A 260,000-nucleotide genomic window follows, 5' to 3' on the forward strand; every position below is an offset into this window, starting at 1 on the left:
AAATCACACAGGTGATCAAATACCACCAAAAGAAAGCTCTGTTTGTGGGGAAAAAAAGGACGTCAAATTCGTTTAGGTACAGCATCGCACGACCGCGCAATTGTCCGTTAAATTTACGCAGTAAAAAATCGCAAAAAAAACCCTGGTCAGGAAGGGGGTAAAATCTTCCGGGGCTTAAGTGGTTAATTTAAGTGTCTATAGCCAAAATCTTTTACTGAACCTGTGGTAAGCTTTATGTTGGTACATTGGTCTGACCTCTCACTCCTCAAAGACTGCAATGAAGGTCAAAAGCTGTAATGGACGGACTCACTGACGCATAGTAAGGTCCAGTTGGCAGGATTGGGAAGGAACAAGCCCAAAGTCAGGATCTGAAGTCTGAATCTGTACATTACAGTCCACGGGCTTTAAAGCTTGTTTTTGAAACTATTTTTATTGAGTTTTAAGTGCATAACAGGCAAATAAGTCAGCAACATTAGGTAAGTACAAAATACAAGCTTAATGAAGGATCTAACAAAGGACAACTAACCAGCAGTAGAAAAGCAATATACAGTATTGACCTAAGATATAGACGGGCATTAACTAGAAAACCTCAAACAGCCAAAAAACCTCGGAGCCTTAACCCCCTAGTGCGGGAAAAGGAGCCCGTAACAGAAGAACTTTAATATATCTGAAGGAGGGAGCGGTTTATCAGTAAAAAGGCTCTATGTAGGTCGGGAAAAGTGCAAACGGGGAGATTGAGGTCTAACAGAACAGGTCCTGAAGTGCTCCCATATCCCGAATGCGTGGAAACCAGGAAGGGAGTTGTCTGCACATTGGTGAACAAAGTTTGGGTATGAAGATTGGGCTCAGGGTGTGTGCCGTCCGGGCCATTAGGCACCTTGCATAAATGAGGGGAGGGGCAAGGAGGTACTGGGGGGAGGGGGAGTGAGAGGGAGGAGGAAAGGTAAAAAGGAGAGAAAAGAAAGAAAAGAAAAAGAAGAAGAGAAAAAAGAAAAGAAAAGGGGGGGGGGTTAGCCTGGCCAAAAGTGGAAGTGATCTCCCATGAGGGAGAGCCTGTCATGTAATTGAGACAGACTTCATCACGGGCTTTAAAGCTTGAAGCTGAGAGCATCATAAGCAGCTCTAGGTGTCTGCTCTTCAACCAGTTCTATTCTCATTGCCTCTGCAATCTGTATATTAACATTCCCCAGCATGATGCCTCCCCATACAGGAGATACATCACTAAACACCCTCCTCATAAAAGCCACCAGACAGCTCCATTCCCTAATGATGACTGGGAACCAATCAGAATGGTTTCTAGTAATGTGATCACTATCTCAGCTATGCCATAGTGATCACATGCAGGCTGGAGACATTATTGATGTAGCCTAGTCCGCATTTCTGGCCGAAAAAGAACTCTATGTCTATGCTGCAGAGGAGACTACAGGTGCAGCTCATGAAATTAAAATATTAATTTAATTTATTTCAGTAATTCAATTTAAAAAGGGATGCGTTACACACAGAGTGAGATATTTCAAGCATTTATTTCTTTTGATTTTGGCTTACAGCTAGTGAAAACCCAAAATTCAGTATCTCAGAAAATTTGAATATTACAGAAGAACAATAAAAAAAGCATTTTTATTACAGAAATGTTGGCTTACTGAAAAGTATGTTCATGTACAGTATGGTATGCACTCAATACTTGCTCGGGACTCCTTTTGCATGAATTACTGCATTGATGCGGTCTGGCATGGAGGCGAGCAGCCTGTGACACCGCTGAGGTGTTATGGAAGCCCAGGTTGCTTTGATAGCAGCCTTCAGCTTGTCTTCATTGTTGAGTCTGGTGTCTCTCATCTTCCTCTTGACAATACCCCACAGATTCTCTATGGGGTTTCGGTCAGGAGAGTTTGCTGGCCAATAAAGCACAGTGATACCATGATCATTAAACCAGTTATTGGTACTTTTGGCAGTGTGGGCAGGTGCCACGTTCTCCTGGAAAATGAAATCAGCATCTCCAAAAGGCTGGTCAGCAGAGGAAAGCATGAAGTTCTGGGCTGATGCCTCCCTTTTCTCCTGATCATCCTTACCTCAGGAGGCGAAATCTTGCATGGAGCTCCAGACCGAGGGCGAATTATGGTTATTTTGTATTTCTTCCATTTGCGAATATTCGCTCCAACAGTTGTCTCCTTCTCCCCAAGCTTCTTGCTGATGGTTTTGTAGCCCATTCCAGCCTTGTGCAGTTCTACAGTCTGGTCCCTGACGTCCTATGACAGCTCTTTGATCTTGACCATGATGGAGGTTTGAATAGAAAAAAGGGATTCTGTGGACAGGTGTCTTTTATACACATAACGAGTTGTCATTGTGAGCACTTTTTTAACAGGACTAATCTGTGTCTGTGGGAGCCAGGATTATTGTTGGTTGGTAGTGGATCCAATACTTATTTTACTCGATGAACTGCAACTCAATTTATAACATTTTATGGATTTTTGGTTGATATTATGTCTCTCTTAATTAAAATACACCTATAAGAAAAAATGTAGACCCATAAATTCTCTGTAATTGGGCAAATGTCCCTTTAAGCACTGATAATGACACTGACTCGGGTCCCTTTAAGCATGGTAATGTTCCTGACTATAATAAGCATTGATAATGATAATGGCTCTGTGATACCAGCAGGCAACACTGTCCCACTTTTGTCAATGTGTAATGTGGATTTGGATTCGGTCTTTCACCAACTTCTTGTGTTATCAGATGGTCTCCATCTGTATACTGGGTGAAACAACCAGTCTGCAGCAGGCTTCACCAACATCCATGGCTCTCTCCAATGTCCTCAGGTGTCTGACGCTGTGCCTCACTCCCCTTCAGGTATGGCAGTGAGTAGGCTGCCAGCAGCCAAATGTGTACACGGTCTTCTCAAGAACAGCCTCAACAATTCTTCAAAGCCTCAACAATTCTTCTCCTCAGCCTGGAAAAACAGCAGAGGACCACTTCTCCTTCTTGCCCCAGTGCCTTGTAGGATTTGCGGTCTCCTATTTCCAGCTCACCAAGCTAGTTCAGAACTTCACCTCCCACAATCTTTTCAGTCCAGTTCAGTTCAGTATCAGGTGTGCATCCTTATTCATTGGTAACACAATACATCTCCATGGACTGAAATCCTGCAGCGCTTGCAGGGCCCCCCTTCTGAAGAAGGCACATGTACAGGCCTGTCTGAAGTTTGCCAATAAACATCTAAATGATTCAGAGAAGTATTGGGAGAAAGTGCTGTGGTCAAATGAGACCAAAATTGAACTTTTCTTGCCATTAACTCAACTTGCTGTGTTTGGAGTAAGAAAAATGCTGACTATGACCCTAAGAACATCATTCTTACAGTCAAGCATGGAGGTGGAAACATGATGCTTTGGGGCTGTTTCTCTACTAAAGGTACAGGCCGACATTGCCGCATTGAGGGGGCCAATAGACGGGGCTATGTATTGTAAAATCTTGGATGAGAACCTTTTTACCTCAGCCAGAACACTGAAGATGGGTCATGGATGGGTCTTCCAACATGACAATGACCCAAAACATACCACCAAGGCCACAATGGAGTGGCTCAAGAAGAAGCACATTAAGGTCATGGAGTGGCCAGACCTTAATCCTATAGAAAATTTATGGAGGAAGCTGAAACTTCGAGTTGCCAAGTGTCAGCTAAGAAACCCTAAGGATTTAGAGAAGATCTGTAGAGAAAAGTGAACCAAAATCCCCCCTGAAATGTGTGCAAACCTAGTACCCAACTACAAGAAATGTCTTACCTCTGTGCTTGCCAACAAGTGTTTCTCCACCAAGTACTAAATCATGTTCTTCTTCGGGATCAAATACTTATTTTACTCACTGGACTGCAACTTCATTTATGAAATTTGTATCATGTGTTTTTTCGGGATTTTTGGTTGTTATTCTGTCTCTATCATTTAAAATACACCTATGATAAAAACTATAGACCCGCCATTTCTTCGTAAGCGGGCAAACTTTCAAAATCTGCAGGGGATCAAACAATTATTTTCCCCACTGTATATACAGTATACATAATCTGAATAATCTGCTAAATGATGTGTAATTTTTAGAGATGCACAAACAGATTTTTTTTTTCTCTTACTGCAGTTAAAGCAGTTTTCTGCTGTAGCTTCTGACTTTAAATATTAGGAAACTTACTTGTCCAGGGATCCTTGGCACCCCAGCCGATTTTCAGGTCGGCTCTCGGGTGCTGCCGCTGCCATTTATCGGTAGAATTCTGCTTAAAGCAGTGCAGCTTGGTCATCTACCTTCCTCCAACCTGTTACTTGACAATGAAGGCACAGCGGGAAGCTGAAAAAAGGTTATCCTCCTGTCAGCATGTTCCTTGTCAAGTTATGTGCATGAAGTTATGTGCCTTACTAGCTTATAGCTCTGCCACTCTGTCTCCCACTTTGAGTTCTCCTGTCTAGGGAACTGCAGGAAGTATATATCAAAACAGATTCAAGTACTTACGAATTATTATAACACTCAGTTTCATGTTCTTATAGATTTTTCCAGTTCATGGGACTACAATCTACTGTAGGTACCAGCAGACTGAGAGTGATCACCACTGGGGCCGATGTTCTGCCGAAAACTCCAACTTGTTGAAAGATGGCGTTACTTCCGGTGAGTGTACACCAGGAATAATTGGAGATTTCGACCACTTGGTGTTTTCACAGAACACCGTCAGCCTTTACACTCCGGTACACGCTATAATTAGTGGAGATTGTTAGTCCGCTCGCTAGTTGTCGCCGCCTTGGAGAAGGCCATGTTTTTGGTTACTAGCAGGCAGACTAACAAACTCCACTAATTATAGCTTGTACAGTGTTCTGTGAAAACACCAAGTGGTCGAACTCTCCAATTATTCCTGGTGTACACTCACCGGAAATAACGTCATTGGAGTTCTCGGCAAGTTGGAGTTTTTGGCAGAAGACTGGTTAACTGAACAACTTACCCTTTACACATACAGAAGCTAGCTGCCACCATGTCTTTTAATGGAGACATGCACCATTCACAGAATCTGCTGTAGCAATTTAAACCTTTAAGAAATGTAATGTAAGAGGGTTTTAAGGGAAAAAAAATCAACATTTATAGATTTAATGTGAAGAAAATAAAATTTTTACAGAAAGGATATTGCAAATTAGATAATAGGTAACTGGAAAATAAATGGGAATAAAAGTAAAAATATTACTTACCGAAGTTCATCTGGTCTTTGATTTCATGAAGCCTCCAATTTGCTTGCAGAGTGAGTCCAATCTGATATGTCACTTGCTCTCATAAACCACTCTTAGCAGTCCATCATACTTTCAGTGGAGGCCTAAGCTGCAAATGCAGGCATCGTTTGCAATGCTTAGAGAATTAACACAGTTCTGTAAGGGGTGTTGAGGTGTTTTATTATTCTCCAATTTGTTATTGCACAGAATGAAATTATGATTCATTAGAGGCCAAATATGATACAAATTGAATGGATAAATTCCATAACCTTCTTGCACCCTATAATACAGGCATTTTTGATGTCTCACTGTAATTATCTTATACATTGGTGTAACCACATTTTAGGAATGTAATTCCATCATAGCAGGAATTATGGGTTATGTATGCAGTTTGGCTCTGGTAGTTTAATCTCAGCTTAAAAAGAAGACTCACATATGTGTATTCTTGGGTTGTTCTGCAGACGGTTTATGGCCTGCTCATTTTAGGAAGTCACTGCCTTATTCAAGGTTTACGACAGACCTGCTTTGTTTCTAGCTTGGGGCTGTTTCCCGTTAATGCTTTGTACTTTAGGCTGGGTTCACACTTAGTGCAGACGCAGCTCACAGCAGGGGTACAATGCGTCCCTGTTCTCCATTTCAGGGATGAATCAGGCCCAAATGTTTGTTTGAATTCAGACCTGAAACAGAGCCAAAGACGTACGGAACCCCTGTGCAATCTGCTCCGCAGCCGACACGAAGATGTGTGGTCTGGCTCTATTGAGACTTGGGCACACTCTCCTGTCATGCGAATTGGATGCGGGTAAATCTTAGGCTGGGTTCACACTTTTACGATCACAGACATCGCATGTGATTCGCACTGCTTTGCTGTGCAGATCACATGCGATGTCTGTGCGATGCAAATTCAGGCATACAAACTGTACAGTGCAATAAAATTGTGCAGGACCCTTTTTTTAGTCCAAACTGGAATCGGATCGCATGGGTGTTCACTACTGTCCTGCACCATTTGACAGTTCACACTGCGATCTGTGAACCGATCTGGGGGTGTCATTAACTTTACATTGACACCCACAATGGATTGTAGATGTTAGTGTGAACCACTGGCGATTCAGGTGCAATTCGGGAACCCGCACAGGAATCGTACTGGTTTCCGCATCACACAAGTGTGAACCCAGCCTTTAACAGAATATTTTTGTACTTTAAGTGGGATATTTTTTGCTTTAAGATAACATTTTTTGGGGATTTATCACTCTAAATGACTGCTCATCACAGACATAAGATTTAAATCTAACTGTTTCTGTTACCGACGTGATATTTTCTGAGAAAAAAGGATGGCACCATGTACACTATGACTTCCCCCATTCTCTCCTCACAGTTTGGGGGAATCAGATCTCATTATCATTACAACAATAGTTGCATACAAAAGTAAACCTCATTTTATTGTGAATAATTGTTTTATCTGGTGTTGTAACGTCCCGGGATTAAGCTTTAACATTATACTTGTCATATGAAGACTGCAATTAACTCATCATATGAGGGGTGCTAGCAAGAACGACAGCTATTAAAACTAGCATATCAACAAGGAAATATAGGGATTAAACATTCCCCAGCACACTCTCCATCTAAGCAGCATAAAAAAAAAAAGTATGCTCCATAACTCAAAACTATCTGAACTTCCTATAAGACATATAGTATATAGCAACACATGAATTGAGAGCAGGCTTAATTGGAGGTAGTCTGTTCCTGTAGGCAACTGCTATCAATGATCTGCTGCGAAAATGCTAGTTGCCTGGCTGTCCTGCTTGCTTACTTAAAGTGGAACTTCACCTTAAGTTCTCCTCATCTGCCTCCTCCCCCCCCCCCCCCCTAAAACACTTTTGCCACTTTATTTATTTATTTATTTTTATGTTTTGGAACTACATTTCCCATGAAGCTCATGCACTCTCTGGAGGCATACACTGCTCACTGCCCAAGGGCCGATCCGATGCAGGAAAAATACACACAGTAATCATGAACACAAGCAAAGAAGTTGACAGTGCTATCTGGATAGATGTGGATGACCTTAAATCCGCAGAGTATATGAAATGCAAGCCTTTACTTCTGGCTTGTGTTCCATGTACTCTTAGGATTTAAAGCGGAGTTACACCCTAAAATTATACTTACCTCCATCTTCTTGCTCCGGGTCACCTGAAAAACAAATGGATAATCGGAATTTTTTTTTTTTTTACTTACTTTGTTTAGAAGATAATATACTTACCTTACTTCCCCTCCACTCTTCGGCCACGGCGATTCGTCACTTCCTGGCTTGCAATGATTCCTGGGAGCTGAACGTCATCGCTCCCAGGAATCAATGCGCCTGCACCGGCCCGACGTCAGTTCCGGTGCAGGGGCCATCATACCTTGCTAAACAGCTTCTGGGCATGCCCAGAAGCTGTGCAGGGATGATGCTGCGGCACCGGAAGTGACGGCGGGGCCGGTGCAGTGTATCGTGGGACTGAAGAAGACGGAGGAGGACACAGAAGAGGATCGCGCTGGCTTCAAGCTGCCCACACCTGAGATGGCAGCGCTGGACAATATATTTTCAAGGTAAGTATTTCTTCTAAAAGGTAAGTGCAACCCGGGACAGTTCAGAGGCTATCCATTGTGGAATGCACTAGCCCTGACTGTCCCGGGGGTATTTTTATTAAAAAAAACTTTCCCAGGGTGGAACTCCGCTTTAAGGTCATCCACATCTATTCAGATAGCTCTGTCAACTTCTTTGCCACCAGAAGTTCTCCTTACTCCCTGCCCGCAACCTCCTGGGACACTCCGCAGGTGCCAAGAGGCTGCGGGACCATTTAGAGAGCGCAGTGCAGCTCGCACAAGTCCAGTGGGGAGCCGGCTGTGAAGCTGCAGGGAGTCACAGCCGGCTTTCCACAGTCAACATGGCTGTGCCCGGGACCCAAGACCTGCAAAGAACTGCCTTTCGATCCCTGTACTGTACAGGAAAGTATTTCTTTATTTAAAGTCAGCAGCTACAATAATTGTAGCTGCTTACTTACTAAAAAAAAATAACAATAAAACAAAAAAACAACAACTGAAGAATCTCCTTAACTTTACTGTGACTTTCCTGATCTGCATGCTTGATTCAGGCCAGTGACTCAGGAAGCAGAGTAATAGCCAGGCAACTAGTACTTTCAGCAGGAGGCCATCAGAGGAATGCTCCATATTTCTCAGGAAAGGTTTACTTTAAATGCATCATTGCACCATTACAATTTGGATATAATTGGAAGTATATGTTAAAAAAATTGTTTATATTTATATATATATATATATATATATATATATATATATATATATATATATATATTAATACCGTCTTTCATTTTTACCTTCTTCTAAAATCATTGGTTGAAAATATGCAGCAAGTGAAGATATATATTTATATATATAATTATGTATTATATATATATATATATATAATTAAAAGTCTTTATTGATTTTATTATTTAAACTTTGTATTTCTTTCTTATTAAATGCAAGTTACCTGAATCTATAAATCAATAGCTGGTCAATCTGAGGCATAGCAGGGCTGGATGTCCAATCACAGCCTTGCCAGCAGCACAGTGCTCCAGACAGCGCAGCTCCAGTCCGCACATGCCAGTTAATCAGTAGACTCCAGCATGGACTGAGAGAGGAATTAAAAAGTGAGAAGTGCATAGCAAAGCAGCAGTCAGACTGTGCAGCTCTGTAGTCAGATGTGACACTCGCTGGATCTATGCTAGCATCCAAGTCCCCAGCACCGCTCTACACAGAGGACAGCCTGCTGCCAGTTACAAGCTTGGAGGTGTGCCTAGCCATTAGAGTGAGACTGGATGCAAGAGCTAAATCCTGTTCTTCTAATACTCTGCTATAACCCAGCTGCTTCTGTAGGTCTCATCCTGCTGAAATGAGCCCACCTTTTTGGAAACACCCTTAATAAGAGCATGAAAATAACCTGACAATGAATTTTTTTAGCTAGCAAAAACAGATAATAAAAAAAAAAAACCTTTAATTTATTGGGGAAAAGTTGGAAAGCTCACGCTGAATACCACGTTGGATGAATTTTATTCTTGCCATCAACAAAGGAATCTTTTACACCTTTCACTTTTGGATGGGAACTGGAAGCAGAAATGAATCATAATCCCAAGAACATGGTAATTACATTTTAGCGATTGTGCATGCTTTAGCGAGACCTCTGTATTTTGCACGCCAGAGGATCGCTTTCGTATATTAATACTTTCTAGTTACAGTGTTGCGTTTGTTTTTAGGTTGTCGTGATAAGTGTCTTATAACGAGTCCCATTAAACGTGATTATGGTAAAGAATGAAGATTAAAGAATTTATCTAGGAGACTCCTGACTGCAAAAATGGAGCTACATCTATTTTCTCTTCTGCTGGTCAAGTGTCTTCTTCATTTGGTAAGTTTTATTATTCTTTGTTTTAAAAAAATGAAACTTGTTCAAATGACACTTTTTAAAAAAAATTGCAAATTCTTACTTGACTTTAAACAAATTAAATGAAGAATAATGCAGCTCCTAATGTAAAGGGGAAATAATTCCAACAGACCAATATATTAAATAATTGAGATTAAATATAAGGCTTTCATTTTGTAAAAATAATTCTATATATTCCAATATTTATTACGTAATTCATTTTGTATCAAATATATTTATCAAAAATGTTTTTTTTACCACTTGCATGGATTTGAGATGCATGAATGTCATTTAAGTGATGGATAGTACTGAATCTGAACTCGCTTCCTTCAGATTTAGGGGATTTTCTCATATATATTATATATATGTATATATATATATATATATATATATATATATATATATATATATATATAGTATATTTTTCCCCAAATTATTACAAGTCTTCTACTGCAGCATATAGGTTTGCTCTGTAAGTTTATAGATTCAGGTAATTTGCCAACCTGAGTAGGTGGCAAATTATCTGAATCTATGGTATGCTAGGTAGTGCACTGCACTTTGGTTTAGGCGTAATAAAGTTGTGCAAGTTTTGAATTTTTTAAATTGTGACATTTTTGTTTGACTACTGCTGACATGTACTTAGAAAGCTCTATGATTCATTTTATTAATGGGATTTCACTACAGCAGTTGGACATCATGTAGTATGTCCGGGAACATTTTGGAGAACCGTGGTTGGCATTTAATTATCTATCTGGTTTGAGGATAATTATAATAATATTAAAAACCAAACATCAAAATTGGTGAGCCCACTGTTATAAGAACATGAACAATTTATAAAAGGTTAATGGTTAGCTGATTATTTTATGCCGTAGTCGTGTACCTGGCCCTATATCTGGATGTGCCATAATATAACAAGAAAAGTTGGCAGCAGGTACAGAATTTGATATTTATCTATATTGGATTATAAAATAAAGGGATGTAAGATGCATATGTCATATTAGAATTATCAGGTGTATTTATGAAGACCGCACAAGCAACAATAGCTTCGTGCAATATTAAGTAACGCACAGCAACTAATCAGGTTTCACATAAATAAGGTCAGAGGAACAAAGGAATTTTGATTGGCTGCTGGGTATGCCCTTCTCTTTGATTTAATTAATAAGCCATTATAGAGTCTATATTTAAGAAAATGTTCTCAAACCTTTAATTAACAGAAAGCATTGTGTCTGTAGTTGCTATTTTGATTTGCAAAATAGTTGTCTGTTGGGTTTTTATGTCTACTGTTAGTTTGTTTCTGTAAGTACTAAATACTATGAATTACTAGTAATAATCCTAAAGTTCTAGTCCTTGGAGAGGTGGCCGCTTAGTGGGGAACTCTCTTGCTTTGTGGCACTGGGGTGCTTGGTTCAGATACCATCAGGGATGGTATTGATGATACTATCTTTGTGGTATCATCCACAATAATGGCGTCTAGATGACCCTACTATAGTGACCTAATGTGCTTGCATTAAGGATATTCATTCGAAGCATGATAGGGCAGTAGGCTGTCGGAATGGTCCTATGTGTTGCTGATATACATTAAACAAAAAAGCCATATGTATTAAAACTGGGGAAAAAAAGGTGGTATGCAAAAGAATTTGTTTATAAGGTCCAATCCCTTTCCTATTCTATATTTTACAGGCAATAAAAGATAAACCCTCATTGGTCACTATGATCATGTCCTCTACATTTGTTCCTTATATTTGCCCTAATGTCATTAGTTAATTATAATCAATTAATAATATGTTGCCACTCCCTAGTGGCCATTGGCAAATTAAGCAGATAAGGGCCATTGTGGCCTAGCATTTAAGGCAGTATTTACCATTTCGCCATGACTTCTATCCTTCCATACAGACTCCACCCATTTTATCAGCATTTAAAGTGCCATATCTAGGAAGATAAATGCAGACTGATGAGCTATTTGAGGCAGGTTTTATGTTCCTTTATATAAAGTGTTTCCATGGTCTACCACCAAAGATGGCTGTTGGTGGACATACGGAAAGTTTTGTAAAACCTCCAGGCAGTCTCTCAGGCTCTACTGATGGAAGCTCATACCGAATTAAACAATGAAAACAATGTAAAGAAAATTGCATTTATGTTGTATTTTGGTAATTCACCCTCCTATTGTTCAGCTGGAGAGCTTCAATCTGTTAAACGTTGCTGAGGCCTCAGATTTAGGATGCTTCAACCCCTAGAAAGTAGGCTCATGATGTTTCTCAAACAGCTCAAGAAGAACTGTAAAACTATGATGGACAGACAGATGAACAATGGATAAGCAGTTAGGGAATCTTCCTAGGTTCAATTGATGAACAGTTTCACCAATTGTGCTCAAAATTCAAAAAGTTTGCAAACTTTGCAGCTAACCTCATTGAAGTCTATGGGGTGGGGGCAATCTTGTTATTCAGCCCTGACTAATAAACAGTACAATAGGCATGGGAAGATGGGCACTGCCATGGGGGTCAAGTACCAATGCTAAAATTAAATAATTACTTGAAAAAAAAGTGTAAAAAAACAGTATCTCTCCCTAAACAGAGCCAGCTCTGCCTTACAGCAACAACACATTGACAATATGGTGGCTGTTATCCCATTATTTTACAAAAAGGAGGCAGGGTTATTTATTCCTTCAAAATATTGGCTTTTGTAACTCAGTTGATAAGGGGCAAAGGCTAAACACTGCATTATAGGTTGTTCCTTGTTTCTGGCCTGAAGCCTTTTGGTGAAAAGCTTGCATTTTGTGATTCCTGGAGATTTGAGTGAACTTTTGGTAGCAGCAAACCCAAACCCGATAGATAGATAGATAGATAGATAGATAGATAGATAGATAGATAGATAGATAGATAGATAGATAGATAGATAGATAGATAGATAGATAGATAGATAGATAGATAGATAGATAGATAGATAGATAGATAGATAGATAGATAGATAGATAGATAGATAGATAGATAGATAGATAGATAGATAGATAGATAGATAGATAGATAGATAGATAGATGGATAGATAGATAGGTCGCAGGCAACTACAACTGACTCTCTGAGGATGAGTTACTAAAGACAAATAACCTGTTGACTTTGCAAGAGAATTTTGTGTTTGCATGGGAATTTTCCCTTAGCTTAATGACTGTTGTAAAAAATTCAGTTTGCAATGAAGACCCAATAATGTGCAAGAAAATTGAAAAAAAAAAAAAGATTTTTACTTGCACATGATTGGATGATGGTAAGCCAGCAGAGATTTGTCTCATTTACTAAACTAAGAAAAAATTATTTTGTACAGTGGAAGTTCTCTTGCAAAGTAAACAGCCTATTTTCTATGAATAAATAAACCCCTCTGTCTACATACTGTAAAGTTTATCAATGTATATCAATACCATTTTTAGTGAATACTGTATATACGTGGTGTCATCTCTATTGGGCTTTTTCAGTAAGTGCAACCACCAATGACTATGTGAAGTGCAGTAGTTTGTAGCAACCAATCAGAATCTTTTAAAGGATCGGGATGTGATGCAGTAAAATCTGATTGGTTGCTATAAGTCACTGCCCTTTGCACATTACCATTGATTCTTGCACTGATAGCCCATCACACACATAGACATGCACCCACATATACACCCATACACACATTTCATCTACATTTATACATCCCATAAGTCAGATTATGAGTAGAGTCCAGCCGCAGAAATGCAATTAAATTGCCACATAAGGGATTTCATTTGCATGAGCTTTGCAAAAGTACCCAACGGACTATCTTAAAAACAGCACATTGTCAAAGTTTCGCCGGTCTCCCGCCGCTTCGTATCCTAATGTTGTAGTCACACTTACAGAGCCGGGCGCAGATATAAATAAATACAGGAATGAACTAAACCTTGAAGAGATTAAACAGCCTCTTTAAGAAGCGATTTCTCCTACGACTACACCAGTTGATTGATTAGTTTCTGAGAAAAGCGTGTGTCAAATATTAATCCTTCTCTGGATTGTGCTCGCTACGTAGCTCTGTCTTTTTTTTTTTATTATTATTTTTTTTTTTTTTTTCTTCTTTCCTCTCCGCCACTTTAGCAAAGCAATGAATTAGAGAGCTGCATGCCGGCGATAAGAGGCACAGTTCTTTCATACTGCCAGAATCCCAGACAATAGGGTCCTGTTTACCTTCTCTACGTATAACTGTTGGATATTCTCCCTGCTGCTGGATGAGCTGCACACGGAACACAAGAACATGCTCTTTGATTTAACAGGAACATTCAAAAAGTAGGATTTAGCGGTGTCAATTTCATATGATATGACTGGCTTGTATGGAGTATCATATTCTCACATGGCTAGCTATGATGCAGTATTCTATGTTTGACATTCATATTTATAGCGACATGGTACCAAATTATTATTATTATTATTATACAGGATTTATATAGCGCCAACAGTTTGCGCAGCGCTTTACAATATGCGGGAAGACAATACAGTTACAATACAATTCAATAAAGGAGGAATTAGAGGGCCCTACTCGTTAGAGCTTACAATCTAGAAGGGAATTACTACATAATAGTACAATCTTCCTGCATGATATCTATCTATCTATCTATCTATCTATCTATCTATCTATCTATCTATCTATCTATCTATCTATCTATCTATCTATCTATCTATCTATCTATCTATCTATCTATCTATCTATCTATCTATCATACCTCTCTATCTATCGATGCCTCTACTCTACTCTATCTATCTACTCTATAAATCTATCTATCGTATCTCTCTCTCTCTCTTCTTTTTTTTTGTGTTAAACCTGAGCCCTGTAATGATTTGCTGTAACGTTATATGTAGTCTTGGAGGCTGCTCACTAAACACAGTGGACCCTCCAAGGAGGTTAATAAATAAAATTGAAAAGATGTAGTTTGTACACTCTATAAAAGATTTTATTCTGCAACAAAAGCCAACGCGTTTTGGAGGCTCAACACACCCCCTTCTTCAGGGCTTGTAGAGCAAAAACCATAGGGTGAGGAATGCCTTCCTGGATGTAAGTTGGCATCTTGATCATCCCAGTACCTGCATGATCTGTACATGGCTACTGGGGTTAAATCCTACAATCTAGAATGGTATCCCTCAACCTATGGATATTGCTATAAAGCCCCGAGGAAGGGGGGAGTGTTGAGTCCCTGAAACGCATTGTTTTTTGTTGCAAAATAAAAAATGTTTCGGACTGTATGAACTAGTGGGGCACTCCCATGTTTTCACATTTTTTTTAGCTCTCTCTTAGCAAGCAAGACTATGGGGTGAATTTACTAAAACTGTATTGTGGAAAATCTGGTGCAGCTTTGCATAAAAACCAGGTTTTATTGTCAAGTTAGCCCAATTGTTTTGTATAATGTGAAAGATGATGTCACTCTGAGTAAATAGATACCTAACATGTCACGCTTCAAAATTGTGCACACTTGTGGAATGGAGCCAAACTTCGGTATTTAAAAATCTCCATAGGCAACGCTTTAAACATTTTTACAGGTTACCTGTATAGAGTTACAGAGGAGGTCTAGGGCTAGAATTTTTGCTCTTGCTCTAACGTTCACGGCAATACCTCACATGTGGGGATTGAACGCCGTTTACATATGTGGGCGCGACGTATGTTTGCGTTCATTTTACGCAAAAATATGAGCATTTTAATTTTTTTTTTGTTTATTTTATTTATTTATTTATTTTACACTTTCCCTTTAATTTATTTATTTTTTTAATCACTTTTATTATTTTTACAAGAAATGTAAACATCCTATGTAGTAGGAATAGTGCATGACAAGTCCTCTTTATGGAGAGCCTGAGATAAAAAAAAATAGAAATAAAACAATCTTGGCTATCCAGCTGAGATCACAGCAGTATTTACAACTGCCAGGCTGGGCGTGAGGTCATAACGTGGCGCCCGGGACTCCGAGAGTCATAGAGACTGCCGGGGACCATCTGGTTCTCGGTATTCTCTATACCGGCGGATTCCTTCTCTGGCTGGCCGATCGCACGTGTGAGCCGGTAGAAGCACCGGAGGGCGACTGGAGGAGGTTCCCTATTGGTAATGAGCAATTCAGGCAAAGTTCAGTTAGCAGGAGGTTCTACGAACCCAGTAAAAAGTCGGCTGAATCCAAACATAGCACCAAACCCCTGTGAAGTCCATGGGAGCTTAGTCTTGTGGTTTTTTTGTTTTTTTTCTGGCTTTTTAAGGCCAATTTGCAAGCTTTTGTTAGAAATGGGCACTGCTATGGGGGACATGTATGTTGTACTAATAAAAAAAAAAAAAAATGGCAATAATTTTGTTCAGTGATGAGATGGCCTTTAAATGTGGCTTAAAGGGCAACAATAAAAATACACAAATCCTTTAAATAATTAAATGCTTTGTGGGCAGCGTGACATTTTGGGGTTGATTTACTAAAGGCAAAAAGACTTTGCAAAGTACAGTTGCACTCTGCAAGCTTCCTCATACTTTTGCCACAAAGTTGGAAGCGTGCAATTGTCTAGTATGCTTTTGTATAAAATAATTTGTAGGAAAACCCACATAATTGTCCCTGTTGTAGATTTTACTGGACTTTTAATCCTTACTTAAAGTTTTAGTTGGATGTGTACTTTAATTGTATTCTTTATAGGGTGCCACCAGTCAGATTCTAAATGTAATTTTCCAGGGGAGGTCTGAATTTGATTGATTGCTGAGAGATACTATAGTCAGCACTTAAAGAAGAACTCCAGGTATGAATATTTTATTCATGGTTATATTGGACCACCTTGGACCAATGTACCTTTACATACAGTATGCCATACTTGGCCAATGGCCGTGAAAGCTGGAAATCACTGAACTAGACACACTGCTATTCCAATGATCTCCACATGCTTCCGGGTCTTGTGTCTACTTCAGTAATTTCCAGCTTCCAGGGGCATCAGCTTGGTATGGTATATGCACAGTTACATTGGTCCAAGTTGGTCCAATATTACTATGTATAAAATATTCACACCTGGAATTCATCTTTAAATCATATCTAAACCCAAAACAAAAATGTAATATATTGCAGATTACAAGTCCTTAGATGTAAAAAGAACATTTTCAAGGAAGTACAGATATACTTGTTGATCCTGCCAGAAATGCCGTGTCCTATAGGGATGTGCATGAAGGAAAAAATTGTTTAGTTTTGGATTCATTCATTAAGTAAATCTTTTTGTTTCCTCATATTCATTTTCTTGGAATGATTCGTTTTCGGAATTTGTTTCGTATATTCATTGTTCCGAATTGATTCGCATTTTTGGAAGCTATTTCGGCAGATTGGCTATATTCATTTTAACGTGCTAATTCGTTATTTCAGGAGATTTCTTATGCACTCTGAGTCATCCCTGCTAGTCCAGCCCACAAACAGAAATGGAATGAGGTGATTGGACCATAACAACTGCACCAGAAAGAACGAATGGAACAAAATTACTTTTGGATTCATTTATCATGTTATGATCCGGAGATTCTGATGGATCCAACTCCATCCAACCTCTATGGAACATGCAGATCAGTTTTGTGCACCAGTTCACAAAAAGGATATCAGGGAACTGGAGAAAGTGTAGAGAAGGGCAACCAAACTGATAAGAGGCATGGAGAAGCTCAGCTATGAGGAAAGATTAGAGGAACTGAATTTATTCTCTCTCGAGAAGAGGAGATTAAGAGGGGATATGATTATGTACAAATACATAAGTGGTCCACATAGTGAACTTGGTGTTGAGGTATTGATTTTAAGGTCACCATAGAGTACATTCTTTAAGTCTGGAAGAAATTCTATTTCATCTCCAAATACGTAAAGGTTTCTTCAAAGTAAGAGCTGTAAAAATGTGAAATAGACTCCCTCAAGAGCTGGTTCTGTCCAGCTCAGTAGATTGCTTAAATAAAAGGCCTGAATGCTTTCCTAAATATACATAATATAACTGGATACTAACATTTATAGGTAAAGTTGATCCAATTGCCTCTCAGGGGATCAGAAACACATTTTTTTCCCCTGCTGGAGCAAATTAAATCATGCTTTGTTGGAGTTTTTTGCTTTCCTCTGGATCAACTGTCGGTATAGGATTGTGTATATAGGATTGCATAATCTTTTTTTTTTTTTTTTTGTTTCCTTTGGTTAAACTAGATGGACTTTTTCAACCACACTAACTATGTATCTATGTAAACTATATGTAACAATAAGTAGGAATCATCTTTTTTCACTTTTATATCTTACTTACTTTACTGCAATGTGTTTCTATTTCATATGTGGTGCATCGTTTTATAATAATGTAAAATGTTATTACAAAAAGAAATGGCTGGTTATCTGAGGGTCAAAGACTACCAAACTGCTCTCATCCAAATAAAATGAAAGGATCCAAAACAATTCGGATAATTTGTTACATTTTTATGTTATTTGGGAAGCCCAAACTTAAACCTGAATGAAGCTGAATAAAACCCAATGAATACGAATGAATGTGTTGTATTTGTTATAATTTATTTCTGATTCATTGAAATTTGTTACTGTTGTGAGTTGGAGATTCGGATACCTCCGCATCTCTGAATAACACATTTTGATTCGTAACAAAATGGATTGCGTATGTTAGTTTCCTTGTTACTCCCTGTGACCCTAACAAAAAGAACAAAGAACCTGCAGAGGCTTAACTAGAACCTTCAAGGCCCCCGTGCAAGATCCTGGAGACCTTTACTTCCATCGTAGAGCCCTTCATTATGGTCCAGCAGTTGGACCCTTTCACATGTTCTGCAGCAGGCCCCCTTCCTGCTGCCTTGGGTAGGGTTGCCACCTTTTCTTCAAGCCAAACCTGAACACTTTAGCGGAGAGGGTCGGGAGGAGGAGGAGGAGTGTGTGAGGCGAGGCGTGTGTGCGCGGGGGGGGTGCTGTTATGGCGCTTTTCCACTGCATGGAAGCGAACGGTTCGGCTCGCTTTTGTGCTTTTCCACTGCTGGTAGCGCATGGTACGGTGTAGGAACGGTTCGGTACGGTACGGTACGGCCGCGCTTTTCCACTGCATGGAACCGAATGGTACGGCTCTCAAAAACAGTACCACCTCGATTGTGGTTCCAAGAGGTACCATACCCTGTACCATATCCCAAAATCCTTTGCATGCAGTCACTACTAGCCACTGATTGGTCAGAGAATCCCACCCACCCCGTTGTTATCCCACCCACTTAACGTTAGTACTACTTTAGTGGAGAAGCAAACCATACCGTACCGAACCGTTCCAGCACCGTACCATGCGGTACCAGCAGTGGAAAAGCAAACCGGGCCAAGCAGGGCCGAGTAGAGCCGAGCTGGTACTTGCAGTGGAAAAGTGCCATTAGTGTTGGACCTGGGCAGTGTAAGAGAGAGCATAACCAGGGCCAGCCTTACCATGGGTCCCACTGGGTCCATTGGACCCAGGCGGCACTTTAAGAAGGGCGGGAAATTGACACCCAGTATTTTTTTATAGCAGTTTTGTGTGTCAACAGTTTGCGGCGTGTTACGGGTGGCATTTTCACATCTCATACTGCCACCCGTAGTGCAAATTTATGAGCATGAGGAGGCGGAGCGTCTCTTCCATGGAATGTCCCTCACGTGAATGTGGTATGTGCAATGACGTCAGACATTCAGACAAACAAAATAATTCTGGAATGTGTGGTTTGAAATGCACCATAATGGTATGTCATATGATTTTGCATATAGGCAAGGAGCTATTGCATTGAAATATGACTTCCTGATGAATTTATTTTAGTTTTAATTATCATGCTACAAAATATTGGACGTGGGGGCCTTTTGGTGGGTGAGATTTTTTTTTTTTTTTAGGGAGGGGGGGCAGCATTTCATTCTTGGACAGCACAATGTCTTGGGCCATCCCTAAGCATAACAGACACTCTCCACTTAGAACTGCAGCCATGGAGCCACAGTATGGCCTCTTGGGACCCCCCCCCCCCCAGTGGGACCCCCCCCCCAGTGGTGAAATGAAAGAGCTTGGTCGCAAGAGCGACCTTTGCAACCCTGGTAGTTCCACCACTACTTTATTGTGTAAACTAGTAATCACATCATTCCAAAATGTTATGTGCAATATGTTTGAAATCCAGCCTATATGACAACCATGGCTTCCTCCATAGATACAATAGTGAAATGAGTGTAGACACAAAGGGACAGGGAATGTGTTATTTGCAGGATCACCAGTTGAAAATAAATAAATAAAAATAGCCCCAAAAAGAAACAAATTCAACCACTGAATCTAAGGAACTGGTAAACTGCAATAGATTACATTTTTGATTTTGAGTTTAGATACGCTTTAAGAGAAAGCTCACAGCCCTGTATTTTTTCTGTATCTCTTGTGTTTTCCCATACATTCTGAGCATTCAGTGCTCCTCTGCAAATGATCTCAGCCACCAGCTAGGAAAATAGATGCATTTCATGTATGCCTAATGTATGTACGCCTAATTTGTTCTATAGATTTACTTTGGCTTGCTTTACCTAAAAGATTTGACTGTTGTATTCACCTTTTGCTGTGCATTTTAATTAAATCTACAAACTGTGAAGCTTTAATTATTACAGCGAAAAGCAACAAATTGAACTGTGAAAAACTCAGGACTAATTGTATGTAAATTAGGGTTTTACAGAAGAAGACAATCAACAGTGTACCAACATAACGGCTGGATCACGTAGACTATATACGGTAAGCTCCCACGGGGAGCAGTGCCATACTAATCCTCTTGTATGGAATTGTTTTCTTACTGTGCTGTCTCCCTTTACTTTGTAAAGAGCTGTACATACTGTTGGCACTATAGTGGGCAACTACGTGGCAAATGAGGTTTAATGTGGAGAAATGTAAGGTATTGCACTTGCGGACTAAAAACACTAACGCAAAATACGCGTTGGGGGGGGGGGGAGCCTCTGGGGGAATCAAGAATGGAGAAAGATCTGGGAGTCTTAGTAGAAGATAGACTAAGCAATAGCATGCAATGTCAAGCTGCAGCTGCCAAAGCTGGCAGAATATTGGCATTCATAAGGAAGGGGATATATTCCAGAAATAAAACTATAATCCTACCACTTTTAAAACCCTGGTCCGGCCACATCTGGATTATTCTGCCAGTTCTGGTCGCAAATCCACAGAAAGGATGCGCTGGAACTGGAAAGAGTCCAAAGAAGGGCAACTAAGCTAATTAGGTGATTGGAGGACCTAAATTATGAGGAGCGTTTACAAGCGCTCAATTTATTCTCCCTAGAGAAGAGACGCCTGGGAGGGGACATGATAGCCATTTACAAATACCTCAATGGTGATCTCAGCATAGAAAAAAAACGATTCAGTCGCAAGGAGTGCAAGAGGACACGAGGCCATTCAATGCAATTAGAGGAGAAGTGAGTTAACCTCAGGCTACGCAAAGGGTTTTTTACAGTAAGGGCAATAAGATTGTGGAACTCGCTTCCATAAATGGTAGTAAGTGCGGGGAGTATGGCTACTTTTAAAAGACTCTTGGACATACATCTCCAAGATCAAAACATTCAGGGATATGGGAAATTAATACGTCCACACACACCTACACAGGTTGAACTGGATGGACTATTGTCTTTTTTTCAACCTCAACTACTATGTAACTATGTAACTATATACATTCTGTAATACTGTAAAAATAAAGAAAGACAGGGACTGCAAACAGGTTGCAGCCTAATTGTTAATGACACCCCAATCGAGGTAAGCATGAAATTATGGTGACACAACCGCGATGGTTCACAGCTATGTGTTTTTTATGGTGCTTTGTTGCAGAAACACACTACAGTTCATTTACCATGATTTCCTATGGGACACATTCACATTTATGCTTTTTTTTTTTTTTTTTTTTTTTTTGCTGCTGCATATTTGGAAAGGGTCAGGGTTTTTTTTTTAATGCAAGACTGGACTTTTTTTTATTTTTTGGTTCAATAGATTTCAATAGAGAAGCTGCAGAAAAGCATGTAGTGTGTTTTTGCAGCAATGTTACTGCAATTTTGCCATGATTTGCATTTTAAATCTGCCAAACAATAAATTGGGCAAAAAAAATAAAAACACAAAAAATAGAAAATGCAAATCGTGGCGAAATCACTTTTGCAAACATGCAAAACTCACAGCAAAAAGCACTACAGAAACGGATCAAAAGCAAACTGCATAGGTGTGAAATGAAGATTAGTCATGGCTATGCTACGACTAAGGCCTCATGGCCGAAACGTGTAAGCCTATTCATGTTGTATTTACCCTGTAACCAATAAATTCTTCCAATAAATTGGATGATACCGAGTTGCCAGCTGTTTATGTCTTTGAACTTGTATATTTAAATGTAGCACCCTCCTAGATAGGTGCTAGTTGGTATAAACTACTGTATAGTTTGCTCCATCTGCTTATCAGGGGAGCCGGATCAGTAGCTAGGCCTGTTGCATGTGTCCATGTGTGATTCATTTGGTCTGAGGGAGTGTCCCTACTGTATCCAATAGGGGAGCATGTTGGACAGTGGAGGGAACCCAGCCAGTAACACACAGACTTGTATGACTATCCCAGTGGGTTGGCACAACAGTGGTGCATCCTGGGATATGTTATAAAAGCCAGGGGCACATGGGAAAGGGTGTCTTTTGGCGGAAAGCCAGGTCCCAGGAGGAGGATGACGGCTGTCTCTCCTCCTGTCTGTATGGAAGGTGGTCTCGGGTGGTCGACCTAGTGAGCCAGAGGTGGGATGCTGAGCCAGGAGGTCCAGACAAGTGGAGCGTAAGGCAAATCAACCTTGGGAAAAACAGTGTCCGTGAGTATCGGTAAGCTTGCCAGGGGTCTGCCCAGGAAGGGGACCGCTCCAGCGGAGAGTCAGTGGACAGGGGCTAGCACGCACATCAAGTGAGAAAGGGGGTGCCATTTTAGGACCCTGAAGAGGAATCAATTCAGGATCATATTCATTATCTTCACTTTAGTGTCAAGTTGAGACAGCGGCCTTGCCGCACACGCTAGAGTCAGTTGTCCTCGAGATTTGTGCATAGTTCATAGTTGGAGTATCCCACTCATCCCTTCTCCCATCCCAATTCTAAAATAAAACACAAAAACCAAATCCCATGGACTGTTCATTGTCTGAGCCAAGTGTCTAAAGTGTTAAGTTCCTACAGACTGTTGCTACGGGTAACCCAGGGGAATCCAGAAAGTGCAATTCTCAGCAGCCCTCTAGGGGGCAGTGCTACTTAAATTACACCTTTACTAAAGGTTTATTGTTCTTTAATGGTAACAAAAAAACAACGATCCTGCAGCTGTATATCGGAGTATGTTAGTAAATTGTTCATGCAGACTTGTAAAGTATTTTTAAATGTGTTTCCACCTCCCTAATAGCATCCTTCTGCAGAATACACTTCTACTTTATGATCTCAGAGAATTGATAATTGTTCTCTAACATAAAAGAGTGGATTTGCTATTTATTTGTCATAGTTATCTATGTGGGGGTGTACATATGAAAACATTCGCGCCCCAAGATACTGTCGGTCATCAATATGGCATCCTGGTAAAGTGTTTTTATTTATATGGGAAGAATATCTTCATGGTGTCCAAGATATATACAGTAGTTTTTATCACGTCAAAAACATTTTCTGATATATAAAAAACTAATTTTTTTTATGGTATATTCATGTAAAAAAAAAAAAAAAAGAAAAACATTTTAAAATTAGCTGTGTCCTACTAAAGGCTCGTACACACCCTAAGAAAATTGGGCGAATGATTGTCTGATTCTTATCATGATTTCACAGCAAATTGAAACCTATGAACGAAAATCTGTGCGAATTCTCGTACGTCAAAGGCTTTTTTTTTTTTTGTCTATTGTTTCTGATCATGCGCAGTCTTCCTTTTCTGATTTTCCTTGTATGAAAATCATACGAAAACGGTACAAATAAATGAAAATCGTTCATTCTGTTTGTGTTCGAGGAAAATTTTAGGGTTTGTCGCTTCGGGAATTTTAGTAGGAAAAGTTGGAATCGGTTACCGAAAGTTATGTACACACTATACGAAAATTGTACAAAAATTCTTTGGATAAAAATTTTCGCCAAATTTTCTTATAGGCCCCTTTCACACAGGCGTTCCGTATATCACCCCATCCGTTTGCAGATGATATACGGACATAACGCATGTCAATGGGATTGCGGATGTCAGCGGGTGACCATCCGCTGACATCCGATTTGCGTCCTTTCAGTTCTGTTCCGTTTTTTGGAACGGAACAGAACCCTATTTTCTTTTTCGTTTAAAAAAACGGAAAGGACGCAAAATCGGATGTCAGCGGTGTCATCCGCTGACATCCGCAATCCCATAGACATGCATTATGCCCGTATATCATCCGCAAACAGATGGGATGATATGCGGACACACGGACTGGATGACACAAATGTCATCCGTGTCCGTGAAAAAAAAAAAGTGCCGGAGCGGATCGTAATACGGTCGGCTCCGTGTGAAAGGGGCCTTAGTGTGTATGAACCATAAAGGAATAAGGAGTATAGAGATTGGATGGAGAGAAAAACTCTGTCTATGAAATTCTGGCACCGTCCCCTCAAAATAAAGGAACTAAGTAAATATAGCAAGGTATGGTGGGAAAAATGAAAGGGAGCAGGGGAAGGAGAAAGGGGAAACCAACAACCAATCCTGGATATGGGGATTTGAATGTGCCCAAACATAAACCACAAATGGGTTAAAAAGAGTTATTCTATGTTTATTCACAATATAGAGTTATATTCAAAAAAGAACACAGTAACAAAGGTATAATAGTACATGTATATAATGCATCACATGACTGAAGGGGTGGACCATATGATCTGAGCTGTGGATCTACGCGTTTAGCTCACAACAGTTGAATAAGAAGATTATAGAACGTTTCATAGATCTGGATTGTTAAGAGTAAGACGTAGTTGTGCTTTAATGTACATACACATGATTATTGTCATCCAATAGTGTTCCAACTGTTCCAAACACGTCCCTTGGGTCAGTGTCCACTTCATCAGAGGGAATTACAAAGCTAAAGATCAGGAATCATCCTTTGTTCTGGTAGTAATGGCATCCCAGTCTTTGTCTGTAGGGTTCAATATTGAGTAGGCTCACCCTTTATATTTTATATTTTATTTATTATCTATAACAGCTTCAACATCACAATAAGCATATTTTGATTGGTTGGCACAAAAGTTATCATGTCTACAAACTAGGGGAAAGATTTACGTCCTAGGGCTACATCGGTTCGTGCAGGAGAGGCAGCCTGCCGCAGAAAATCTGCAGCGGGGGGGGGTCGGGGTCTTAATGTGGTTAAACTGTAATGTTTTAACTTTTGGAAATGCCAGTAAAAACTTGGGTATGCCAGTAAATTTTGGGTGTCATGTCAGTAAATTTCAATTTGGTAGGCTGGCAACACTGCTAATTTGTGAAGGATTTTAGTGAAATGGTCTTCTGGATTGATCGGGTTTTTGGTGACTTAGTAAATCCGCAGTAAATTCTTGAAGAATTTTCTAAAGTGGACATTGATATAATATACTCACACCTCGTTAATTCAAATCATTAATGCAGCGATGGTTTGTGAAGTGTCAAATTATGGCTTTGTAAGTCCAGTGCCTATTTTTTGAATATTTTTATAGTTACCTACATGAAGATATGTGTATGATGTGCGAGAAGTTGTATCAAGAGACCTGCGTTCAGCTTTCCTGTCAAAAGCTAAGCATATGTTTCATATAGCGTTCAGGCAAACTCCAGTATGTTATGCTGTGATTAATAATGTATTTTATTAATATTGCCATCCTGTGTTCAGAGATGGGTGAAAAATGCAAAATCAGCTCTGTCTGCGATACGGCAGAGTGGACCCCATTAGTCCTTCCACAGTTTCAACATTCTCCTCTTGAAGGAGTATAGAACTGGTAAAAAAACATTCCACCCAACAGTCTCTTATTTGGAGGAGCTGTCCCTCTATTCAGTGCTGTATTTTGGCCTAGGCCGACAAGGCCCAGGCCTAGGGCGGCACTTTGCAGGGGGGCAGCAAAAAAGGAGTCCCCCCTCCACCTGAGACTCCATTGGCCACTGGTTGCTAGAGCCACCTCTCTCACCCCTCTCTCTCTCTCTCTCTCTCAAAACACCCCCCCCCCACCCCTCTCGTGAGCTCTCAGGGGTCATGCTGGGACTTGACTTCAATTTTGGAGGGGGTCACATCCTTTAAGGAAGGAGTGGGGCAAATTTACTTTGGAGGGGGAGGGGGGCACCCAATTTTAATCCTGCCTAGGGCAGCACAAAACCAAAATACACCACTGCCTCTATTGGGACCAAGTCTCTACATCCTTCTCCTCCTTCGTTGTTCCTCTTTTTTTGGTCTGATGTATAGAACTCTGTTCAAAATGTATTATTTAAGTTTGAGTTTAATCTAACTAGTCTTAAAAATGCTCCCATCCCCCTTTCTAACACTTAAAAATGTCCCCTGCAAGGCAAGGGCATAATGTGCTAGTATGCATCACATACTAGCATATTTTGCAAATAAAAAACAATGGATTAGCCGGCGCTCTGGATGAATACAAGGTGGTCGGGATAATCAATATGTGATGGGCCATGCACTGTAAATCACAGTCACTAAAAATGACAGCAGTGCATCTAGGTGCTAGACATACTTGTATGAGTATAAAAGTCCATCAAGGATAAAACAGTCCATGACAAAGGGCTAGCTCCATAACACAGGGAAGGAAGTCAGGCTCTATGGAAAGGGTTAAAAGAAAGAGACTAACGGAGGGCCCCTAAGTGCAGTATGTTTAATCCAGGAGTGCACACAAAATGTAAAAACTCACATGGGATACATGGTGTAAGACTCAAAACTGGTGCCCAGAGAGGAAGTCCAAAGTCCAGTGTTCGGGAGCAGAAAGCAGATGGATGCTGATGGATGGAACGGGAGGACAAACAAAACCGGCCGCTGTCTTCCGGGATCCGCTTGCTTCCGCGTGTCAGACTGGAACGCAGCGTGTCGCCGCGTGACGTCACCACTATTGAAAAAAGAGCGCGCATGCCCGCTGAGAGCTTGGCACATGCTCTGAAATGCGCCGTGTTCCCCTTCTGGTCCTAGTGACGTCACACGGCGACACGCTGCGTTCCAGTCTGACACGCGGAAGCAAGCTGATCCCGGAAGACAGCGGCCGGTGTAACGTTAAAAAACCATACCCCGTGAAGAAACCATACCCTCGTCACTTCCCGGTCTGAAACAGCTGAGCAGCGCAGTAGTGCGCATGCTCAGAGCCCCGGATACGTGATTGAAGAAGAAAGAATTTGAGAAGTGCGCATGCTCGGTGGGCATGAAATTCTCACGGCACTGTCTCTAATGTTATACTTGCGGCGGGTACATTATAACACTTCGGGTGCAACATCAATCATGTCCTCTCCTATCGCTGTAACTTCCCTCATCTCCGGTAATAAATATAAAAGCGGTGGCGGGTGTATGAGATGTAAATGTGACGGCGATCGCGGCTCCGTGATCCGCTTTTATATTTATTACCGGAGATGAGGGAAGTTACAGCGATAGGAGAGGACATGATTTATGTTGCACCCGAAGTGTTTTAATGTACCCGCCGCAAGTTTATCTACCGTGAGAAATCCATACCCTCCGTAGCGGAACCGGAAGTGACGAGGGTATGGTTTTCTCACGGGTATGGTTTTTTCACGGAACACCGGCTTTGTTTGTCCTCCCGTTCCATCCATCAGCATCCATCTGCTTTCTGCTCCCGGACACTGGACTTTGGACTTCATCTCCCGGCACCAGTTTTGAGCCTTACACCATGTATCCCATGTGAGATTTTACATTTTGTGTGCACTCCTGGATTAAACACACTGCACTTTTTAGACGTTCCGTTTGTCTCTTTCTTTTAGCATATCTTGCAAGACTTACCTCACCACTGACAGGGCTTCCATCTTCACCCGGTCTTCATTCCGGGTTCGCAGCCTCCAGCTACATAAGAGACCAGGCGCCCTATGACATCACTCCCGCATCTGCACCGCCGTTTACAGCATGGGCTCTGAAGGTCCGGCATAGTATGCCAGAACTTCAGAGCGCATGTGCCAGTGACATCACTGGCTGCAAACAGTGAGAATATCTCCTAAACATTAAAATTTCCTAAAATTTAGGAAATAATCACAGTATATACAGGCCTTATTATAGGCTTACCTGTAGGTACAAGTGGTAAAACTGAGTTTATCAACACTTTAAAGTGGTTCTAAAGGCTGAAGTCTTTTTTACCTTCATGCTTTCAAAAACCTTCTGTGTGCAGCAACCCCCCCCCCCCCCCAATCCGTACCTGAGCTCCCTCTGATCCAGCAATGTTCACGATAGCCTCGGCTGTCCCAGGACTCTCCATCCTCACAGCCAGTGAGCCAATAAGGAGAGAGCGGGAGGATGAACCGCGGCTCTATGTGACTTCTGGAAGCATAGAGCATTGTTTGAGGAGGAGCCAGGAGCGCCGGTAGGGGACTCGAAAAGAAGAGGATTGGGACTGCTCTGTGCAAAACCACTGCACAGAACAGGTAAGTATAACATGTTATTAAAAAATGAAAAAACGAAAAAAACAAAGCTGTAGTATTTCTTTAACCACTTGCAGACCAGCCGCCGCAATTATATGACGGCAGGTACCCGCCAATCGCTGTACCTGTATGGCGGTTCGCGGTAGCAATCCTGTGGGCATGGGAGCGATCCTATGGACGTGTGAGTGGCGCCGGAGGCGTGTGCCCGCGACCACTCGCCAGCGGGGAGGCCAAGGCGTGGGACTTGGCAGCCACGATTCCTTCCGACACCCGCGATCGCTCTCCGTGAAGAGAGAACGGCGATCTTCTGGTGTAAACACAGCAGACCATTGTTCTCTCTGCTATCAACACAGAGCTCCTGTGTTCCTCCCATTTAGGAACACAGGTCTCTGTATTGATATTACAAGCCCCCCCCCCCCACCCCACAGTTAGAAAACAACCCCTAGGCTCACACTTAACTCTTTGATCGCCCCTGGGTTAACCCCTTCCCTGCCAGTATCATTATTACAGTAACATTTATAGTACTGATTACTGTAGTAATGTCCCTGGTCCCCCCCAATAGTGTCAAAAATGTCAGTTAGGGGTCCGATCTGTCCGCCGCAATGTCGCAGCCCCACTAAAAATTTCTGATCGCCGCCAATACTAGTAAAAAATAAATAAACAAATAAAAATTACATACCGTAAATCCTTCTCCCAGTTTGTAGACACGATAACTTTTGCGCAAACCAATCAAAATACCAAAAATGTGTAGCAGAATACAAATTGGCCTAAAATGATGAAAACATTTGATTGTATTTATTTATTTTTTGGGGGAATGTTATATAGCAGAAAGTAAAAAATATTGTTTTTTTTCAAAATTGTCGCTTTTTTGTTTATAGCGCGAAAAATAAAAATCACACAGGTGATAAAATACCACCAAAAGAAAGCTCTATGTGTGGGAAAAAAAGCACATCAATTTTATTTGGGTACAGCGTCGCACGACCGCGCAATTGTCCGTTATAGTAACACAGTGCCTAATCACAAAATAGGGCCTGGTCATTAAGGGGACAAATCCTTCCAGTCTTAAAGTGGTTAATACTGCTTATATACTTATAATATTTATATGCAATATTTCCTGTTTGATTGACTAAAAACTAAAAGAAAATAATTTACCAGTAAACATTTCCCCTTAAAAGTATGTAAGCATTAACTGTAAATTTAGACTCAAAATGCCTCTTTTTATGTGTAAAAGAAAATGATGTTTTCATGCTTAGCAGATGCCCCCAGCTTGGAAAATGTTGAGTGCGATACCATAATACAGAGGGCACAGGTCGCTGTTTATAACCCACTACAAGCGGTCCGAATGTACGATCTTCTACTGAATTACACTAATTGCAATTATATGGTGTCAGTCCCTGAGCGCTGCATTTAGCGGCTGCATTTGATGAAAAGGTATCTCTTACGCACTCGTTGTAAATTATTAGAAGATTATTAATGACAATGAATAATCTCCGTGGGCAGAATATCAATTGATTTTTGGTGTTTTTTTAACCTGCGCTTGCCTGATCGGTTCAGAGACATTTGCAGAGTCGGCCTCATCCGTCAGCTAATGGTTTCCATCCACCTGATGGCCCAGCGCGAAAGGTCAGCGATGTCAACGAGATGCGTGTTATATGCTGGACATTAGCGCGGTGGGGTGACACTGTGTCATGTCAGACTTGCTCTCATAAAGAGAAATGTTTCATTAAGGTAAAGTTGCCGATCTCGTCTTACATCATACATCTAATTTGCTGTGCTTAGGAAGATGTGAAATAATATGAGGCAAACCCCCTACTAGCCACGCGCTCCCTTTTTCTTCAGAATAGGTCATTAAAACAGCGAGTTATCACCTCGTGCTATGTACTCATGAGGCTGCGGGCATCTTTATTTCATCTCTTACCGAAGGCGCTTATTGCAAGTCTTGACCTGTGGAGTTTACTGTATACAGAAAAATGGCGTGATTTACTAAAGGAGTAGAAGGTTCACAAATGAACCTCTGTTTACTTCAAATATCCAGTCGTGTGCAGGGGAATAGAAAAAAGTCGGAATTTCCCTGAACACGATTGAAATAAAAGGTCAACGGGCTAAGTGATCGTTCTACTCCTTTAGTAAACAACCCTTAAAGGGTCGGTTCACCTTTACCAAAACTCTCACTGCCTGTGCAAGTAAGGGGTGCCTGTAAATAAAAACTGTGCAGATTTGACCAAAGTTGGATAATGTCCTTGTTACAGGTGAAGGCCATTTACGAGCATTCTAAAGTCAAGCTGAAAAACTCCCAGTTCGGATCACTGTTGTGTGTGCGCTTGCCCATAAGTGGTCTTCCCCATACCATCTGACCTTTTCCGCCTGGATTTTTGATCTTAATGGGTGTATTTCTTAACACATACTCTTTTTCTCAGGAACTTGTTAAAGAAGTTTGATGCAATTTGGTCACCTTGGTTAGAACAGCCTTTTTAAAGCAGGGTGCCTTCAGATATCCCAAAAACAGTATCTCTTCTGCGCTCAAGTGGTATGCGGGAAGGTAAATGTTCTAAATGGTCTTTGTAGCACAACAAAAGGGCTTTGTAGCACAAAAAAATGTGGTCTTGCTGCCCCCTCAGGACCAAGGGCATCCGAAAAAACACTGAAAGACAACAACACGAGAAGGGCGCACCGGCCCTGTGCATTACCACTAAAAAAGTTAATGAAAATCCAAATAGGTAGTATACATTATACTCACAAACATAAGATATATACACGCATGTAGGAATTGGGAACAGATCGCCTCCAGACAACTTCTATACTTCTGGATGGCGTGAAGGCATCCACAATGACCTTACGCGTTTCGGGGGAGAACCCTCTTCTTCAGAGCCAAAATTGTCACTAGAAGTTGTCTGGAGGCGATCTGTTCCCAATTTCTACATGCATGTATACATCTTATGTTTGTGAGTATGATGTATACTACCTATTTGGATTTTAATAAACATTTTTAGTGGTAATGCACAGGGTCGGTGTTGTTGTCTTTCAGTGCCTTCAGGTATCTTCAGGGGTTCCTTCAGGTTTCCTCAGGGCTTCCTTCTGGGTTTCTTCAGTGGTGCCTTTAGGTTTCTTCAGGGGTGCCTTAGCAAAATGCCTAAAAATAGCTTAAAATTTGTATCAAAACTAGCCGGTTGGATCAAGTCTGCTTTTTAGTTACTCTGTTACAACCTATCAGAAGCAACCAGTTATGTCATTGATTGATGATTGAAGAGGACGTCAGGTGCCTGCATAGCATCCTTGTTTGCCCTTCTACTTCCCCTCTCCATTAGTACTGGAATCACATTAGCTGAGTGAGGGTGGGAAACTGAGGTAGAAGAGAAACACTGGAATACTAGTCAGCACCAATGTGCAAAGGGGTATTTTCTTTGTAAAAAAAATCAAATCAAATGTTGTGTGTCCTACCGGTGTGGATGTTGCTGCATTATGTAAAACTATTAGTTTCGTTTTTACACTTTAGAATGGGGTGCCACAAGATTGTCTATAATTTTAAAGGGTGCCTTTTCGTAAGCTTTTATTATGCCACTTACTCTTTTTTTTTTATTGACTTGGCACTTGCTCTATGGGTGTGTAGCTTAGGTGTCTTTTTTTTTTTGTTGTTCTTTCTTTGGTTTTGTGGTTGTTTTTTGTGGTATATTGTATTTTGTCTATTTTGTGTATTTGTTTATGTTTCCTAAACCATTTCAAATAAATTAAAATTTGATAAAAAAAAAAAAAAGATGAACTCTCAGGGACAGTATCATCCTGTCCTGCCTTGTTGCTAGGACATTGCTAGGACACTCTCAGCTATCACTGCTCCTTCCACCATAACTGGAGTGAGCTGTCAAATTCCTGTACATGTGTGGTTCACTATCTCCTCTGTCACAGCTTTGCTGTGCTCCTAGAGATGGCATCTACCCATCCTGCCTTGCTACTAGGACATTGCTAAGACACTCCTGCCCATTACTGCTCCCTCCACCATCACTGGAGTGAGCTCTCAAACCCCCTCACATGTGTTGTTCACTATCTCCTCTGTCACAGCATTGCTGTGCTCCCAGAGATGGCATAATCCTGTCCTGTCTTGTTACTAGGACGTTGCTAAGACACTTCCACCCATTACTACTCTGTCCACCATTGCAGGAGTGAGGCCTCAAAACTTGGCACATGTGTGGTCCACTATCTCTTCTGTCGCTGCATTGCTGACATCAGAGCTAACTCTGACATGGGAGAGAGAGCATGTGCAAAGGGGTTTGAATTGCCTGGGAGTAGTGTCTTAGCAGGAAGAAATGATTCCATCTCTGTGAGTTTTCTCAGCCATGCTTTGGGGGTACTTAAAACGCCTGCACTTATAGCAAGGGCATTATTTAACTTTGGTCAAAGCTGCACAGTTTGCTTTTATCTACAAGCGCCCTTTACCTGCATAGGCAGTTTTTTGGTAAAGGTGAACTAACCCTTTAAGCTGGATATATACATAACAATGTTCATTCAATTTCAATCTCCGTCTTAAAGGAATCGCTCCTACAATAGCATCAGATAGCCAGAAACTAAGTAAGCTACCACCCACTAATTTATTCAACCACCAGCAATCAGACCGTTGTGAACTGGAAACTAGGCAACACATTGACATCTTCAGTACATAGGTTTGTATACTCCACAAAAAAACCAATCTATGAAAATACAGAAAACCAGGAACTAAATAGTGGAAAATTATGGCCGTTGCACCTTTAATTGAGTTTAAATAGAACACGACAACCTTTAATTTAATTATACCGGACCTTTAGCTCTAAAGACATTAAAACTTTAACCAAAGCACCTGCTCTGCTGTCTTTCAGGGCTCAAGCACCAAGTATCTGTACCAACTACCAGGTACCACCATAAACATTGTCCACCTACTAATGTGGGCAACATTACCCCCACCAGCCAGGTTTAGGATCTGGTACCATTGACTGCCACAACCAACTCAACCATGGGCAAATAAACACAATCCATGTAAAATAAACCAGGATTTAAACCCTCAAATATACAATGCAATGAAAATTTTATCAAAATTTGAAAAAAAGGAGTTTTGTCACAAGTGTCCTTAATTGGGGCATTTTTATCGTATGTCCTTGCTGCTAATCAAGATTGTGACATAAAATGAAATCGAAAGTTGATTTGCTCTAATTACCACGCAAATGGCTTTCAAGGGAAATCATAGTATATTGTTGGTGAATATAAATTTTGACCCATTTAAATTTTTTTTTTTTTTTTTTTGTATTTTTGTTTTTAAATTTCACATTAAGTCACCAATAAAAAGGCTAAACATTCCCTTTAAACATAATAAAAACTAAAAACAAGAAAATTTACAATATAATATCATAAACATTAAATAAGATATTTACAGTAAAATTTTCAAATTACAGTAAAATAATGCAATGCATTCAAATCTCACTGAAATATTCCAATGCAATTACACTATAATAATAAAATAATAAATAAAGAAAATAAAATAAATAAATAAATAACAAATCTGTTGGCTTTCTGGACTTTTTTTTAGGTATTGTACTTCCTTAAATTATTTAGTGTGATTTTAACAATATCTTGGTTAATGTTTATGTTTTATTTGATAATAATAGAGGAGATTTTGTTATAGCACTACAGTTTCACATTTTTTTTTATTTTTTATTTTTTTTTTTATTTTACACTGATCCATTGTAGAAGCTTATTTAGAATTATTTTGTTTAGGTAGGCAGCATAGAAACATATTTTATTCCCTGTAAATGTCTGAAAGCACAGTTGTTGGTAACACCAACATTTATAGAGATATAGAAGCACAGAAGAATGACAGCAGAAGAAGACCATGTAGTGGTCCATTGAGTCTGCTCCAAGTAGGATGATATTTTGGAGACACTCCCATCAAACTTATAATATTTCAGAGAGGCAAAAAAATCAGGACTTCATTTGATTTTCTTCTTTTTTTTTTAGCCCTCTTCCCTTATCAACCAAGTCCTAGCATGTTTGTGGACTATGAAGTCACTTATATGGCAAGGACTTCTATGAAGGCAATACTGTACTTCTGGACAGGGAATGGTAAAACTTAATCTTAATAAGATCCAGCTATTGAGACTTCCCACAAACTGTACAAGGTCTGTCTTATTTATTATAATATTATATATTTTAAATTTCCTGTACATAATTAAAGGTCAGATACTGCAACAAAACACTTTTTTGTAGTAAACTAGGGAAGGGTTCAGACCTTTCTTTGGGTATTATTTCTTTCGTATTTTTCTGTCCCAGTGACAACTGTTCCTCTCATTTCTTGTCCTGCAGTGACAGGGACTAGAATTTATGTGAAATCTCCCCAAGGAGGTCACATACAGAGATAAGAACTTAAAATAAATAATTACTTTTCCTAAGTCTATATATATATATATTTAATAAAAAAAAGTTTGGGCTGCATTTGGGCTTTAAAAACATACAAAGTTTGCTTAGAACCAGGCATATATAGGATACATTATTACAGTATTAAAATTATTACTACTATACAGGATTTATATAGCACCAACAGTTTGCGCAGTGCTTTCCAACGTGAGGGTAGACAGTTACCATACAGTTTAATACAGGGGGAATCAGAGGACCCTGCTTGTTAGAGCTTACAATCTAAAAGGGATACAGGAATGCAGCCCAGTATTCATTCATAAAACTATGTTTTTGAAATGCAACCAGTATAAGTACCTGAAATTGACTTGGCATTGGTTGCTTGCATAGCAGAGCTTAGAATAAGAGAGGGAGGAAACAGGGAGCCAAACTGGTGTGCAGCATGCAGAGTTCAGAGGAAGAAACCCGTGAGAGCCACAAGGAACCCAGTAGATCCTTGGTGTCCAAACTATGGCCTGAGGGCCGCATGACCTTTGGCATTTTTTGTGTGGACCGCAAAGCCCTGTAGATGCTCACCTTTGTTGCCCTATTGCCTTGTTTCCACGGTAAACTCTAGCAGTTTCACGTAATGTGTCATCAGTCTTTGTCTCCTGAAGCACATTCCTAGTATTGTACATCTCCTAAAGCATTTGTACAGTTTCTGACAAACTTGTATCATGCCCACAGTCTTTGACCATGTCCTGTTGTGTGTCTGCTGTCTCCGACGCTAAATATTATGTGTGGCCCTTGGGCGATGTCAGAGGTCACACTTCAGGCCCCCCTTAATAAGATCATCACTTTGTCAAGATCCGGGTCTGAACCTGCAACCTCTACTGTGTCTGTTTTTCCAAGCCACCTGGGATGCTGGATACTTAAACAATCTTGCACTGAACCTTGTTTCTCTTAAACCTTGAACCCTTTGCGCTTCCCATGAACTTCCTATTTTAGCCATGCCTTTGCACTTCCTGTTTGCCAGAATATTGTGCTCTCTACAGCCAATATCTCGCTCTTGTTACTCCTTCTGCTGTCCGTATCTTTGCTAACACTTGTTACTGACCTTTGGCTTGTTTCTTGACTATGATTCTGCTTGATCCCAACCTGCAACCTTTTGTTACAGTCCTTTGGCTTGTTACTGACTAGGCTTCTGCTTGATCCCTACCTGCTATACCTGCTGCTGGACCCCGGCTTGCTCACCTCCTGGTGGGGCAATCCCGAGGACTGTGACCTGGTACTAACACACAGCAAAACCCATCTCCACAATCAGGAGCTCTGGTGAATGCCAGTTAGTGCTTTGACTCTGCACCACGGGTAAGCATGTGTCATCCACCAGGGAGACCTACTTCTGTACTTATGAAGCTGGTCAGTGGTAGCCTCATTTCTACTATAGCTGCTTGTCTTCAAGCCTGACCTCTGATCAAGGTGCACTTACAGTAATGTATGTTTCTCTGCTGATTCCAGTTCAACTAATTGATGGGGTGTTCAGTAGCTCAGGCATCAGGCAAGGTGAGTAGTTAATAAAGTTAATCTCTAAGCAAAACCTTTTTTTTTAATTTTTTGATGGATTGAGAAAGGTTAGATGCTTGGTTTTATTGCTGTCTGTGTCCCCATTGGGGAGATTTACTCCTCTATATGTGCTGATGACCACTGCAATGAGAAAGAAAGTGAGAATAAATCCAACATTTTAGAGTTATTCCCAGGTCAAAAGGTAAGAGAAAATCTTCCCACGTGGATATCTGTTCCAGGTACAACTGTCTATCATTGGAATTCCTCTCCCTATAGAAGAGTTCCATTAACTTCCTGCTACATCCCTCGGACATGAAGTAAACATACATTTCCCCAATTGTACATAAACAGCAAATAAAGAACCTGGCAGGGTTTTAACCCATTCACTACTATTTACTCTACAGCTTGGGCCAATGTAACTATGCATATGCTATACCTGGGATATCCCCATGAAAGCTGGAAATCGCTGGATTAGGCACCGATACTGGAGTCAATGCTATTGGCTTTGAGAGCCCTTCAGAGAACCCTCTGCATTTTCTCAATGAATGCAAATTGTTCCCTGACTGTACCAGGTGGAGAGGTGGTGCGGTTACATCCCAATCTCCACCTCGTCCAATCAGAGCATGCTTTACGTTTATTGAAAAAATGCAAAGTGTTCTGTGAATGGCACCTGTGCCAAGCAAATCATCTTCTATGTTCAGTAAGCAGCAGAACAGGCATTCGGCACAGGAGACAGAAGCTAGAGGCTTTCACTGGAATTCAGCTTTAAGTCTACGAAACATGTTTACTATTGTCTTGGAATTCTCGGACATCTAATGCACCCAGCTTTGTGTGAAGCCCAAATAAGAAATAATGGCGAGCATCTGACCAGTTGTTAACAATAATATCCATCCATCTCTTTTATACTAGCTTTAAAAGTAGCCCAATTCTTGGAGAAATAAAAGCGACCACCTATGAAAATGCCAACTGCCTGGCTGTTATGTTGACTCCCTAATTTCAGTACTTTTGGAGTCACTGATCCATAGCAAACACACAGATCAGGAGAGTAAGGGTAAAATCTGTATTCCTTATATGCACTTGTTCTTGGTCAGTAACCTAAATTATCAAAGCAAGAAAATCAGCAAAGACGGCTTCTATTTTTTTGTTTTGGTTAGTTCCTTTTAAAATGGACCAATAGTGAAAACCTCACACTCTCTGCCCCCTTGAAGACATAGAATTTAGAACGAATTAATCCTACAAGCAGAGGCTAAGGGGTTCATTTACTAAAGACAAATAGATTGTGCTCTTCGCAAAGTGCAGTTACCCTCTGCAAAAGCAGTTGCTCCAGAGCTTAGTAAATGAGGCAAGGCTTCACTTTGCAAAGAGTACCCAATCACGTCCAAGGAAAATAAAAAAAAACAGCACTTTTGCTTGCACTTGATTGGATGATGGAAGTCAGCAGAGCTTCTGCTCATTTACTAAGCTCTGGCGAAACTGCACTTGCAGAGTGCAACTACACTTTGCAAAGTGCAAAGCCTGAATCTCAGGGTTGGTTCAGAAATTTGGGTCAAGTTGGGAGCTATATTGGAACTCTCATGTCAAAAATCCACATTCCAGATCCAGAACTCTTGCCCGCAAACTTTAATGTTAAACAATAAATATTAATTGCTGTTAGATGATCAATATAAAGTGTGAGTAGAGCCTATGCTTCTGATGACAAAGCGTGAACTACAGCTGGAGGATAGATGGAGTGATGTAAATTCTTTATCATATAGAAAACAATAAAGTGTTAATAAACAGCTTAAATTAAATGTGACTTGTCCAGGTCAGCAGTTCCCAGCATTTCATGTGTTAGTACACTAATTAGGTGCAATGTTTTCCATATTCTGTTGTCTGTTTTTCTGTGAAACCTTTGCTACAGAGTAAATGTATTATTATTCTACATACTATTGGATAGTCTGGTTTAGTTGTGAACTCACATGGTATAGGGGGCGTCAAATACGACCCCTGATAGCTCCAAGAGGGCCACATATAATAATTATTATGTATAATTCTCCAGAAGACGGGCATAGACTGAAGACTTTCTAGAGGAAATCAGTGGCGGCCGGCGGCAGAGGAGAAACACAAGGCAGCGGATTTACTTACCTGCTCCTGGCTGACTGACTGAAGACATCTCGCGACCGTCGACCACGCTCGACTGGGAAGGTGCGTGAGTCAGAGTGACTGACGCCCGTACCGCCCCCCACGACGACGTCAGAAGGGAGTCCTGAATGATTGGTCAAGGCTGGAGCCTGGACCAATCACAGGACTAGAAGTAAAGAAGTGGGAGTGTCGGGGCGCATTACTCTGTGCCCCGATGACACCCAGAAGGCCTCAAATCAGTGCCTCTACTCTAGCCACGTGGGATGCCAACCCCCCCCCCTATAGACTGCAATAGCTCCGGCGCCCCTAGTGAGCTTTAAAAGGTAATTTTTTTTACCTTGAAGATGCTGATTGGGGGGGGCGGCGCCCCTGCGCCCCCTATAGACTGGCCGCCACTGGAGGAAATAGTCAGAGACTGTTCTACAACTCATGCCGTAGGAGATAGACAGAGATTAGGAACATGCATAAATCCCAACTTTTGAACTTCAGAATGAGGGACACTTAAGGGAGGAAGTGACCTGATAGCTGCAATGGGAGAGAGAGCGCAGCTGTCAAATCCAACCTGTGATGTCGGCGATGAGTTTCAGGGGCTACGCCCCCTTTGTCAAAAAACTGTTTATAGGGAAACAGCTAGCATTTATACAGCGCCACCTGGGAAAAAGGTGGCAAGGGGCAGGACCAATTGTAACTACTGCACTTGCACCCTACAGCGCTATATAATTCAGGTTTATTATACACCATTGAAGAAATGCTGGCTGTTTGTCTATGCCCTAGTTGCTTGACAAAGGGACAGAGCCCCTGAAATACATATCGGCCCCACAAATCCTCAACATTACAGGTCGGATTTGACAGTTGCACCCGCCCTCATTTTGGGTGTACGTCCACCAGTTTGCCTTCCAATCCCTGGTTGTGCTGGATGTTCACGCTGCTGCAGGTCCTGCTCAGCTGTTATCTTATAATGGAGTAATGCAGGACAAAGCCCCTGTACACAGGGACCGCGGGACAGAGGTAAAAATCTGGGAAAAGTCCCACCCAATCTGAGACTTTTGGGAGGTATGAACATGTCACATGCCACTGTTAGAGATTACTGTTAATAAAGGCCAATTTTCAAAAACAATTCTCTCACTACTGACTGCAGGGCTGCACATCAAACATTAAAGGGCCATATCTGGCCCCTGGGCCAGAGGTTGGGCATAAAGGGTTTGCCTTATTAAATTAGGCATTATAATAAGCAAAAATTAAATGAAAAGAGCTTATAGTCACTCAAAGCAACCAGTTTCAATTTACTCTAGTCAAATAGATTAACCTCTTGGCTACGATATAACCTAGATATAGGGCGTCAAGGCGGCTCAACTGTGCCATATCACATACCTAGTTCATGATCTGACACTTCTGGGTAGGCGGCACGCGTGCTGCGGCAACCCAGTCGTGCTATGATTAAACACAGCAGATGTCGATCACCGGGTGCCAGCCAATGGATTACCGCTGGCACCCAGCGATCATCATGAATTTACACAGGACAGAGTCCTCCGTATGTAAACCAGGCAGATCTCTGTCCTGTCAGTGGGGAAGTAATAGAGTTTCTTTACTTGCAAAGCAGGGAACAAAACGGATTACTTTCCATAGTGAAAGCACCACACAGTACACATGAACACTGGCTAGGCACACATTTAACCCTTTGATTGCCATAGATGTTTAACCCCTTCCCTGCCAGTGTCATTATTACAGTGGCCGTGCATATTTTTAGCACTGATCATTGTATTAGTGCAACTGGTTTCCGAAAAGTGTCAGTTAGTGTCCAAATATCCGCTGCAATATCGCAGTCCTGATATAAGTCGCTGATCGTCCCCATTACTAGTAAAAAAATAAATAAAAAAAAATTCCAGTATATATGCCATAGTTTGTAGATGCTATAACTTTTGTGAAAAAAACAAATCAATACGGGCTTATTGGGATATTTGATTTTTTTAATTTTTTAGTAAGAAAAGTAGTAAAAAATATCGTTTTTTTTTTTTTTCAAAATTGTTGTCTTTTTTTTTGTTTATAGTGCAAAAACTAAAACATGCAGAGGTGATTAAATACCACCAAAAGAAAGCTCTATTTGTGGGGGAAAAAAAGGACATCAATTCTATTTGGGTACAGCGTCAGTGCAATTGTCAGTTAAAGTAACGCTGTGCTGTTTAGCAAAAAATGGCCTGGTCATTAAGGAGGGGGGGGGGTACATTTTTCATAGTTCAATGAGGTTAAACATGATTTCTTGCTGATAAGTACTACTGCACACACATTGGTGTTGTGAGCGGAGACAGCCAATCAGTGTCTTGCCTCACACAAAACCTGACACTCAATACAGACTAAGAACTAGTAAAGAAGCAGGGTGCTATTTGGACTTGGAGGTACATTGATCTAAATAGCCTTTAAAGTGGCCATAGGTTATATGGACCAGCTGATTCTGCTGGCTGGATTGGAGTTGGGGTTTCTGACACCAGCGCACCTTCCCATTCGCAGTGAATGAATCAAAACTCTATGTGGCTTCTACAGGCAGGGTCCATAAAACTGTTTAGTCACTCCCTAGGATGTTCTATAAAGCTTTGACATACCATTTTGAAACCACCTGCAGTTCGTAGCTCATACTATCAAAACAAAAAACTCTCAGCAACCCACTATCATTTTGGATCTTACAAAAAGTATTTGATCCCCTGATGATGTTGTACATTTGCCCACTGACAAAGAAAGGATCAGTCTATAATTTTAATTAGTTTAGCAGTAAGAGACAGAATAACAACAAATCCAGAAAACTAACTTAAAAAAAGTTATAAATTGATTTGCATTTCCCCTGTTAATCAGCAAGATTTGCTGGCTCCCAGATGTTAATGAGTTGAGATTAGGAGCACTCTCTTAAAGGGAGCGCTTCTAATCTAACCTCTATAAAGGACACCAGTCCACAGAAGCAATCAATCAGATTCCAATCTCTCCACCATGGCCAAGACCAAAGAGCTGTCCAAGGATATCAGGAACAAGATTGTAGACCTACACAAGGCTGGAATGGGCTACAAGACCATCACCAAGCAGCTTGGTGAGAGGGTTACAACAGTTGGTGTGATTATTCGCAAATAGAAGAAACACAAAATAACTGTCAATCTCCCTCGGTCTGGGGCTCCATGCAAGATCTCACCTCGTGGAGTTTCAATGATCATAGGAACAGGGAGAAATCAGCCCAGAACTACACGGGAGAATCTTGTCAATGATCTCAAGACAGCTGGGACCATAATCCCCAAGAAGACAATTGGTAACACACTACACCGTGAAGGACTGAAATCCTACAGCACCCGCAAGGTCATTCGGCTCAAGAAATCACCATCTCAATGATTCAGAGGAGAATTGGGTGAAAGTGTTGTGGTCAGATGAAGCCAAAATCAAGCTCTTTAGCATCAACTCAACTTGCCGTGTTTGGAGGAAGAGGAGGAATGCTGCCTATGACCCCAAGAACACCATCCCCACTGTCAAACAGGGAGGTGAAAACATTATGCTTTGCAGGTGACATGACAACTTCACTGCATCAAAGTGATGATGGACAGGGGCATGAACTGTCAAATCTTGGGTGAGAACCTCCTTCCCTCAGCCAGGGCATTGAAAATGGATCGTGGATGGGTATTCCAGCATGACAATGACACAAAACACACGGCCAAGGCAACAAGGGAGTGGCTCAGGAAGGAATACAGGGTCCTGCAGTGGCCTAGCCAGTCTCAATACCTTATTCCCATAGAAAATATGTGGAGGGAGCTGAAGGTTTGAGTTATCAAACTACAGCCTGCAAAGAGGAATGGGACAAAATCAATCCCTCCTGAGATGTGTGCAAATCTTGTGGCTAGCTACAAGAAACATCGGATCTCTGTGATTGCCAACAAGGAGTTTGCCACTAAGTACTAATGCCCCGTACACACGTGCAGATTATCTGAAGACTTTTGTCTTCAGATTTACCTTTTCTATGTAGTGCAAGGGCCTGCCAGATTGCATACAAATTGAAAGTGTTTAGGTTTGACCTCATATTATATGGTTTTGGTAAGTCTGCAGACAAAAGTCTTCAGATAATCTGCACGTGTGTACGGGGCATTAGTCATGTTTTGCGAAGGGGTCAAACACTTATTTCACTCATTAAAATGCAAATTAATGTAACTTTTTTGAAATGTGATTTTTCTGGATTTATTTGTTGTAATTCTGTCTCTCACTGTTAAAAAGAAAAAATATCATTATGTAGCAGGAGGGTGACGACTGTCTCTCCCCCTGTTGCTGAGGAAGGTGGTCACAGGCGGTCAGCCTTGTGGACCAGAAGTGTGGTGCTGAACCAGGAGGTCCGGTGGATGTTGACAAGGGAGTTGGAAGCAGAGACACCCAGGGAAAAACAGTGTCCATGAGTACCGAGAAGCTTGCCAGGGGTCTGCCCAGGAAGGGGACCGATCCGGGAGAGTGTCAGCGGACAGGGGGTCAGCACACACAGCAAGTGAGAAAGGGGGTGCCAAGTTAGACCCTGAAGAGTAAACTAAACAAGAGTTCATATTCTTATCTTCACTTCAGTGGCAAAGTGAAGCAGTGTGCTGCAGAGAGTTATCCTCAGGATTGTGAATAGTTCAAGTTGGAGTATCCCACTCATCCCTTCTCCCATCCAAGTTCTAAAATAAAATACAAAAAAAAAAACACATCCCCTGGACTGTTCATTGTCTGAGCCAAGAACCGTTAATGCTGTGTATCTGCTATCAGTTGCTAATGGTAACCCAGGGGAACCCAAGAAGTGTAATTCTCAGCAGCTCCCTAGGGGGCAGTGCTACAATTAAAATTATAATTAAAATGATAGACTTATCATTTCTTTGTCATAGGTCAAATGTACAAAATCAGCAGGGGAGAGATGAAAACATATTCCCTCTGATCCAAATGACAAACCATTGCAGACAGTTTTGAGTCTCAGTGTGTGAAAGCCTCTCCTTCCCCGCTAGGTTGTAGTCGCAAGGTCTGTAAGGATTCTTTGATAGTTTGGGAGGTAATAATTGATTAACCTTATCTTCAGACACAAGCCTACAAGGTTGCGTGGGATACTTGTAAACATTTGTCCACTTCAATGAATTAAGAACATATCTTGTAATATCATCTTTCTTTTATCTAATTTACAAAGCCTTTTAAAGAAGACCTGACCTCTGAAAGCTGTGGCCAAATAAGGCAAGCAGAGTACAAAGAAGTACTTTCCAGTATTACCTGTAGGCTTCCTGCTGCTGACGTTTTCCCCTTTACTGATTTACCATGGCTTCTTCTGAACTGTCTCTGTGTGCAACCAGAAAAGTGAAGGGAGCACAACTTCACAGAAAGGATGAAGCACAAGCTTTCAAATCTCCGTTTCTGCAGAAATTTAAAAGTGGAAAGGGGTTACTATTTAAAAGAATTAGAGTGCATGTACAGAAGAAAAAATCCATGACGACAACTCTTGGCTACTCAGCTGTTTAACATACTTTACTTAGCACTGGGTGATTCATTCTCCGCTATGGTTGGGGTCAGGGACATAGAATGCATTAAGATAAAAAACGTATGCCTTTACAACCACTTAAAGCTAGAGTGTTTCTAGTCCAAATTTAGCATTTTCAGCTAGTCTGTAACCAGTCTGTTTTTATTATATTCGGTAACAATATATCTCCTAGTGTGCAGCAACTGGCCAAAACAAATGTATTGAATCACAAGTAACACAATGTAACTTATGTACTAAACGGTGCTTTAAGGCCCCGTTCACATTACCGCGATCCGACTTGGGGGGGGGCGACCTCCGAGGTCACGGTGCGAGCAGCGCGCCGTGACCTCGTAGCGGCCGCTACGGGCTTCATAACATTGAAGTCTATGGCGGTCGCCTCCGGGTCGCCCCAAAGAAGCTCCGGACCCTTTTTCTAAGTCGGAGCGACTTGTGTCGCTCCTATTAGAACGGGTGCGCAGCTTCCCTATGGAAGGCGACCTACGGCGACCTGTGAGGCGACCAGGTCGCCTCACAGGTCGCCTTAGTGTGAACGGGACTCAAAATTACTACAATGATTGTAAGTGAAAACAAAAAATAATAATAACGTGATCAATCATACATATAGAGCATGGGTGTCCAACCTTTTGGCTTCTCTGGGCCACATTGAGTGAAGAGAAATTTTCTCGGGCCGCATATAAAATATATAATATAGTTAAAGTATATAAGTAATAAAACGCTGCGGCGCCCTTCCCGTGCTGCCGCAACCCCCCCCCCCCAGCACTAATTTTACCCAGCTAGTGGATGATCCCCTCCGAGGCTGCCTTTGTGGCTGTGCCCCCGACTCGACTTCCTTCCTCCCCAGCAAAAAAAATAAAAATTGTCAGGGGGCAGTGGGCCGCATTGCCTGCGGTTGCGGGCCGCATGCGGCCCCCGGGCCACAGGTTGGACATGCCTGATATAGAGTGTTCAATAAAGTATATACACTGCTCAAAAAAATTAAAGGAACACTTTTTGATCAGAGTATAGCATCAAGTCAATTAAACTCCTGGGATATTGATCTGGTCAGTTAAGTAGCAGAGGAGGTTGTTAATCAGTTTCAGCTGCTTTGGTGTTAATGAAATGAACCACAGGGGCACTAGATGGGCAACACTGAGACAACCTCCAAAACAGAATGGTTTTACAGGTGGAGGCCACTGAAATTTTTTTCCCTACTTATCTTTTCTGACTGTTTTTCACCAGTTGTGCATTTGGCTAGGGTCAGTGTCACTACTGGTAACATGAGGCAATACCTGGACCTAATATTATTATTATTATACAGGATTTATATAGCGCCAAGAGTTTAAGCAGCGCTTTACAATGTGAGGGAAGACAATTCAATACAGAAGGACTTAAAAGGCCCTGCTTGAGTCGTTAGAGCTAACAATCTAGAAATAGAGGTTGCACAGGCACTCCAACTCCTCCAGCATGGCACATCAATACCTGCTATTACCAGCAGGTTTGATGTGTCTCCCAGCACAGTCTCAAGAGTATGGAGGAGGTTCCAGGAGACAAGCAGTTACACTAGGAGAGCTGGACAGGGCCGTAGAAGATCCTTAACCCTATAGCAGGACCGGTATCTGCTCCTTTGTGCAAGGAGGAACAGGATGAGCACTGCCAGAGCAATACAAAAGGACCTCTAGCTGGCCACTGGTGTGAATGTCTCTGAGCAATCAGAAACAGACTATATGAGGATGGCCTGAGGGCCCGACGTCCTCTAGTGGGCCCTATGCTCACTGCCCAGCACCGTGGAGCTCGATTGGCATTTGCCATTGAACACCAATATTGGCAGATCTGCCAATGGCGCCCTGTGCTTTTCACAGATGAGAGCAGGTTCACCTGAGCCTGTGTGACAGATGTGAAAGGGTCTGGAGAAGCCGTAGAGAACGTTATGCTGCCTGTAACATGGTTCAGCATGACCGGTTGGGTGGTGGGTCAGTGATGTTCTGGGGAGGCATATCCATGGAGGGATGCACAGACCTCTACAGGTTAGACAATGGCACTCTGACTGCCATTCGGTATTGGGATGAAATCCTTGGACCCATTGCCAGACCCTACGCTGGTGCAATGGGTCCTGGATTCCTCCTGGTGCAAGACAATGCCCAGCCTCATGTGGTGAAAGTATGCAACCTTATCCTAGAGGATGAAGGGATTGATACCACTGAATGGCCCCCATGCTCGCCTGACCTAAATCTGATGAAACACCTCTGAGACATTATGTTTCGGTCCATCCAACGCCCCAAGGTTGCACCTCAGTCTGTTCAGGTGCTCAGCAATGCCCTGGTCCAGATCTGGGAGGAAATTCCCCAGGACACCATCCGTCGTCTTATTAGGAGCATGCCCCGATGTTGTCCGGCATGCATACAAGCATATACTAAATACTGAGTACCATTTTGAGTTGCTGTAATGAAATTTCAGCAAAATGGACTAGCCTGCTACATCATTTTTTCACTTTGATTTTTGGGGTGACTTTGAATTCAGCCCACTGTAGGTTGATCATTTTCATTTCCATCAAACAATGTGGCATCCTTTGGTTCCTAACATATTACCCAGTCCATATCAGTATAGATATCCAGCATGATATTTTTCCCCATTGAGATCTGATGTGCTTTAAAAGTGGTCCTTTAATTTTTTTGACCAGTGTATATAAAGTGCTCAGTCCCAGATGATATCAGTTATCAAATCCATAGTGAAGGTCCATCCTTATACAGTATAAAAAGTGCTTGTGCCTTAAAGTAAAACTATAGGAACATTTTTTTTTTTTTTTTCGTTTTGAATAAAGCAAGGGAGTGTAGTAACCCCCTGTCAAATATATTTTTGCCATCTGTGCCCCATTGCAGAGATTGCCCTTCACTTCCTGTCCCATAGTCAAACAGGAAGTTAAAGGAAATCCCTGCAAATTAGGGAATTCCTTGGGGATTCCCAGGTCACCAGAACTAGTGTACCCATTGGAACATTTCCCCTCTATTACTTTTCTGGGGACATCCCAAAATGTTGGGTTTTTCTTTTACGTTCACTTTCAATAATAATGGTAAATAAGACAAATAGAGAGGGTGAATCTCCTTAACGGGGGCAACAGACAACAATAAAAACTGAACAACAATAACCACATATGAGAGCTAAATGAGCCCAATAGGTAATGGGTGATGACGGCAACAGTTATCATAAATTATGCAACACCCTCTATGTAGATAAGGTATACAACTAAGATGACAAAATAAGATGGTGGCAAACCTTGTGCGAGGACCCAAAATCTGCGATATACACCAACCAAGGGTAAGGATAACTCACAGGATGGTTGCCAGCAAGCTCACTGGTGGAGACATGGGACCAGCCAAGACGGTTGTAGAGGTACAGGTGGCCGTGCTGTACTTCAGGCCGTGGAGATGGTGATGGAGGGGTGTCTCGTACTCAGGTCAGTGACTCAGAAAGTACTGAAGACACTGGATCAGCATGACAGCCAGGCACCTAGCATTTTTAGAAAGAGAGGTTTATAATGGCAAACTCCATATTCAGCCAGTAAAACCCCTACATCAGTGGTCCTCAACCCTGGTCCTCAGGGCCCACTAACAGGCCAGGTTTGTAAGATAACTGGAATAGATCCCAGGTGATATAATTTGCTGCTCAGTGATTGCAGTACTCTAGTCTGCATCTCCCCAAGGTAATACCTAAAATCTGGCCTGTTAGTGGGCCCTGAGGACCGGGGTTGAGGACCACTGCTCTACATTACGCCTGGCAACCTAATCATTCTGTAACTCTGAGTCATGGGGGAAGTTTGCACTTCCAGCAGTTGGAAGAGGGTTTGACCTAAAAGTGAAGACGTGTCATGACTCAAACTGATAGATTACAGGCAAAAGCGACATCATTTTACAAACGCTGTCCATAAGCTAACGGTTAAATTAAATTTAAATGACATATTAAATGAAATCCAAATTAATGTATTAGCAGATCTTTAATGGCCTGGAACGCAGCTAATCTGATAATATCTGTATAATGGGCCTTTTATCTCAACTTACCGTGATGTATTGTGTTTCCTTGATCAACTGTATCCAACTTTTAATTGGAGTTAATCGAGCTACAGTAATGTAACATTCTAAAGGATTTTTTTCCCTTGCAAAGTTGACAGAGTATTGAAAATGTACAAATGGAGGTCTGGGTAGGTTTGTTGTGTAAGGTAGAATTCGAAGTTACCCTTTTTTTCAAGGACATGGAATCATTTCTGTAAGGTTACAGTATATGTACGTATATGTACGTAATAGCACATAATGTGCGCTCCTTTCTTTCATGTTGCTTTTTTCTTTGGCCTTGTGGCCAAACATTTGGAGATGAGTTGCTAATCAAAGTTTTTCATAGCTCTTTACATTTTTACAGTTATTTTTTAAAAATAACTGAATTTTAAAGTTAAAGCAGAGTTCCAGCCATTTACTCACCTGTCCAACGGTCCAGCGATGCGGCCGCCGGAAGCCTCGATCCTCTCCCTCGGCGCCGGCATCACTGCTGTGGGCACCCGGCTGTTACAGTTTGCGGCTTCACAGCCGGGTACCCACTGCGCATGCGCGAGTCGCGCTGCGCGCCGTGATTGGCCGGCAATCTTCTGGGACCTCTGACGTGTCCCAGAAGATTGCAGGGAGGGAGGGGGAGAGGAGAACTTCCGCTCAGGGCGCCGCGGCGCTCCGAGCGGAAGTGGGAGCCGGTACCTGTCAAAACTAGGTACCCGCTCCCCCCCCCAAAAAATGACATGCCAAATGTGGCATGTCGGGGGGTCAGGACTCCCTAAAGCGGAAGTTCCACTTTTGGGTGGAACTCCGCTTTAAAGCTGAACTTAACCTGTCGATTTAATGGCTTCAATAAACAGTTACATTCCCAGCATGCCTGGAATGCTAACTGTCACATTTGTTTGTTTTCTTAACTAAACTGTCAGACCGTCAAATAGGAGTCATAAATGATCACATGTGCAGCACTTTGGCAGTTGCAGGTCAAACAGAGGTTGATTTACTTAAAGCGGAGTTCCACCCAAAAGTATAACTTCCGCTTTAAATAGTCCTAACCCCCTGACATGCCACATTTGGCATGTCATTTTTTTGGGGGGAGAGCGGGTACCTAGTTTTGACATGTACCCGCTCCCACTTCCGCTCGGAGCGCCGCGGCGCCCTGAGCGGAAGTTCTCCTCTCTCCCTCCCTCCCTGCAATCTTCTTGGACATGTCAGAAGCCCCAGAAGATTGCCGGCCAATCACGACGCATAGCGCAACTCGCGCATGCGCAGTGCGTACCCGGCTGTGAAGCCGCAAACTGTCACAGCCGGGTGCCCACATCAGTGATGCCGGCGCTGCGGAGCAGAGAGGGAGAAGACGGCGCATCGCTGGACCGTGGGACAGGTGAGTGGGCGGTTAGGCTGGAACTCCGCTTTAAGGCAGACTGTGCACTTTGCAAAATGCAGTTGCTCCAGAACTTAGTAAATGAAATTGAAAAAGCTAGATTGTGAAACGCGTCAGACCCGTCCCTATCCGGTTGTGACTACAACAGTTAAATGTATTGTGTATCATGTCAGATTTGGACTGGTTTCAGTCTAAAACTTTTTAATGGTTTTGGATATTTATTGATTATTATTTAAATGGATGCTATATTTAACTAAAATGTGTTGTTCAATTTGAACCCAGACTCACCCAATTAGTAACCCTCCTTACCATCCCATTCATTTTACGGGGACGGTTGGGGCCCTCCCACGGCTTGTGGTTTGGACCTCACCTCACCCATACTTCATTTATCAGTTATTCTAGGGATTGGAGGGTTGCTTAATGATGTGATTTATCCAACAATTACCTTCTTCATAACTCGTATAGCTTAGTAAATGAAGTAAAGCTTCAATTTGCAAAGAATACCCAATCACATGCAAGGAAAATAAAAAAAATAGCATTTTTGCCTGCACATGATTGGATGATGGAAGTCAGCAGAGGGTCTGCACATTTAACCACTTGTCGACCGCCTAACGTACATGTACTGCGGCAGGTCGGCTCTATTGCGCAAAATCACATACCTGTACCTCATTTTATGCAATAGCCACTAGGGGCTGAGTTCAGCCATATATACTTCAAGCCCTGTAAAAACATACAGATTGTTTCAGAAGACAACAAAATACAATTGTCTGTGCAGCGACACAGTTACCAAATCAACTTAATGGCGTGAAGTTTGCCAGTAGAATAGTGACTCGGAACAAGTGATCCCAACATGTTTCGAAATCTTATCATGATTTCTTCTTCAGGGAAAAAGGTAGCACACAATTGTCTGTTGTTAGTGGCAATGTTTTTTTTTTTTTTACACACATTGCCACCAGTAACAACACTTAGCTCTCATTCACACTGGACACGGCTTTGAAATTGTGCGACTTCATCTGAACTCGTACAATTTCAAAGCCGCATTTCAGTCTCACTTTGGGGGCGACTTGAAAGACATCGGTGCAGGTTCATGTACAGATGTCTATTGAAGTCACCCCTGAAGTCGCCAAAAGTAGTGCAGTAACTACTTTTGGAAATTGGTGCGGTGCCGCAAAGTTGGTGTTGCACCGATTGAGACGCTACAATTGCAGGCAAAAGGCTGCAATTTGACATGCAATTTGGCCTGTCAAATCGCATGTTAAATTGAGCAGATGTGAACGGGGGCTTAGTGTGTCAGGCTGGCAATGCTATGTTACTGCCTGGCAATTGGAAACAGTGTTGTCAGCCTGCTGTGTGAAGAAAGTGCTGTTACTGGCAGGATATCCAGGTATAAAACTTTGCAATGGATTCACAAAAAACAGTTAGCTTGAAAAAACAGTTTACATCGAGGTAAGATACCAAACATACTAAAAATAGATTAAAGATTTACTTAAATTTCAGTCTCCAGGCTGTTTTGCAGGTATAGCTATGTAAAACATTAAAAATTGGTGCCTATATTGTATAAAATCTAGTAATACACTGTCTTACCCTGCTCTGTCCATACTCTGTTGCTTCCTTTTTTTTGGCACTGTACCATAAATGTAGAGGCCACTCTGCTGACAGCCTAAAGATTTATAGCTGCCCAGGGGCTTTGGGCTTCAGCAAAATGGTAGCACCCAACAAGAAAATACAGGAGTAATGCTAGAGGCGATTTCCAGCACACACTAGATTTGGTAGCATAAATATTAATGTGGAATGTATGTTCCTTGTCAATATCCAAATGGTGTCCACAATCCCTGGGTACCTGTAGCCAGTAAATGTGAAGTCTTCTTTATAATGCTGGCCCAACCTTTTTGACCTTCTGAGATTTTCATTGACCTACCACTACAATAGGTAGTCTTAAGGGCCATACACACAATTGTCTTTAGATTTTTTCCTTTAGATTTTCCAAAACCATATAATATGAGGTCAAATCTAAACACTTTCAATTTGTATGCAATCAGGCAGGCCCTTGCACTACATAGTTGGAGGTAAATCTAAAAGAAATCTACCAACAAAAGTTGTATAGTGTGTATCCAGCTTTAGGCTGGCCATAGATGTGTAATTTTTTTTTTTTTTTTGATCAGTTAGTGGACTGATTGAAAAAAAATATGGATTCCCCCCATCTACACAAGCATGCTAGATGTAGCAATCCTCCGCACTTTGCTATTATATTCTGACAGTGGGGACTCCTCCACTGTCAGAATACTCTGATCAGCGCTGCAGTCGATTGGCTGCAGTCGCTGAGCAATTGAAACATTTCCGAAATTCCCGTTCGACAGAGGCCAGCTGTCAACTTCTGTCAAGCTAGAATGGCCATAGATGGATCCAAATTCAGCCAGTCTCAGCTAGACAGGCTGAATTTTGATCCATCTATGGTCAGCTTAAGTGGACTATGGGAACATGCATAGGCGTGCGCACAGGGTGTGCCAGGTGTGCCTGGGCACACCCTAATCACCCTGTGCTGCAAAGTTCTCCCCTGCTACTCAGCTGCAGAGAAAGAGACTGGGAAATCTCTGTCCTCAGTCCCTTTCTCTGTCCATAAAGTGAGACTTAAGGGGTCTATTTTACTAAAGCCTCCCCATGGTACTCCTACAAAATTGTAAATAAAAAATAATAATAAAAATAATTAAAAATGATTGTAAAAAAGTATTGTAAAAATTAAAATTGCAAAAAAGTAATAATAATAAAAAAATAATACAAATAAACTACTAACACCAACCTCTGCCCTACTCCTACACCTTCCATCGCTCTACTGACAACAACCTCTGCCCTACTGACATCGTCCACTGCTCTACTTAGACACTGTCCATTGCTCTACTGCTAGCTTTGGGATGCATACCCTAATGCACACACCTATGGGAACATGCAAAAAGGGGCGTGGCCAATACTCAACACTAACAGTGTTGAAACTCTCCAATTACCGCTGGATGACATTCAAGGCAGCTGGGTTGCTTAAGAAAGCATCTAAAAGCAGACTTTTGAACCTATACTGTAATGCAGGAGCCTGTCCATAATATATAATTGACTTGGCTTTGAAGCGCATACACTGAATGGATCTCCAGCCCCCAGGGACCCTCCAGAAGTCACACTGCCACAGATTTGCTTTTACAGAAAAGGTCCAGCACTGCCTAACCCCTCCACTACCAGCAATAAAACAGGGCATTCAGCTAGTGATGGGCGAATCTGCCTAGGTTTGATTTAACAAGGGTTGAGCGAATAGTGTACAAAGTTCTAAGTTTTTTGTTAAATTCTGGCTATTTTTTTTAGGGCTAAATGTCAAGCTACTATAAAAAAAAAAAAAAAAAAACATGGTAAACTTGACACTGCCATGTGGGACATGTACATACACAAAAAACATACATCGGGGAGAGGGTTTTTTAATGCAGTTTTGAAGGAAACAGCAATAGCATATAACTTGTCTCAGGTTCCCAATAAAAATTAGGAGAACTCAGATGATACAGCAGTGTAAATATGAGTAGCAGCAGCTACAGCAGCATATTTTTAATTTGGGTAATTGTCCAAAATATAGAGTTTTAGTACAAGAATTAAGAAACCACAGATGACACGGCAGTGTAAAATTCAGTAAAGCTAAGCTCAAATTCTAATAGAGACAAAGAGCACAAGCTGGGATTTTACTACAAGAATTAAGATACTGCGGATGAGACAGCAGTTCACAATTGGCCAATTGCAGGACAATTTTAATCAGGGATAATAGATCAAATGTGCTAGAGAAAAAGAGTACAGGTAGATGTTTTACTATAGGAATTAGGAGACTGCAGATAAAAGAGTAGTTTAAAATTGGACATTAGCAAGACAATTTTTTTAGCAAGGCTAGGCCCAAATTTACTAGAGAAAAGAGCCCCAGGCTGGGGTTTTGCTACAAGAATTAAGATACTGCAGAAGGTACAGCAGTTTAAAATTGACCAGCAGTAGGACAGTTTTACTCAGGGATAATAGGCCTAACGGTGTATGCCTAACCTTTAATTTAGCTATGGGGATAGGGGGTGAATGTGACTGATATAAATTGAGGTGGTTTACGTGCACACTGTTCTTGCGCTTTTTCTTAGCAGATGATGCAACAGTGTACCACAAACAGACATCTTAAAGAACAGATGTGTAGCAACAAATGAACGCCAAGCACTCCAAACATAAAAATAATGCCCTCTCAACAGAAAATAATAACTAAAAAGAAAAGAGATGGGAACGCCAAAGTAATAACCCCTGAAACTATTTTTCAAGAAAAGTAATAAACAATATAACCCCCCCCCCCCCCAAATAAATAAAAGAAAACAAAATACCATTAACTTAAAACAAAAGACCAAAGCAATAAAAAAATAAAAAAATGTGCTAAGGATGAGCCCTCAGTTAAAATAACCACTAACTTCGAACCACAAAATAATATGGAAGGCAAAAAAGCCCCCAATAATAAGAACAAAAAAAGCAACAAAGAGGTTGATTGCCCACAGAGCTAGCAACCAGAAAAATAAAGTTGATAGTATTTAGTGATGTGGCGCTTTGCTTCTTTAATGTGAAGTTTGGTCAAATAAAAGTAGAGGTCAAAATTAAAGTGAACCAGAAATAAGTGTCTAAATGATAAAGTAATGGGGTAATGGGTATATCTATGTCTATCGATACCCCAAAAGTATTTTCAACTCAATAAAAATATTTATACAAAATGGTCTCTGTGCTGGGTGGTAAATTCATAAATTTAAAGTATTTAAATAAAAATTTTAAGTACATAAATATACAACTCAATAGATGTAAATAATATATACAGTACTTCCAGGTACATAAAGCACTCTCCGGGCTACATATTAAATTTAAAAAAATAGCGTGCTCCTAAATTCATAAATATACATTCATATATATGTGATAAAGTGCATGTAATCATAGAAAATGTTACCAGTGTTAAAGTGCAAAAAACTGCTAACATTTTCTATGATTGGATGCACTTTATCAAATACAGTATATATTAATGTATATTTATGATTTTAGACGCACTCTATTTTTATGAATTTATTATGCAGAGAGCACTTTAAATAACTGGACGTATATATTATATACGTACCTATATTGAGTTGTATATTTATGAACTTAGAGGCACTTTACATTTATGAATTTACCACGCAGCACGCTGAGCACTTTGTATAAAAATGTATATTGAGTTGAATATATTTTTGGTGTTTCGATATACATACTATATATATACCCATTACCCCGCTATTTTATCATTTACACGCTCATTTCTGGTTCACTTTAATTTTGATCTCTACTTTGATTTTACCTAACTTCACATAATAAAAGAAAAGCATCACATCACTAAATACTATCAACCATTAATATACATGTAGGGACACATTGTGCCGATGCGGGCAGCTGGTGGGATCTAAAATCCTCCTTTCTGTTTTTCATAAGTGGTAGCGCATAGGAATTCCCCTATTTTTTGATCAGAAAAAAAAATACTGTTTCCTAAATGTCTCTAATTTCAAACTGTGCAGTTTTTTAGTGTTTCCTATCATTTCCCTACAGCAGTTTCCCATACACTGACACTATGGGTGCTTTGTGCCCCTCCTTTTATTGTGAGGAGACTGGCATATTAACCGCTTTACCCCCGCTCACTGTGCCTCTACTGCGGGACAGTGGCTCGTTCCCGTCCAGCGACGTAGTCCTACATCGCTGGACTCCTCCCCTTGTGGGCGGTGCGCGCACGCTGCCGGAAGGTTGGCTCCCGCTGTATTCAGTCACAGCGGGAGTCAGGCCAGGGTAGGAGTGGCGGCAATCGCCGCTGCTCTTCCCCGATCGTCAGGGAATCGAGTCTGGAGATCCGCTCGCTTGTGTAAACAAAGCGGGCGGATCTCCTAAGTGACAGACAGGGTCAGATTGCGGGGTTCAGCATAGCTGAACATGCGATCTGTCCCTGTGTCACTCAGTCACCCCCCCCCCCCACACACGTCAGTAAGCACCAGGCATACATTAACCCCTTCCCTGCCAGTGTCATTTTTACAGTAACAGTGCATATGTATAGCACTGATTACTGTAGTAATGTCACTGGTAACCCCAAAAGTGTCAAAAATTTCAGTCAATGTCGCAATCCCGCAAAAAAAAAAAATGGCAGATCGCCGCCATTACTGGTTAAAAAAAAAAAAAAAAATGACAAAAATCTTTCCCTTAGTTAGTAAACGTAATAACTTTTGCGAAAACCAATCAAAATACGCTTATTGTGATTTTATTTACCAAACATAGGTAGCAGAATACAAATTGGCCAAAAATTTTAAAAAATTTTGATTTTTACATTTTTTTGGGGGGGGAATTTCATATAAAAAAATTTGAAAAATATTGTTATTTTTTTCAAAATTTACGCTCTTTTTTTGTTTATAGCGCAAAAAGTAAAAAGTGCACAGGTGATCAAATACCACCAAAAGAAAGCTCTGTTTGTGGGAAAAAAAAGACATAAATTTTGTTTGGATACGGCGTCGCCCGAGCGCGCAATTCTCAGTTAAATTCGCACAGTGCCGAATCGCAAAAAGTGGCCTGGACGTAAGACAGCAAAATCCTCCGGTGGTAAAGTGGTTAAAAAGACCACTTATTGGCCCTTCTAACCCTGCTGTGTATGCAGGGCATCACAGTTAAAACAAACTATATTGGGTGAATCTTCACAAAAATTTGCCAAAACTGTTAATAATAACCATGCTCTATTATCTCGGAATCCATGGTAGCAGCAAACATCGCTAGTTCTAACCCCACCATGCTCTATCTAAAAATATTAGAATCTGTGCAAATTCTGCATGCAGAATCATAAAAGGAATTTAAATGGCTAATGGCAGTTTTTTTTTTTTTTTTCCCAACCATATAAAGCTAAAAAAAAAAAAAAAACTACACAGAATGGAAGTATTTTCTCAAGTCAAAAGGTACATTTTCACTTTAATCATTACCTTCTCCAGTGGTAACTGAGGGAGCAGAACGGTGGAGGCTTCTAATGTTTTCACCTTTCCAGAAGGGGTCTTCACAATTTAGAATATGGCCAGAACACTGGTCATTATCGACATTGTTTCAGCCAGGATGTGTTCACTAACTGTAAACACTGTTAATCACAGTCATTAGCGGACTCGAAGAGAGGCAGAGAGGACATTTCAGCATTAGAGAAGAAAATCAGATGTATTTATCAAATGAACTGGATGAAAATAAACAATTCATTGCGGTCTGCGACGTGTGGAGTCTCATGGGAAATATAGCATTAAAGGGTTTTCCAATTAAAAATGGAAAATTTAGGGTAAGTGTGCATTTAAAGCATTATTGCTTCTTTAATATAGCCAAGCAAAAAAAATAAAAAACCAGGATAGCAGGTAAAACCATTTCACTTTCCTCTCCTGTCTTCTGAGAGATTTCAGAAATGGCCCAAGCCACACAATCTTTGCTTACTTTCCTGCAAGGTTCATATGTTGCAGCACCCCTAAATAATAAAGCCTTAAGTGTAGTTCCGCCTCCCACTCCACCCCCTCCAAAAATGAAAAGTCAGCAGCTACACATACTGTACACATACTGTAGCTGCTGACTTTCAATATCAGGACATTTACCTGGAGTCCAGCGATGTCGGCACTGCAGCCGATATTTCCATCGGCTGTCGGGTGCTGCCGCCACCATTTCCGGTAAGAGAACCCGGCAGTGAAGCCTTGCGGCTTCACTGGCAGGTCCCTACTACGCATGAGCGAAGCACACTGCGCATTTGGATTGGCCCCGGTGGCGGGGGAAGGAGGAGGGGGCCAAATTTCCAAGGGACGGCATTGCGGCGCCGTCTCCTGGAAGTGGGGATGGGTGCCTGTCCAAAACAGGTACCCCTTTCCCCCTCCCCCCTGAAAGGTGCCAAATGTGGCACCGGAGGCGGGGAGGAAGCAAAAGAGCAGAAGTTCCACTTTCGGGTGGAACTCCGTTTTAAGTAAAATAAATAATTGGTTAAAACGAGCCGCGACTACAAGCACTAAATGACTACATGCACTAAATGTATTATCGTTGGAGAAGAGACGCTTGAGAGAGGACATGATAGAGATCTACAAATATCTCAATGTTGATCCCAGTGTAGGACAAAACAATTCAGTCTCAGGGAGTGTAAGAGGACACGGGACAACACAGTGAGATTGGAGGAGAAGGGATTTAACCTTAAGCTGCGTAGGGGGTTTTCACTGTCAGGGTGGTAAGAATGTGGAACTCTCTTCCACAGTTAGTGGTGTCAATTGGGAGTATTGATATTTTTAAAAGACTCTTGAACATGCATCTTAAAGAACACAACATACAGGGATATATGGGAAATAATAATACTGACAGGTACACCTACACAGGTTGAAATGGATGGATTATTTATTCAACTTTACCTACTATGTAACTATGTACAAATTCAGCCCCAATTCAAATTAGCCATGTACTACAAGCTGACAAACCAACTAAGATACAGCTGTGGACTGAGTATCCATCATGATGCTTGCAATGGCAGCCACTCCTTAATCAGCTCAAAAATGTCACTGAGTTAACCATTGAGAACCATTTCTTTCTTCTGGGAAGAAGACTCAGATGCACTTCCCATTGGTCATCATAATCACTCAATGACTAAGCTCCTAATGAAGCGAAATGCAAAAATGGAGCAGGTAGATTATCCCGGTACCGGATAACATCAGTAAACTTACTTTGGACTTTTGGAACGCTTCACTCTTGCTTTTAGTGCTTTATTTGTAGGCTGGTCACAAATCGGTTGGAGCCAGTGAAGCGGAGGTGGAAAGCAGAGTGGTTTGGATTGTGACCAATGAGGGCCTGCCATTGTGAGCCTTGTAATGGTGTAAGTGTACGATGCACAGACTGCTTCAATTGCAGCACAGGGCATCACAGTTACCGTGAGCAGCGGGATCCCGAGGGGTGGCCAGGATATTTGAACTTAGTTCATCTTTTCATTTTTTGTGAAAAGGTGAACTTACCCTTAAAGCGGGTCAAATGCTGGTCAAAAGGAAGACAACTGTAGGAAATATGCACCTATTAAGGACCTCAGGAGCATTTCAACCTGACGTTGAAAGCATGCTGTTTTCGCCATTGAAGCACATTGACGTAGGCCCTAATTCAGGTGCGCACAGTAGATATACATTGTGGCAAAATTGTGCATTGTAATGCACCACAACATACATTTACTGTGGCCCTCAGAAGAAAGGGCCAAACGCAGCACACTATAAATGCCAAGGTTACATTTATTGATGCAAATCAATGCACAGACAGGTCCACCAGGTGCAACCAACCATAACGCTTTTCACTCCTAACTGGAGCCTAATCAGAGAGCTTCAGCTAGAAGTGAAATGCATTCATTTAGTTGCACCTGGTGGACCTGTATGCTTATCCACTTCAATAAACTGAATCTAGGCTTTTATGGCGAGCTGCTTTTCCCCCTTTCTTCTGAGGACCAAGGTGTTGGATGTGGAGTGATTTGTGACTATGGGGAGCCTACTCCTGATACTGGGTGGCTGTATAGAGGACAGTAAAGCATATAGTGTTTTTTTTTACACATTTACAGTAAATATAACAATAATATAATGGTGTGAATGAGCCCTTATTTTCTCTTCGGTGAGATAATCTGAGTACATTTAACATTAGGGAGAACTGAGTGGACTGTCTAATGTTACCAGCCATACAATGTTTCCTGAAAATATTATCAGTCCACTGAATGAGAATTACTCATTTTCTGCTGCTCCTACTTGATTGTAAATGTTACCCACATAAAAGAATCAACCCTGCTGTGCCCTCTGCATAGACTTGTGTATTATTCTGAGAACACTTCAGTGTCATATTAATAGGTTTGACCAAGGCTGAATCTATTGGCATTCCTCATAAATTCAGCCCTGTTTCTCGATGGAACTGCAGTGTCATGGGCAGGAACACAAAGGTTGGGTCGGAACAGAACTGGTAACTAGCTTGTCCTCCAGATTCCACCTGCAGCTAAAAATATCGCCTTTGTATGAGATAATCCTTTAAACACTGTGTGAGGCTTTTACGGAAAACTGAAATAAATATATAGGCTGCCATTTCTAATCCCTATTTGAAAATGTTTCTTGTCTGGCTGTTATGCTAAACCCCTGGTGTTATTGCTTTAGAGACTCTTACCAGCAACAAGTAAGGATAAGGATAAGCAAGTCAAAGTTGTCATTTGAAGAGCAGTTGCAGATTTTTTTCCAAGAGAAATGGCATCCAACTACCTATAAGTCCAAGATGTTAAAGCTAAACTCCCGGGAACTGAAAACTAGCCTTGCAGTAGATCTCCCGCTCCAGGGCTTTATGACCATTTTTGCATAGGGTACCAGGAAAGAAGACTTTTATTTACCTTACACTTCACTTTCCCAGCAGTCGGTGATCACCTCTTCTCTCTGATGCTTCAGGCTGTGGGTGGGCACCTCAGCATCCTTACTTACAATGCATTACTATTTGTTCTGCTGCATTTATTGAACTCCTGCAATCTGGAAACATAGTTTCCAGATTATTAACAATAAAAAAATTCAGGTGGACTGGAATCCTACAGCAATGCCTGAATACAAACCTAAAGCCTGAACTGGTAGGCTTTGCTACCTTTTTAGAGGACTGTTTTCCTTTAACGATTATTCCTATTACGTATTACCTAATGTATCATGATGCAAACTCCCACCATTTGCTAGATGATATTCAGGATCATAAAGCTGCACACCCAGTTTTAGTCATTAGTGTTTTTTTTTTTTTTTATCAAGAACAATTTTATTGAGATGCCAACGACAATACATTTATAACAGGTGCATACATACCTAATGTTACAAAAATACTATTCATTATACAAAATTGCAAACATATAGCTCCTATCGCCTCTGCAGTTTCGCCCAAGTGACATTATAAATGCCATTGTTGGCGCAGCAATCTATCCAGTACCAAGTCCGCAGGGGCCAGACCCAAAGAAGAAAACCATCTACCCCCACACCTTCTCAAATTTGTAAGGGGAGCCCCTATGTTGATATATACGTTTTTCAATATGCAATGTCATGGGCGTCCGTAGGTAGGGGCAGGGGGGGGGGGCAAATGCCCCCCCCTTGGAATCTCAATTTCCCCTTTCAAGTGTTTGTTAAGCCACTTTATACCATCCTGTCTGGTTTGTTAAATAATCCTGTGTGTCTGTGAATATGTTTTTAAAAAAAATAAGCCGTTCTTTACCAGTTTTTAGAGGGCTGGGCGCCGATCACGTGACCCATCGGCTCTCTTCTCTCCCCATCTGACAGCTGCCTGCAGCGTGCGGGGCAGAGGATTCCTCACTGATGTCAGTCAGGAGGGGGAGAGGAGTTGAGAGGCAGCAGATCACGTGAGCAGCAAGTGGCGCTCTGAAAACTTGTAAAGAATGGCTTATTTTCATAAAACACATACACAGGGGCACACAGGATGACGGAGGCACGTACACTGACCACTGTGTCAGGGCTCAGCAGCCATGGTATACCGTGGTCAGTTTACAGATGGGAGGACATAGCCAGGCAGGATCAGCCAGGTATTTTAGGTGATAGAAGGGGCCAAATTACACAGCAAAGCACGGTGCTGTATACCATGCTTTAAGAGAACAGGATTCATTTTTTTTTTTTTGTTTTAGTTTAACAAATGCTTTAAAAATAAATGTTGCTTTTTGCTCTTTAAAAATAAATTCTCAAAATAAGTATAATGACATTGTTGAAAAGGGGAGGAGCATGGGTGACCTTAAAATGTTGCCCCCCCCCCTGAAAAAAGTTCTGCGGACGCCCATGTGTATTACCCAACTGTTCAAGCCACATCTCATGCGTGGGAGGTTCAGATGCAGTCCAATTTACTAACAAGAGTATACGTGCCTAAAACAGGGCTCTCACTGCCGCCTCCCCAAGACATCTGTCCTGGGTTACTGCATCAAGCATGCCCAACAAGCATTGTCTAGGATCCAAAAGGACCACTACACCTAAAGCAGTGTTTACTGTGGTCAGAACCTTGGACCAATAGCAGTGCAATTTGGGGCATCTCCACAACAAATGGATAAGGGTACCCGTCTCCCCCCTGCATTTACCACATAATGCATCTGGTCTCACTCCCATGAGATTTAATTTAAGCGGGGTATAGTGAACTCTGAGGAGGATATATCGTTGGGAGACTCTCTGAGAGGCATTCAATGAACAAGTCATGACAGCCTCCAATGCCCCCTCCCATTGTTCCCCTGATATTTCTCCCACATCTCTCGCCCATTTTTCACGGGCATTACTAGGAAATTTCTCTAAATACATCCCCAAAAGAAATGCATAGCAGCCCGAAATAAATCCCTTAGTTATAGCCGTGTGTTGCATAAGTCATTAGTGTTTAAATTGAGAACAGATCATGGAACAAGTGTTGGCTAACCTGCTGGGCTGCTTTTTATGTACTTGGATATCCTTGGTCCCATTACAACTGAGCTTGTTCTAACTGTCTGCTCTTAGCTCATCTCTGGATTCATGTTACTTCCATGTGCCTCCGGTTAGGCCTTGGACAAGTTTTGGTTTCAGCATCTCTTTTTCTGGATGATACATGTTCACTGCTTGGTCTGACTTTCAGCTTCTCTCTAGTCTATGTAGTCTTTATTCTCTTGTACACTATATTGCCAAAAGTATTGAGAGGCCTTCCTTTACACTCAAATTAACTTTAAAGGCACCCCAGTCTTAGTCCGTAGGGTTCAATATTGAGTTGGCCCACCCTTTGCAGCTATAACAACTTCAACTCTTCTAGGAAGGCTGTCCACAAGGTTTAGGAGTGTGTCTATGGGAATGTTTGACCATTCTTTCAGAAGCGCATTTGTGAGGTCAGGCACTGATGTTGGACAAGAAGACCTGGCTCGCAGTCTCCACTCTAATTCATCCCAAAGGTGTTCTATCGGGTTGAGGTCAGGACTCTGTGCAGGCCAGTCAAGTCCCTCCACCCCAAACTCACTCATCCATGTATTTATGGACCTTGCTTTGTACACTGGTGTGCAGCCAGGTTGGAAGAGGAAGTGGCCATCCCCAAACTGTTCCCACAAAGTTGGGAGCATGAAATTGTCCAAAATGTCTTGGTATGCTGACACCTTAAGAGTTCATTTTATTGAAACAAAGGGGCCAAGTCCAACCCCTGAAAAACATCCCCACACCATAACCCCCCCTCTGCCAAATGATTTGGACCAGTGCACAAACCAAGGTCCCTAAAGATATGGATGAGCGAGTTTGGGGTGGAGGAACTTGACTGGCCTGCCCAACCAAACCTCAACCCGATAGAACACCTTTGGGAAAAATTACTGCAGACACTGAGAGCCACACCTTTTTGTCCTTGGACAATGATCAAACATTCCCATAGACACACTCCTAAACCTTGTGCACAGCCTTCCCAGAAGAGTTGAAGTTGTTATAGCTGCAAAGGGTGGGCCAACTCAATATTGAACCCTAAGAGCTAAGACTGGGATGCCATTATGCCAATGTGCGTTGTAAAGGCAGGTGTCCCAATAATTTTGACAATATAATGTATATCTTGCTTCATTCTCATCTATGAGCTGCCACCTGACCTTATCTGTGATTTGGTAAGTGTTCTGGCTCTCTACCTAAAGTTTGGCTCTTGCTGTGTAGCCAAACCCGTGGATTGCTTTATTGCACTGACCACAGCTTAAAATACACAGTGTTGGTGGCTCTGGAGGAGACCAGGCATGCTAGATATTCATCTCACAGGGCAAACCGACTGTGCATTTTGCAAAGTGAAGTTGCTCCAGAGCTTAGTGAATAAGACCAAAATTCACTTTGCAAAGAATAGCCAATCACACGCAAGACAAAAAAAAAAACAGCATTTTTGCTTGTACATGAATTATACAAGTTAGTAGGTCAGAAGGTCCCTTGTTTCTTAAGCTCTGGAGCAACTGCACTTTTTCTAGTGCAATTGCACTTGCAAAGTGCACAGTCTGTTTGCCTTTAGTAAATCAACCCCAATTTTTTAAAAGGTACTTCCAGGAAATGTAGAATTGGAACTCCTTTGTGTAGGGACATTGAGTGTTTCCTACTATCAAATGTTCCTTGTAAATTACAGAAGGCCATTAATTTCACAAACCAATGTCTGACTACAAAAAAGGAATATTAGCTGCAGGTCATGCTGCAATACCAGATTTCTCCAGCAGCAGGCACTGCAATTGTAATTTTTCTCATAATTTCACTTGAAGGCAAACAAAATCCTAAAATGCTTCATTTTTATGCTTCAGCTTACAGTCAGTGTTCAACTTGCACTACAAATACAAGCTCATGTTTGCGTTTGCCGCATAAAACAGACAAGGGATTACAGATTTTTCTAAATTTATTTATTTCTTTTTTTTTAATCTACAGGGACAATAGTACAAACAGCTCCTAACAGAAAAAGTGATTACAACAAAAAAGTAAAATGTCCTTTTTTCATAAATCACCTGACCTCCAAATAGCTTGAGCGCAAAACTTTCTATATAAAACGCTACGGGGACCGTTATAAATGCCCATCTGTGTGCTTAAGCTACAATTTTCTGTTAATGCCTACACTAAAATCTCCAGAAGGTCATTCAATGTGACAGAGGAAACAGGTATTCATTTGTTTTCAATAAGCCGTGAATATATTTTCTGCTTTTGATCGTATAAATGATAGGCATAATTTAAACATAAGATATATGCTCTTTGTTTTGGGAACATTTCGTGATGGAATGAAGGCGTGCAGGCTGATATCTTGAGTGCTGTCAAAATGATGAACAAAGTGCCATAACGCAGTCTTTCGCGGCACGTAATGAATGCAAGTTGGTTTCGGTTCAGTTAGTTCAAGGTACAGCATGGCATAAAAATATATATTTTTTTTTTTTTTCCTAGATTTGGGACAAAAGCCACGGACAATGCGGTCAAATGTCAACGTATTTTTTTTAAAAAAAGTCTAGAAAAGTAATGCTTAACAAAAAGAAAACGAAAAAAAAAAAATTAAAAATTGTTTTTGCAAAAATAAACTTCACAATGTTACCAAATGACATTTTTTCTTTCTTGTGATGAATGTGTTTCTGTAAAGTGCTGAAACAAATCGCCTTTATTATGTACATAACCGCTCGAACAAAAAGGACAGTCTGCCATCGTACTCCTTTTCTTTCCGTAGGTGTGAAAACGCATTTGCAATGTTAAATAGGAGGTAAAAAAAAAAGAGGCATTTATTATGCTATAATCAGATGAAAATTTATGATCAGAGGGAGGAAAAAAAAAAAGCTATTTCACATAATTGACTTTCTTTTCAAAGACAATAAATTAAATTACTGTCCTGCTTAGCTACATCTGGCACCTTTCATTTTAGTGTACCTAGATATGATGTTTGTTAGGGAATATCAGGCTGTGTGTCATGAATTGTGTTGAATTATTAAGTGCTCAACCTAAAAAGTTTAATTTGCCGGGTGGCGGTTGTGATGGGGCGGGGCAATCAAATCAGATTTCTGTACAGTAGTTTACATATTAATGATTTCCGATAATTAACCACTTTCAGACTGGAGGATTTGGCTGCTTAATGACCAGGCCCTATTTTGCGATTCAGCACTGCGTGACTTTAACCTCCCTGGCGGTATGATTCTTTCGGATTTTAGGTGCTGAAAGCGGTACCATTATTTTGCATGTAATTCTTAAGAATGAGCAGCCCAAACTAACTATTTACATTTTTTTTTTTACAGTGCGTTCTTCTTTATAACATCTTAGGTATGATAAAGTTTGAAACACAAAATCATAAATTATAATATAATAAATAACTATAATAACTATATAACTATAAATAACTATATATATATATAATATATGTATACGTGTATATATATATATATATATATATATATATATATATATATATATATATACATACATACTTTAACTATGTATATATGTATATATATATATATATATATATATATATATATATATATATATACACGTATACATATTATATATATATATATATATATATATATATATATACATAAAAAGTACAGTAAAACTGCAGGAAAGGGCACTGGGGGGCAAACTAATGTGAATTTATTTTATTTTGCAATGTATCAGTGTGTTTGGTGTGTTTTACTTTTTGAATTTGACGCCGGTTCCACCCCCCCCTGCGAGCGTCACTTCGCAGGAGACGGAAGTCAGGGCACAGAGCATCGGGAGGAAGATCCGCCGCCGCACACCGCCGGGATACATCGCTGGATCCCGGGGACAAGGTAAGTACCCTCTCTTACAGGATCCAGCGATCTTCCTGGCGGTACCCCGAGTGTGGCTTGGGGTTACCGCTTTTGGCACTGAAATTTAACCCCGAGCCACACTCGGGAATACCGCTAGGAAGGTTAACGGACAATTGCTCGGTTGTGCGACACTATGCCCAAACTAAATTGACTTATCCTTTTTTTTCCCACAAATAGAGCTTTCTTTTGGTGGTATTTGATCACCTGTGCGATTTTTATTTTTTGCGCCATAAACAAAAAAAGAGCGACAATTTTGAAAAAAATAACAATATTTTTCACATTCTTTTGTATGAAATTCTCAAAAAAAATGTAAAAATCAAAATTTTTTAACATTTTAGGCCAATTTGTTTTCAGCTACATATTTTTAGTAAAAAAAAAAATCGCAATAAACTTATTTTGATTGGTTTGCTCAAAAGTTATTGTGTTTACTAACTACGGGAAAGATTTATTTTAATTTTTATTGTTTTTTTTTTTTTTTAGTAGTAATGCCGGCGATCTGCAATTTTTTGCGGGACTGCGACATTGTGGGGGACAGATCGGACCCCCAACTGACATTTTTGACACTTTTGGGGGTACCAGTGACATTACTACAGTAATCAGTGCTAAAAATATGCACTGTTACTGTAATAATGTCGTCTGATAAGTACCACTGAATGAAAGCTCTATTTATGTGAAAAAAATTAGAATAATTTAATTGGGGTACAATGTTGCATGACTGCGCAATTGACATTCTAAGTGTGACAATGCTGAAAGCTGAAAATTGGCCTGGGCAGGAAGGGGCAGAGGTGGGGGACTTGAGTCACATGACTTGACTTAAGTCAGACTTAAGTCACCAGTTTGAGGACTTGGGACTTGCTTGACTAAAATTAATAAAAGACTCGACTTGACTTTGACTTGGTATTCAGGACTTGAGACTTGACTTTGACTTGGTATTCAGGACTTGAGACTTGACTTTGACTTGGTATTCATGACTTGAGACTTGACTTTGACTTGAGACATATGACTCGAAATGACTTTACTTTTTTAAGTTATTAAATATTAGCATTTTCTCAAGATGTGTTAAAGCAAAATGAATGTGCCTGTTATGTTTCTGACACCACAGTCACTTAAAACACCTCAGTGTGTTCTGATTTTTAGGACACTGGCTGTTTAACAATGGAAATACTTCAAGCGGAGTTCCGGCCTTGGTCAATTTTAGCTAAAAATACCCCCGGGACAGTCAGGGCTAGCACATTCCATAATGGATAGCCTCTGAACTGTCCCGTGTCGCACTTACCTGTAAGAAGAAATATTTACCTTGAAAAGTTCTTCTCCAGCGCTGCCATCTCAGGTGTGGGCAGCTGAAGCCGCAGCGTCCCTCTTCGTATCCTCTTCCGTGACGTCGGAGTCTCACAATGCACTGCACCGGCCCCGTTCGTCACTTCCGGTGCAGGCGCGGCATCCCTACACAGCTTCTGGGCATGCCCAGAAGCTGTATAGCAGGGAATGATGCGCTTGCACTGGAAGTGACGAGCAGGGCCGGTGCAGGCGCATTGACTCCTGGGAGCGATGACGTTCAGCTCCCAGGAGTCATCGCAAACCAGAAGAGACGACGCGGGCCGCGGATGCAGAGGGAGGAAGTGGAAGGAAGGTGAGTATATTTTCTTCTATAATAAGGTAAGTGACCAAAAAAAAAAAAAATCAGCAGTATCCATTTCTTTTTCAGGTTGCACTCAGCAAGCGGATCGCCTAAAATCGATTTTTTAGATTTTGAGGCCGGAACTCCGCTTTAACATGTTTTTAGTGACTGTGGTGTTGAAACATGACCAGACAAAGGATTTTGAGCTGTTTGGGCATTTAAAGTGTTTCTTTAATATGCCAAGAAAAAATCACTAAGCTGTTTTGTTAATGTTGAAAATAAAATAAAACCTTCCCTGACCACTGACTTTTAACTGATTTAAAGGTGAAAATTGGGGTAGATCAGTATTTTGACTTGATTTGTGACTTGACCAAAATAAATGACTTGACTTGCTTGACTTCTAGCAGGGACTTGACTTGCTTGCTTTTAGCCACAGTAACTTGGCACTTGTTTGAGACTTGAAGGTTAAGACTTGAGACTTGCTTGTGACTTGCACATATGTGACTTACTCCCATGTCTGGGAAGGGGGTAAAAGTGCTTGGTATTGAATTGGTGAAATCTAGTGTAGCCGGGATGACACAATTCCTTGTTTTGTTCAGGAATTGACAATTGATTGATATAAGTGTGTGGAGTAATAGCAGAATATTGAACATTCAGCACCGATGGACCGCACAATGGTGCACATAGATGATCTGCCTGAACGCCATTAGACTGTCCCCACAGAGCGGAGACAAACACCCCCATGCTTCGCTTTGCAATTGAACGAGCATCAGCCTGGAGACAGGTGGCACATACATTCATTTGAATACCATAGCCTTAATCCCCGCTTTTACACCGTGTCTAACACTATCTCAAAATGAAACATCTGGAGCAAGCTGAGAATTCTCTGAGGCTTAGGGGGAAGAAAGACAGAGGGAGAGAGATGGAAACATATAGAGAGGAGGATTGGTGGAAGTGAGTGCGGGCAGGAGGGAGGTAAAGGGTAAATGAGAGCCAGGCAGAGAAAGATGGCATCAGAGGAATACAAACCTGAACAGAGAGAGTGTAACATGAAAAAAAAAAAACGAGACGGGAAGGGTAGGAATATATACAGCAGGCCTTGGCAACCTGCAGATCACCAGCTGCCAACACACTTCAAGTCCCAGCATATAATGGCAGTTAGGATATACATAAGTGGGGCTGTCTTCAATTTATTTATGCTATGTGAGCAGCTTTTTGAAAGGTTTAATGTATCTCTATATGGAAATTGTATCAATATACAGTACTTTATATTAGTTGTTCAATGGTGAGGCCTATTTAGGCGCCATTGTTTTTCCCTTTCATTCACAGCGGCAGTCAGGCTGGATCACATTGTGTTCTCGAACTTGGCACAGGAACCCCGTGGCTTACAAATATAGCAGAGGTTGTAGTGCATAAGTGATCTGGCACCCAGCCTAATCCTTTCTGGCCGCGCCAGACTGATGTACGGTAGTGGTAGTGCAGTGCTTTTTTTAACGTTCCGTAAAAAAAAAAAAAAAATGTTACCGCAGTCAGTGCTGTATCTTGGCCTAGGCCAACAAGGCCCAGGCCTAGGGCAGCACTTTGCAGAGGGGCAGCAAAAAAGCTGATGGGGCTGCACTGATATGCTGCCCTGATGGGCACTAATAGACTGCAATGATGGCCCCTAATAAGGCAGCACTGATGGGCACAGATATGATGCACTGATTGGCTGCACTAATGGGCACTGAGAGGCTGCACTGGTGGCCACTGATGAGGCTGCACTGATATGTTGCACTGATGAGGCTGCACTGATGGGCAGTAATGAGGCTGCACTGATGAGCACTGATAAGGCTGCACTGATGGGCAGCAATGAGGCTGCACTGATGAGCACTGATAAGGCTGCACTGATGGGCAGCAATGAGGCTGCACTGGTGAGCACTGATAAGGCTGCCCTGATGGGCAGGAATGAGGCTGCACTGATGAGCACTGATAAGGCTGCACTGATGGGCAGTAATGAGGCTGCACATATGAGCACTGATAAGGCTGCACTGATGGGCATTGATGAAGTTGAACTTTTGGGAACTGATGAGGCTTCACTGATGGGCACTGATAGACTGTGGTTGTGGTCTGTGGTTTACAAATGACAGGGTGGGTCATAAACATGAAGGGGTGTGGCCTTTACAGGAAGGGGTGGTTCATATTTAAATTAGGGGTGCCCAAGTTTAGTCAGGCCTAGGGCAGCACAAAACCTAAATACACCACCGACCGCAGTACAGGCCAAAAGGATTAGGAGAACCAACAGCTCCTACAGGAATTATTATAATGCTGCAGTGAAAGAGATCAATGAACAGTTCTGTTCTGTAAGTTATGAGGTGGGGCCTCCAGCAAATCCCACAGATTGGGTTGAGAAGATCTGTCCAATTTCGAGGCCAAGCCAACATATCAAACTTTTTGTTGTGTTCTCTAAACCATTCCTGAACCATTTATGCAGTGTGGCAGGGCACAATATCCTACTGAGAGAGGCCACTGTCATCAAAGAATACTGTTTTCATGAAGGGGTTTACTTGGTCAGGAACAATGTTTAGTTAGGTGGTACATGTCAAGTAACATCCATACAGGGCTGTCTTTATTATAGATTGGATACTGGGCAAACATTTTCTTGGGCCCTCCCAAATCCACTTATCAACTATTCTCAGGCAGTGCAGGCTCAAGGGGCAGCTGCTTTAGGCCCCACAGCAATGACTGGGCCCGGGGCAGCTGCCCCTTTTGCCCTGCCTTAAAGACGGCCCTGCATCCATATGAATGGATTCCGTAAAAAATGTTACCACAGTACAGGCCAAAAGGATTAATAGAACCACCAGCTCCAACAGGAATTATTGCAATGCTGCAATGAAAGAGATCAATGAACAGTTCTGTTCTGTAAGTTATGAGGTGGGGCCTTCAGCACATCCCACAGATTGGATTGAGAAGATCTGTCCAATTTCGAGGCCAAGCCAACATATCAAACTTTTTGTTGTGTTCTCTAAACCATTCCTGGTACTTGGTCAGGAATAATGTTTAGTTAGGTGCAGTGCCAGGACAAGGCCATCTAAAGGCCAGGGCGAACATGCCAAACTGCGCCCCCCTCCCCAAGATGTATGAGCATTATGTGTTAGCAAAAATCCAATCCAGCAAATATTCAATCCAAAACAAAAAATTAAGCACTAATATGCATTCTTACCCCCCAAAGCATTACCACTTTAACCACTTTATTACTGCACTACAGTGCAGCTCTGTTTTTCCAGGAGGGCAAACCATGCACGCCCCCCCCCCCCGTGCACCCCCTGGGATGCACATCTGATGTATCCTGTGATCACCATAAAGGGCCAATTACAGTGACTCTTTATTATTTTATCAGATATGATGTATCCAATAACAGCTGATCACAATGTAAACAGACTTGCCGGTTATCGCCAGTACTTTCCTTACATGCTTTGACACAGTGAGGAGAGCAGAGTCGGTACCCAGCAAGAGTGACAGGGAACATCTACACTGATGTTCAGTGCCCTGATTATCAGTTCAGCCCCATCATTGCCCATCAGTGCTGCCCATCAGTGCAGCCTATCAGTGCCCATCAGTGCCGCCTATCAGTGCCCATCAGTGTCACCTATCAGTGCCCATCAGTGTCGCCTATCAGTGCCCATCAGTGTCACCTATCAGTGCCCATTAGTGCCCCCTATTAGTGCTGCCTATCAGTGCCCACCTGTGCCACCTTATCAGTGCCCATCAGTTCAGCTTCATCACGACATATCAGAAAAGGAGAAAAATTACTTATTTGCAAAATGTTATAACAGAAGCAAAAAAAAGAAAGCTCTATTTGTGTAAATAAATAATTAAAATTTCATATGGGTATAGTGCTTCATGACCGCGCAATTGTCATTCAAAGTGTGACAGAACTAAAAGCTGAAAATTGGCCTGAGCAGAAAAGGGAGTGAAAGGGCCCAGTATTGAAGTAGTAAAAGACACAGGGATGTACGTGACATCCAGCAAGAGTGCAATGGCAGTGAAGACATCCAGTGCGTCCCTGCCCCCAATTCATCCAACTGTACAAAAATGTGGCACCCCCACAGGGCCGGTGCTTCCACTAGGCAAACTAGGCAGCCGCCTAGGGCGCATTGCCACCTAGGGACGCAGCCACGAGTCAGCACTCACGCTCCATCATGAATGATCCTTGTGAGCTGAGGAAAGGGGCGGCAGTGGGGGAGGAAGGAGGGACAGAGGAAGATGCCAGGTGTCAGGGGCAGTGGCAGAACTACCAGGCCCTGGCTTTCCACCATTGTTGGGGGAGCACCAAGGGGCAGGAAAGGAGCCCATCGGAGTGCTAGCTGCATAATGATCCTCTTCATCTGGAGCTGAGTGGCCTAATCCCTGGGCGGGAAGTGACTCTCTAATCTGAGCTGGTGGGCAGCCGTTAATTTCCCTGGGTCGGTATTAAGCAGGGAGTGGAGGAGAGCTGAACCTGAGCCGGAGCTCGGCACTGGAGGGCGGAACCTTTACTGGAGCAGAAGCGACGAGGCAACGGAATGGTCTGAGGATGTTGGTGATGAAGGATGTGCGGAGCTCTCTGACTGCTGCTTCTCCCTCCACCAGGAGCTGGTTGGAGCTGTGGTGAGCACTGTGGTCCAGGAGAGGAGCGTCCTGGGAGAAGGAATAAGCAGGATCATGGTGAAGGAGGGCAGAGTGCAGGCCACTCTCTTCATACTGCCCAGTAAGTGTCCCCAGAACAGGGGATCGGGGTCCCTGGGTGTGACATGGAGTATCCCTGGTGTGAAAAAGAATTGTGGTCACCAGGTGTGCCATGGGGAATCTGAGTCACCAGGTGTGACATGGGGGAGAGGGGTCACAAGTGTAACAGGGGTTTGGGGTCACCAGGTGTGCCATGAGGAAATGGAAACCCTGGGTGTGCCATGGGGGATTGAGGTCCCCAGGTGTGACATGGAGGAACATCAGGGTCCCCAGGTGTGACATGGAGGAACATCAGGGTCCCCAGGTGTGACATGGAGGAACATCTGGGTCCCCAGGTGTGACATGGAAAAACATCAGGGTCTCCGGGTATGACATGGAGGAACATCAGGGACTCCTGATGTGACATAGAGGAACATTGGGATCACTGGGTATGAGAGCATTACATGGAGGAACCATCAGATCAGGGTCACTGGATATGACATAGAGCAGTTTTTAACCCCTTCCCTTTTTATTTTTTATTTTTTGGGGGAGCGCAAGTTGCTGATCTTGCCTAGGGCATAAAATAGTCTAGCACCGGCCCTGCATCCCCCCCCCCCCCCAACCAAATTTGCCCTGTCCAACACTTTATCGTACAGTTGGATGAATTGGGTACAGGGACACCCTGGATGTCTTTGTTGCCATTGTGTTCTTGCTGGGAGACACGCGCTTAACGTAAACTGTTAGACTGGGCCAATTTGGTTGTTTTGCAGGCTGGCTGGTAAGTGTGCTGGGAAATCTTTTGCTTGTTTGTGATGTGCATTGCACTTCCATTTGCACCTTGCTGCAAAGGTCAGTTATAGGTTGGGGTGGTTGCCACTTTTTGTACAGCAGGAAGTGCCTGCGGTAGCACTGAAATGCAATGGAAGAAAATACTAACAAATATGCAAACAAAAGAAGAAAAGGCAAAAGCAAATATACTTTTAATGGTTTTATGTAATTAACACATTTAGAGGAAATTGAGTTTTTTATATCTGTTTGTTGTTTAGCTTTAGCAAGAACGTGCTGATGCATTATAAAAAGTTAATGGGTGGAAAAAGAGAAAATAACAGTGTAACACATAGAATCAGTACTGCAAAAAAGCACATAAAGTTTAATAACATAGAGCAAAAGTATAACGTGGCACCACAAGAAGGTGGCAATACACTGTCAAGGCACTGAGAGGCGTGAACAGAGAGAATGCAGCAGTCACATCCCTTTTTAGTAATGGTTTGTACATTGTAATAAGTGAATATAGACACAGGCAACCCACAGAATCTTTGAATTGGTTTAAAGCTAAACTCCAGGCAGATAAATGGCACTAAATAATGCAGCTCTGTATTCATGAATATAACATTTTTTCAAAGGCAAGCAGTAAAAATACCTGAATTAATTTTGGTAACAGTCCATTCCCATCTCAGTACAGCAGAGCTAAGACTGGGAGAGGGGGGGGGGGGCTGACCAACAAGCCAATCAGTTGTGCTGCAGTACAAGGAGCATGCTGTCAGGAGGAGAGAGCAGAGTGACAAGAAGGTGCGCTCATCAGTCTGCTGCATTTTATTTCACTGTGTAGTCACAGGCTAGGGGATGGACAAGACTTATACTATTACTGCTATTATTAGCTGCTGTCAATGTTTCATGTCAGTTTAAATAGTTTGTTTGGACCAAGCTGATTTAAACAAACTGCGTGCTTCACTAAGTGCTGCACTGGCTCTAAGCATGTAACCTCAGCTACATACAGTACACAGTGCTGGGTTCTCTGAGACAGAGACTTCCACCTCACACCTGGAACTAAACGGAGCCTGGCAGAGTGATGCTCAGACATTCATAGGCAGTTTTGTATTTTGTGAATGAATTCAAAGCTTCTTGTGATTGGCTGAATGGGAGGGGGCAGTGTCACGGTCTGGGGTCAGGGTCACAGTAGGGGGACTCCCACTGGTCACTAGGATTGGTATACAAGCAGATCACTCTGGAAAATAATGCAGGCTCATCTGTGATGCAGAGTCTAAGTACTAACCGGTGTTCACCAGAGCTCTTGAAGGTGGAGATAGGTTTAGCTGCATGTTAGTACCAGGTCGTGGTCCTCAGGATCACTCTACCAGGAGGTGAGCAAGCCAAGATCCAGTGGCAGATATAGCAGGTAAGGATCAAACAGAAGCATAGTCAGTAAACAAGCCAGAGGTCGGTAACAAGTAGTTGTAAGTTGGGATCAAGCTGAAGCATAGTCGAGGAACAAGCCAGGGGTCAGTAACGAGTGGTAGCAAAGTTATGGATAGCAGCAGGAAAGACAAAAGTGGGAGACTGGCTGGAGAGGGCACAATAATCTGGTAAACAGGAAGTACAGAGACATGGCTTAAATCAGGAAGTTCATGGAAGGGGCAAAGAGTTCAAGATTCAAGAAAAACAAGGTTCAAGACAGGATCATTCAAGCAATTGTACAATGAACTGTCCAGCATCTCAGGTAGTTCAGTGAGGAATGATAATGTCACGCTCTCAGACCGAGCCAATCAGAGAAAGCTTTGTATTCATTTACAGAATACAAAACTGCCTATGAATGGCTGAGAGACACTTTTGTTCCGGGTGTGAGACAGGAATTCTCTGTTTCACAGCCAGAATCCAGTACTGTGTACTGTATGTAGCTGAAGTCACATGCAGCACATACTGTAGCTGCTGACTTGTAATATTAGGACACTTACCTGTCCTGGAGTCCAGCAATGTCAGCCCTGCAGCCAATGTTTCAATTGGCTGTCAGGTGCTACCACCGCCATTGCCAGTCAGGGAACCTGGCAGTAAAGCCTTGCGGCTTCACGGACGGGTCCCTACTGCACATACGCGAAGAGCGCTGCGCAATCGGATTGGCTCGGCAGCGGGGGAAGGAGGAGGGGGCCAAACTTCAGATGGATGGCGCCGCAGCGCCATGTCCAGGAGGTGGGGAAGGGTCAAAAACAGGTACCCGTTCCCCCCTCCCCCCTTAAAGGTGCCAAATGTGGCACCAGAGGATGGAAGAAAGGAAATGAGCGGAAGTTCCACTTTTGGGTGGAACTCTGCTTTAAAGTTAAATGAAACATGAACATCAGCTTTAACTACAGCAGCGCTGTGTTATTCTCAGAGTCAGAAAGAAATACAAATCCTTTGGCAGGTAAAACAGCCCCTGTATATATATGTATCTTAGCTGTGTATTTAACCGTTTGACCGGAGCTCCACTTTAAAGAAATTTGCAAACCATTAACCTTTCAGAATCACCAAATCACTAGAGGCTTCATACTATATTCAAAGCTGTTTTTTTGTAGATTCCGACCTGGCCATTTCTGATAAGGCGTACTGGCTTGATTTATTGCTGAGCCGGTATACTCATATCTGACGAAACACAGAAAAAATTCTGAGCCGATATCAGAGAACATAATGAGGGACATTTATCAATGAGCTGTATTACAAAAGTGTCACTGTTGTTTCCAATAGGAGTGGGGTGAGCCAGTGTGATGTTAGTGTATGAAAAATAACATGCTTTGCTCTTAGTTTTATTGTCAAAAAGCTACATACCTTATTAAACTATAACACTGTAAAATAGAAATCCAAGCTCACATATGAGTTAAACCATCTGTAGTCCTCAGAGGACCATCTACTGCCACTAATAAAAGAGAAGATGACCTGTTACATCACCAGACTGAAGAACCTTTACCAAAAAGGTGTGTGTGTTTGTGTGTGTATAGGCCCTGTCACTGTGTAAATGGTTGGATATAGGGATCGCATGCTGAGTGCGGAACTCCAGAGTACTGATTACAATCGAAAAAAAATAGTTTTTACTGCTTTTCCAGATTGTGATATTACTGGATTGGGCTCTGGAGTTTGGAGATGTGTGATGGTATGGCTATTTTAGGGATTTTTATAGCATAAACATAAAAATAATGCATTTTAGTTGCATGTATTGTTTTTAGAAGCAAGGCTTTCCCTTTTCATGAACTAATGAACTTGTTGGACTGGTTCATGAGCTCAGGACAGAAAGTGATGCTACATGAAGTAGGGAGAATCTATGACACAGCCCTATGCTGAGGACACAAAGGAACTTGTAGTTCTAGAGGACTCTGAGAAGCAAGGAGCAGTCTGGAAGAAGACTCAATCTCCAGGCAAAAAAAACAAGGCAAGTAGCTGTTTAGTGTCAACGCATACATTGTCTATTCTCTTTTCCTAGGAAGGATAGATAGTTTGTCCATCTGGATATAGCACCCTACAAGGTAGGTGCTAGGCAAAGTATAGTGGGCCTTAGCTGCCTAACAGCAGGGCCATGATTTTCAGCTGGGCTGTCATGTCTCCCAGGTGTAGCTGTTGAGACTGGGGAGTCTCCTCACTGTGCTCCATGAGAGGGTTCTCATTGGGAAGTGGAGGAAACCCAGCCAATGGCACACTCAGGCCTGTATCTACCACAGAAAGGCAGATTCTGCCACACAGGATTCTGGGAGTGGGTATAAGTTTGAGGGGAGCACATGACGCTGCGTCTTTGGTGGGAAGCAGAGTTCCAGGAGGGAAAGTACGGCTGTCTCTCCTCCTGTCAGCAGGATCGGGTGTCCCGGGCGGCTTGCCTGAGGGGACGGAGTGAGCGGAGCTGAGCTGCAGAGAGGATCCGGTGTGCCGAGGACCAGGGAAGCAGAGGGGGTCCAGTTTCAGGAAAGCATTCCCAGTTCGTGAGTACTGTAAACTGCCCCTGGGGGACTGCCTAGCAGAGGGGACCACTCCGGTGAAGGTCCAAGGGATCCAGGAGCCAGCTAGCTGAAAAGGGGGTGCCTAGTGAGAGGACCCCGAAGTGTAGAGGGGGTGCCTAGTGAGAGGACCCTGAAGTGTAGAGGGGGTGCCTAGTGAGAGGACCCGAAGTGTAGAGGGGGTGCCTAGTGAGAGGACCCTGAAGTTCAGAGGGGGTGCCTAGTGAGAGGACAATGAAGTGTAAAGGGGGCGCCAGTGGTTGGGCCCTGAAGAGTTAAAGTGTACAGCATGCAGTGTGCAATGTACAGTGTTCAGAGTTGCAGCAAGCACAAGCAGTTACAAAGAGCTATCTCAGTCAGTGAAGGGCTGGGGGGAGCTGTTTACAGGACTTTTGAGCTAACCAGAGTGTCAAGAGTCAAGTCTCAGTACAGTCCAGGACTTTTTGAGCTAACCAGAGTGTCAAAAGTTCAAGCACAGTTCAGCAAGTTAGTATTTTTTTAAGCGCCAGCAAGTGTTGGTCGGCATCCAGCTGGCGTCAAGACAGCGCTAACAGGCATCTTTCTGCAAAGTGTCCCAGTTGTACCTAGTTGAGCCAGAGGAGTATTCCACTCATTCCCTTCTCCCATCCCCATTATCAAATAAAAAAAAACAAACCAAAGATGCCGTAATGGTCATTGTCTCCAATCTCTCACTTGGGTATTCAGCTTAAATGGGCTGAAGGTGTCACCGGTAACAATGGCAGACCCACATCAGGCCCAATGCCTAGAAAACCTGCTACATGTATATTGTATGTGTAGCACCCTCCTAGGTAGGTGCTAGGAAAAGTGTATGTGTGGCCCTGTCTGCTTATCAGGGGGACCTGATCAGTTAGTGAGACTGTCATGTGTTTCCAGGTGTAGTCTGTTGAGTCTGGGGAGTCTCCCCACTGCATCCAATGAGGCTTTGTTGGACAGTGTAGGAAACCTGGCCAATAGCGTACCAGGGTTTATAGCTGTCCCAGTGGGCGGAGTTCGCCGCAATGCACCCTGGGATTGGGTATAAACCTGGCGGGAGCATGTGACAGAGCGTCTTTGGCGAGAAGCAGAGTCCCAGGAGGAGGCTGACGGCTGTCTCCCCTCCTGTCAGAGTGAGTGAAGGTGTCCTGGGCAGTCTGCCTGAAGGACCGGAGGTTGAGCTGGGCTGCAGAAAGGGATCCAGAGTGTTGCTGACCGAGTGGAGCTGCTGGGCAGGAGTTTCCAGGAAAAACAGTGTTGTGAGTTCTCAAAATCTGCCCAGGGGTCTGCCTAAGAGAGGGGGCCACTCCAGAAGGTCAAAGGGATCCAGGAGCCAGCTAATCGGTAGTAGTGGCATTAAAAGGGGGTGCCAGTGTGGGCCCTGAAGCGTTCAGCAGTGCAGCAAAAGTGTGCAAGTAGCTACCTCAGGAAGGAGTACCTAAGGCAGCTAAGAGAGGATTTCTTTAATTGAAGCTCAGTTACAAGAATAGTTCAGCGTTAACCGCCATCCAGCCAGCGTTAACCAGCGTCAAGTCAGCGTTGACAGGCATTCAGCCAGCGTTAATCAGCGTCAAACAGTACTTCTTAAGTTTCTCTGCCCAATTGTGCATAGTTGAGTTAAAGGAGTATCCCACTCATGCCTTCTCCCATCCAAGTTCCTAAATAAATAAAAATAAACAAAGATACTGGACTGGTCATTGTCTCAGTACTCACATCACCTTATCAAACTACAACAAAATTGGGATGCAGCAGCTGCACATACACTGCCACTGCTCCCAATGCGACATCTGTGTGTGTGTGGGTATATGGCATCCAGGATGTGTGGTGCAATGTCCCCTTGAGAGGTACCTCAAAACTAAGTATTGGGCAAGGGTCTCTGTGCGACAACTGAAATTGGTAGTCTTTAGTCCTGAATCTTCAGATGGCTAATGTTGGGGCCCAATGGTACCATTGGCACACAAGAGGACAATGAATAGAGCTACCACATATAACTCAATTTATACAAAACCAAGCTCATAATATGCGTGCCTTTTCACCTGACTTCTCTGTCAAGATGAATAGTACTACTATCAGCTCATCCCCACATGCCAAGGTTCTAGGTCTAATCCTGTACTCTCGGCCCCACATCCAATCACTGTACAAATTTTGCCACCTCAACCTCTGAAACATCTCCAAAATACACCCCTTCCTAACCAATGACACCACAAAGCTCCTAGTTCACTCCCTGGTCATCTTGACCACCGCAACTCCCTCCTCACGGTATTACCTTTACATAGGCTATCTCCCTTCAGTCCATCAGGAATGCTTCTGCCAGGCTCATCTACCTTACCAACTGTTCAGTGTCTGCTACTCCTCTCTGTCAATTCCTCTACTGGTTTCCACTCAGTCAACTAATTAAGATGTCCGTTTATGAAACCGAGATGAGCAGCGTTCTTGATGATCGCAGCTCATCTCGGATCATTTTTGGTTTATGAAACAAAGATGGTGGGGAGAACATGTTCTCCACTGATTATCTCTACACCCAGAGAATCTGTCATTGACTGACAGTTTATGAAGCTGCAATCTCTGCACTTCACTGGCGATCTGTGCCAGAATTCACACTCCCAGATTCACCAGCCCAGAGGTGGAGAATCGGGGGAGAGAAGACAGAATCGAGGAGAATGGAGGGGGAAGAAGGAAGGGTATTGACTACCTTCTTCCTCGATCAGACACCCTAAGACAGTAAACATGTCCCCTTATATATACACACACATACACATACATATATACACTGCCTGCTCCTATTGGATAGTTACTACATGTGCCCAAAGAATGAGGTCAGCTGACTATCTGAATATACTGAATGACCAGGTTATTCCATCAATGGATTTTTCTTCCCTGATGGCACGGGCATATTCCAAGAAAGAGTGGTTCAGGGAGCGTGAGACATCATGGATTGGCCACCACAGAGCCCAGAACTTAACCCCATTGAGAATCTTTGGGATGTGCTGGAGAAGGCTTTGTGCAGTGGTCCGGCCCCTCCATCCTAGATTGTAAGCTTTTACGAGCAGGGCCCTCTGTTTCCTCCTGTATTGAAATGTATTGTAATTGTACTGTCTTCCCTCTTGGCGCTATATAAATTCTGTATAATAATAATAATAATAATAATAATAACAACCTGTGCATTCCCATGAGGGTAAACACAGTCCTCCACGGAGGTACAATTATGTCCACTCAGTGTGAATGAGGCCTTTCTCTGCTCTATCCAACCCCCTTGAGGTGTACATCAAGTTTACCAGAAGCCTCCAATGCCATTTAGAAAAAATGCTCCCTGTACAATTACTGTATTTTCCAGGACTGAAGTTGAAGCAATATTGTGTCTTTTAGACATTATGCAAACTTTGAACCTTTCATTTCGCAGTATATGTGCGGAAAATTTTATGACAAGCTAAAAAAGGTATAATTTCTCAAACTGTCAGATGCTTTAAAGTTAAATTATAGCACTAATACAACTTGTTTCAATAAAAGCACCAAACAAAATTACTTTTCAATCACGTATTCCTTGCGAATGCTAAAAGGTCAACTTGAACATTTTTATTTTAAAACTTAGAGGGGAACTAATAAAAAGAGGTATCTTCCTGCATGTAATTGCAGGCCCTCCGGTTTGCTCAGATTTCCTATGATGGCTTCAGTAGATTTTTTAGTTTAACCAGTGCTGGGACAAGGTCATCTGGCACCCAGGGCAAGGATGCCAAACTGTGCCCCCCTTCCCTTAAAATTAGGGTCAAGTTACCCCCATCCCTGCAATAGACCATTGCGCCCAGGGCACCCACCCCTTGTCCCGGCCCTGAGTTTAACTATAGGGATAACCATCTGAAAATTGTAAAAAAAAAGAGAAAGGGGGCTTTTCTTGTACCTTCCTGTTCTAGGATGACAACGCTGCTTTTCAATAGATACAGTGAAGTGACCGTTGTCACCCTAGAACAGTAAGTCTGTTATTGGGAGGATCGGCAGATGAAAATAATGGAAAAATAGTTTAGATTTAACCACTTTACCACTAGAGCATTTTGCTGTCTTACGTCTGGGCCACTTTTTGCAATTCGGCGCTGTGCGACTTTAACTGACAATTGCGCGGTCGTGCGACGCCATACCCAAGCGAAATTTACGACCTTTTTTTCCCACAAACAAAGATTTCTTTTGGTGGTATTTGATCACCTGTGCGATTTTTACTTTTTGCGCTATAAACAAAAAAAGAGCGTTTATTTTGAAAAAATAACAATATTTTTAACATTTTTTATATGAAATTCCCCCCAAAAAAGATGTAAAAACCAATTTTTTTTTAAATTTTTGGCCAATTTGTTTTCTGCTACCCATGTTTGGTAAAAAAAATCGCAATAAGCGTATTTTCATTGGTTTGCGCAAAAGTTATTGCGTTTACTAACTAAGGGAAAGATTTCTGTCATTTTTGGTGTTTCTTTTTAAACGAGTAATGGCGGCGATCTGCGATTTTTTTTGCGGGACTGCGACATTGCGGCGGACAGATCGGACCCTTCACTGACATTTTTGACACTTTTGGGGGTACCAGTGACATTACTGCAGTAATCAGTGCTATAAATATGCACTGTTACTGTAAAAATGACACTGGCAGGGAAGGGGTTAATTTTATTGGAGAGGGAGGGGTTAATGTATGCCTGGTGCTTACTAACGTGTGGGGAGGGGGAGGTGACTGTGAGCCAGGGACAGATCGGATGTTCAGCTATGCTGAACACTCCGATCTGTCACTCCCTGTCACTTAGGAGATCCGCCCGCTCTGTTTACACAGGCGGGGGGATCTCCAAACTGGATTCCCCGACGATCGGGGCAGAGCAGCGGCGATCGCCGCCGCTCCTCCCCTGGCCCAACTCCCGCTGTGAATGAAAACAGCGGGAGTGCGCCTCCGGCGGCGCACGAGCGCCGCCTACAGGGGGAGGAGTCCAGCGACGTAGGTCTACGTCGCTGGACGATAACGAGCCACTGTGCCGCAGTAGCAGCACAGTGGCTAGTGGTAAAGTGGTTAAAGTGTTACTTAACCCAGGAGCCTAAATTCACTATATCTAGTCTCCCACAGTACACAGAACATGGAAATGTGATTATTTTAGTAAATATAAACTGTTAAATTCCTTTTCTCATCAGCAGTATATATCAGTCTTGTGACTTCTGTCAGTGCCTGATTAAAGCTTGCAGGGGGAGTTTTCATTCTACTCTGATTTCTCTTTCTGGCACATCGCTCCATTGGAAATTCTGAAGAATCATTTGATATACTTCCCAAATTACACAAGCAATGTGCCAGAAAGAGACATCAGAATCGTCGCTGTCGTCACTTTCCGAACCTGATGACGAATCTTCCCAAAAATCGCTATCGATCAGTTCTTCAAGTAACTCAGTTTCTCTCTCGCTATTTTCCATTTTGTCTAAAAGGGCTTTTGCGCAAAAGGAACACTTTTTGGACCCCATGGTTGTTCTCTATTTTCCAAGCACAAAGCACTGGAAAAGCACAGGCAGGGCACTGGAAAAGTCACCAGGTGAAATCCTGTGGTGAAATGGCATGATACAATGTAATCCATTAGGATCACAGCTTTGTATCATCTCATTTGGTTTATTTACATATTTGAATTTGCCACCGGTTCCAACCCCCTGCGTCGCAACGCTCGCAGGGAAGGGAACCGGAAGGCAAGTGCTGGCAGGGGAGAGAGTGTGAGGATGGCGGGAAGGACAGCGGGGAGGACGTCGGGAGAGTGCAGGGAAGGTGAGTGTGGCTCGGGGTTACCGCTTTTGGTACTGAAAATTAACCCCGAGCCACACTCGGGAATACTGCTAAGGAGGGTAAAAATTGTCCCTGTATATAAGTAAAAAAAACTATACTTACTAGTCAATGTTGAACAGCATTGTCTTACTTGAAGGGAAAGATCTCCGTGCACTGCTTTTTTCCGGTGCCGCAATTTTTAAATTATTTCCAGTGCATGTGCAGACACCCCACAGAGATCTTTACCAGGCAGGGCCGGCGTTAGGGGGGGGGCAAACTGGGCAAATGCCCAGGGCCCCGAATGTCCAGGGGCCCCGTGTCACTGTCAGCCAGGGCCGGACCGGGCAGACCGGGCAGTGTCCCGGTGGGCCGCGGCGCTCAGAGTCATCAGATTCACTCACAGACACTAGAAGACATTCCCTCACTGCGGGCGGCCGACGGCCGGTGTACTTGCCAGCTACACCGGCTCTGCGGCCAATCAGCCTTCTGTTCAGGGGGGGTGTGGGTCACACCCCCCCCTGAGCAGAAGGCTGATTGGCCGCGGAGCCGGTCCGGAAGTCAAGTAGTCAGTGTGTGTCTGGTCTGTGTGTTCCTTCCCGCGCGGCCGCCGATAATCACTGAAGCTGCTGCAGATGGGAGCTCCTTCAGCCCGACTTCGGGCTGCTCGCGGGGGGCGGCTGCGGGGAGAGAAGGTAAGTGACTGCCACTGCAGCCTGTGCTGAATAGGAGGGGGGATGGGCGGCTCGGCTGCATATAGAGAGGATTTGATGTCTCCTTATGCCGCTGGATGGATGGATGGATTCTTCTCCTCCCTTCTGCAGGCATTCTGCGGCTGCAGGAGGGATATGGAAATATCAATTTCTCTATATGCAGCTGAGCTGTCCCATCCCCCTCCTATTCAACTTCTTTTACTGCCCCCCCCCCCAGTGATCTTAGCCCCCCTGTGATCTTAGCCCCCCCAGTGTTGTGTTCTTAGCCCCCCCCAGTGATCGTAGCCCTCCCCCAGTGATCGTAGCCCCCCTCCCCAGTGATCGTAGCCCCCCCCCCAGTGATCGTAGCCCCCCTCCCCAGTGATTGTAGCCCCCCTCCCCAGTGATCGTAGCCCCCCTCCCCAGTGATCGTAGCCCCCCTCCCCAGTGATCGTAGCCCCCCTCCCCCAGTGATCTTAGCCCCCCTCCCCCAGTGCTCTTAAACCCCCTCCCCCAGTGCTCTTAAACCCCCTGTACTCTTTAGCCCCCCCCCCGTGCTCTTCAAGTCCCCACAGTGCTTTTCATCTCCCCCTATGCTCTCTGGCTCCCCCAGTGCTCTCCACCCCCTGTGCTCCCTGGCTCCCCCCTAAGTGATTTCCAGCCCCCCCCCAGTGCTCTCCAGTCCTCCCCCCCCATGCTTTCCATCCCCCTGGTTTTCCCTGCCCACCACCCCCCCCCCAGTGCTATCCACACCCTGCGCCTTCCAACCCCCCTGCAATGCTTTCCAAACCCCCCCCTTAATTCTCTCCAGGTCCCCCCCCCCCCTTGCCCTTCAGCTCCTCCAGTGCTATCTGCTTTCCCTGTGCTCTCCAGCCCCCCTAGTGTTCTTCTATCTTCTATCATGTCTGCAGTCTCTGACCTTCTCTTGTATCACATCCGCAGTCTCTGGACCATCTCCTGTACTATGTCTGCAGTCTCTGACCATCGCTTGTATCACGTCTGCAGTCTCTGACCAGCTCTTGTATCACGTCTGCAGTCTCTGACCAGCTCTTGTATCACATCCGCAGTCTCTGGACCATCTCCTGTATCATGTCTGCAGTCTCTGACCATCTCTTGTATCATGTCTGCTGTCTCTGACCAGCTCTTGTATCACATCCGCAGTCTCTGGTAGGGATGATCGAACGGTTCGGGTCCACCATCGGTTCGGCCCGAACATTGGGTGTTCGAGGTTCGGCCGAATTTAGAACTTTTTGCCCAAAAAGTTTGGAATTCGGCAACCAGAACCGCCCAAAATGCAATGCTTCAGGAAATGGGCTTTAAAAGCCCGTGATTGGACCAGAACCATTAGCAAAAGCCAATTGAGGGGGCAGGAGAATGCTAGGAATGTGATTGGAGTGACTAGGGGGTCCCTAGACCAATCATTAGTGAATACGCCCCCCAGTATATAAGATCGCCCCCGCCATATTCCCAGCATTGTTATACTGGACATGGAAGAGAGTGGAAGCAGTTCTGTTAATTTTACTTTAAAAGTGTCATTTAGCTATTTTTAGTGTGAGGAAAGGGATATCTAGTGTAGTTAGAGTGCTCCTTTACACTTAAGTTAGCTTCAAAAATTTAGTTTCTGTAGGGAAAGTGTTAAGTGTCAGGGGACCGTAGTGTAGTGTAGGGTTAACTGACAGTGACTGCTATGGAAGGGTGACAAAACCCTTCCATCGCAGGGTGACCGCTATAGAGAAATGATCATTTCTCTGTGTTGCTTCGGCACAGGCATGTGGCTTCTCACCAGCAAGCATTTTTTAATGCTGCAGGGGCTGCCACTGCCAGTGCTTTTTTGAGGACATGTTTGATGTCAGACATGACATCTGAATATGTGTATAGGGGGTATATATAGACATATATGTCTGAATATATACCCCTAGACATATATAGGTGTGATAGTAGCAGAAATAAATGCTTGCGCTAATGAAATCATTTACAGTAATATATTTCTGCTACTATCACACCTATATATGTCTAGGGGTATATATTCAGACATATATGCCTATATATACCCCCTATACACAAGTTCAGATGTTTTGCCTGCCTCAAAAGAACCCCAAAAAATGCCAAAAAAACGCTAGCGTCAAAAAAAAAAGATGCCCAGGTGTGTTTTTGCTGGCATTTTTTGGGGGGTTTTGGAGGCAGGCAAAACATCAGAACTTGTGCACAGTACCACTATACACAAGTTCAGATGTTTTTCCTGACTGCAAAGAACCCAAAAAAATGCCTGCTATTAAACCGGCAAGGTGTTACAGCAGAGAAGCCATATTCCTGTGCTTAAAGTTTTCTAATACAAACGATCTTTTTTTTTATGGTTCTGGACATGCTACAGAGCTGAAACTTCACAGGTACACCTTTTAGACCCCCCAGACACAAAATCACACAAAAAAAGTTCTTAAAAATTGTCATTTTTGATAAAAAAGCCAATTATTGAAAAATTAAAAAAAAAAAAAAAAAAAAAAAAAGAGATTTTTTGATTTTTACTTTGGATTTAGTATCTGGGGGGTCTAAAAAGTGTACATGTGAAGTTTCAGCTCTGTAGCATGTCCAGAACCCCCCAAAAATTAGCATTTTCTTATAATTTTTATTAGAACAGGTATACTGCTTCTCTACGGCGCTTTTTCTTGCATTTATCGGGCATTTTTGGAGGCAGGCATGACTTTTTTTGGATTTAGTGTCTGGGGGGTCTAAAAAGTGTACCTGTGAAGTTTCAGCTCTGTAGCATGTCCAGAACCAGAAAAAAGATAATTTTTCAGTAGAGCAGGGATGGTGGGACCCCTCTTTTACACTTATATGAGGTTTTTTTGGGGTTATGGACATGCTACAGAGCTGAAACTTCACAGGTACACCTTTTAGACCTCCCAGACACAAAATCACACAAAAAAAGTTCTTAAAAATTGTCATTTTTGATAAAAAAGCCAATTATTGAAAAATTAAAAAAAAAAAAAAATAAAAAAATAAAAAGAGATTTTTTGATTTTTACTTTGGATTTAGTATCTGGGGGGTCTAAAAAGTGTACATGTGAAGTTTCAGCTCTGTAGCATGTCCAGAACCATAAAAAAAAAAGATTGTTTGTATTAGAAAACTTTAAGCACAGGAATATGGCTTCTCTGCTGTAACACCTTGCCGGTTTAATAGAAGGCATTTTTTTGGGTTCTTTGCAGTCAGGAAAAACATCTGAACTTGTGTATAGTAGTACTGTGCACAAGTTCTGATGTTTTGCCTGCCTCCAAAATTCCCCAAAAAATGCCAGCAAAAACACACCTGGGCATTTTTTTTTTTTGACGCTAGCGTTTTTTTTGGCATTTTTTGGGGTTCTTTTGAGGCAGGCAAAACATCTGAACTTGTGTATAGTGGTACTGTGCACAAGTTCTGATGTTTTGCCTGCCTCCAAAACCCCCCAAAAAATGCCAGCAAAAACACACCTGGGCATTTTTTTTTTTTTTGACGCTAGCGTTTTTTTGGCATTTTTTGGGGTTCTTTTGAGGCAGGCAAAACATCTGAACATGTGTATAGGGTGTATATATAGGCATATATGTCTGAATATATACCCCTAGACATATATAGGTGTGATAGTAGCAGAAATATATTACTGTAAATGATTTCATTAGCGCAAGCATTTATTTCTGCTACTATCACACCTATATATGTCTAGGGGTATATATTCAGACATATATGTCTATATATCCCCCCTATACACATGTTCAGATGTTTTGCCTGCCTCAAAAGAACCCCAAAAAATGCCAAAAAAACGCTAGCGTCAAAAAAAAAAATGCCCAGGTGTGTTTTTGCTGGCATTTTTTGGAGGGTTTTGGAGGCAGGCAAAACATCAGAACTTGTGCACAGTACCACTATACACAAGTTCAGATGTTTTGCCTGCCTCAAAAGAACCCCAAAAAATGCCAAAAAAAACGCTAGCGTCAAAAAAAAAATGCCCAGGTGTGTTTTTGCTGGCATTTTTTGGGGAATTTTGGAGGCAGGCAAAACATCAGAACTTGTGCACAGTACCAATATACACAAGTTCAGATGTTTTTCCTGACTGCAAAGAACCCAAAAAAATGCCTGCTATTAAACCGGCAAGGTGTTACAGCAGAGAAGCCATATTCCTGTGCTTAAAGTTTTCTAATACAAACGATCTTTTTTTTTCTGGTTCTGGACATGCTACAGACCTGAAACTTCACATGTACACTTTTTAGACCCCCCAGATACTAAATCCAATCTCTTTTTTTTTTTTTTTTTTAATTTTTCAATAATTGGCTTTTTTATCAAAAATGACAATTTTTAAGAACTTTTTTTTGTGTGATTTTGTGTCTGGGGGGTCTAAAAGGTGTACCTGTGAAGTTTCAGCTCTGTAGCATGTCCAGAACCATAAAAAAAGATCATATAGGTGTTAAAGTTAAAGGAGGCTCCCGAACCACATCCCTGTTCTACTGAAAAATTATCTTTTTTTTTTTTCATGGTTCTGGACATTCTACAGAGCTGAAACTTCACATGCACACCTTTTAGACCCCCCAGATACTAAATCCAAAGTAAAAATCAAAAAAATCTCTTTTTTTTTTTTTTTTTTTAATTTTTCAATAATTGGCTTTTTTATCAAAAATGACAATTTTTAAGAACTTTTTTTTGTGTGATTAATAGTTAATGGGGCATGACCCAGAACCCTAGGCACTTTTTAGGGGCATTTATTGGGTTTTAGGGCTTAAAAATGGTGTTTTTTGATTACAGAAGTTCGGGTCCCATTGATTTCAATGGGGTTCTGAAATCCGGGCCGAACTTTCGTGAAGTTCGGGTGTTCTGGTCGAACCGAACTTTTCAAAAGTTCGATCATCCCTAGTCTCTGGACCATCTCCTGTATCATGTCTGCAGTCTCTGACCATCTCTTGTATCATGTCTGCAGTCTCTGACCATCTCTTGTATCATGTCTGCAGTCTCTGACCAGCTCTTGTATCACATCCACACTCTCTGACCATCTACTGTATCACGTCTGCAGTCTCTGACCATCTCTTGTATCACGTCTGCACTCTCTGACCATCTACTGTATCATGTCTGTAGTCTCTGACCATCTCCTGTATCATGTCCTCAGTCTCTGACCATCTCCTGTATCATGCCCTCAGTCTCTGACCATCTCCTGTATCATGCCCTCAGTCTCTGACCATCTCCTGTATCATGCCCTCAGTCTCTGACCATCTCCTGTATCATGCCCTCAGTCTCTGACCATCTCCTGTATCATGCCCTCAGTCTCTGACCATCTCCTGTATCATGCCCTCAGTCTCTGACCATCTCCTGTATCATGTCCTCAGTCTCTGACCATCTCCTGTATCATGTCCTCAGTCTCTGACCATCTCCTGTATCATGCCCTCAGTCTCTGACCATCTCCTGTATCATGCCCTCAGTCTCTGACCATCTCCTGTATCATGCCCTCAGTCTCTAACCATCTCCTGTATCATGCCCTCAGTCTCTGACCATCTCCTGTATCATGCCCTCAGTCTCTGACCATCTCCTGTATCATGCCCTCAGTCTCTGACCATCTCCTGTATCATGCCCTCAGTCTCTGACCATCTCCTGTATCATGCCCTCAGTCTCTGACCATCTCCTGTATCATGCCCTCAGTCTCTGACCATCTCCTGTATCATGCCCTCAGTCTCTGACCATCTCCTGTATCATGCCCTCAGTCTCTGACCATCTCCTGTATCATGTCCTCAGTCTCTGACCATCTCCTATATCATGTCCTCAGTCTCTGACCATCTCCTGTATCATGTTCTCAGTCTCTGACCATCTCTTGTATCATGTCCTCAGTCTCTGACCATCTCCTGTATCATGTCCTCAGTCTCTGACCATCTCCTGTATCATGTTCTCAGTCTCTGACCATCTCCTGTATCATGTCCTCAGTCTCTGACCATCTCCTGTATCATGTCCTCAGTCTCTGACCATCTCTTGTATCATGTTTGCAGTCTCTGACCATCTCCTGTACTATGTCCAGCGGGAACACTCGGCAGCCACACCGCACAGCACACCCAAGGTAAGTGGAGGACTGGAGAGAGGAGTGACTTCTACTTAGGGATTTATTTTGCAGATAGGCTGGGCTGGCACTGGCAGCAACAATTTTATTCAAAGAAATCAGGATTTCTTCTGCAAATATACTGGCACTGGCAGCAACAATTTAATTCAAATCAGGATTTCTTTTGCAAAAAGGCTGGCCTGGCACTGGCAGCCAGGCATAGTACTAGTCTAGTACAATGCCTGCCAGTGCCTTGTCTGATCTGATGATGTCACTGCCAGGCTATTTGCAGAAGAAATCCTTATTTTTCCTCATTTTTTGATCATGTGTCATGATGACATTGGTTTTGGTAATTGTCTGACTCTGATGCCAGCCTATTTGCTGAAGAAATCCTGATTTGAATAAAATATTTGCTGCCAGTGCCAGCCTGCCAGGCTATTTGCAGAAGAAATCCTGATTTGAATAAAATTGTTGCTGCCAGTGCCAGCCTACCAGGGGCTGATCTGAGGTGTGAAGGTGCAGGAATTGGGGTGACCTGAGGTGTGAAGGTGCAGGAATTGGGGTGACCTGAGGTGTGAAGGTGCAGGAATTGGGGTGGCCTGAGGTGTGAAGGTGCAGGAATTGGGGTGGCCTGAGGTGTGAAGGTGCAGGAATTGGGGTGACCTGAGGTGTGAAGGTGCAGGAATTGGGGTGACCTAAAGGTGTGAAGGTGCAGGAATTGGGGTGGCCTGAGGTGTGAAGGTGCAGGAATTGGGGTGGTCTGAGGTGTGAAGGTGCAGAAATTGGGGTGGTCTGAGGTGTGAAGGTGCAGAAATTGGGGTGGTCTGAGGTGTGAAGGTGCAGAAATTGGGGTGGTCTGAGGTGTGAAGGTGCAGAAATTGGGGTGGTCTGAGATGTGAAGGTGCAGAAATTGGGGTGGTCTGAGGTGTGAAGGTGCAGAAATTGGGGTGGTCTGAGATGTGAAGGTGCAGAAATTGGGGTGGTCTGAGGTGTGAAGGTGCAGAAATTGGGGGGATCTGAGATGTGAAGGTGCAGGAATTGGGCTTATCTGAGGTGTGAAGGTGTATGAATTGGGGGGACCTGAGATGTGAAGGTGCAGGAATTGGGGTGATCTGAGGTGTGAAGGTATAGGAATTGGGGTGATCTGAGGTGTGAAGGTGCAGAGATTGGGCTGAACTGAGGTGTGAACATGTATGAATTGGGGTGATCTGAGATGTGAAGGTGCAGTAATTGCGGTGATATGAGATGTGAAGGTGCAGAAATTGGGGTGGTCTGAGGTGTGAAGGTGCAGAAATTGGGGTGGTCTGAGGCGTGAAGGTGCAGAAATTGGGGTGGTCTGAGGCGTGAAGGTTCAGGAATTAGGGTGATCTGATTTGTGAAGGTGTGCAAAGCTCACTTGATTTCTTATTTATTCTATTTAATGTTATTTAATTAAAGCATATTTTCATGTAGTTGTATGTTTTATTTGGCTAAATTTGATTAAATGCGCCTATATTTTTGGTAGAATATAAAAAAATTTGGGGCCCCACTTTTAGGTTTGCCCAGGGCCACACTTTATCTAAAACCGGCCCTGTTACCAGGTCTATGGGACCCTGCAGATCCCACGATGTGTCTGCAGTTGCACTGGACCCCTTGAGCTCAGGCAGACACTTTGCAGACGGGGGAGGAAACACAAGCGCCATCTTAGTGTAGCACATCAAGTATTTATTTGGCAAGAGGTATACAAGTACTCACAATTCAGTATATGATAAAGCATGTAGCACTGTAAAGCAAGTCCCCCTGTGGGAAGGAATTTCACAGGATGGCCTCAGCGGCTGCAGCTGACGAGGATGCGGCCAATGGATGTCAGCCCTTTCGATGTACAGCAAGAAGTCTGCGCATCTTCTTGTGACAACCACTTCCAGGTGCAGGGGGGTTGCCAAGGTGATGCGTTTAGGGTGCATGCGCTCCTTCTTCAGGCCTTCCCACAGGGGGAAAGATAACAAAAAGAGGGGAGAACCAACCTAGTGCATTACCACTAAAAACATTTATTAAAATAGTAAAATGCATAAAATATACTCACATAAATGGTGTGATAATACACACATATCAACAAATCTATGAATAAGTAAAGACGTCTCCAAGGTGGCCAGGCGCTGCGTAATGCTGGACGGCATGCGGTAAACCGTACGGAGCTGCTGTGGCTTATGCTGACACGTTTCGAGGGCAAACCCCCTTCCTCAGAGCCAAGGGGGACTTGCTTTACAGCACTACATGCTTTATCAATACTGAATTGTGAATACAAAAGTATGTATACCTCTTGCCAAATAAATACTTGATGTGCTACACTCAGATGGCGCTTGTGTTTTCTCCCCAGCTATCCACAAGCCCCTTCTTGCTTGCACACTGAGCAGCCGTTTTAAAGAGCCAACACAAGAACATCATCAAGAATTAACTTTGAACGTTTATTGAACTTTCCATTTTCCCTCATGATATCCCACTACCTATGAGATGTAGACCCCTTTCATGTTCATTGCGCCAGTATGATTATCCAAGACACATTGCAGACCCCTACCAGTAGTGTGCATTCCTAGAAGCTGCCTTGTGGGATGAGTGACATAAAAATCCTAGACGACACCTCGCAGGACCGCATGTTCAGAAACGCTGCAACAGATTCAAGAGTGACCCTTGGTGCTCCTGCGCTTGTCGCGGGGTTCAGGTACGTCATCCCAACCTAGGCGAGAATGACGGATCTGAACTTTAGGAAAAAATATATATTTACTTTAAAAAAACTAAAATTGTGTAATGGAGGAGGCAGGGGTGAGGAGGCGGGGGGGGGGGGGGGGGGAAGAACAGCATTTAAAAAAAGGGTGAAGGCCACTTTAAAGTGATTATAAAGCTTTTTATAAAACTTAAAATAATAAACGTTAAACTTACCTCCTCTGTACAATGGTATTGCACAAAGCAACAAAAAGGGGGGTGTACCTGCACTTAGGAATAAGTATATACACTCTATGGTGAAGAAAAAACTTTTTAGGCTGCAGCAACCCCAAACCTCCTCTACTCGAGTCCCCCGCCAGTGCTCCCGACTTCTTCTCTTCTTGGTGCGCCACCAAAAAAAAGTCTCTTTCTATAGGGGCGCACCTCCAGGCTTGCTTCTATGCCAGGTTGTGTGCATCTATTGGCATGCACAGCACAGCTCAACCCCCCCCCCCCCCCCCCACACTCTCAGCTAACAGGATTTTATTGACAGCAACAGGAGCCAATGGCTCCCGCTGCTGTCTCTGTGAGGAAAGTGAGGAGAGAGCCACTGCAGATGGGCCCAGTGCTGGATCAATATCAGGCTCAGGTAAGTATACAGGGAGGTGATGGGGTAATACAAATACTGAGACTTTTTTTACCCTAATGCAGAAAATGCGTTTAGGTACAAAATGTCCAGCCTTTAGAACCACTTTGATCATGCAATTTATTTTTCTGAAATTGGCTATTTATAGATGTACTATGTTAAATTATCGTGTAAAAGGTAGTGATATCTGCGCTTAGGTATAAAAATCATAAACAATAAAAATACATAAATGATGATGTCATTTCCTGTGACGACACGCGGAAGGCGGAAGTAGGATACTGGACGCCCAAGCACGCTCTATGCCGCGTTTTTTTATCTGATATGTTTTATCATATGCTGTTCTATGTAAGTGCAATTTATTTATGATTACATTTCAAGTCCTATACAATCTGCACTATCGACTGTCCATTTATTCTGAGGTTAATTGTGACTGAGACAAGCGGAGGATTTGCAGTGCCCTGTATGCAGCCTGAGGGATTTAGGATATCTATGACTGGCTCATGAGATGTTATCCTGCGGTTTGGATGATCCTGTGTTTCCTGGTTCTGTTTCCCTGTTTTGACTTCTCTTCATGAGGGTCAATTTTATCTGGTAAGCCCCCGTTCACATAGGGGCGATCCGACTTCGGCTGGCGACCTCCGAGGTCGCGGTGCGAGCAGCGCGCCGCGACCTCGGAGCGGCCTCCACGGACTTCATAACATTGAAGTCTATGGCGGTCGCCTCCTGGTCGCCCCAAAGAAGCTCCGGTCCCTTTTTCTAAGTCGGAGCGACTTGTGTCGCTCCTATTAGAACGAGTCCGCAGCTTCCCTATGGAAGGCGACCTGCGGCGACCTGTGAGGCGACCAGGTCGCCTCACAGGTCGCCTCTATGTGAACGGGGGCTAAGAGTCCCCTTTGACTGTCACATCTGGGTGCTCATCTAATTCATTCTGTGTCACCGGTGATTGGGAATGTATCTCAAATCCACATTTACCTCATTGTTACCAAGAATTTTTGGACTGTACTAATATTGCATTTGAAAAGACAAGAACTCACTGCTCAAGGTGGTGTGATTGCCTGATGACTCACACCGGTGCATGCCCCGGCTTGCCTTAGGTAATGATTAAGCACACAGTCAGTGTGTGAAACGCGTCTACCTTGTCACGATTGTAATATTTGGATGTCCAGTCAATAAATCTGGATTTTGACTCAACCTGGAGTGCTGCCAATTCCTTTTCCTTTATCAACTAATATTGCATGTTGGGACTTTTTTACTATTCAGATTCTGTGCAATTGTTGCTGCTTTTTATATATTTTTATGTTAAATTATCGCCTTTTATTATTTATGACTATGTTATAACAAAGTTTAGATAAAAAGAACATTTTTTTTATGTTATCTAATATTACAAAACATATTTCCTCGATCCATGGAGAGCGGTATGAGATAAAGTTTCTGCGCTGTTTTTAAATCTTTATCTGAATGCTGAATAGCTCCAGCCCCACCGACAGGAGAGGGCCAGTTATTGTCTATTATTTTGTATTTATTGGTGCCCAGGGAACAGAGCAGCATCTGAGAGATGGAAATCCACAGGGTACCATAACGCTGGCTGTCTCACATATTGATATACAATCATTTTATATTCTCCCGCAACATCTGCAGCGACCACAGTGTCTGCGCATCCAAATAAATTCTTCCCCTTCCCTCCGCTAAATGCATTTGGCCTTCTTCGAATTTAATTTTGCTTGCACAGCAAAGCCTTGAGATCAAATAAAAATATAAGTGCGCGGATAGGATTCAGAGCGTCGGCGAATTAATGCGACGATCACCTTGTCTGTAATGTGTTTATGCAAACAATATTCGCACCTGATGGGACAGTTCTTTAGAGGGGAATCTATTGCAGAAACGTTTTAGAATTCTATTTATAAGATCAAAGCGACATGACCTATGGCTGTGATTTCGCTGTAGGTTAATTGAATATACTGGAAGCAGACAGCTAGCTTATTCAAGAGTCGGGAATACGTTTCCTTCCATTCTGAGCCTAAATTGTAGTGCAGGAGTCACCTTGTCTATGATGATTTTGTACAACTGGTTTCTATGTAATGGGATTATACTGAGGAGAGCGCACATCATTATCATGAATATTTTGTGGTTTACCAAATTAAATACAGTGAGGTTGATTTACCAATGGTGTAGAGGATGGTCACTGAGCTTTGTAAATAAATTGAGGCTGTGTTAACTTCAACCATCAAATAATGCACATAGTTTGATACTTAATGTGAACACAGTTTCACCCTATTTATTAAACTTGTTTTGCTAAGTGAACAGTCTCTGTTAATTTGTAAATCAACCCCAATGGACATGCACTATATTACCAAAAGTATTGGGACGCCTGCCTTTCCATGCACATGAACTTTAACGGCATCCCAGTCTTAGTCAGTTGGGCTCAATATATAGTTGCAGCTATAACAGCTTCAACTCTTTTTGGAAAGGCTGTCCACAAGGTTTAGGAGTGTGTCTATGGGAATGTTTGACCATTCTTCCAGAAGAGCATTTATGAGGTCAAGCACTGATGTTGGACAAGAAGGACTGGCTCGCAGTCACCGTTCTAATGTACCCCAAAGGTGTTCTATCGGGTTGAGGTCAGACCATTCAAGTTCCTCCACCCCAAACTCACTCATCCATGTCTTTACAGACCTTGCTTTGTGCACCGGTCCAAATAATTTGGTGGAAGGGGATTATGGTGTGGGGTTGTTTTTCAGGGGTTGGGCTAGGCCCCTTAGTTCCACTGAAGGGGATTCCTATGGCATCAGCATACCAAGACATTTTGGACATTTTTATGCTCCCAACTTTGTGGGAACAATTTGGGGATGGCCCTTTCCTGTTCTTACATGACTGCACACCAGTGCACAAACAAGGTCTATAAAGACATGGATGAGCAAGTTTGGAGTGGAGGAACTTGACTGGCTTGCGGAGAGTTCTGACCTCAACCCAATGGAACAACTTGATGAATTAGAGCGGAGACTGCAAGCCTTCTCCAACAACATCAGTGCCTCACCTCACAAATGTGCTGCAGGAAGAATGGTCAAACATTCCCATAGACACACTCCTAAACCTTGTGGACAGCCTTCCCAGAAGAGTTGAAGCTGTTATAGCTGCAAAGGGTGGGCCAGCTCAATAATGAACCCTCCGGACTAAGACCGGGATGCCATTAAACTTTGTGTGCGTGTAAAGGCAGGCTTTCCAATTCTTTTGGTAATATAGTGTATCTCATACACTATAAATAAATATTGTAGCTGCTGACTTTTAATATAAGAACACTTACCTGTCCCGGGATCCAGCGCTGTCCTCACCCGAGCTGATTCTTCAATCGGCTTCAGGTCCAGGAGCTGGGATCTTAACTAACTAACCAGCAGTGAAGCCTTGGTCCTGCAGTCTTCTGGGACCTATGATCTGTCCCAGAAGGCTGTGGGGGGAAGGATAGGGGGCCGAACTTCCACTCCTATCCCCATGGCAATCCAACCGGCAGTGGGGGGGTACCAGTTAAAATCAGTTATCTGCTTCACCCCCCAAAAAATAAAGTGCCAAATGTAATGGAGGAAGAGAAGTGGAACTTCCCCTTTTGGGTGAAGTTCCGCTTTAGATGGTCAGTCCATTTAAAAAAGGCATCCTTATAGTTTATAGCTTGAGTTGATTCAATACCTATTCCAGCAGTACAAATGCAAGGAAATGTTCAAACAAGCTCACTGGCCCTGGTGAGGCAGCTCTCAAACACACAGGCCTCCTTCAATAGGTGCCTGGAAGTATACAAATGGGCACCAACCCACAAAGTCCAAAACTCTTTAATTGTTTATAATACCATTACATAAAAACAGCCAATGCATTTTGAGGACAACAAAACTTCATTAAGGCTAATAAAATGGGAAAAGAACTTGAATGGACTCAAAGGAAACTATAATTGAATGGATGTCTGATATGGTTCAAAACCTACTTTTGGCTGGGAAATATAATAATTGTGACAGTGTAATCAGCAGAAGTTACACTGATAGTAATAGGAAGCATTAAAGACACTTTGGATCCTTTCACTTTGTGGATTGGCACCCTTTTATATAATTTGAGAAGGTATTGACTGGCATTGTGTACGCTGGAAACATACCTGCTCCCAATCTTACCGGAGGAAGGGGGTAACCCATGAAATGCCGATGGCTCTGAGACCCCACTCCCTCTTGCCCAGAGCTATGTGTCATTATAGGGTATCCAGCTTGGTATTATTGTGTTGCGCTTCTTGTAAAGTAGTGAGTGTACAGCTTGTATAACAGTGTCTAAACAGCTGGCAACAAAGGTGAGTACACCCCTAAGTTAAAATATCTAAATTGGGCCCAAAGTGTCAATATTTTGTGATGCCACCACTATTTTCCAGCACTGCCTTAACCCTCTTGGGCATGGAATTCACCAGAGCTTCACAGGTTGCCACTGGAGTCCTCTTCCAGTCCTCCATGATTACATCACAAAGCTGGTGTATGTTAGAGACCTTGCGCTCCTCCACCTTCTGTTTGAGGATGCCCCACAGATGCTCAATAGTGTTTAGGTCTGGAGACATGATTGGCCAGTCCATCACCTTTACCCTCAACTTCTTTAGCAAGGCAGTGGTCATCTTGGAGGTGTGTTTGGGGTTGTTATCATGTTGGAATACTGCCCTGCGGCCAAGAGGGGATCATGCTCTACTTCAGTATGTCATAGTACATGCTGGCGTTCATGGTTCCCTCACTTCTGTGAGATACTGTAAGTAGCCTGCTGGTGAGTACTTTGTGTATACCCTTTCACAAGAAATGCTCCTAAACTTTAGGTGTGCTAATCCTGTTTTTCCTTGGACTGCCCCCCAATCCCACGTACAATAACACTCATTCACAACTACAATTCTCAATGCATGGTTTCCACTTGCTTGATACCTTTTTCGGTTTCGTAGCTGCAATTTCCTCCTGAAAGCTTTGGCATCTCATAATATAGAATAGTGGTGCTGCGCTGTCGAATACCAACAAATGTGTAACTTAAAGTGTACAAATGACAGATACAAAAGAGCATGTGCTAATAATAAACACGCGTAAGTGGATAATACAAGCACAAAATATAAAACAGTTAATATTCCATATATAAGGTATATAAAGATGCACAGATAAAACTGGAAAGCGTAAAAATATAAATATAAAAACTCAAGTAAAAGAGTGGCTGAATGTATCAATCATCAAAGTGAGTCCATAATAAAGGTGAAACAATAGAAACAGCCCAATGCGCATCAAATCGGTGCATGTAAAATCCCTTCACCCAAAGAAGAATTTGACTGATGTCTAAAAGATCCAAAGGGGTGACACCTCTATGTGTGTTAGCCTCTCACCTTATAGCTGTAAGGTTACAGAATGAATGGATAACTTTCAGTTTAAGTTCTTATGCTTCTCACTGCTTCCAGGGATTGTCCTGTTGTGAACTCAACTGATGGTAGACTGTGATAAGGGGATGGGTGTCCCGTCTATAATGCTCTGGTGGGTTCTCCAGCTATATCCTCAGTAGGGTACCATTACTCAGAGCCGGGAGATCGGAGTGACAAAAAGGACATTCATTTTATTTGGATACATGACCGCGCAATTTCATTTAAAGTAACGCAGTGCCGTATCACAAAAAATGGCCTGGTCATTAAGGGGTTAAAGAATAGCAAAAAGTGAAAACTGCGCTCAGCATTAAAGTGCTATAGGTGCATTAATAAAAAGTGCTATAGGTACATCAGTGCATTAGTGATATGTTCACAATCAGTATATATGCAAATACAATGATATATAAATAAATAAATATATTGACATTGATTGGGCTAGAAAAGTCCTTAAAGTGCTCTGTGCAACTGTGCAAATCTAAATCTTCAGCAATCTTGGATTAGATGGGAACCTCCACCACAGACACCTCCACCCAGTGGTCAGATGATATACTCCTTACCAGAATGCGATGACCCCTTAATTACAGGGGGTCAAACCCGGCATATCACTCCACATTGGCTCAAGGTTATCCTCATCACTGTTATCACCTCAAATGCTTTGACAAGGTTCCGGATCTCCGGACATTAAGGTGCAAAGAAAGATAAAGGAAACTCCAATAGTGTTATACCGTTTGATACTGGATTTAATAAAAGATATATTGCACTTACATCATAGCGGTGTTTAAGCGCCTGTAGTACAAAGTATACAGCTGGTCTGGTGGATGGGACGCCGCTCTCGCTCCACGCCTCACCGGAACTCTACGGTCTCACGCTCCCGACGCACGTTTCGTCAGCCGCGCTGACGTCATCAGGGGGATCATGTGACCGTAATTTTCCTCACAATATAAATAGAGGCTGATACGCTCACAGCATCCAATCATCGTCCACCGGTTCCTACAAACCGCCCACTCTGCAGATAGACTGTTAAGTTCTGCGCCTACATACGGGTGCCTTCCGGGGATAAAATAATTGATTATTCCTTTAGACAAGTTTAACACTATTTTGGCTGTTGCGGTGTGAAACCACTATCCCTTACAGCAAACAATTGCAAACTGTGTCTATGATCCAATTCTCCAAATTGCGATATATTAATTTATACTATGGATGGGATGCTGTTTGCACTAAAAATTTGACAAATTATTTTAAAAAATTTCTTAAATATCCAGTATATGTAAACACATAAAATTAAAATTACACACATTTATTTAGCAACATCCTAAAATTATTCAAATTTATTGATAAATAGATAAAATGTATATAAAAGATTTTTAAAATTATTTGGTTTTAATAGAATTGTAAAATTATATTATGGTTGGGGCTGATGATTTCCTTTAAAAATTTGAAATATAACAATTTAAATCCACATCAATGTTCATACCCAATGGCTGCAATGTGTTCATTTTGTAGATCCACTGGGTCTCATTCATGGAAATTTTCTTTGTCATGTTGCCCCCTCTCCAATGGTTATCTACTGCATCTATCCCACAGAAGGACATGAGGGAAGGGTCCTTATTGTGAAAAAGGCGGAAATGATTGGAGAGGCTATGCTTAGGAAAGCCTCTCCTAATATTCCCAACATGCTCATTAATCCTGACAGATAATTGACGGGTTGTCCTGCCTATATATTGCAACCCACAGGGACAACTGATTAGGTATGTCACGTGGGTGGATCTGCAGGATATGAGTCTATTGATGTTAAATTTCTGTCCTGTCACTTTGGATTGAAAGGAGGTGATTTTCCTAGGATTTTTCTTAGTCATTTGACAGGCATTACATTTCTTGCATGGATAGAAGCCTTTTACGTCCAGGAAAGTGGATTTCCTCCTTGGAGGGTCGGGTATATTGGGTGCCAACATGTGTCTGAGATTGGGGGCTTTCCTATATATAAAATGTGGTCTATCAGGTAAAATTTGATTCAGTGTTTTATCTTTCAATAAAATAGGCCAATATTTCCGGACAATACCTTCAACTTGTTTATAATTCCTGTTAAAATCAGTTAAAAAGGCCACTTCACCTTTGTTTTCCACTTCCTTATTCTTTGTTTTTAATAATTCATTTCTTGGCATCTGTAGTACAAGATCTCTAGTCTTTTGGACTTCCTCTAACCTATATCCCTTTTCATCATGCCAGAAGTAATTATGGGGGATGGGGGTTATTATAACCAAATTAAAGGCGTTGCTATGGGCGCCAAGTATGCCCCAAGCGTGGCAAATATTCTACTCGGCCAATGGGAAGAAAGGGAAATTTTTGCAAATCCTAACCCTTCTTTGGTCCTGTATAAAAGATTTATCGACGACCTACTCCTGATATGGAATGGTCCTGAGGAATCCCTGAAACTATTCATTGAACATATCAACAGGAATCAGTATGGTCTGGTTTTCACAGCCACATGGGACAAAATGTCAGTAAATTTTCTTGACCTAACTTTGGTGAAGCAGGATGGAGCTGTTTCTACCATGAGTTATTTCAAAGAAACTGATAGAAACAGCTATATCCCCACAAGAAGCTGTCACCACCCCAAATGGCTAGGTGGAATACCAAAAGGGCAGTATATGCGCATAAGACGCAATTGTAGAAATGATGAAGACTACCTCACCCAATCAAACCTTTTAACAGCTAGGTTTGTTGAAAAGGGATATAGGTTAGAGGAAGTCCAAAAGACTAGAGATCTTGTACTACAGATGCCAAGAAATGAATTATTAAAAACAAAGAATAAGGAAGTGGAAAACAAAGGTGAAGTGGCCTTTTTAACTGATTTTAACAGGAATTATAAACAAGTTGAAGGGATTGTCCGGAAATATTGGCCTATTTTATTGAAAGATAAAACACTGAATCAAATTTTACCTGATAGACCGCATTTTATATATAGGAAAGCCCCCAATCTCAGACACATGTTGGCACCCAATATACCCGACCCTCCAAGGAGGAAATCCACTTTCCTGGACGTAAAAGGCTTCTATCCATGCAAGAAATGTAATGCCTGTCAAATGACTAAGAAAAATCCTAGGAAAATCACCTCCTTTCAATCCAAAGTGACAGGACAGAAATTTAACATCAATAGACTCATATCCTGCAGATCCACCCACGTGACATACCTAATCAGTTGTCCCTGTGGGTTGCAATATATAGGCAGGACAACCCGTCAATTATCTGTCAGGATTAATGAGCATGTTGGGAATATTAGGAGAGGCTTTCCTAAGCATAGCCTCTCCAATCATTTCCGCCTTTTTCACAATAAGGACCCTTCCCTCATGTCCTTCTGTGGGATAGATGCAGTAGATAACCATTGGAGAGGGGGCAACATGACAAAGAAAATTTCCATGAATGAGACCCAGTGGATCTACAAAATGAACACATTGCAGCCATTGGGTATGAACATTGATGTGGATTTAAATTGTTATATTTCAAATTTTTAAAGGAAATCATCAGCCCCAACCATAATATAATTTTACAATTCTATTAAAACCAAATAATTTTAAAAATCTTTTATATACATTTTATCTATTTATCAATACATTTGAATAATTTTAGGATGTTGCTAAATAAATGTGTGTAATTTTATGTGTTTACATATACTGGATATTTAAGAAATTTTTTTAAATAATTTGTCAAATTTTTTTAGTGCAAACAGCATCCCATCCATAGTATAAATTAATATATCGCAATTTGGAGAATTGGATCATAGACACAGTTTGCAATTGTTTGCTGTAAGGGATAGTGGTTTCACACCGCAACAGCCAAAATAGTGTTAAACTTGTCTAAAGGAATAATCAATTATTTTGTCCCCGGAAGGCACCCGTATGTAGGCGCAGAACTTAACAGTCTATCTGCAGAGTGGGCGGTTTGTAGGAACCGGTGGACGATGATTGGATGCTGTGAGCGTATCAGCCTCTATTTATATTGTGAGGAAAATTACGGTCACATGATCCCCCTGATGACGTCAGCGCGGCTGACGAAACGTGCGTCGGGAGCGTGAGACCGTAGAGTTCCGGTGAGGTGAGGCGTGGAGCGAGAGCGGCGTCCCATCCACCAGACCAGCTGTATACTTTGTACTACAGGCGCTTAAACACCGCTATGATGTAAGTGCAATATATCTTTTATTAAATCCAGTATCAAACGGTATAACACTATTGGAGTTTCCTTTATCTTTCTTTGCACCTTAATGTCCGGAGATCCGGAACCTTGTCAAAGCATTTGAGGTGATAACAGTGATGAGGATAACCTTGAGCCAATGTGGAGTGATATGCCGGGTTTGACCCCCTGTAATTAAGGGGTCATCGCATTCTGGTAAGGAGTATATCATCTGACCATTGGGTGGAGGTGTCTGTGGTGGAGGTTCCCATCTAATCCAAGATTGCTGAAGATTTAGATTTGCACAGTTGCACAGAGCACTTTAAGGACTTTTCTAGCCCAATCAATGTCAATATATTTATTTATTTATATATCATTGTATTTGCATATTTACTGATTGTGAATATATCACTAATGCACTGATGTACCTATAGCACTTTTTATTAATGCACCTATAGCACTTTAATGCTGAGCGCAGTTTTCACTTTTTGCTATTCATTATTCACGTTTTTACGTTCAGATTGCAGCTCGCAGTGTGGAAGCAATTCCCGGAAGTTTAATTCATTTATAATTAATTTACAATTTATTTCACTAATTGAATGAGAAGTCCCTGGTGTCAAATAATATCCTTTGCGCAGGTCTTTTTGGTTAGCACCATTTTTTTCGTTATTAAGGGGTTAAAACCTCCCAGGCCACAAGTGGTTAAAGTATTTATAAACCTGCACCTTGTAAAACAACCCATTTCGTTTAAAATATACAGTTACTGTAGGCCCATATATATTTGGACACAGGCACAATTTTCATACTTTTGGCTCTGTATGCCACCAGAATAAAATTAAAACGAAACAATCCAAATGAATTTGAAGAGCAGACTTTCAGCTTTAATTCAAAGGGATGAACATAAATATCATTACAAATTTTAGGAAATTCAAACATTTTTATACACAGTCCCCCCATTTTCAGGGGCTCAAATGTAAGTGGACAAATTAATATAATCATAAATAAAATGTTCATTTTTGACATTTTGTTGAGAATCCTTTACTGGCAATGACTGCCTGAAGTCTGGAACCCATGGGCCTTACCAAAGACTGGATTTCCTACATTCTAAAGCTTTGCCAGGCTCTAACTGAAGCTGTCTTTAGTTTTGCCTTCAGTAAGTGAAATACTTGCTCAATTTGGTTGAGATCAGGTGATTAACGGCCATTGCAGAATTTTCCACTTCTTTTCCTTCAAAAGCTCCTGGGTTGCCTTTGCAGTGTGTTTTTGTCTATCTGTACTGTGAAGCGCCGTTCAATTAACTTTGCTGCATTTGGCTGAATCTGGGCTGACCGTATATCTGTAAACACTGCAGAATTCATCCGGGTACTACTTCTGTCTTCTGTCACATCACCAATAACCACCAATGACCCAGTGCCATTGGAAGCCATGCATGCCCATGCCATCACACTGCCTCCACCATGTTTTACAGATGACGTTGTGTGCTTTGGATCATGAGCTGTTCTAAGCCTTCTCCACACTTTTTTCTTCCCGCCATTCTGGTACAGATTATTCTTAGCTTCATCTACCCAAAGAATACTTTTCCAGAACTGGTCTGGCTTTTTTAGATGTTTTTTGGCGAAGTCTAATCTCGCTTTTCTATTCATCAGTCTTATAAATGGTTTGCACCTTGTGGTGAACCCTCTGTATTTGCTCTTGTAAAGTCATCTCTTGATTGTAAACTTTGACAATGATAAGCCCAACTCCTGGAGAGTGTCCTTCACTTGTCTGGATTTTGTAAATGGGTTTTTCTTTACCATAGGGAGGATCCTGCGATCATCCACCACTGTTGTCTTCCGTGGAGGTCCAGGCCTTTTTATGTTGCTGAGCTCCCCAGTGCATTCTTCTTTCCTCAGAATATACCAAACGGTTGATTTGGTCACTTCCAATGTTGTTCCTATCTCTCTGTTTCATTTTTGAAGCCTTATAATGGCCTGTTTCACTTGCATGGACAGCTTTTTGAATGCATGATGTAGGCCTGTACACACGATAAGAAAATCTGTAGGGAAAATTCATCCGACGACTGATCTGCCGATTTTCGGATTGTTAGTATGGTGCTTTCGACAGCTGACTCAGACTTTTCGGCTGACAATATCCTGATGTGCAGGCTATAAAATTGTTGTCGTCAGTCAAATCAATGTCCGATTTTCGTCTCATTAGTACAGATTTTGACGGAAAAAAATCCTAAGAGCAAGACTAGGCATGCTCAGAGAGAAAGAACACATACAAAACAATCCAACACATGACATCACTTCTGAAGTAGAATTCTGTCGTACGGGAAAATTCGTATGAAAATAACCTCTTCACTTTCCACATCAGACTAGCATGCCACAAAAAACGGACGACAGATCGTTCGATAAGCTGATCGTGTGTACGGGCCTTTAGTATACACTCTAGACCTTTTACCCGCCTAATTGATGAAGAAATAACGAAGGAGTAGCCCACACCTAGCCATGAAACAGCTTTTGATTCAATTTTCCAATTACTTTTGGTCCCTTGAAAAAGGGGGATGGCTATTCTTCAGAGCTGTAATTCCTAAACCCTTCCTCCAATTTTATGTACATACCCTCAAATTAAACCTCTTTCTACTTTCAGCCCATATCCATTTTATAACTATAGCTTGAATATGTTTTGGTAAATACCTGAAAAAAAAATAAAATTGTGCCTATGTCCAAATATATATGGACCTAACTGTAAATGAAAAGTAACATTTGTGTGTATAAAAAAACATTATAAATACCTTTTTCTGTCCTTTTTCGTAAGTGACCACACATCCTCTGTTCTCAGCTGAATGATAAAGTCAGAAAGCTGGGGGAGGAGAAACAGCATTACACTGAACTTCCCAGTAAATTGCTGTGTAGGGGGGCATTGTAGCACCAGTCTGATCACTGGATTAGCTCCCAGTACCCCTAGAAAACTGACCTCTCATGCCTAGTATGGTCAGTTTTCTATAAGAAAAGCAGAGGGACTGGCAGGAACACCCGGAATTTCACACAAAGGAAGCAATTCAAAGGAATACTTTTTCATGCAAGTACACGGTACAGCAGGCACATATCAGGAATATGAAATGTTGGGTTTACATATTCTTTAAAAATCTGGTTTGCCCTTGTACCACCATGTTGGAATGACATGGCTGGCCTATAATTTTGCTCCTCTTGGGCTGCAATATAAGATCTCACAATTTTATCCTATATTCTGTGACAGTCTGTGTACCGTTGGTGTCATTTAAAAAAAAAAAAACGTTTTTTGATGAGACATTATGTATGCAGCGTCGGCAAATTAACAACATTTCGAACTCTACTAGAATTACAACACGTTACTTATGTGTGAAACATGTGCAAATCATCTCCTGGCTGACTGACACACGACCTTAACACTGAACTGGATGAATAAAAAATATAAAATAAAAAAAAAGCATACAATAAAATGATCTCTAGAAATTTTAATCTGTCTTCCATTTAATATTCACTAATGTTCCCAAACCTCCAGCACAGAATGGATGCAATGGCAAGGAGTGCTGAGGTGTGCTGGAGGGTTTATTGATGCTGGCTGCTGGGGGGTCTATTGTTGCTGCGGAGGGCTATTGCTGGTGGGATCTACTGTTGAGGGAGGGGTCTATTTCTGCTGCCTGCTGGAGGGTCTATTGATGCTGGCTGCTGGGAGATCTATTATTGCAGGCAGGGGTCTATTGTTCCTGGGGTGGATCCATTGTGTCTGGGGGGGGGGGGGTCTATTGCTAAAAGGGGGGATCTATTGTTGCAACCATTTTACATGCTACACCCTAAATAAAAGTGGACTGTGCCTTCAAAGGGGGAATTCTAGGCAAACACTTAAATATACTGCTAAAATGCATATATAAGCTGCTTTAGGAAAGGTGATCCATACCCAGCCTGTCGGCAGGACAGAGGACTTCACCACATTGATAACATTGTCAATCTGTACTTTTTTTCACGCAAATAAAGCTTTCTTTTGGTGGTATTTCATTACTGCTGGGTTTTCTTATTTTTTACAAACAAAAAAGAAAGAAAAAAGACCAAAAATGTTGAAAAAAAAAAAAAAAGTCTTAGTTTCTGTTAGTAATTTTTGTAAATAAGTAATTTTTCTCCTTTACTGATGTGCACTGATAAGGTGGCACTGATTAGCACTGAAGAGGTGGCACTTATGGGCACTTATGAGGCGGTACTGAAGGACACTGATTAGGTGGCATTGATGAGGAGGCACTAATATGCCGCACTGATGGGTGGCACTGATATGCGACACTGATGAGCACTGATAGGTGGCACTGATGGGCACTGATGAGGTGGCACTGATGGGCACTTATGAGGCAGTGCTGAAGGACACTGATTAGGTGGCACTAATATGCTGCACTGATGGGCACTGATGGGTAGCACTGATATTCAACATTGATAAGCACTGATAGGTGGCACTGATGGGCACTAATAGGTGGCACTGATGGGCACTAATAGGTAGACGGCACTGGTGGTCACTGATAGGTGGCACTAAAGGGTGGCACTGATGGGCAGCACTTATGAGCAGGCACTGATGGCACTGGTTGGGGTCACTGATGGGCACTGATTGGTGTCACTAATGGGCACTGCTGGGGCTTTACTGTAATCAGGGCACTAATAATCAGTGCCCTGATTACCTGTACTGGTCATCCCTTCGAGGAGATGCCGCTGATAGGCTCTCCTCGCCACACACTCTGTCAGTGTGAGGCGAGGAGAGCCGATAAAATGCCATATGTTTAAACATTACTGATTTACTGGCTTGTAGGATTTTGAGTGATTGAGGGCAGCTGCCTCTTCTATAAAGAAGCACCCCAGCTGTACATAATTCAGCTATAATTATATAATTACAGGAACAAACTGCACTATATATATATATATTGTGTTATTGATGGTTGGGACTTTTGGTTTTTTAGTCTGTTCACTTCCGGTTTGTACTGTCTTGAGAAAGAAAAACTGAGCACCATCAAAACGTCGACAATAGAAGTGCGGCTGTTTTGATTTACCTCCGCTGCAACACCCGTGAGTGCCCCTATAACTGTTTTGGATTTTATATATACATAAAATAAAAAAAAAAACAGGTCACACACGTTGGACCGCCTTTAGCTTTGATTACGGCACTCATCCACTGTGACATTGTTTCGATAAGCTTCAGCAATGTCACAAGATTTATTTCGGTCCAGTGTTGCATTTATTTTTCACCAAGATCTTGTAATGATGATGGGAGAGTCGGACCACTGCCCAATGAAGTTAAGTTCTGGACTCTGTGGTGGCCAATCCATGTGTGAAAATGTCCCATGCTCCCTGAACCACTCTTTCACAATCTGAGCCCGGTGAATCCTGGCATTGTCATCTTGGAATATGCCCGTGCCATCAGGGAAGAAAAAATCCATTAATGGAATAACCTGGTCATTCAGTATATTCAGGTAGTCAGCTGACCTGATTCTTTGGACACATGCAGTAATTGTCCAATAGGATAGTTACTGCATGCTTAGTTTAGTTAGTTGCTTAGTTAATTCCAGGTGGCAACTTTTTTGTTTTTTGGCCAGGCAGTGTATATACACAGCGTATAAAATAGGTATTGAACATGTCACCATTTTTCTAGGTAAATATATTCTAAAGGTTCTATTGACATGACATTTTCACCACATGTCAGTAATAACCCATGCAATCCATACTGTATACATACAAAGAAACAAAAACAGGTAAGTTCAGAAATGAAGTTAGTAGTAGACATTAACTAATAAAATGGAATGACACAGGGAAAAAGTATTGAACACATAACTGAAATGTATTTAAAGAGGTTGTAAACTCAAATTTTTTTTTCTCTTTTTTTCACCCTGCAAGAGAAAGACATAATGAGCTAGTATGCATCGCATACTAGCTCATTATGCAATACTTACCTTAGAACGAGCCCCCGCCGTGCCGCTCACTCACCTCTATGACGGGCAACTGGACATGTCCAGTCGCCCGTCTTCCGGGATCGCGGCATCCGGCCATCTGATTGGCCGGAGCCGCGGTGACATCACTCCCGCGCACGCACGCGAGAGCCGGCGGTCACGGCACGGGACTCTGAAGGAACGGCACGAGCGGCCGTTCCTTCAGAGCGCATGCGCCAGTGACGTCACTGGCTGCATGTAAAGGTAAATATCTCCTAAACGGTACATGTTTAGGAGATATTTACAGTACCTATAGGTAAGCTAAGCCTTATCATAGGCTTACCTATAGGTACAACTTGCAGAGGAGGGTTACTTCCTCTTTAATACTTCGTACAAAATTCTTTGTTGGTAATGACAGTTTCTAGATGCCTCCTGTATGGAGAAACCAGTCACATGCGTTGCTCAGGTGTGATTTTGGCCCATTCGTCCACACAAACAAATCTTGAAGGTTCCATGGGCCTCTTCTATGAACTCTGATCTTTAGTTCTTTCCATTGATTTTCTATTGGATTCAAGTCAGGTGATTGGCTGGGCCATTCTGGCAGCTTTATTTTCTTTCTTTGAAACCAATTGGAAGGTTCCTTGGCTTTGTGTTTGGGATCATTGTCTTGCTGAATTGTCCACCCTCGTTTCATCTTCATCATCCTAGTAGATGGCAGCAGATTTTTCTCAAAAATGTCTCAGTACATTTTTACATTCATCCTTACTTCAATGATATGAAGCTTGTCAATACCGTATGCTGAAAAACATCCTCACACCAGGGGCGTAACTACAGGGGTTGCAGGGGTTGCAATTGCAACCGGGCCCCATGCTCCAGGGGGCCCATGCAGCTCCCCTGTACACCTGAATAGGAGGAGCGGTGGGGCAGCATGTAGAGAAATCACTGTCCTCCTTTTTCCTTTTGTAGCTGCAGGAGGAAAATGGAGGAGATTGGTTCCTCTGTATGCTGCCCCCGCCACTCCTCCTATCCAGTTCACTCTTGTTCTGCTGTCTCTGGGCCCCTGTGTGCTCCCCTGGTCCCCCCTACTGTGCTGCCAGGGGTCCGGGGGGCCCTTTATGGTTTCTTGCACCAGGGCCCTGAAGGTTCTAGTTACGCCTCTGCCTCACACCATGATGTTCCCACCTTCAAACTTCACTGTTGGCAGTGGCGTATCATCCATGTGTGCAGGGTGTTCACGAGGGTGGGGGGGCCGGGGCCCACAGTGACCCACACTGCACACATGGATAGTCCCACTGGTTCACAGCCGGGGATAATCTGTGTTCTGCGGGAGGGACAGCTGTGAGCACTGTTCTCCCTACATGGCTTTTCAGCTGACAGCAGCTTCTCCTCTTCTCCCTCCCACAGCTGTCAGCTGACAAGCCATGCAGGGAGATCAGTGCTCACTGCTGTCCCTCCCGCCGCACTGATCTTCCCTGGCTTTTCCCTGTGTCCTTCTCCTTCAGCCCCCCTCCGTTTCCTCCTCCTCCATCCCCAATGTGCTCCCTCGGCCACTCCTCCGGCACCCTGTCCTCCTTCTCTGGTCCCCCTCTGTGTCCTCCCCCTCCTCCGTCTCGGCCCCCCGTGTGCTCCTCCGACCCCCCCTTCATGTTCTCCTCCCCTGGCAACCCCTCCGTGTCCTCCTCCTCCGGCCCCCTGTCCTCTGCCCCCCTTCGTCCCCCGCAGCCGGCTTCCCTCCTCTCCCACTGGCTGCTGGGGAATCTGTCAGGATGGAGAGCGAAGGAAGGGGTCGGTAAACATGTCATTTACTGGCCTCTACCTTTTCTGATTTGGACACTGTGAGCGATCGATACAGATCACTCCTGTGTCCTGTGATAACTGAGCAGAAAAAACTGTGTTTACTCTGCTTCAGTTTATGGATGAACAGGAGCGTCTAAATCCTGTTCATTTATTTTAAATGCTGAGGCTGTTAAAAAAGGGACTGGGGAATCTCTGTCCTCAGTACCTTTCTCTGTCTCAAAGGGGAGATGTCAGGGGGTCTGTTTAGACCCCTGATAGCTCACCAAAGTCCACCAACAGTGCTGATAAAAAAATTGCAATAATAATTAAAAAATTAAATTAACATTACTGCATTCTCACTATGTGAGTCATCCTAGACTTTATTAAACCACACCCCATTTAATCAGGCCCGATATTTAGCACAATTTAAGGCAAACACACATTTTAGCACATTTTTTTAATCAATGCTTAGGGCCTCCTTATTTCATGATAAGCCCCTGACTGTTGGTATGGCATTTTGGGGGTGATGTGCAGCGCCATTTGACCTCCAAACAGGGTGTGTATTATGGCATCCAAAGAGTTCAAATTTCGTCTCATCTGACCAGACTATATCCTCCCAGTATTTCACAGACTTGATTAAATGTTGTGCAGCAAACTTTAAACGAGCTTCAACATTATTTTTCTTCAGCAATGGAGTCTTGCATGGTGAGAATGCACACAGGCCATGGCGGTTGAATGCATTACTTATCGTTTTCTTTGAAACAATTGTACCTGCTAATTCCAGATCATTCTGAAGCTCTCCACAAGTTGTCCTTAGCTCTTGTACAGCTCTTCTGATAATTCTTTTGACTCCGCTGTCAAAACTCTTGTGATGAGCACCTAGTTGTGGCCGGTTTATAGTGGGATGATGTTCTTTCCACTTCTGGATTATGGCCCCAACAGTGCTCACTGGAACATTCAGAAGTTTAAAAATGCTTCTGTAACCAATCAGTATGTTTTGCAACAATTAGGTTGCAAAGGTCTTAAGTGAGCTCTTTGCTTTTACCCATCATGAGATGTTTCTTGTGCGACACCTTGGTAATGAGACACCTTTTTGCAGGCCATCAGTTGAGACTGAATCAGCTGATATCATAGATAGACAATATTATAGATTGCTTTCTAATTACTGATAGATTTCAGCTGGTGTCTTGGCTTTCCATGGCCTTTTGCACTTCCCTTTCTTCACATGTTCAATACTTTATCCCTGAGTTGTTTCATTTTATTACACATAACTTAACCACTTTAAGACTGGAAGATTTTCCCCCTTAATGACCAGGCCCTGTTTGCGATTCGGCACTGCGGTACTTTAACTGACAATTGCACGGTTGTGCGACGATGTACCCAAATAAAATTGATGTCCTTTTTTTCCCACAAATAGAGCTTTCTTTTTGTGGTATTTGATCACCTGTGTGATTTTTATTTTTTGCACTATAAACAAAAAAATAGCGAAAATTTTGAAAAAAAAAACAATATTTTTCACATTCTGATATAACATTCCCAAAAAAAAATGTAAAAATCAAAATTTTTTAACATTTTAAGCCAATTTGTTTTCTGCTACATATTTTTGGTAAAATAAATCGCAATAAGCATATTTTGATTGGATTGCGCAAAATTTATCGCGTTTACTAACTACGGGAAAGATTTATGTCATTTTTATTGTTTTTTTTTTACTAGTAATAGCGGTGATCTGCGATTTATTGCGGGACTGTGACATTGCGGCGGACAGATTGGACCCCTAACTGACATTTTTGACACTTTTGGGGGTACCAGTGACATTACTAAAGTAATCAGTGCTAAAAATATGCACTGTTACTGTAATAATGACACTGGCAGGAAAGCGGTTAACCCTATGGGGGATCAATGGGCTAAATGTGAGCCTAGGGTAGTGATTCTAACTGTGGGGGGGGCGTGGCTTGTAAAATGACCATAGAGACATGTGATCCTATATAGAAGGATCACATGATCTCTATGATCATCCCAGGGAGAATGATGGTTGACTGTGTTTATAACAGCTGACCGTTCTTCTTTCTCAGCGGGGAGCGATCGCTGGTGTCAGGCGGCAATCGGTGCCGTCTGACCCGTGCCTTGGCTTCCCCGCTGCCGAGTGGGGGCAGGAGCGCGCCCCCTAGCTTCCCGCGCGCGACCGACGTAGATCTACGTCAGTTTGCACTGGAAAGCCACCCTGCCGCAGAAAATCTGTGGCGGGTGGTCGGGAAGTGGTTAATTTCTGAACGTATTTGTTTTGGTTTCTTTGTATGTATGGAGTGCATGGGTTGTTACTGACATGTGACATTTCATGTCAATAGCAGCTTTAGAAATATATATACCTAGAAAAATGGGGACGTGTTCAATACCTATTTTACCTGCTGTATATATATGAGCTCTATTGGCTCCCACTGCTGTCAGTGTAAGTCAGTAAACCAATGTAGCACCCTCCTAGGTAGGTGCTAGAAGAGAGGGTATACTTTTACTTTCTGTTTACCAGAGAGATTGCCAGGTAAATTTATATTGCTCTCTGCCTACCAGAGAGCAGGATCTGCTAGTGAGGTCTGCTCATTCTGCTCAGGTGCAGCTCAGCTTGTCTGAGGTGTTTCACACTGATCTGATAGGGAGGCATATTGGACAGTGGAAGGAAACCTGACAAATGAATGCACAGGCATACACTACAGCCCTGGTGATTGGCAGAGGAAAGTGCCTTGATGCATGTTAGGATACTGTATAAATGCTAAGGACACACATGCTCGGGGTCTTTCAGCTAAAGAGTGGGGCCCCGAATGGGAGGGGTGGCTGCCCCTCCTCTGTAGAATCTGCCATGTGGCCTCAGGTGGTTGACCTGGGGCCTGAGAGTCAGAGAGGAGCTGAACCCAGATGTTCTGCAGAGCTGACTGGAAGGGAGACACTGGAGAGGATCTGACTCTGCATACAGTGAGTACAGATCTGTGTCGTAGGGCCTGCCCTGAGAGGGCCACCCCTTCTGCTAGAAGAATCAGTGGATGGGTGGATGGGTGTCAGTCAAGGGGATTCTAGAGGGTATCCTGAAGATAAAATAGTTGCAACAAGAATACTGCTATAGAGAGCAAGAGGACTTAATTCTTCCATACAAGTGGCAGTATGGTTAAAGAAGTGTGACGGCTTCCACAAATTACCTGGTGAGGCCAAGTGGGAGTTGTCCTTATCAACTGTAAATAGTTCCAGTTGGAGTATCCCACTATTCTCTTCTCCCATCCAAGTTCCACAATAAATATAAAAGCAAATCCCTTGTTTATTGAGTAACGAGCCATTGGGAGTAAGGATGTAGTTGAGAACTGTCCCTAAGTGACTGTCTGCAGGTATTCAGAGGAGACCCAAGAAGTCATCACACAGCAAGCCCTACGGGGACAGTGCTACACCAATAAGGAGAGAGAGGGGGGGTGGGTTGCTTGCTGTGGAGGCACTCCACAGGAGGGAGTTGCCAGGAACGTCGATGAGGGACCCGAGAAAAGAAGGATCAGGGCTGCTCTGTGCAAAACCACTTCACAGAGCAGGTACAAGACTTTAATATCACTTCAATAATATAAACTGAAAATAAACACACAAAAAACACACCTTGAATAAAATTGACCCAAAACTAGTAAAGTGTATATGAGATATTTTTTTTTTGCTTTTTTTTTATATTTTTGTTTTGGGTAGCCCAGAGTTGGGTTAGACCTTTTTTCTGTTTTTTTTTTATTGCTGCCTGTGTTCCCACTGGGGGAGATTCACCCCTGTTTTTTGCAATGGCTATTGTCACTGAGATAGAAACTCAAGTGACATACAAAAATGAGTTGTCACCAGAACAAGAAGTGTAGGAAAATCTAACAACTCTCTAAGACGGGAATTATTGAAGGAGTTCCTTCAATTTTCTGTTGCATCACCCGGAAAGGATGTGAAATCTCCCCAGGCAGCAAAAGAAAAATTAAGTTTTAAAGCGGAGTTCCACCTAAAATAAAAAAAATACATAAAAATACCCCCGGGACAGTCAGGGCTAGTGCATTCCACAATGGATAGCCTCTGAACTGTCCCGGGTTGCACTTACCTGCAAGAAGAAATGCTTAACTTGAAAATGTATTGTCCAGCGTTACCATCTCAGGTGTGGGCAGCTGAAGCCAGCGCAATCCTCTTCTGCGTCCTCTTCCGTCCTCTTCGGTCCCACGATGCACTGCACTGGCCCCGCCGTCACTTCCGGGGTTGCAGCCTAATCCCTGCACAGCTTCTGGGCATGCCCAGAAGCTGTTTAGCAAGGTATGACGCGCCTGCACCGGAACTGACGTCGGGGCCGGTGCAGGCGCATTGATTCCTGGGAGCGATGACGTTCAGCTCCCAGGAATCATTGTAAGCCAGGAAGCGGCGACTCGCCATGGCCACCGAGGGAGGAAGAAGAAGTAAGGTAAGTACAGTATACTATCTTCTAAAACAAGGTAAGTAAAAAAAAAAATTGCGATTATCCATTTGTTTTTCAGGTGACCCGGAGCAAGAAGAACTTCAATTTTAGGGTGGAACTCCACTTTAACCTCTCCCATCACAAAGTTTGGGCTTTTCATACACATAAAATATCCACTTAAGCTTTTTGAAATAGTAGTAATAAGCTAGCTTATTGTGCGATGGTAATTGCAGCAGAAAATTATGATGGATGGTTACGAAAGGTTGCGATTTCAGCATCACTCCAGACTAGTGAGGGAGCCCTTTAATGCCATGCACTGCCATCCTAAATCAGGGGTCCAAAAACGAGGCTACTGAACTCAGATGTAAACTGCCTTTCACACTTAGGATCTGAGGAGACCTCCCACTCCAGAGGCTAATGCATCGAACATTTTCAATAATCAACTTGTTTTTTCAGCAAAAATCTGAAATTCTAGCAAGCCAGCATGAGACTTGTATTTGCTTTTGCCATCAAATTAAATAATTAAATGGATTCAAAGAAGTCAAGCCGACTCAATTATAGTTGGGTGCTAGAAGTTATTTTGTTTTTACAGCTGTTTACTAAAAAAGAAAATTCAGCAAACTGTACGTGAAGACTGATCCCAGGTCTATGTTTATCATAATGGCCTTTGGGGGGTTTGTACCAAGAGCATGGCATAGAACCAAGCTTCAACATTTCCAAACTAGGATAACGCTTTCATTCTTTTGTTTTCCTTGTTGTTAATGTCACGATCTGGAGTCAGGCTCAGATGCCAATAATTATAGCATTGGCAAGGCACCCACCAACCAGCTGGATAAGTACAGAAGTAGGTCACCCTTGGCAGATGACACAAGCACTCCCGAGGTCTGGAGTGTAAGTACTAACCAGTGTTCACCATAGCTCCTGATAGTGGAGACGGGTTAGCTGCGTGTTAGTAACAGGTTGCAGTCTTCAGGAACACCCCACTAGGAGGTGAGCAAACCAGAGTCCAGTAGCAGATATAGCAGGTAGGGATCAAGCAGAATCGTAGCCAGTAAACAAGCCAAAGGTCAGTAAGGAGTGGTTGCAGGTTGGGATTAAGCAGAAGTGTAGTTGAAGAACAAACCAAAGGTTGATAACGAGTGGTTGCAGGTTGGGATCAAGCAGAAGCATAGTAGAGGAACAAGCCAAAGGTTGGTAACGAGTGGTTGCAGGTTGGGATTAAGCAAAAGTGTAGTTGAGGAACAAACCAAAGGTTGGTAATGAGTGGTTGCAGGTTGTGATCAAGCAAAAGCATAGTTGAGGAACAAGCCAAAGGTTTGTAACGAGTGGTTGCAGGTTGGGATCAAGCAGAAGCATAGTGGAGGAACAAACCAAAGGTTGGTAATGAGTGGTTGCAGGTTGTGATCAAGCAGAAGTATAGTTGAGGAACAAGCCAAAGGTTTGTAACGAGTGGTTGCAGGTTGGGATCAAGCAGAAGCATAGTGGAGGAACAAGCCAAAGGTTGGTAACGAGGGGTTGCAGGTTGGGATTAAGCAAAAGTGTAGTTGAGGAACAAACCAAAGGTTGGTAACGAGTGGTTGCAGGTTGGGATAAAGCAAAAGTGTAGTTGAGGAACAAACCAAAGGTTGGTAATGAGTGGTTGCAGGTTGTGATCAAGCAGAAGCATAGTTGAGGAACAAGCCAAAGGTTTGTAACGAGTGGTTGCAGGTTGGGATCAAGCAGAAGCATAGTGGAGGAACAAGCCAAAGGTTGGTAACGAGTGGTTGCAGGTTGGGATTAAGCAAAAGTGTAGTTGAGGAACAAACCAAAGGTTGGTAACGAGTGGTTGCAGGTTGGGATCAAGCAGAAGCATAGTGGAGGAACAAGCCAAAGGTTGGTAATGAGTGGTTGCAGGTTGTGATCAAGCAGAAGCATAGTTGAGGAACAAGCCAAAGGTTTGTAACGAGTGGTTGCAGGTTGTGATCAAGCAGAAGCATAGTTGAGGAACAAGCCAAAGGTTGGTAACGAGTGGTTGCAGGTTGTGATCAAGCAGAAGCATAGTGGAGGAACAAGCCAAAGGTTGGTAACGTGTGGTTGCAGGTTGGGATTAAGCAAAAGTGTAGTTGAGGAACAAACCAAAGGTTGGTAACGAGTGGTTGCAGGTTGGGATTAAGCAAAAGTGTAGTTGAGGAACAAACCAAAGGTTGGTAATGAGTGGTTGCAGGTTGTGATCAAGCAGAAGCATAGTTGAGGAACAAGCCAAAGGTTTGTAACGAGTGGTTGCAGGTTGGGATCAAGCAGAAGCATAGTGGAGGAACAAACCAAAGGTTGGTAATGAGTGGTTGCAGGTTGTGATCAAGCAGAAGCATAGTTGAGGAACAAGCCAAAGGTTTGTAACGAGTGGTTGCAGGTTGGGATCAAGCAGAAGCATAGTGGAGGAACAAGCCAAAGGTTGGTAACGAGTGGTTGCAGGTTGGGATTAAGCAGAAGCATAGTGGAGGAACAAGCCAAAGGTTGGTAATGAGTGGTTGCAGGTTGTGATCAAGCAGAAGCATAGTTGAGGAACAAGCCAAAGGTTTGTAACGAGTGGTTGCAGGTTGTGATCAAGCAGAAGCATAGTTGAGGAACAAGCCAAAGGTTGGTAACGAGTGGTTGCAGGTTGTGATCAAGCAGAAGCATAGTTGAGGAACAAGCCAAAGGTTGGTAACGAGTGGTTGCAGGTTGGGATCAAGCAGAAGTGTAGTTGAGCACCAAACCAAAGGTTGGTAACGAATGGTTGCAGGTTGGGATCAAGCAGAAGTATAGTCGGGGAACAAGCCAAGGGTCAGTAATGAGTGGTAGCGAAGGAAACAGGAAGTGCAAAGGTATGATTTAAATAGAAAGTTCATGGGAGGAGCAAGAAGTTCAACAGAAACAAGACACAAGGCAGGACTGTTCAATGGATCAGACAGGGTGCTGTCCAGAATCCCAGGTAGCTCAGGAATAAGAGACATTACTAGATATAGCAGAGGTACTAGATTAAGATTAGGGATGCCTCAATACAGTGCCGATGGAAAAAAGGTGCCGATAATGGCCGCTGAAAATTACCGGTGGAAAATAGGGTATTCTGCATTTTACTGATAGAAAAAAAGGTGCAGAAAATAAACTCATATTCATTTAAATTCATGATATTAATTAAAAAGTTGAATACAATACAATTATATATAAAAAAAATATACAGTATATATTTTTTTTAAAACTGTCCATTTCGGTTTCTGTTTTTGGTCAAACGCATCCTGAACTTTCGGTTTTGGTACAGAATTTTTATTTCAGTGCACCACTAGTTCAGATCCAGCTAAATTCAGCAAAAGAAATGTAGGGGTGTCAGATGAGTTAGAAGGTTCTTCACAATGCAAGAAACATTAGGGCTGGGTTCACACTGGGGCTGCTTCAAAGTCGCCTGACTCTAAAGCCGTCCCGTGCAGCGTGGCTTGCAAACGACTTTTCTAATAGAAGTCAATGCAAGTCACCCCCAAAGTAGTGCAGGAACCTTTTTCTAAGTCGGAGCGACTTGAGTTGCTCTGATTAGAACGGTTCCATTGCATGAATGGAGTGCGACTTGTTAGGCAGCTAAGTCGCCTGACAAGTTGCCCCCAGTGTGAACCGGGACTAAACCATCTCTTCTTTCTCACGCTTGCTGATCTGTACAGCTACAAAGTAGCTCTTAATCTAAAGCATGCTGCCTCCCATAACACTAGCATTACAAAGTGGGGCACTAAGGCATAAGATGCTGATTCCAAGGATCAAAAAAAATCCAACGAACAACCAGCTTGCTTTCTTCCCATACCGTATCCTGATGCCATCTCTTCCCCAGGTGACGCACACATAACCAGCCATCCACATGATATAAAAGAAAACATGAAATGTAAACAAATCCGCGCTTAGGATAATTCTAGATTCCTGGTATTTAGTATTGGCTGCAGCCCACCTTTATACTATATTACTAAGAATATAGTGAGAATGAAGAGAAAGGAGGGGGAAGGTGTATGGCGCTGCCAAAAACTGCTGATGTTTCTATATGTCCAAAATTTAGGCGTTATAGATACATACAAAATAAATCACCACTATGAATAAAGTGTCCAGTGCATCCTATGTGTCTTCCTATTGAATGTGCAATACTAAAAGATAATACAAATAAATAATAAATAATTGTGCTGAAAAGTGGATATAGAATAAGTGAAATTTGGTATGATGAGAAAATTAGATGAAATGTATGAATTAAAAAATAGATAAAGGGGTGGATTTGTACAGAATAAAAATAAATATATAAAAAATATAAAAATGGATCCACTTAAAGTATGACTTAAATAAGGTGCACAATAGGTAGATAAATATTATAGCAGCAATGATACAAGAATAAATAAGTCCGTTACACCTAAGAAAGAACAAATAGTCCCACAATGCAAGAAAATTCCTAAAAAACTTGGCAAAAAAAGGTGACTTGAGTGCAGGTGTTCTGATGAAATATTAAAGGTGCTCAGGTATATGGTGACCGTTCAGTGCTCCCCGCACCCCTTGGACCGCACTCACCAGAACTATGTACCCCTGCAGGGGTATCAGGCCTTGTCTATAATCCTGGATCTTCTCCACTGACCATCAAAGTGGTTGGGTGGTCCGATTATCTACCCGAATCTTGTGAACCAGGTTCCTTGATGTTAGGGTCCGAAGGTGTATCGATATATGGGGGAAGAAGGCTCACATAGAGTAGTACTGCTAAGTTTTAAAATACTTTATTGTATATAAAAATTAGGTACTCACAAAGGGAATAGAGGGTAATGGCATAGAAAGCAATAATAGCGCACTTCCGGGACGCCGTGCGTTCCACAGGGCGGATGTGCGTTCCACTTAGGCGGATGTGACGCGATGACGCTCTACGTACGTATCGTCGTGATGACGTCTTCAGGAGTCTCCTGAAGACGTCATCACGACGAAACGTACGTAGAGCGTCATCGCGTCACATCCGCCTAAGTGGAACGCACATCCGCCCTGTGGAACGCACGGCGTCCCGGAAGTGCGCTATTATTGCTTTCTATGCCATTACCCTCTATTCCCTTTGTGAGTACCTAATTTTTATATACAATAAAGTATTTTAAAACTTAGCAGTACTACTCTATGTGAGCCTTCTTCCCCCATATATCGATACACCTTCGGACCCTAACATCAAGGAACCTGGTTCACAAGATTCGGGTAGATAATCGGACCACCCAACCACTTTGATGGTCAGTGGAGAAGATCCAGGATTATAGACAAGGCCTGATACCCCTGCAGGGGTACATAGTTCTGGTGAGTGCGGTCCAAGGGGTGCGGGGAGCACTGAACGGTCACCATATACCTGAGCACCTTTAATATTTCATCAGAACACCTGCACTCAAGTCACCTTTTTTTGCCAAGTTTTTTAGGAATTTTCTTGCATTGTGGGACTATTTGTTCTTTCTTAGGTGTAACGGACTTATTTATTCTTGTATCATTGCTGCTATAATATTTATCTACCTATTGTGCACCTTATTTAAGTCATACTTTAAGTGGATCCATTTTTATATTTTTTATATATTTATTTTTATTCTGTACAAATCCACCCCTTTATCTATTTTTTAATTCATACATTTCATCTAATTTTCTCATCATACCAAATTTCACTTATTCTATATCCACTTTTCAGCACAATTATTTATTATTTATTTGTATTATCTTTTAGTATTGCACATTCAATAGGAAGACACATAGGATGCACTGGACACTTTATTCATAGTGGTGATTTATTTTGTATGTATCTATAACGCCTAAATTTTGGACATATAGAAACATCAGCAGTTTTTGGCAGCGCCATACACCTTCCCCCTCCTTTCTCTTCATAAAAGAAAACATAACTCATCAGACAAGGCCACCTTCTTCCATTGCTCTGTGCTCTAGTTCTCATACCCTGACCAGTATGCGGCTACCCAGCCCCATACACAACAAACTGCAACCTCCATTTTTTCTAGTTTCAATACATCAACTTCGGTGACAACATATTTTCTTCCTGCCTAATATATTCCACCGACTTTCTGGTTCTATTGTAATGAGATAATCAATGTTATTCACTTAACCTGTCAATGGTGAAAATTATGGCTGATTGGTGTATATATAAATTAGGGTAGGCTCTATGGGCCACTTGGCCTTTTTCTGCCATCACTCATTCAGAACATCAATCATTTAGCAGCATTTCCAGCTTTGTCTGCCCCCTGTCATTATTGAGGTAGGGTGTGCCAGTTCAGCATACCACGTTGTGATAAAAAGCAGAAGCTCCGGCACAATCAGATGTCTTCCTGTACGATTTTTAGGCTTTTCCATATAATTATGTAGCACCCTCCTAGTTAGGTGCTAGGATCAAAGCATTGTATGCTCCATCTTCTTATCAGGGGAGCCTGATCTGTTAGTTTGCCTGTTGCATGTTCCCAGGTGTGATTCACTGGGTCTGAGGGACTGTCCCCACTGCATCCAATGAGGGAACCTGTTGGACAGTGGAGGAAACATGGCCAGTGACACATTGGCTTTTGTGAGAGTCCCAGTGGGAGGGCACTCTTGCAGTGTATCCTGGGATTGCTCATAAAGGCTGGGGGGACATGTGACAGGGCGTCTTTGGCGGGAAGTGGAGTCCCAGGAGGAGGCTGACGGTTTGTCTTTCCTCCTGCTGTATGAGGAAGGTGGTCTTAGGCAGTCGGCCTAGTGAACCAGGTGTGGAGCTGAGCTGCAGAAGATCCAATGGAGCTGCTGGCAGAGTCTTCCGGGAAAAACAGTGTCCGTGAGTACCAGGGGACTTGCCAAAGGGTCGGCCCAGGAAGGAGGACCACTCCAGTGAAGTCAGAGGATAAAGGGCCAGCTCACACAGTGTGTCAGAGTAAAGGGGGTGCCATATAGAACCCTGAAGAGTAGAGACAAAGGGGGTGCCAAGTAGGACCATGAAGAGGTATTCACAATACAGTGCAGTTCAATTAATCCTTCTTCACTATAGTGGCAAGGTGAAGCAGCGGCCTTGCCGCATTCAGCTAATCAGAAAGCCCCAGCAATTGTGCATAGTTGGAGTATCCCACTCATCCCTTCTCCTATCCCAGTTCTCAAATAAATCAACAAAAACCCAAACCCCTGGACTGTTTTCTGACTAAGCCGAGCACTTAGAATATGCTATATTGTCAAGTTGTTGCTATGGGTAACCCAGGGGAATCCGTAACCAGCAGCTCCCATAGGAGTAGTGCTACAATGTACTTTTAAAACCTCTTCTACATTTGAATGACACATGTGATAAATTTAGTTGCAGTTTCCATTTCTCTCCCCTCCGCCTGCCCCCTGACCCTGGCTGGACAGAGCACAGTAATCACCCCATTACCTCGCCGAGCCGTGAGATCATATTGTCCTAACAGGTTCATTTGTTACTATATTTGTACTGTACACTTCCTTCGATCTATTGCTGCGAATGCTGCGGAGCGCTGCACAAATCAATTCCCTGAATTTATACCTGCTTCAATCACAGCCTCGTTAGACAAGGAATCCTACTACATCCTCAGCTAGCAGACAGCAACTATTTTTTTTTTTTTTTTTTAATTGAAAAAAAAAAAAACTCTGTCTATCTAAATTGTTATACAATAACCAAATTCACAGAGCTTCAAAATATTACACACTAATTTAAAGTAGATATGGTTTTTATGAAGATACAAAGAAAGAAATCAGCCTAAAGAATATGTAAAAACCCAACAATTCATATTCCTGATATGTGTCTGCTGTACCATGTACTTGTATGGGAAAGTCTCCTGTTCTCTTTGTATTGCTTCCTTTGGGTGAAATCCCTGGTGTTCCAGCCAGTCCCTCTGCTTTCCTATCATAAACTTGCAACACTAGGTATGAAAACACAGCATGGTCAGTTCTCTAGATGTGCTGCAAGCTCTCCTCCAATGGTCAGACTTTTTCTCACAAGCCTTTCACTGGGAAGACCAATTTACTGCTGTTTCTCTTCCCCTGGGTCTCTATGCAGCTGAGAATAGAGCGTATGTGATCACTTTTACAAAAGGTATTTATAATGTGTGTGTGTGTGTATATATATATATATATATATATATATATATATATATATATACACTATATTACCAAAGGTATTGGGACACCTGCCTTTACACACACATTGACTTTAATGGCATCCCAGTCTTAGTCCGTAGGGTTTAATATTGAGTTGGCCCACCCTTTGCAGCTATAACAGGTTCAACTCTTCTGGGAAGGCTGTCCACAAGGTTTAGGAGTGTGTCTATGGGAATGTTTGACTATTCTTCCAGAAGCGCATTTGTGAGGTCAGGCACTGATGTTGGAGAGAAGTCCTGACTTGCAGTCTCTGCTCTAATTCATCCCAATGGTGTTCTATCGGGTTGAAGTCAGGACTCTGTGCAGGCCAGTCAAGTTCCTCCACCCCAAACGCGCTCATCCATGTCTTTATGGACCTTTATGGACCTTGTTTTGCAAAGTGCATAGTCTATTTGCCTTTATTAAATCAGCTTCACTTTCTTGGCTCTGAAGAAGAGGGATAACCCTTGAAACGTATCAGCAAAACCACGGATGCCTCCTGTTCTTACCATACTACTGATGGAGTGCAGCAGCTCTGAAGGCGACTGGTTCCATGTGTTGTGATATAGGTACTTATAACATGCGTTTGTGAGCATAACGACTGATATTTTATTTTGAAATAAAATTTGTTGTGGTAACGCGCTAGGTCGGTACGCCCCTCGCTTGTTATTTTGCAGTGCACAAGGATACCCATTGCCCTGTGGGGGCAGCAAGGTCTAAGGCACCAAGGAAGGGATTTCTACACCACATACATCTCATAGTTCACATTTGAATGCAGGAGAATGACTTTTGCATTTAGTAAATCAACCCATTTGTTTCTCCATGAGGAGAGTTCAATACTGGTTCCATTATAAATCTGTGAGGTCACTGTTTTCTATGATTCCATCCAAAGTTTATCCTGTGTTGAGCCTTGATGAAGGGGGAGTGTTGCTGACCCTGAAACATGTTGGCTGTTTTTTTTAATATGGCTTATATACAAACATTTAAAGTTATCTTGAACACTTTCATCTATTTTTGGGTCTGGCCCTCCTTTTTGTATTTTTGTGGTTTGCGTTAAGGTATAAAGTTACATAGTCAGTCAGCTTGAAAAAGAACACAAGTCGATATAGTAAAACCAATATATAAAAACAAAAAAAACAATCAAATAGAAAACCTCTATATACACAATCCTGTACCTATAGTTGATCCAGGGGAAGGCAAAAAAAAAAAAAAAAAAACGTCAATAAAGCATAATCCAATTTTCTCTAGTTGGGGAAAAAATTCCTTCCTGATCCCCCAGGCGGCAATTGGACATTCCCGGGATCAACTACCGCTGATGTTATTACCTATAAATGTTATTATCCAGTTTTATTATATTCATTTACCTTCTTAGCGGTATTCCCGAGCGTGGCTCGGGGTTACATTTCAGAGCCAAAAGCGGTAACCCCGAGCCACACTCGGGGTACCGCCAGAAGCATCTCTGGATCCTGTAAAAGAGGTTACTTACCTTGTCACCGGGATCCAGCGATGTGTCCCGGCGGTGTCTCGCGGTGGATCTTCCTCCCGATCCTCTCCATGCCCCGGCTTCCGTCTCCTGCGACGTGAGGTTCGCAGGGGGGTGGAACCGGCGGCAGATTCAAATGTAAAAACACACCAAACACACTGATACCATTCAAAATAAAATAAACATATTAGTTTGCCCCCCAGTGCCCTTTCCCCCAGTTTTACTGTACTTTTTACGTATATATATATATATATATATATATATACGTAATTCTTGTGAATGAGCAGCCAAAACCAACAGTATACATTTATTTTATATATATATATAATAAATGTATACAGTTGGTTTGGGCTGCTCATTCACAAGAATTACATGCAAAATAATGGTACCGCTTTCAGCACCTAAAATCCAAAAGAATCATACCGCCAGGGAGGTTAAGGAATGAATTCACCTCTTTTTAAAACAATCTAAAACAAAGGGGTTGATTTACTAAAGGCAAATAGTCTGAGCACTTTGCAAAGTACAGTTACACTCTGTAAGTACAGTTGCTCCAGAGCTTAGTAAATGGGGGGGGGGGGGGGAGCTCTCCTAACTTCCATCATCCAATCATGTGCAAGCAAAAATGCTGTTTTTTATTTTCCTTGCATGTGATTGGATATTCTTTGCAAAGTGAAGCTTTACCTCATTTACTAAGCTTTGGAGCAACTGCACTTGCTGAGTATATTTGCCATTAATAATATCAACCCCAATATGTCCAGGTATTACCCAAATTTACCCCCACACCTTCTTTTAGATATTGGCAAGAAACAGCTTTTACTACTCCCTGTGATTCCATCACCAGACTTTGAAAATTTCTGCTTGGGGGCCTGTTAAAAATAAATTGGGCATGTAGCCAGAACTACAACTCCCAAGAGCCGTTTCTTTGCCCACAGGCACCTCAGACAGCAGGCAGCAGCATTATTTTGCTTGGAAAGAAATCATTGTATCCATATGGAATGGGAAAGAGAGGGACTGGCGGACTTCACCGGACTTTTGAGCTAAACAGAGTGTCAAGACTCAAGTGTATTACAGTCCTGGATCTTCTGAGTTAAGCCTTGTACACACGAAACGAATTTCCGCTGACCGGTCGTCCGTCTTTTGTCCAGAGTGGTGTCTGTTGGTTGGAATGTGCCTAGACTGCACACAAATTTTCCCGCACGACAGAATTCTACTTCAGAAGTGATGTCATGTGTTGGATTGCTTTCTATGTGTTCTTTCATCTCTGAGCATGCCTAGTCTTGCTCAGAAGATTTTTCCCCATCGAAATCTGTACTAATGAGACAAAAATCGGAAGTGTTCTGATGGTCGACAAAAATTATATAGCCTGCACACCAGAATTTTTTCGGCCGAAAAGTCGGAGTCGGTTGTCGGAAGCACCATACTAACAAGCCGAAAATCGGCAGATCGGTCGTCGGACGAAATTTCCCGGCCGAATCTCTTCTCGTGTGTACGGGGCTTTATTTAACCAGTGTGTAAAGTCGAAGTTCTAGCACAGTTCAGCAAAACAGTATCTCCAAGCGCCAGGAAGCGTTGGTCAGCATTCAGCTGGTGTCAAGACAGCGCTAACTGGCATTTTTCTATAAGGGGTCCCAGTTAAACCTAGTTGAGCCAGAGGAGTATCCCACTCATTCCCTTCTCCCATCCCCATTACAAAATAAACAAAACAAACCAAAGATGCCGGAATGGTTATTGTCTCCAATCTCACACTGGGGTATTCAACTTAAATGTGTTGGAAGTGTTACCCGTAACAATGGCAGACCCATATCAGGCTCAATGCCTGGAAATATTGCTACAATGGTTTTCTATGAGAGGGATCTGAGGGATTAGAGCCAGAGATCTACACCTGATTGGAATTATCCCCATTGGGGAACTGCTTAATCTGACCGGTTGGTGAAACAGGGGTCAGATAGTAAGGTGAGAGGCTCATCTACAAGGGTGGTGGAGAAGCACGGAGCACTTTGTACTTTACAGATTTTGCACTGCAGTATCACCCGCTGGGAATCATCTATTAATATGGGCTTTTTCTGCACAATATTGATTCAATTCTTTGATATTTATTGATAAATTATTACTGCTAGCACTTTGCACTTTTTGGAAATTTTTTCACAATATTGATTTTAATTTGTATGTTTTTACTGTTAAATTTTATTGTTAGCACTTTTTGAACTTTTTTCTGGCGCAGCGCTATTGGTGATATATTATGTTTATGTGAAGTGGTATACACATTTAATGTTGGTAGCCGGACATTTATGTACTATATTATTTTGTGGATATTTATTTAATATTGTTAGGATTGTTCTGATTGCACTTTTATCTAAAGCCTATAATAAGGCTTAGATATAGGCACTGTAAATATCCAACTCAGTGCCGGTTCACACTACCGCGGCACGACTTGGGGGGCGACCTGTGAAGTCACGTGCACCGCGACTTCGGCGCAACTTGCAGGGACTTCATATAAAGAATGTCAATGCAAGTCGCTCCGATGTCTCCCCGAAGTAGTACAGGAACTATTTTCTAAGTCGGAGCGACTTGAGTCGCTCCTATTAGAACGGTTCCCGTAGCACTGCATGGACCGCGACTTGTCAGGCTGACCAGTCGCCTGACAAGTCGTGGTAGTGTGAATGGGCACTAAGAGATTTTAAAATGTTTTATTTTATTTTAACAGTTACGTTTATTAAACATCTTCAGTGGCATGAACAATTAAGGGACACATAAATCAAATCAAGCGGTCAATAAACAACAACAAAAAAAAAACGTCATAGATAAATGCTCATAGGAGTCATACCAACATTAATCCAAAACAGTTCCGTGATTAGTCTAGGAAACAGCCTAGGGAAACGTGGCACCCAAAAATCCAACATTACCATGGATTGGGTCAGAGCTAAAACAAAAAAAGAGGGACATTTAGGAAATATTTACTTTAAATGCAGCCGGCGACGTCACTGGCACATATACTCTGAAGGAACGGCATACCCGTGTCATTCCTTTAGAGCTGTGCTGTAAACAGCGACTTCCTCACGCATGTCATCGCTGCTTCAACCAAGCAGATAGCCGAAGCCTGTAAACCCAGAAAGAAGACCAGGTGAAGATGGAAGCTCCTTCAGTGGTGACAGCGTGCCGCTGGAGGGCTTCGTTTTCGGTTAAGTCTGTCATAATGTGCTAGTATGCAATGCACGGTTTACACTGCCTGGGGCCCGAATTATTTTTTTTTTTCGTGGATGCAGTTTACTATTGCTTTAAAAGCCACATGAACCAAAAGTGAGTGATAGCAGTAACTAGGGATCGACCGATTATCGGCAAAGCCGATATATCGGGGGCTGATTTGCACTTTTCCCGATATATCGGAATCGGCCACCAAGGTTACCGATATTACCGATATTTCAGGAAAGTGCATGTACCGGAGTACTGCCTACAGCTAGAGGCATCACCCCGGTACCGGCGTCCATAGCCGACATGTAATGACAACCAATGCGGCAGAGAAGCCACTCGGCTTTCATTACAAGGAGCGGGAAGGGACGTCCTATGCCCCCCCCCCCCCCCCCCGCCGCCTTCTGCGGCTCGCCCGGGTCTCCCGTGTCACCGTGTCACCCCGAAGATCAAAGCCGCATTTAGCTCTGATCGGGTCTCCATGCAAAAACCCGAGTCATGAGTGACATCACTTCCGGGTACTGTCTGCCGCCAGATTAAAAAAATGACAGCATTCAAAACAGCCAAACTTGGTGTTTGAATACTTTTAAGTGTAGAGAAGGGGTTTGGGGTCTTTTAGATTCCCAGATCCCTCCACAAAAGTGCCTGTCAAAAAAAATGTAAAAAAGATATTTTTTTAAATGCACAAAAATATCGGCCAATATCAGCCGATACCAATATGCATTGGCCAAAATATCAGTATCGGCAACGAAAAACCGATATTGGTCAATCACTAGCGGTAACACCTAGTCCAGCATTAAATGGCACCTTTAGCATTTCATTTCCAAGGACTGGCAAAAGCAATAGGTAAAGTAAAAGAGCCCTTTAAATGTGCTGGGTGCTTTATTGCTACAGGCGAAGGTCGTGATTCAGCAGTCACAGTGGCACATTGAACAATGGTCTTTGTTAGGTCTTTGCCGGAGGATGTCAGGCCATTGTCAATTCTGGCATACAGAACGCAGATTTGTTTTGGTTCAGGAGTCATTGCCACCTCCAGGCTTCACCGCATTTTTATAAAACTCATTTAATTAAAGGCATCCAATCCCGTCATGATTCTAAAGACAAAATATATCTGGAAATCTCGTCAACTTGAATTAAAGTAAAGAATGAGATTTTTGGAGGTGTCCTGTATGCACGCATATCACACAACACCTCAAGGTTGCCATATTGCAAGAAAGTGACACAAAGTGATACATTTTTTTTAAGGCTTTTAGTAGATTCTAGTATTGTATAAAGCCTGAGGAGAATATCTAGACGGCTTGTGTCTTTAATAACTTAAGTTGGCCAAAAAATGCATCACCTAAACAACAAACAGTCTGCTTTGAAGGCTTTTAAAAAGTACACTGGCTAAAGATTAAAATGCAAAATTCATTTTTAATTACAAAGTGGCTCATGTAGTAATTATACATAATTTTTGTAATGCAAATGAAGTTTTCCTTTAACCACTTCCAGTACGGACCAATGCTGACATCCCTCTACAGCATGTAAAAAAAACAACATTTTATTGCTAGAAAATTATTTAGAACCCCCAAACATTATATATATTTCTAAGCAGAGGCCCTAGAGCAGTGATACCGAACCTTAGAACTCCAGATGTTTTGGAACTACATTTCCCATGATGCTCATGCACTCTGCAGTGTAGTTGAGCATCATGGGAAATGTAGTTCCCAAACATCTGGGGTGCCAAAGTTCACCATCACTGCCCTAGAGAATAAATTGGTGGTGGGTGTTGCATAATTTTATGTTTTTAAATGCAAATTATTAATAATTTTAAAGCACAAAAACACAATATAATACCCAATTGTTTTGTCAATTATAAAAAGTGTTTTCACGCCAAGTAAATAGATACCAAACATGTCACACTTTAAAATTGCGTAGAAATACACAATGTTAACAGGCGCTTGATCACATATCGAACCAAAAGTCCATAGAGTTAAAAGTCATTAATGGCACGGGGGAGAAAAAGTCCACCATGTAGGGCAGCCATCCAGATACCAAAAGCCAGGGTTCCCACAGGGCTAAAACAAAGACAGACAGAGGCGCCTCTAAGTGTAGACTTTATGCAACAGGTTTAATTAATAAAATTATGCACTCACGTTAGTAAGCATATATTCATGCCCATAAAACAAAGTTTCAGTGTGGAGAAGTGTACATCATCCGGTCCTGGACATCCGTCCTGCTGGAGCCGAAATCCTTTTGCCGTGAACCAGGTTAGAACCAGGAAGTAGGCTCGGTGTATTTGCTTGACAGCGAGGCTTGGTGGATAGCCGAACCTGGATGATGTCATCTGCATGCGACGCGTTTCCGAGCGTGCTTGCTGCCTGGGGCCGTGAAGGAGGAGCGCGGCTGCCCTCCCCCAGGCAGCAAGCACGCTCGAAAACGCCGTGCTTCTAAGAGGGGGAGGGCTTCTAAGAGGGGGAGAGGGGTGGGACCCTTTTCCGCTGCCTGTAAAAGTAATCCAGCGGCTGTATAGATGCTAGGATTGCCTTTATTTTGAAAGGGACTCGTAGGTTGAAAAAAACATCTTGCAGCTGTAGTGATGACCAAAATATCACCTTTCCTATCCAGCGGCGTACCGGAACATCACTAAATGGGAAGCAGGAAAAGGCTAAACTAATCTTTTCGCAAAATAAAATAAAAAAAAGCTCACAACACCTCTCCACCCCTATGGTCACCGCTGCACTTACCTGCTGTGATGATCATCTCCAGCCACCCATGCCAGCTGGTGTAATGGTCCAGACATGAGAAAACTCCACTACACAGCCCCAAGGGCTGCACTGCATCATATTTCTGGCAATGGCAAGCAATCACTCATCAGAGCGGCCATGTGACCGCACTGACCAATGATAAGCTCTACTAAGCCTTCTCTCTTCTAGGATGCAGAAAAGTTCTGAAGGGACAGGGAAGGAGAAAGAAGAGGGGGGGGGGGTGAGTTATTTTACATTTTCATTTTTTGTGAAGTGGTGAATTTAGCTTTTACGTTGTGCTTCGACCGCATGAGGACCCTGCTGATTTACAGCTGATAGGAAGTGGCCACGTCCTTGGGAACGGGATTCAAGGATCCCCCATGTTTCAGTGCAGAAGAAAGAAGACTTGGTAACACGTGACACATGACCATGGATTTAAGTATGTTTTTAGGTAATTTAATACATTTAGTATTTTTATTATAAATTTAAGTGGGATAGGCAAAGTTTAGCAGTGGGGGACAGTTTTTCTTTTTAACTTTTGTCTAGAAAATAGTATGATATTTACTCTTTCATTGGTGTCTAAAAATGAAGATTCTCCATTTAACTACATTATTAGATGTTGTCAATCTGTGGTAGAAAAAGAAGACTACCAAAAAAGATGAATGGGGGCTCGAGGTGTCCGAGCCTTCATCCAGAAAATACATGAAAGACCATGAGTGGGCATAGAGAAGAAAAGGGTATGAAAGAGGGAACGACAGAGACTGGATAAGATGAAAAGAAAAGAGATGGGAAGGAAGGGAAGGGGAGGGGAGGGGGGGGGGGGACAAGGGGAGAACAGTGAAGGAATAAAGGAAAGGGGAGAAAAGAGAGAGAGGGAGACAAGGAAACAAGAATGGAGAGATGAGAAAAAAAAAAAAAAAAAAGGAAGAAAGATCAGAACAAAAGTCCAAGAAAAAATGATGAGGGCTGGTGGGATTTTAATGGTACCGTAGAAAAAATCATAGAAAAAGTGATAAAATCAAGTATTTTATTTATACATCGTTAAAAACCAGGTAGGGGGGAGACATTTGTATATGTATAAAAACATATCATCGAGTACATACAATGCAGTAACAGAGGTACAGACAATAGGCGATGATAAATATATAGCTCATCTGATGTGCAGGACCTCGGAGAATTAATTCCTTATTATTAGATGTTGGTAATTTGCCAAGAGTTATTTTATAGCAACCATGTCTGGTATTTTTAGGCCAAAACATGCTGTCATTTTCTGGTTCCATAACCCTACAATTTGTCATGAATAAGGCCTAATTAGAAGGAAATGATTCACTGTGTATTGATAAAGGATAACGTCCTTGTACTTGCTTTATATAATCGTCAGGAGCAATTTAGCTACTGAATAGATTTTTCAAGACCTATTTATGGACTGTCAAAATATCTTTATTAGAGGAGGTCTAAAGATTGTAGATGATAATACTCTAACTTTTTTTCAAGTGGTAGTAAATGCTGCCAACAAAATTTTTTTTAATGCCCCCCCTGCAGTGATATACCATAATGTGCTAGTATGCATTGCATATTTGCACATTTTTGCTGACTTACCTGTCAAATGCCGCCCTGCAGTATTGCACCGCCACCCTCCGTCCCCTCCACCCCCGGTGCTTCCAGCTTCGTCCAGTCTTCCTCCTGGGATTCTTCTCTTCGGCCACTTGAATGGCTGAAACGTGGTGACATCACTCCCATGGCATATCAGGGGTGCTGTAAATGCGATGCTGTGCGGCTCAGATCATATTACTGCTGAAAGACGGGGGGGGTCATTTATTACAGAAGAGATCACTAGGATCTCTTCTGTTATATAATAAGCCTGTATGTCAGCAATTTTTATAAAAATGGAATTCAATACCATTGTAAAACATCATGCTACTAAAGTAAGTAAATATAGACATTATCTTAGATATTATCTCAGTTCAAATTTTAGTTCTGACTAGTTGTGTTGTACGTATGTTCTTTGTTTATTATGATCAGGATCATATAATACATTGAAAAATAAAAACATTATTATTATTTTTTTTTTAGATAGAGACAGATCATTATCAATTTTGTATATTGTTATATCCTTCCAGAAGATAGAATTTAGGCTTTTTTCACACATCTTGCAGGTTCTTATGTTAAAAAAAAAACACACACAGTACATACAGATATTGGTGCCATCTAAGGTTTCATTCAGAGTCTTTGGGGTTGATTTACTAAAACTGAAGAGTGCACAATCTGTGCATGGTAGCCAATCAGCTTCAAACTTCAGCTTGTTCCATTAAGCTTTGGCAATAAAACCTGAAAGCTGATTGGTTTCTATAAAGAACTGCACCAAATTTTGCACTCTCCAGTTTTAGTAAATCAACCCCAGAATGTCTAAAAGGCAACAACTACAACAGTGCTTTATCATTAAAAACATATAGTGATGTTGACATCCTTTGTTAAGCTGGCCATACACTAGTATATATGTATGAAAAAGAGTCTAATTGAAGACTTGATAACTGTTGTTCAAAAATGTTTTTGCGTTTTAACATTTGATCTTGGAAGGAATGTAACTTTTTGGAACAAAACCCACATACACTGTTAGATATTCGTTCATTCGAGAAAAAAATTCTATCCTGCCCTTTGGACTGTGATCAGAAACGAATGTTGATTTTACCTCACTAACAATTAGAAAATCAAATGAACGCTCTTAACCACTTAAGCCCCGGAGGATTTGGCTGCTGAAAGACCAGGGGGTATTTTGCGATTCGGCACTTGTGACTTTAACGGACAATTGTGCGGTCGTGCGACGCTGTACCTAAACGAATTTGACGTCCTTTTTTTCCCACAAACAGAGCTTTCTTTTGGTGGTATTTGATCACCTGTGCGATTTTTTGATCATGCGCTATAAACAAAAAAAAAGCATCAATTTTGCAAAAATGACAATATTTTTCACATTTTTTTATATGAAATTCCCCAAAAAAAATATAAAAATCAAAATTTTTTTAAATTTTCGGCCAATATTTTTGGTAAAAAAAAATCGCAAAAAGCGTATTTTGATTGGTTTGCGCAAAAGTTATCGCGTTTACTTACAAAGGGAAAGATTTTTGTCATTTTTGGTGTTTTTTTTTTTAACGCGTAATGGAGGCGATCTGCGATTTTTTTTGCGGTACTGCGACATTGCAGCAGACAGATCGGACCCTTGACTGACATTTTTGACACTTTTGGGGTTACCAGTGACATTTCTACAGTAATCAGTGCTATACATATGCACTGTTACTGTAAAATTACACTGGCAGTGAAGGGGTTAACTTTATTTGAGAGGGAGGGGCTGTGTGTGTCCCTAGGGGCGTAATTCTAACTGTGATTGGCTGTGGCTTGAGCTGTAGGAACAATGATCAATGGTCCTATATAGTAGAACCGTATGATCATTGTTTCTACACAGGGGAGAATGACAGGCAGCTTGTTTACACAAGCCGCCTGCCTTTCTCCCTCTCCCCCGACGATCGCTGAGTGAGTGGCGGACATCGGGTCCGCCGGGTCAGACACGCGCGGGGGGGTCCGTGACCACGCGGGAGCGGGAGCGCAGTGCGCGCTCTCTCCCCAGAGCCTCACAGGCTAGTGACGTACTGGTACGTCACTCTGCCTGTGAGGGGCTGACCGCCGCAGTATATGTACTTGCGGCGGTCGGCAAGTGGTTAAAATAAAACATTTCAAACAAATTTCTACTAGAGTATGACCAATTTTCGGTTGAATATGTAATTTTTATAAAAAAGAGAGAAAATTAACGTAAAGCCCCGTACACACGCACTGATTGTCGGCCGTAAATGTTCGGCCAACGTCCAATCGGCCGATTGTCGGCTTGTTAGTATGATGCTTCCGACAACCGACTGCGACTTTTCGGCCGAACAAAATCTGGTGTGCATGCTATAAAATTTTTGTTGGCCAACACTAGAACGGCCGATTGTTCGACAGTCAGTACAGATTTCGGCCGACAAAAAGCAGATGAGCAAGACTGGGCATGCTCAGAGAAGAAAAAACACATGGAAAGTTAACCATCACATGACATCACTTTTGAAGTTGGTTGTTGTTGGCCGACAAAATTCGTGTGCAGTCTTGAGCACTTTTCAACCAACAAAACAGCACCGGACAAAAGACGGCCGAACGGTCGGCCAACAATCGGTGCGTGTGTACGGGGCTTTAGTAATGGCCCCCTTACAGGATCAATGTACTCACAATCACAAAATCTTCAATGGGTATAATATACAACCAATATTCTGGCTAAAAAAATAAATACAACCAAAGGATGGAAAATCAGGTCTTAAAATAGGATGTGTATGCAATGTATATTTATATATATATATATATATATGTGTGTGTGTGTATATATATATATATATATATATATATATATATATATATATATATATACATATACACACATTTTATTTTATTTTTTTTACATCAAATATAATTTGTACCAAATTTAACACAAATACTTCCCAAACTGAGTATATAAAATATCCTTTTCACCAAAAAGATTAAAATCTATTGCCAGATAATAGAGCAATATAAAACAATTACAGAATATAGGAAACCGCAAATAAATATATAATTGCCACAGTGTGAAAATTTCTACAAAAAGTGCTAATAAACAGCATCTTTTCTATGAAAATCTTTGCAACTACATATTTCCCAAAACCTTAGGGCACATTCACATTTATGGGGTTTCATTTAGGGGGTTTCATCCACAATTCAAACAACTTTAATCCGAGATTCAAGATTCATTTTTCTAATTGGATTCAATTGGAAAATGTATAAATTCTGGATGAAAGTTGTGGGAATCTTGTGTGAAAAGCCCCCCCTTTTTTTTTTACAAAGCACACCAAAACACGCAGCATGTGCTTTGTGGTGTGTTGCAACACGATGCCCACTAATTAATCTTGGCACATTATCAAACTGGTTTAAAAAGTTACTTATTGTTTTAGTTTTATTAAAAAGAACCAGCATGTGTTTTTTCATTACGTAGGTCCCCAAGAGCTTTCATAAAGTATTACTTCTGTTATCTACATAAAGAATATATCGTCCGCCTTCAGGGCCCTGCAAGGAAAATGTTAATTGAAGTTGGAACGTAAACACCTCCCATAAAGTTGTACATAAATTTTAAAAGAAAATTAAAGTTCCTATGGAAGATAGTCATGAATATAGAATGGGTGAAATGTCCATTTTCCTTCCTTTCCCAACAAACTCTATACATACAATGTTTTAGCATAAATGAGTACACCCCTTTTGAAAAGTAAGATTTTAATAAATATCGCAATGAACACAAGAACAATTTACAAAATTTTTACAAAACTGAGTTTTATAGAACAATTGTTATGTCATTACATGAAAGTAAGGTAAATAATATAACTTATTTCAGCTTGTTTCTCAACTGTGGTTCCTTTTCTAAAATAAAATATTTGAAAAAAAAAATAATATAACTTAGATTACAAAATCTTCAGTTTTACTCAAATTAGTTGATGCAAAAATTAATACACTCAACAACAAAAACTACTAAAACTAGTATTTTGTATGACCTCCATGATTTGTAAGGACAGCACCAAGTCTTCTAGGCATGGAATGAACAAGTTGGCGACATATTGCAACATCTATCTTTTTCCATTCTTCAAGAGCGACCTCTTTTAGAGCCTGGATGCTGAATGGAGAGTGACGCTCAACTTGTCTCCTCAGAATTCCCCATAGGTGTTCCATTGGGTTTAGATCAGGAGAGATACTTGGCAGTTAAATCACTTTAACAACACTGGCCTTAGATGTGTGTTTTGGATCATTGTCATGTTGGAAAAGTGTACGATGACCAAGTGCACAGAGTGATGGTAGCATCTTCTCTTTTAACCACTTAAGCCCCGGAGGATTTTCCTGCTAAAAGACCAGGGGGTATTTTGCGATTCGGCACTGCGCGACTTTAACGGACAATTGCGCGGTCGTGCGACGCTGTACCTAAACGAATTTGACGTCCTTTTTTTCCCACAAACAGAGCTTTCTTTTGGTGGTATTTGATCACCTGTGCGATTTTTTGATCACGCGCTATAAACAAAAAAAGAGCGACAATTTTGCAAAAATAACAATATTTTTCACATTTTTTTATATGAAATTCCCCAAAAAAAAATGTAAAAATCAAAATTTTTTAACATTTTTGGCCAATTTGTTTTATCCTACCTATGTTTGGTAAAAAAAATCGCAAAAAGCGTATTTTGATTGGTTTGCGCAAAAGTTATCGCGTTTACTAACAAAGGGAAAGATTTTTGTCATTTTTGTTGTTTTTTTTTTTAACGCGTAATGGCGGCGATCTGCGATTTTTTTTGCGGTACTGCGACATTGCGGCGGACAGATCGGACCCTTGACTGACATTTTTGACACTTTTGGGGTTACCAGTGACATTTCTACAGTAATCAGTGCTATACATATGCACTGTTACTGTAAAAATACACTGGCAGTGAAGGGGTTAACTTTATTTGGGAGGGAGGGGCTGTGTGTGTCCCTAGGGGCGTGATTCTTACTGTGATTGGCTGTGGCTCTAGCTGTAAGGACACTGATCAACGGATCTACATACTAGATCCGTGTAATCAGTGTCTTTACAGCGAGGAGAATGACAGGCAGCTTGTTTACACAAGCTGCCTGACATTCTCCCTCTTCCCCCGACGATCGCCGAGTGGCCGGCGGACATCGGGTCCGCTGGTCACACGCGCGGGGGGGTGCGTGACCGCGCGGGAGCGGGAGCGCGCCTCCGTGGGCGCGTGCTCGCTCCCCAGACCCTCCCAGGCTAGTGACGTTAATTAACGTCACTCTGCCTGGTAGGGGCTGACCGCCGCAGTAAATCTACTTGCGGCGGTCGGCAAGCAGTTAATATACAGCAGTAAATCTGTGAATTCATGATACCATCAATAAAAAGTATCTCCCCAACACCAGCAGCACTCATGAAGCTCCACCATTTTTTACTGTAGGCGCCATGCATTTTTCTTTGTACTCCTCACCTTTGCGATGCCATACAGTTTTGAAGCCATCAGTTCCAAAAACATGTATCTTGGTCTCATCACACAGGGTACAGAATCCCAGTAGTCTTCTTTTTCACAATGTTAACAGGCGCTTGATCACATATGGAACCAAAAGTCCATAGAGTTAAAAGTCATTAATGGCACAGGGGGAGAAAAGTCCACCATGTAGGGCAGCCATCCAGAAACCAAAGCCAGGGGTTCCACAGGGCTAAAACAAAGACAAACAGAGGCGCCTCTAAGTGTAGACTTTATGCAACAGGTTTAATGAATAAAATTATGCACTCACATTATCAATATACTTGCCGTGAAGAAGGAGCGCGGCTGCCCTCCCCCAGGCAGCAAACACGCTCGGAAACGCGTCACATGCAGATGACATCATCCAGGTTCGACTATCCACCAAGCCTCGCTGTCAAGCAAATACACCGAGTCTACTTCCTGGTTCTAACCTTGGCGTACAAGCCAGCCACGGTGAAAGGATTTCGGCTCCAGCAGGACGGATGTCCATGACCGGATGATGTACACTTCTCCACACTGGAACCTTGTTTTATGGGTATGAATATATGCTTACTAACGTGAGTGCATAATTTTATTCATTAAACCTGTTGCATAAAGTCTACACTTAGAGGCACCTCTGTTTGTCTTTCTTTTTCAGCATGGGCCCTGGCAAATTCTAGGGAGGCTTTATTGTGCATTGGCTTTAGGAGAGGCTTCCTTCGTGGAAGACACCCATGCATGCCATTCCTCTGCAGTGTACGCCGTATTGTGTCACAGGAAACAATCACCCCAGTTTGGCTTTCTACTTCTTTAGCTAACTGCAATAAACTTGCATGGTTAATTTTTTTCAACCCTTTTAATCAGAAGACGCTCCTGTCGGGGTGGTAACTTCCGTGGAAGGCCTGGGCGTCTCTGTGAGATAGCTGCAGTTCCATCTTTGTTAACTTTTTGTATCACTTTTGCTACAGTATTCTGACTGATGAGTAAAGCTTTGCTAATATTTTTGTAGCCTTCACCTTTCTTGTGTAAAGAAATTATTTTCTTTATCAGGCCTTGTGACATTTCTCTTCCACGTGGTGCCATTGTTGACAGCATGAAATGGGAAGGAGTTTTCTTTTATAATCAACTGTCTGCTGAACACCTGTTTAATGAATATTTAGACTCACCTGTAGTTTAATTTTTGTGAATTAGGATTTTGTTGTCTAAAATGTATCTTTGCTCCTAAGACTTTCATTAGGGTGTAATGAAGAAATTACACTTTGCTACATTGAAAAGTAGTGAGTGTACAGCTTGTATAACAGTGTAAATTTGCTGTTCCTTCAAAATAACTCAACACACAGCCATTAATGTCTAAACCGCTGGCAACAAAAGTGAGTACACCCCTAAGTGAAAATGTCCAAATTGGGCCCAAAGTGTCAATATTTTGTGTAGCCACCATTATTGTCCAGCACTGCCTTAATCCTCTTGGGCATAGAGTTCACCAGAGCTTCACAGATTGCCACTGGAGTCCTCTTCCACTCCTCCATGACAACATTGCCAAACTGGTGGATGTTAGAGAGCTTGCGCTCTTCCACCTTCCGTTTGGAGATGCCCCACAGATGCTCAATATGGTTCAGGTCTGGAGACATGCTTGGCCAGTCCATCACCTTTACTCTCAGCACTTTTAGCAAGGCAGCGCTCGTCTTGGAGGTCTGTTAGGGTCGTCATCATGTTGGAATACTGCCCCGTGGCTCAGTTTCCAAAGGGAGGGGATCATGTTCTGCTTTAGTATGTCACAGTACATGTTGGCTTTCATAGTTCCCTCAATGAACTGTCGTTCCCCAGTGCCGGCAGCATTCATGCAGCCCCAGACCATGACACTCCCTCCACTATGCTTGACGGTAGGCAAGACACACTTGTCTTTGTACTCCTCACCTGGTTGCCTCCACACACGCTTGAAACCATCTGAACCAAATAAGTTTATCTTGGTCTCATCACACCACAGGACATGGTTCTAGTAATCCATGTCCTTAGTCTGCGTGTCTTCAGTAAACTGTTTGCGGGCTTTCTTGTGCATCATCTTTAGAAGAGGCTTTCTTCTGGGACAAAAGCCATATGCAGACCAATTTAATGCAGTGTGCGGTGTATGATCTGAGCACTGACAGGCTGACCCCCTCACCCATAAAACAAACAAAGATAAAATTCCCAGTTCAATTTGCCAACCAGTCTGCTTACCAACCAAATTGGCCTGTCTAACAATTTGCGTCAATACAGGGGTTTAGTTAGCACACATTTGCAAACGCATGTGAAAGCTGCAGGGCCACGTCAAGGCTCCCTGTTACCTGCAGTCCTAACTCTAATGAATTTTAAAGAGTCTCCACAGTGGGAGCACATGCAAGCTAATGGATAGATAGGGGGCAGGTGAGCCTGGAGGTGGCCCATCCCTCCTGAAAGGTAATTGGGGGCATAATGGAAGCCCAGCTGATAATATTACAGCAAAGGCACCCAGTATGTCCACTCACCAGTACACATATACAACAAAGAAAATGGCCTCTGCCCCCACCTATAACTGGCCTTAATAGCAAAGAACACATGGAAGGGCAACGCACATAAAACAAACAAAGATAAAATTCCCAGTTCAATTTGCCAACCAGTCTGCTTACCAACCAAATTGGCCTGTCTAACAGTTTGCGTCAATACAGGAGTTTAGTTAGCACACATTTGCAAACGCATGTGAAAGCTGCAGGGCCACGTCAAGGCTCCCTGTTACCTGCAGTCCTGCCCCCTATCTATCCATTAGCTTGCATGTGCTCCCACTGTGGAGACTCTTTAAAATTCATTAGAGTTAGGACTGCAGGTAACAGGGAGCCTTGACGTGGCCCTGCAGCTTTCACATGCGTTTGCAAATGTGTGCTAACTAAACCCCTGTATTGACGCAAACTGTTAGACAGGCCAATTTGGTTGGTAAGCAGACTGGTTGGCAAATTGAACTGGGAATTTTATCTTTGTTTGTTTTATGTGCGTTGCCCTTCCATGTGTTCTTTGCTATTAAGGCCAGTTATAGGTGGGGGCAGAGGCCATTTTCTTTGACCCCCTCACTCCTTCAACCTCTGCAGCAATGCTGCATCACTCATATGACTATTTCCCAAAGACAACCTCTGTATATTACGCTGAGCACGTGCACTCAACCTTGGCAAGGCCTGTTCTGAGTGGAGTCCTGTTAAACCGCTGTATGGTCTTGGCCACTGTGCTGCAGCTAAGTTTCGGGGTCTTAGCAATCTTCTTATAGCCTAGGCCATCTTTATGTAGAGCAACAATTCTTTTTTTCAGATCCTCAGAGAGTTCTTTGTCATGAGGTGCCATGTTAAACTTCCAGTGACCAGTATGAGAGAGTGAGAGTGATAACACCACATTTAACACACCTGCTCCCCATTCACACCTGAGACCTTGTAACAATAACAAGTCACATGACAACCGGGAGGGACAATGGCTAATTGGGTCCAATTTGGACATTTTCACTCAGGGGTGTACTTGTTTTTGTTGCCAGCAGTTTAGACATGAATGGCTGTGTGTTAAGTTATTTTGAGGGGACAGCAAATTGACACTGTTATACAAGCTGTACACTCACTAATTTATATTGTAGCAGTGTCATTTCTTCAGTGTTGTCACATAAAAAGATATAATAAAATATTTACAAAAATGTGAGGGGTGTACTCAATTATGTGAGATACTGTATATTACATACAAGTATAAGCCTTTTTTGAGACTTTTCTGATAAGGTTTGCCACCTGCCAATATTTGTTTGTAAAAATGTAATATTAAAACAAATATGAAAAAAAATGAAATCTTACTTTTTCAGATGGAGCTCTGGAAAGACATGAAATGTCACATTCCAAATATTAACCTCAGCCCCTAACTATTCTGTGCATTAAGTCTCGAGCTTCTTTCTATGCTCAGGTGTGGAAAGCACATGTTGTTATATCTGTTGCATCATACTTGGGTATCAGCAGGGACAGATATACCGTTTTTGCAGACTATGGAGCAGCATGGTTCAGACCATGGAGGGCCCTCTAGGACTTAGGGGCCCAATTTTACTAGATGTGGGTAAATGGGTGCGGGGAGCCTTACTGCTTGATAGACTGGGATAAAAAGGGACTTACGTGGCCATCAGTTGAATAGGGAGCCTGAAGACTGGCCTTGCACAGGGTCCCTTTGATGACACCGCTTGCCATTGTGGATCAATAATGCTGCTTACAGACACTAGTGGACTTTTCCAAGTGAAAACTTATCCACAACACTGGCTGATGCTCCTTTGTCAAGTCTGAGCGGAGGACAGTTGATTGGCAGGGATGGATTTTCCTGCCTTATCACTATTGTGTTCCTTGATACAACCAGAGCCCTCAGTTCATCCTCCTTCTTCTTCCAAAGGTCTAACGTGCTCCTGTAGAAAGATCTATAATAAGAAAAATGACCTGCCCTTTGTAGACAGCTTTACTCTCATCATACATTGTCCCTCTCAAATTGACACAACGATTTCCAGGAATTAGAAATCAAGCACTTGAGCCTTTAACAATCGAAGTAAAAAAAAAAAATCCAAGTTCCCCTCCATAGATTCCCTTTACCATTACTGCATGATTACTTTTTTATTGACAACCACATCACTAATGCAAGCAAAGTCATCCAGAAAGGCTCCATTGCTCATGATTACAGCATATCACTAGGGGCTTTTTTCGCCATAACTCACTTCTAATTTTTGTAATTTGAATGTCTGTCGTTGCTTATTGTAGTGAATTGATAACACAATACCTCCAGCAGCTGTTACTGATTCATTAGTTATATTCTCAGAGGAGGAAAGAGAAGATAATTCTTTCTGTTAATCACCTGCAACGCACTGCTGTCGTCTAAGCTGGGAATCATACAGACACACAAAAAGTTGGATATTTTGCAGTAAAAGTTTGTAGTTTTTTCATTCCTGCCAATTGTTCCTAATGCCCCATACACACGTACAGATTATCTGCAGACTTTTGTCTGCAGACTTACCTTTTCTATGTAGTGCAAGGGCCTGCCGGATTGCATACAAATTGAAAGTGTTTAGGTTTGACCTCATATTATATGGTTTTGGTAAGTCTGCAGACAAAAGTCTGCAGATAATCTGCACGTGTGTATGGGGCATAAGGTACTCTAATGCCTCGTACACACGCATTGATTATTGGCCGGGAATTTTCGGCCAACATCTGATCGGCTGATTTTCGGCTTGTTAGTATGATACTTCCGACAACAGACTCCGACTTTTCGGCCGAATAAAATCTGGTGCGCAGGCTATAAAATTTTTGTTGGCCGTCAACACAACGGCCAATTTTCCGTCAGTCAGTACAGATTTCGGCAGACAAAAATCTGATGAGCAAGACTGGGCATGCTCAGAGAAGAAAAAACACACGGAAAGTAAACCAGCACATGACATCACTTCTGAAGTAGAATTTTGTTGGCCGAGAAAATTTGTGTGCAGTCTAGAGCACATTCCAACCAACAAAACACAACTCTGGACAAAAGTCGGACGATCGGCCGGCCGATAATCGTTGCATGTGTACGGGGCTTTAGTAAGCAACAATACAGATAGTCAGCACAAACCCCATCCACCACTTCTCACAGATAAAAATATATATTCTTAAAGTGGAGCTTCACCCTACCTAACAACCCTGTCCATATTAGTAGCCTTTGCCTCTCTCTAAAATATTTGGGAATTGTAAGTAGCTTTTTATTTAAAATTCCCACCACTTCAGGGTCCTCATTGCCGCAGTGGCGTACAGCATCTCTGGTTTCCCGTTGACTCCTGGGATATTGGTGTCATCAATCCCAGGAGTCAACAGGCATCCTCCGCTGCCCCACACAGTGTTGTTACCATGCATGCACGAGATCGGGATGTGAATGGTGGGTAGCCAGCTGCACAAGATACAGAAAGAGAACAGCTGGTGGCTTCAGATGCCAGTAGCTTACATGGCCGCCGCCAGCCATTCATGAGTACCAGTTCGGGTAGGGATTTAAATATTTGACATACCATTAGTATTAATAACAATACCCAATGTAGAAAGAGCAATAATTGAGAAGAACAAATGAGTCTATTTAAAAGACTGTAGCACTCTTTAATTTTTTCTAAAACCTTTGTGTGTCATTACTGCTTGGACCTTCAGAAGAAGGGGGCAGACTCCAAAAGCTTGCCCTAAAAAATGTAACTGTTATTGCATATAACAAAGTCTCATGGACAATGCTCAGCTGTGTCATAGGAATACAAATAAAAGTGATAGCAACCAGTGCTTTAAGTGGGCCGGTATGCACTGGTACTCAGTACCGCCACTTCCAAATATGGCTCTTGAGCATACCGCCACCTCTCCGTGCGCCTTAACGTACCAGTACGCTCATTTTGGACATCTGCTCCCTCAATTGCCCCCTCCAAGAATATTTCCCACTCCAGAGCCAGACCATTCACCACCAGTGAGTCCCCCTGCTCCGGAGTCCCAGCCCAGGCCAGGGGGGGTGCTCTGTGGGGACCCTGATGTGGGGTGGGGCAGGCGACAAAATTTATAGGCTATAATAGAGTACCAGCACCTCTTTTGGGCCACTTAAAGCACTGATAGCAACCTACCTATTGAAGGCTTTTTTTTTTGTTTTTGTTTTTATCCTGCCAATGGTTAAGAACAGCAGACTACCCAATGTGTATAATCCCCCTTTCATTTTAGGAAATGCCTAATCCAAAAACTGTGATTCTGCAAGTCTGGGCTTCTCAACTCTGCCAAACGCTCTCAGCAATCTAATTATCACACACCTAACTATTCAAAAAGAAACTGTTCACATTTCAGCTGCATGTCGGCTATAATACAGCAGAGAAACAATGGCACAAAAGCTTGCACTCATATAATAATCTTTACTGATGTTTGCAGTCATGGACAGGGTCCAAGAAGAGAAGATTGACTGTTACAAAGGTGGTCTAAATTTTGCAACATTGCAATTGTAACTGAGAAAAGGACAGAGATATACAGTGTGGCAACCTGAATATTGCACACTGAACCCTGCCACCACATCTGAAGATGTCATTTTATAGTGTCTGCAGAAAAGCTATTTACAGATTCCATCCAAAGAAAAAGGTTCTTCCAATGGCATGTCAATGATCTCTAGTGCCCTGCAAATGTATCACTTTGTGCTCCAGCATAAGGAGATCTCCTGCTTTTCCCACTAGATGCTGTAGAGGAAAAAGGACCTGGCCCTTCGTATAGCGGCTTGGCATTGCTGATTCTCCCATTACTCAATGTATAGCGTTGACAACCCAGGCAGTTGTCCAGAGGGCATAACTGCAAGCAAATCAAGGAAGACCTTTTATTGACCTGGACTGCAGCCTCCTTCTCGGTGACGGGATGTTTCGCAACCTCCCTTCCTGTAGTGCAAGGATTCAATTGAATCCTTCAGTACAAAGTTCAAAGAGAGAATGTGGGGAAATTATAAGTACTAGGTGTTGCTGATCCAGGCAGAGGTGTAGAGCCCCATTGGCACTCAGGATAGTAGGGATGCCAACGTAAAAAAAAAAAAACTCATCCAGTGAGCAATGAACCACCACTCACCATAACTGATTCTAGTTTGGATGTGCTGTATACAGGGTCACTGATAGGGGGGGACCACCAGCCCTCTTGTAGGGGGCCCGAGCACACAGGGGGGGCCCACACAGAGAGGGGGATTAGTGATGGACAACAAATACAGAAATCTTCCTCCAGCACCTGAATCTGATCTGTCCCTCTCCCTGCTATCAGCTTTTATCTGTTGAGAAAGAGACAGTTGTCCCTCACTAATCCCCCTCCCTTGTGTGCCCCCCCCCCTCCCAGCACTTATCTCTGCTCAGGAGTTTATTTGTAAATTGTAACTTTGTTTCTCTCTCTCTGTCTCTCTGATCTCTGAGCTCCAACTGCCCAGCCTGGATATTTTTCTCATCTCATCTTCTTTTTCATTTAAAATAGTTTTTTTTTTTTTAGATTTAGCAGGAATTATGCGAGTTATGTTATATTTGTGTCTGATAATAGTGATTTGTTGTAATTTTAGCTAAATATATCTTTAATATTTTCTTGGGGGGGGCCCTGCCAGGTAGTCTGTATGGGGCCCCGCAATTTCTAACAGCAGCCCTGGCTGTATACATGTGAAAGCCTCAGTTATTGCCGCTCCTCGGGTCATGCCCCCTGACATGTTTCGCCCCAACCCCCGGGGCTTAATCATAGGGGTCCATGGGGGTAAAGCAACCACACAAAACGGTCATTGATTGAGTTTATTTTAGTGAGTGTACATTTTGTATTTACTGCAGTAAAGGAGAGTGAAAGACAGTGAGTGTCTTTTCTTATGTAATAGATGATATTTCTATTTACAAGCTTACATTTTTTCCTATCAGAAGAAGTAGCTAACACACTAATGGCCAATCTAGGCTGGTACCTTAGCTGGACACAAATATTCATTCAGTGAGCAACAGTGTGATGTCCAGCTCAGTTGATCACAGTGTAATGTCCAACTTCTGTAATGTTTTACAAAATTGGTATTACTACAGTGTGGTCAGTTTGCTGTGTCTATGCTTAAAACAGTGACATTAATTAAGCTTATTAATGGATGCGTAGATGATGGCATGGACCTTTCACAGTAACAGTAGTGGCATGAACATTAAAAAAGAATAGCGCACACATGCAAAAGAAATGACTATCAAATATGAAGACAATCCATAAATAAAAATGGGGATTTGGTCCCACCATATGGCCATATCGTGCTCAAGCCCACCACTGCGTCAAAGTGGCATGAACATAATGGTGAACCTCAATCACCGGATTGATGCCTAAATGCCACTTTTGTAACCAAGGTAGCCATGCATAAAACATTACTCTGTGGTAACCAACTACAATCACCATTATAAAGATTCTTAAAGATAAAGTTTACTCTGTTTATATTTACTTCACTTAGTTCCCTACCTTTTTCCATCATCAAAATGCTTAGGAAATGCTTTAATTAAAATCTGGTTTTATTACATACCTTAGAGTGGTTCCAAAGCCTAAGCTTTTTTACCCAAATGTATTTTCTGCATTAAGGTAAAGAACCTTCTGTGTCCAGGACCCCCCCCCCCTCCCGCCTCCCCTTATACTCACCTGAGCCCAATCTTGATCCAGCAGTGTTCCCAATAGCAGTCTCTTTGCTCCCTCCCTCTTCACATGGCAGACTGATAGCAGTGGGAGCCATCATTGACTTCTACTGTTGTCAATCAAACTCTTTAACAAGGAAGCAGGGGGCAAGGCCGAGCTCTGCTGTCTGTATCTATGAATGCAGGCAGCGCGGCTTGAGATCGAGCCTGCACACGTGCCCCCATAGGAAGTGGCTTCCTGTTGGGGCACTTGCTGAAGAGGAGTAGCCAGGAGTTCCAGCAGGGGACCTGGGAAGAGGGGGATCGGGGCTGCTCTGTAAAAAAAAACATTAGACAGAACAGGTCACTATAACTTGTTTTTTGTTAAAAGAAAATTATGCTTAGAATCACTTTCTTTCAGATCCAGTGATATTATCACTGGATCTCTTGGCTACTTTATACAATGCAGGTAGATTGTGGCTAATGGGGGGGGGGGGAGCTGTCAGAGTGCCATACACAGCTTATTTAAGACAGAACTCATTTATAATCAAGAACTCAGAAAGCATTTCAAACTGCCAATAGACCTGATTACCCGATCAGGTCAACCTTAAAAACTGCCAGGTGGACCTGATCAGACTGCCCGGGTGAAAGGGGCTTACGGTGTAAAAGCCTTTGGTGGGCAGAGTTAAAGAGTAACTCCACTTTTGTTTAAAAATAATAATTCCCCTCTAGGTGATCTCTGTACGTTACACGGATTTTACCAAACTTTGTTGCAGACTCCTACCTTTTGTTATTCTGAAGAAATCCCTGTGCGTTTCTCTGTGTCCAGTGGGAAAGTGAATCTAATGGGAGTGGTTTCATAGTTATTAATCAGCTGCTGCAGTTGCAGGGCACTAATGAGGAAAGCTGCTGGGCCTGCATCCCTTTAGATGTGATTTCCTATTGGGAGTATGTCACCAAAAATGACATTTTGTTGTAAGGGAAGCCCGAAATTTGACTTGTACCTTAGTGCAGACTTCTGGGAAAATTGGTGAGCCAATCACACAAGCAGGAAATGATGTTTCTGGGGTGTGGTCAGTATACATTCTGTGTAAAGAACAGCCCCAGGTAGCCATATTGCATTGCATTTTTAGAAAATGACAGAGATGCAGATTAAAAAGAAAAGGAATTTTTATTAACATTCAATAACAATATAAATTCGCAAATGTATACGCTATATTATTTTTTCTTTATTTGCTTTTTTTTTTCCCCTAAGAAAGTGGAGTTACCCTTTAGGAACCACCGATCCTAGACTGGTGTAGCAGGATTCCCAGCCGTTTTGCTGGATATGGGTCCGCCAGGGTTACCGCTAGCAACAGCAGCGCAGTTAGTCATATTCTTCAAGTGTGAGCACTGAGACAAGAATCAGTCCAGTATCTTTGGGTTTTTAGGTTTATTGAGAACTTGGATGGGAGAAGAGATGAATGGGATACTCTTCTGGCTCATCTATGCACAATATTAGAGGGACAACTGGAAAAATGCCTGCTGACGCTGACTTGACGCTGGCTGAATGTCGATCAACGCCGGTCTGTCTGGGGTAGATACAAGCCCTGGTGTGCTATTGGTCAGGTTTCCTCCACTGTCCAATGAGAGCCCTCATTGGACACAGTGGGGAGACTCCCCAAGTTTAACGGGCACACCTGGGAACACATGACAGCCTAGCTGAACAATTAGGCCCCCCTGATAGGACCTCCCTTGTGGTTTTCCTAGCACCTACCTAGGAGGGTGCTACACTGGGTTTTCACAATAAACCAACTTAGTGACCACCAAAGAGACGTAGCCTAGGATCTTTAACCACTTGCCGACCGCCGCACAAATATTTACTGCGGCGGTCAGCCCCTCACAGGCAAAGTGACGTGGGACTACGTCGCTAGCCTGTGAGGCTCTAGGGGGCGAGCGCGCGCCGCTGGAGGCGCGCCCCCGCTCGCTCCTGCACATCCCCGCGCGTGTGACCGGCGGACCCGATGTCCGCCGGTCACTCGCGATCGTCCGGTGCACAGGGAGAAAGGCAGGCGGCTAATGTAAACAAAGCCGCCTGTCATTCTCCCCTGTGTAAGAACAGAGATCATACGGTCCTGCTATGTAGGATCGTATGTCTCTGTTGTTACACCACTAGCCATGCCCCTTTACAGTTAGAAGCATGCCCCTAGGGACACACTTAACCCCTGCATCACCAATAAAGTTAACCCCTTCCCTGCCAGTGTCATTTTTACAGTAACAGTGCATATGTATAGCACTGATTACTGTAGAAATGTCACTGGTACCCCCAAAAGTGTCAAAAATGTCAGTCAAGGGTCCGATCTGTCTGCCGCAATGTCGCAGTCCCGCAAAAAAAAAACGCAGATCGCCGCCATTACTCGTTAAACAAAAAAAAACAACAAAAATGACAAAAATCTTTCCCTTAGTAAACAAAATAACTTTTGTGCAAACCAATCAAAATACGCTTATTGTGATTTTTTTTTACCAAACATATGTAGCAGAAAACAAATTGGCCTAAAATATTAAAAAATTTAGATTTTTACATTTTTTGGGGGGAATTTTATATAAAAATGTGAAAAATATTGTTATTTTTGCAAACTTTACGCTATATTTTTTTGTTTATAGCACAAAAAGTAAAAATCACACAGGTGATCAAATACCACCAAAAGAAAGCTCTATTTGTGGGAAAAAAAGGACGTCAATTTCGTTTAGGTACAGCATCGCACGACCGTGCAATTGTCCGTTAAAATCACGCAGTGCAGAATCGCAAAATAGGGCCTGGTCAGGAAGGGGGTAAAATCTTCCGGGGCTTAAGTGGTTAAGCATTGCTAGGTTGAAGACCAAACACACTCTTGTTAAATGAAAAAAAAAAAAAAAAGAGTACAACTTTTAAAATTTGCCGAAAGCACCAATAGGGAAATCTACAATTGTGTGGCAAAATCTTTGTCAGCATCATTCTGTACATCCATGTTGATGAACACCTTTGATCTGCCATTCAGGCAATGCTGTGGTTTATATAAGTTATTTTAGGAAGCCCCTAATAATATTCTACCTCTTCCATGTACAGTAAGGAATACATTTATTTTGATTTACAGTATTTCTGCATCACCAATATATACCAATAGATCCATTCATACCCCACTTTGCTCTTCCACCCCTCCCCCAATTCACCCCACTGACCTCCCAGTCTCTATCACACATATCCACTAAAGAGTAATTTTAGGGGAAACCTAATTATTTCCTAGCATGTATTTGGTTTGTGGCTGGAAACCAGACCACGCTAATCAGCAAATCGTTGAAAAAATATGGATCCCACACACTTAGAACTGATCCATCTAAATGTTATTACTGCGTCAAACACATTCCCCACCCACACAACAGGCTTAGCTTATCACATTCATTTCCCAATGTACTAGGTATAGCCATTAAAATGTAGGAAGAACATCCATGCGGTGTACCAGGAGGGATGCTACACAGGATCCAAAGCTACATATTTATCCACTACATTGGATAAGTGTTACTAAGCCCCCAACAGTAAAATCAGTCTGTATATGCACTAAAGCATGCTTGTTATACTCACTGTAAAACCTAAGGGGTAAATACAGGGCATCGTGTAAAAAGGTTGTTTGATCCTGTCTTTTCTGATCCTCCCCTTCTTCCACTGTACCCAATCCATCTCCTGATAAGACAGAGCTCAGTTTTGTGTGTATTTCTGGAGAGTTTTTTTTTTTTTTTTTTTCTTGGGAAGGTGCATGTGATCAGCAAAGAGTCAATTAGCACTGTCCAGACAGAGGATCAGGGGTCATGCAGCCTCATAGGACAGTCAGAGTAGGATAAAAACTCCTCTGACAAGCTTTAATAGGACACTAATAGAAGTCACTAAACTGCTACATACTGCTGATGAGAAAAGGTATTTAGCAGTTTATATTTACTAAAATGATTGCATTTCCATGTTCTGTGTACTGTGGGAGACCAGATATAGTGAATGCAGGCTCCTGGGTTAAGTAACACTTTCATGTTAAAGAGTTCAGCTGTATGTGGATTGTAGCAAGTCAGCAAGTGGGCATACTGTCCAGACAGGCTAAAGCCTCGTACACACACGCACCGATTGTTGGCCGTGAATTTTCGGCCAACGTCCGATCGGCCGATTGTCGGCTTGTTAGTATGATGATTCCGACAACCGACTGCGACTTTTCGGCCGAACAAAATCTGGTGTGCATGTTATAAAATTTTTGTTGGCCGTCACCACAACGGCCGATTTTCCGTCAGTCAGTACAGATTTCGGCAGACAAAAATTTGATGAGCAAGACTGGGCATGCTCAGAGAAGAAAAAACACACGGAAAGTAAACCATCACATGACATCACTTCTGAAGTTGGTTGTTGTTGGCTGAGAAAATTAGTGTGCAGTCTAGAGCACATTTCAACCAACACAACAACACTGGACAAAAGACGGCCGATCGGTCGGCCAACAATCGGTGCGTGTGTACGAGGCTTAAGATCTAAGAATGTGGTAGAAAACTGGAGAGTGCAAAATCTGGTGCAGCTGTACATCGTAGCCAATCAGCTTCTAACTTCAGCTTCTTCAATTAAGCTTTGACAATAGACAGGGCTGCTGTTAGAAATCACAGGGCCCCATACAGCCTACCTGACAGGGCCCCACCACGAATATGTCAAGACAATATTCACTAAAAATACACTAAAAGCATTATTAGTAGACACAAACATAACAGAGAACTTGTGTGAATTAGCCCTTAATTGTTTTTTACATTTTAAAAAAAATATATATAATTTTTTTTTAAATGTTTAAAATTATTTTATTTTCAATTTTTTCTGGCATTCGTTATTACAATGTTTAATTATTATTATTATTATTTTTTTTTACAATTTGTTATTTTTTTACAGGATAGGGAAATCTGCAGTGCTGCAGGAGGGGGGGGGGATCAGAAGCAGGCAGAATAGGGGGGGGGGATCGGTGTTGGAGAAGCAATTATAGGGAAGATGACCTGTGTCTGTGTCTCTCCCCGCAGCAGCTGAAAGCTGGCAGGAGTGGGAGAAACTGGCTTTCAGCTGTTGCGGAGAGCCGCACAGGGCTTCCTTCTGTAATTGCTGCTCCGCCCGACCGCATCGATTCCCTGTACTGTTGAGCCCCCCTCTGTGCCCGGGCCCCCCACAGGAGGACTGGTGCCCCCCCCCATCAGCGGCCCTGCCAATAGATCCTGGAAGCTGTTTGGTTTCTATGCCGAGCTGCACCAGATTTTGCACATTCAAGTTTTAGTAAATCAATCCAATGGTATACAAATATTACAATGCAGGTCAACAGTCACCAGAAAAGACCCAGGGCTCCCAGTAATTCCCAGCTTCCAGTAATTCTCACAGACCATTTCAGACATGGCCCCTCTATTTCTCTGCACTATAAGCCTGTGTGATGATATATGTAATAAAGGTGTTGCTGCCACTCAGCTTTGCCAGCACAGAGCACTATAGTGCGAGGGCTGATAGCACCATGACTCAGAGATGTATAGTAACTAAGTAGAACTACTTCACTACTGTACTTAAGTACCGAAGGGCGGTATCTGTACTTTCCTAGAGTAGAATTTTTTTCTCCTACTTCCACTTTTACTTCACTACATTTTTTCGATGATTTCAATACTTCTCCGATATTTTTTTTTTGTGCTGCATAGTTACTCGTTACAATTATAAAAATTGCCACTGCCAGAACAGTAGATGGCAGGTTTCATGAAGCACAAAACACGTGTATTATCAGCGCATACGAAAATAAATGCTACTGTATGTATAAATAAAAGCTGCATTTGAAATAATAAAAAACAATATGATGTTCAAACTTTTGACTTCTTTCTTTAATAACTACATAACACAGTACTTGTACTTTTACTTTCAGTACTTGAGTAGCAAAATGTTTAAAAAAACTACTTGCAATACTTAAGTACAAAAAATGTTGAATACTTTAGTACTTCTACTCAAGTCACTTTTTGATCGAGCACTTCCACTTCTACTCAAGTCACTTTTTGATCGAGCACTTGTACTTTTACTCAAGTATGGGTTTCGAGTACTTTATACAACTCTGCACCATGTTCACTAAGAGAAAGTGATATTTTAAAGTATTCCCTGAACAAAAATTGGTCGCAAATGATAATATGTGCAACATGACTATAAAAAGATAAAAAGATGTGAGGCTTCCAATGGCCCCATTGCAGGATGTATTTATATCACTGTTGGACCTAAAAACGTTACACGAATAGAAGTATTTCCTGACATCACTTTGTGTGATGATGACTAGGAAAATTCACTCTGTCACCACGGGGTCCTAATGTGTTAATCCCTCGGCCTTTGATAGAGGAACACAGCGGTTTCTGAAATGTTGGATCTTTCAACTCCCTCAGTTCCTGGAGAGCTGATATCATAATGGTGATTGATTGCATTAATTGGCTTGTCATAAAATGAGGAGCGAGAGTTGTAAATCATGTCTCAAAGCCGAGTTCATTACATCAGACACGTCCTGGCTGCAGCTATTTTACTGGGGAGTGAACATTTTCATAGATACCAATTCACTGAGATGGGGAGAAGGGACTTATTGTGTGCCAACAATTTTAGAGAAAGGAAATAATTTTATATTAATTAATGTGGTCCTTTTTATGTAAGGGCTTTGTCACGGTCAGAGGTCAGGCTCGGAGGCCAGGAGCATAGCAGTAGAGTGGTCCTCACTGACCAGTTGGATAATTACAGAATCAGGTCATCCTGGTGGATGACATGGGCTCACCTGAGGTGCGGGGTCTAAGTACTAACCAGTTTTCACCAGAGCTCCTGATGATGGAGGTGGGTCTAGCTGCTATTTAGGATCAAGTCAAGGTCCTCAGGATCGCCCCACCAGGAGGTGAGCAAGCCGGGGTCCAGTAGCTGATATAGCAGGTAGGGATAAGCAGAAGTGTAGTCAGTAAACAATCCAAAGGTTGGTAACAAGTGGTTGCAGGTTGGGATCAAGCAGAAACGTAGTTGAGGAACAAGCCAAAGGTCGGTAACGAGTGATAGCAGAGATACGGACAGAAGCTGGAGTGGTAAGAGTGAGATCTTGGCTGTAGAGAGCTCAATAATCTGGCAAACAGGAAGTGCAGAGACATGGGTTAAATCAGGACATTAATGGGAGAGGCAAAGAGTTCAAAGTTCAAGAAAAACAAGGTTCAATGCAAGATCATTTAAGGAATTGTCCAGGGATCTGTCCAGCATCCCAGGCGGCTCAGCAAGAAGAGACATTGCCAGACACAGCAGATTTCACAGGTTTAGACCCGGGTCCTAAATGCCCTTTTTTATAGCTCTGTGCATATTGTTTTCATGTTGAGACGTGTTGCATACCATACATGTTGGTTTTTGAGGAGAACCTGTCATATTTGTGCTTATGCAAATAGGTAAATGATAAACTTTCTTAGACATGTTGTCTTTTTGTATAAATTATGTGGATTAATGGTTTTATGCTGTAATAATAAACAGTTAAAGGAACAACAATTTATAAACCTATTACAAGACAATTTTATGGTGCAGTTTATTGAGGCCCCCACTAGAAATGATGCTCTGTTGGACCTGTTAATCTCAAACCATGCAGAGCTTATTAACAATGTTCATATAAAAGAACATCTGGGTACCAGTGACCATAATATGATTTATTTTAATGTTAGCTGTAAGCAAAAAACGCATACAGAAAATACAAAAGCAAATTTTCCAAGGATAAGGCCTGCTCTCCAGGATTTAGACTGGGAGGGAGTATTGCCATCGATGAGCACAGAACAGAAATGGGAAATTTTCAAAAAGACTTTATGCAAACTCACTGCAAAGTATATTCCCATGGGTAATATGTTTAAAAGGCTAAAAATAAAACATATGTGGCTCACCGCCAAAGTTAAAAAAGCTATAGATAAAAAGAAAAGAGCTTTTAAAAAATATAAAAATGAAGGAACACTATCATTGTTTAATTGTTACAAAGAATATAACAGAATATGTAAAAAGGAAATCAAGGACGCAAACATTCAAAATGAACGAAAGATTGCAAAAGATAGTAGGACAAACCCCAAAAAATTCTTCAAATATATTAACAGTTAAAAGGTTAGGTCTGAACATGAAGGCCCTTTACAAAATAATCAGTAGTGGGTGACTGGGGACAAAGAGAAGGGAAATGTATTAAATACTTTCTTCAGCTCTGTATATACAAAGGAGCACGGGGGAGCTCATGACTATAATGAGGACGGTATTGACACAGCCCCAAATGATCCACAATGGCTCAAAAGTGATATGGTCCAGAAATATTTAGACAGAATAAGGGTGTATAAAGCACCTGGACCAGATGGCATCCACCCACGCATCCTAAAAGAATTGAGCTCTGTCATTTCAAAGCCATTGTTTCTATTTTTTAAGGACTTGTTAAGGACTGGAATATACCAATAGATTGGCGTAGGGCCAATGTGGTGCCTATATTTAAAAAGGGATCAAAGTCTTTGCAAAGTAACTATAGACCTGTTTGTTTTACTTCTAAAGTTGGGAAGATACCGGAGAGTTTAATAAAAGACCACATAGATGAGTTCTTGCTGGAAAAAAATATTTTAAGCAACAGACAGCATGGATTCATGAGAGACAGAAGTTGCCAAACAAATCTGATTTCTTTTTATGAGGAGGGAAGTAAAACCTTGGACAGAGGGGTGGCTGTGGACGTAGTTTACTTGGATTTTGCCAAAGCATTTGACACAGTTCCTCACACACAGCTAATGTGTAAGGTAAAGTCTACAGGCTTGGAGAGATCAGTATGTAATTGGATAGAAAATTGGATAAAAAGATAGAATTCAGAGAGTAGTGTTATTAATGATTCTTACTCTGAATGGTCTAAGGTTATCAGTGGAGTACCCTAAGGTTCAGTGTTGGGACCTTTACTTTTTAATATCTTTATAAATGATATAGGGTCTGGGATTAAAAGTAGCATTTCAGTGTTTGCAGATGACACCAAGCTATGCAGTGGAGTAACTTCTTTACAGGATGTCTCCAACTTACAAGCTGATCTCAATGCACTGTTTCATTGGGCAACTATGTGGCAAATGAGGTTTAATGTTGATAAATGTAAAGTTATGCACTTGGGGGCTAAGAATATGCATGCATCATACATACTAGGTGGAGTAGAACTGGGGGAATCCATAGCGGAGAAGGATCTGGGTGTTCTGGTAGATCCTAAGCTTAATAATAGCATGCAATGCCAAGCTGCGGTTTCCAAAGTCCTTTCTTGTATTAACAGAGGCATGGACTCCAGAGAGAGAGATATAATTTTGCCCCTGTACAAATCATTAGTAAGACCTCATCTGGAATATGCAGTTCAGTTTTAGGCTCCAGTTCTTAAAAAGGATATCGGGGAACTGGAGAAGGGCAAACAAACTGATAAGAGGCATGGAGGAGCTCAGCTATGAGAAAAGATTAGAGGAACTGAATTTATTCTCTCTTGAGAAGAGGAGATTAAGGGGGGATATCATCAACATGTATAAATACATAAGGGGTCCCTATAGTGAACTTGGTGTTGAGTTGTTCACTTTAAGGTCAACACAGAGGACAAGGGGGCACTCTTTTCAAGTAGAGGAAAACAGATTTCATCTCCAAATACGGAAAGGTTTCTTTACCGTAAGAGCTGTGAAAATGTGGAATAGACTCCCTCCAGAGGTGCTTCTGGCTAGCTCACTAGATTGCTTTAAAAAAGGTCTGGATTCTTTCCTGGGTGGACTTAATATACAGTAAGTGGGTACTAAATTTTTTTTTTTTAGGTAAAGTTGATCCAGGGAATATCCGATTGCCTCTCGGGGGATCAGGAAGGAATTTTTACCCTGCTGTAGCAAATTGGATCATGCTTTGCTGTTTTTTGTTTTTTTTTTTTTGCCTTCCTCTGGATCAACTGCGGGTATAGGATTGTGTATATGGGATTGTATGGTTGGGGTTTCAATACTGTTTTTTTTGTTGGTTGAACCAGATGGTGTCTTTTTGCAACCTGACTAACTATGTTACTATGCTATATATTTTATTACTTGAGTGTACGTTCAGTTGTATGGTACCACTAAAGTCCAACTGTCTCTATCTCTTCTTTAATTTGAGAAAATTTATAATAGTTTTTAAAATATTTTTTACGTTTTTTTTTTTTCTTCATAAATTTTTCTTCATAAATGTATCACCTAGTATTTTATATCCTTTGTATTGCTTGTATAATATATTGATATTGCAAATGAAGATTCTAAGTATATGGAAGCTCAGTCAATATAATCCAATATAAGCTTTTACTTGTTAAAGCAGAACTAAAGTCATTATACTTATCTCATCAATAATGGTCCAAAGTCTGCAGGAGGCCCCTTGTATCTTCTCCCTAGTTCCTTCTGGGTGGCCAACTTCAGGCATCTTCATTGGCTGCCGTAGGATGACGTAACTCATGTGTATGCACAGGAGTCAGTCATCCAGGTACACAGGGCCATGCCGTTAATGTCAACTGCGCTGTGTATGCACCACATACAGTAAGACTATGAGCAGGCAGGTAATTGTATTTGGTTGCAGAAGAGGCAATACATAGCCTGCCTGCTTGTAAGTGTTTGTATCATGCCTTGAGTTCTACTTTAATATCATTTCAAAATACATTTTTAATCCTTTTAAATCTGCAGGTTTCATTAAAAAACAACTGAACTCTCACTTGAAGTCAGCTATGTTAATTCCAGGTGCATCAAAGCAGAAGGTGTGCAAAGTCTTTCAGGTTTCTTTGGAAAGCAGCCACAGCATGGGTAGAAAAGCCTGTCCCTTGCCAGATTTCTGCAGAGGATTCTTGCTTTCTGGGTGGAAGAAGTGGTTTCTTTACAGAGGTCCAACATGTCCCTTTACTGATTTAGCTAGATCACGTATACCAGCAGGGAGCATGAGATTTGCAGACTACACACAGCTATAGGTCTGACTCTGCCAGATGTATTTCAGACCTTTGCAGAGAGACCCTTGCTTCCACGCATGGTCCTTCTCTGCAGCATGCTGGCAAGGGACAGCCTTTTCTACTCAGGAGTTCCACATCCTGCACTCCAAGCCTTACTTTAAGTCTGACTTGATCAGAGATCATATGACCTTTATTTGTTCACAGAAACTGAGCCAGGCATGTAAAAATAATTGGCCTTCAAGTATAGAATCAAATGAAAGGGCTGAGTTTTCCTTCAAATATCATCACTCTTTTCTAGCCTGTACATTCAAAAACCCCAGGTTCCCTGGCTGTACCGGTTTGAAAAGGCACTTGGATTCCTGAAAGACAATTATTACTCCTGACTATTGCTGAATATGAATGTAGCACTGCCCCCTAGAGGGCTGCTAAGAATTGCACTTTCTGAATTCCCCTGGGTTACCCGTAGCAACAGTCTGTAGAAATATATGACTTTAGACGCTTGGCTCAGACAATGAACAGTCCAGGGGATTTGTTGTTTTTTTGTGTTTTATTTAGTACTGGGATGGGAGAAGGGATGAGTGGGATACTCCAAATATGAACAATGCACAAATCTGAGGACAACTGGCTGTAGTGTGCAGCAAGGCCACTGCTTCATCTTGCCACTGAAGTGAAGATAAAGAATATGATCCTGATTTAGTTTCTCTTCAGGGTCCTAACTTGGCATCCCCTTTCTCACTTTCTGTGTGTGCTAGCCCCTGTCCACTGACTCTCCACGGCAGTTGTCCCCTTTCTGGGCAAACCCCTGGCAAGCTTCCCGGTACTCACAGACACTGTTTTTCCCAAGGTTGCTCTGCCTTCAGCTCCGCTTGTCAGCATCCACTGGTTTAGCACCACACTTCTGGCTCACTAGGCTGACCGCCTGTGACCACTTTCCATACAGAAAGGAGGAGAGACAGCCGTCACCCTCCTCCTGGGACCTGGCTTCCCGCCCAAAGACGCCCTGTCATATGTGCCCTTGGCTTTTATAACATACCCCAGGATGCACCACTGTGCCAACCCACTGGGATAGTTACAAAGTGTGTCACTGGCTGGGTTTCCTCCACTGTCTAACATGCTCCCCTATTGGATACAGTGGGGACACAGCCCAGATAAATCACACATGGACACATGCAACAGGCATAACTATTGATCAGGCTCCCCTGTTAAGCAGATGGAGCAGGCTATATTTTACCTGCTACTCCCCTGTTATGCAGGCAGAGCGAACTACTCTCCTTTCTAACACCTATCTAGGAGGGTGCTACATGAAGTTCATGTCACTACTGAGAGTAATAATAAATAAGCAGAGACTCACTGATAAGTTGCTGGCACTGCTCATTCTGCCCTCTCCTCCAGTCTCGGCTTCTCGTTCAGCACATGTGCATGCCCCACACCTGGTTGGTTGCTTTTTCTGCACGTCCCTCTCCCAGACCCAATAAGATCAGGGTGTCAAGGAACCACACCCTAAGACAAAGTCATCAAGTCTTCCTGGACATACAGGAGAATGCTATTGAGAGCGGGATGCAAGATACTGCACGGCTGTTATGGTACTTGCCAGGACTTCCAATGGTAATGACAGAATCCCTGCTCACACCTTCAATGGTACTTTCAGAATCCTTGCCAGGATATCCAATGGTTCTCACATAATCCCGTGCCTTTCCTTCAGAACCCTATGCCGTGAATGGCGGCTCCCGCGCGCATGTGCGGGAGTGATGTGATCGCGCCTCCGGCCAATCAGATGGCCGGAGGACGCAAACAAGGAAGCAGGGCGGCCGGACATGTCAGCCGCCCTGTTGCTGAGCGGGCGACACTGCGGGGGCTTCGTTTTTAGGTAAGTATTTCATAATGAGCTAGTATGTGATGCATACTAGCTCATTATGCTATTTTTTTTCTCCTTTTTTTTGTCCTGCATTTACTTCCTCTTTAAAACAAACTTCATTTTAATCCTCTCTGGTCCAGGCACATGTTCCTGCAGCTCCGGCTCTCCTCTGTCAGTGAGTGATTGCTGCAGGGCAGAGGAGGGAAAGTGCCAACAATGGCTGGGCCAAGGGAGCCTATGGGTGACATCATAGCACCCAGAATTTGCAGCCTTTGTTGAGTGCTCCCTTACATAGAGCTCGGGATCACGTGACCATGCTGGAATCCAACACTCGGACCATGATACGTTGGAAACCATGTTAATGTGAGAGGCACTTCAGAGATCAGTGGTAGAGTCCCCTGTGGAGTGGGCATTTTTGACGTTACAGACCCATATGGGTGTTTGTTGAAGGAGCATATGATCAGAGGGTCCCCCCTATAGAAAGGAATCTATACTCTCTATAAAGATGTCTCTATAGAAAAGCATATATACTCCATGGATCAGAGGCGTAACTAGAACCTTCAGGGCCCTGATGCAAAAAACCATGAAGGGCCCCCCAGACCCCTGGCCGGGGCCCTTACCTTCAAGCCCAGGGCTCTTCCCACTAATCCTGGGGCTCTTTACACTCGTTGCATGGCCTTTTATTACAGTCCCACAGCAGGATTCTTTCACAAGTTCTGCAGTGGGCCCCCTTCCTGCAATCTTGTGGGCCCCCTTCCTGCAATCTTGGGGCCTCCCCACAGTGGTGCAATGCCAGGGTCCGGTCGCAAGTGTGACCTTTGCGATCCTGGAAGTTCACCCACTGGTTTGCTACCGGGCCCCCTGGAGCATGGGGCCCGGTAGCGATTGCAACCCCTGCAACCCCTGTAGTTACGCCCCTGCCATGGATAGAGACATCTTTAGAGAGTTTAGATTCCTTTCTATGGGGGGGACCCTCTGATCATATACTCCTTCAACAAACACCCATATGGGTCTGTAACGTAAAAAAAATGCCCAGTCCACAGTTTCATCACCCAGGAGAACAGGAAAACGTCCCATCAGCTAATAGGGGAATTAATCCAAGATGGGACGTTTTCCTGTCCTCCTGGGGGATGAAACTTTCAGGCTTGCAGACATTGGCAGATTGGAGGTAGTAGTATGCCATGATATTTTGAACATTGCCCCTTGGTTCCCCTGAAGAAGCCCTAAGGGCAATAAGTGCTAGATTTGCTCATCCATCCACAGGAAAAAAAACGTTCTACTCGTCAATATCTTCTGAACTAAACCAACTAGGAATGGTGTGGTGGATTCATTATTCCCTATAGGAATGTTGGGTTTTTTGACTATATAAAAGCTCTACATAGTTATATAAGGATTTATGGGGGTTTATGTCTCAAGGTTAGCATTTAATAAATATGTGATGTGATGTGATGTGTAATTGATTTTAGACCATTAAATGGTTTTGAAAATTACATGCAGTGATAATTTCGGCAATGAAAATATGTTCATGATAGTTTTTGTCAGCTGCATGTTTTCAGTGACAAAAACTAAATGAAAATAAAATTTGAATTAAGTAGATTGATGAAAACTATGATACAAATCAATTCCAATTTTCATTTAGTCGACTAAAATCTCCAGTATGTTTTAGTCGACTAAAATAGAATGGGTTTAAGTAAATTTTAATGCATTATTTAAAGCGTAACTCTACTTTGGTTGAGAAAAAACATTCCCCTCTGGGTGATCTCTGTACATTGCAAGAATTATAATAGAACTTGGTTGCAGATTCCTACCTTTTGTTATTCTGAAGGAATCATTGTTTGTTCCTCTGTGCTGAGTGGGTCTAATGGGAGTGGTTTCATAATTATCTATCAGCTGTGGCAGCTGCAGGGCTCTAATGAGGGAATCTGCTGGACCTACATCCCTTTAGACGTGTTCCTATTGGGAGTATCTCACCAAAAATGACATTTTTGTTGCAGGGGATGCCAGAAATCTGACTTGTATCTTAGTGCAGACTTCTGGGAAAATTGGTGAGCCAATCACACAAGCAGGAAATGATGTTTCTGGGGTGTGGTCAGTATACATTCTGTGTACAGAACAGCTCCAGGCGGCCATATTGTATTGCATTTTCTGAAAATTTCAGCGGCTGCAGATTGAAAAGGAAAGGTAATTTTGAATAACATTCAATCACAATATGATTTGTGTCGCAATTGTATATGCTTTATTGTTTTTTTCTTTGTTTTCAGATTTTTTTTCCCCACAAAAAATGGAGTTACCCTTTAAGCATTAATCTAGAATTGCGCATTATATACTCCTGCAGTAAAACTCTAATAACTTTATTATTTATGATATTAAGTTTTGAACATGTACACAGATTTAGACTTAGACTCCGTTCACACTGGGGCGACCAGTCAGGCGACCTGGTCGCCTGACAGGTCGCCGTATGTCGCCTGCCATAGAGTAGCTGTGGACCCGTTCTAATAGGAGCGACACAAGTCGCTCCGACTTAGAAAAAGGGTCCGGAGCTTCTTTGGGGCGACCTGGAGCGACCTGCATTGACTTCAATGATATGAAGTCCGTGCCGGCCGATCCGAGGTCGCGGTGCGAGCTGCGCACCGTGACCTGTGAGGTCGCCCCGGCAAGTAGCGGCGCCCCAGTGTGAACGGGGTCTCAGTGAGCTATAACGTTTTTTTAAATAAAACCAAGCTTCATAAGTTTCAAGTTTCACAAACAAAAATATTGCTTTTTGACAAACAGAAAACCTGTAAACTCTATTGGCTGTAATTCCATTCTACAAGTGGATTTGGGGAAGTAAATGGGAGTGAGGGTGTGCACAGGGCAGGGTGCATTATACTTTGGCAGAGCTTTTTTCAGTGGGAACATGGGGGAACTTAGTTCCGGCACCTCCAGCAATGAATGCAAGTAATTGCAAGGAGTGCTGGGGGGTGCTGGAAGGTCTATTGATGTTGGCTGCTGGGGGATCTATAATCACTGGTGGGGATCTATTTTTGCGTGGAGGTCTATTGTTCCTGGGTAGGTCAATTGTTGCTTGTGGGGTGCCTTATGTTTCTGAGCAAGTGTTGCTGGGAGGGATCTACTGTTGATGGAGATGTCTACTGGAGGGTCTATAGATGCTGGCTGCTGGGGTGGTATTTTGCTTCTGGGGTCCATTGTTGCTGGAGGGAAGTCTATTGTGCGGAGGATTTATCGTTGCTTGGGGGGTCTATTGTTGCTGGGGGGTTCTATTAGGGATCTATTTTTTTTGTCTTGTTATCATTTATCATTAACAGATTCTGTGCAATTCACTTACTAGCACACAATGATACTTGGTTTTGTATTCTCTAAAAGGGGCGGTACAGGGAGGTGGTAACAGGTAGAACCAAGCGATGGTGCTCAGAGGTGGATAGAGAGCAGAAACGAAGGGGACTCAGAAGGGAAGAGCACCTATTCTCTGAGAAAAAAAAAGCCCTGTACATTGGGGATGGGGAGGTGACCTGCAAGTAGGGATGATGAAGTCAATGGAAGTGAGGGAGTGCACAGGGCAGGGTGCATTATACTTTGGGGATGGGGAGGTGATCTGCAAGTGGGGGTGGGGAAGTAAATTAGAGTGAGGGAGTGCACAGGGCAGGGTGCATTATACTTTGGGAATGGGGAGGTGACCTGCAAGCAGGGATGGGGAAGTAAGTGGAAGTGAGGGTGTGCACGTGGCAGGGTGCATTATACTTTGGGGATAGGGAGGTGACCTGCAAGTGGGGATGGGAAAGTAAATGGAAGTAAGGGCGTGCATGGGGCAGGGTGCATTATACTTTGGGGGTGGGAGGTGACCTGCAAGCAGGGATGGGGAAGTAAATGTGAGTGAGGGAGTGCACATGGGCAAAGAACTGGACGGTCTGGGGAGGCTGTTATTTTACCCAGTGCTAAGCACTGCTACCTTGCTGGCAAACATTCACCTACCTTGCAGGGGAAACATTCACCACGTCACATCCAGACACACGTACTCCAATGGATCTATAGTCACTGGTGGGGATCTATTTTTGTGTGGAGGTCTATTGTTCCTGGGTAGGTCGATTGTTGCTAGTGGGGTGTCTTATGTTTCTGAGCAAGTGTTGCTGGGAGGGATCTACTGTTGATGGAGAGGTCTTCTGGAGGGTCTATAGATGCTGGCTGCTGGGGTGGTATTTTGCTTCTGGGGTCCATTGTTGCTGGAGGGAAGTCTATTGTGCGGAGGAGTTATCGTTGCTTGGGGGGTCTATTGTTGCTGGGTGGTTCTATTAGGGATCTATTTTTTGTCTCGTTATCATTTATCATTAACAGATTCTGTGCAATCCACTTACTAGCACAAAATGATACTTGGTTCTGTATTCTCTAAAAGGGGCGGTACAGGGAGGTGGGTAACAGGTAGAACCAAGGGATGGTGCTCAGAGGTACATAGAGAGCAGAAACGAAGGGGACTCGGAAGGGAAGAGCACCTATTCTTCGAGAAAAAAAAAAGCCCTGTACTTTGGGGATGGGGAGGTGACCTGCAATTGGGGATGGTGAAGTCAATGGAAGTGAGGGAGTGCACAGGGCAGGGTGCATTATACTTTGGGGATGGGGAGGTGATCTGCAAGTGGGGTGGGGAAGTAAATTAGAGTGAGGGAGTGCACAGGGCAGGGTGCAATACTTTGGGAATGGGGAGGTGACCTGCAAGCAGGGATGGGGAAGTAAGTGGAAGTGAGGGTGTGCACGTGGCAGGGTGCATTATACTTTGGGGATAGGGAGGTGACCTGCAAGTGGGGATGGGAAAGTAAATGGAAGTAAGGGCGTGCATGGGGCAGGGTGCATTATACTTTGGGGATGGGAGGTGACCTGCAAGCAGGGATGGGGAAGTAAATGTGAGTGAGGGAGTGCACAGGGCAAAGAACTGGACGGTCTGGGGAGGCTGTTATTTTACACAGTGCTAAGCACTGCTACCTTGCTGGCAAACATTCACCTACCTTGCAGGGGAAACATTCACCACGTCACATCCAGACACACGTACTCTAATGGAGGAGTTCCTCTTCTGTGGTTTGCAGGGCATTGTTCCAGAACTCCCAGGCAGCAGGCAGACAGAGGGTGCCTGCGCCTCTCAGCCAATACCGCCTGCCGATAGAGTCAGGGGGCTGGGGCTTTAACAGACAGGCAGAGCTCCAGGGAAAGTAGAAATGAAGGTGGATACTGGAGATTTTAGTCAACTAAAATACGACTAAAACTAAGACAATTCAGATGACTAAAATATGACTAAAACTAAATAAAAAAAAAATTGCATTTTTGTCAAAAGACTATGGCTTCTTTCACACGGCTGCTCAGTTTATTTAGTCCGCTGCGGCACTTTTTTTTTTTTTTTTTCATGGACACGGATGACATTTGTGTCATCCGGTCCGTATGTCTGCATATCATTCCATTCGTTTGTGGATGATATACGGACATAATTTTTTGCGTCCGTTCCGTTTTTTAAACGGAAAAAAAAATAGGGTCCTGTTCTGTTCCAAAAAATGGAACAGAACTGAAAGGACACAAAGCGGATGTCAGCTGATGGTCATCCGCTGACATCCGCAATCCCATTGACATGCATTATGTCCGTATATCATCTGCAAACGGATGGGGTGATATACGGACATATGGAACGCACGTGTGAAAGAGGCCTACATGTAAATAACGCCTATTTATTTGAATGTATTTGTGATTGTGCAAGATTTTCTTTGAGAGACCACCCACCTTAAAAATCCCATTCTTTAAATGTATTCCCTCGGTTTATCCGGGGTCCAGTGTGCTTAGTACCCAGTAAAGATGTGCTGGTATGTTCCTGTTTTAACCCCTATTACTAGTTACATCTCTATGTCACTCTGCTCTCTCCTCCTGTCAGCATGCTTCTTGATAGCTTGTGAGCTCTGCAGCACAGATGACTGGCTACTTGTGTTGTTTCTACCTCTCTTAGTCTGAGCCCTGCAGGAACTGCAAAAGGGCTAATATCAAGTCAAATTCAAGTGCTTACACTGATTGCATTTAGGAAGATCATTATTATTACTATTATTACAAAGATATTATTATTTTAATACAGGATTTATTTAGCTCCAACAGTTTTCGCAGAGGGAACTTTCAATACAGGAGGAATTAGAGGGCCCTGCTCGTTAGAGCTTACAATCTAGAAGATCATTTATTGAATTATTAATAAATATAAAGCTGCATTAATGTGTGACTTTTATATGTGCATGGGGTTCAGCTTTAACCATGATCAGGCACTATAGCGGTGGTAAAAGTTTCAGAAAGCCATTATTTAAAAAATGGTGTTAAGTGACAATCCATGCCGGTGTACAGACGCCCTGCTCTCAGGAGCTCTTATTTTTACATTAGTTTAGAAGATAAAGTGGCGCTGCATCATTCCAAGTTACCTGGCAGTTATCGGTCTGCAGCTGTTACACCGCTATTGTGCTGAATGAATTCCCAGACCGCTCTCGCCAAAGGCTTCATTTTTTTATTGTGTTTCATGTATTACATTATTAATTATTTTATCACATTTTTGCCATTGATATCAGAACTGAAAATCACTAAAACCCGAACAAATATGCTTTTGGTCATAACGTATTTTATAGACATTTTAATACAAATTTTGTTTGTGAAACGTGTAGAATATAGGAGACATGGGAAGATTGAGTGTAAACCTCTGTTACAATTGAAAAGGAAATTTTAGGATGCATAGCCTACCTGCCATGTTTTCAGTCCAGATATGGTGGTAGTGCGCCCCATCCATCTAGTCCTTTTTCTGAGAACATAGTCACAGATCAGCAGAAAGGGCAAAAGAACCGCTCCAGTGATAAGGTAATCCCAACCATCAAAATAAGGTGCAGCAAGGATCCGCAGTCCAGGCAACTGTAATGTATAGAGAGAAATAGCCGCACTCCAACTTGAAGGTGGAAAATATAAAATCTGTTTTATTCGTATCCAAAAGATAAAATCAATTCAAAGTGTATCCATAATACAGTCAGAGACAAGAGATGAACGCATAGTAGTTGACGCATTTCACGGATAAACGTAACCAAGTTTCGACTTAGCGGACGTTTATCCGTGAAACGCGTCAACTACTATGCGTTCATCTCTTGTCTCTGACTGTATTATGGATACACTTTGAATTGATTTTATCTTTTGGATACGAATAAAACAGATTTTATATTTTTCACCTTCAAGTTGGAGTGCGGCTTTTTCTCTCTATACATTACTTTTTCTGAGAACCCATGCTTTCTAAGGCCTCGTAGACATGGAGCTCAACAGTGCTCAAGTGTAAAATTCCCTGGCATTTACTCTTGCACAGGTACCAACAGGTGGATTATACAACCCGTCATGGAAGTGAATGGCTGTGCGTGTGAACAGGGGAGGGCTGCCAGCCTTAGGCCTGGGGGGCAAATCCAGTCAACTGGCCCATTGAACCATCCAATCAGCTCACCATCCATGCCCACCTGGTTTTATAATGGATATTCATGTTATGAAGCAAGACAAATATGTTACAATGTGGTAACATCATTTATTGTTAATAGCAACAAAGGAGGTTTAACAAAAATACACTAAATGACATCACGCCAAGCAGGGCCTAGGAAGCTCCTGTCGGGCAGAGTTCAAGGGAAGTGACTGTGTTAGTATTGTGCTGGCCGGGTGCAGGAGCATGCTCTGCACACTCATATCGCTCCGCTGCAGCTCTGCAAATATAACATTGTGTGGTGGCGACCGGCAGCTGTATACAGTGTCTGGCCCCTACATTATTCCAGCCCTGAGTACGGCCATTTTACCCAGCATCAGATTGGCCCGGGGGGCAATTGCCACCCAGCCCCCCTTCCCAGTCCTCCCCTGAATGTGAAGGTCGTGCCTTCTTGAGGGGCATACTTTACCATGTTCTACCTAATGTTGTCAATTTTGTTTCTACTGATTAAACATGTTCTGTTTGCTTTGTGTATTTGGCTGCCCGGAAGTCAAGAAGGGGTAAATGTGCCAACTCCTGGCTGTTCGTTGCCCTGCAACCTAGCTGGGTCCTTGGACAGGGGATTGTATGGAAGATTGCTGCCACATACAACTCTTTTCTAACTTTTGGGGGGCCCCCCCTTGATGGGTACCAAGTTGGGGTACTGAAGGCAAATTCATGGATTTTTAATGAATAGACTTCACAATTTTTATGAGGTGTGATCTGGGCAGCCTGAAGTTAGAATGAACTAGAGTAATGTATGGAGGGACGATGTTAAAGACTGTTTATACTGACTTGTTACTGCAGAAGTGCTCAATGAAATGTTCTGAAGTTTCAACGAAGTGCCTGGTCTGAAGTTCTTAGAAAGTGGTGCATGCATGGCATATCAAAGAACAGGGCTTGGATTGGGGATGAAGAGAAGTTAGTGAAGAGGCATTACAAAGGTCTAACCTGCAGTGGAAGGAGGAAAGGCTATTTTACCACTGCTAATGGTAACCGAAGTGATGTAGAGTGCTAAATCAGCCAGCGGAAGTCGTGGTGACCTGGCACGGGTGCTGGAAGGTCTCGGTTTGGGGGGGGGGGGTTTGCAAGCGTGATTCCCTCCCTAGAGATCGGTGCCCCACTTACAGGAACCAACATTGCGGCACAAAGAGGTCACAGAAGAGGAGAAGTTAGAGAGAGGCCTCTGGATGAATAAAATTTGTAGTATGTGAAGAAGTGACTTACTCATGTCTAAAGTCCAGTAATGTCACTGGGAGTGAGGGGACATGTCAGACTGTGCTGGTCTCACGCCTTGGCCCATGATTCTGGTAGTCGCCAGTAACTGTGCCAGGAGCACACAGGGTGCGCGCTCTCGGCACAGCTCTGTTGGCGCTATTACACGCAAATATGCAGCCTCTCAGCGCCAAGGCCCGTCTCTAGAGAAGCCCCATATTTGCATGCGCTCGGCGCCTAGGGGTTAAAATACAACCAATGAAATCTACTTGTGGTCTCTCACATACACAAAGCCTGTGAAAAAATTCCAGTTCTTAGTAGAGTGAATATCCTCTCTTAAGCCAGCCATAGATGGTTTGAATCTCGGATGGTTCAGCAGGTACCGGATGAGATTCGAATCATTAACGAGCAGGCTGAATGTAACCAAGTCAATCGATTCATTGACTGGGGTACAACTGTCATGTCAGATTTTTATATGCGATTATTGCCAGCGGCTATAGCTGCTAGCATGAATCGCTATGTTCTCCCAGCAGGGGTGGACAGACTGCATTGATGGGGGAATCAAGGGATTTTCTTTTCTGCAACCCAAGGTTGCAAGAAAGACAATCGATTAATCTACGGCCTGCCGTAGACAGTTAAAAAATCTGAAAACAGATGCCCTCATTGGAAGATTTTCTAAAATAACTTGGATTTCCCAAAATTTTGCTTCCTTAGTTTTGTTTGATTTGTCTAAGCCATACAATTTATTTGCAATCTATAAACAATGCCCTAAGTATACTTGAATTCCATTTGTAAGTTAATAAGCTTTGGATCAAGTCCTGAGCTGCTCACTGCTGGGAAGGAGGAGCAAGGAGCAATACGCTTCAGATTTACTGCTCAGAAGGGAGGAGCAAGGGGCAGTGAGCTTCAAATTCACTGCTGGGAAGGGGGAGCTGAGCTGCTAAGTCACTGCTGGAAAAGTGAGTAGGAAAATTAAGCTTCTGAGTTTCTGCAGGAACGGGGTAATGAAGGGAAGCTGGGAGTGCCTTTAGTGCTCCTGCTGTGCAATTTGAGAATGAATTGCTCCACATCGCCTGTAGCTACAGGTCAATAATGATTTATTTTAAGGTTTATTGCTTCTTAAGTTTATGTTAACAATTCAGGTCAATAGCCTGGACACAGGTTTGCTTTAAATTATTTTTCCATTGCATATCTTGTTTTAAAGGTACATGCTCCAGGGCTATCATCTTGTACATGCTGCAGGTCTTTCATTTCAATTGCTTTGCTATTTGTTAAATCACTGATACAAAACAAGAACGTACATAACAACTGTCCTGAGACCCGATGTGAGCATGCTTGCTCCTAGTCAAGTTCCCAATGGCAGCTCATATATTTCTTTACTGACAGTTACCTTTTAATAATGCAAATGTGCAAGAACCGTACTCAGCGGTGTCTGAATTTGCCAGAAGGGGTTCTTTGTCTGGAAATATACACGAGCCAGTGTGTTCAATCTAGAACTATCAGATAGTAGAAATTCCCCGCAGCCTCTGTGTTTATTGTGAAATCAGTGCTAGTAACAATATGAAACCATTGTTACACTTTATTGGCAAAAGTAAATTTGATACTTATGGCTGCGTCTGATAGTTGAAGTGCTAAAAAGTGATTTTTATTGGAAGTTATCACATTTAATTAACTCTGATAAAATGATGATGTATGCTGCATTTTTGCACTGTCTGCATTTTCTTTTTTAATTCTTACATCTGTCTTCACACTTTGAATTTATGCACGTGTTTAAAAAATGCACACGCAGAGATTACAAGTGTCATTTTTACAGAACTGGAAAGTTTATTGACTTAGGGTGACTAAAAATAGGCAGAAATCTCAAAAAGAGGAAACATGAGACACCTGCATGTCCTCTCTGGCATTACTGGAGCTTAGGGAACAGGATCTTCTTCATTGAAGAAGAGAAGGTAAGGGAGGAGAGAGGGTAAGAGAGGAGGAGAGAGGGTAAGAGAGGAGGAGAGAGGGTAAGAGGGGGGGAGTGAAGAGAGAGGGGAAGTGAAGAGAGAGGGGAAGAGAAGACAGAGGAAAAGAGAGAGGAGACAGAGGAGAGAGGAGAAAGGAGAGAAGAAGAGAGAGGAGAAAGGAGAGACGAGAAAGGAGAGAAGAAGAAAGATAAGAAAGGAGAGAAGAAAGAGGAGAAAGGAGAGGAGAGGAGAGTGGAACATGGAGAGGAGATGAGTGAAGCATGGAGAGGAGATGAGAAGAGAGTGGAGTATGGAAAGGAGATGAGAGGAGAGTGAGGCTTGGAGAGGAGAGGAAGAGAGAGAGTAGAATTGAGAGGAGAGGAGAAGAGAGGAGGAGAGAGGAGAGTGGAGCATGGAAAGGAGATGAGAGGAGAGTGTGGAGAGGAGATGAGAGGAGAGTGGAGTATGGAGAGGAGATGAGAGGAGAGTGGAGTATGGAGAGGAGATGAGAGGAGAGTGGATTATGGAGAGGAGATGAGAGGAAAGTGTATGGAGAGGAGATGAGAGGAGAGAGGAGATAAGTTGAAAGGAGAGGAGAGTGGAGCATGGAGATGAGAGAGGAACATGAAGAGGAGAGGAGAGGAGAGTGGAGCATTGAGAGGAGAGTGGAGCATGGAGAGGAGAGTGGAACATGGAAATGAAAGGAGAGAGAAGGAAGGAAAAGAGGAGAGCCCAAGGGGAGGCAAGGGGAGAATAGTGGAACCTAGAGTGGTAAGAGATGAGGTGGAGGATAGTGGAAAGGAGAGAACCAAGGAGAGGAGAAAAGGGGAGAGAGAAGACAGGGGATGAAAGCAGAAAGAGGACAGGGAAGCAGAGGGAAAAGGAAAGAGGACAGGAAAGTGAAGAGGAGATGCAAGATGAAAGGAGGGAGAGAGAGAGAAGGGAAGGAAACAGGAGAGGAAAGGAAGGTAGAGATAGTAAAGAAGGGGACAGGAGACAAAAAGGGGTTGATTTATTAAAGAATTCATTTTCACTTTTGATGTAGTAAGCCTTCAGTATATTCATTTCAACACTTATTTGCGGGGAAAGAAAACCAGGAAGCTGCTCTGTGCAGAACTGTATAACTGCAGTAGACACGCCTTCATACCTAGAGTGAAAATGATTGCTTCACTAAATGACCCCCATAGAAGAGAAAGGGGAGGCCGAAGGGGAGATAGAGAGGGAATGGAAGAGAAGAATGAGCTTTTTTGATACAGATCTCGTGTCATTCTCCCTCACTATATTGCAGGTCTGGAAACCCTTTTGTTTGAAAAATCTAAAAATAGCAGATGCTATCTGTAAACTCTCCATGAGTGGCTTTTATACTTAACTCGCAGCTTTAATGCTTCAAACTTTGCCGAATTCCCCAAAGTTTCACAATTCCAGGCTGTTTGCTCTTTAGTGCATTAAGCCCAATATGTTCAGAAGATACTGCGGCTTTTTATGCATGAAAATGAGTCTCCGCACAGTTAGCATATCTGGAGAGATAATATGGCTGGCACAATGACCATCTTTTCTTTTATTTCATATCACTCCAGTCTAAATGGTTATTTTAAGTGTTCTTGAACACACATTGCCAGTTTGGAAGAAACGTTAATTAATTTATTCCAGATTCTAAACACAACGGCACAATAGGTATGAGGATCAGCGAATTTCCAGACATTGAGTTCTGTTCACTTTTCCCTTATTTGCCTTTACTTTAAACCTGAGCTTTAGTAAAAAATAAAATATTATTAAATTTGCCCCACCCCTGCCCCTATCACAGCAACCCTGGTTTAGAGGGTTAGGAATAAGCAGAAATCTCCCAAAGATGCTCCCCTTCACCGGTTGTACAATCACAGCCTCTCTGACTGCATAATGCATCACCTACATTAAGCACTAGCTAAGGGGGTCTGGGGCACAAACTACTGCTATTTCATTGGTTGCCCAGAGGTCAGCTTTAAGATTCAGCTCTTTTTTTTCAAGTTCCATTCACTTTTGCTGCTGCCACTGTCATTCAACCCATTTCCAGGATGTCATGGGCACCCCCTCTAGTGGTGCACCATCACACTAGCCTAGAACAGTGCTCACAAATCATGAAATGAGTGCCATTTTGGGCCGGAATAATATCACCCACCACCAGAAGGAGGAGAGGAGGAAGATCACCATGCTCGTGTAGCACCCTTCTAGGTAGGTGCTAGTGAGAAAGTATAGTTTGAGCTCTGTCTGCTTACCAAAAGTGCTGCAGGTAAATCTGTATTGTTCTCTGCCTACCAGAGAGTAGGATCTGTTAGTGAGGTCTGCTCACTGTGCTCAGGAAGCAACTCATTCTGTCTAGAGAAGTGTTTCACACTGGGCCAATAGGGAGGCATGTTGGACAGTAGAAGGAAACCTGAAAAATGGGTGCATGGGCTTTTGATACAGTCCTGATGATTGGCAGAGGGAGAGTGCCTCGGTGTATGTTGGGTACTGTATAAAAGCCAGGAGCACATGTGCTCAGGGTCTTTTGTCTGGATAGCGGAGTCCAGGACTGCCTCCTCCTCTGTAGAACTGCCATGCGGCCTCAGGGGGTCGTCCTGAGGGCCTGAAGAGCAGAGATGCATAGTAACTAAGTAGAACTACTTCACTACTGTACTTAAGTACCGAAAGGCGGTATCTGTACTTTCCTAGAGTAGAATTTTTTTCTCCTACTTCCACTATTACTTCACTACATTTTTTCAATGATTTCAATACTTCTACTCCGATATTTTTTTTTGTGCTGCATAGTTACTCGTTACTATTATAAAAATTACCACTGCCAGAACAGTAGATGGCAGGTTTCATGAAGCTCAAAAAAATATGTATAATATCATGTGTACTTTTGACTTCTTTCTTTAATAACTTTAACTTTAATAAACTTCTGACTTCTTTCTTTAATAACTACATAACACAGTACTTGTACTTTTACTTTCAGTACTTGAGTAGCAAATTGTTTTAAAAAAACTACTGATACTTTTACTTTCAGTACTTGAGTAGCAAAATTTAAAAAAAAACTACTTGCAATACTTAAGTACAAAAAATGTTGAATACTTTAGTACTTCTACTAAAGTCACTTTTTGATCGAGCACTTCCACTTCTACTCAAGTCACTTTTTGATCGAGCACTTGTACTTTTACTCAAGTATGGGTTTTGAGTACTTTATACAACTCTGCTGAAGAGTAGCAGTGAGGAACTGAACCCAGAGGTCCATAGAAACTGACTGAGAAGGGAGACACCGGAGAATCTGTCTCTGCAGTACAGTGAGTACAGACTCTCCAAGGGGCCTGACCTGAGGGGGGGCACCCATGCTCCCAGGATAGTCAGTGGATGGGTGTGAGTTAAAAAGGAATGTTAGTGAGAGTGTCCTGAAGATAAGTTATCATCCACCAAGTCGTCTTGTCAGAGAGTGAAGAGAGCAAGAGACTTAATCCTTTCTACAGTTGTGGCAGTGTGGATCAAGCAGCCTAGCTGTTTCCAATTTACATAGAAGTCCTCAACCATTGTTCAGTTGGAGTATCCCACTCTTCCCTTCTCCTATCCCAAATCCAAATAAACATCAAAAAACACCCCTATAGACTGTTTATTCATGCGACGAGCCATCAGGAGCAAGGAGGGATCCAGGGACTATATCTAAAGGTAACCGTGTGCTGGTAATCAGGGGAGTCCGTCCAGACACTATTCAGCAGGTCCTGCGGGGACAGTGCTACACTCGTCATGTATGAGACCAGAAAGAAGGAACCAAGAAAAATAGATATGTATACTAGGTATGTGTGTGAGTATGCATAGTATACTCACCTAAACCCAGGGTCATGTGATGCTCCGATCCTGAGTCTTCTATCTTCTTTGCAGCAGAAAAGAAGGGACCTATTTTTGGTTATCCATGCTGCTTCTTTTATGGCTGTCCAATCAGGATCCATGATGACATCAGGTCCAACGAAGGACATGGACAATGGACTTAGGTGAGTATAGAAGTGCTTTGTATTTTTTTAAGATTAGATCCTGCGGATAGGTGGGGGATGGAGGGTGGAAAGGGGGTCTAGTACATGCCTGGAGAAACATTTTAAACCACTGAAGCCTAAAAAAACGTAGCCTTGAAGGAAACTTGTAATTAGAACATATGGATTACTGACATAATTCTTTAAATACTAGTTCCTATCTATCATGCGTTCCATTTTTTCAAAGTTATTTCAGTGACCTGGAACAAGTACGTACAGTAGGAGTTAGCGCTTCATTCTGTAGTCAGTACTTCTTATGCAGCCTATGTATATCCGTCAGTACAGGTTTCCCTTGTCCCTCTTCCCTTATCCCTCTTAACCCTAACTGTAATTTACCCTAATCTGTAACACTGCCTTAAAGTGCATGTAACCCAAAAACTATTTTACAGTATTTTTGACATCATGGCATCACTGTATGCAGATTTCTTAGGCAAGCTGTTTTTTTTTTTTTTTGTAAATCATTTTTTTTAACCTGCCAGTAACAACACTTCTTATTGAAGGCTTTTAACACTATGCCACTATCTCACAACTAACAACATCATTGACAACCTGATTTCCGGGCTCCATAAGATTGCAGTTGGGATAAAAACTTAAAAGGCACCCCAATGGCAGGCTGACAACCTTCCTGCTAATGTACAAGTGAGCAAATTAGTGTTAAAAAATAGAATTTGAGTTAACATGCACTTAAGAGAAACTATAATGGTTTCGCCTTTTTTTATTTTAACATTTTTTATAATATTTTTTCTAACTTTTTTATTTTATTTTTTACTTCTGGTAAAAAATGTTATAAGATCATTATAGAAAAGACATTTTTTTTTTTTTTGCAAATAATTTTTATTTGAGTTTTAAAGCATAACAAGTAAAAGAAATAAGGAATATCTCTCAACAATATGAACATCGTAACAGCAATAACACGGAATTAAGCACAACAGAGCATATAGAAACATGAGGAAGCATAAGGAAGTATAAGGCACAACATGGTACACATCTCATTCATTTCCACAGTATAACCGGTCAAACCTGCGCTAGAGCCCAAAAGTCCCAGTAATCGTTGAAGGATTGTAACTGCATTTGGTTAATTGCTAGAGCCTTCTCAAATTGATAGTTTGACTTGAGTAGCAGGACTGCATCTATGAGATTCGGAGTGTCCAAGCTCTTCCACTTGCGCAGAAAAACCGTTCTGGCAGCGAGGAGTACATGGGTAATCCAGGGCCTATATTGAACTGGTATGTCTTGTATTCCCAGATGAACCAATGCTAGCGCTGGGGATGGTGTTAGTATGCAACCAGTATGATAGGTTATGTGGGAAAACACTTGGTTCCAATAGCTCATCAGAGAAGGGCAGGGCCACAACATGTGGAGCAAAGTACCTACCTGAGAGCAGTTCCTCCAGCATAGTTGAAAATAGGATGGGGAGAAATCCGCCAAGCGAAAGGGTGTATAATACCATCTGTTCCTTATTTTTTGGGTTTATTTCCCAGTGGTTCGCGCAATGAGTGTTTTTATATATCGCGTTGAGTGCCCATCTCCATTGTTGGATGGGAAAAGTCGCATCTAAATCCCTATCCCATTTGAACATATGAGTGGTTTTAAGGAATGTTGTATTGTCCAGCAGGACATCATAATAGTAGGAAAGTTTGGGGGGTTTTGGAAGTGGTATTGTGAGAAGATCCCACAGTTTACCATCAATTGAAACAGCTTGCAGGGGATATTGTAGTAGGAAATGAGTAATACGGAGGAGATGGTAGTATGAATGTTGTGGAAGGCCATATTTACGGATTAAGTCGGGTACTGAAATGAGAGAGCTGTCACTGTAGAAGGAATTGAGAGAAGTAACATTCCATCGAGTCAGTAAGCGCGTGGGGATGTCAGGTAAGTATTGATCAAGCAGGGACAACGGTAAGGTCGTCATGGGAAGCACGTCACGTTCGTTCGATGGGGCTGGAGAGCGGCGCCACACCCGTAGTGAGACTTGTATGGTAGGGGAAGATTTGGAAATATTCCATTCCTTCCATTTATCACTCAAGAGTAGGACCCTAAGGTCCGCAATAGGTGCAGCGTCTCTCTCCAGATCCACCCATATAGGCGATTCTGAGTCAGTGAGCCAGTGACGTAATTGAGCCAGGATCGTAGCTCTATAGTAGGTAGGGATGTCAGGGACCGATGCTCCTCCAAATTGCTTCTTTCTAACCAAAACTGAAAAGGCACAACGAAGCCGCTTACCATTCCAAATGTAAGCTGACGTTTAGAAAATTTAGCAAGGTATGTCATTGGGAAGTGCCCTAAATAGATACAGCAATTGGGGCAAAATGAACATTTTATAGGCAGCTACTCTGCCACTCCAGGAGAATTGTAGGGTGCGCATATGAGATAGGTCACCGTTAATCTTTGTAGTAAGTCTATGCACATTAATCGACAGCAGTCTGGAGGGGTTAGCAGGCAGGTCGATGCCCAGATAGTGAATACTGTCATCGGACCAAGGGATTGGGATAGAGGTTTGAAGGATGGACTGGAGTTGGGGAGACACTTCTAGGTTCAAGACCGTGGACTTAGATGCATTAAGCTTATAAAACGAAATCTTGCTAAAAGATTGGAGTGTGGCATACGCCGCTGGAAGTGACGTGGCTGGCTGTGTAAACATCAGTATAATATCATCGGCAAACAAATTAATTTTATGGTGATAAGACGGTAATTGGAAACCTGTTATCAGAGGGTTGGATTGGATGGTCTCATAGAAAAGACATTTTGACACAAGGTTCCTTCTTTTGACTCAATCTTCATGGAGTATTTTGGGTCTGCTAATAGGACAGCCCAGCAGAAACTGCTTGCTTATAGGATTTCTCTCTCTAATTGATATTTCATACAGTGCTGTATGCCCTGGAGACACAGAGGGGGGTGGGTTGCCTCTGCACCAATTATTTTACTGTGTGTTATAAATAGAGAGGGATATAATGGCACTCTCTTTTTAGTATAAAAGCAAGGACACATGCAAACTGCTGACTTTAGAGCACCACCTCCAGGCTGCATGTGGTAAATATGTAATATATAACATTTATCTGATTAACCACTTGCTGTCCTTAAAACATATATAAAAAAAAATCTAGATTCAAGCAGTTATACCAAGCTAATGGCTGCAGCTTGGTATCATTTTTAAGAACCAGTGATCGGTTATTTAGTAAAAATGATTTTGGCGACTCTACAGCCACACAGTTACTTTTACTGTAGTGAGAAAGGCCATCCATCCCCCAGCTCCCGCAGTAAATGGTCAGAGTAGCAAGATACAGCGAACTTTAAGAACCTGGAAACCTATGGTTTTAGGGCTGTTGTTTCGTGGCTGTTACAGCCAGGGAAGCAGCTAATCATGTACAATCTGTGCTTGATTACCTGCACAGGAGGGTTAGGGAAGATAGTAGACCTCTGACCATAAAGAGTACCCATTGCCTGCCCTTGTTATCTCATAAGGGAATTGTTACCCCTCTTGTTAAAGCATTAAGGTTAAATAAAAAAAAAATGTAAGAAAAAGGTGTAAGAAAAAAAAAAATCAAGTTTACTAAAAATAAATGTAAAAAAAATGTAAAAACATTTAAAAAGAAATGAATTATAATTAAAGTGACTGTTTACAACTGTATAAGTTCTGTAACCTCAATGTCTGCACTCTTATCTGTTGATGTTTGTATCCTGGGGCTGGTACACCTTTTGGGCATGTCTAAAGCCATGAAAGCATGGATAGGCTTGCTTCTGTTTTATGCATGTAAGGCCATTCTTTTAAAGTGGAAGTCCCCGCAGGCACCTACAAATGATCTCTGAAGGGGTTAGTTCTTGCAGCAATTGCTCCAAAAATTTCTCGAAGGTCTGGGATATTTTGGTAGCTTTTACTGACACGGTCGCATCTAATGATACACCAGATTAATTCAGGACGGCTGTTATTTTCCTATGCAAGTATCGTCATTTCATCTATGACTTTTTCCTTTTTTTTCATCACTAAAAATTGAATTTTAGAGGGTAATGGTTTCCTTGTATTAGGTTGTTATTGTATGTTCTTTTTTATGTTGTTACCTAAGCCTGGATATGCCCAATAGGCTTTGATTTGTGTTTTACACTTAAGGCCTCTTTCACACAGGCGTTCTGTATGTCCGTATATCACCCCATCCGTTTGCGGGTGATATACGTACATAATGCATGTCAATGGGATTGCGGATGTCAGCGGATGACCATCCGCTGACATCCAATTTCCATCCTTTCAGTTCAGTTCTGTTTTTTGGAACAGAACCCTATTTTTCTTCCGTTTAAAAAACGGAAAGAATGCAAAATCGGATGTCAGCGGTGCCATCTGCTGACATCCGCAATCCCATAGACATACATTATGTCCGTATATCATCCGCAAACGGATGGGATGATATGCGGACATATGGACTGGATGACACAAGTGTCATCCATGTCCGTAAAAAAAAAGTGACTGAACAGATGACAAAAACGGAGCGCCTGTGTGAAAGAAGCCTAACTGTTTAACCACTTCCCGCCAACCGATGTACCTGTACGTCAGCTTGAAGGGATCAATCCGGTACTGTTTTTTAGAGCCGGTGGTCGGCTTTCAGGAGATAACAACCAATGCGGCTCAGCAGCCGCTCGGCCGTTATCCCAGTGAGCGGGAGGGGACGTCCCCCCCTCCCAGCGCCTTCCATAGCTCTGCCCAAGTTTCCCATCCCACCATCTGCTGGCTGGTTGGAGTCCCAAATGAAGCCGGATCATTTCTGGTTTAGGCGGCTGCCAAAGGCGCAGATTTAAAAAAAGTGCCAGTATTAAAAAATGCCGATTTTGGCATTTTGAATACTTTGAAGTGCAGTGGAGGGATTTGGGGTCTTTTAGACCCCAGATCCCTCCATAAGGAGTACCTGTCACTGCCTATTACTGTCACAAGGGATGTTTACATTCCTTGTGACAGCAATAAAAGTGATTAGATTTATTTTTATTTTTTTTTTTTAAAACAGTGTGAAAATAAAAAATAAAAAAATAAAATAAATAGGAAAAAAACAAATTAAAGTCCCCCCGTCCTCGTGAGCTCGAGCACGAAAGAAAATGCATACGTAAGTCACGCCCACAAATGAAAACAGTGTTCAAATCACACGCGATCATCAGAGTGAGAGCAATAATTCTACCTCCTCTGTAACTCTAAACTAGTAACTGTTGTACATTTTTAAAGAGTCCCCTATGGAGATTTTCAAGTACTGTTGTTTATCGAAGGGTTGCCATCTCATCCCTTTAATCCAGGACACATATTAATTACACAGGTTCTGTGGTTGATTAAGGTGGTAATTAAAGTCACTTAGTGCCTGATGTGCATTATATCAGCCTCAGAACCTGTGTAATTATTATGTGTCCTGGTTTAAATGGATGATGTGGCAACCCTAGTTTGTCGCCATTCCACAAGTGTGCGCAATTTTAAACCGTAACATGTTAGGTATCTATTTACTCGGCGTGACATCATCTTTCACATTATACAAAAAAATCAGGCTAAGTTTACGGTTTAGTTTTTTAAATTTAGTGAAATATATTTTTTCCAATGAAATTGCGCTTGAAAGATCGCTGCGCAAATACCACGTGACAAAAAAATATTGCAACAACCGCCATTTTATTCTCCAGAGTCTTTGCTAATATATATATATATATATATATATATATATATAATGTTTGGGGGTCCTAAGTAGATTTCTAGCAAAAAATACTGATTTTAACTTGAAAACAACAAGTGTCAGAAATAGGCCTTGTCCTTAAGTGATTAATAAAGAGAGTATTAAAAAATAAATTAAAGAAGAAGAAATTTAAAGTAACAAATATTTTTTTTTAGCTCTGAACATAACCAATAAATAAAACATGGACGAAACACCATACATTTTACATATTTACATAGTCAGGTTGAAAAAAGACACAAGGCCATCTAGTTCAACCAATTAAAAAAAAAAAAATGCACAGATAGAAAACCTCCTAATACACTATCCTATACTCATAGTTGATCCAGAGGAAGGCAAAAGCCCCAGTAAAGCATGGTTCAATTTGCTCCATCATGTACAATGTAGCTAATCATGCACAATCTGTGCTTGATTACCTGCACTAGGTTACCTTCCTTATCTCCAGGGAGACAATTGGATATTCCCTGGATCAACTATCCTTGGTGTTATTATCTCTAACAATAATATCTGTAATGGATTAACCGGCACTCCGACTGGGTACCTTTGTTGAAGGATGCTCATAGTGCTTCCCGAGGGCTCCAAGCACTCCACCAGACACCATAACCACCTCAGACCCCACAAACTGCCGCAGCTTGGTTGGGGTCTCGCCGTCTCCTACCTACCCTGGACCTAAGCCAAGGCTCCAGGTTCCAGTGGGTGAACCTCTCTGTCCCCAGAGAGTGAAGCAGGAACAAGCTCTTACAAGAACTTAGTGATTATTCAAGGGAGTATGAAGAGCATAGCAATCCCTTGTAGCAGATTCCCCCAATGAGAGACAGGACTCTAGATTGAGGGTAAGCAGGAACACAACCTGTTTATTAAAACACATGCACAAAGAGATATACACTGTGGGACAATCCCCCGTCCTCCTTAGCAGCCAATCCACATACACATATACATCCAATAATAAGTTTATCTTAAGGCAGACAAAACACCATATATTTTACATATTTACATAGTCAGGTTGAAAAAAGACACAAGGCCATCTAGTTCAACCAATTAAAAAAAAAAAAAATGCACAGATAGAAAACCTCCTAATACACTATCCTATACTCATAGTTGACCCAGAGGAAGGCAAAAGCCCCAGTAAAGCATGGATCAATTTGCTCCACATGTAAAATGTAGCTAATCATGCACAATCTGTGCTTGATTACCTGCACTAGGTTACCTTCATTATCTCCAGGGAGACAATTGGATATTCCCTGGATCAACTACCCTTGGTGTTATTATCTCTAACAATTAATATCTGTAATGGATCAACCGGCACTCCGACTGGGTACCTTTGTTGACGGATGCTCCTAGTGCTTCCCGAGGGCTCCAAGCACTCCACCAGACACCATAACCACCTCAGACCCCACAAACCGCCGCAGCTTGGTTGGGGTCTCGCCGTCTCCTACCCACCCTGGACCTACGCCAAGGCTCCAGGTTCCAGTGGGTGAACCTCTCTGTCCCCAGAGAGTGAAGCAGGAACAAGCTCTTACAAGAACTTAGTGATTATTCAAGGGAGTATGAAGAGCATAGCAATCCCTTGTAGCAGATTCCCCCAATGAGAGATAGGACTAGATTGAGGGTAAGCAGGAACACAACCTGTTTATTCAAACACATGCACAAAGAGATATACACTGTGGGACAATCCCCCCTCCTCCTTAGCAGCCAATCCACATACACATATACATCCCATAATAAGTTTATCTTAAGGCAGACAAAATACCGTATAATTTACATATTTACATAGTCAGGTTGAAAAAAGACACAACGCCATCAAGTTCAACCAATTAAAAATAAAAAAAATGCACAAATAGAAAACCTCCTTATACACTATCCTATACCCATAGTTGATCCAGAGGAAGGCAAAAATCCCAGTAAAGCATGGTCCAATTTGCTCCATCATGTACAATGTAGCTAATCAAGCACAATCTGTGCTTGATTACCTGCACTGGGTTACCTTCCTTATCTCCAGGGAGACAATCGGGTATTCCCTGGATCAACTACCCTTGGTGTTATTATCTCTGACAATTAATATCTGTAACGGATCAACCGGCACCCCGACTGGGTACCTTCGTTGACGGATGCTCCTAGTGCTTCTTGAGGGCTCCAAGCACTCCACCAGACACTATAACCACATCAGACCCCACAAACCGCCGCAGCTTGGTTGGGGTTTTGCCGTCTCTACCCACCCTGTACCTACGACAAGGCTCCAGGTTCCAGTGGGTGAACCTCTCTTTCCCCAGAGAGTGAAGCAGGTACTAGCTCTTACAAGAACTTAGTGATTATTCAAGGGAGTATGAAAAGCATAGCAATCCCTTGTAGCAGATTCCCCCAATGAGAGACAGGACTCTAGATTGAGGGTAAGCAGGAACACAACCTGTTTATTAAAACACATGCACAAAGAGATATACACTGTGGGACAATCCCCCCTCCCCCTTAGCAGCCAATCCATATACACATATACATCCCATAATAAGTTTATCTTAAGGCAGACAAAACACTGTATATATTTTACATATTTACATAGTCAGGTTGAAAAAAGACACAACGCCATCAAGTTCAACCAATTAAAAATAAAAGAAATGCACAAATAGAAAACCTCCTTATACACTATCCTATACCCATAGTTGATCCAGAGGAAGGCAAAAATCCCAGTAAAGCATGGTCCAATTTTCATGTACAATGTAGTTAATCAAGCACATTCTGTTGTTGATTACCTGCACTGGGTTACCTTCCTTATCTCCAGGGAGACAATCAGATAGTCCCTGGATCAACTACCCTTGGTGTTATTATCTCTAACAATTAATATCTGTAACGGATCAACCGGCACCCCGACTGGGTACCTTCGTTGACGGAACTCAAACTATTTATTCAAACACATGCACAGAGAGATATACACTGTGGGACAATCCCCCCTCCCCCTTAGCAGCCAATCCACATACACATATACATCCCATAAGAGGTTTATCTTAAGGCAGACAAACAATAGAACAATGGAATACAGGCACTTACCAATACCAAACCCCACCCCATCTCACTATCTAGCAAAGGTCTATGAGACACGCCTGCAATAGTCTAGCAATCTGAAAAGTCAAACCATTCATCTTCCTACATTTCCTGAGAGATATTGCTGACAAATATTACTGTTCCACCTGAAGCCATCCAAACCATTCTCTCAGCGTCCCCCAAGTATCTGCCCCCCACTCCCAGTGACAGTGAACACCGTCACAATATCCAATATTTTGTGCATTTACGAATGCATTCAGCTCTTTTTTTAAAACAATCTACTGAGCTGTCCAGAACTAGTTCTCCAGTATAAATGTCACTCCTCTTCCCAAGAGAGAAGAAATGTTTCGTTTAACCCTTTCTGCAGCATACTTACCTTTTCTGGTGCAGAAACTGTATCATCAAAACAGTACTGCATCAAAAATCATTGATATTCTGGCACTGAAAACAATTGATCCAGCTCAGGCACCATGCTTCTCTTCCTGCCCCAGAGATGCCGATTTCCAATGATCCAACAAAATGTCCACCTCCAGTGAAAACCCCACTTTAATTTTACTTGTTTGTTGCCTCCAGTTTTTTTTTTTTTTTTTTGGTCAGTTTCTACTTGGAAACATTATTACTTAGTTTTAACACTATGATAGATGTTTTGCCTCCATCATCTTTCATAGCTCCCGTGTCATTTTAAAATTGTATTGATCGGCGTTACGGTGCAGGGTCAGGAACAAGATGACTGCGGGGTAGACTGCATCACTAATCATGAGCAGCAATCTATTCTGCCGTCAGCAGATACCGTGATTCACTTTTGTCAGCAAGACAAGTAATACTATTAAATAAGTACGGAGATAGGGCTTTCATTGGAGATTAATTCACAAGCACTAAATGTAACGGCTTGCAAGCTTCGATCATTCCTGGGCTTATTTGCTGAAGCAAACTTGTCACTGGAAATTTATTTACCACAAATGACAGAGCCGGGGAAGTAATATCATTAGCCAGTTGTAAAGTAGGCAAATGTGATCGTTTTCATGCAGGTGCAAAGACCAGGGGCTGCTCCTGAGAAATTTTAATTAATTTGATTTCCTTTCCGGAAGGTCAATATCTTTCACTGTGGCGGATAAAATTTCAGATTTAGTCCTGTTCAAATGTGTTTTTTTCCTTGTCTTAGATTTTATAGCATCGGTTATGAATTCATTTGTATGCTGCTTTGAGTCCAAGTAGGACTGGCATCATTGTGTTCCTGAAAATAAAGGACGGGTTGAGGGAGGAGCCACCAACACGTAGTGGGGGAGATTTACTAAAACTGGAGCATGCAAAATCTGGTGCAGCTCTGCATAGAAACCAATCAGCTTCCAGGTTTTATTGGCAAAGCTTAATCACTTCTGGACTGGAAAGGTTTTACCCCCTTAATGACGAGGCCATTTTTTTTTGCAATACAGCACTGCATTATTTTAACTGACAATTGCATGGTCCTGCGATGCTGTACCCAAATAAAATTGATGTCCTTTTTTCCCCACAAATAGAGCTTTCTTTTGGTGGCATTTGATCACCTCTGCGGTTTTTATTTTTTGGCTATAAACAAAAAAATCGAAAATTTTGAAAACAAAACAATACTTTTTACTTTCTGCTAAAAAACATATCCAATAAAAATTGTATCAAAAAATTCTGCACATTTTTTGATACAATTGTTTACACTGTGTGAGATAGTGGAGTGCTTGCGGCAATTAAATTATTACTTGGATGCTCGTAGGATTTACTGATTGCATTTGGATAATAAAAAAATGTAAAAATCTAATTTTTTCATCATTTTAGGCCAATTTGTATTCTGCTACATATTTTTGATTAAAAAAAGTCCTAATAAGCGTATTTTGATTGGTTTGCACAAAAGTTATCGCATCTACAAACTAGGGGAAATATTTATGTCATTTTTATTTCATTTTTTTTTTACTAGTAAATTTAGATTTTTTCATCAATTTAGGCCAATATGTATTCTGCTACATATTTTTGGTAAAAAAAAAATCCCAATAGCATCTACAAAGTATGGGATATATACTGGAATTTAAAAAAAAAATGTTTTTATTAGTAATGGCGGCAATCAGTGACCTAAAGGCGAGACTGCAATATTGCGGTAGACAATCTACACTAACTGACACTTGTTATAAATGAAAGTAGAACGAAAATGTAAAAAAAAAAAAAAAAAAAAAAAACATTTTTTTATTTTCTGCTATAAAACATATCCAATAAAAAAAATCTAAATTTCTCATAAATGTAGGCCAACATGTATTCTGCTACATATTTTTGGTAACAAACATCCAAATAAGTATATATTGATGGCTTCGGCAAACGTTATAAAGTCTACAAACTATATTATATATACTGAAATGTTTTTAGGCTTTTTTTTTTATTAGTAATGGTGGCAATCAGCGACTTAAAGCGAGACTGCGATATTGCGGTGGACAATCTGACATGGACACTTTTGACAGTTTGTAGGAACCAGTGACACTAATACAGTGATCAGTGCTAAAAATCTGCTCTGTCACTGTACTAATGACACTGGCTGGGAAGGGGTTAAGCATCTGAGGGCAATCAAAGGGTTGCCTTTGTGCCTAACACTACTTGTGTGTTTACTGTGAGGTGCTTTCATTAAGGGATGTGCTGGATTTTATTCCCTGCTTTGAAGGGAAATAAAAACCAGCAAATCCCTGCTGACAGGACAGAGATCTGTATTGTGTACATACACAGAGCTCTGTCCTGCCTTCCTCCTCGCAGATTAGCGGGTGCCAGCAGTCATCCATTGGCCGGCACCCACTGATCGACATGTGCTGTGTCTAATAGAATGCATGAAGGTAAAAAACCTTCAGTCTTTACAACCACTTTAAAGTTATACTAAAGTCTTTTTTTTTTGTTAAAAATAACAAACATGTACCTGTTATACTGCCCTCCTCTGTGCAGTTGGTTTTGTGCAGAGCAGCCCGAATCATCCTCTTCTCGGGTCCCTCTTCTGTGCTCCTGGCCCCTCCCTCCTGTCAAGTGCCCCCACAGCAAGCAGCTTGCTATGGGGGCGCCCAAGCTGCAGCTCTGTGTGTCCATTCAGATGGCAGTATACACATACATGGCTTCAATGCGATGTTTTGCATCACAGGCAGCTCAGCAATAATTATCCCCACTGCCAGTACCGCCATTAATGACATATTAGTTGCAAATCAACTAGTCATCATTTGACAAATGGGGCCCATTATAGACATGGCTTATTTCTGTATTTTTTAATTTGATAAAACTACATTCGTGCTTCTTTAAAATTGATCTCCGGGCATAAATATGATTATTCTTATATATTCCTGAATGGCCCCAAAGGATATAAATCCACTTTATGTGCACCAATTCTCTTTGCAAATCCAGACATTACCTTGTAGAAATAGCAGTAACATCATCATTGTGCTGTACATAGACTGCGCAGAGTAGAGCTGTGGGAGGAACCCAGTAAGCTCTGCCCACTACAGGCAGTCTGCTGAAAACTACAGGAGAGGTGGAGACCAGACCAGTCCCCCTGCACAAGGAGAGAGGGCAGTAGTGAGCGATCTTTATTACAGGAGGTTCCTGTACAGAGGAATGTCTCACATTGGATTACTGCACAGATCTGGAAGAAATACACAAAGCAAAGATATCAGCCATAACCCCGCTAATGCTTTTTGCAGCCGGCAGCAGGCTTTGTTATGGAACTGTTCTGAATGGCTCATGAGACACTGGAGCAATTTCTGAAGCAGTGGGAGGGGACGTGTCCCCCCCCTCGCCGGTGTTTCTCGGCTGTACCGTTTCCAACGATTCACCCGAGAACCAATCCAGCAGTGAGGCCAACTGCTCCCATTAGTGATCAAAGAGTAGGTACTCTCTGATGGACTATATGGCCTTGGAGGATACAAGCGATGACATCACTTCCAGTCCAGGCTGGAAATAAATATTATGAAGAAAGACAATAAATAAACGAATTTTCATAAAATGCATATAAAAAGTACATGTGAACACATATGAAAGTTCATATAGATTCCTTTGTCAAGAGATGACAGCAGAAGCCCAAAAAGGTGCCAGGCAATAACTGATGTGTGATGAGACTCCCTTCACCAAGAGACATTCCACTGCGCTCTCCTCAATAAAAGACCCCCGAGTCACCAGTGGGTCAAATGAGGTCAGAACATCACAGAGGGTCAATCACCAACACACACTACGGACATCCGCATATGGGGATATGATCCTCCTGGATGGCAATGCGGTATCCTCATCCCAGGCACTCACACAGCACAGCCGTCAAAGATAAAAACAGAATCTAAGTGCACACTGTATGAACACACCATTTTATTTGATAAAATATTGCACTTACAAGATAGAAGCGGTAAAACAAGTTTGAAAAGCTGGGAGCTGATGCTTCCTCGGCCGACTGCCGAGACAGCAGCGGGTGACGTGAGCGACACCACCTCCCGTATGGAAATAAATATATATTTATTTATTTTTTAGAGGAAAAGTTAAAAAATCATATATTTTTTTTAAATTTGCTTTAAAGATAAAGAAAAGAGATTTGGGGTGCTTTTGACCCCAAATCTCTCCATAAAGAGGACCTGCCATCCTTATTTCTATTACAAGGGATGTTTACATTGCTTGTTATAGGAATAAAAAAAAAAAAATTAAAGGGACAGTGTAAAAATAAAAAGTTAAATAAATAAGGAAAAAAAAAATTTAAAGCACCCTATCCCTCCTTGCTCACGCACAGAAGCAAACAGATAAGTAGGTCACACATGCATATGTAAACGGTATTCCCACCACGCATGTGAGCTATCGCCGCAAACGTTAGAGCGAGAGAAATAATTCTAGTGCTAGAACTTCTCTGTAACTCTAAACAGCTAACCTGTAAAGACGTTTAAATCATCGCCTATGAAGATTTTTAAGTACCGTAGTTTGTCGCTATTTCACAAGCATGTGCAGTTTTAAAGCGTGACATGTTAAGTATCTATTTACTCGGCGTAATGTCATCTTTCACATTATTTAGAATAATTGGGGTATATATAATTTTTTTTTAAATTCAATAAACTGTGTTCTTTCCAAAAACCGCTGAGCAAATACTGTGACATAAAAACTGCAACGATCGCCATTTTATTCCCTAGGGTCTCTGATTAAAAAAAAAATTGTATAATGTTTTTGGGGTTATAAGCAATTTCTAGCAAGAAATATTGATTTAAACTTGTAAACAAAAAGTACCAGAAAAAGCCTGGATATTTTTCATATGTGGGAATGCAGCATGAATCAGTGTAGGAAGCAATGAGTCCTTACAGATCATGTACAGCTTACAAGGAGCCCTGTCCTACCAGCCGCCACTGATCTCCGCTTCTAACTGGGAAACTTGCTGTTCACCGGCAGCCCTGGCACCAAAAGTGCTCATTAAGAATCACGCTTAGAAAATTACAAGCAATTTGATTTCTGTATCATGGGAAGCCGGCAATTGTTTTAGTTTCTGAATATAAAGTATTCCCGGTCCTTAACATAATCTTCATGAATGAAGCGGTTTCCAGGGATGATCGCAAATCAAATACAATTTGTTACTTTTATTCTCCCTTTTAGTAGTGCCATGCTGTTGCATCACTTCTGAGCCTTACAGAGGAACTCTAAGCAGATAAAAAGACGCATAAGGGTGTGACGGTAGTCGCCGTCACTGGGGATGAAAGACAGACCCTATATGTGGGGTTTGTTATTGTTAGGTGCCTATATCCCATTGTTCTATTGTTTCTGACTGCCTTGGGATAGACAAATGACGATGCCCAGTTTAGCCACGGCTGCGGCTCTTTACCCATGTGATCCGCTGTGTCTAATCACAGCCAGTCACATGTAAACAAGGAGTTGCCATTTATCGAGTTGCCACTTACAGATGAAATTTAAGCAGATAAAAAGATGTATAAGGGTGTGACAGTAGTCACCGTCACTGGTAATGAAAGGCAGACCCTATATGTGGGGTTTGTTATTGTTAGGTGCCTGTATCCCATTGTTCTACTGCTTCTGTCTGCCTTGGGATCAACCTATTATGGGATGTATATGTGTATGTGGATTAGCTGCTAGAGGGGAGGGGGGATTTCTCCGAAAGCCCTTCCTAAAGACTGTCTACTGTTGGAAAGTTGAATATACCTGTGTGTCATGTTACGGGAAGTAGTTTACCCCGCCCTGTGTAATTATGCAAAGGGGGGGGGGTTGTCCCCTGAATGTATATCTCTTTGTGCCTGTGTTTGAATAAACAGTCTAATGCTTCTTACCACCCTACACTGATGTCTCGACAAGTGGACAAGTGACTGGGTGGGCTAAGGGATCGTGGATCATGCTGGTACCAGGCAAGGGAAGCTTATACGGCGGACATACTCTTCTTGAGTACAGGGTCCGTTACAAAGGGTGTCTCTGTACTCATCAATATATCATTCATTTTTTTATTGCAACTAATACCTGAATTTGGATTATTGTCAGCCTCTTGGAATTGCCAGTACAACAGTGCTCAGTCTGGGAGAGGGAGGGGCAGCACTGGGAGGTGTGCTGCATGCAAATATGCTGAAAAGAAACACACTAACATGAGGAGAGAGCAGAGAGATGACCTCATCAATCTTCTGCATATGCTTTGCTTTTCAATCACCAGGCTGAGAGTGGGGCAGTGTTAGCAGTGGATTGCTTATCTGTGATAGAGAAGGTTGTGTTACCCGCCAGGTTGTGCTGTGTAAATCTCAGGACAGAATGGACAGAAATACAAATACTTTGGCAGGTAAAACAGCTTAACCGCCTCCCGCCCTCGCATAGACAAATTATTGCGGAGTGGGGCGGCTCTTGCTCTAGCAAGATGTCATATGACGGTGCCCAGTTTAGCCGCGGCTGCGGCTCTTTACCTAGCTGTGTCCAATCACAGCCAGTCACATGTAAACAAGGAGTTGCCATTTATTGGGTCTCCACGCCTCACACTGACAGAGTGTGAGGAGAGGAGAGCTGATCAGCGGCATCTCCTCACAGGGGAGATGTGTATAGGCAATCAGGACACTGATCACAATGCAGCCCCAAAAATGCCCATTGATGACACCAGTCTGTGCCCATCAGTCAGGCCAATCAGTGCCACCTTTCAGTGCCTGCCCATCAGTGCTGCTCATCACTCCGACCCATCAGTGCTGCCCATCAGTGCCACCTATCAGTGCTCATCAGTGCTGCCCATCAGTACCACCTATCAGTGCTCATCAGTGCTGCCCATCAGTGCCACCTATCAGTGCTCATCAGTGCTGCATATTAGTGTTTCCTCATCAGGGCCTCCTCATCAGTGCCGCCTCATCAGTGCCCATCAGTGAAGGAGAAAAATTATTTATTTACAAAATTTTCTGATAGAAACTAAGGACAATTTTTTTTTGTTTCGTTTTTAGCAAAAACTAAAAAACCCAGCTGTGATTAAATACCACCAAAAGAAAGCTCAATTTGAGGGAAGAACATTATAAAAAAAATTAATTTGGGAACAGTGTAGCATAAACGCGCAATTGTCATTCAAAGTGTGACAGCACTAAGAACTGAAAATTGGCCTGGGCAGGAAGAGGGTGAAAGTGCCCGGTATTGAGGTGCTTAAAGGAGAAGTGTGGGAACATGAAAACACAGAAAAGGAAATTTTTCATGAGAAAAATGCATAAGGTGTCATTTTGTTGGCTGCCTATAATGCAAATTGCCTAGCTGTTATGTTTATCCTCTGGCTTCATTATTTTAGAGTTATAGACCCGGAACAAGCAGTTAAAGTGGGGTTCCAGTCTGAGGGAAAAAATGTAAAGTCATCAGCCACAAATACTGTAGCTGCTGACTTTTATTATAAGGACATTTATCTGTCCAGCGTTGGCGGCACCTCAAGCGATCCGTCCATCAGCTCCGGGTGCAGGCGCCGGCATCTTTACTAAGGGAAACAGGAAGTGAAGCCTTGCGGCTTCACAGCCTGTTTACTAATGCGCATGCGCAAGTCGCACTTCCCTTTCTAAATGGCCCCACTGTCTTCTGGGACCTGTGTGTCTCCCAGAAGGCAGGAGGGGGAAGGAAGAGGGGCCAGAAATTACATAGATCGCCACACAACAATTGTGGCAATCTTACCCAGAAGTGGGAGCTGGGACCTGGTTTTAACAGGTATCCGCTCCCCCCTCCCCTGAAGGGGGGAAGGAAGCAAACAAGCGGCGCTTCCCCTTTTGGGTGGGGCCCCACTTTAAGCTGCCCACACACTAGTAGAATTTAGTTTTTAAACTTTCTTTCAATTTCCTAATCGTTAGTTGGGTTAGTTTTTGAGTGAAGTTCTGAGAAAATTCGAAGGAGCAGGATGGAAAAATGTTCTCAATGTAGAAATTTATATTAGTGAATGTGGTGTTGGTTGGGTAAAGTAAATTCATTCTAAAAATGGAATGTTAAAAGTAACTGAAATCTTGAAGTACTTTTGAACGACAATCGTCAAGCCATTGAATGTACTACAAATTTTAGTACAAATGTTCATTCAAAAATCTATTGGTGTATGGCCAGCTGAACTCCTGCTCTGCATACTTGTCCATGGTAGTGAGTCCGCATTCAAGCTGAAGGCTTACAATGTAGACCAGGGAGCAGTGTTAGAAGGGAGGACAGCAACGCAGAGCTATCTCCTTCTTTACAGGTTTTGAAGTGGTTGTAAAGGCTGAAGGTTTTTTACCTGCATGCATTTAGGCAAAAACCCTTCTGTGATTCCCCCCCCCCTATACTCACCTGAGCCCCCTCAGCGATGTGCACAGGACCCTCGGCTGTACCAGGTCTCACTCTCCTCATTGACTGACACAGCAGCTGGAGCCATTGGTTGCCACTGCTATCAATCACAGTCAGCGAGCCAATGAGGAGAGAGCAGGGGGAAGGACCAAGTCTTATGGACGCATAGAGTGGGGCTAAGGAGCAAGTACGCACTGGTGCACCCATAGCAAGCGGCTTGCTATTGGGGGGCACTGGTCTTGGGGGAGGAGCCAGGAGCGCCAGCGGGGGACCCGAGAAGAAGAGGATCAGGGTAAGTATGACATGTTTAGTATTTAAAAACAAAAACAACACCAACAAAATGCTTAAATATCACTTTATAGCATTATCTTATGAAATATATGAGCTGTCATTGACAACTTGATTCCTTAATAAGGGCAAGGATCAGGGCTATCCTCAATCATGACAGCCTGCCAGCTGGCATTTTTTTTTTGATCTAGGTCTGTAATGGGATCCTGCGCATTTCCCTGTTGATTTTTCCCTAAAGTAACCCTATCAATTTGAACCAAGCTACTTGCTGACCAATCCTTTTCTGGAAGTTTTTGTTTTCAAGTTTAAATTCGTATTTTTGCTATAAAATTACTTAGGACCACCCAAACATTTTTTATATATATATATTTTTTTTTTTTTTTAGCAGAGACCCTAGAGGATAGACGATTGTTGCAATATTTTATGTCACAAAATAAAACACTGAAGTTAGCCCAATTTTTTGGTAGAATTTGAAAGATGTTGTTACGCCCAGTAAATAGATACCTAACATGTCATGCATTAAAATTGTGCGCTCGTGGAATGTCAACAAACTACAGTACTGAAAAATCTCCATAGGCGAAGTTTACAATTTTTTACAGGTTAGCTGTTTAGAGTTACAGAGAGGGTCCTGTGCTACAATTATTGCTCTCGCTCTAACGATTGCAGCGATAGCTCACATGTGTGGTTTTACCTCTGTTTATATCTGTGGGTGCGTTTGCTTCTGCGCGTGAGCACAGAGGGACGGGGCGCTATAAAAAAAATGTTTCTTATTTATTTTTACACCTAATTTATTTTTAGTTTTTTGGATCATTTTGATTCCTATTACAAGGAATGTAAGCATCCCTTGTAAGAGAAATAAGCATGACAGGTCCCTTTATTGAGACATCTGGGGTCAAAAAGACCCCAAATCTCTAATTTACCCTTAAAAGAAAGAAATAAAAAATAACATTTTACATCTCATAAAAAAATAAACCCTTTAGGCACCAGAGGCGGAAGTGACATCAGACATTGCTCCGGTCCTCCAAGTACATAGAGCTGAGTGGGAACTATCTTGCCCTCACTACCTTGCCCAGGCATCTGAGGGATTGGTTCCAGGTTTACTGATGGCTCCGGTAAGCTCAGAGATGACCGGGAGCAGTGGAAAGGGGGGGGGCACCTCTCCCACCGCCTCTAAAAGTGATTCCATGGCAAATCCGCCGCTGGGACCACTTTTATCTAAAAGAGAATCACCCACATTACAAACAAATAATGGGGTAGCTGCTGCCATAACAACAGTTTTCAACGTCAAAGGGATGCCGTAAATGTACTGTGGGCGATCGGCAAGTGGCTAGTCATATCTGTGAACTCACCTCTCCTGCTGAACTCCACTCCGATGATGAGATTTTTTATTCTTGAAGTCTGTATTAAAACTGCCACCTCTTGGCATATCCAAATCCTGGATCCCAGGGGCTGACTGACAACTTTTGGCCCAGGGGGCAAGTACAAACCAGAGACCCATGGGGCAGCGCCTCGCCCCCTCCCACTCTTCCTCTTCCCGGCCTCCTCCTGACCCCCATTGCAGGCTGAAGCTCAGCTCCAGGTACTCTCTACTCACAGGCCGAAACTGGGTTCCTGACCTGGCCAGCAGGGGGCAGTTGGGGGGAGTTTTGACAATTCGGTTGTAGCTCCAGTGGGGCATGGAACCAGCTTCTGTTTAAACACAGTTTACACCATCCATGCTGGGAGGGGGAGGCCTGCGCCCTGTCTTTTTCTTCAACCCGCACTCAGTAGGTCAGCGGTAGGGAATTTTATGGGGTATCAGAGCAGCCCAGGGGGCATTTGCCCCCCTGCCCCAGTCCTCCCCTGCCCCCACAGCTCTTATTGGTTCCTTCCATTGATCTCCACCCATTACAGGACACACTGGTGATGTGGAGCTAAGCAGGAGGAACCAATGAGAGCCGCTGGGAACCCAGGAGATGGACACTCCCAGAAGAGTTATTTTCCCTTCGGACTTTAAAAGGTGAGTATGTGCGGTCTTCTTTCAGGTTCAGGTTTTAGGTTCCTTTTATTTTTTTGCCAATGTCTACCTCCCACCTGAAAAGCAAGGTCTGAATCAATGGGCTTCCATGGAGAAATTCAGCATGCTTTTGACTAGTGATCGACCGATATCTTTTTTAATGCCGATATCAATACTGATATTTTGGTCATCAGATATCGGTATCGGACGATATTTTCGGACATGTAAAAATGTTTTATTTATTTTTCCAGGTACTCCTTGTGGAGGGATCTGGGGGTCTAAAAGACCCCAAACCACATCTCGGCACTGAAAAGCATTCAAAATGCCAAGTTTGGCTGTTTTGAATGCTGTGAGTTTTTTTAATGTGGCGCCGAGTACCCAGAAGTACTCATGATCTGGGTTTTTTACATGGAGACCTGATCAGAGCCGAATGCGGCTTTGATCGGGTCTTCTGTACGGCGACCAGACCAGGGACCCGGGCGAAGGCAGCGGGAGGGGCGTCCTCTCCCGCTCCTTGTAATGACAGCCGAGCGGCTTCTCAGCCGCATCAGTTGTCATTACAAGACAGCTGACCGTTGGCTATGGACGCTGGTACCGGGGTGATGCCTCTAGCTGCAGGCATTACTCTGGTACAGCACTTTCCCGAAATTTCGGCAATATCGGTAACCTCAGTGGCCGATTCCATTATATCGGGGAAAGTGCATATCGGCTCCCGATATATCGGTGGTACCGATAATCGGTCAATCCCTACTTTTGACATCAGCTTGAGAGACTTCTGGGTTCAATCAGAATTCATGAAGGTTCAAGTGACCTGCATTTGCCCTGAACCAGCAGCTTTATTATTTCAATAGATTTGTATAGAGACAGAAGCAGTTCTGAATTGAACAAAAGCCCATCAGCACTGGCCCTAGCTATACTGAGCACGTGTGTGCATACTAACAATTGTCTTAGTATAACTTTTTTAGGAAAGTGTAGACACCCCATTCTACTAATGAGTCAGTCAGTCATTAGTAGATTCATGTATAATATTCTATTCCCTTAATCCGAACAAAACAGCACATTATAATGTTCTCAGCAAACAAATCTAGAAAACTGTACCCTAACCCTAATCCTAACCCTAACCCTATCACATGTAGGCGTTTTGGGGCGTTTTTGGGGAGTTTTTCTGCTCTAGGATCAGCTCTCAAAACGCCCAACAAGACAAATCCTATTCATTTCAATGGCCCCTGTTCACATCTGAGTGTTTTGACGCTGTGAGCAAAACGCCCAACGCTCAAAAAAGTACATGAGCTTCTTTTTGGGCAGATTACAGGCGTTTTCCATTGGTCTCTATTCAATCTAAAAACGCCTGCACAAAAAACGCCTGTAAATCGCGGTAAAATCGCTGTAAAGTTGCGGTAAAAATTGCGGTAAAATCGCGGTAAAAACGCGCGAAAACGCTACGCTCAGGTGTGAATGTAGCCTAAAAACTATCCTTATTACTACTAGCTCATCGACACTATGGTAGCACTTGTCCATCATTCTGAAAAAAAAAAAAAAATCAATATAATCAAAACTTCATAGAAGAAAGAATGACCAAAAAAATGTTAATGTTTTATTTTTTGGCGTCTCAACTGCTGTGACGTGTATTGTTAGATCTGCCAGCCTTCTCCAACAAAAGAATGTCAATTCCTTCCTTTAATTGATGTAAAACAAATTCATGTTATTAATCTTGCAGGACGGCACATTCAGCAGGACAATAATATCGGGGAATCTAGCGGCTGTAGATGCTTTTGTGAAATTCATAAGCTCGGCCAAGATACAAATTACTCAAGTCTTGATGAATGCTTTGAGATCCGCCAGCTCGGACAGATTAAGTGCAACGATTTTTCTTTCCAAAGCATTTTTTTTGTCCCTGTTAATGCCATTCATAGTTCTAGGAGAAACGGTTCTTAAAGGAAAATTTCCTGTTCTATGCAGCTCAAAAAAATTTGGATCAGTTGTAAATATCCTCCGTTCATTTCTCAAATGGCGCATCAGATGATATGGCCTCCCTGCCTTATTATAATAGTCAAGTCTGACATTAAAGCTAATGTGCACAAAGTGTATGCATATAATACCCCCCCCTCCCCCTCTTCCCTAATCAACATGCAATTAAAATGTTTCAATTAACCACTTGCCAGCCACAATGCATATATATGTTGCGGTTTGCAAGTGGTTTACCGGGGTTTTGGCTGAAGATATCAGCCGTAACCCCAGTATTTCTGTTGGCAGCCGGGGACTGGCCCTCTCCTGAAAGCGTTCCAAGCTGCTGGAATGCATTCAGAAGCAGCAGGAGGGGACAACCCTTCCTGGTGTCTCTTGGGCTTACGGTTTCCCCCCAGCTTGTCCAAGAAATGATCCGATGGTGCCACTGGCTGGTCACAGAGGCGATAAAAGACTAGATTGTCTCTGATTGCCTCTATGGCCTTGGAGGACCTGAGCGACGTCATGACGTCACTTTTGGTCCAGGGTGGAAGTAAACAATTTTTTTTTTTTTAAAGCAAAAGATCAAAACTATTTTTTTTATCTTTTACTTTTAAAGGTAAAGAAGAAATTTGGGATCTTTTTGACCCCAGATCTCTCCATAAAGAGGACCTGCCATCCTTATTCCTATTACAAGGGATGTTTACATTCCACGAACGTGCGCAGCTTTAAAGCGTGACATGTTAGGTATCTATTTACTCTGCGTAACATCATCTTTCATATTATACAAAAAAAAAAACAAAATAGGATATATTTTGTGGGTTTTTTTTTTTCATTAACCACTTCCTGCCTGCCCTGTAGGGAATTGACGGCGGGAAGGTGGTTGTATTATGCTGATACGCCGTCATATGACAGCAGCAGGATAATGTGCTCTGCATGTCCCCAGGCTCTTTACCATGTGACCAACTGTGTCCAATCACAGCTGGTCACATAGTAAAAAGGAAGTGCCATTGATCGGTTTTCCTCGGTTTGTGACGGGCACGAGTAGAGGAGAGTTGATCTGAGGCTCTCCTAACAGGGGGGGGGGGGTCTGCACTGGTAATCAGAGCATTGATTACCAGTGCAGACCCTTGGTGGGTGCCACTAGAGCCACCAGGGATGCCCACCCATGACCCCAGGGATGCCCACCCATGACCCCAGGGATGCCCACAATGGCCACCAGGGATGGCAATCAGGGCTCAGGGAGCCTGCCAGTGCCCTTCCCATCAGTGCTGCCTGCCAGTGCCCTCCCCATCAGTGCTGCCCACCAGTGCCATCTATCAGTGCTGCCTACCAGTGCCCATTATTGCCCATCAGTGCCCATCAATGCCACCTATCATTGCCCATCAGTGCCGCCTATCAATGCCCACCAATGCTGCATATCAGTGCTACCTATCAGTGCTGCATATCAGTACCGCATATTAGTGCCACCCCATCAGTGCTACCCCATCAGTGCCACCCCAATAGTGCCTGACAGTGTGGCCTCATCAGTGCTCATTCGTGAAGGAAAAAACGTATCTATTTACAACATTTCATAACATAAACAAAAAACTTTTTTTTTTCAAACTTTTTGGTCTTTTTTTATTTGTTTAACAAAAAAGAAAAAACCTTGCGGTAATCAAATACCACCAAAAGAAAGCTCTAGTTGTGGGGAAAAAATTACATAAATTTGGTTTAGGTACAGTATTGCATGACCGCGAAATTGTCATTCAAATTGCAACAGCGCTAAAAGATATAAATTGGCCTGGGCGGGAAGGGGGAAAAGTGCCCGGTATTGAAGTGGTTAAAATTTATTTTTTTACAAACAAATTTTAAAAACCACTGCACAAATATAGTGTGACGTAAAAAATTGCAATGATCGCCATTTTATTCCCTAGGGTCTCTGCTAAAAAAATGCACTATATTGTATTGTCAAAAGTATTGGGACACCTGCCTTTACACACACTTAAACTTTAATGGCATCCCAGTCTTGGTCTGTAGGGTTCAATATTGAGTTGGCTCATCCTTTGCAGCTATAACAGCTTCAACTCTTTTGGGAAGGCTGTCCACAAGGTTTAGGAGTGTGTCTATGGGAATGTTTGATGAAGGGAGATAACACCGCCCAGGCTAGTCAAAGTCCACGATTCAAGGTGGGTGCTGAACCTCGGCTCGCCACCAGGAGAAGCATAAAAGAAGAAAATGGTCGCACACCACCACGGAATCCAATGAAGAAAGTTTCTTTATTCACATTAGTGGTACAAGGTACAGAAGGGTAGGACAGTAGACGCGTTTCACATGACTGCTACGTTCACAGTAGTAAACAAGCATGTAGCAGTCGTGTGAAACGCGTCTACTGTCCTACCCTGCTGCACCTTGTACCACTTATGTGAATAAAGAAACTTTCTTCATTGGATTCCATGGTGGTGTGCAACCATTTTCTTCTTTTATGGAAATGTTTGACCATTTTTCCAGAAGTGCATTTGTGAGGTCAGGCACTGATGTTGGATGAGAAGGCCTAGCTCACAGTCACCACTCTAATTCATCCCAAAGGTGTTCTATCGGGTTGAGATCAGGACTCTGTGCAGGCCAGTCAAGTTCCTCCACCCCAAACTCGCTCATCCATGTCTTTATGGACCTTGCTTTGTGCACTGGAACAGGAAGGAGCCATCCCGAAACTGTTCCCACAAAGTTGAAAGCATGAAATTATCCAAAGTTTCTTGGTATGCTGACACCTTAAGAGTTCCCTTCACTGGAACTAAGGGGCCAAACCCAACCTCTGAAACACAACCCCACACCATAATCCCCCCCTTCACCAAATGATTTGGATCGGTGCACAAAGCAAGGTCCATAAAGTTTGGGGTGGAGGAACTTGACTGGCCTGCACAGAGTCCTGACCTCAACCCGATAGAAGATCTTTCGGATGAATTAGAGAGGAGACTGCATCTTCAAAGGGTTATAATGTGAGGATGCAGGTTTGGAGGGAATTGAGAATAATCAGTTTCAACACAGGAGAGAACCTGCTACAAGTATGGGGGAAAAAAAAGATAAGACTGTAGTTCAGCTTTATGCAAATAGTGGCGTAAACCTGCATACAGCTATTCATTACTATGGAAGCCTTTATGCAACAGGCCTGGTTTTGTGTTGTATTTCCAAATTGCCCAACTACAATCATATAGTTTGTGTGTCTTTATGTAATCATCCCTATTTTCGGCCTTTTTACATTAGTCATCTTTCTAGAAACCACAGAACTTTGTATATATTAGCAAGCTTTGTTTTTCTACTTTAACAAACTTGCTCTATTTATCATTGTAATATTTCCTCCCTCTTGCTAGGAAGCTAACAGGTTCTCTCCTGCTATTGTTTACTGCATATTTAGTCCTTTCTGCTTTTACATACACATAGTAGTATGGTAATGGCCAGTGTGCTGTGGTGTAGTGATAAAACAACATATGGAAGAACCCACAGAGCCCAATGCTTGAAAATCAAGATCTGACTCGCAGCTTGTTGGGGGGGTGTATATACAACCAGAGACGTAAATAGAACCTTCAAGGTCCCAGTGCAAGAAACCATAAAGGGCCCCCTGACCACTAGCTAGGGCCCCCCATGGTGGCGAAACACCAGGGCCCGGACACAAGTGCGACCTTTGCAACCCTGGTGGTTCCACCACTGGTGTCAGTAATTTTTTTTTATTTTGTTATTTATTCACAGTTTTATTTATTTTTTATCATTTTATTTTTTTTAATTTTTAGGAGACCTGTTGGGGGGGCTTTGGTGAGATATCAGGGGTCTAAACAGACCTTTGATGTTCTACCCTTGAGACAGAGAAAGGAGATTGAGGACGCAGCCCTCAATCTCCTTCTCTGCAGTCTCAGCTGTGTAGAATGAATGTACAGAAATAGCTCTGTACAGAACTTCCTGTTCATTCACAAACTGGAGCATAGTAAAGACAGTTATGAATGAACACAGTTTACTATGCTTCAATTATAAATGGACAGAGTCAGTGATCGGTAGGGATCACTGACTCTATTCAGTCAGACAAGGAAGGGGCATGTAAATGACGCATTTACCAGCTCCTTCCCCCCCTCTTCATTCTGAAAGCATCCCCTGCACTAGCCGGCAGGAGAGGGGAGGGGGGATTCAGCAGCGCTGTGGGGGATAAGGGGGGGCCAGGAGAGAGCAGAGGAGTATGATCACAGCAGGAGGTGGATAGAAGGGGCGTAGAGGAACCGATCCCCTCCATTTTCCTCCTGCACCTACTGAAAAGCTGCAGAAAGAAAATGGAGGAAATTGGTTCCTCTACGTATATGCTGCCCCCCTACCCCTCCTATCCAGGTGTACAGGAGCTGCAAGGGAACATGCTCTGGCACTTGGCTCCAGTAACTTGCCTGACAGGGGCACTGCATCGTCCTAGGGGTGACAGGAGTCCCAGGCACCACAATGGGGGCTATCTGGCAGGTAGAATCTCTTTGATTTAGGGGAGGGGGGTAGTAAGAGGACGTGTGCTGGGGGGTGCTTTGGGAGGGGAGAGGACTTTTGCTAGAAGGTGTTGTAGGAGATTTTGAATCCAACAACCCCTGTATTACTTTCCCTCCCCTCCCAGTTACTGTGTCCCCTGCCTCTGTATAAATCCATAAACACAGACCTCAGATCATTAGCGCGGCTCTTTCCCTGTAATGTCCTCCTGTCTGTGTACAGTAGAACATAAGAGCCGAGGAGGAGGAGACTTCAGTGAGTTCTGTGTGCAGGCAGTCAGCAGGGAGACATGCTGGCTGCACAGAGGGGGAGATCACCAGTGTGGGACCCCGGGCACCTTGCAAGATATAGGGGCAGGTGTCCCAGGTTGCCCACACTAGCACACCCTGTTAGGCAAGTAACTGAAGCTCAGTGACAGAACTTGTTCCGGCACTGGGCTCTGGGATTCAGCACATAGTGCCTTGTGCTGGCACCGGCACCGCCCCCCCCCCCCCCCCCAGTGGAGGAACGCCAGGGCTCGGTTGCCAGTGCGACCTTAGCGGCTGTTGTAGTTCGGCCACTGTTTACAGCCTCTTCTTCCAAAGCTGCAGGCTGGGTTTATACAAGTAGCAGTGCTGCTTTAGAGCGGATATTAAAAAGAACCTGATTAAATTATTCATACATTAAAATGGTGTTTGTAAACCAGGGTACAGGGGCACCCTGGCGTACCTCTTGGGTTCTTCGGCATGCCTCAAACACAAGAACCAGTTTGTCAGAGATGGATGGGAAAACTTTGTTCCAGGGGGGTGCTCTGATGTGATGGGGGACATGGGAGGGAATATGGGGGGCTTTCATGTATAAGAGGGACTCTGATGTGATGGGAGGACCTCTGACATGTAGGGGTAGATCTCTGATGTGATGGGGAACCTCCAAAGTGAAATGCGGCGTCTGATATGAAGTTAATTTCATCAGGGTGGTTGCGTAGATTGTCCCAGGCCTACGTTTTCCATTGATAAGTAACATTTATGTTTTTATATATTTTAGACTGGGGTGCCTACAGATAGTGCATTGCTATCAAAGGGTGCTGCAACCTAAAAAGATAGAGAAACACTGCATTAAAACATCATGAAATGTGTTTATAGCAGAAAAAGTTTATGTACCTGAATTTGTCTGGATATAAGCCACAGGTAATCCCTTGTACAACAGCATTTAAACTGGGAGAAAGAGGTCCAGCACTAGCAGCCAATCAGGCTCTGCTGTTAAAAAGAGGAAAGAATAGACGTCAGAGAAGAGTTCAATCAGCAATCAGGGGGTGTTTTCTGTAACAAACTGTGGCTGCTCAAGTGGAACTGCACTCTTTCAATCAACATTGATTAATTTTAATCCTTATGCTGCTAGCATTAGTAAATACATAAGAAAGTATGTCATATTTACTTGTTTGAAACCTTCTTTTTAAAATGTCTTCAGTTACTTCCTGGTTTCTTGCCTTGACAAATGGTGTCATACATCCCAGGAGTCTTCAGGAGGGGAGGGGAGAAGGAAGGGTTTTATCAGCTAAGCACACTCTCCTGCATTACAGCTTGAGCTAAGGGGGGTGGATGAATGGAAGTAGATGCTAAATAAATAATTTTGCATCTACTTCCACTTCACACTTGAGACCATCCTGGGATTGGTACCCGCACTATAGAGGACCCTCTTCCTGGATTCATTTACCACTCGCTCATGTGACCCACCCTAACAGGGGGTCCAGGGTTTCCGGTAAGCTGACACCTAATCTGTTGCACGGGGTGATGATGTTTTCCTTGCACTGACTCCATCTTTGGTGGCTGGACTCTCATATCTGTTTTATTGAGGATTATCATCCGTTTAATATTTGGACTCTTACCTTTCAGTGATTTGTCCTATATTAATGATTGGCGCTGTACTTTTATTTATCTTTTCATTACCATAGTTGTATTTTTTGTACTGGCTGCCTAGGTTCATTATCGTTTACCTATCCTGACTGTGACTTAAGAGCGGCCTTTTTTCCTATTATTAAATAAATCATTTGCTCCTACTCAAGATGGCCACAACCAGAAATGGTAGTAGGCCTTTTTTAAAGCAATTTGTCAACAACATAAAGTATGGAGACATGGATGGATGGATGGTAGAGTTTGCTTTGAATAATAACAATGAAGTAAATAGCGTTTTTGGTTTGTGGTGCTCAGATGCAGTGAAGATCCGCTTTCAGCAGTGACGGTTGAGGACTTGGCTGTGCTGTCTGGCAGGGGTGTCTGAATTCTAATGCCCCGTACACACGTGCAGATTATCTGAAGACTTTTGTCTTCAGATTTACCTTTTCTATGTAGTGCAAGGGCCTGCCGGATTGCATACAAATTGAAAGTGTTTAGGTTTGACCTCATATTACATGGTTTTGGTAAGTCTACAGACAAAAGTCTTCAGATAATCTGCACGTGTGTACGGGGCATAAGAGTATCTGAACAGAATTGAAAATCCTTTTGCACAGTTCACATACAGTATATGCACTGCAAATGTGATTATAGCTTCTTACCTGGAGTTTATCCGTTTTTTCATGTACATAGTCATTTATAAGGATAAAGAACAGCCAATGGTGAATTACAAAGATAAGCAGCATCTGACAGTGGCATGTTGAATACATAGACAAAAAGATAAGCAATTACCTGGAGGGATGAAAAAGGAAAAAAAGTGGTTTGCAGCGTTCTAGATGGGAAAGCATCACATGATGAATGGAAGCTTTTACTGTACTGTCTTCTTGAGGAAGTTGGTTATACTGACAAAGGCTTGGCAGTGATTCCACATTCTGGGTTTACTAAATTTAATAGTTGGGTCAAATCCTTTTGATGTTGGCAATTTATGAGTGCCGGCATCCCAAAAATGAACCATTTCTAAAGTATCATGAAACACAGGACTTTATTTCCAGCATTCAAAAAGGATTATTATCCCACAAAATTCATACCAAAATATATAAAATTTAAACATTATAATAATTTATTTAATACAAAAATAGTATGTATTTGTTGTGGTGCATTGAGGGTCAGGTGTGTGCGCATTTATATGCAATGGGGCACTATTAAAAAAGAATAGCAAGCTGTGTCAATTGCTATGGCACAATACAATATGCGCACGCAATGTGAATGCGGTCATGTCAAAAATAATGCCCAGGTGAAATCTACAGTAACCCAGCATGTCGGCATCAATATCACACACAATTAATTAAAAAAAAATATATAATAATTGATTTCATACAAAAATAGTTAATAACATCATTAATAATTGATGCTGTAATAATTAGTGCTCTGTGTTTGTGACTTTTTTAACTATTTTTATATGAAATTATTATATATTTTTATATGAATTTTATGTGATATTGATGCTTTCTACCAATTGACATAATATCAATGAGTTTTCTGTGTTTTATTAAGAGACATTCTGGGTTAAAGTAGATTTCCCCTGGAATTTATTTGTGCCATGATTTTTAGACCGCATTTACATTGTCTGTGCATGTTTGGTATGTGCCGTAGCACTGGACACACCTTACAATGTATGCCCTACGGGTGCCTTGCTTTTCATTTTTAATTGGCAACCCAACACACATAAACTAGGGATCGACCGATTATCGGCAAAGCTGATATATCGAGGGCCGATTTGCACTTTCCCCAATATATCCCCAAATATTACCGATATTTTGGAAAGTGCTTGTACCGGAGTGATGCCTGCAGCTAGAGGCATCATTCCGGTACCGGCATCTATAGTCGACGGTCAGCTGTCTTGTAATGACAACCGATGCGGCTAAGAAGCCGCTTGGCTGTCACTACAAGGAGCGGGAGGGGATGTGCCTCCCCTCCTGCCGCCTTCTGCGGCTCGCCTGGGTCTCCCGTCCCACCGGGAGACCCAGGCAACCAGCCTGCACGGCCGCTGAAGACCCGATCAAAGCCGCATTCAGCTCTGATCGGGTCTCCATGCAAAAACCAGGAAGTGAAGTCATAACATAACTTCCAGGTACTGGCGCCAGATTCAAAAAAATAACAGCATTCAAAACAGCCAAACTTGGCGTTTTGAATGCTTTTAAGTGCAGAGGAGGGGTTTGGGGGATTTTAGACTCCCAGATCCCTCCACAAGAGTACCTGTCAAGTAAAAAAAATGTAACGTAAATGTACGAAAATATCGGCCCATATCGGCCGATATCGATACGCGATGACCAAAATATCGGTATCGGAAATGAAAAAACTATATCGGTTGATCCCTAACATAAACACACAAAGCAAACACACCTGACCCTCAGCGCACCACAAAATATACACTAAAGTGTAGGAATAGCCAAAACCTTTTTTATACCAATGAATAGATTGGTGAAGGGTTAGAACCCTTGTCAGATTTTTAATGCTGTGTCACCACTACATAGATTCCCCCTTGCTATCTGTCCCGGAGACTATTATTATCACCAAGACAGGAAGCAATGAAAGATCCAAATTTAGATAAAGATATACAATAAAATAATAAATAGTATAAAAATATATTTAAATAGAGCTCTCACCTGAACAAGTGGTAAGGCAAAAATCACTGATGGGGACACTTATTTTTGTGACTACTGTTTAAGAAGCCAGTATGCCTTTTTTTATATATAGATTTCCTTTAGTTTCTTCTTGAATCTTCAGTACAGGAAGTGAAGAGAGTTTTCCCGAACACGGCAACAAAAATAAGCCGATAGTGGGTTTAGGCCTTCCTTTCACTAAATCAAAAAAACAAAGATTGAGTTACACATATAACGAACAACTGGCCACTGCCCCACCTATAACTGGCCTTCACAGCAAGGAGCACATGGAAGGGCAACGCATCCAAAACAAAACCAAAGAAAATTCCTAGCTCAACTCACCAGCCAACTGCTAGACAGGATAATTCGGTTGGTAGCAGATTGGCTGGCGAGTTGAGCTGGGTTTTGTTTTGCATGCGTTGCCCTTCCATGTGCTCCTTGCTGTGAAGGCCAGGTATAGGTAGAAGCAGTGGCCAGTTGTTTGTTACTGATGTAATATTGGTGAGGGGACACACTGGACAACTTTGCTGGCATGGCGCTATATGCTGGGTGTCCAGTGTGCCCCTGTGCCTTTAAAGGGTGGGCTCCCTCCAGGCTCACCTGCTCTCTATCTATCTCTTACAATGTATGTGCTTCCACTGTGGAGGCTCTCAAAAATTTACAAGAGTTAGGACTGCAGAAATATTGGGGTGCCTTGGAGCACACTGCAGCAAATGTGTGCTAACTAAACCCCTGTTTTTAACGCAAACTGTTAGACAGGATCATTCGGTCTGTAGCAGGCTGGCTGGCAAGTTGAGCTGGGAATTTTCTTTGGTTTTGTTTTAAGATACATATATGCCTTCCCTGTGGTGCATTGTAAAAAGTAAGTCAGGTGCCTTTGTTGGCTCTTAAACCGGGCCATGACTAACTTGGCTATGTGAGTCAATGTGGAAAAAAAAAGTCAGTCGACGTTTGTTTGACAATACCTACATACGAGTGAATGTGCCTTTTTTTTATATAAGCTTTTTTTATATTTAGCTTTATTTACAACATAGATGTTTCAAAGTGGTGATGTAAGCTTTAATTTAATGAATGTACTTTAATGTTTTTTCTTTTTTTTTAATTATTAGATTCTTTGTGACAAAGAAATACTGCAAGCAACAGATGCACTAAAGTGGTCGGAGAAGGGCACTTCTGAGAATCTTGCAAACAATGTGGCCCACAGCAGGGTTCACAGCCCCCTACGTCTGTTTGTCAAGCAATCAGCTCTCCAACGGCAAGGTCAGCTCTCCTACTTTGACACCACAGAGCATTTTTGGAACTGGCTCGCCAACATCACCGACACCCAAGAGTCTCTAGTACGAACTAAACGGCGGCCTATAGTTAAAACTGGAAAGTTTAAAAAAATGTTCGGCTGGGGAGATTTTCACTCTAATATCAAAACTGTCAAGTTGAACCTGCTCATCACGGGCAAAATCGTGGACCATGGAAATGGAACCTTCAGTGTTTACTTTCGTCATAATTCCACAGGGCTCGGAAATGTTTCTGTGAGTCTCGTTCCACCCTCCAAGGTGGTGGAGTTTGAACCTGCTGCTCAGTCTACCCAGGAGAACAAAGACACCAAGTCCTTCAATTGCCGGATTGAGTATGAGAAAACAGACAGAGCAAAGAAGACAGCTTTGTGCAACTTTGATCCTTCTAAAATCTGTTACCAAGAACAAACCCAGAGCCACGTATCCTGGTTGTGTTCCAAACCCTTTAAAGTTATTTGCATATATATTGCTTTCTTCAGCATTGACTATAAACTTGTGCAAAAAGTTTGTCCTGATTATAATTACCATAGCGAGACACCCTATTTGTCATCTGGTTGAAGAACTTTTGTTGATAAAACTAGAGTACCCTATCAACAATTGTCAGGGAAGACTTTATGTATAAAACAAACTTTGTGCTTCAACAAATAATCTTTCTTTTCCCGGTGGCAACAGAGTCCATGTAACCCGTGTTAGAATTGCATAATACATTTTGGTTTAGTAACGTTGAATTGTTTTTGTAGTTTTGATGTAGGAAACACAATTCAGTGCAGAGCGCAGAGGCTTCTACAAAAGCCACAGTGGTCAATCTTTTAGGGGTAGTCAATCTTTTGGAAGTTGGGCAGCCAAATAAAGGCGTGTCACTTTCTGCAATATATTTAGTTAATGTTGCCATTTTTCCAAGACCCCAGATGTGCTAGTTAAGGGTATTGTAAATCTGGCACCCAAAACAACAGATTGTGGGACCCTGGTTGTGGTACCGACCCATTGATTGAGCACTTGTGGTTGAAGTTGTGATAGAGTTTACAAAAATATATGAAGATTGAAACACAGACAATGATCACTTGCCTGATGCAAATGGAAATTCCTTTATACTTTGGTGTTCTAATGAAAGTATCTCTTATCTAATATAATCAATGGTTAATGTCTAAAATTAGTCTTACTTATTTATACTAATTGCTTTTAAGGGGAGAGGGGACATAATCATTTTGAAAGCTAGACAGTAAAAATGATTTAGGTGAAATTATTTAAAAATGCTACTAAATGATCAGCAGATAGCCTCAACTAAACAAAAAAAAAAAATAGTGGTACACAAAGACATTGGATATTGGTCATTTGTCATTCATCTAGAACAGGGGTCTCCGACTTTTTAGTACGAGGGCCACATTATATATTTTATAAATATTGAGTTTTATAAACGAATGAATATGTTTTGCTTGGAGATTTTTTTTTGTAGTCAGCATGATATGATCCAGAATAACATAACTGAACTGAAAGAACTTCAGTAAAACAAAGCAAATACATTCCAAAAAAACGTGAGCCAATAAAACAGGCCGAACAAAAATACATTTAGTCTGCACCTTTCTCACCCCCCTAGCTCCCCCTTACATTAGGGTCCCCATTATAGTCCCCTTTACATCAGTGTCCCCAAAAGAATCCCGCCTACATCAGGATCCCCATCAGAGTTCCCATCTGAGTCCTTTTATCAGAGTCCAATGAGATTGTGCACATCAGTTGCCAGGGCAGATAAAATATTGTAGCAGGCTGTAGTTTGGAGACCCCTGTTCTTTAGGGATGAAGCAAACGGAGTTTTCACTTTCCCCGAATTTTATCAAATTTCAGGAGATTTCAGTGAAATTTTGCCATTTTTGTGAAGTGCATTGGAATGTAAGAGGAGGACAAATTTAAGACAAATTTAAAGTGAAACTATACACAACTCTCCACCAGCAATGCAATGTCTGCAGGCAATCTTGCTTGAGCTATCACCTTCACCTAGTCTTCTTCTGAGTTCATTCATCCCAGTAGATGCAAAAATTGTACGCTGAGCTGCACATATATACCTTGTCACAAAGACTAAAATTTGTTATAAATGAGGACTGATGGGAAGTCACCTGGGCACCACATCCCCAGCAGAGTATACACAAAAAGCCCTATTACAGATAATGGGACTTTCAAGGTGCCAGCAATGCAAAGCATTTCACAATACTTAAGATACTTTATTGCTACATGTATCATTCATTATAATCCATCATCGTAAAAGAAATGGGTGATAATTACTCCCAACACATCTTCTGCTTGCACAGCATGACCTGTATCATTTGACATAACAATTCAGTACATATTCTCCATAAATGGTGACAGCTGTTCATGAACGTTGGTAAGCAGTTTCTTTAACATGTTTCACGATAGCTTCCTCAGGAGGATGTACTACCAAATATAGATGTGTTGCATCCACTCAAGGGGAGAAAAGAGGCATCAATGATCACAAGGCTAGAACAGCCATTTCCAATATGCAGAGGGGGCCACAAGTGTATGGGCTGGGCCACTCATCCTGCACGTGGGGGTGCCTTTTATCGTGCACACACTCATCCTTGCCTGGGACCAGGCGGGGACTGCGGTCATGTAAGAATCAAACATTGGGGAAGTTCTCTGACTCAATGATGAGCCGTGACACCGTGTAGTAATAAAAGTAGAGTCCCAAAAACAAAAAAGTAGAGTCCCTCTGAAAAGTGTTATTTCATGTCACTACACATTGTTGCTCAATGTTAACTCTTTCTCCCCGCCCTGGGCCAGCCACTAACTATAGGATAATAAAAAAATAGTGCAGCGCAATCCTAATGGTATTTTAACACATGAAGTCCCAAAAATATCAGGTGTCCATATAAGCAGATATATGTCCCCAGTGGTTAGTGGTCCTAGAACAAATTCATGCGATTCTTGTGTCCACACGGGTGCTCACACAATCCCACCACCTGTTATCACTGCCGCTCACCTTTTTTTTTATTTATGGTATTATCAAGTCCAGCGCTAAATATTTTTTCAATTTTCATTCTTAACTATACTAGGATACCTGTAGGCAAACTGCCTACAAGTATACCACAGGAAGAAACAATAGGGGTGATGCACCCACTTTTAAAAACCAATACAGGTATGAACAAGGAGGGACGTGGAATGAATGACAAAGAAGGGCATCTGCACAATCAGAAAAAATGGTTTAGTTTGTGACACCCACATGTAGCTGCTTCCACTGACTACAAACTCCAATAAAATGTATATGATGTGTTGGGAGTACTGGCCTGTACACACAATCAGAAAATTGTATGAAAAATACTGCTTTCGAAGTGATCGTACGACAATTTGATGGTTAGTACCAGTGGCAGCCTGTCCATACGGGGCGCAGGGGCATCGTCCCTCTAATCTATGCGCCCCGCCCCTCATCTACATGCAGAGCGCCGGACGGACGATGAATTTCAATGGGGTTTTTTTTTTTTTTTTAAGCATGTGATTAGAACCTGAGGCTTTAATTGGCTTAAAAAAAGGGTAGGCCCGGCCCACCCAGTTGTGTGACAATAATATCCAGCCACCACTGGTTAGTACACAGATTCTGAGAGCCGATCACTACAGTTCACGTGAAAATTTTTCTCGTGTGATACCAAATCGTACGATTTTTGTTAAGGGCTCTTTCACACACTCCGTCCGCTGGACGGAGTCCGTTTTTCTCAGCGGGGGATCGAGCCGCCGATCCCCCGCTGAGCAGCAGGAGGACAGCTGTGTCTCCGCGCTGTGTGCGGAGACACAGCTGACAGTTCCCCATGCATCTCTATGGGGGAAATCGGATGTCAACGGACCGTCAGTCCGTTCTCACCCGATCCCATCCGATCCGATCCACTGGACGGATGGAAAATAGGGTTTCCATCCGTCCAGATTTGACGGATCAGATCGGGTCGGATGTCAGCGGACATGTCTCCGATGCCCCATAGGAATGCCAGGGGGGGATTGTTCAGATCCGCCAAAAAAACGGACAGGCGGATCTGAACAGTCCGCCTGTGTGAAAGGGGCCTTAATCAGTTAAACAGTTTTTGTCCAAAAATACAATGCCAATACAATACATCACTTCCAAATTTTTATTCTGTCGTACGAGAAATTTTGTAACTTTAGTAACCTCTTTATTTTCGATACGGAAACTAGCATGCAAAAAAAAATGAACGATTAATTGTCCGATAATCTCTTTGTGTGTACCAGGCTTAATATTTCTTTTATGATGATGGATTTTAACTAATGATACATGTACCAATAAAGTATCTTTTAAATATTTTGATGTGTTTTGCATTGCGGGCACCTTTGAAGTCCCATTATCTGTAATAAGGCTTTTTTCTGTATTGTCACAAACATTGCAAGCAGGCAGATAAGAATTCTTTATTGCAGAAAAGACATTGTTTGTGCTCACCTCTATTCTTTTAAAGAAAGTGGTGTCTGTGTTGTTGGGGAAATTTTCCTTTACCTTCCTTCTGAGACACCACAGGAAAAAAAAAATTTGCAAAGTGAAGGATATTTCCCTCTTAGTAGGCTACTGCTGTTTGACAATTTTTACCATTGCCTGACATCATCAATGCAAATTTTATTTCAGAGGCAGTGCTCTTATTTCATGATTTTATGAGAACATGGGTCGTTAATGCCAAGCTTGTTTGACAATCGGCAGTAGTAGTCAAGTGGCCAAAATTTTCCAGCACTCCAGTGGCATCGTATCCGTCTGAACGTCCGTTAAAGATGCCGTGTATTGTCTCCCCATGTCATTTTAATATACACCCTTCAGCTGTCCATTTTTTCTTGATTTAGTTCTAAGATTAGTTTTAGCGAAAGTCAGATTCACTGCTTCATAAATATGCCCCTTGAGGTATATATGAAACTTAATCATTAATATCTTATATTAGCATTAGCACGTTAATAGGATTTTAAAAGTAATTTTCAATATTTTTAAATCTGCAGTTTTTGTTAAAATAATTACAAAAAAAGATTTCCCAGCAAACCTGCAAACAAACCAAATTGACACTGTCTAAAAATTCAGGCTAAAATCAGAGGGTTTCTTTGCACACATTTCAAAATATAGGTGGAAGACGCAGTGCCCATGTCAAGGCTCCTCTGTACACTGCAGTCCTATCTCTTTATTTTTGAGAGTCCCCAAGTTGGAGCATTCATAGCAGTGGATAAATTGAAGGGAATGTTTGCCTGGAGGGAGCTACCCCTCCTTAAAAAGACAGCGACACATTGGATGCCCAGCAAGAGCACAATGGCAGCTGGTGGCATTCTATTGGGTCGATTTACTAAAAACTGGAGAGTGCAAAATCTGGTGCAGCTGTGCTTGGTGGCCAATCAGCATGTTCAGTTAAAGTGATTGTAAAGCCTCCTTTTTTTCCAAGAAAAACAACAAACATGTTACACTTACATGTTACTCTTACTCTGTGCAGTTGGTTTTGCACAGAGCAACCCCGATCCACCTCTTCTCAAGTCCCTTTTCGGCTCTCCTGGCCCCTCCCTCTCTTTCAGTGCCCCCACAGCAAGCAGCTTGCTATGGGGGCACCCGAGCCAAATCACAGCTCTGTGTATCCATTCAACTGCAGATTGGCCCCTCCCCTCTCTCTCCTGATTGGCTAGATGACTTTGATTGACAGCAGCAGGAGCCAATGGCACTGCTGCTGTGTCTTAGCCAATGAAGAGGGGAGTTCCAGATGACTGAGGCTGGATCGAGATGGGCTCAGGTAAGCATGGGGGGGGGGGGTTGAGAGGGGCTGCTGCACAGGTTTTTTATCTTAATGTAAAGAATGCATTTGGATAAAAAACCTTCTGACTTTACAACCCCTTTAAGCTTTGACAAAAAAAAAAAAAAAAAATTGGAAGCTGATTAGTTTCTATGCAGAGCTGCACCAGATTTTGCACTCTTCAATATTAGTAAATCCGATCCAACGTGTCCCCACACCAAATCGCTGAACAAGCTACACCCCAATTTATAACTAGCCTTTGCAGTAAGGTGCACATTGAAGGGCAATGCACATCAAAAACAAAAATTTCCCAGCACACTTACCAGCTAGCTTGCAAACAAACCAAATTGATTCTGTCTAACGAGTCACATTAAAATCAGAGGATTTCGTAGCACGCACTTGCAAATATATGTGGAAGCCGCAGTGTCCACCCCAAAGCTCCACCGTGTACTGCGGTCCTATCTCTATATTTTTGAGAGTCCCCAAGTTGGAGCATATGTAGCAGTAGATAAATTAGGAGCAGGTTTGCCAGAAGGGGGCACTCCACCATAAAGGCGTAGGGAGACATTGTTGTCCCCACACCAAATCAGCGAACAAGCTATAAGGATGGCAATCGCCCAGATTTATAACAAGCCTTTTCAATAAAGTGCACATGGAATACCTGACAAATAAATCTCCCCACACGGGCAGCAATAAAAACTTTGCTGGGGTTTCAGAACACCCCCCAACTCTATTAAAATAATTAAATAAAAAAAAAAAAAAGTTTCAGATATGAGCTAAATAATTTTGGTAGGCGTGGGAACATTTTGATTCAGTTGGTAAAAGACAGAGATCATCCAATGTCTATGAGTACCTGTTTGATAACAAAAAAGCAAAGCTCTGATTGGTTGGTTTATGCACATCTGCACTTTGAGAGTAACAAATCCAGAAAAAAATTCATCAGCAGCTAAATGGGGAAACATTTTCTGAGAAGCCCTCCAAGCTCTGCGCCTATATGCCTAAAGAGCTGTTTTCTTTTCCATTTTATTTCACTGTATGTCCCTGTATTGTTTAGCTGTTTGTTCACTTGTCTTCATCACTGTACAGCTTCAAGAAATATATGCAGAAGAAATTATACTAATTATATAAACTCAGAGACTGTAATGTCTAATTATGAAGGGTGATTAAATTATTATTATTATTATCATTATTATTGTGATCTTCAAAAACAAAAGAAAAGGCAAAGAAACAAAATCGCACAAGAAACTTTTAGACCTCATGTACACAGGGAATTTTAATTTCTCCTCTGAACTAGTGTCAGAAATAGGCCGGGTCCTTAAGTTAAGGTGACCAGGTTTATAAAATGAAATCCGGGGACATATCATTTTCTTTTGCATTTTTGCATTATTGCAGCGGACAAATCAGACACTATATTGCACTTTTTTTTAGGGACCAGTGACACTAATACAGTGATCAGTGATAAAAAATATGCACTGTCACTGTACTATTGACACTGACTGGGAAGGGGATAACCTCTAGGGCAATCAAGGGGTTAAATGTGTGCCTAGCCAGTGTTTTCTCACTGTGGGGAAGGTGCTTATACTAAGGGAAAGCATAGATCCCTGTCCCCGTTTTGCAGGAACACAGGATTAATGTTTTCCATACTGACAGACCGCCTGCCGTTCTGCCTGTGTACAGAACGATCGGCGGGTACTGGCAGACATCGAGTGCGCCGGACCCACTGATCAGCTCCAATACCTGCAAATGCAGGATCAAGTATATATATATATATATATATATATATATATATATATATATATACAGTATATATACTGTATATATATTTATATATATGCACATGATCCTGCACAGCGCGACCGCCCTGTAGCAGTAAATCTGCTATGGGGTGGTCGGCAACTGGTTAAGATCATCAACATTGTGATAACACACAGGCAGGGGGGCGGTCTATCATGGCTCTGTCACAGTGTGTCACATGACATGGCTGCTGGGTGCTGATTTTGTTAAATTATGACCAATAAGCAGCCATGTTATGTGAAACACTGACAGTGTACTGCCAGCCAGAGCCATAATAGAGCGCCCCCTGCCTGTGAGTTATGATACCATCCATGATGCTAGAGAGACAGACACCGTTCAATGTAGTCTATTTACAGACACCCCCAAAGTGCACCTATGATGAAGCCTTGAAGGCACTGGCAGCCCCACCATCAGATCTACTTCTCCTCTGTTCCTGCTGCTGGACACTGTCAGCTGAGCTCAGCTGCCTCTCTCTGCCTGTCACTGCCGCAGATGCCGCCTCACAGCTTCTAAAGTCTCGCTTTCCTGGGCCCCCACTACTACTGGGTGAGGAGCAGAGCAAGATCACTCTGCTGGGTAAGGCAAGGAGATAGGCAGGCGGCTGGCCGGGACTTGAGTCAGGGCAGAAGAACATACGGGTGGGAGCGTAATGGGCATGCGCCTGAAACTGAAGAATTAGTCCCTCCACTCCGACCAGCACAGAGAGTGGCACGGATAATGGAAAAAATACAACCCCCTGAGCTAATAGGAGCGGCGGAGCAGGGGGGTGTAATTCAGAACTTTTATTCTGCACTGACTGTCTTTGAAAGTTCCCGGTCCCCTGTTCAAATCCAATCCAGGGACAAAACCGGGGACAGACTTGGTTCGTGGACAGTGTCCTCATTCCGGGGACTGTCCCAAGAAACCGGGGACATCTGGTCACACTACCTTAAGTGGTTGATCTTTATATTTCAGACAATAGTTCTAGTGTATGTCTGAAATATATTAAGAAGAATAGGAGCAGAAAGTGGAATTACACTTGTAAACTAAACTGAAAATTGCAGCAGGGCTCTGTCCACAATAGGTGGTAAAATATACATTTGTGTTCTTACAATTGCCGCAAAGTGAAAATTGTTGCCTGTCAGTTTTTTAGGTAGACCTGTTCGGAAAGGTCCATGCATTCCTAAGGACCAGCAGGTGTAAATGGACTTGTGTCTGTTTACACCTGTCTACCTCTGGGTCCAATTCGGCCTGCTAAAAAAAAAAAAAATGGAGGACGACTGCTCCCTCTTCTGTTTGGGCAGACCGGATTGGAGGCAATCAGGTGTAAACAGACAGTGGAGTCTACTCCCAGCTGCCCATAGAGCAGAGTGGGCTCTGTCCGTTTCTGCTGTGCAAAGTGAGAGCAGACATGGACCTGTCATCCACACCGCACTGCTCTGATCAGCTTACAGATCCCCTGCTGATCAGAACAGAATGTGCCCACGTGAAAGGGCCCTAAAAACTAAAACCTGAGCTTGCATTGGATGCAGTGAATTCTTAAAGAGCCTGTACAAGCCTTTGGAAAACACAATGCATAGATGAGCCAGTCCACTTCTTGGGTAACTGGTGGCGCGATTTTTGTGCTTGAGTCCTCAGGCTTGCACATCTGCGGTCATTACAGGAAAATCCCACTGCCTCCTTTGGATGTTTATTTTGAATTATGAAGAATGCAACAGCTGAATGGGCAGGAACACTCAAATGTCCAAAAAAATAAAGAACGGGAAATATGGCAGAAGTATCACCACTGGGGAACCCCAAGGGCCTGAAATGACCCACTTGGGTGGAATGACCCTTTAACCACTTAAGCCCCGGAAGATTTTACCCCCTTCCTGACCAGGGCCTATTTTGCGATTCGGCACTGCGTGACTTTAACGGACAATTGCGCGGTCGTGGAACGCTGTACCTAAACAAATTTGGCATCCTTTTTTTCCCACAAACAGAGCTTTCTTTTGGTGGTATTTGATCACCTGTGCGATTTTTTGATCATGCGCTATAAACAAAAAAAGAGCGTCAATTTTGCAAAAATAACATGGAAATGAAATTCCCAAAAAAAAAATGCAAAAATCAATATTTTTTAACATTTTAGGCCAATTTTTTTTTACCATATGTTTGGTAAAAAAAAAATCGCAAAAAGCGTATTCTGATTGGTTTGCGCAAAAGTTATTGCGTTTACTAACTAAGGGAAAGATTTTTGTAATTTTTGTTGATTTTTTTTTTATGCGTAATGGCGGCGATCTGCAATTTTTTTTGCGGGACTGCGACATTGGGGCGTACAGATTGGACCCTTGACTGACATTTTTGACACTTTTGGGGTTACCAGTGACATTACTACAGTAATCAGTGCTATAAATATGCACTGTTACTGTAAAAATGACACTGGCAGTGAAGGGGTTAACTTTTTTGAGAGGGAGGGGTTAAGTGTGTCCCTAGGGGCGTGTTTATAACTGTGATTGGCTGTGGCTTGATGTGTAAGCACAGTGATCAACGGTCCTACATAGCAGAACCGTATGATCACCATTCTTACACAGGGGAGAATGACAGGCGGCTTTGTTTACACTAGCCGCCTGCCTTTCTCCCGATGTAACGGAAGATCGCGAGTGCCCGGCGGACATCGGGTCCGCCGGGCACACGGGCGGGGGGGGGGGTCCGTGACCGAGCGGGAGCGCGCATGCGGCGGCACGCGCTTGCTCCCCAGAGCCTCACAGGCTAGCGACGTAGACCTACGTCGCTTTGCCTGTGAGGGGCTGACTGCCAACGTAAATCGTCGTTAGGCAGTCGGCAAGAGGTTAAATGTAAGAACAACATGCTTCAGATTCGCCATCATTCCAGGCTGCTGACTGACCATTCAGCCGCTTTGATCTGAACAGCAGATGTAATATATTTTAACAAAAAAAGGAGCTGTCAGTTCAGTGATGGAGGTAAATGATGTGTGATAATATGATATGGTGTTAAAGTCAATGAGAAGATGGAATCCATATTAACGGCATGTTTAATGAATGAGTTATGTTCATTTCTGGAGATTTGCGAAGCTCAGCAGATGCCATTTGAGAGCAGATTACATAACAAGGATATTCAACAAATCCTGAACTACAGGAACAGTCATTCTGCCTGGTGCTCTCCAGTCCTGGCAGGGGTAACAGTGGAAACTTGCTTATATTTTACTACTTGAGTGATAGTAATCAAAACAGTATTAAAAATGGGGTTTTTGACTTACCGTAAAATCCATTTCTCTGATGTCCATTAACTAACATAGCTTCTGATCTTCATAACCATTGGGTGATACTGCCCCCTCCAGGAGTAGGACACTAGGCAGAAAAGAAGAATCTGGCTACCTTCTACAATCAGTGCGTCCACCAGCGCCTTTTCGTGCGCAGTTGCAGATGTGGAGGAATCATTCTCACTATCTGAGGATTTCGGGCGCATGGTCACAGACCCAGCAGGGTGACTCATGTCCACGGCAGCCAAATCAGATTAAGGATCTGATGAAACAGATGAGGCAGGGGAAGGCGGGTGGCATTTTTTGCAAGCCTATTGCCCGAAAACCACCTCCACCTGGGACACAAAAGACTCCAGGACCACCCTCAGTGCATCGATAGATGGTTGGGACCCAGGAGGCCCCGCAGCCTCAGAGAGGGGTCAGGTGGAGAGATGTGATCTAAAGACTCCATGAGTCACTAGGGGGACCCCACAAAAATTGTAAAACACTGCAAAGGGGCAACCCCCACCACAGTGGCAGCTCTAGCCGGTCACCAGGCACAAGTACTAAGCGATTCTCAGTAGAGAGGGGGAGAACCCCACCAAACTCAGCAACCAGCAGAAAAATGCATCTGCAGCCACCAGGATAGTCTGCACTCCAGGAAGTGAAAAGATCCAGGAGTCAGCACCAGGGGATGAGGAGGGGCTCCCACTGCCGAAATCGCCACCCACAGGGCTCCACTATCATGACCACCGCTATTTTCAATGGCAAACCAGCGCAAAATGGCCGCAACTACATAAACATGGCTGCTGTGCATAGAAACACACAGCCTACAGCAAAATGGCGGCTCCGTGTGGCACCACAAGGCTCCCAGGGACCCAGGAGGGATCCCTAGGCCTCAAGGATCCAGGCTGGACAGGGGGCCCTGGCAGGAGACTCCCAACAGGTACAACCCCCCCCCCCACGCACAGCTGGTCGCTGGCGGCGCACCCCCCCCCCTGCCCCCATTGCCAGCACAGTGCCCTGCCCCACCCCAGGAAGTGGACCAGACCACCCAAACAGCTCCAGCATAAGTGGAGGGGGAGGAAGATAGGGTACAGATGGAAGGGGGTGCCTAATGGGAAGGAGGGGAACCCGGGGGTCCACGTCCACCCTAAAACCCTCCAGGGGAGAGGAGGGACAGCTACTCAACATACCAGAAACCAGGAGGGCACCGCTCCAGACAGAACGGTTAACATTAAATGCACACACACACACACACACACATATCATAATTTGAACTGGATGGACTGATGTCTTTTTTCAACCACACCAACTATGTAACTACATAACCCCTCGCTATCGAAATGGGGGAGGGGGGGGGGGGCTGTCGGCCAGGAGGAACGCTGTGAGGCGTTTAACTCGCAGGCCAGCCCCCGTCCAGCAGGGCTATGTCGCGGCCGACTTAGCGCTGAGCTGAGGTTTGCGCAAGCTCGATGGCCACACTGGGGTGATCACTGGATCTAGATGATCCAGCCCGTCGCCCAGTCTGGCAGTTGATTGTAGATGTCACAGGAATAAACAAGGACAAAAAATGTCTTAATTCCTTACTCCTGACTATGTAGAAAAAGTACCAATATCAGGGAGAGGGAGTATACCCCCTGGGACTGCCCATAGGTGTAGCCAGATTCTTTTTTTTCTGCCTAGTGTCCTGCTCATGTAGGGGGCAGTATAACCCAATGGTTATGAAGATCAGGAGCTGTGTCCATCAATGAACGAAAGAGAAAACAAGTTTTCTGCATGAAAAATAAAGCCCTTTGAAACAGGTGGAAATTGCTTCTTGACATCTGGCACCAAAGCGCACTTCCTACAGCTCCTCAAGTACATTCCCGTTTTTGAATAAAAATGAGCGCTCTGTCACCAGTGTCAGTTGGCTGTCAGCTGTGTTAACCAACTACAATACAGTTTTTTTCACTTTAGTCAGCCCTGGCTGACAATATTACCTTCGCCATGTTGAAATGGCCAACCTGTAACAATGCTGATTTCCTTCTGAAAATTACACTCTCCTGATGTGTCTGGCTTCAAGTGGTTATAAAGGCTAAACATTTTTTTACCTTAATGCATTCAGTGCAATAAGGTAAAAAAGTGTCTCAGTATTTATACCCGTTCCTCCATATACTTACCTGACCCCTTACGGGATCCAGTGCTGAGCTCGTCTGTAGTGGCTCTCTCCTTGCATTCACAGGACCGAGAGGCAGCAACAGGAGTCATTGGGTCCTGCTGCTGTTAATTAAATCTGTGAGCAGAGAACATAGGGCAGGGCCAAGATGCGTTGTGTGTATCTATGGAAGCACACAGCTTAGCTTGGAAGCAAGTCTGCAAGTGCGCCCTTTCATAGGAAGCAGCTTCTTATGGTGGCGAAACAAGAAGTGGAGGAGCCAAAAGTGCCAGGAGGAACCTTAGTGTAGTGCTACCCCCCATAAGAAGCTGCTGTTATTTAACCAGTTATTTCCTAAGATTAGTGCAGAGGCAGCCAGGCACACAGCAACAGTTGGCCCACTCTGACTAATCAGTCTAGGGCAGTGGTCCTCAACTCCTGTCCTCGGGGCCCACTAACAGGCCAGATTGTAAGTATTACCTTGGGGAGATGCAGTCTAGAATACTGCAATCACTGAGCAGCAAATGAGATCACCTGTGATGTAATTTAGTTATCTTGCCAGCCTGGCCTGTTAGTGGGCCCCGAGGACTGGAGTTGAGGACCACTGGTCTAGGGGATGTCTTTTTAGGGTTTTTTTATAGTGCTGAAGAACTTGGATGGGATGTAGGATGATATGGGATACTCCAGATTTACTGAATATTTCAAGGAGGACTTTCCACTTTGCTAAGCTTCCCTGGACAGTCTCTACCACTGTCTCTTCCCCCCAAAGGAAACAGCACACAGCCACTAGGACCCTGAGCTCAGGTCCATACTCACAATGTCAAAAGGTCACCAGATGCCTTTTTCCAGTATCCACTGGACACTCTTCAGTGAGAGAGAGGGGTGATGCCCACAATGCCATAGGACACTCAGAGCCCACCTAACTTCCACCAGGCACTATTCAGAGAGCTATCCAGACCAGGTCCCTAGATGAAATTCCCTTGATTAGCTTCAATGAAAGATTTATAAGTGGGGCCCCCAGCTTTGCCACAGCTGGGACCTCGATGAGCATGTAGCAAACGCCAGCAGTCTGCCCAGGGGGGCAGAGCCCCTAAGGCTGGGGACTCCTCCAGTAGGACAAAAAGATGGCTGCTCCAGGCCTCAGACTATTGATGTGCTCTTCAGCCAACTACTGGGCAAGTTCAGGATGCTCATTTAACTTTCCAGCCCACTATGTTTTAGAAAAGTCTAGAATGCAGGGGGAAACAATCAAACTTGCAGCCTGTGAAACACAGAACAGCCCAAAGCAATCAACAACTGCTCCACTGATTACAGAGGAGCCATAAAGAACTAAATTTGACTAACATTCTAGCAACTTACCTAGGAGGGTGCTAAACTAGATTAGGCGGTTCCTACTGCAATACCATTACACAGCGCAGGTAAGTATACCATGTTTGTTATTTTAGTTAAAACAGTTACTACATGAAGTTGGATTGAAGTCTCAACTCTTGCATTCTTCTTTTAGGCCAGCAGCTAAGAAAGTATTAAAACCAACGGATCAACTTGACAGACTGGCATCCTTTTTTTACAAAGGAAAACACAAAAATGACAATATCCACGATCTCTCACTATAGGTTTATTTTTTAAAAAGCCTATAATCCCTGCTGTTTGGTTAAATCCAGTCTTCACTGTCCCAGCTGCTCTTGCACATCTTCTACAATATTGTATCTGATTGTCTACACAGCCTCAAGGCACAGCCTCACAGAAGTCTACGGGGCACTAATGCGCAGGTGCAGCTAGGACAGTGAAAACCTGCAAGTGTGCATTCAGTCCTGATATTTGCACAGATCTGCCCCTTAGCACAGCCCTGTCTGGCAGGGCAGGAGACCTGATTTTCCTATGCTTCAATTAAAGCAAAGTTCCGGCCTCAAAATTTTTTTTTAGATAAAAATACCCCGTGACAGTCAGGGCTAGTGCATTTCAGCAACGATAGCCTCTGAACTGTCCACAGTTTCACTTACCTTTTAGAAGAAATACTTACCTTGAAAATGTCTTGTCCAGCGCTGCTATCTCAGGTGTGGCAGCTGAAGCCAGAGCGTCCTCTTCGGGGGTTGTCAGAGTCCCAGAATGCCCTGCACCAGTCCTGCTCGTCACTTCCGGTGCAGGCATGCCCAGAAGCTGTTCAGCAGGGAAAAACGCGCCTGCACCGGAAGTGACATATGAGAGCCAAGCCAGGTCCGGCTGGCGCTCCCGTGTGACGTCACCGCAAACTGAAGGCGGAAATGCCGGACCGGGAAGAGGATGCCAATAGAACCAGCCTGGAATGCAGAGGAGAGGAATGTTGCCGTGACACCGCGTTTCACGCGAATGCGCTTTATCAGGTTACGGGATTGTCGGCAACAGCAGAATTTAAAGCTCATCGAGATGGCAGGGGCGTGGAGTGGGCAGAATTAATTACTGACCTAGTCTGTCATTAACCCTTCTATATCTGCTTACACACAGTTGGTGTGTGCATCTGTGTCTCTCTGTGTGTCCAATCACAGCGGGAGTGGGGCTCCGGTGGCGCGCACGCGTGACCCAGAGACGAAGACAGGAATCATGTACGGGTATGTGATTTTGCACTTAGGGGCCGCCCTGCCGCAGTATAGTACGTGGGGCGGTTCTTAGGCGGCTAAATACCTCTAAAAGAAAGCACGGTCTCAAAAATTGGTAAAACTTTAGTTTGGGTACAGTGTTGTATGACCGCGCAATTGTCATTCAAAGTGTGACAGCGCTGAAAGCTAAAAATTGGCCTGGGCAGGAAGGGGGTGAATATGCCCTGCATTTAAGTGGTTAAATAATGACACCCCAAAACAGTTCACAAATCACAGTGCAATTGCCAGAATCAGATCGCATGAGAGTGAACACCGGTCCAATGCGATTCAGTGGCAGCAAAAAAAAGAGCCCTGCAGCATTTTGGTGCAGATGCGATGTGATTTGAACCATTCAAAATGTATGACTCAAATTGCACCGCACTGCCATTCCATATGATTTGCACAGGAATGCAGTGTGAATCGCATATCCCGCACTGCACAAGTGTGAACCTAGGCTTCATGTAAATACTGTCTGTTGTGTTGGAAAAAAAAAAAAAAAACACACATTTAATCAAACATAGGCTTTAATGTTTAATACAGGGGAGATGTAAAGTAGTTGTGAGCGAGAAGTTTTTTTGGTATCTTAATGCATTCTATGCATTAGTATAAAAAACCTTCTGTGTGCAGCAGCCCCCCCCGCAATACTCACCTGAGCCCATTCTCTATCCAGCAATGTTACACGAGTGCCTCTCCCTCCTGATTGGCTGAGACACAGCAGCAGCGCCTTTGGCTCCTGCTGCTGTCAATCAAAGTCAGTTAGCCAAACAGTAGGAGGGGGGGGGGGGCGAACCACGGCCCTGTGTCTGAATGGATACAGGGAGCTGTGGCTCAGCTCAGGTGCCCCGATAGCAAGCTGCTTGCTGTGGGGGGGGGGGGGGCTTGACAGGAGGGAGGGGCCAGGAACACCGAAGAGGGACCAGAGAAAAGGAGGATTGGGGCTGCTCTGTGCAAAACCAACTGCACAGAGGAGGTAAGTATACCATGTTTATTATTTTTAAAGAAAAACAATTAAACTTTAGTATCACTTTATTAGAACTGGAGCGCACAGTATCTGGTGCAGCTGTGCATAGTAACCAATCAGCTTCTAACTTTAGCTTGTTCAATTGAATAAAAACTGGAAGCTGATTGGTTGCTATGCACAGCTGCACCAGATTCTGTGTGCACCTGTTTAGTAATCTATCTCCCCCATAGTGTCTAAGGCCCCTTTCACACCGATGGACCAATCGGGTTCGGCGGTCAGTTTTTTTAGGCGGACCCGTTCAGGCCATCCATTGTTCTCTATGGAGTGGCGGGTATCATCTGATCCAATCCTTTCTGCTAAAAACATACGGATGGGTTCCCCATCTGTCTGATGGATCGGATGACAGTCAGATGGAAACTGACAGGCGGATCGTTTCCATCCCACAGCCCCATAGAGAACAGCTGGCTATGTCCGTGTCCGCTCTGCATCAGCGGAGCAGACACAGACCTGTCATCAGCCTGCTCAATGTGGATCAGCCTAGAGAGATCCCCTGCTGAGGAGGCGGATCCACTGCTGGCACCGGCCCCATGTGAAAGGGGCCTAAAGCCTCGTACACACGATGTGAATATCGGATGAATGATCATCTTTTTTTTTTGCATGCTGGTCTCAAAACAAAAATAAAGCGGTTACTCAACTTACGAAAATTCTCATGGGATAGAAAACAACTTCAAAAGTGACGTAATGTGCTGTATTGTATTCTTTAGTTTTCAAGCATGCATGGTCTTGCTCTTTCGATTTTTTTCGGACTAATACTGTACTGATTAAACCAAAATTGTACAATCTGGTATTGTACGAGAAACATTTTCATGTTTGTCCCTTTGGATAATTTTGGACGAACTGTCGTAATTAGCTCTCGAAAGCGGTGTATAAATGATCAGAGTATAGTAAAATTGCTTTGAAAGTGGTAATTTTGTCCAATTTTTTGATCATGTGTACCAAGCTTAAGTGTTTAGCAATCTCGCCGTACAGCTTTAAATCCTAGGATTAAATCCTATCTGGGTAACTTTTCAAACGTGTGTGTGTGTTTGCAGTTTTTTTCCCCCCAAAAACAGAGATAATGTAATTGCCCCTTGTGTTTAGTAGGGATTCCAAAATAGATTGCGAGTTCCTGTGAAAGGTAAGAGCTGAAATGAAGGGATCTATGTGCTACATACATCTTTCCTATAGGAATAAATAATTGTTTTTTAACATATTACTCTAACCAGAAGACATTTTTTGTGAGAGAGTACAATGCTCTATGCATGCATCATTAAAAAATGTATTCACATTTCGGTTCTAAAAAGGCAGATTTTTTTTTTTTTTTTTTGCACGAGACAACAAAATTTATGCAAATACCGAGACTATTTATGAAGATAATTGAAAGTATGACTATCATCAATGTTTAATGAGTATTTAATGCGAGCTCATTATTTTGGTGCAGTTAATTTGACATCTTGCTTTATTTCCTGCACAGATTTAAGACCCAAGGGCTGTTTTATTGGTCGGACAAGTGCATAATACCACATGTTAACATGGCTGCCGGGCCCTGCTCTGCTCTTCACTGTGAATGACTTATTAAGCAAGTGACACATGGAATGGCACGCCTAAGAGTAGGGATATGAAAGGCTAGGACAGTGCTTGTTACATTATAAACTCACATTTGTCACTCCCAGAAACACAAAGTAGACCTACAGTGAAAAATCCCCCAAGCCCATGTAGCATTTGACAAGAAAAGGTTGTTTGATCTGCTTTTCCTGAGATATAAAGGCACCACAATAAAATAAGCTTCATGCAAAGAAATACATGGGAATCTGCTGACCTGCCTTTGACATGAACACTTGGCTCACAGTCTTCCCAATTTGGAAACCCATTCACAAAGTAACAATACCTATGCACTTGTATTAACCACTTAAAGAGGTTGTAAACTCGTTTCAATTTTTTTTTTTTTTTTTACAACCTGAAAGACAAACACAAAATGAGCTAGTATGCATCGCATACTAGCTCATTATGAAATACTTACCTTACAACGAGCCCCCGCTGTGCCACTCACTCACCTGTATGACGGGCGACATGTTAGGTCGCCCGTCTTCCGGGATCGCGGCATCCGGCCATCTGATTGGCCGAAGCCGCGGTGACGTCACTCCCGCGCACGCGCGCGGGAGCCGACAGTCACGGCACGGGACTCTGAAGGAACGGCACCAGCGGCCGTTCCTTCAGAGCGCATGCGCCAGTGACGTCACTGGCTGCATGTAAGGTGAATATCTCCTAAACGGTGCATGTTTAGGAGATATTTACAGTACCTATAGGTAAGCCTTATTATAGGCTTACCTATAGGAAAAAGTGTCAGAGGAGGGTTTACTTCCTCTTTAAGCCCCGGAAGATTTTACCCCCTTCCTGACCAGGGCCTATTTTGCGATTCGGCACTGAGTGATTTTAACGGCCATTCGCGCGGCCGTGCGACGCTGTACCTAAACGAATTTGACGTCCTTTTTTTCCCACAAACAGAGCTTTCTTTTGGTGGTATTTGATCACCTGTGCGATTTTTTGATCATGCGCTATAAACAAAAAAAGAGCGACAATTTTGCAAAAATAACAATATTTTTCAAATTTTTTATATGAAATTCCCCCCCCCCAAAAAAATGTAAAAATTAAAATTTTTTAACATTTTCGGACAATTTGTTTCATGCTACATGTGTTTGGTAAAAAAAAAAAAATCACAAAAAGCATATTCTGATTGGTTTGCGCAAAAGTTATCGCGTTTACTAACAAAGGGAAAGATTTTTGTCATTTTTGTTGTTTTTTTTTTTAACGCGTAATGGCGGCGATCTGCGATTTTTTTGCGATACTGCGACATTGCGGCGGACAGATCGGACCCTTGACTGACATTTTTGACACTTTTGGGGTTACCAGTGACATTACTACAGTAATCAGTGCTATAAATATGCACTGTTACTGTAAAATTACACTGGAAGTAAAGGGGTTAACTTTTTTTGAGAGGGAGGGGTTATGTGTGTCCCTAGGGGCGTGATTCTAACTGTGATTGGCTGTGGCTTAAGGTGTAGGAACAGTGATCAATGGTCCTATATAGTAGAACCGTATGATCACTATTCCTACACAGGGGAGAATGACAGGCGGCTTGTTTACATCAGCCGCCTGCCTTTCTCCCTCTCCCCCGACGATCACGAGTGACCGGCGGACGATCGGGTTCGCCGGTCACACGCGCGGGGGGGGGGGTCCATGGGCGCGCGCTCGCTCCCGAGACGCTCACAGGCTAGCGACGTAGTACTATGTCGCTTTGCCTGTGAGGGGCTGACCGCCGCAGTAAATAGTCGTGCGGCGGTCGGCAAGTGGTTAAAAAGTACCCTGTTCTCTGCATTGCTTCCTTTGTGTGATTTTCCTGGCAATCCTGCTAGTCCCTCTGCTCATTTTCTTCAGGTGGACCACACCAGAACATAGGAGCAAGTCCATCCCAGCGTGGTCAGTTTGCATCTTTGCATTCTACCTGGGAGAGTATAGCCTGCCTGTACTTCATTGGTCAGACTTGTGCTGACATCCCACCCCCCCCCCCCCCTCTCCGTATTTAAAAAATCTATTTATACATAAAGGCCAGTACAGTTACGGCACAGTTTCTTCCTCTTCTCCTCTGGCAGTGGGTGGTCTTTACTCCTACATTGAAGTAGACTCTGAGCCTAGGCTGGCGTGGTGACTCAATCCAGGGGTTATGTCCATGACAGCCCAGCTCAGTGAAAGTGGTCGTTGTTCAATGCAGGAGAACGACAACAAGTGTTGCTCATGTCAGGATGGTAAGTTATTTGATTAAAACACTAAAACTAAAGATGCGAGACTTAAAGCGGTTGTAAACTCAATAAAAAAATAAATAAAAAAAAAAAACCTGCAAGACAAAGGCATAATGAGCTAGTATGCATCGCATACTAGCCCATTATGTGTAACTTACCTTAAAACGAAGCCCCGACACGGACCCCCGGACATCGCTGCGGGCGCTGCCATGGTCCCTCGTAATCTCTTCCGGGTTCGGCGGCTCCGGCGCGCTGATTGGCCGGAAGAGACGGCTCCGGCGCGATGATTGGCCGGAGCCGCGATGACGTCACTCCCGCGCATGCGCGCGGGAGTGATTTTTCCGGCAAGCTCCCGGCAACTTAATTGAAGGTCCCCCGGACCTTCAGAGCGCATGCGCCGCTCGCGCGAGCGGCTGCATGCATTGTAAAAATCTCCTAAACCGTGCCGGTTTAGGAGATATTATTTGTACCTACAGGTAAGCCTTATTATAGGCTTACCTGTAGGTAAAAGTGTCAAAAAGCGGGATACTACCGCTTTAACCACTTAACCTCCAAAAGATTTACCCCCCTTCATGACCAGGCTATTTATTTTTTTTGATATACAGCACTGTGTTACTATAACTGGCAATTGCGCAGTCATGCAATGTTGTACACAATTATATTTATATCATTTTTTTCCCAAAAAATAGAGCTTTCCTTTGATGGTTTTTGATTGCTTCTGGGCCTTTTATTAGTTGCACTGTAAATGAAAAAAGGCCTGAAAATTTGAAAAAAAAAAAACAATATTTTTTACTTTCCGCTATAAATCATTCAATAAAAAATTGAAAAAAAAAATCCAAACTTCTTCATAAATTTAGGCCAATATGTATTCTGCTACATATTTTTGGTTAACCACTTCCCGCCCGCCCTATAGGCAAATGACGGCAGGAAGGTGGTTACATTATCCAGACCGGACCACATATGACGGCGGCAGGATAATGCGCTCTGCAGAGCGGTGATCGGTGCTGCGGTGTGTCACTCTGACACACTGCGTCTCCGATCTCGGTAAAGAACCTACTGAGGTAGGCTCTTTACCATGTGACCAGCTGTGTCCAATCACAGCTGGTCACATAGTAAATAGGAAGTGCCGTTGTTTTTCCTGACAGGCACGAGTAGAGGAGAGCCAATCTGCGGCTCTCCTGACAGGGGGGGGGTCTGCACTTGTAATCAGAGCATTGATTACCAGTGCAGACCCTTGGGGGGGTGCCACTAGCACCACCAGGGATGCCCACCCATGACCCCAGGGATGCCCACCATGAATGGTAATCAGGGCTCAGGGAGCCCGCCAGTGCCCTCCCCATCAGTGCTGCCCACCAGTGCCCATTATTGCCATCTATCAGTGCCGCCCACCAGTGCCCATCAATGCCGCCTATCAGTGCCCAGCAGTGCCACATATCAGTGCCCATCAGTGCCACCCCATAAGTGCCACCTCATCAGTGCCTGTCAGTGCAGCCTCATCAGTGCTCATCAGTGCAGGAAAAAACGTATTTATTTTAAAATTTTATAACAAACAAAAAAACTTCTTTTTTTTCAATCTTTTCTGTCTTTTTTTATTTGTTTAGCAAAAAAGAAAAAAACCTTGCGGTGATCAAATACCACCAAAAGAAAGCTCTATTTGTGGGGAAAAAATGACAAGTTTGGTTTAGGTACAGTGTTGCATGACCACGCAATTGTCATTCAAAATGCAACAGCGCTAAAAGCTATAAATTGGCCTGGGTGGCAAGGGGGAAAAGTGCCCGGTATTGAAGTGGTTAAGAAAATCCCAATAAGCATATATTGATTGGTTTGCGCAAAAGTTATAGCGTCTACCAACTATGGTATATATACTGTAATTTTATTTAATTTTTTTGCTACTAGAAATGGCGGCGATCAGCGACTTATAGCAGGACTGCGATAGTATGCTGGGCAATCTGACACTTTGCTGGAACCAGTGACAATAATACAGCGATTAGTGCTAAAAATATGCACTGTCACTGTAATAATGACACTGGCTAGGAAGGGGTTAAACATCTAGAGTGATCAAATGGTTAAATGTGTGTCTAACCAGTGTTTATGTGTGTACTGTGTGTGGTGCTTGCTCTGTGATGGTTTTTTATTCCCCGCTTTGCAGAGAAACAAAAACCAGCAACTCCCTACTGATAGGACAGAGCTCTGTCGTGTCTTCCTTCTCGCCGATCAGTGAGTGTTGGCAGTCATTCATTGGCCAGCACCTGCTGAGAGGCTTGAGCTGTGACTAATCACAGCACACCCAATGAGCAGAATCACATATATGTATATGTGTGTGATTCTGCGCAGCCGGCCTGCATTGTAGCAGTAAATCCAAAGTGTGCAGTCAGCAAGTAGTTAAAGCGGAGTTCCGCCCACATACACATTTTTTACCTAAAAATACCCCCCTAATCCTAAACTAACTCCAATTACACTAACACTAACCCCACATTACAGTAGTGCACAGTAAATTAATATAGATAAAATCTTACCTTTAAAATTGATTGAAGAGCGCGGCCATCTCCGGTGTGGGCGTCTGAAGCCGCTGTGTCCCAGAATGCCGATCACAATCTCGCGCATGCGCAGTAGATTGCGATTGGCAATCAGAGTAGCGGCCGGCCATTCGCAATGCATCCTGGGATTGATGACGCTCATCTCCCAGGATGCAATACAAAGGAGGAAGTGACGTCGGGGGCTGTGGCCGCACAAGGAGGAAGAGGAAGGAAGGTAAGCGTCCGGGGGTTTGTGTGAAAACCAAAAACCATCCAGTGAGTGGCAAGAACATGAAATGACAGTGCACACAGAATCAACTAAACAGGATGAATGGAAACTGATAAAACATTGCATAATCAGGGTAATCGCAACTTCTGTTGCGACATTCATGTTGAATTCAGAATCTGATGTACACAGCAGGAATCCCTAGATCAATCCGGTCTTGTCAACACATGTTGGGGTGTAAATATGCATTTTACTGCTCGTTACCTTAACGTACCCCACTGCTATTCACAACAAACAGCACCCTAATGCATTTAGTTAGTGCACTACAACGCACATACTTTTTACTGTACCACAAATCATGTGCGTTTAAAATGCAGCACAATGCACATGCATTTAGGCTCTACGCATTGTGGTGTGGGTCACTGAAAAACATGGTGCTGGTCTATTTTTCAGGTGTTTAAAGCGTAACTCCACTTTTGTTGAGAAAAAAACATTCCCCTCTGGGTGATCTCTGTACATTACAAGGATTTTAACAAACTTTGTTGCAGATTCCTACCTTTTGTTATTTTGAAGAAGTCATTGTTTGTTCCTCTGTTCTGAGTGGGTCTAATGGGAGTGGTTTCATAATTATCTATCAGCTGTGGCAGCTGCAGGGCTCTAATGAAGAAAGCTGCTGGGCCTGCATCCCTTTAGACGTGTTCCTATTGGGAGTATCTCACTAAAAATGACATTTTTGTTGCAGGGGATGCCAGAAATCTGACTTGTATCTTAGGCAGACTTCTGGGAAAATTGGTGAGACAATCACACAAGCAGGAAATTATGTTTCTGGGGTGTGGTCACTGGTCAGTATACATTCTTTGTACAGAACAGCTCCAGGTAGCCATATTGCATTGCATTTCCAGAAAATGACAACAGCTGCAGATAGAAGGAAAGCTAATTTTTAATACCATTCAATTACAATATGATTTATGTCACAATTGTATACCCTATATTATTTTTTCTTTATTTGCTATTTTTTTTCCCATAAAAGGGGAGTCACCCTTTAAGGGAACTGAACAGGCTGCCTTAGCACGGTCCACAACAATACACAAATATGTATGTTAACGCAATGCATAGTGTAAATGGGTCCTTGGGAAATATTTTAGGATAATTTTACCCAATGCTAAATATAAAAAGTTATAAAGGTTTCTAGTGTAAGTTGACAATTTATGGTTTTGTGTATGTGCAATATTTACTGTTTCGTGAAAATACACAATATTAACCTCTGAGCGCCAACAGTACACATATATGCAACCTCTCGGCGGGAGGACCTTAACGCCAAGCAGCGGCATATATGTGGCCCTGTGTAAACAACTAACCATGCTGAGATCACGCTCACCGCAGACTCCCAACAAGGTAGCCGGTGGACAACCGTAAACTCCCGATGCATACTTGCAATCGGGAGCTTTCCGATCATGTGACCACCAATCACAGTGGTCACATGACATGAATGCCACCTCCCGGCTTTTAGAACTCAAAGGGCCGAGAGGCAGTCAGCACCAAGGGGTTAAATGTACCTATGTGTTAGTCACTCAATGCAGTAGTAGTTTGTAGTTTTAAAAGATGTACACAAAGCTCAGACTAAGGCTCGGTTAAGCAAGTTAAAACCCATTGTTTTCAATGGGGCGCGTTTCCACTGCCGCGGCTTCAGTTGCCGCGACCTCAAAAGTAAATCATGTACTACTTTTGAGCGCGACTTCCCTCTATATATGAGGGACAAGTCTAACTGAAGCCGCGGTTTACTTTTGCTACGAAGTCGTGCTAGAAGTAACACGACTTCGTAGCCGCACTAGTGGAAACCTAGCCTTATAGCTCTTGAAGTCCACAATACACATAATAACCACAACTCAGTGCTTATAGCGTGTAGCATAAATCACCGGCAGCCATTATCCTCAGAGTTTGGCCAACTCTGTGTTAAACAAAAAAGAAGAAAAGGGGAACCACCATCTTAGGGCAGTATTAACAGAAGACAGTTTATTCACAACTGATAAAAAAACACTCACAGAATACAAGGTATAAAGTCGCCCATCGTGAAAGGCTTTATTAGCCGCTCATCTCTGTCCTGGAGGCACCACAAGGAATCCAAATTGCTGGAGATCGTGTAGGTGGATTGGACGCCCTGTAGAGACCAGGAAGTCCACATCAACCAGCATGGAACGCACCGGCGGATGTGACGTCGCCAGAAGAGGAGAGAAAGCCAGAAATGTCAGCAACCAGCTCCTTCTACAGACCTCTTAGGACAGAGATGAGCGGCGAATACTACCTTTTATGATGAACGATTTTCTACTTTGTATTCTGTGCATGTTTTAAATCTGTTGTGAATAAACTGTCTTCTATTTATATTGCACTTCGGTGGCACTTCCTTCTTTTTTATCTTCCACAGAGATTTTTGAAACTATGTTGTATTGGGCTGGACCAATAATGATTTTAAGGTACTTTTTTTTTCTCAAAAATAATTCTATAAGCATTAGTGCAGCTATGATGGTACCTGCAGAACAAAGCAATCAATCTTTTAATTCCATATGCCCTGTGTTTGGGGGAGGGGTCTTTTAATAAATTTCAAGTCTGAAATGTGTATGTCAAAAATGGTAAAAATAATAGGCTAAAGGTGCAAAATTGGCAACAGTAGCTATCAGGAAAAGGGGTAAACACTTTTGTACAGTCCCGCTTCTTGATATGTAATTAACCAAAATAAGGAACTCTGTGACCTGTGATGATACTTCATTAATTTACATATTTGGCCTGCAAGCTCCGAAAGCTCTCATGTTCAGCACTTGTACTCATACCGGGGTCACTATGGTGCTCCTGTGCCCACTTGAAAAGTGTTAATGAGATCTGCTGAATTAACAAGTTCACCGTTTTCAAGTTATACAAGGTCATTAAAATGAGCAACTGCACAAAAGTTGAAAAGGGTCAGGAAGCCTTGATATCACAGTTTTCAGTATTAACCCCTTATGAACATTCACAAAAAAATATTTATTTTTAAATGTGGAGATGGATAAACAGTCAAGCCAAAATGCTTTTTTTCTTTATTGCATTCATCCCCATAGGGATGCTCACCAGGACAGCAATAGTAAAGCCTTTTAAACGGCTGTGGCAGGGTGAGAAACTGTAGATTATTATGTTCTTGGTGCCCATGTGGGAAATTTTCCCAACTGGAACCCCAGTCGAAGATAAAACCAGACAGAATTTCATATTCACTTATATATTTGACTGTGTCCCTTTTTTATTTTAAGTCCCGATGACCACACAGAGTTTCAGCAAACACACTGCAAAACACCACACACTGCAAAACAAGTACAGGGCTTCAAAATTATACTCTAAGGGTCCTTTCACATGGGCTTTCCGCCCGGCCGACTCAGTTTTGCTCAGCAGGTGGATGACAGGTCCATCTCCGCTCACTGTGCAGAGATGGACCTGGGAGATCGGATATTCTGTCCGTTTTCATCCGATCCTCCAGACGGATGGAAAAAGGGGATTTTTGACTTACCGTAAAATCCATTTCTCTGATGCTCATTGATGTACACAGCTCCTGACTCTTATTAACCATTGGGTTATACTGCCCCCTACAGGAGTAGGACACTAGGCAGGAAAAAGCTTGTCTTTGCCTATGGGCAGTCCCAGGGGGTATACACCCACTCTCAGCTATAGGAACTCAGTTTTGTTACAAGCAGTGGCAGAAGAAAGCCAACTCCACAGAGCGGTGGGTGCTGTGTCCGTCAATGAACATCAGAGAAATGGATTTTACAGTAAGTCAAAAATCCCATTTTCTCTTTCGTTCATTGACGGACATAGCTCCTAATTCTTCTTAACCATTGGGGCGTTTCAAAGCAGTGTTTAACATGAGGGTTAGGAAAACATCAGAAAAAAGTTCCCAAGGCTAACCATAGCCAACCAGGTAACATAGAGCTCATCCATAAACTGGAGCTCACCTGAAAAACAATACACCCTCAAAGACGACCAGGTCCTCTCAACAGCAGCCAGCAAAACCTTGCAGCCAGTAGAAGCATCCACAGATGCCAACACAACCACTTTACAAAAAAACTTAGTAAAAGTGTGCATCGACGACCAGGCAGACACCTTGCAAACCTGTGTCACTAACGATTGAAGACGACAAGCCCAGGAGACACTAAGCGCCCTAGCAGAGTGCGCCTAAACAGGGAAAGAAGGAACCTGACCCCTAACGCTATAAGCCTGAACCACCGTCTGATCCATCTGGAAATGGTCGCAGAAGAAGCGGACAATCCTTTGTGAGGTCCATCCGTGAGCACAAATAGAGAGTCTGACTTCCTAAAAGACTCCGTAGCTGCCAGGTACACCCTAATTGCCCGGACCACATCCAAGACATGCAAGGCAATTTCCTTCAGATGTTTAGGCCTGGGACACAGGGAAGGCAACACAATATCTGCATCAAATGACAGTCAGAGACCACCATAGTAAGGAATGATGGACAGAGCCAAAGCACCAACTTATTCTTGTGAATCACCATAAGGTGAAACGACAGGATAAGTCAGGTCTGACACCTTAAATTGCAGAGGTGATAGCCACCAAAAAAGGCCACCTTCTGGGGCACCGTAAGCAGGGAACCTCCCAAATATATTCAAAGAGAAGCTTCAGTAGAGCTGAAAGCACCACATTAAGATTCCAGGGCGGCAACGGTGCCCGCACTGAAGGAACCAAATGTCAGACACCCTGAAAAAAAGGTACCCACCAGGGAGTGTGGCCAAAGGTCAAAAAAAAAAAAAAAAGGAAAAAAAAAAGAGAGACCACCAAAACCCGATACCTGGCCCTTGATGGAACTCAAGGCCAGTTTGTTAAACCCCCGTTAAAGGAAGGTTAAGATCCAATCCACCGAGAAGGTGCAAGGATGAACCCCAAGAGACTCACACCACGCAATGTATGTCTTCCAGGTACGATGGTAGATGTTCCTAGAGGTAGATTTCCTAGCTTCTAACAGTGTAGTAAACAACAATTTGAAACAAACCTCCATCCTTCAGCACCTGGTGTTCAACAGCCAAGCCATTAAAGCCAGCGACTGTAAAGCAGGATGGAAGATTGGTCCTTGGGACAGCAGATCCTCCCTGAGAGGAAGTCCCCAAGGAGCATCGGGGACCAGCCGTACCAGATCGACATACCAAGAGCGGCGAGGCCAGTCTGGAGCCACTAGAATGAGCAGAATCCCTTCTGCCTGAATCCTGCAAACGAGTCTTGGCATAAGTTTGAGAGGGCTGGAACGATTTAGTCAGCCCACCTTAGAGTCAGACCCAGATAGTCCAGTTTTTGTAGACAGAACCAAAAGCAGACTCCTGAATGTTCAGGATCCAACCAAAGAGTTTGGTTGCAATCTCCAGTAGTCCATCAAAGCAGTCAGAGACTCCGCTCGCATAAGAAGATCGTCCAGGAACCCCAGTACTGCGACCCCCCCCCCCGATGACTCAAACAATGCCAGCACCGGGGCCAACACTCCTGTGAAGACCAGAGGTGCGCAGGTGAGACCAAAGGTAAGCACCACAAACTGATAATGCTCCTCGTCCACGGCAAAACGGAGGAAGCGCTGGCGACCAACACATTTTAGAATGTGTAGGTAGGCATCCTTTATATCGATAGAAGCGAGAAGAAATATCCCTGAAGTAGGGATGCCACTACTGTGTGAATAGACTCCACGCGGAACTTCTGTACTTGCACAAAGCAGCTTAGCGTCTTGAGGTTCAGAATTGGATATACCTTTCCTTCCTTCCTGGGGACTGTAAAGAGGTTTGAGCAAAAACCCCTGAAAATGCTCCGAAGTCAGAACTGGAAAAATCACCCCTTGAAGTAAAAAGTTTTGCAATGCCCCAAAGAGACCCCAAGCAATCTGGGGGCAAGTGCAGGTTAGAAGGGGGGGGGGAACACCTTTCTGGAGGATTAGCCTGAATTCGATCTCACAGCCTGACTGAATAACTTTGTGGACCCCCCCCCCCCCCCCGTGAGACACTTAGCAATGTCATCCAAAGGACGCTCCGAACAGGTGATCCCCTATAAGTGGGAAATTAGATAAGGCCATCTTAGAAGTCTAGTCCGTAGACCAGCATTTCAGCCAGACAATACACCGAAGGATCACTGCTGATACAGACAGCCTAGTAATCAAAGGAGCCGCATCCAAAGAGGCATCACAGATAAACTGTAGCCCCTGGACCAACCGGTCCACCAGCTCTGCAAAGACAGGGGGAAGCTGTTCTCCCTCCAGGTCCCGGCGTAAAAGCTTAGCCCACTCTGTCAGAGTTTGCGACACCAGGGCAATAGTAAATTGCCAAACCAGCCACAGCGCACATATGGGAGGCCAGAGCATCCACCCTCTTATTAGCTGGACCTGTAAAGGTCAGGGACTACTCAACCGGGATGAAGATAACCCGATTTGAAGTCCACTACAGGTGGGACCGCCCAACTTTTATGCAGTAAATCCTCATAAGGATACCGCAAGCAAAAAACCCCTTGCAACCACTGTGTTTTGGATAACCCCCACTGTTTTGTGACAAGTTGTCAAGGTAAGCAGAAAGAGGAACACCCTTGTCACTTTGGAGGGCTTGTGGGTGCCAAAAGAAACCTGTGCTTCCAACGCGGCATCAACTGCAACCTCCATTTTTAAAGTTTCACGCACTGACACAAACAGTGCATCCACCAGCGCCTATTTAAACACGACTAGAGGAGCAGAGGAATCATCCTCACTATCTGAGCACTAAGGATATGTGGACGCAGACCCAGTAGGGTCACTATATACTGAGCTCACCCGGAAAACATAACAATCAGGGGAGGCCACCAACTGCGATCCCGCAAGGGGACGCCAGCTAAGGGTCCATAAATGGACCACCTATTGGACCAGGCAAAAAAAACAAGGGGGTCGTTCTCGATAGAGGACATAATAGGCCATAGCCCCCTTAAAAGGGGGCCACCCGCCCCCAACGGCAGCGCCAGATTCGGTCGCATGCCCTAGTAGGCCGCAGAATGCGGCCTAAATTTTTGAGGGAGCCCAGCCGCCAGAACGCAAGCCCCAGAGGAGCCGACCACACGGAGGCAGCGGAGGGGAAGGCGTATGCCAAAACGGGAGGCAGATGCTTCAGTCACGCTCACTGAGGTCGTCTCACGTAGTTTTTTAGTAGGCCGCAAAGCCGCGGTCTAAATTTTCGGCCAGATCCAGCTACATGAAGCCAATGGATGTTAAACTATCCCCTCCCCCAGCCCAACAACGGCCGCAGTTGCGGAGCCCAGAGGACATTCCTGCCCTAGTCACCAACCCCCAGGATGGCAGAGAACCCTGCTCAACCCCCCCCTCCCCGTTTCACACCAGGAAAAACCTGGTCAGCAGCAACTCCAACCAGCCCCCCTTAAGAGCATGTAGCAACAGCCAGCTCATAACCTCACCCAGGGCGGAGAGGGAGTGGCCAAAAAATCCAAAGTGACCAAAAATTAGGGGCTGGGGGAAAAGGAGGGGAACCCGGGGATCGATCCATTCCCAGGGAGGGGCCCACGTCCACCAAGGGGTAATGGGGGGACAGCTACTTATCACGCTAGGAACATGGTGGGCACCACTCCGGACAGAGCACCACTCCATAGTAATGTGGGTGCTGTCGGCCAGGAGGAAACGCTGCGACTCAGGCTGAAGCCAGTTTGTATGCGTCCTCCCGAGACTTAACTCACAGGCCAGCCCCCGTCCAGTGTCGTGGTTGACCTAGCACGGAGCTGCGGTCTGCACGCACTCGCTGGCCAGACTGAGGGGACACTAAGGATCTATATTATCCGGTTCATCGCCCAGTCTGGCGCTTGATTGTAGTTCTCCCAGGAAAAAAATAATAAAAAACAGGAAAAATAATTCCATTTAAAATTATAAAACTGCCAGGACCAGAGATTCCAGCAAGGAACTAGGTCCTTACTCGTGACTAGGAAAAAAAAAAAAAACAGTGCCTATAGCTGAGAGTGGGTGTATACCCCCTGCGACTGCCCATAGGTGTAGTCAAGCTTTTTCCTGCCTAGTGTCCTACTTCTGTAGGGGGCAGTATAACCCAATGGTTAAGAAGATTTAGGAGCTGTGTCCATCAACAAACGAGAGAGAAAAAGTTTCCATCCGTCTGGATTTCACAGACAGTATCGGATAGCAGCGGGTGTCAGCGGGCATGTTACCGCTGACATCCGCCGCTCCATAGGGGTGCATGGCGCATCCAATCGGGTATGCCTGAAAAACTGATAGGCAGACCTAATCAGAAAGCCTGTGTGAAAGGGGCCTTACGGTAAGTTGGAAGAGCAGAAACCACAGAGACCAGAACAGACCACTGAGGAAGGCAACCATGGCAGAGGTGGTTACCTTTTCATCTGTACTGGTGGACATTGCTACTTACAGAGTGGAAAATAATTTGACCCCCTTCAGATTTTGTAAGTTTGCCCATTTACAAAGAAATTAAGGGTCTAGAATTTTTATCATAGGTGTATTTTAAACGATAGAGACAGAATATCAACCAAAAATATAGAAAAAACACATGATACAAATGTTACAAACGGAGATGTAGTTCAGTGAGTAAAATAAGTATTTGATTCCAAGGAAAACATGACTTAGTACTTGGTGGAGAAACCCTTGTTGGCTAGCACAGAGGTAGGACATTTCTTGTAGTTGGTTACCAGGTTTGCACACATCTCAGGAGGGATTTTGGTCCACTCTTCTTTACAGATCTCTAAATCCTTAAGGTTTCTTGGCTGTCGCTTGGCAGCTCAAAGTTTCAGCTCCCTCCATAAATTTTCTATAGGATTACGGTCTAGAGATTGGCTAGGCCACTCCATGACCTTAATGTGCTTCTTCTTGAGTCATTCCTTTGTTGCCTTGGTAGTGTGTTTTGGGTCATTGTCATGCTGAAAGACCAATCCATGACCCATCTTCTGTGTTCTGGCTGAGGGAAAAAGGTTCTCATCCAAGATTTTACAATACATGTTCCCATCCATTGGCCCCTCAATGCAGCAACGTCGGTCTGTACCTTTAGCAGAAAAAGCTCCAAAGCATGTTTGCAAGTCCGTGCTTGACTGTAGGGATGGTGTTCTTAAGAGTCATAGTCAGCACATGTCTTCCTCCTAACACGGCTAGTCTACCTCCTCAAGAAGGCACATGTACACAGTCATGCTAATGAACATCTAAATGAGTCAGTGAAGGATTGGGAGAAAATGCTGTGGTCAGATGAGACCAAAACTGAGCTTTTTGGCATTAACTCAACTCACCATTTTTCATGTTTTTTTCCTGGATTTTTGGTTGATATTCTGTCTCTATCATTTAAATCACACCTATGATAAAAATTATAGACCCTCCATTTCTTTTTAAGTGGGCAAACTTACAAAATCTGCATGGGATCAATTAAATATTTTCCCCACTGTAAGTGCTCTATTGCAGAAGTCAGAGGTATATTTTATAGTTTATATTTTTATACAGCCAAAACAATCTGTACAGCTTAAAGCGGTAGTAAACTCCGACCTTCCTGAATTTCTAAGGAGTTATAGTAAATCATTGTAAACAAGTGCGCAGAAAATTCAAGCCCCATCACTTGCTTCTTACTTTTATTTTCTGTTTATTCATATTCTCCTTTCCAGGTGCAGCGTCCAACATCCTATTACTGTATTTTCTGGCGTATAAGACTACTTTTGAACCTCAAAAAAATCGCTCAAAAATGGGGGGTCGTCTTATACGCCGAGTATAATATCTCCAAGGTAACCTAAGTATAAGTATTACCGGTAGATGAAAATTAGGGGGGTCGTCTTATACGCCGGAAAATACGGTATATTATCTTACGCATCTGATATGTGCTGGACTTCTGCTCTCTTTCTTTCTTCTCCCAGTCTGTAACCTTGCCCATGCATGGTAAATATTTAGCCAAATGTGAAAAAACTTTCCACGCTATCCCTGTGTATTAACCACCTATTACTCAACTCTATATACTATAGAAAGCAGCTAGCACCACTACACATCCAAGCACCTGTACAAAATGCAATAAATATATATATATATATATATATAGTCACAAAAAAGTGCAGCACTCTCCTTCAATAAAGTGCATTCAAAATATAGTGCATAAATAAATATCTGAAAACAGTGTAAAAATCATCTATATATAATAAATTTATGTGACTCCATCTTTTCTTTTAAATATATATATATATATACATATATATATATATATATATATATATATACAGTCCATCAATAAATGATTTAATGTCTGTGAAAAAAAGATTGCAGTCCCATACAACAGAAACTCTTCAGTAACTGCCTCTGATCGCCACAGTGCCCTTCACTCCACCTTTGGGTGTCCTTTCACCTGCTGGAATGGACCTCACTAATTAAAGGTCTATATGCTCTTTGCAGTGTTAAAAGTGGCACCATTCCCACTGGCTGTACACTTCAAATCCGTGGCTGTCAGCATGGTGTCAATCACCTGAACCTTTGAGAAAGCCCATTGGGTGCTACACGTGAGGTGGGCTGTGACGTAATCACGCTGGGACTAGGAGGAGCCGAGTATCCAGAGGATTGTATTGTGAAATGCTCATTTTTTTACTTCTGAAAAGTGAGTGGGTTTTTATATGGAAATACTTTTTTTTTAGCAATTTGCACTATGGTTCTTTCCTCTTACCTCCTATAAGATTGACACCACGCTGAGAGCCATGGATTTGGAGTGTACAGCCAGTGGAAGCAATGCCAATTAGAACACTGCAAAGCACATATAGACCTCCTTTAATTAGTGAGGTCTATTCCAGCAGGTGGGAAGACCCCCCCCCAAGGTGGGGTGAAGGGCACTGTGGTGATCAGAGGCAATTACTGTTTTCTGGTATATGGAACTGCAACCTTTTTTTCACGGACATTGAATCATTTGGATTGTATATACAGTGTAACGGATCAACTGGCACCCCGACTGGGTACCTCCGTTGATGGATGCGCCTAGGTGCTTCCCGAGGGCTCCAAGCACTCCGCCAGTCACCGTAACCACCTCAGACCCCACGAACCGCCGCAGCTTGGTTGTGGTCTCGCCGTCTCCTACCCACACTGGACCCACGACAAGGCTCCAGGTTCCCGTGGGTGAACCTTTCTTTCCCCAGAGAGTGCAGCAGGAACAGGAACATGCTCTTACAAGAGCTTAGTGATTATCCAAGGGAGTATGAAGAGCATAGCAATCCCTTTTAGCAGGTTCCCCCAATGAGAGACAGGACTCTAGATTGAGGGTGAACTAGAACTCAAACTTTAATGGTACAGCTGCTCTTTTATACAGTTTTCCCCCACAAGGTTACTGCCCAAGTGGACCTTGTTGGGCACAGGACATGACATTCACAATCCAATAGAAACAGGGTTTTACACTCAGTCATTCCCATACAGTGTACACAATCCCTCCCCTCTGGCTGATTACAGTATCATATGCAGATGAAAGTGTATACAGGAACAGAATTAACCTAAACTAATTATCTAGCCATTTCAATACACAAACAATAGGGAGGTCTGCCAATAACAGTCTGTGTGTGTCTCTCACAGACAATGTCACGGTTCTCATCGTGTCTTACAGACAGCCAGGCGTGGCCGCTGTTAAGTACCCTACAGGGGATTTGAACCTGCATACCTTGATGTTCTGTCCTGTTATCCTAATCAAAATTTTTTTACATTTTGGGCCAATTTATGTTCTGCTACATATTTTTCGTTAAAAAAAAAAAAAATCGCAATAAGCATATTTTGATTGGTTTGCGCAAAAGTTATTGCGTTTACCAACTACGGGAAAGATATGTCATTTATATTGTTTTTTTTTAACTAGTAATGGCGACATTGCGGCGGACAGATCGGACCCCTGACATTTTTGACACTTTTGGGGGTACCAGTGACATTACTACAGTAATCAGTGCTATAAATATGCGCTGTTACTGTCAAAATGACAGTGGCAGGGAAGGGGTTAACTTTATAGGTGATCAAGGGGTTAAGTGTGACCCTAGGGGCGTCATTCTAACTGTCGGGGGCGTGGCTTGTTAGATCATCACAGAGACATACGATCCTACATAGCAGGATCACATAGCCTCTGTGAAGAACTAAGGGAGACTGACAGATGGCTGTGTTTACATCAGCCGTCTGTCTTTCTCCCTCTGCTGCGGGAGATCCTGTGTTCCTGTGTGACCAGCGGCCATCGGAGCCGCCGGCCACCCGCGCTAGCTCCCTAGGGAACGAGTGGGGACGGGAGCGCGCCGCCGGTGGCACACGCTCGCTCCCTACAGGCGGCTGAGCGAGCGACGTATGGATACGTCGCTTTGCCCAGCAGCGGCAGAGTGCCACAGTATATGTACGTGGGTGGGGGTAAAGTGGTATATGTCTAAACCGCTGGCAACAAAAGTGAGTACACCCCTAAGTTAAAATGTCCAAATTGGGCCGGATTAGCCACTTTCCCTCCCCGGTGTCATGTGACTCGTTAGTGTTACAAGGTCTCAGGTGTGAATGGGGAGCAGGTGTGTTAAATTTGGGGTTATCGCTCTTACTCTCTCATACTGGTCACTGGAAGTTCAACATGCAACTCGTGGCAAAGAACTCTAAGGATCTGAAAAAAAGAATTGTTGCTCTAGATAAAGATGGCCTAGCCTATAAGAAGATTGCCAAGACCCTGAAACTGAGCTGCAGCATTGTGGCCAAGACCATACAGCGGTTTAACAGGACAGGTTCCACTCAGAACATGCCTCGCAATGGTTGACCAAAAAAGTTGAGTGCATGTGCTTAGTCATATCCAGAGGTTGTCTTTGGCAAATAGACTTACGAGTGATGTCAGCATTGCTGTAGAGGTTGAAGGGGTGGGCGGTTAGCCTGTCAGTGCTCAGACCATACGCCGCACACTGCATCAAATTGGTCTGCATGGCTGTTGCCCTCAGAAGGAAGCCTCTTCTAAAGATGATGCACAAGAAATCCTGCAAACAGTTTGCTAAGGACAAGCAGACAAAGGGCATGGATTACTGGAACCATGTCCTGTGGTCTGATGAGACCAAGATAAACGTATTTTGTTCAGATGGTGTCAAGCGTGTGTGGTAGCAACCAGGTGAGGAGCACAGACAAGTTTGTCTTGGCTACAGTCAAGCATGGTGGTGGGAGTGTCATGGTCTGGGGCTTCATGAGTGCTGCCAGGACTGGGGAGCTACAGTTCATTGAGGGAAGCATGAATGCCAACATGTACTGTGACATACTGAAGCAGAGCATGATCCCCTCCCTTCAGAGACTGAGCTGCAGGGCAGTATTCCAACATGATAAACTCCAAACACACCTCCAAGACAACCACTGCCTTGCTAAAGAAGCTCAGGATAAAGGCAATGGACTGGCCAAGCATGTCCCCAGACCTAAACTTTATTGAGTATCTGTGGGGCATCCTCAAACAGAAGGTGGAGAAGTGCAAGGTCTCTAACATCCACCAGCTCCGTGATGTCATCATGGAGGAGTGGAAGAGGATTCCAGTGGCAACCTGTGAAGTTCTGGTGAACTTTATGCCCAAGAGGGTTAAGGCAGTGCTGGAAAATAATGGTGGCCACACAAAATATTGACACTTTGGGTCCAGTTTGGACATTTTAACTTAGGGGTGTACTCACTTTTGTTGCCAGTGGTTTAGACATTAATGGCTGTGTGTTGAGTTATTTTGAGGGGACAGCAAATTTAGTATTATCCAAGCTGTACACTCACTACTTTACATTGTAGCAAAGTGTCATTTCTTCAGGTGTTGTCACATGAAAACATATAATAAAATATTTACAAACGTGTGAGGGATGTACTCACTTTTGTGAGATACTGAATATTTAAAAGAAAAGATGGACTCCCATAAATGTATTATATATAGATGATTTTTACACAGTTTTCAGATAATTATTTATGCACTATAATTTGAATGCATTTTATTGAAGGAGAGCCCTGCAAATATTTAGCCAACCCTCGTTTTTGCTGCAGGTTTACCATGCCAACCCTGTCCCGTGAATTAGAACAGACCTGCCTATATGTTACCATAATCGGGGTACTAATGTAAGGAGAATAAAGCTTTTATTATCCATATTAGTAATTCAGAGGAGTGAACAGGTGAGCAGACATGTCTACACCCTTATATTTTGATATAAAAAAAAAATGTGTTTACTGTAATTTTATTCTAATTTCTTAATAAATTAAATGAATTGAAATATTTAAAAAATGTAGCTCTCTATTTGTCAATATTAAGGCAAATTAAATGATAATTTGTCTGATTTTTTTTATATACAAATATATAGAAGAAAAAAAAAGTATACATTCGTTAATATCAAATCTCTTTAATAATGAACATTTTATTAATTTCAAGAATACATTTGAAATTGCATTACTTTTAGTAACTATAAATTGTATAAAATGAAAAATGAAGGATTATTTTAATAGTTTCAATGAAAATAATATAATAAAATGTTTGTATTTATTTTTCTATAATAATGCAAAGATTATATATATATATATATATATATATATATATATATATATATATATATATACACATATATATATATATATATATATATATATATATATATATATATATATGTATATGTATATAAAATGAATAAAGCAATCAGATGGGGTGAACAGCACTACAGTAATCCTTTGTGTGCAATCAGGTCGTTCCACATGCCATATATAGAACAAAAACCAGGGGGATTTCTGAACATAAAATCCTTTAGATACTCTTGATATGTTTGTCTGATTTGGACGTATTTCATAAGTATTCCCAAACTCAGGTTTAGGCTTTCATGCTTGCGCCCTTCTTCAGATAGGAACACCTGTTCCTGTCTGAAGGAGGACGTAAGCATGAAAGCATTATTGGGAATAGTTATGACAATACTCTTGATATGTTATCTGATTAGGACGTTTCTAAATAAAGGATTTTATGTGCAGCAACTCCCCTGGTATTTTGTTATATATATATATATATATATATATGTATGTTTTTTTTTTTTTCCTTTTACAGTGCCTTGAAAAAGTATTCATACTCCTTGAAATTTTTCACATTTTGTCATGTTACAGCCAAAAACGTAAATGTATTTTAATGGGATTTTATGTGATAGACCAACTCAAAGTGGCACATACTTGTAAAGTGGAAATTTATTTGTATTCAGCCCCCCTGAGTCAATACTTTGTAGAACCACCTTTCGCTGTTTGACATTAATAAACAACTAAGAACATTTTGCTCATTGCATATTGTTAAAGTATTACTATAGGCATGATCCAAATTTATCTCCAAGCCTCCCTCTCTCTACCTACTGTAGCAGATGGTCCAGCATTTTTCTTTTAGCTGGACCCTGAAGGAAGAAATGATCTTTAAAGCTTCGTGGCTTGTAAAATTCTTCCAGTGGCAGCTGCCTGAAGGAGGAAGCAGCAGGAGGACCTAGGTCAGTTTTATTGAAATAGGCACAACCACGGTACCGTTTTTCTGGGAAATGAAATCATTTAGGCATTTGGAGAGGTGTGGGGAATAGGAGGAGTTCTGTGATCCAGAACTCACAGGGCTGATAACACTTCTTTGGGATGTTTGCGCAGTGTTGTCAGCCAACAATAGCGAGGAGCTGACTGGACTCTTACCAAACCAATCTGTTAACATTCTACCAGGAAGGGAGCTGCCATCTAGATAAAGGAAGGCCTGAGGTCTGTAGGCATAGACTATAGGGTTTGTTCTTGGACAGAAAACTGGCTACAGGGGCATGTCCAAAGGGTGGTAATAAATGTGTACTCAGACTGGTCCTGAAGTAGTAAGTGGGATACCCCAAGGCTCTATCCTGGGACAAAGGGGGGGGGGGGGATAAAATATAAAAACAAATTATGTATGCATACACCTCTTTCCACCTTAATTGCATCTAAATGCAAGTTTCTGGGCCGCTCCAGATGACGTTGATGTGACGAAAACGCGTAGGTCAGAGATTTTAGCGCCACACGTCACTTTCGGTTAGGGGAGCTCGAATCATGGAACGCGGAAGTGTTCCGGCATTCCCCGCTGACAAGTGCGCATCCAATTGTGAGTTCTTCTTGCACTTGTTTTTTCCATACTTGTACATACTACACTATGGGGTGTCTTCTGTTTGCTTTTTGAGCCCAACAGACCCGGCGGACCTCTTGGAGGGGAACCATAGCCCATCAAGCTACGGATAACCAGAACGCCCGGGACCTGTACAAAAGGACTAATACATTTAAGCCAGCACCTCTGTTGAAAGGGGAATTCAGAGGGGTAAGTGAAATACCTAGTGGGGGGCCACGGGTATAGGCACAATTAGCACCCGCACTGAAACCGGTTAATCAACACCGGAATCCTTTGGTATTTCACAGCCTGGCACACGGGTCTAATATCACAAGTTTGTTAATCACTTTATATGTATATTTATTTGCCTAGCACTATATCACTTTCAAATACTGGAATCATACCCCTAGGGTAGGGGTATCACTGATCACACTGGTGGTAGATTTATACATATCTACACCACAGTGAGCACAACCATCAATAAAGTATAAATAGCACAATATTGAGCACAATTATTTTTTTATCAGCAGCATAGCCGCACTTGCACTTAGCAAGGGTATTATCATATGCCCAGGAAGTTTTCTATTTGGCACGGTGCACTTTTATATTTAATTTATTTTACTGTATGGTACCAATGAAATGCAATAGGATTAGGTTTATTGAGTGATTTTATTATCTTTGGATCATGTTGGACCATTAAATCTAGTCCACACCTTCACATACATGGTACAATTTGGCACCATATCCCCATTTCCCTTGGGCAGGTAGCGTCATATATCAACATCGTTTTCTATTCAAATGCAAGTATCCTATCATTATGCAGAAACTTTTCTCCTAGAAAGGAAGTGAATTTTTGTGTGGTAACAGACATTAGACAAAAGGCCCACCTACGTGAGTGGCAACAAGCATTTTGAAAAACATGAGCATGGTAAACCTGAGGTTTAGGCTGCTTATATTTTAACTTCCCTGGTTCCTCCTCCCTCCAATCAACATGCTATTTAAAGTGGTTGTAAACCCTTATATACACCAACTGAAGTGGCTGGCCTCCAGTGGTAAACAAAAATGAAACAAATCGTCCCACAGAAGTTGTAATCGGTTTATCAGCAGTCCTCCCTCTCTCTACTGCTGTTCAAAAGTGCAGAATTTACTCAGCTTCAGAAGGCAAGGGTGGGCATCTGATGTCACATACACGGCACAGCATAGAGCAGGAAGCAGAGTGTTATCAGAAATCTAAGTGGGGGGAATGGACACAACCCCTGCTATACAGTATCTTAGGGAACTATGCACAGCTTAGGCTGTCTTATCACCGGCCTGGGATTGCTTGGTTTTAGCTTAAACTGTCAGAAATGACTTGTGCAGAAAGCATAGAGGAGAGAGCAAGTAGGAACAGTACTAAGTGCTTTGGAGTGAGTTAAAGTACACAATGTAGAAGGATATGCTTTGTTAATTTTTCATTTCATGTGTAAAACCTTTTTTTAATTTGTAAACAGAAGGGACTCACTTGATTTTTGACAGCAGGTTAAAATGGATTTAAAAATATCGTGCATCTGTACCGCATATGTCCCGCGCGCCAGACAAGATGCGCATACCTGACATAACTAAATTTGACTGCCATCCCTCTACATTCCAACTTTTTGCATAAATGACAAGAGGTGCCCAGTCATAAAACTACTTTTCGTAGCTGACTTTAGCCTGATCAACCTCATGGTTCTAGAACAGTGTTTCTCAACTCCGGTCCTCGGGGCACACTAACAGGCCAGATTTTAAGTATTACCTTGGGGAGATGCAGACTAGAATACTGCAATCACTGAGCAGCAAAGAATATCACCTGTGATGTATTTCAGTTTTCTTGCAAACCTGGCCTGTTAGTGTGCCCTGAGGACCGGAGTTGAGAAACACTGTTCTAGAAAGTGGAAAGTCAAATCAGTCGTGGGATTATGCGATCATTACACTGGACGAGAAAACCTTTGAGAAGGTTAGCTTTGAGTGGCTATCTTCAGTCCTCAGTAACATGGCCTTTTCTTCACTTTATCAACAGCATTTATGCTTACCCAATGGCCAAGGTGGTTGCTGTAGGATGACATCAGGCTTTTTAAAAAAGGACTAGAGAAGGGTGCCCATTATCTTCTCTATTGTTCAGTCTAGCACCAGAACCTCTAGATTCCTGTATGAAGTAGATTCCCTTGCACAATATCCATATAAGCAGGATGGCGATATGCACTGCTCTCTTTGCCAACAATGTCCTAATCTTCACTTCTGACTCTACCACCAAGAAGGCTACTTTAAAAAGTACATTTGACGAGTTTGTTACATTTGGGCCTTTGAATAAACTATAATAAAAGCAACATACTTCCCTTCTGAGTCTCTGTGGCCAGATCCTGGCACCAGACAGCCCCTTTACCTGTAGCCAAAAGCTGTATCACATACTGTACCTGGGGAGAATGATAGTGAAGCTTCCGTCATCTCTATACTCTTGGTTGAAGGAGTAAATTTCTGATCACATTGGCCACATGTAGCACCTTATCTCCATACAACCTGGCTAACTGTCCCCAATGCATAGTGCCACTGTGGCACATGAGAATAAATGAATTTTTGTAAAATCTTACCGTAAAATCCTTTTCTCTTAGCTCATTGACAGACGTAGTCCTCGGTGATTCAACACCCTCGGGTTATGCTGCCCTCTGCAGGAGTAGGACTAGACAGGAAAGAAAACGTTCTGGCCACACCCTAGGGGCAGTCCCAGAGGGTATATCCTCTCACTTCCTGCCCTAGCACATCAGTTATGTCACAAAGCAGTGTTTAGAGAATTTAACCCAACCCAACTCAAAACCAGAGGGGCGGGTACTACGTCTGTCAATGAGCTAAGAGAAAAAGATTTTACGGTAAGATTTTACAAAAATCCATTTTTCTCTATCGCTCATTGACAGACGTAGTCCTCGGTGATTCAACACCCTCGGGACGTCCCAAAGCAGTACCACAAATGAGGGGTGGGAAAATGGAAATCAAATCCAATCTAGAAGGCCCAACCGGTGCCAACTAGAAGTTTACAATGCTCATCCTCAATGATGAGACTCAACAGAAATCTTTCAACAGAAAAAAACCCCCGAGGTAGACCACCGGTCTCCTCAAATTGCGGCCTGCAAAACCTTGCGGCCAAATGAGGCATCCGCCGATGCCATCACATCAATCTTATAAAATTTTGTAAAGGTATGTACCGACGACCAGGTGGCCGCCTTACATACCTGGACCACTGACGCCTGATGGCGATAGGCCCAGGAAGTACTGAGCGCTCGAGTGAAGTGCGCCCTAACAGGGAACGGAGGATTCCGACCCTTAATAGAATAAGCCTGTACCACCGTCTGACTGATCCATCTAGATATGGTCGCGGCAGACACAGGCAATCCCCTTCAAGGGCTATCCGTGATTACACAAAGTGATTCCGTCTTACGAAAACCACTTTAGGAAGGAAGGATGGATTCGGAAGAAGAACCACCTTATCCCTATGAACCACCAGATCTGGGGAACGACAGGATAATGCGGCCAGTTCTGACACCCTGCGTACAGAAGTAATGGCCACCAAGAAGGCCACCTTCTGGGATAATGTAAGCAAGGGAATCTCCCTAATATCTTCAAAGAGAAGAGAAGTTTCTGAAGAACCGACCACACTAAATTAAGATCCCAGGTGGTAAGGGTGCACGTACTGGCGGAGCCAGATGTCGCACCCCCTGGATGAAATTCCGCACCAAGGAATGATTAGCCAAAAGGTTTCTAGGAAGAAGATTGTTAACGCCGAAAACCTGACCCTTGATCGTGCTCAAGGATAGTTTCTGCTCAACCCCTTGTTGCAGACAGTCCAAAATTCGGGTCACCGAATAGGTATGTGGGGGAAATCCAAGAGATTCACACCACGCAATATAAGACTTCCATGTGCTGGAAGTCGCTTTCTTTGCTTTAACTGGAGGTAGGAATAACTGAAGCTGACACTCCCTTGTCCTTCAGTACCTGGGTCTCAATGGTCAGGCCATTAAGCCAGCGACTGTAAAGCAAGATGGAAGATCGGTCCCTGAGACCGCAAATCCTCCCTGAGAGGAAGTCTCCAAGGAGCGTCAGCGACTAGCCTCACCGAGTCGGCGTACCAGGCTCGACGAGGTCAGTCCGGAATTTCCAGAATAACTGGAATTCCCTCCACCTCTATCCTGTGAAGAAGTTCGCAGTAACTTGAGAGGATGGAAGGCATGCCGTAGCGGATACTGCCCCCACGGGGCGATCAGCGTTTCTGCTGCGTCCGCTAGAGGATCGCGGTGCGAGCTACAAACCTCCGCACCTTCCTGTTGAGCCAAGGTGCCAACAGATCCACCTCCGGGATGTCCCAATGAAGGGACAGTTAGTGAAAAACCTCTGGATGAAGAGGCCATATGCGATTGGATCCGAATCGGGCTGCTCTAGAGCTGCTTGATCCAGTAAATCAGACAAAATCTGATCGCTCTCAGTTCCGATACCCTTATTGGTAATCTGGATGCTATCGGAAGAAATGACCTCCCCTGGTTGAGCATCGGAGACTTCCTGGTCCGCTCGCTCAACCGGATCCGATTGTCCAGGGAATCGGAATACTGATTCCATTAAAAAAGAATCTCCTTCAGGAGAATTCGGGTATGAGACTGGGTATACGGTACTGCCTCTAAGAAGGCCACCATCAGTCCCAGCCAATTGACGGACAGCAACATCCGAATCGTTGACTGAACCTTCTGGAGTTTCTCCGCAAGGAGAAACTCTCTTGCCCAGGATGTATCCAACCTTAGGCCCAGATAGTTCAGTCTCCTGGTGGGAACCAGGGATGATCTTTGGGAAAGCGAAGAAAAACGCTGATGTCCTGCGATGATGGGGATCTAAAGATAGGCCTCCTAAATGTCTATGGACGCCAGGAAATCCCCCTGATGCAGGGAGGCCACCACTGTACGGATGGACTCTATTTTTTCCCAAGTCCAGATTTGGACGCACCTTGCCCTCTTTCCTGGGCATTGTGAACAGGTTCCAATAGAACCCCTGAAACCGTTCAATGTTGAAGGGAAGAATCGCACCAGTGGAAGTGATCGAAACTCGATCCTGTGTCCTCCAGAAACCGGTGAAGACATCCCCCCACACCAGAGATGGGTAGGGGCGCATCAGGCTGTATACTTCAGGCTTAGCTGAGCCGGACTTTTTGTTTAGCCGACCAGCGCCCTTTGAAACCCCTCTAAAGGGGCTTTGGAGGGTTTCGCCTTATCGCCCGCCCTCGCGGAACGAACAACTCTTTATGAGCAGAAAAGGAAGGTCCTCGTTAGTTACGAGGTCCTTTTATCCTAACAGTCTGTGAATAGACAGCAGGTGGTACCGTCTATCCTATAAAAGAGGAATTCCTCAACGGATAGCACCTAGCCATGCGTTTGGAAGTAACAGGGGTTCGTTTCAAACGACCCCATTTGGGTAAAGGAAAATCCTTCGCCCTTTTGGTAGGCTAACAAGTACCAAAAAGGAATCTCAGTCTCAGCTAAATCTGCCGGTGTAACCTCAAAACTAAAGGTTTCCCGGACGGACACACCTAGTGCATCCACCACTCTTGTGCTATGGCGGAGGCAGAAACGTGCTCCTCGCTGCTGAGGAGATATAACCTGAGACAACAGCCCCCTAAGAGGGACCTGCAACTGCATTGACCAGCTCCGAATCCGTATCTGAAGTATCTGATAAACAATGGGGGTAGGCGGGGGTCGCTTCTTGACCCCCGTCGCTGACAGGCCTCCTCCACCCGGGATACCAAAGACTCCAAAACTGCCGATAATGCATTAAAAACAAGTGGGGTACTGGAGGGTCCTGCGGCCACCTTGAGGGGATCAGGTGGGGATACCTATGCGGCAGGGTCAATGATTATACAAGACATTTGCCAGCGACAAAAAATGACAAAGTAAAAAACTTTATTTTTTTTTTTTGTATCCCCCAGTCGCAACAGCGTCCCTCAGTGTTACCTGCTTTTTTGGACCCCACAGAGAGAGAGAGAGACCCCAAGGCTCATCCCTGATGCACAGAAGTTTTCATCAGCTTGCTCAGTGCTGTCCTGTTACAGACAGGAAGTCTTTGGCCCTATTTCCTGGGCAAAGGAGGCGACTCCGCCCCTTAACACGCCTACCGGCGCCTCCCCCTGGCTCCACGAGGTGTTTGAGTCACCTCAAACATGGCCGCCCCCATGCTGGAGACATGAGGCTACACCAAAATGGCGGCCTCGTGCGATCTACCAGACAATGGCGGCGGCCTGCACAGAATAGCGGCATGTCTGCAGAAGGATCTCGGCCTCACAACCCTTCACCCTCATGGTGGTCAGCGTGGTCGGCGGTACCGGACCCTGGCGGGCTGTATGCGGTCCGTGGCCGTCGGGAGGCATCTGCTTAGCTGGAGGAATGATCTGGAATGCAGTATACATGTATAGACATCGACCTGTGGCTTCTGACAGGTAGGATACCTTATACTATCACAGTAAAGTTCTAGTACTGCCACTGACTACAATCATTTTCACATTTTTACAATTAGATTGTCAGCTCCCAAACCAAGCCTCCTGGCTTCTTGTACACAAAAATCACACTCAATTAGGGGGATCTGTGACATGTTATAGGATAGAGGGGAACCCATCCTTACCATTACAGAGAGGGGCCCGCGTTCACCACAAGACCCGTCAGGGGAAAGGGGGAACATACTACTCACCATACCGGAACCAGGCGGGCGCCAACTCCTGACAGTACCCCTCTCCACTGAGGTAGGAGGGCTGTCGACCAATACGGACGCCATGACTCATGGTCTTTGGCGTTTCAGCGAGACGTTTAACTCGCAGGGTCAGTCCCCGTCCAGTGGGACTATGTCGCGGCCGACCCAGCGCGGAGCTATGGCCTGCACGCGCTCGTAGGCTGAACTGGGGTGACCACTGGATCTCAACATCCAGCCCGTCGCCCAGTTCAGCTTTCTTGCTTGAAGATCTCACAGGAACACTGGAGAAAAAAAGCTGTCTAAAAAATCTTTTCCAAGAAAAAAATCCTGCCAGGACCGAAGATCCCAGCAAGGTATCTAGGTCCTTACTTCGAACTAGACAGAAAAAAAACTGATGTGCTAGGGCAGGAAGTGAGAGGATATACCCTCTGGGACTGCCCCTAGGGTGTGGCAAGAACGTTTTCTTTCCGGTCTAGTCCTACTCCTGCAGAGGGCAGCATAACCCGAGGGTGTTGAATCACCGAGGACTACGTCTGTCAATGAGCGATAGAGAAAACTCTGTTTAATTTCTTCTGGCTTAGGTTCTGGACTCACGCTTTCACATACATAATAATTGTGGCTCGACCGGTGATATAGGTTATCTACATTGATCAGATCCCCTCGAACCCGAGTTAGAGTATAGCCTAGTGAGTTGTTCCTAGTGCTGCTCTCCTTTATACACATTGCCCTGTTTTGTGTATTGATATATGTAAAGCCTGCATATTCTTTATGTTTCCCTCAATAAAATGTTTATGGATTAAAAAAAAAAAAAACATTTCTGATCACAAAAAACAGTATTCAATCATATTTTATCCAAACTACCAGATTTCAAAAGGTAGGTGTTGTGGCAAGCAAAAGTGAAGCCTGGCTTTGAGAATTGTGGCAGCATTATCCTAGACAAACCCGGTATTTCAGATTTTCTGGAAAGCCCCTTTAAAAATGCATTCTGCTGAGTACACATTGTAAATATGGCTTCAGCTTTAATGCCTCACAACTGATGTTAATATTTAAAAAAAAAAAAATGCTCTCCCAGTAATTATAGCTTTCATTTTGAAATAAAAATAACAGCTTCAACCAGGGAAAGAATGAACAACAGTACAGAAAGGTCAAAGGACAACAACAACAAATTTACATTTTTCAAACAGTCAACAGAAGACTTCAAATGTTACTTTACAAGTAAATAATATTTTTGCATTTCATAAATGTAGCTGGTCTCTATAATTATACATTTACATACAACATAGTATTTGACATTTTTTTTTATTTTTTGCTAGAAAATGCTCTTTCAAGTCAAGAATAAAAGACGATGAAAATATAGTTTTTAACCACGTTTCAAGTATTTCTCAGCAATATGAAATAGAATGATTATTGTGAATCTTCATTTTCAGTTCTTTTATTACTGCAGGCTTACTGAAAGAGTAGGGTGCTAAACCACCTTTACAATAAGGTACATCACAATTAGAATGAGGTCAGCGGCAAACAGCAAAAGCATTTCCCTCGTTAAGTCAAATTTTAACTTTAGGCAGCTTTGAGGTGACAAAAATCTCTTAAAGGCTAGGAGCCATTTCCAACTATACCAGCAGTTTATTTTTGTACTACCACCCCTGTGTCTGTTTTCTTAGATAAACAACTTGATTTCTTCCGATTAGCCCTAAAAACAGGTGAGCATTACCGTTGAAATGTGTGAGCACCATAATCTGCCTTTCAAAATGACATTTTTTGTGATTTTTCTTTAACTAAAGTTTGATTGGATCTCTAAAGATCAAGTCTTGGACGCGAGTCAACCTCTCATCACTGATGACTGTAAATAATTCAAATATTTAATGCCGAGCTTCGGCCAGAAAAAAAACAAAAATATTTTTACCCCTTCATATGCTCCCAATCAAAAGCTTCTTTAAAATAATTTCTAAGACTCACATTGCTTTCTTAAAACCTTGGGACCAGCGTCCCAGTTCTCTAGTCTTCACCACTGTGGGAAGTTACTTCAGGCAGTGCCCAAGTTCCAATCCGGAGGACATGGATGCTGCTCTTTCCATAGCCAACAGCCACTCAAACAGTCCAGCAAGGATTACAGTGCAAGCATGACAACAAAAATTTCAGATACAAGATACATTAACTAAAACTGGTACAGTGGAAGATCATGAGAGCGTGGATTAAGATAAGTCAATGTAGGTCTTCAAATGATTCAATTCATTTCATTTATATATAATTAGTCTTGTTTGGAGGCAGTTGAGGGTAAAAAAAAATTAAAAATATATGACTTTTTCCTGGCTGGAGTTCAGTTCACATGTCACGGCTTTCCCTTTGCTATGCTATTCGTCTGGCAACAACAGTTATGGCATATTCACCTTTAACAGTAACTACAATATTAAATCCATCAAGACAAACGCTGTACATTTTTAGCATCTAAGCCAGTTTCTGTTCTGTAGATATTAATGCACTCTGCCAGCGCAATTTCTAAAATAGCAATGGATCTAGGTAAGAAATCTCAGAACTGTCTATTGTTTTACCTGCTGGATGATATCCAACTAAGGTACTATGCCAAATGTAGTTCTCTGCACTGCACCTGAGCAGTATGTATGACTTGGACAAGAACCCAACCCCAGATTGAAGATCAGCAAATGAAGAAGTAGCACACCAATAAAGATACAGGCTGTGAGAACATTTGGGTAAGTATACTTATGTAGACTGACAACACTGCTGAGCAATAGCTCTGACTGGTTCCAAATGCTGACCGGGACTCTTCCAATTTGAGTGTCTCTGTGCAGAGTCCACTATTAAATAATTACTGTATACAAGTTCTATTTAAAATACACAATTGCTGTATTCACTGTAAAATCTTTTCTTGGAATCCATTGAGGGACACAGGAAGACAAACCTTAGGGTTATACTGTCTCCTACTGGAAGACTGGACCAGAAAACAAAAGAAAACTGTAGGCCAGCCCTAGGATGACTCCTCTTACAACCAGCATGCCTTTGTTTAGCACCAAACCAGTAGAATCTGATCATAAAACAGGGGTGGAACCTGTGTACTCCAAGAAAAGTTTTTTCTGTTTCATTAGTACAATAATCCTAATTATCTTTGTTTTAAACCTTCAGGTCATACCAAACCAGTGCAACTGATGGCCGGGCAACACCAGAGACAAATCTCTAACTGCGGATAAGACTCTTATGCCCCGTACACACGTGCAGATTATCTGAAGACTTTTGTCTTCAGATTTACCTTTTCTATGTAGTGCAAGGGCCTGCCGGATTGCATACAAATTGAAAGTGTTTAGGTTTGACCTCATATTATATGGTTTTGGTAAGTCTACAGACAAAAGTCTTCAGATAATCTGCACGTGTGTACGGGGCATTAAGCCCCGTACACATGCGTCGAAAATTGTCAGGGAATCTTCGGCCAACGTCCGATCTGCCGATTTTCGGCTGGTTAGTATGATGCTTCCGACAACCGACTCCGAATTTTCGGCCCAAAAAAAATCTGGTGTGCAGACTATAAAATTTTTGTTGGCCGTGGCAGTCATTTTCGTGCAGTCAGTACAGATTTCGACAGGGAAAAAATCTGATGAGCAAGTCTGGGCATGCTCAGTGAAGAAAGAACACAAAGAAAGCAACCCAACACATGACATCACTTCTGAAGTAGAATTTTGTTGGGCAAGAAAATGTGTGTGCAGTCTAGGCACATTCCAACCAACAAAACACAACTCTGGACAAAAGACGAACGATGGTCGGCCGATAATCGTTGCGTGTGTACGGGGCTTTAGTCTCAAGGGCCATGTAGGATAGTACTGAAAAAAAACAAACAAAATGTAGATTTAAGGGTGTAGAGGACCTCTTTAAATAGGACCGAAACAGTCCCTTTTAAGTTAGGAGTAATAGCAGAAGACTGCACCTCCTCATGATAAAGCAACTTGAAAAAAAGTTTCCACAGCCAAAGGCTCGAAAGCAGCCAAGGCTAAGCAGATTGGGAACCAAATCTGCAGGGGAAACCGCAGAAGTGTGTTTGTAGCCTCTGCGGTCAGCGTCACAGAGAACCTCATCAATCTGTGACAAAATCTTTCATACCTACAGTAGAAACCTCCTCCAATAGGTAAGAAGGCCTAGCCACACCTGGCAGAGTTAGAGAGCACTTAAAGGAAGGAGCAGACTCCAACACTAATGGGCAACATGACTATGTTCTATATATTGGCATCATCAAGGCGTACACTGCAGACAGACCCTGGAGGGTGGGTTGGGGACACCAGCTACAGCTGGACTATCCCCGATGTGTCTAAAATCAGACATGCTGCAGCCGCAAGCGTAGTTGGCACTTGTAGTTGGAACAACAGTGGTGAGATGCTTCCTTAATGCTGTTTGGTGGGAAAGAGACTGCCAAGAACAAGTGACATGCCAGCCAATGGATTGACATCAACACTAATCAGTTAACTCAGCATTAACCCTTTCCATAACAAGCCGGTAGGAAAAGGGGAAACCAAAATAGGTGCCCAGTGACTAGGAAAAAGGAGGGAGCACTTCAGAGACAGAGCAGAGCAAACACATAGGCAATGCTAACTGCTCTAGACTGGTAAAGTGAAGACTGAGAACAACTGTTCTGGTCTGTTCTGTTCTGGGAAACTTCCTGCAGCTACACGAAGATAAACCTTGAATGGTCACTATAAAAAAAAAAAGTAGGTTAAGAGGTTAAGTCTTAAATCAGCTGAGCCGAGTAAAGATATTCATCCTAGAACAATTACAAAAAACCGAAGCATGCTGGTCACAGACGTATCAGGGTTGGCCTAAAGTATTTTTGTTTGCCAGTGTCCAGTCCTCCTGTAGGTAACAGTATAACAGGGTTCATACACATTTTCACCAATAAAATTCCATGACTTTTCCATGACTTCACGTAAATATTCATGATCTAATGTTTCATGAAATGTCTATGTATACATGTTAAATAAGAAGAAAATCCATGGGTTTAGTTTCTGGATACAGCGTGACTCAAAATGGTCCCGTGTTTTACAGTAGATGAGATGGAAGCACCACTGCCGCAGCTGGGAGCCGGTGTCACTTCAGGCGCACGGGTGAAAAAGCCAGCGATCGGACTGGAAGCTGTCAAGCACGCAGCTGCAGACTGGTGCTTTGTACCTTTAGCGTGGCTAGACAGCGCTGCCTCTCCCATATTCGAAATGTCAAACGTTTTACGACACACACTGTACATTTAGCGGACATGATACAGGAGGTGGTCAGAGGCTGCGGACATGATACAGGAGGTGGTCAGAGGCTGCGGACATGATACAGGAGGTGGTCAGAGGCTGCGGACATGATACAGGAGGTGGTCAGAGGCTGCGGACATGATACAGGAGGTAGTCAGAGGCTGCGGACATGATACAGGAGGTGGGCAGAGGCTGCGGACATGATACAGGAGGTGGGCAGAGGCTGCGGACATGATACAGGAGGTGGTCAGAGGCTGCGGACTTGATACAGGAGGCGGTCAGAGGCTGCGGACATGATACAGGAGGTAGTCAGATGCTGCGGACATGATACAGGAGGTAGTCAGAGGCTGCGTACATGATACAGGAGGTAGTCAGAGGCTGCGGACATGATAGAAGATAGAAGAGCACAGGGGAAGCAGAAAGCACTGGAGGAGCTGAAGGGCACGGGGGGGGGGGGCTGGAGAGAATTAGGGGGGGTTTGGAAAGCATTGCAGGGGGGTTGGAAGGGGGGGGGAGCATGGAAAACCAGGGGGATGGAGAGCACAGGTGGAGAGGGGGGTCTGGAGAGCACTGTCTGGGGGGGAACTGGAAATCACTGAAGGGGGAGCCAGGGAGCTGGAGAGCACTGGGGGAGCCAGAAAGCATGGGGGGGGGGAAGAGATGAAAAGCACTGTGGGGAGCTGAAGAGTACCGGGGGGGGGCTAAGAGCATGGGGGGGCTTAAGGGCACTGGAGGGACTAAGAGCACTGGGGGGGACTAAGAACACTGGGGGGGCTAAAGAACACTGGGGGGGCTATAGAGCACTGAGGGGGGGGCTAAAGAGCACTGAGGGGGGGGCCATTTTTACATTCAACGTATAGCACTGGTACAGGTAGGTGTCCTTCCGGGTCTGTAGTTTGCCCTTACTGTCAGTCACTGGCCAGCAGCAGCCGAGGAGATGACCCAATCAGGCAGCGGGGAGGGCCGGTGTTCCGTGAGAATTACCTACCCGTGAGAAAAACCTACCCCTCGTCACTTCCGGTGCACGGCACTGTATGTAATGCAGCGGTTACATTAAAACAACTGTGCTGCAATACGAGTCATCTCCACTCCTATCCCTGTCACTTCCCTGCTCTCGGCTAGTAAATATAAAAGCGGCGGCGGGTTTATGAAAACCTAAATCACGGAGCCGAGAACCGCTTTTATGTTTACTAGCCAAGATCAGGGAAGTGCCAGGGACAGGAGCGGAGATGACTCATGTTGCAGCACAGCTGTTTTATGTAACCGCCGCGTGGGTAGGTTTTGTTCACGGTACACCGTGATCATTTCATACTAGTGCGCACTAGTCAGCTCCTCAGTTGTTCCATTAGGTATCCGGGGCTGTGAGCATGCGCACTGCTGCGCTGCTCAGCTGTTCCTGGCCGGAAGTGACGAGGGTAGGTTTTTCTCACGGGGTAGGTAATTCTCACGTTACACCGGCCGCGGTTTGCCTGGAGACACTGTGACTGGCTATCAGCAGCAGGAGATTATCAACCAATGAGGCAGCGGAAGCGTCACTGGAGGGCGGGCCAGCCGCATGAACGTGATGACGCGGGGGTGCGGTAAACGAAACGGTTACCGCCCCCTTCCGCGTCATCATCACGTTCATGCGGCCAGCCCGCCCTCCAGTGGCGATTCCGCTGCCTCATTGGTTGATAATCTCCCGGCTGTTACTGCTGCTGCTAGCCAGTCACAGTGTCTCCAGGCAAACCGCGGCCGGCCCTCCCCGCTGCCTGATTGGGTCATCTCTTCGGCTGCTGCTGGCCAATGACAGCACGCATATACCGCGGACCCGGAAGGACGCTAATACAGCAAAATGTAAATACAGTATGTGGCAATATAATTATCATAAAATAATTAAAATAATTAAGCATCCCCTCCCCGCTCCTCCACAGTAATTTAATTCCATGACTTTTCCAAAACCTAGTGTTGTTTCCTAATTTTCCATGACCTTTCCAGGCCTGGAAAGTGTCATCTAAAAATTCCAAAACTTTTCCAGGATTTCCAGGACCGTATGAACCCTGGTATAACCAGATTTTTTTTTTAGATTTCCTGTGTCCCTTAATAGATAAGAAAAAAATATATATTTTTAACACACACATAACTGAATGAAGTTATGTTGGTTAGTCCTATAATATTCATCTTGCAGGAGTATACTTAAAATAGACAAAGGGCCTTATAAATGAGAGACCGCCATGATTTTTTATTTGGATTTCAGAGGAAAGGAAAGGCCATAAGCCATTAAATATGTTGAAGTAGTGTGCGATTGTGGGAGATCGCTTACATCAGCAACACTTTTCAGTAGCAGTTGATGTTGAAACAGATTTGATCAAAAGTGATCAGGCACACAAGGATTTAGTCATGTGACTGAAAACAAATGTGCATGTGACCCTAGCCTGAGTGTTATGCTGGGTACACACAATCCAGATATCACTCAATTCAGCAGGAACTGGACAACATTCAGAAAGTGTGTACAACTGCCATTGGTCAAAGCCGGCCAGTGCTGGCAGTCAAAGGCTGTGAGCTCTAATTAGTGTGTTCTGGCGGGGTGGGGGGTATTAGTCGCCCCCCCCCCCCTGTCTGAACACAATAGCACAGCAGGGAAGATTACCACACTAACATCGCATAGCAAGTACAGGGACCTCTCCGTTTTCTTTTGTTCAGCCTTCTGGGTAAAATTAACGTGTCTACTAGGTCAGTCTTTATTTCACTTACCATCTCAAAGTGGTGGAAAGTCTTGAAGTTGTGGACAGAATGGCAAACAGTTAAACCTATGCCCTAAGCCAAGTTATTTGAGGCAAACTTCCAAATGTGGATATTTCCACTTTTGTTGTCTCCTGGCGATATGAAATGAAGGAGAACATTTTTTCAACTGAAAATTGACTTGATTTTACTGTTTCTAATCTCTACCCTGTTAAAAAATCCAAGAAACTGGCATCATTAAACATAACATAAACAAGACTATGGAATCCAAATCCTGAAGCGCATTGGTAATGTTGTAGAAAATAACGATAGTAGGAAAAGGACCCTTTCAATTACACTTCAAGGTATTTTAAAAGGATTATGGTAAGCCCTGCCTTCCACATATGTTCTGCCCACCAACATCTGCTAAGCCCAGCTTGCGTGTCAATGGCACACATTAAAATCAAAAAATAGAATATACAATCCTTAGAGGAGGTGGCTGCATTTCTTCATTTTATTTTCTTCCTGATCTGGACTACCAAGACATCTCTTAATTACTATTACATGGGAGGCAGGGGAATTTGTAGTTTCCAGAAGTCGAACATTCTTTGGGCTGCAGTTCAATACACAGGAACTTACAAGTTTACTGCATTTCTAGCTAGATCAACAGGATTTTTTTTTGTTTTCTTTGCACTTGCTAAGGCTTGGTTTACACTGCCGCAACCTGAAAGTCGTGAGACTTACAGTGCGACTTTATGGTGACTTGAGTACTACTTTGATGCGACTTTTGAGAATGCATAAGTAATCTTTCTGTAATGTCTGATCAAAATAGATGAGGATTCAACTTGGATGAGACTTCCATTAGGATCTATTGGCACAATCTGGATAGAAGTCGCCTTGAAGTAGTACAGGAACCTTTTGTTAATTTGGAGCGACTACAGTGGTGCTAATAAAGATAGCTCCCATTGACTAACATGGGATTTCACATGTCATGTGACTTGGGGTCTCACAAGTATGATCCCAAGTCACGGCAGTGTGACCT

At 42.9% G+C, this 260,000-nt stretch overlaps 1 protein-coding gene across 1 annotated transcript; it reads left to right on the top strand.

Moving 5' to 3' along the window:
* The first annotated feature begins 9,510 nt into the window (after positions 1–9,510).
* On the top strand, positions 9,511–206,616 carry NXPH2 (neurexophilin 2). Its single transcript, XM_082262106.1, has 2 exons — positions 9,511–9,654; positions 204,997–206,616. The coding sequence occupies exons 1-2, from the start codon at positions 9,604–9,606 to the stop codon at positions 205,735–205,737; spliced, it is 792 nt and encodes a 263-aa protein (XP_082118232.1). The 5' UTR covers positions 9,511–9,603; the 3' UTR covers positions 205,738–206,616.
* Positions 206,617–260,000: the final 53,384 nt, after the last annotated feature.

This window comes from Pelophylax lessonae (genome assembly GCF_965119305.1).
Source record: "Pelophylax lessonae genome assembly, chromosome: 6".
NCBI lineage: Eukaryota > Metazoa > Chordata > Amphibia > Anura > Ranidae > Pelophylax > Pelophylax lessonae.

Excerpts from the sequence above, each read along its gene's own strand:
- NXPH2 (XM_082262106.1), top strand. The coding sequence starts at position 9,604 with ATGGAGCTACATCTATTTTCTCTTCTGCTGGTCAAGTGTCTTCTTCAT. Across the intron at positions 9,655-204,996 it reads TCAAGTGTCTTCTTCATTTG|ATTCTTTGTGACAAAGAAAT; the intron begins GTAAGTTTTATT and ends TTTAATTATTAG.